The sequence below is a fragment of the Sphaeramia orbicularis genome, chromosome 9 (genome assembly GCF_902148855.1).
Source record: "Sphaeramia orbicularis chromosome 9, fSphaOr1.1, whole genome shotgun sequence".
Taxonomy (NCBI): domain Eukaryota; kingdom Metazoa; phylum Chordata; class Actinopteri; order Kurtiformes; family Apogonidae; genus Sphaeramia; species Sphaeramia orbicularis.
In genome coordinates this window covers 23,096,926-23,362,925 of record NC_043965.1, presented here as the reverse complement: position 1 = coordinate 23,362,925, position 266,000 = coordinate 23,096,926, and the positions used below count along the sequence as shown (strand labels likewise).

The following is a 266,000-nucleotide window of genomic DNA, read 5'->3' as shown; positions in this document are numbered from 1 at the left end:
CTTCTGAACTAAACGTTAGCTCACTAATTATGCTTACTGGTGTATGTTCCCATGTCCTTAAAGAGTTTTAGAGTAAAAGCTGAAGGCAGACTGGGGGTTTGTGACAGGAGGTTACTCTGTGGAGTGATGTCGTGATGTTGCGTAAAGTTGGTTTTGTTTTCGGGAGCTGGTTTTTGCTCATGTACAATTAGTACATGATATATGAAGATCTGGGTGTTGCAGTAAACCATCTAAATCTCTCATGCTGGTTACTTTTTGGTCACTGAAAGCATTTCATACAGTTGTAGATCTACAGTTGTTATTACAGCTGAATTTGGAGACTTTAATTGAAAATGTTTTGTTGTCAGCATCTTGTCATATTATAATCGGGATCATTTATACCCATACACGGAACATTATATTAACAAAATAAGAAAGGGCTGACTTAACAAGGAGACTGTTGGATTTACAAGGGAATAAAAGTAAAGTTTGGTTGCATTCATGGACATTCACCACTGATATGGTTGGGATTTCCAAAGTGTGTTAGGATCTTGAGGCCAAAACAAGCTCATCTCATTAACACATAAAGACCCAGTGCTACTTTGTGGCAGTTCCCAAATGAATTTTTTTTGAACTTTTTATCCTTTTTTAAGTTATTTATCACAATTTATCCTAATATGCTTTGTATTTTTGCATTTTTAGTGAAAATCAGATGTTTTCCTATATTTAATTTACTGATCATGTAGCTGTCCATAAAAGCTCAGAGTAAAGTCGGTGGTTATTACATCAAAAACAGAGAAAACTGAAGAAAAGCTGACTTTTTTTGTAAAATATATCGTCAACTGAACATAAGTGTCTCCATCCACTGTCACTGATCCAACTCCATGGGTTTTACTGGTGAATCAATGTTGAAGAAGATGACGGCGTTTCCACAGTAATTGCGGAGCCTCTGAACGTCCAAATGGCTCATATCTGATGACCTTGAAAAGATGAAAAACTGCATTTTACAACAATTATTTACATGTTTTGAGAGGATTAGTGGATTAACAGGTATTAAACATTTCATATTAGTGGATGATTTTGGTCGCCGGTGGATGTTTGGGTCTTTATGAGTTAATTAAGAATGATTTTTCGATCCTATGACTGAAATAGTTTGAGTTTAAGACATGATTTAAGAGGCAAAGACTTACTCTAACAGCATGAGTCACCTTTGGGAATATACAGCCATCATCAGGTGACTGTACATGTCAGCTACTATATAGTGTTTGTGAAAAGATACAGGAAACAGAAAGGTAAAGCTATGAAACGACAAAAAAGAAGGATGCGTACCTCAGCCACAGTCCTTTAATTCAAACATCCTATCTCACAATGTTAAAAAAAAAAAAAAAAAAAGTTCTGCTCCTTTTTATGGATCTTCTCTACCCTTCCATCAAGTTTCACAAACATCAGTGCAGTAGCTGTTGTGTTATCCTGCTGAAAGACAAACCTACAAGCCGGTGAAGGTGACTGCCTCTTTGGCACAGGGGATAAATATACATTATTTTAAAGTAAATAAGAGTTATATAAAGAAAAATAGTTCGATTTGGATCAACTTCTCAGGAAAGGGCATTAATATTTTATTTGATCACAAATTTGTGTTTAGAAAATACACCTATTTAGAGCATACATCGTATTGTTTATCCAGAAGATTCATACATGTCTTGCTATTATAAACACTGTATGTATTTATATGAGGTCTGAAAGCAGGCGTACATATGGCAGTATGTTGTGAGAGCTTCATTTCATTACATATGCATCCATACTCTTATATTATCCTAACCAGTTTAGCTGTTGAATGGCTCATCGGTTTTAGCTCTGTACTGTGTCACTGACAGTGGTCTCCTAATGTTGGTAGACTGTCATCAGAACAAAAAAAAAAAAACGCAGTATGGAGTCTAAACTAAGTTGAATGCAGTATTTCTGCTGTCAAGTAGGAGGTTATTGTTGGTCATTGTAGGTTGGCTGCCACAGGAGCCTCTGCAACGCATGTTAAAGTCATCATATTCACTATTTAATCCAATGTTACTGCCTCATGTTAATATATACTACATTAATATCAGCTTTCTTGATCATGTCACTCTGTAGACTTTATGCATTAACAAGCTTTATGCATATAGAAAATATGCAGTTACAGAAACATACTTATTCCGGACAAAGCATTTATTTTCCTACTACAGCACATGCACTGAGTTTCAATGCTGAAACCAAGCAAAGGGCCAACTGCGATGATGATAATGAAGTTTGCGTTTAAAGACAGAGGGGTGAAAACAGCTTCTCTTTAGTGGCTGAGGCTCCTCTGTATGCACTGCTGAATAATCATGATCGTTACATATTAACTAACAGAGGGGACTATATCTGACATAAACTAACGTATTGTCTTCATGTCTAAGTGTTGTCTCCATAGTCACGCTCCTGTATGTACATGCAACCAAACACTCAAGCCACTGTAGACTTTAGATTTTAATGATTGTATGAGTTTCTAAAGCTGAACAAACAGTTTGTCCATGGCTTCAGGCCTGCATTTCTGTGCTTCATCCTCTTATAAACTAACACCTCTCCTTTGGCTCATGCTGACCTGCAAAATGCATGCCCTCATTTGTAAATAATATAGTTGTGGCAAAAAAAAAAAAGAAAAAGGAAAAAGTTCCCCTTTGTTTCTTCCCTTTGTGTGTCTTGTCTGTGTAAAGCAGTATAGGCTTGGCTGTCTTGACCATTTTCGATGAATGCATGTTTTCTGTGTTTTGGAGGGAAGGCAAGCTAAAGTGCTAAACAAAAGAGATTGAGATGCTGACAGTAATTTTCTTTATGTAAAGTTAGACATTGGTCATTTGAGCAGATTTGTGACTGCATCTACACATTCTGTGTGCTTTGGCCGTAGTTCAAATATACAGCATAGCCCATTACTAATCCTTTTAGCTTTAGGTGTTTCTAATGTCTCAACACTTTAAAGAGAACTCATTGTTTACTGCTTCTACAGAAATCCAAAAATTAGACTAGTTTGCTTCATTGTGCTTTTGCTGTGTGTAAACCATGAAAAAACAAAACCAGATACTAACATGTTGGCTGTTGTTTATCATAAGCATGCTCGGGGTTAATTCACTTTCAGTGTAAAGTAGCAAAACAGTCAATTACAATTCAGTAATTACACTATTAAATGTCTATCAAAAACAAAACAAAAAATAATTGTGATTAGATGTTAAATACACTGAATAGTGAAACTCCACCCTATCTCGCTGTAAACAGTTATATCAATAAAACAGATGGCCCCATGACACTGTAGCATTATATTAGTTTGTAGCTCATTTATTATTGATTTATTATTATTTAACTGCATTTACTGGTTTGAAAGGGAATCCCTTTGACATTCAGCTCTTGTTTTGAGCTACTGAACTTGATTTCCTGTGTTTTACATACAGCACATAGATGCACAAAGACTATTTTTGTTGCCTGTACCTAAATAAAACTGTGATTAAAAGATACAATTAAGATCACGCACCAGTGATGTCATATCTGAGGTATTAAATAATGCAAGTTCACTAGTAACTGTAGAAAGAAATTTAATTTAGATTAAAAACTAAACCAAACCAAGTTTGCAGAAGAAATACGTAGAATTTAATTAAAAGTGGACTTCATACCAATACTGCTTTTAATTTATTTATTTCAGACTTTGAATAAATATAATCTCAGGTCTACTATATGCAAAACTATTGGACATCACATAGTATAAAAGAAAATAAGATGTTGTTTAGTATCATTTCAGTGTTGTGTGGGCATGTACAGTAGCAGATTCTATTGCACGGTCACTTTGTTGTTTTGATTGTTAGTCGAACTGATTGGTTTACCGTTTTATTGGTTAGTCAGACTGTTTTGTTGTCATTCAGTCTCTTTTAATAAGCAACTCTGGGAGATTTAATTTCAAAATAAATGAGAAAAATTAAATAAAAAATATATCCCACAGTAATGACCCCATCCCCTCTGGGACAACCAAGCCTTATGAACTTTGTGAAGTGAAAATTTTGAATGTTTATATGTTATAAAACAAAACATGGGTTGTTTTATATGTTAATACTGCCACAATAAAGCTCCCTAATAAATATATATATATATATATTGAAAATATTGAGTATGATGTCTTGATTTTTCTTGTATGAGTTCATTAAACTATTTAAGTGTGATTTTTTTTTGACCATATTGTCAAGTAAGAATGTAGAAATATTATATATTTAATGTATACTTAATATACACTGTTGCTCTTATAAATGGAATAATTAAGTTTTCAGACTCATTCCTCTTTTTATTCTTATTTATACACATCAGTATACACCCAGGTACATTTATCTATCAAGAATTAATCCCATTGTCACAAAAATTTCATGAGAAAAGGTTAACATATTCTATTCCAACATTATGGGCAACAGTGTAGTCCAATATGTGATATCCAAGTATGATAATTTCCCGTTTTTCTTCAGTGTTTTGTCTCCCTCATGTGGTGAAAAATGAGACTGCTGTTTGTGTTGGTGTCTCTATGGTAATATCTGTTTGAGAAACACAAGATTTGTAGATACAACGAACGTACAGGGAGACTTCACATCAGGAGAGGACAGTAGACAGTTGTATAGGAGGAGAAAGTATTTCCATTTTTGTGTGACACACTTGTTCATTTTTAAATTTACTGTAAACATATGAGGAAGAGGAGTCCTTCAGGGTAAGAACGACCAGATTTGTGTTCAGACAGAATATCTATAGACCTGCTGAGTGAATATTTTATATTTGTAATGAATCATATGTATAATAAATTCTTCTATTTTAACAGGGCTGTATTGTTGTTGAAAACCATGAGCATGTTGATCAGAATTTCCCTGAGGGAAAACAACACATTTTCCATCGCAACAAATTAGCTGAGTCCAAGGAGTGTCTGTGTAATGGAAGGACGTGAGAAGTCAAAATAAGCCCTGGGCTGCAGCACATGGGAGTATGGAAATGACCAGGAGTTTTTAATGTCGGAGGTAAATGTGGAGAAAAACAAAAAACAAAACAAACATTACTTCTTTTTGAGGCTCCTCATCAGACAGAAATCAGGCATCAAGCAAAAAAAAAAAGAAGAAAAAAATCAATCTATGGAGACAGAAACAAAACATACTCTTTCAGACCTCCTGGAGGATTCTGGGAATTGTAGGCCGAGGTTTCACCTTCTCAGGGAGCAGCAGAAGTTAAGGCATGTTTTAAACTGGGCTCACATCATTCTGAATAGTAGGTCAGAAGTCCACAGTGAATTTTGCAGAGCTGATGGTTTGAATTTGGCCAGTGAAGACCAGAGGGAAACACAGACACAACATTCCTTTGCAGACGATTGCACTCCAGCTTCCTTTACTGTGGGCAACAATGGACGACTTGAGGATGAAATAGGTGTGAAGAAGCTACGGTACTCTGAACCATCAAGTACTATGAGAAGTGGCCTGAGCAAACAGCTCTGTGGTTCTAAAACATGTTTCACAGATGATACTATCACCTCCATAGCCCTAGATGACAACAGGATAAGTGTAAATACTGAAGAGGATGTTAACATTAAAGAAACCAACTCCCCTGGAACAAGACGTACATATACACCAAATCAAAGACAGCACATTAACATATCTGACACAAAACCAAAGTATACACTCACATCATGTTTGAGCAAAGAATTATCTCAGAGTATTGCTAGTCATGAAAATAACACACTATCTATATCTGCAAATAACTCAAAATTGGAAAAAACTAAACTTGACAAAACCACTCATTTCACTTACGAAGCTCAGTCTGACAGAGACATATCAGAACATCAGATGTGGGAAGTAGGACTTAAGGAGAAGATGCAAATGAAGAGTATGTTTGAGGAGGATGGTAATATGTGGAAGACAGAAGCGAATAAGAAAGATGAATCCATGTCAAGTTCTGACATTTATCCACAAACTAACAAAAGGTGCCCTGAGACGATACTAAAACTGACTGAAGATGAAACTTCCAGCAGTTTTTTAAAAGTACCAACACATTTAACAGTCTATGAACAGTATCAGCTTTATGTGGATCATCTCCATCACCTCAAATCAAGACAAAACCAACAAACTGAGCCAGGATCCTTGTTGCAATCATCCTCAAAAGTAAGAAAAACATGTGAAGAAACTGTTGTATCAGTTGATAGACCTGACCGATCCAGTGCTTACTCTGCTCCTGCCACTACTGACATTAAAAAACACAATAATCAAACCAGAAGGAAAGGGCTCACAGTAGACGCCACATCCAATAAGAAGAGGTTTTTGTCTCTTATTGATAAAAACCAGGGCAGATCCACATACAACAGAAATGGGACGAAACATTTTAAACACAGCGGGAGTAAAACATGTCAATACTGGAAAGCAACTATGAAGGAAAGCCAGGTGAAGACTGTTAGAGGCAGCACTTATATGGATTTTAATAGCAACAAAAGTGGTGAATCCACAAAGGGAAGTGTAGCAGGTGAAAAGTCAAGAGAGATGGTGACGCACACGTCTGTGGACAAACTGAGGACGGCAAAGGATGACAATGATACCCCAGTGGAAAGGAGAGATGAATTCACAGCCAGCCCAGGTAGGACATATCATTGAGGAAGACAGATATATGCTACTGGAGAGATGTTAAAAAATAAAAATAATGACTTTGATGTGGTTTGTTTCAGGTTTGCTGCAAAAAAGTCATCAGGGTGGTATCAATGGTCAAAAGAAACAAGCCAAGACACATGGAAAACGACTGACGAGGTCTGTAATAATAATAATAATAATAACAAAAATAATGATAATGATAATAATAATAATAATAATAATAATAATGATAAGGGTATTACAAGACATTATTTGACTGGATTCAACAGATAAGTCCTTGCCTGCACATGCTAATAGGACAATACCCTGCTTTTTCCATTTTGTCATCGTTTTGTCATCTGTCTGTCTGTCCATTCAACGACATAATCACATTATCTGATGAATGCATTGAGATATCTGCACCACATTTATACTGGCATGGAACTGGCATGGAGCAGAAGCCTATTGACAATAAATAGGTGACCTACTTTCCAAAGGTCAAATGGCCTTGTGCCTTGTCCAGTTATAATTATCTGAGTACTTTCAAATATAAATATGTATGTAATAAGTTTTACACAAACACAATCTGATCTAAGTTATAGGGCAGTAACTTTCAACAGAATCTTACACTATATTTGAACAATGGGTATTAAAAGCGTACAGCACATTATGTTTGAGTTTTGTTGTAATTCACATTTTAGTGCACAGGTGTCAAACATGCGGCCCGGGGGCCAAAACCAGCCCGCCAAAGGGTCCAATCTGGCCAGTGAAACAAATTTACAAAGTGCAAAAATGAAGATATTAAGTCAAGGGCATCAAACTCAAAAATAATAGCATAATAACCTAGAAATAATGACTCCAAATGTTCTTCTTGGTTTAATGTGAGAAAAATAATATGACACTATGCCTTTAAATAATGGCAACACCAATTTTTTCTCTTTGATTTATTGTAAAGAACATTAAATTTTGATATCTTTTAACAATAAAATGTCAATAACCTGAACAAATATGAACAACCTGGAATGTCTAAAGAAAAATAAGTGCAATTTTAACAATATTCTGCCTGTTTTGTGCCTTGGTAGATCTGATCTGTAATGCACATGTACAAATCATAAGTTCAGGCATAATATTGATAAAATTGCACTTATTTTTCTTCAGAAATTTCAGTTTTTTCCAGTTATACAAATCTTTTTTGTTTTGGAGAGAAATAGTTTCATCATTTTATGTTATTTTTTGCACAAAAAATTTGGAGTAGTCATTATTTATAGGCTATTTATGCTATTATTTAACTGGTCCAGCCCGCTGGAGATCAAACTGGGCTGAATATGGCCCCTGAAAGAAAATGAGTTTGACACCCCTGTTTTAGTGTCTTTGCAGCACAGTTGTGTTTCAGTGAGTAACTATGTATTAACAGACAAAATAAAAGTGGTTAGTATTACAGTATTTCTCTAAAATGAAATCATAATTCCTTCAAAATTAAAAAATATTTAATGATGTAATCTGCGTTCTGGTTTCAAGTAAAAACACTTCTTTATTTCCACAGACCTCAGTCTTCAGGACAAATAAAATGCAGTAAAAGACTGAACGGGCAAGTGCACTCACCAGAGGACAGAATAAAACCTACATCAGCCTGTAAAGATAAACACAAATGCTTGACACCTACAGAGACTGATCCCAAACCCACATCAGGTGAGTTCAGAATTAAAGTCACATACACATGATGAAAGTCAGAACCAAGTCAGATGATTTGTCTGAATTCTTAAAGGTTTCACCAACTACAGATATGTTCACAGTGGGAATATTGTTCATTAAATGAGCTTTTGAAATTAGTTTCACACTTTTTCAGACATTGAACTAGTCATGAGATAGAAAGTATTTGATCTGAATGTACTCATCACACAGTAGTAAAAGCTGTTTGACAGTTAAAATAAGGGTTCCCTGTTTATAGTAAGTCTTACTAAAGGGAATCTTTCCTGAGACAGTTCTGAATGTTATTCACTTTTTTGATTTTAAGAAGAAAGATACAAAACATACTCTAATTTATTTTCAATGTTTTTCTTTCAGTCTCTGTCGACCCGGATGACACTGACTCCAAAAGCAGCGTAAGAAACTATCATCAGATCCACACATATTTACACAGTGACATAAATGTTGTAGTTTTGCCTCTGTATACGAACACAGTGGATCTGAAATGAAGGAAACAAAACGTTACTTAAGAGTGGATTTTAAGCTTTAACTAAACCCAGTGCTACTTTTGTGTCAGTTCCCAAATTGATTTTTCTCTCTGTTTAACCATTCTTAAGTGATTTATCAGCATTTATTATAATATTTACTATATATTTTGCTTTTTTCACTGTAAATCATGTATTTTACTCTATTCAATTTCCTACATTTAATTTAGATGTTCATGGAAACTCATTTTAAATTCAAAGGTTATTATATTAAAACAGAGAAAAGGGAATAAAAAGTGACTTTTTCAGTTAAATTTATCATTAACTGAACGTAAACCCAATGTGTCCATCCACTGTCATTTATCAAACACCATGGGTTTTACTGGTGAATCAGTTGTAGAGGATGATGACTACAGAGCCTCTGAACATCCAAATGGGTCATATCTGATGACCATGAAAAGATGAATAACTGTACTTTACACCAATTATTTACATGGATTAATAGAATTAGTGGATCAACAGGTATTAAACATTTAAGATCAGTTGATGATTTTGGTCGATGATGGATGTTTGGATCTTCATGGGTAAAGATCTAATGCAATGGACAGAGGTGTACAAGGGAAAATGACAAAAATTATGTCTCTATTATTGTCATTTCATTGTAGTATAACAATGACACTAAAGCTCAGTGCTATTCTATAAAAAAAAGCTTTTGCTCTTCTATCAAATTTCTATCCTGCATGTTCTATCAAATTTCTATCCTGCATTTTGTCAATGGTAATAATCTAAGTGTTGATGTTGTTACACTTATCAGCCAGCAGGAGTCTCTCCATGCAACAGCTGGTTGTGTCTTCCTGATGAGGTGTGGCTCTCCATCCTGTCTCTGCTGCCTCACATTGATCAGTGCAGAGTGGCTTTGGTCTGCCACCGCCTGCACACTCTGACCACCGACCGCACACTGTGTACGTCTCACCTAAAAGGGCCTCTGTGGGGGTAGTGTTTAGGTAGTGTCTACCTGGAAATCTTTCCAAGTCATGTTGAAGTGTGTGTTTATGTGTCACATGGTGTATTCTCATGATGTAAGTACTTCCACTGAACTGTACCACTCCTTGGACAAACATACTGTTAGATAAGCAAGAGCTGCACCATCACATGTTCTTTTCTGTGCACACACACAGCCAGTGTTTAATCACCAGATCTTACACATAAACTAACAAAATATTTCCTGTTCTATTCGGTCCTGAAGGGGAAAATGTAAAGATTGAGAACTGCTCTTTGACAGACTGGTGGATGATGTGTGTCAGCAAACGTCGTCCTCGCAGTTTGTGTCTCTACAGCTGCAGCGGCTCTTCAGTCACCTCCTGTGGGATGGAAATGTTCTTCTCTATGTGTAGAAACTCTCTGCAGGTAAAAATACTGCACATGCAGCATAAGCAGAAAGATGTTTTAAGGGAAAATGTAAACCATAACCTGAATTCAACCGCCTTCAGCCAATTCACTGACTGGAAGTTCAATGTGCGCCTTTATTTTACGTTCATTATTCACCAAGTGTTACTTGTGCACTCACTGTGTTGTCATTCATTAATTACAGGAACTCAAGGTCACAAGTTGTATTGGTTCTGGTCTCCATGGTGACATGATGCTGCCTCTGATTGGCCAGCTGTGTGATCATGTGAGCAGTTTGGATGTGAGCTGGAGTGGAGCAACAGACAGAGGAGTGAAAGCACTGAGTGACGGCTCTGCAAGGTCGGACAGATTTCACACACGGTTTAGAACATACTTACACACTGTGATGTCTTTTTTTTTCTTATTTTACCACAAACATGGTAAAACATACATAACACAAACAGCAGGATCAGGGGCTCACAACTTACATAGGAAAAATAATAAATGAATACATAAATAAACATGCATTCTCACACAGTGTCTTACTAAATCTTACCTGCTTAAGCAGGTAGCATTTTTGAAGTTACTGAGCTTACAATAGGGTCCACTTTTCCCAATGTCCTTCTCCTACATCCTTTTGTGGCCTCAGATTATCAATGAAATGCTCCATATGATGTAACTGATTCACAATATTTATAAAGGTGTCCACAGAAGGGCTGTGTTTTTGAAGCCAGCATCTCGTGATAGCTTTCTTACTGACTGCCATAAAAATCTTTAGTAAATAAGAATCATTCTTGTTTAAATCCCCTGGGGGACATCCAAGGTATAGTGTGGGAGAAGACGTATTAACCTCAAAGGATGTCATTTTGACTAACAACCAAACACTCACTCTAATTTACTACCCTCTAGGGACTCTCGAGCCAAAAATGTAAATGCACAAAAACTGCTATAAAATCATCATAAATCAATATTTTTTTCTGCTTTTCTTTGCATAAATCTCTTAAACCACTTCAGCTCTACTGAAAACTACCAAATGTTCAATAATTGTCAGGATTTTCACCCTTAAAATGTCACTTTGATACATTATGACACTGTTGCTGTTTATGAAAAAAAAAACACCCAAAAGAAAATCAGTATTTTTATATAATGAATAGTGTGTGTGTGTGTGTGTGTGGGGGGGGGGTTGGTGATTAGAGTCTTGGATACATCATAAAGTAGCATTTCATTGCATTAGCATTGTTTTTTTTATTTCAGAATATTAAATGTGGTTTCAGAGAAAGTCAGTAAGGCATTTTTTGCCATGTGGGCCCCTCATGGCACAAACACGACTAATGTAATGAAATCAGTGTTATTGCTAATCTGTGACATGTCCAAGACTGATATAAAACAATCCCGTATCATCCCACCATGTATCACAAGGAATATATCTCAGATTTTGTGTGTACTTTAAAAAAATAAATAAATAAAACCAATGGAATTCAAACTGACATTAAAGGGTTAAAATCCTGAATATTATTTAATATTTGGTAGTTTTTAGCAGTGTTGCAGTTGTTTAACAAAACAATATTGATATATGATGATTTTACCGTAGTTTTTGCATGTACAATTTTGGCTCATGGTCCCCAGAGGGTGTAAAAAGTGTCAGTAGTGTCTAAAAGAGCTATAAGAGTGATTTATGTTAGATTCATATCTCAAAAAAGAAACATTCTTGCAGAAATTTACACCATAAGCTGTAACACACACATAATGATCACAAAATCAAAAATGTACTAAAATCTCCTGAGATGTCCCTGAGGGTTAAAATAAGCGTCTATGAAGTAAATAAATGTGATGTCTCACTGAATCCATTTTTTATTTATCTAGGTTAAGACTAAAAGCTGTTGTCCTGAATGGCTGCCATGTCACTGATGATCCGCTGATGAAACTCATCATGAGACACAAACAGAGGTCAGGATAGTTTCCTCTTATCTAGTAAAAAGCCCACTTTGTGTAATTAGACTGGGAATGGCCACTTTTATATAAAAGGCCCTGAGCGAACGTTACAGTGTATACAACTAATATCACCATGTGATAACCAACTTTTTAAGCTCTAGCTCTTGTTTGTTTGTACTCTGTAACATTCTGATTCTTCTTTTGATGAGAAAATGCATCTTGGTGCAACGTAGACATAGTTAGCCACTAGATTTTACTTTGTCGTTGCTGTATTTGCATATCTTTTCAGTAACAATGCACACAGATGTCGGCTGTGAACACATATAGACTATATTTCTTGATTGTGTGAGTTTTTCTCTGCTGTAGTCTTTGCAGGCTGGAAATATTTGGCTGTCAGTTCATCACCCCATCCTGTCTGCAGGCAGTGTATGAGGTACAGTTTGCTGCAGTTCTATAAAACACCTAAGTCTCAGCCATATTTCAAACAAGACATTTGCACCACTTTCCACAGAATGACAAACATCTGATGATTTCACATTCTGGAACCATCTGATGAAGCATGACAATAGTGGCTTTTCCACTGGACATCTGTGCAAAACTTTACTGATATTTACTAAATGTCGAAAAAACAGAAGTATGTCGGTTTTTCCATTAAATCACAAATGTGATGATTTGTTTATTTATCGTAAGATGTCACAAAAAGTCATTCTATAAATATGGTGATGAACATAAATATCACGTTGATTTGCAGATATATTCATTATTATTATATTTTACCCCTCTATCTCGTACTAAATTAAAAAATGATTCGGTTTCCTTGTGTATCCACCGTGCCATGTTTCCTTTAAAACTCTTCTTCTTTGCTTGTTTTAACATCTGTCAACATCTGTTTTTTTTTTTTTTTTTTTTTTTTTATTCATGTGACTCTAGTTGCAGTTAAAGGTCTTTCCTTTGCAGTTTTGACATACCAATTTTGTTACACCCGAAAAACCATCTCTTGTCAACGAAAAAACTTTTCATCGAAAAACGAGAATTTTGGCAAAATTGTCGTTTTTCCATTAGGCAAATTTTTATGCACAAGTTATTTTCGCGCAATTTGAGGGTCAATGGAAAAGCAACTACAGATGGTCTCCTAGACCATTAATTCTGTGAAGGGGATCATTTACTTTTTTGCTTTTCAATAAAAGCAGAGTTGAGAGTTTTGTGTCCCAGGAGACCAGAAATACTCCTTTAGCTCTTAAAAGTTATTTACTGTAATGATCTTCCAGCTGGACTCCCCTTAAAAAATAAATAAACAGATACAGCTCATTCTGAACACAGCTGAGTTTTAACCAGGACTAAGAGAACAAATCATGTTACACCAGGTCTAAAATCTTTACACTGGGTTTAGTTACAGACGTAGAAATAGAGTAGAGTAGAAACTGCTGCTACTAATCTACAAATGACTGACAGGTTTAGGCACCGAATACGTCAGTGATATGTTTAAGGAATATAAACAGAATAGGACTCTTAGATTGATGGACTCAGATCAGCTAGATAAGACCAGAGCCTAAAGACTAAACATGGAGGAGTAGCGTTCAGCTGCTATGCTGTAAATTGCTATTAGAGCTGAGATTTTTCTGAAATGGCAACATTTTGTCTATTTTGAACACAATTGTCTTTTCATGACCTTGAGCTTCATATCTGAGAATGAACTTTATTAATTGAATTTACACTCTGTTCTTATTTACAAGTCTGTTATTGCTATATACATCTGGAGGACTATAATTTTTTTTAATCTCTATTTTTTTTTTTTTAATTTTATTGTCATCTGTTATAACTTTATGTACTCTGTATTGTCCTCTTATTTTAAATGTTTGAATATTTGATCTTTTAATGTTTATGTAGTTTTTATTTCCCTCTGGATGTTCTTTTTCTTCATGTAGAGTTCATTGAATTGTCTGAATTGTGTATGAAATGTAAACTTATTAATATATATGTAAACTTGCCTTGCCTCTCAAAGTACTATATTTTTTTTATTAAGATTAGATTAAGATCCTTTATTGTCAGTATACAGTAAATTTTTTACCACACACTTAAATTCAACTTCTGCTTTTAAACCATCTCTAGAACATGCAAACTAGGAGCAGCGGGCTTGCCATGGCAGGTGCCCAGGGAGCAAATTTAAGTTAAGTGCCTTGCTCAAGAGCACATCAACTTTTTTTTCTGCCAGTCCGCTTCAGTCACAAGCTGACTCTCCAGCCCTCTAGGCCACGGCTGCCCCCCGTATAATACTATAAATGGTGTATTGTACATACAAGTAGTATAAATGGAGCTATAAACGCTATAAATGGAGGATTGTAGCTGTTCAAGCATCGAATTTCATCCAACCAAGTCCCATTTTAAACCAGTCCTTTATGACTTCAGTTGGCAACTTCAGGGCTCGTCATAACTGAGGCAGCATTCATTCATTCATTCATTCATCCTGCTCTGTCATCCTCACATCACTCCTTCTACATCAGCCTGTGCTTTGTTTTTAATAGATGTGTCCTGATCTGCAGCACCTGAACATCGGAAAGGTGCCCAAAGTCAATGCACACAGTCTCACAGCGTTGACTTCACTGCTCAAAAATCTCATTTCATTAAATCTCACTGGACTACAGGCAGTAAGTCCTAGATCTGACTTAACCCTTTACTCATTTTTACTTCAAAAGCTTTTACCTCTGATATTTCACACTACACCGACTCTTATTTTTACTTTCACAGGTGACTGATGCCACAGTGGGCAGGTTGGTGCAGAACTGTGTTGGCCTTCAGAGTCTGACCCTCAGCTCATGTCCTGGAGTCACTGACCTGACACTGCAAAGCATCAGCAAGCACATACCTTTTATCAGGTATTTTTCAGGGGTATAAAAACTAATCATCTCCACTGGCTTTTTCAGATTTTTTTTTACCCTGATTAAGTTGCCTTCAGCTGGTCCAGGCATCATGGTAAAATCAGAATGGTAACTGGAAGTGAGCAAAATAAGGCAATAAATGTCAAAGTTAATAGGATGATAGATTTACTGATTATCTTGTTAATCCTTTCACCTCTGACATTATTTCAGTGACATGTGCTGCTGTGAATTTGCATCTGTTACAGTGTCATAAAAGTGGTGTGAGTATGTGCTTGTGTTCCTTTCCTTCAGTGGTTTTACTTTACTGTGTGTTTTCAGTGTCAAAACAGAGGGGAAAACAGAAAACAGAACAAGACAAAGAGAGGAATTTAAGTTTTAACCCTTTATTGGGCAAGTGACTATTTTTGGTAATTTCCTCAAACATTAAATATGGGGCCAATCCCATGCCTCAGTGAGGTCCAGAAGCATGTTGCTTTTGTTTTTTTGTTTTTTAAATAACATTATACAGTGATTCAGAGAGGTTTTAGAGACATTTTGAACCTGTAAATAGTGAATATGAGTAATTTTTTTTTTGTCCATTTATGACCTTATAACAGTTGTTTTATTGCACGTGTTTACTTTTTAGCAAGTGCTGCTCAGATGTTTTAAGGCAAGAGGAGGTAGATGACGATGTCCAATAACACACTAAGGTTGAAATTTTGAATTTCAGAGTATTTCAATGAGTGCCCTACATAAGGTTAAAGGTTTTTACTAAATAAAACACTCATTTAACATGAATTGTGAACTGTAACACACTGAACAAGTATTTGAATTCTGGCCCAACAGTGTTTGTTTTTGGGCTCGTTTTTTCTAAATCAGTTCAGGTGCTTTTTTACACCTGGTTAAACTCCAAAAAGTAGTTACACGGTGAAAACTCAGTTAAAACACAGTAAAAAATAAATAAATAAAATAGAGGAATATCACCACAACACTGCAAACAACAGTAAAGAAAAATGACAGAAAATGGTGTAAAAAACAAACTAAGCCCTAACAGTCTTTTTTTTTTTTTTTTTTTTTTTTTTAACAGTGAGTCGGTCTCACACACTGCTTTGTGTTTTGACCTCCATTACACAGACAGTGGGGGGTGCACTGAGCATGCTCAGATGTCTATCAAAAGAACAAGGTCTATTCTATCAGCACATTTTGTAATTTCTCCTACTGAGCAAATGGTTGAATTTTTATGAATATTTAAAATAACACACATTCAGAACACTCATCACAGATATGTCAGGGGTTAAAGGGTTTACAGTTTAGACACTTTCTGGGTCCTTTTCACACCATAAAAGCAAAGTTTCGGTTTCAGCACAGAAAATCGATGCGTGTTAGAGAATAGTGTTGATATGAAGACGACCGTCAGAGGACACTTTGTAATTCTCTGTGCAGAAAACACCCTGGGTTGTCTTAAATAAATGCCGTTTTAACTTCAGTTCACAGCTATAGTGTGTGTGTGTTTGTGTGTCAGATCTCTGGACGTGAGCGGCTGTACGGCTGTGACAGATGCTGGAGTTCAGTCTCTGGCTCTGAGATGTAGAAGTCTTCAGCAGCTGGACCTCAGCTCCACAGCCACAGGGAACAGAGGGTAATGTGTTATGTTATGTCCAGTGGTGTGATTGAGAAACACTTACCCTTTGCTGCAGTAAATGACCCACTGGAGGTGTGTGTGTCGCAGGTTAAATCTACTGGCAAATTACTGCAGTAGGCATCTCCACACCGTCAAACTGAGCTTCTGCCGCATCAGCGTAGAGAGCATACTGAAGCTCTGCAGACACTGTAAGAGGTAAAAACACAGAAATAGACAGAAACAAAGTACAGGTTAGTCTGGGGTCATTAAAATCCAGAGGTTGGACTAGATCATACATATACAAGCAACAAGCACCCCTAACATTATGGGAAATTAAAACAAGCAACAAAAATGAACCATCATGATGCTACGCTGTAGTTTTTATCTTATTATCTGAAGTTTTTGTTAATTATCAGACATGCAACAATACATACATGTTTAGTAAAGAGTGTAATCGCAAACATCAACAAGCAAATGTTAAAGTATATGGTCATCATGTCAAAAGTATTAGTGAATGAATTTTTCATTATTTCTGTATGTGTGTGTGTGTGTGTGTGTGTGTGTGTGTGTGTCTTCAGGCTGAGGCTGCTCCATCTCTACAACTGTGCTCATCCTCCCACTCAGATGCAGATCAGAGACGTTAACACTACTGTTAAAGTGTACCCACTACAGGATAAAATGACGAGGTACAGACATTTTACTTTCAAAACTTCAAAAAGCAGAGTCACTGTGGCGGCATAATGTTCTGTAAACTCGAGATATTGTAAATTATTCACTGGAATCAAACATGTCAGAATAGTGTGAACTTACACCTTCAACTTAACTCCATCAAAGTCTTCAATGTATACAGTCTTAGGCCACTGTTGGTTTTGTTGTTTTTGCAGGGTTGAAATGAGCGCTCTTATTTATTTCTCATTCTCTTTTCTGCAGATACAACAAGGATATACAGGGAATATGTGCACATCCTTAAAAGACACACAGAAAAAGCCAACTAAATGGGTTGTAAAGGTTAAAGTCATTATTTTAGTGTGACCCCTGACCCCATGATAAGGAGCAGCATCTGGAAGTTCCAAACATCTGACATGTGTTGAATGAAACCTAGTATAAAACATCAGAAAATTAATACAGAAAATGTGACATTGTCTGAACAAAAAGATTAAATACATGTTAAATGCAAAGGGAAGCCACACTAATTACTACCACTTTGGTTTATAGAAGCTGTTTTTTTCCCTAAAGGTTTTGTTTTTAAAGCTGTACATAAGTGGTTTCCAACCTTTTTTTACTCCTGACCCCATTTTAACATCACAAATTTCTGGCGACCCCAGACATTCAAAACAGAGACTTTTTTTTTTTTTGCTAAAATTAATTTGTTTTTGATCCTGTAATAGTTTGCTATACTATGTTGCAAATAAACATTCATTTTAGGTAGCATTTAGTCTATATGTATATTATTATGGACGGAGGCAGAAAAGCCAGGTGTAGATTACTGCACAAAGTGAGAATTTTATTTTCCTTGGTCAGGATATGTACAGTCAGTCCAGCTTGGATTTACAAGGCTGACAATTAATACTGAACAAACAAGAACTCAAACTATGAATTATGAAAGAGCTGCAGCATCTGAAATCGACCACAATGAACATTTGAAAGATAAACAGTACCACAGTGCTTCAGTTTCAGAGTTTGTCATGTCTTTTATGTATTGGGATTGTCGCTCTCACCTTACCATATATTTCCTATTAGTAAGTTTTTTTTGTTTTGTTTTGGGGTTTTTTTGTATCAATTTCTAGAAATTTCAGGCGACCCCACAAGGGGTCCTGACCCCAAGGCTGAAAAACACTGCTGTACATACTTCACATATGTATATCCAGATTGTATCTTAATACAATATATGTGGTCATTATGACGTTACTAAAGCAGAAAACATATGTTGGTCTACGACTTTTGCATACTACCGTATGTTATGAGTCTGGACAATCATGGATGTAAACTGCAACTTGACTGGTTTATTCATGTGGTAATTCTAATTGTCTATTACATTACTAGTCTTGGTTACATTAACTCGCCTTATTATAGCAATGTTCAAAGTACATTTGATTGTGTTTATTTGTGCTGATCTGAGTTCTGAATGTGTTTGTGCATCCCAACATGTCGCTGCATCAGGTCCAGTTTGTGATTTATCTAAATGCAAAGGGTCATCTTGAGGTTTTTTTTTTTTTTTTTTTTTATTATTATAAATGTGATTTTTTTCAGCATGTTTCATGTGTTAGCCCATTATTTTTGTAAAAAAGGCATGTTTTCATGAAAGATGAGCCACCTGTTCATATATTTTACCAGCTCTCATGGTTTGGTTTAGTTTTCAGTGACAAAACCCAGACTGATCTCAAGAAATGGGGTTGTATGTCATATCAGTTCTTATGGCATTTGGTGTGCTATTACCTACACATTTTAACTTTCCGCGTGTTATTAAACGCCATTTGATTGCATGTCAATTAACTCCAAGATCTCCGGTTCACATAAACCTAACCCCTAACCGTCAGTGGATGGTATTTGACGCATCAGTAATACCGTCAACATACACACGAAAAGCTTATAATGCGTACAGATAACACACCAATTAAAAGTGGTGTGTATATTTACACGAGTCATGATATCACGTTGCAAAACCAAACATTCAACACATAGAAGAATGTAGAGTTAATAAGAAGTGAGGAAAATCATGAAAGCAGTTTACACATGAGTATCTTGAACAATGTTCTTTTGTTCTAACTTCTCAGATATGCTGGCTTCTTCTCAGGTCCTGGTTAGAACTAATTTTCTGTTTGGTTTGCCTGTGGGGAAGCTTTCATTTTTGGTGTAAGTCATAGCTTTAACAGTATTTGTAACACCATCTTTGGGAGGTCCGTGTGAAATTTGTCTATTTCAGGAGTTTCCATGTGTGATTGTTGAAAAAAAAGAGTAGAAGAGAAGATATAAAGAGAGGTAGCAGGAAAATTCAGGCTGATCCCAGAGCAGCAGTCATGGACACACCTCAGCTCCCAGCAGGCTGTTTATCATCTCTGCAGTTCTTTACTAAATGATTCTAGATTCTTTTAAAAGCACGTACTGAAAAACACACAACCATGGCATCAGCACGGGCTATGGGTGAGGAAGAACGGAGGCGTCTGAGTTCACTCTTTCATGCCTACGATGTGGATAATTCAGGACGGATTGAAAAAAATGAGTTTTTCACAATCTGCCAGGAGCTCCATGTCTCATCGAAAGAGGCAGACGGTATATTCGACCGTCTAGACATCGACAAAGACGGCACCGTGACCTTAGAGGAGTTCATCAGCGGCTTCAATGGACAACACCGGGAGGAGGAGGAGGAAGATGAGATTGAACAAGAAGTTGAAAAGAAAAAATTTCCAAGCAAGAAAGAAACCGTTATCTCCAGGTGAGAAATGAAAAGTCATGGGTGGGAAAAGCATATTACTACATAAATAGACTTAAATAGAAAAGTCCTGACCCTTCTGGTGTACCCCATGAGACGGGTGTTCAGTGGTGAGAAATTAATAATTTTTCGATCCCATTTCAATTTTGCCAGCATTTATACATAAGATATATATGCATGTAAAGATAATTTTAGCAAACATTTTGTAGCAAACATAGTAAAGAAACACCTAGTTTTGTGTTCAACAGCTGAATGGACTGTATCCCTTGTTGCATGTGATACACATGATCAAGGCCAAAATGTTCATATCCTTGGCAAAATTTATCACAATCTTCAAGAGTGAATATATTAAAGAAGTGAAACTCACTCCAGGTCATGTTGAAGCTGCAGAGACATCTTCAGCAAATCTGAACAGATCATGAAGACAGTTAACTATGACTTCAGCTCAATGACTTTTTTTGCATCGTCTATCTACTTATGTTTTTTCTCAGTCTGGTAGTTCAACAGTTTTACCATAAACTATGACTTTTTAAACTAATAAGCATCATAGTATGTGTAAATGATGGGGGGGTCAAAAAAAATTACTTACCTCTCACTACTGACTGGAATGCCATTTTGTTTTGTTTTGGATTTTTTTTTCCAAAGAAAGATCCCATAAGGCACAACTAGATAGCTCTTTATAGAAACAAACAGTTAAATAACATTCTTTTACATAGTTGTTTCACGTCTTGTGGACAATATAGAACAACTCTCATTTTTGGTTGTCACTATATATTTGAAAAATATATTGATCCTAAGTGAAGTTCTCAAAGTTGTGAAGGTCTCATCAGAGGTCTTGATGCCTGTTATATCTCAGTACTGCTGTTCGAGACTGGGGATCATATATGGGGATCTTATATTTCTACTACACAGATTTGGGCTTAAATACTGAGTTGTTTTCTGGTGCGGTTGTTGAATGTTTCAGGTCTCGACTGGTTGACAGGTCTTTCTGGTTGTGTAGCCTCAGATAAAATTTTTGGGTGTCCCGCATGGTTTTATCTTGGGCCCATTTCTTGTTATGTTATGTGTAGCTAAAATTTGCACCATCTGATTCAGTTTAAAGTGATGCATAGGGTACACATCTCAAAAGTAAATTGTCCCACATCCACCCTGAGGTTAGCCCCTGTTGTGACAAATGAAAAATACCCACCCTCATCCACATGCACTGATCCTTTCTCAGCTTCTGAGGGTCTTCTGTTGACCATCTATGATGTCTCTCTCAGCAGTCTGGAAAATAAATCATGATTGCTTGATTTGGTGTTACTGAAGATGAGGCGCAATCAGCTGAACTGTGTTTCGTTTCCCTTTCACTGAGATGTGTGACTCTGCTGAAATGGCAAAACACTGCCCCACCTATTATACTTATTAGATTTTATGTCCTGTTTTTAACCTGAAAAAGTCAGTCAATAGATTTACAAATCTTCCACCAGAAAGGACCTGTACAGTAAATGTAATGTAAGGTGCAGACAATGTTTTGAGGTAGACCTAGTACAGTGTTTCTCAACCTTTTTTGAACAAATGCCCACTAACGGCATCAGGAGCCTCCTGCTACGCCACCCCCCCCCCCCCCCAATAAAAAAAAAAAAAATTGCTGTTTGTGGAGGTCTTGGTGGTGGATTATATAGCTCAGTAGGTAAAGCAGCCCTCACCTCATCATTGGCCACCTGGAGCCCCCAAAACCAATTTGCAACGGGAGGGGGGAGCAAGACGGGGGGGGGGGGGGGTCTGTTATATGTCAGACACAGGCTCCTTACACTGGGAAGGGGGGTGAGTGATGTATAACCCTTTCATGCATAGTGGTCACAACAGTGGACAGCTCTTCTACAGCTGTTCTCTTGTATATTCATGGTTTTTGTTGTTTTAGTTCCATATCAGCCAACACAGTGGACGCTTATGCACCATCCCATAAACTGCAGTTCATACAATTACTATAACTTTGCTGTTCTTGTTAAACCTGATCTGCAGTAACATGTTTGAGTGTAAATCAATTGTTATTTCTAATTGTTATTAGACTGTAATTTACAGTTTTCTTAATGAAAAGAGTTTTTTTCATATTATCTCCCTGAAGTGAGCAATAACTAGTATTAGAGTATGTTCAAATGTGAGAAAACATCAGAATAGCTGCATGAAAAATACTTTTATTTCATAGTTTTCACACAGTATATCACTTTCTGATGATGGGTTTTAAATGTTTCTTTGCTTCAAAAATTAAACGTATGGTGTCCAGCTGAGGGGACATTTTTGTAACTCCATGAAAAATAGGTTCATAAAAAAATATCAATCGCATAGTTTTTTTCATGCCTAAAGAGGAATAAAAACACTCAGGAAAGAAATCTTGACTAAAGTTCTCTAATTCATGCATGAAAGGGATAATGTTGTAATATACAACAGTGACTAATGCCCCTTGTTTATGCCCGAGCGCCCCCCTGTCAGCTTTCTCGTTCCAAACGCCCCCCAGATATGTCCCAGCACCCCTGGGGGGAGGTACTGCCCCCACTGAGAAACACTGTAGCTCTGAGACAAACATTCCTTTTGAGTAAAATCCATTCTCTCATTAATTCTGAGAATTTCACTTACTGACCCATGACTGTATCTGGGAAACTACACTGGACCAGCATTTTGACTTCATTTTTCTTCCTGAGTGACTTGGTAAAGTTTCACGTCTTCTATTCTACAAGTTTCTACTCATTGACCAGTGTTTTTAAAAGTATGATTTTGATGAGGAGACTCTACAGGCCTGCAGGTTGGTAACCTTAATTCCCTTATTTGTGAAGTGTATTCAACCTATTAGAGCAGGGGTGTCAAACTCATTTTAGTTCAGGGGCCACTTACACCCTGATATGATACAAAGAGGGCCAGACTAGTAAAATAATATAAATAATTGGATAAGAACTTTTGAGTGAAAAAAGTAAAATTTCGTAGTGAAAATGTTTACATGTACGAATTGTACTTGAACATAACATGAACAAATATGAGCCTGAAAATTATTATGCCCTAGTTTATCATTTATACATGTGAATCACAACTTACAGACCACAGTGGATCTACAAATACACAAAACATTTAATAAATAACAGGGAGAATATTATTAAAATTTCACATACTTCTCTTAAGAGATTTCAGATATTCACATTTTTTTTTATATAAAAAGCTTATCTATAAATGTAAATATTCTTGTGTAATGTAACTTTTTTTTACACTAAAACAAAGAGAAAAATTTGCAGTATTCATAATTCATAGGTTGTTAGGATAGTATTTTATTGGTCTGATCATTTTTAGATTGAAATGACCTAAAATTATTTTAACATCCTTGATTATTAATATTTTCAGTGTAATTTTTGCATTCCACAAATCCATCCCAGGGGCCGGATTGAACTCTTTGGTGGGCCGGATTTGGCCCCCGGGCCACAGGTTTGACACCTGTGTATTAGAGCCTATTACACTAGTCACAGTAGAGGTAGCTTTATTTGGCCTGAAGCCCAGACTTCTATTGTTGGACAGAGGGGCGGACACACACACACACACACACACACACACACACACACACACACACACACACTGTGCAGGTAGTGACAGGTGTGTTACCTGAGTCAGACACAACAACTTTAGTGTTCCAGCTCAGTCACAGGCAGAACTTTGGATTACTGGAAGTGTGGATGAGCTAACATGGATTAATGCGCGCGAGGCAGCAGCACAACAGCTGTCGGAATGTTTGGATAAAACAAACATCTCGCGCGCTCTGAATATTTCTGCCGTTTTTGTCGTTTTCTGCGGTGACTAGGCAAAGTGAAAACTTCTGCTAATTCCTGTAGGATTTCCTCGTCTTGGTTGTTATCATAATTCGTAGATACGCCTTCTTTCGCAGCCGGGGACAGTCCTCCATCAGAGGCATGAGCGCAGAGGAGCAGGACCGGTTGCGCGCGCTGTTCCGTACCTACGACGTGGACAACTCCGGGAAGATCGAGAAGAACGAGTTCCTCACCATCTGCGGGGAGCTGCAGGTGTCTGCGGTGGAGGCGGAGAAGATCTTCAACCGGCTGGACGTGGACGGAGACGGCACCGTCACCCTCACGGAGTTCATCAGCGGCTTCCACGAGCGTTACGCAGAGGACATGGACGGAGGAGAGGTGTCCGCGGCCTGGGAGGACTTTGAGATGAGGCTGGCAGACCAGGCCAAGTTCATCCCCAGGTAAGGACTGCACCTGTCCACTGGATGGGAGGAAATATGGAAATGCTCCTGAGATAGGAATGAGCTGAACAGAGAGCAAAGTGTGTGAAGATGAAAATGAGGCGTTAGGGGACTTCAGAATTAGCTTATATATTACATGAAGTAACTCTGAAACACTGGAGAAATCAGTCAGTCACTACATTGTAACAGTGTCTGAGTTAATGCAACTAAAATACTCACTGAAAATGACATCTGTCTCAGAAATAAGTGTGTTGTGTTGGTTTTTAATCTGATTTTTATTTTGTTACCTGTTTTTCTTGAAGGTACTGAACCTAACGGCAGATAAAGACACTTGAATTCCATTGCATAATTTTGTAAGGTTATTTCTAAACAAGATATAAAACAGGCAAAAGACTAAGGGGAAAGTTTTTTGTTTTTTGGGGTTTTTTTTAAATAATAATGAATTCAAGCCATTCACCAAAAAGAAGAAAAACTTTACCAAGTTCAGTCAAGATAAGATAAGATAATCTTTATTTGTCACATACACAATTATACACAGTACAATGCGCAGTGAAATGTGTTTTGTACCTGCATCCAGTTTCAATAGAAAAAATGTAAAAAATAAAAGGTACAATAAAAAAAAAGAAATAAAAATGAAGGTTCAATATAAAAATAAGGTTCTGAAATATATGTACATATACATAATCAGTCAAATAAACAGAAGGAACACTGTTATGCATTATACATTATATAAGGTGCATGTATAAAAAGGTGCCAGTGTGTAGTGCAATGTCTAGTTTAAGGTTTAAGGCTCGGAGTTGAGTAAACGGATGGCCTGAGGGAAGAAACTCTTTCTCATCCTCTCAGTTTCCATCTTTTTTGTTTTTTTTTAGGTTAAATATGAATGAAATATTAAAAGTTTTGGGTAAAGAATTATTAAAGGATGAAGGAAACTATAGTTGCTTTGGGAAAAAAAACAGTTGTATTTTCTTAAAATGTAGTTGTTCAAAGTTGTAACATGTAAACTTGTTTGTTCGGGGTTTGCTTTGTAATGTTTAACCTCCTAAGACCCAGCTATGGGTTTTCTGTCCACATTTGTGGACAAGAGTTTCACAACTTTATACAAAACAAAAAAAAAAGAAAAGAAAAGAAAACTGTCCACCACAAAGGACATTCCATAAAAATTTTAAAAACTGCATCTGAAAAAACTGTGGCATCATGATGTTTCCAATATAGGCACTTATTTAATAAAAAACAAAAAAAAGCTTGTAATTTGCTGACATTTCCTGGGTCTTGGGAGGTTAAGTGTTCTTGAGTCACATTCTGCATCATTATTCCTCAGTTTATTTAGCAGACCAAATTAGCACAACTAAATCCCATTCAGAATAGCAAATCCCATTATGTGTTGAAACAAGTGAAATCATAGAAACAAAAGTATGTAATCATTAAAAAAGAAAGAGAATGGAAATATATTTGGATAAAATCTAGATCTACTTGACCAAAAAATGGCTTCATATTATAAGAGATTATTCTGTATGATCCAGACAGACGGTACACAGTATATTAGTCTGAATCAGGTCAAATGATGTTAAATATTTCTTCTTTTTTTTTTTTTTTGGGGGGGGGGGGGGGGGGGGGTACACTGTGCTTTTCCTTGAGGAGGAAGTTGGAGTGACGTTTTTTATTTCTGTTACCAACAAATTTCCATGAAACCATGTGATAATACTTCAACAACTTTTTTTTTTGCAAATATCATCAGTGTTTGTCTTGTCTCCTTCGGCTTTTATGCAACAGAGCTCCAGTTTTTTTCTCAAGAATAACTGGAAACAAGCTACTCTATAAAAGCTAACTTATGTGTTATTAAGAGATTGCAGAAAACAGTGGAGCTCTACAGAAAAGATAAGGATACACAGATCAATAGTACATCATCTAATTGTTCAGTTTTCAATGTTATTTCACTAGTGCCATTTTAGATTTGTATAAAAATCACACAAACACACCATTTACTGCACTATTTACAGTGATCATGGTCTTTATCCTTATTAGCTTAAAATATTGTGTTTGTGTCCTCAGAGTATTTTCCTGTCACCTTAAAGACGATCTTCCATAATATTTAGCCTGGGTTTCATTTAAGAATGCTCAATAATGAGTACAGCAGAGATTAGCTTTCTCATATCAATTTAACATGAAAATTTGTTTTGGAGGTTCAGTCGTCACACTGACACAAGTGCATGTTGTTATGTTTGTCAATAGTTTACATAATACTTCAAGTACTTTAAATTATCTTAACCAAAAAACTTAATACATACTTGGAGAGAGTATAAATAACAGTTATGTAGGTTCTTCTTATGTAGATAATCTTCTAAGATTATTTCTCCTAATTTATTTTTGCACTAGCATCAGTTTTAAGTAACAAGTGTCTGTCTCTATACACTGAAACCCACTAATCTACTGAAAATTCAGTTGTGAATAAAGAAACCATGTAGGGAAGAGGTGTTAGAACTCATTTACACTGAAAAAAAAAAAAAAAAAAAACTTACCAAAAGACTTAGAAAAAGTTCTGCTTCCAATGTTTCCACAGTTAAGCTACATACTGTAATTTCTACAATGATGTATATTTTATTAAAACAGAAATAACAAGACAAAGTACTACCAAACCCTACACCCTCAATTGTAACTACCTGTTCATTCTTTTCAATAAATTGATTAAATATTTTCTCTAAAAATAGTTAAATGTTGAAAAAAAAATGTTGTTCTCAAATGTCGAGGATATTCACAGTTTAGTGTCACAGAAAAGGAAAGAAACCAGGAAATATTCATATTGAAGATGCTGGAACAATACAGAGTTTATTGTTAATTATCTGTTGATCAATTTAGTCATTGACAAGTGATTGATTTATTGAATCACAAAAGTTCTGCTCCTTCAAATCTTCCTCATTCGTAACATTTGACACAGAGTGACTTTGTTAAATGCTGAGAAAAAAACTCCTCAGGAATTATTAGGTCCAAATTGCTCAAGAGCACTACAAGAAAAAAACAAGACTGATACATGAGATTAAAGTTGTAGATCACAAAATATCCCAATTGACCTACATGACTTGGAACCGAACGCAGTCAAATACCAAAAACACTAGAGATTCATTCTGTATTATTTTTTATTATATTATGTCATCCAGGTGTTTTTTGTACATCATACACTTTAGAGCGCAGGTGTTGTGTTTCTGGTTGTTCTTAAACCTAGTTTGTGAGTCTGTGTGTGTTGTTATATTTATCTGTATGTGTTCGTATGTTGCCTCAGGCCTGACATGGGACTTGTCCTCGCGCTGCTTTGCGATATCGATTGTCACAGTGGTCGTGTCCATTAAATACCCTTCCTTCCCCTGAAAGAAATCAAAGTCACTGTAACTGTGTTACTGCAGTCAGCTGAGAGATGACCAACTGGAAAACATAGTACACGACAGACCAAAAACAAGTGTCTGCTTCTCACAGGATGAAAGAGTATTTGTACAACTTTGGAACAGAGACTTTAGGGGTAAAAAATTAATTAAGTTTTTATTCATAGTTTTTTGCCGTATGAGGCGAATTTCATGAGTTTGGAGTTTTACAAATGGCAAAGATTAAACTTAAAGGGCTCCTCTGTTCACATAAAAGATGATGATATTATATAAAAAATCATGTGTCTTCTCTGAACCTCATTAAATGTCATCTACTTTCTTTGCCCCATTAGAAGATGTTGCATCTGTGACTGTGTAAAGCACCAAAGCATTTTACATTTGATAGTTAGTTAACTCATGAATTGGCTGTTATAACAAAAGGGTTTTCAGTACCATTCTGCTTACCACCTACACCAATATCAGTGGACAAAGCACCAAAATTAACCAAATAACTTTTCTTAGATGCTGCTGGTTCATTAGATCTGGGACCAAGATTTGGTTTAACCCTTTATAGGACACTCATTGAAATGCTCTGAAATTCTACATTTCAACTTTAGTTTGCTATTGGACACTGTCATCTACCTCCTCATCAGCTGGTATGATAGCAGTCTCCCTTCTCTTAAAACATCTGAGCAGCACTTGCAAAAAAGTAAACACATGCAATTAAACAACTGTTATAAAGTCATGAACTGGCAAAAATCACTCTTTCACTATTTACAGCTTCAAAACCTCTATAAAATTTCTCTGAATCACTGTATAGTGTCATAAAAACCAACACGCATCTATGCATATCTGTTTCAAAATGCCACAAAAATATTCTTTTAATGAACAGGGAAAGTCTGTTTAGGATGCTGTCTCTTCCCTGCATCAGTGTGGGATGCAGTGGTAAATTTTGTTGTTCATTTTGTTTGAGTGCAGGTACTTGTGTTTAGGAAATGCAACATCACAAACAATTGATACAGTAAAAGGAACGTTAAAGGTAATGAAATGAGAACACACCTATATTCATTGTACATAGGCGTGAAATACTGCTCTTCAAGATTCAGATGCAGATCAGCATCAACAGAAGTCTCTGCTTTTGATATTTTCATGTGGGCGTCTCCAAACTCATCTCATTTCAGCTGTTTGCGTCTGTGTCATGACTTCTTTAATGCGTCACACTGCATGACGTTGTTGTGTGGTGTGTGTCTGTGTGCACTGTTGACAGTGTTGCACGTCTGTGTGATCTAGAAACAGTCCCAGTCCGCCCTGAATGAAGACAAACACACAAACTGTAGACTTAGCATGACCCACTTTTACCTGAGTGCTGTGACGCATGACACATAATCCGAAAAGATAAACTGTGTAAAATGTACATAATGAGGTTAAACTTTAAAAGATTTATCACTTAAGTTCTGAGCAATTCATTAAAGTCCAGTAGCCTATGGTTAGTGTTATCTAGTATGACTATATTTTAATAAAATTTAGACAGGATACATATTAGCGGCGTATAAGCTTTTTAATAGTCATATCAACCTTTTATGTACGATTACTGATATTTTGTTGGTTGGTTTTGTTTTGATTTCACTGTCTACATGTTTGAAATAAAGATTAGGAAAAAAAAAAGAACAAAAATTGTAAAGCACTTATTAGTGCCTTAATCTGCATGATTATATTCACAACTACGAGATAATTTTCCCCTTAATAATCTCCTAATTACTGATTATTTATGGTCTATTAGGAACTTGTTATACATGAATTTTATCTTAATATACTTTTCTTCCATGTGAGCCTTGCTACCACATTATAAAGTCCATATTGAGAAAAGCATATTAAAACTGTATATGTGCTTTTTAATGACTAATAATTGTTTTAATTAACACCTAGTTAATGGTTAATTTATGTACCTATATACACAGTCAACCATAAAGTTGGAAAAGTTTTGTTTTTAGACACATTCCTCTTTTTATTCCTATTTATACACATCAGTATCACCTCTAACTGGGAGCAACGATGACATACAAAGTCCCAGTTATACTTTATCCAACAAGAATAAATCACACTGTCACAATCATTTCATGAGAAGAGACGAAAATGATATTTTATTCCAACTTTATGGGCAACAGTGCATAAGAATTTCTCTTAGGCAGCAGAAATCAGAATAGAATAGAATAGAATAGAATAGAATAGAATAGAATAGAATCTTTATTTGTCACGAGACATTGACAAAGACAGTGACAGTGAAATGGGATTTGCGACAGGCCCTGATTCTGCAAAAAACAGGTGCGAATAAAATAAAACAAAAATGGGCATCTCAAATATAAATAGTAACAAAAATAACAATAGGGAAAAAAGACAATATACAATCCAATATACAAGAAAACAATATACTATAATATTGTATCAGAATGTATGGCTTAGTGTATATGTATGTGTGTATGAATGTGTGTGTGTGGGAAGAAACTCCTCTTCAGCCTTTCTGTTCTGACCATAGATGTCGGCTTCAACTAGGATTGTTAAACTCAGAACTGCACAAAAGGTTGATGTTCATTGTCATCATCTTTTAGGAACAATCAGGCTGCGATGTTGTACCAGAACATCAGCCTGACTGAGCCCAGACTCATAGCTCAGTTTGAGAAAGTCATCATGAACTTCACCAAAGAGATCAGACAGCAGAACTCGGAGATGGAGAACCTCGCCCTCGCCATCAAACGGTAGGAAACATCCAACTGCTCATCTGTGAATATGTGTATTCAGTTCATGCTTCAGTGTGTGGTTTATTCTCACTGCTTTTTGTTCATGGTCTTTCTCCCAAACATCAACCTCACAGAAGGATCTGACTGTGATAATATGATTCAAATACATGGTTTGAGTATTGTTTGGTCTAAATGTCATAAACATACAGTAACATTTGGGCTACACCCTGATTTCTGAACTTATTCTGAGTTGGTGACAAAATATGTAGTTTAAAAAAATGCTTTATAGCTTTAAATTTGACCTGATATTGGTCTTTTTTTAAAAGCCATATCTCAAAGGTATGCAGTACTCACCATCATTTTTAGAAATATGTAGTGCAAATATAATTATGACAATGTTAGATATAGATTTACAAACATTGCCATTAAAAAGGGACTGAAACTGTAGTGTGTGATATGTCAGAATGTCAGTATCAAAATAGAAATGTCATTGGCATATAAAAAATACACTGTTTTCTCTCATCAGTGTGTGTCATATAAAAACAGCCTCTTTAACCCATAAAGACCCAGTGATAATGTTGTGGCAATTTTTTTTCTATAGGTAACCTTTTTTTTAGTGATATATCATGATTTATTGTAATATTATCCTCTTTAGTTTGAGTTTTTTCAGTGTAAATCACGCATTTTCCTACATTGGATTTAATGATAATATAGATGTTCATAAAAGCTCAGAGTAAACTCATATATCATAGCAGAACAAAGAAAACTGAAGAAAATATGACTTTTTCAGTAAAATGTAGCATTAACTGAACATAAATCCAGTGTGTCCATCCACTTTCATTGATCCAACTCCATGGGTTTTACTGGTGAATCAATGTTGTAGAAGATGACGGTGTTTCCACGTTCACTACAGAGCCTCTGAACGTCCAAATGGGTCATATCTGATGACCATGAAAAGATGAAAAACTGTATTTTACACCAGTTATTTACATGTATTGATAGGATTAGTGGATCAACAGACATTAAACATTTTACATTAGTAGATGGTTTTGATGGCCAGTGGCTGTTTGGGTCTTTATGTGTTAAGAGAAAATGAAAATGAATGCACATATTGTATTGTTTTGTTTTCAAAGAGTTTACTATAATATTTTTAAAGTACATTTGGTTGTTTTGAGTTCTCTAAAGACCAATGGGAGACGTAGGTCCCAAGGTGAGACCAGTTTAGAACCACTTTACCACATGACATGTTCAACCTGTGTATTTCGAACACGTCCAACAAAATAAAGACAGTTTTGTCTTTCAGAGCTCAGGACCAGGCATCAATGCAGCTCAGTGAGATGGAGGAAGAGATGGATCAACGCATTCATGCTGCTGAAAGAAAAACACGGGAGCAGGTCGGACTCACAGATTACACTGCAGATAAACACACATTTCACAAATAACACAAACATGACTTGGGGATCTTGCTTTATTTTCTACTACTGTTGCTAGGATAATGTTTTTTTTTTTTCTGCCAGGAGTTTGTGTAATCACAGTGATAAGCAGGATGTGTTCATTCAGCTCTTCCCTCATGTCAAACAAACGCGCGAGGCTGAATATCATATTACTGATCCCAACAGGATCGCACAGTTAAGATCTGGATTCACAGCTCTGTCGAAGTGGAATCTAAAACAGGAAGTAGAAAACAGTTCTGTGTGTTTAAAAAAAATCTAATTGTATGCATAATATTTAATTGTACTTAAACTTGACTTTTAATGACAGAAGTAGAGTCAACATTATAATTTAATGCAATAATAAGGAACAATAGATGGATGACCATACATTTTGTTTGCATACTTTTGCCAAATTTTAAGAAAATCAGCAGAAGAAAAATGTTTAATTCAAATTTTGCTGCCCTTTATATCCTTGGACAGTTGACTACAGCCTCTACATTCATTAACACTGTATTCATCATCATTGTTTAAAGATGTAATATGCCATACAATGACATACAACCTACCAGAGCTCCTCACTGAGGAGCCAATAAACTGCCTGTAGGTTTTTCCTCCAAACTGAACCACTGATCTGAATCATACCGACTTTTTTCAGACTCTGTTAAGGTTTTTCAAAGCAGTTTGTTTCTGAAACTCTTGATATATATGGTGGTGTTTCACTGCTTTTTCCATTCTATGTGGCATTTCTGTTTGTTTCTTGTATAAAATCAGTGAATGTGACATTCTCCTTATTGCTGTACACATGCACATACACATATTTACTCACTAAATGTGCATTACCTTTTATCAAAGTTTTTCACCTGTCCCAAGTTTTATTTCTTTTTTTTTTTTTATGCACAAATTAGAATTAAATTAAAAGACCAATAGAAGAAAACGCACCTTCTGCCTTAGTACATTAAAAGCATAATCAAAACAAGTTCAATTGCCATTGTTTTTAGTATTTTTTCTTGACTTGTAATTTATTAGACAGTCAAATGTTTTGTAAGTTGGCCGTAATAACTGGAACGTAGAGAAATGCCTTATATAAACAAAATAAAATGATACGGTTTGATGACAGTATTTAGCCTTCTGTGACATCTGTGAAATCTGAAAGTGCATGACCTCCAGGTTGTGTGTCCACGTGTGTAAACTTATGTAAGTGTACTTCACTGACTAAGCTAACTCAAGAGCAGCTTCTGTTTGTTTTGTCTAAGAAAAGTACACACAATTAGAGGGCGCTCACCTGTATTTTCTCACACTGTAACATACAGCGTGTCCTGACACCTATAAGATTAGTTTGTATTTTTAGAAACTGGATGTACAGGAGCTGCTGCATGTAGACCTGCCATAAAATGTGTTACTAGAATATGGTAAAGTGACATAAATCAGAATTTTCTCTCCCATTATTGATCTTAAATTGTTTTTGCACAAGATTTGAGAAGAAAAAGAGATGACACTTTATTATTTTTATAAAAATGTGGACACTGGGACTGTTTCTTCTGTTTCGGAAGGAAAAACATCTAATCCTGACAAAATCAGACACACTGATTCCAAATCTGAGATGAGAATTTTGGATTTTGATTTATGTAAACATGTAAAAAAAAAATCTCAAATTTTCCAATCTTGCGACAGGTTTTATTCTGTATTCACATGGATATGAACATCAAGCCCAGTGGACAATAAACAAAGCCCATCAGTTCAGCTTTTTACTTAATGATATTTCGTACATTTGTTCTAGTTCTTGTGATTTGTAACAGTATTCCATAGTAATACCCATGATGTTTGGGTTGAAGCCCCTTGGTACTTGGTTTCCATTGAAGAAATATCTGGATGAGATGATTCCACATGCTCATCATTTTCATCATCTATACTGAGTGTGGAAAAATCAAGGTCTGAGTGGAATAAATGACTTCAGTGACATAGTGAAGCCCATCTGTTCATGTGCCTTTAACTTGTCTTTACCCAGTTGTTCATAATTCAGGCCTCTATGTCACGTGCACAAATTAATCCTAAACCATTAATTCTAAAGGGATTTTGAGATTTGGGGGAAATACAGGAACACTAATGATTTTTCCAATCTGGGCACCAGTGAAAATTGCAGGTTTCAGTTTTGCATCACTTTGGACCGCACTGAATTTTAATTTCAGGTGTAAACAGCAAGTCCATTTCAATCACTATTTATACACTGCCTATAAAAATTAAGTAAATATTTTTACCTCTTCTCCTAAAATGATAGTGACAATGTAATTTATTCTTGATAGATGAAGTGTAACTGGGACACTTGTCATTACACCAGGTCAAAGGTGATTACTGATATGTATAAATAGGAAATTATACCAACTTTATGGGCAACAGTGTAGAGATAAAAAGCTGTATGACATGCTGCTTATGGTTACTTATTAACCCGTGCAAAAAAAAGCTGGAGAAATTTTGATTTCAGTTTTGTGTTCCACAGTGATTTAGGTTAAATCAAGCCTTTTCCTCCCTTTAGCAAAATCATTTTCAGTTAGTATTATTCACAAATTCAGAATATTGTGTTGACTTAAGCAATGAGAGGATTCATTACACATTTCTTTTCACAATTTTCTTTTTGTACTAATGAGACTTTTGAGGCACTTCGGTCATATCAACCTTGTGAAGCCCTGTAAATACATAAACCCACAAACCATATTGTACAGGGGGATTTGCAGCTCTCCATTTGTTTCACTGTGACTCTGGGTTCATTGTTTATCCACCCCACCTGCCGCTTTACTGTTCTGGTTCACTTGCTGGTTCACTCCCCATGGTCTTTGTCGCCCAAAGCAGGCAGCTGCTTTTAAGGAAAGGCTCTAATTTCAGAGAGAAGCTCTAAAAACCTGCAGCGAGCAAACCTACAAAACAAGAGACAGGAATACATAATTATAAACACTAAAGAGGTGGATGAATAGTATTCTCAGGAGGAGGTCGTAGAGACACAACGGAATAAAAACAGTGTGATTAATGGACATATGGGATCAGAACAACGACACTGGCATGGTTTGACATGCCAAAACTATGTAATAAATGTTTCAAAATAAATAATATAAATCAGATTAAAAGTGATAGAGTGTTGATGGTGTGCATTTATTGTGTGTTGTTTGTGTGTAGGAGAAGAAGCGGACAGAAGCCGCATTGAGTGAATTACGGAGGTCTTATGAAACAGAAGTGTGTGAGCTGCAGTGCAAGATCCAGAGGATGCAGATGGTAAATGTTTCTTCATTTTCCCATCACACACCTTTCATAATCTCTAGCTGCTGTAGTCGTATTTACAGTGGGTCTGTGTTACAGTTTCTGCACAGTTTTGTAAAACATATGCCTCCTAACCTTCAGACATCAAGACATTAACCCATAAAAACCCAAACAGCCACTGACGAGCAAAGCCATCTACTGATCTAAAATGTTTAATAACTTCTGATCCACTAAACCTACCAATACATGTAAATAATTGGTGCAAAATACAGTTTGTCATCTTTTCATGGTCATCAGATATGACCTATATGGAAGTTCAGAGGCTCCGTCGTGAACATAGAAACACCATCATCTTCTACAGCATTAAGTCACCAGTAAAACCCATGGAGTTTGATCAATGACAGTGGATGGACACACTTGGCTTATGTTCAGTTATTGATGTTTTACAGGTTAGGGTTAGGCTTTATGAACATCTACATGATCAGTGAATTAAATATAAGAAAATACCTGATAATCACCAAAAAAATGCAAAATACAGAGGATAATGTCATAATATACTGTGATAAATCACTTAAGAGAAGTTACATATAGAGAAAAAAATGTTTCGGAACTACCATAAAAGTAGCACTGGGTCTTTATGGGTTAATAGAGAGAAATATAATCATCATTGTCAGATCAAATCAAAAAACAAATTAGAAGATAAGGTAATGCACTGTTTAATGTCCCAGCATCATGAGACCATCTTAACAAGTGTTGAAACTACTATTCTGGAGAAAAAAATGCCCTCCTGACTACATTCACAGGATCATTAACCAGAACTGATTTAATCTGTTGACCTCTTATAACACAGACGTTAGACTAAAAGTAAGCCTTTACTTCTTTTTTGTTAAATCTACATCAACCTGAGTATGAGAAATGTTAAATAACCTGAACCTAAATAAATCAACTTTTCCATCAGATAGAAGAGAAGTACAAGAACATCACGGTAAATGATGAGAGCCCAGCGTTGAAGAAGAAGATTAATGAGTTAATGCTGGTGAGTCTGAACCTCCCTGAATCTGCTCCTGGTTTATAACAGGACGTTTCATCATCTGTCTTTCATGGGGTTTTTTTTTGCTCTGCTTCTTGTTTTCTCCTCTGAAGGAAAACCAGCGGCTAAAGCAGGAGCTGCTGAAATCTCAGACCAATGTGGCCTGTTTGCAGAGTGACATGGACTCGCTGAAGACGGAGCTGACGGATCAAAGCATCAACTCTGAACGGTGAATTCACTCAGTACATGTACTATGGGTTAACATGAGCAGAATGTGGTTTTTAGATGAATTTCAGTTCAGTTTTGGGTTATTTTAGATAGATTGTTCAGCTAAAAATCACATGCACTAAATTACAGGTGTCAAACATACGGCCTGCAGGCCAAAATTAGCCCGCTAAGAGGTCCAATCCAGCCCATGGGAGGAATTTGTGAAATCCAAAAATTATAGTGAAAATATTAACAATCAAGGATATGAAAATCATTTTAGTTCTGGTTCCACATACAGACCAATTAGATCTCAAGTGGGTCAGACCAGTAAAATGTTATCATAATAACCTCTAAATAATGACAACTCCAAATGTTTCTCATGGTCTTAGTGTAAAAAAGTAAAATACTTACATTTATAAACTATCCTTTCACAAATAAATGTGAATAACCTGAACAAATATGAACAACCTGAAATGGCTTAAGAGAAGTCAGTGCAATTTTAACAATATTCTGCCTGTTACTAAATGTTTTGTGTGTTTGTAGATCAACTGTGATCTGTAAGTTGTAATTTACATGTATAAATGATAAGCAGAAGTATAATAATGTTAAAATTACATTTATTAAATTTCAGGTTGTTCATGCCACATTTTTAAAGAAACTTTGTAGATGTAAACACTTTCATTATATGATTGTACTTTTTTTTCACTGTTATTATTTCACTGGTCTGGCCAATTTGCGATCATATTGGGCTGAATGTGGCCCCTGAACTAAAATGAGTTTGACACCCCTGCACTAAATGAGAGAAGGGCATCATAAAAAAATACACAATTTACTATTCTTTATTGTGCTTATTTTATTCGACAGATATACTTTAAGCTATAAATACTAGTAACATGTGCAGCGTAAACATACTTTCACATTTGGTTTGTGTGGATCTCATTTAGTTGCAGCATCATCCTTGATTAGACATGTTACTGATCATTCATTTGAAGACTTTTTTGTTTTTCATAATAAGAAACAAGAATATGTAGTGAGTTTTCACATAATTACTGGAACACTATAGTGCAGTCCCAAGTAGAGAGGGAGCCAACAGTGAAAAAATAAAAACACATCTGGCAAATGACATGTGAAATTTTTGTTTTAAAAGTAAAAAGCTGTATTTTAATTAATGACAGTAAAACCCTAATATTATAAATGACCTAAAAAAAATAATCTATAAGTAATAAAAAAGTAACTCCACTCACTGTAGGATTCTGAAAACTAATACAAACTCATGAACAGGCTGAGATGGAGGTGAGTCCAGAGTAGTTCAGGGATGTCAGTATAACAGAAAATGAAGTTTGAGTTTTTGTGCTGTTTTATTACCCGAGAAAGGTCCGCCTAAATATCAATAACTGTTTAAGTAAACACATATTAGAGTATTTTTGCCATTTCTCATACAGTATCATACAGTATTTACCTGAAGTTTTCAAGGCTCATAAACCTAAATTGCAAAAGTGTACTCCTGCAGCGTGTGTTGTTGTGTCACTGGTGTTTTAATATGTTATTTCAGATTGAAATTGACAAACAAATTAACAAATTGAGTGGTTTTAAAAGGCAGAATCACAGCCTCATGGGAGTCTGATGGTTCAGAGCAGGGCAGTAAAACAGTTTCAGTTCAACTGAATGAGATTTGGAAGAATCTGACTAAAGCAATGATGAACTCTACACTTCTGATTAGAGGCAAAGGCAATGACTTTTAACACAAATTCCATGATACAGAGCTTTACTTAATGTTAAATTCAATTTCATCATCACACTGTGGAAGTTTTACAACAAGTGACAAACTGATGCATTTCCACCTATAAAATGCATACTTTTTTGTGTGATATCACCAGTATTAATGCATTTCCTCACAATTAAGCCAAACAATTCTTTTCACAGCTCAAAAAAACATGCTTTAGTGTTTAGTATCAGTGTAATATTTCAAAGCTGCCTGTCTGTACAAAAACACACTCTTTTAAATCATTATAATGTCTGAAAGTCTAAACCTACAATTATTGATGAGTCTCAACTTGCTGAACTGGATTTCTTACGTTTTTCTCACTGTCTTAAGATTTGTTGAGAATGTAGATAATGTGTTTACTTGGCTCTCCGTTGCATAACAAGAGTTCCAACTGGCAACTTCTAATTTATAGTGAATTAATTTAAGATCAGTCATCAATGCATAAGTTGTATTTAATAAAACAGGCAGACAGTGAAGATACTTTTTTAGATTTGTCAAGCAAAAAACATGTGACATGCAATTGTGCAAAAACAAGAAACTACAATAAATAAAAATAAAGGCATAGATACACAAAACAGGTTCTCCTCCATTCTGCTCATAATAATACTATATAGCAAAGGTTCTGATGTAAAATAATGGAAAAGATTATGCTTTAGGAAACCCACAAGGAGCAACAAAATATTATCAAACTCTTATTTTTTCAGGATTCATTTTATTACCTAGTTCCTCCATCCTGAGCTTAAAAACATTTCCATAAAATCTGTAGGAAGTGTAGTAAAGACAGTGATATGGTGCTTTCTTTAACACAGATGTGGTCTCTAATGTTCCAAGTATCAACACAGGGTCGGGTTCAATGCAGGAAATGGAGAATTTCAGAGATTTTTGCTCCAAATCTAAGCTAATCTTGGACTGAGCAAAGTAATGGGGAAGATTTTCCTCTTTTAAGCATTTATCGCACTGTGAGGAAAAGTCTGGAAACATCTTGTGAAGCTCTGATTCTGTATGGTGTCATCTGTGCAGAATCTGGGAATGAATAAAACAATAGCGTTGGTAGAAGAATCTTTCCAGTGAAGACATTTAGCTGCAGACGGACAGAAGGAGACAGAGGCCACAGCCCATCTGTCTCGCTGACGGTCTGGTTGTTCCTGGGGGTGTTTTCGTTTTGTCACAGCTGAAACAGGATATCCTGGAGCGACTTCACACACACAATAACTCCTTCAGAGGCGTTACTTAGCAACAGGGCCACAGGCAGGGCAACAAACATCACAGTGACACTGACGTTTCTTCATCTTCTTATGTAAATACTGAATCAGGTTAATGAGTTTCATTGAGCCAGCCGAAATCCATACCGACACATCGAAATAGCTTATCGTATTTATTGTCTTTTTTTTTTTTCAATGATCATGTTTAGGAATGTAACAATACTACATGTTACCACAGGGTGCTTGCGCAGGTCTTGAAAGTCTTAAAAAGTATGGAATTTTGAAACACTGTTTTCCAGACCTTGAAAAGTCTGAAAATTTGTGTGAAAGTCTAAATAAAGTATGGAAAAAAGTCTTTTTCATAGTTGAATTTCAGACTATGCTCAAATGCACGTAATTTAGTAAGATCAGAAATACATGAGGATATCATATAAAAGACTTGATATGTTTTCACTCACCGGTCAGTACTGACAGGATTCTAGTGAAACTTGTTGGTGTGATATCCACACACTGTTGTGATTTTCATATGTTCTGGAAGTCTGGAATTTTTATTTGAGTCAGATCATTCATGTGAATATATTCAGTTCATATCTTTACAATCCAATATACTGGCCTCTTTGGTGTAACTTTGGGAATCTTTATTCGGAACAATCAAGTGACACTTTTAGGACTACATACTGAAGTAAAGGAGGAGTCATCATTTATTCACTTTGATTTTACAGTTTGATTATTGTGAATTCCACCTTTGTATAACCCTTGCTACTGTTTGTATAGAACACTTACTTTATTTTCTTATGTACATATTTTAAAAGCTTCTTAGGGCGCACCGTTTGATATTCATGCTCAAACTGTGTTTTTTTACAGTGACGAGGAGCTCATGAAACAATTCTCTGATGAGCGAGATATCCTGGAGAGTCAGATCGAGATGCTGCAGTAAGTCAGATATAATATAACACACTACACACATACAATGTAAGACAGAGACATTACTGTGTAAAAACAACGATGTTAGAAAAAAAATATATATATATATACCAAATATGTTTTTGCCTCTGTGTAATAGAACAGCCAACAGGAAACTCCATGACAGCAACGATGGCCTGAGGGCTACTCTGGAGAAAATCACAAGGGTAAAGTTAACAAAATAAAAACTAAATATTCATAAGATATTCAGTGTTTGTACTTTTTGTGCTGGTTGTTTGTACAGAATATTTAATGAATTGGGTATCCATGGAGATTCCTTGCATAAATAAAACTTAAATAAATAATACTACTCCTTCTGTGTTACAGTCTGGTGTCAGTGCATCACCTGGAGACCTAAAGAACAGAAACAGAAGTAAAAGTATCTGCTACTCATCGCCACAAACAATAATAGACAGGTAAGACTTAGACTGAGCTTAAGGCAGATGCTGAATTATTCAACCACCTTCCCAGGTATTTTTCTATTATTACCCCGCCCCCCACAAAGGGGAGGCAAGGGGTAATGTTTTTGGTTCGGTTTGTTTGTTTGTTTGTTAACACTCTAACAGTAAAACTATTGGTTGAATTCATACCGGATTTGGTTTATAGATTGCCAGTGACCCAGAATAGAACTCATTACATTTTGGGAAAAGTAGGTCAAAGTTAAATTTGTTTTATGAATTTTTAAAATCTTTTTTTTTTTCCTATTTCCTTATAATGAGCGAAATTTCACATGACTGTAGCAGCAAAACTATTGGTTGAATTCATACCAAATTGACTTTATAGATTGCCAGTGGCCCAGAATGGATCTCATTTCATTTTAGGAACAGTAGGTCAAAGGTCAAATTTTTTATGAATTTTTAAAATCTTCCCATTTACTTATAATGAGCAAAATATATGTTAGGGGAGGGGTTTGTTGTGGCTGGCACCACTTGTGTTAAATAGTAATATTAAGCTAATTATTTTCTTTACAAATCAGGTTTATCTGGTTTGGTCAGTATCCCAAATGCCAGAGGGTTTTTGCTCAAGGGCGTAGTAATACATGTAAAAACAGGCAATACTTTTTCTTGGAATTGAAATCTTTTTACCTGGACCCATGATTGTGTGTTTACTGTAGTAAAGTAAATGTTGACAGTGCAGTTTGTGCTGATTCACTGAAACTTAAACACATGACTCAGTGGTCTTTAGGTACAGGACAGGTTTTGTTTTTACAGCGTTTAAGAACAACGGTATGTAAACTTCGACGTGATTATGTACTGCACACATTCTGCAGGGTGGACATTAAATAAACAGGCAGTATTGTTGCACATGCATTAACATTTCATACTATAAAATTAATTTTAAAAAATCATCCAGAATGTGAAGATAATATCCAAATAATTTAAGACGACCTGCTCTAGATGGTCCCACTTATTGAAACTGAATGAGCTGATTCTTTAACATGATCTCACTTGTTTGTGTTTTAGATGTGACATAATTATTGATTATCCCCTGACTTATTCCACAGGTTCTATCAGCGAATGGATGATATCCCTGTGTACAGCCGTCGGCCCAGCTGCGACACTCTGGCCTTGGCCATGTGTGACCCAGGTCTGAGACGCCGAGACAGCAGTGAGTGTGAGGAGGACAGTCTGCCCGAGGTCTACATGGATAGTGGCCTGTCCACGCTCAGAGGATCCCACGGAGGCTATGACTCAGAGTTCGACACCAAATGTCCAGAAGAAGAAGAAGAGGAGGAGGAGGAGGTAGAAGAGAGGCAGAAGAAGAAACAACTGAATGGCACAGAGGTAAGACTTAAAGTTCAACAACACAAAAACACTGGGTGTAAAAATATAAAGACAGAACACATAATTCAGATATCAAGCAGAACATCAGTACTGATTTTACAATGATCAAACAGATTAGATTAGATTAGATTAGATTAGATTAGATTAGATTAGCCCTCAGGAAATTGTGGTTCCAATAGCAGCACAACACCAAATATACACACAAGAAATACCACAAGAAAATAGCAATACAATAAGTACAGAAAAAAAAACAGTAGTGAAAAATTGTAATTGCACATTGGAAAGTACTAGTAGAAACAAAAAGTAGCAAAGTAGTAATAATGAAGTAGTAGTAATAATAATAGATATTAAATAGCTTATTATGTCATAATATTATAATATGCACAATATGTATATATAGAGTTTAATAATCACTAGATAAAAGTTATAATAAAGTGTTAACAGTATTAGTAGTCATAACAACGATACATAAGTAATGAATAATATAAGTCTGTAAGTAATAATAATAGAAATAATAATAAGCAGAAGAAGCGATTTCAGACCCTCCTGAATTATATCAGTAATAGGACATTTCAATAAATTGTGTTGCAGACATAAAATGCTAGACAAAAAAGATGTAAAATTCATAATAACTGATTTATTATTGTGCAAATTATTTAAAGGTGCAAATTAAAGACATGCAATTTTTGGCTTTTCTCCCTTGAGTTTTCATTATGGACTAATCTGTGTATGAAATGTGGAGAAATGACTTGAACACAAGAAACAATCCATTCTTGTTTTGGATTTTGCCCAAAGTGTTCTTTATTGACCTGGAATAATTTACAAAAAGACCACCTACACACAGATTAAAGGTCCCTATGATGGGAAAGAACTGTAAAAACTTCAGAATTTTTTCTTGGGATTTGTTGGAGTCAGCATTTACTGGCTGTCAGTCGTATTTAGAATAAGGGTATGTTGGTTTTAACATCAAACCATGCTACAGCTGCAGTAAGACTGAGGAGGTAATACACTCAGAAACACACTTTAAGGTACCGTGGTCACCATCTATATTTAATTATTTGTTTATGATGCTGAACACTGTGTCCACAGGCTGCAGAGACACATGATACTGAATCAGCGTTTGGGTCGGACAGCAGCTCAGTATTGGACTGGAAACCATCTGAACCCATCCCTGTGACCCCTCCAGCACCAACAACGCGAAAAGCCCTTAGTGCCATCAGCGTTCGAGTAAGAGAAAGTACCTCACATAACTGGACACAACAGGAATTAACCCATAAAGACCCAGAGCTACTTTTGTGGCACTTCCCAAATTAATATTTCTCCATATGTACCTTTCTGAAGTGATTTATCACCATTCTTTATTTATTATCCCCTGTGTTCTGCATTTTTTCAGTGAAAATCGTGTATTTTCCTATATTTAATTCACTGATCATGTAGATGTTCATAAAAAGCTCAGAATAAAGTTGACGTTTATTATATCAAAAACAGAGAAAACCGATGAAAAGGTGACGAACATTTCTAACATAACTACCATAACTGTCCCACAGTTAGACCAGAAAACAGAACAGATGTAGGATTTCTATTAGATTAATTTTAGCAATTCTTATGATTTTGTTTTAAATCACTCACATATTGTAGTTTCACAGTGGAAAATATATACTTTTTCGTTTCTTTTTTTCCCTTTTTTTCTTGAGGCTTCTAAAGACAATACAGGAATTATGCTGTGACGATATACAAAAAAAATCCTTTTATTATTTTGACACAGAATTGCAATACACTATATGTGGAGATCTCTATAGCACTACAATGCTTTATCTATCTGGTTATCTTCACAAAATGTACCTTATTTTAAAAAATGTTGCTCTTCCACTCACATGCACCTGCTGCAGTTTCTATATTATTTCAATTAATTGTCTGTATAAAGTAAGTATCATTGATTCTGACTGAAGTAAATGTACACAATTCAACTGTATTCATCTTCTCTGGGCTGTGTCAGTGTCTCACCTCCTCATTTTCTGAAATCTCCATCTCTTTTCAAGAAGGACGAGCGTGACAGGTCAGGCCTCGACTACATGGCGTCGGAGAAGACCTACAGGATCGTACTGGCTGGAGACGCCGCTGTGGGCAAGTCCAGCTTCATGCTTCGCCTCTGCAAGAATGAATTCAAGTCAAACTCCAGCGCTACTCTGGGTGAGTTGGATCATCTCTAAACTGAACACAGCTGTTCTGTGCGATGCTGGTGATGTAGATTTATGGACAGATGTGCAAACTTAAAGATCTCAACAAGTGCTTCAATTAAAAACCCCCAAAGCCTCAGTTGCCATGATATGGTTGCACCTGATGCCTTCAGCTTGATCCTGAAACACAACTGATTTTTTATCGGGTTTATTATTTGGGTTTAGGATCATACGATGACAATAAGTGTATTTGAACTGAGTTTTACCACTACATGAATTCCTTCCTAAGTACTGAGTTGCTTCAGTCACTTAACTTTTCATCCATAAAAATCAGCATATCTTGATTTCACTGCATGACTCCACTTTATTACCCCACCCCAAGGGGAGGCAAAGGGTATTGTTTTAGGTTCAGTTTGTTTGTTTGATTGTTAACACTCTAGCAGCAAAACTATAGGTTGAATTCATACAGAATTGGTTTTATATATCGCCATTGACCCAGAATAGAAGTCATTACATTTTTGTCAAAAATAGGTCAAAGTTTAAATTCTTCATGAATTTTTTTACATCTTTTTTTTTCTCCCATTTACTTATAATGGGCGACATTTCAAATATCTATAAAAACATCAAACTTGGCACATATATAGAGGCAATTGATATGCTGACATCAGCAAACGCATAGACATGATGACATCAGCTGGATCGATGCCAAAATAAGTGACAATACGAGTGAGGGGCAGGGCTTGTTGTGCCTGACACCACTTGTTTTATTTTTATTTTTTGAGAACCTTTTTTTCTTATATACATTTTTACATTTTTACAAGGTACAATCAAACATTCCCCAAGAAAAATCAACCACAAAATCAATAACAATTAATAAAAGAGAAAATTAAAAGGAGGAGACAAGGAATACACAAAGGTATTGTTACATAACTTCAACAATGTAAATGAAAAGCATAATAGAAATAAAAAATACCCAGATTAACCTTGTGACAGGGACAAGTTCCTTTGATTAAAGAGCTACTTCAACAACCCAAGCCTTATAAATTCAAGTACAGTTTTACAGGGTTCCACCTTTGAGTAAACAGCTCTGTTCTCATTTGAAGAGAGGCAGTCATTTGTTCCATAATATACACTTACTTCACCTTTTGTTTCCATTCTATCATGGCTGGTGGGATAATGTTTTTCCAATTTACAGTAATGATTTTTAAGCAATCAACAACAGTAAGCACAGTATGTATTTTAGATCAGCATTAGATGACTCCATTATAAATTGCACCTTTACCCTCCCCCCTTTGTTTTGTGAAATAAACAGTGTTGCCCATAAATTAAACAAACATTTTTGAAAGATTTACATGTTTACATGTTTTATTTATCTAGATTTGAGTATATGTACTAGGAGAAGTTTTCTTTTTTCATCATTGTTCATCTGTTGTCTTGATTATGTTTTCAGGTGTGGATTTTCAGATGAAGACATTAATTGTGGATGGAGAACCTGCTTTACTACAAATATGGGACACGGCAGGACAAGAAAGGTGGGTATGCTGTGAGAACATTGTGTAATATTGGGTGATTTTGTTTGCCATCACACCAGGAGCTGTTCATGGCTCTCAGTGTTTACTTTGTGCGTCTTTTCTCTTCAGGTTTCGCAGCATCGCAAAGTCTTATTTCCGACGTGCGGATGGTGTGTTGCTGCTGTATGATGTCACCTGTCAGAAGAGCTTCCTAAATGTCAGAGAGTGGGTGGACATGATTGAGGTAAAGCGCCGACCTCCTCTTCTGAAAAACCCCTGACTTTATTAACTTCAGTTTGCAAAAAGAGCAAAGAGTTATGGACAACAGCAATTAACCCATAAAGACCCAGAGCTACTTTTTTTCTCTCTATTTAACCATTTTTAAGTGATTTATCACCATCCATTATGCATTATCCTCTGTGTTTTGCCTTTTTTTCAGTGAAAATCATGTATTTTCCTATATTTAATTTACTGATCATGTAGATGTTCAGTAAAAGCTCAGATTAAAGTTGAGGCTTATTATATCAAAAACAGAGAAAACTGAAGAAAAGGTGACATCAATAACTGAACATAAAAAACAAGTGTCTCCATCCACTGTCACTGATCAAACTCCATGGGTTTTACTGTTGAATCAATGTTGAAGAAGATGACCCCGTTCCCACGTTCACTAAAAATCAGCCATATCTGATGACCATGAAAAGATGATAAACTGCATTTTACACCAATTATTGCCCCGTCCTTGAAGGGGAGGCAAGGGGTATTGTTTTTGGTTCGGTTTGTTTGTTTCTTTGTTTGTTAACACTCTAGCAACAAAACTATTGGTTGAATTCATACCAAATTGGGTTTATAGATTGCCAGTGACCCAGAATAGATGTGATTACATTTTGGGAAAAGTAGGTCAAAGTTCCAATTTTTTATAATTTTTTTTAAATCTTTTTTTTTTCTCCCATTTACTTATAATGAGCAAAATTTCAAATGTCTATAAAAACATCAATTTTGTTTCAATTTACTTCAAACTTGGTACATGTATGAGGCAATTGATATGCTGACACCAGCACACGCATAGACATGATGACATCAGCTGGATCAATGCCAAAATAATTTACAATAAGTGCGAGGGGCGGGGTTTGTTGTGCCTGGCACCACTAGTTTCAGTGTATTAATACATTTAGTGGCTCAGAAGTTATTAAACATTTTAGATCAGTAGATGAGTTTGCTTGCCGGTGGCTGTTTGGGTCTTTAGGGGTTAAACAGCTTTTTTACAGTGTTGTAAAGTCAGAGCATGTGTGTGAATGTAAATCGTCTGAATATCAAACATCTCACTGTGATCTTACCTGTTTTCCTTCTTTACATGCAGCAGATCAGTAAGTGATGGCTATAAGGCTTGAACCGTGTGTGATGTGTGATCTTTGTTATTTGTGCATGCAGTATGTGCTGTGAAACATTATGTTCTTTACTGTTCAACTTTATCTAAGGTACATAATATCAAATTAGTAGTATCTGCATGGTTTACTCAACAAATAAACTCCGTACGTACTGTACTCACACTTTGCATGTACACTATGAGATATTCATTATTGACAGTGTTTGATAGTAGTTGCTGATTCTACTTTTCTGTTTTGTGTGACAGGAAGTGTCTCAGGAGAACATCCCCATGATGCTTGTAGGTAATAAAAGCGACCTTAGAAAAGATGGTGTCAACTGTGTTCCCACCAGCTATGGAGAAAAACTATCTATGGTAATCACAATGATCGCATTTCAGCATATTATTTCTGTAACTGCAATAGTACAAGTACACCTGTGACATGTCTTAATCTAATCTGTGTTGTAGTCTTAAATCCATGTTCCAAGATAAAAAGAAACAAATAAAACCACAGCTAAACCACCCATAAAGTACACTAACAACACTGTTTCATTTTTTGTTTTTCACTTTTCAGACATACAGCACTCTGTTCTGTGAAACTAGCGCAAAGGATGGTTCTAACGTATTAGAAGCTGTGCTGCATCTGGCCAGGTGAACTATATATCTGTCAAATATACGTCTTGCTCATTAAATTCATATAGCTGCTTTGTTTTATGCTACCAATTACATTTCTGGATACGAACATGAGAACATTGGTTTGGAAACGATCTGATCTGTTCCTAAAATGTAAGATAAGAAAAATGATAAGTTTTGCTGTTTTTCATTTTCAGTTTAGTATGAAATCAGACCTATACTGTATGATTAGAAAAACACAATAGGTGACTTTGCTGCTCTCTACTGTTGAAACAGAACAAAAACAAGTACACATCTTACAGAAGCTTAAAATGTTCACATATTCATTATCTGAGTATACACTAGGAGTTGTAAACTGATGCTCATATTTGGATTAACCCTTAAAGACCCACTGCTACTTTTATGTCACTTCCCAAATTATTTTTTCTCTCTATTTAACTTTTCTTAGGCAATTTATCACCGTTTATTATAATATTATCCTTTGTATTTTATGCTCTTAGTAGAAATCGCCTATTTTCCCAGTTTTAGTTCACTGATCATGTAGATGTTCATGACCGCTCAGATTAAAGCTGACGGTTATTATATCAAAAGCAGAGAAAACTGAAGGAAAAAGTGACTTTTTCAGCAAATAAACAGTCACAATATCAGAAATCATTTACTGATGCAAAATAAGTTATTTCAAAGCCAGAAAAAAATAGATGTTATTACTGTGCTTTTTTTTTTGTTTTGAGAAGATTTTCTTGGAAGCTGCTGCAACATCTACATTTTAACCCATAAAGACCCAGTGCTACTTCTGTGGCAGTTCCCAAATGAGTTTTTCTCTATTTTTATCCATTCTTAACTGATTTATCACTATTTGTTCTATTATTATGCTCTGTATTTTTCATTTTTAAGTATAAATCATGTGTTTTTCTATATTTAATTTACTGATCATGTAGATGTTCATGACAGCTCAGATTAAAGTTGGTGGTTAATATATCAAAAACAGAGAAAACAGAAGAAAAAATGACTTTTTCAGAAAATATATCATTAACTGAACATAAGCCAAGTCTGTCCATCCACTGTCATTTATCAAACTCAATGGGTTTTACTGGTGAATCAATGTTGTAGATGATGACGGTGTTTCCACGTTCACTACGGAGCCTCTGAACATCCAAATGGGTCATATCTGATGACCATGAAAAGATAAATAACTGCATTTTACATTAGTTATTAACATGTAGTGATAAGATTAGTGGATCAACAGGTGTTATCCACTTTAGTTCAGGAGATGGTTTTGGTCGCTGGTGGCTGTTTGGGTCTTTATGGGTTAAAAGGGCATTGAAACTAACACCAGGAAAGAAAATGGTTATACTCTCACGCCTTAGACGTAAAGCTCTGTTTTCCAAACTGATACGAATATTTAACACTGTAAGAAACTGTTCCCCCTTGTGCGTTTCCTCATCATGCTTTTGTCTGTTTCCACTCTACAGGCAGGTCATAAATCGGGCCTCTTATTCTGAAAAACCTCATCATCAGATTTTTCCCAGGTTAGAGGCTCCCAGGAAGAAACCAAACTTCTCCTGCTGCACTTGATCAGACAAATCAGAGCTGGACTTCCACATCTGCTAAAAAGAATTCAAGAGCAGAAAGACTGATCAGAACAAATCGTCAACATGAATAACCAGATAATACAGCAATAGATTCATCAAAAGTGAGTTGGAACGACATGAGTATCTTAAGAAGATTGAACACCTTTTTCCAAAATTCTAAGCTCACTTTTTCGTACCAGGAGTTTTTATTCAAGGTTATTGCGAAAGGTTTCTGTGACGTCATGTTTTTTCTGTCAATCAATGTCAGTGTAACCTTGTGTTAACTTTTACTCCAATTATTACACTTTTTCTCCCATTGAATGAGAGGAGAAGACAGAGATGGAAGTGAAGCAACGTGTAAAAAGGACTTGAAGGTGAAGTTAAGTAGCATTTGAGAGCTGACAGATGAGTAGAAGGACAGAGAGATATTTTAGTACTTTGTTATTACAACGAGAACAGGAGGCTTTTATTTGCTTTTGGTCCTAAGAGTAGAGTAAGACTTCTGAGCTCAGTTAGTCTAAGTGTTTCTGTGAAATGACCTGTGGCTGAAGGAAACAATGAAACATAGAAGCTAAGGATTATGGGAAAACTCTGTGCAATAGCATTATACAGTACCACAACCTGACATCTTTACGACCTTACAGTGTTACATTTACATTTTCATTTGACTTCTAGTGAAGGGCTTTGTGTTGAACGTACAGCGGAACGTTTTCCCTCTGAATGAAACCGTTAAAGAACTGCTGCCAACAGACGATTTTATTTTGTCGTTTGTTAATGAAACTGAGGGAGAAACAAAAGAGAGGTGGCCGGGAGAAGAGCTCTTATCTTTTACTTTAGTCAATAGTAAGGCTTTGTGTTGCTTTTTATTATGTGCTAACAGTAATGATGCCAAATTATCAAATATAACGTACTGAAAAGCAAGTATGTTTTAACAAAATGAAAGTCAGACGTTTGACATCTCACTCATTCTCACTCTTTCCAGTAGTTTTTGAAACTGAAGGCTATATTTTTCTGGTATTAAATCACACACTTACCTTAAACCTGCATCATGTTTGTACATATTGCTAAGTGCAACACTGGATATCTGCGAAGATTATCTAGAAATGTGTGCTGTTATCATTATTTCTGCATTTTGTTGCCTTTTGCCTCTTTTTACTCTGAATATGGGACCTTGGCACAGCTCTAAATACTTTTGCCTGTAAGTCATCAATGCTTGCACTTGATGTTGAAACATGATAAACCTATTTAATCATGTGTTCAGACCCCATATGGGTCACAGTCTTTCTTGATGGATCCTGTACGGCCAGCGCACTAATACATCAATGTACAGCTGATGTTTGAGTGTGAAAGTCCAGACGGCAAAACAAGAAGGACAATGAGATGTTTAACTGTGAAGTCACTACTTTCTCAATAAAAGTGTATTGTTAATATTACTGTATGTACTGTGAACGTACCGATCTGTCTGTCTAGTATTTATGTATCTGTGTGTCGTGTGCACATGCAAGCTGCACCCCCAATAAAACAGAGTCACAAAGGCGGAGACAAATCAATAAATCTGATAATTTCCCCTTGGTTGGTGCTCTAAAAGACCCTCCTGTTAACCATACTCCCCAAGCGTCTGCAAGTGTCTCTGAGCATAGCTGTTTGAATAACTGCAACATATGTTTGGGATTTTGTGTGTGCGTGCGTGCATGTGTGTGTGTGTGTGTGTGTGTGTGTGTGTGTGTGTTTAATGCTGGCACGGGTCCCTGTCTCCACCTCCCATCTGTTTACATTGTCATGTGCTTGATGAGGCGAGACCACTCATTTGTCAAACAACATGTGGGGTAGCAGAGTTGGGGATGGGCTGGGGGGGGGGGGGGGTAGCAGCTGAGATGGTTATGTGTGAGTGTGTGTGTTCAGTGTAACAGGGGGATAATTAGATAAGGGGACTGTGTGGCAAAAAGGTTAATGACAGTAATGAATATATTAGTGGAGATGAGAGAGCAGGTTCTGCTTTCTGTTTTGCATCTGCACACTCAATCACAAGACAACACACCATCTTGAAATGCATTTTGATTATTTCTTGTGCTATTTTGCATGAAATACTTATTTAGATGAACTGGTAGCACCTTCAGGGATCTGTCTGAGGTTGAATTTCATGAAACTGGAGTTACAGCTAGAAACTGATGTTCCATTTCAAGATTAAACTGTTAAAAATGAACGTGCATTTCTAAATATTATTGATGTTTAAATTAATTTAACTATTTTATTCAGTATTTCAACCTTTACATACACACATGGGGTTGGTCACTGATGGAGAGAGTGGGGTGTCACCATCTGGAGAGGTCAGAGGTCGAGTAGCAGGACCACTGGTCATTCTGATTTCATCTGGGATGGCAGACCGCCTTTTCCAAATCCACAATGACATCAGGCTGGACACACAGACATACACAGTCTGGTGCACCCGATGGATATCTGTCATACCGTTTGTCATGTCTGGTTTTGACAGTTTCATCAAACACACAATGCATTAAGCACTGTCTGGCAGTCTAGCCAGTGTGTGTGTGTGTGTGTGTCTGTGTGTGAGTGTGTTTGTGTGTGAGCGAGAGAGTAACAGTTACTAGTGTCAGGTCCTTTAACGGGACAAAATGCTAATCCTCATATTGTAAATCATTAGGTTTGAGGATTATGAGTTAGTTTAAGTTAACGGTTGGGTTTAGTCCTGTTTAGATTGGGGTACATCACAGAGAAATCAATATAAGTAAATAAAATGGACTTTAATTAAATTTATCTGCACTCAAAACTGAAATCTTCTGTTACCATTAAGAAATATGTAAAAATTAACTCTTATTTTATTATTACAAATTGTCCTATCTATTTAACATATTATAGCTGCTTTAAAGACTTCCTTCAGTTGATAGTTAGAGGCTGTAAACACAATTTTCGTCAGACTTTTTATTTGAAGACATTGTATGTTATACCACCTCTACAGGCAAGAGGGCAGCATTCTCCTACTATAATACAGCATGTTAGCTCCTCACACTGAGGGATTGCACTGTACTGTATTTGTGTAGCAGTATTAGTCTTGACAAAAGCTCATTGTTTTAATTTACAGTCACAGATTTAAGCATTTTAAGGTGCTTTTGTAAATTAATATGTTTGTGTTTGCAAAGTCAACATTTATAGTTGTTGTGTTTCAGCTTTTAGCCTTTAATTTCAATAAGAGAAAGAAATTATGCAGCAGCAATATCAGATGACTGTGTCTTGTGTTGGTGGTTTGTTACATCTATTAAGACATTTAAAAGCAAAACAAAACTATGTCTGAATGCTCTGCAGCTGGGTCATGTACCTGTTCTTTGGCTGGAAGTCAGTTTCATCCTAGGAAGTGGACCATCTCTCATAAAAATATTGCAGTTTATGTCTAATAGCTTTGATGGTACCATGTAAAGAGACCACCAGGTCTTATTTGTGTCTCTGTGGTCTGTTCTACATCCGTACCATCAAAACACACTGGTTTACAGATGTCTGATGATGAAGAAGACTTATCTGAAAAAACACTATGACTCTGAGAGAGGATGTATAAGGATTAATGGCCTTTCAATCATGTGCATTAATCTGACAGATTAGCTTGATTGGGTTATTCTCAGAATGTTTGTTTAGTTGACTGTGGTTCCTCCTTAAAACATGCAGTGTTCTTGAACGTCTTTGCTGAAGGAATAAAACTGTACTTGACAATAATCGATAGCTGATTTCAGGCTGTTTTCAGGTTGACTAAACAGTGTTTCGTTGATATCCTGTCAATAACTGCAGTCGATGTCATTCTCCATAAATTTAAGCTCCTCTGAACCAGACCTCAGTGCTGCAGTCAGAGACGTTACTCCCCGCGGAAATAAAGATTTTTTTCTATGTGTTTTCTTAGAATGTGTAAATTTACATTCATCTATTAAATTCACTCTCTGTCCGTCAATATTCAGATACGTGCAAGTACACACAGAACAGGCGCTCGCTGACATAATGACCCAACACAACCCACACAACAATATGGAGATCTTGTCTCGAAACTGTATTGACATATTGACCACTCACGTCACAGATGAGAGCAAGCTATATGGACATGTTGGTCAGGCATCGTAGATTTAGGTCAGAACAACTGCCAGTGTATCACTGATGCAGCTGAAGGTACTGAAAAGTGATATTTTGTAATAACAAGCACCAAAAACAGCAGTTTGGTTATATTCTTATATGCATAGTTGAAACAGGATTAAGTCTTAATTTCTCTCGGGTCGGGTTCAAATTCAGGTCACATTAAAAGAAAGCTCGTGATACACTGTCAACTTTTTAGCAAATCACTATTCAGTGGTTGTCTTGATTTTGAGGCCATTTGTTTAAAAAAAAACAAAAAAAACCCCAACATATTTTAATAAATATACAGTACAGTACAGAAGTCCTCGTCTAACATTAGGTTTGTTACTTTAGTAAAGTTCTAATGACCACAAATATGTTTTCTCAGTCTATATGTTAAGATACAATCTGGATGTATGGGAAGTACAGCAATAAAAACACAATTTCTAGAAAAAAACAGCTTCTATAAACCAAAGAGTTAGTACTTTTACACTTAATATGTCTTTAACTCCTTTTTCAGACAATATGAGTTTTATGGCATCAATGTTATTGACAATTGATTTGTGATGTTTTATAGCAGGTTTCATTCAACACACGTTTGATATGTATGTTTGTGCTACTTTGTCATAGGGTCATATTAGAGCATATTCCCTGTATTTTTTGGATGCACATTTCAACTCTGCAAAAACAACAAAGCCACAAGCGATCTGAGGTGTTAGTGCAGTACTGTATGTTGTCAAATGTGTGAGTACCGCAGTTGAAAATGTATATTCCAAAATAGTATTTACACTTTTGATCATGTTCAACAACTGTTCCACAGTTCCACTTACTGTAGATAATTAAACTTAACAACTTAGCAACTTTGAAAAGCTGTGGACCTTGATCTGGATGTTGAGAGTGATGGTTTTTAACAGACGATGTACTCAAACAAACGTGCACATGCTGCAGTTTATCAGATCCAAATGGTTGACTGTGTTTTGGATCTCATATTAAGAGGCTCTCACTGAGCAACATAATGTGTCTTCTTTCAGCTTTCTACATAAAAGCACTGGATGCCTGCCGATCACTGGTTTGTTTGTTTCACCACCAAGGTCATTGTCATCTTTATATCACACAGATACACATATGTGCACATACACACATGTAACACACATACAGTGATACTTCCAACAGGCTACCAATGGGTTGGTAGCCTGTTGTCTTTCTGTATTCAGTAACACTAAACAAAAGATTTTCACACACACACACACACACACCAACAAACACTTGTTCAAGCACACATACTCTCTTACACACTTATCAAGTGATTAACTGTCAAACTGCACAGCCAGAGTTCAGCAAAGGTCAGGATTGATTTACATAGACAGATGGAGAGCCCTATTAGTGTGTGTCTGTATGTGTGTGTGTGTGTGTGTGTGTGTGTGTGTGTGTGTGTGTGTGTGTGTGTGTGTGTGTTTGCAGCCTAAACCCCTCCCCCGTCACTGATTTTAACCCCTCCCACACACATTCACTAACACATGCACACACTCCCCTGTGGCGCTGCTTTGTGCAACTAGTTCATGTTACCATGGAGATGATGAGCTTGCTGTACATCATCATGATGGGGTCAAGCCACAGTGAAAGGTCAAAGGTCAGGGGTGGCATGGTGTGTGGTTATTCTTGCGTATCAGTCTGAGGACAATCCTGAGGGGAATAATCTTGCAAAGTGATAACATTTTGTGGGAAATCATCCTTTAAATAGCAGTTTGTATCCACAGAGACGTGACAGATGAAGTGAGAAAATCCAATATTTCAACATGAGTAGAACGACAGGGAAGAAAACATGGATGTGCACGTCTGCATAGTGTACTTTTTTTTTATTTTAAATAAATATCTGATCGACCTGTGTGGTCATTCTGTGAGCTTTGAATCATGAGTTTTTATCTACCATGCATGTCTTTATTATATGTTTTGGCAGCAGAAGCAACATTTATTAACATGCTGTATAAAAGTTTTATCTACACTCTGGGGCAGTTTTATTTATTGTTTAATTTTAAAGATGAGTTATGAGAGTTTAAATACGTTTACACGGTGGAGTGCAGGGAACAAAATACAGGTTAGTGTTCGGTCAGAGTAAAGATTACATTTTGGCTTGTTGTGGTAACAGTTAAGAATGGGTTATGATGGCATTGACTTGCACTGATCGTAAGTCAGTGCAGCGTTCCCTAAGGTGATGGAAACAACTGTGTGTGTGTGTTTTGTGCAGAGAGAGAGAGAGAGAGAGAAGGAGAGAGAGAGAGAAAGAGATAAATGCTGCTGTCGTGCTGTGCAGTGCGCTCCGTCACTTTGATAAATCTCACAGCGAGCTGACGACACCTGCTGACAGCACACTAAAATCTGATTGGCTGGAACAGCTCCAGGTCAGGAGGATGCTAATGGATATGATGTGGACAACAAATCGCACACAGCAACGCAGACACACAAGGACATACATGAACAAATAGGTCACACACACAAGGAATATTCTCCACATACTGTACAGTACATGAACGCACATACACAGCCCTGTCTGACTTTGTGTATATCATTAGCAGAGCAATTAGAGCTAATGAAGGAGAGTCAATCACCTGACTCACCCAACAAATAATAAGCTCATTTATGAGTATTTTATGGTGCATGGTTATTGTCATGCAGTGAACAAGCAGACTGGAAATAATGCTTCTGTAAGCGACATAAGCATCGACATGAACACATAAAGTGCATATTCGAGAATCAAGACTGAAATATTTGTATTGTTTATTCGTTAAATACACAGGACACAGAGAAATTAAATGCTGTTTTGCTCTCACCTTGGTAATAAAACGCCACGTAATTTGAGAAAAGCGATCAAAACAGAAAAGGAAGTAGATAAAGTAGTACAGAAGCATAGGCAGGGGATATAAATCAAATCTATTTACAGTAACAGTTAGTGAGAAACTGCATAATAGAACAATTTATGAAGTATATGAAAATTAGTGCAAAGGATCAACAGCAGTAGATATGACAATAGTGCAAATGTCTGTAATAAACTGCAGAAAGGCATTCAGCAGCAGATGTAAAAGGTATCTCAGATTGTGATTGTACATATCCAAACATATATCAGAATCAGAATCAGCTTTATGGGCCAAGTATGTGAACACATACAAGGAATGTGGCTTAGATTTTTCTTTGCTCATGATATACAATTTCAACATGAACACAAACACACTCAAACATAGACCCAATATAAACAAACATTCGACTAGAGACAAGGACAACGATGGGGTGAGATTTACAGTGGATATAAATCGAAATACATACAGAGTGCAAATTGGAGTTTTATACAATGAGTGGATGTGTACAGGCATCTGATCGGTTAAAAATATATGTTTATGTATATATTATTTACAGTGTAATGGTCCGTAGACTTCTTATCATTTTTACACCCACATCACACTCTTCTGTGCTGCATGTTTTGATCTGTGGCTCATCAGTAGGTCAGGAAGGTTTATCATCCTCCTCTCTTTTGTGCATCAGACCACATTTTCACTTGATTTGAGAGAAATCAGCAATGACAGGTTGAGTGTGAAAAAGATGGGTGAACAGAGAGAATACAATATGAGAGACGTATCAGTAGAGAAGAGATGGAGAAAGTCATAGCTTACAGTGTGGTGGGGTCTGTGGGGTGTGTGTGTGAGTGTGTGGGGGTGGGGGTGGGGGGTGGGAGATGAAAGCCAGTTGCTGTCTGACCTTTGAAGAGCTGGTGGAAAATGTAGGGACAACTTCAAAAGAGCACCATGAAAAATACAACACACCACTGCTGCCAGTGTCACACGAAAACCTCGTAGCTGCAGGTGGTGTTTTTTTCACGTTTCAACTCCTTGTTTTCTGTTTGTGCTCACCTTTGATATTTTCCTTTATGGGCTGGGTAAGTGCTGGTACCTCAGAAACCCTGAGAAATGTGTTTGAATACAGATTGTTGTCTTTTCCATGCTGTATCTCCTGAACTTTGGCTTTGTCAGGGCTGAAGGTTTTTATCTGTTGTTTGAAAGGAATATGACAGTGAATCAGATGCTGCTCAACTGTGTGTCTCCCTCTCTTTAAATCCATCTCTCCCTCCATCTCTTTTCATGCTTCACGTCATTCACTTACCCTATTTTCTATTTCCTCACTCTTAACGTCTCCACCTCCCCCCTGCTCGGCTGTGTGTGTCCTTTCTCTTGACTTGTCCATCTATCTGTCTCTCTATCTTGCTGTTGTTCTGTGTGTGTGTATGTGTGCGTGTGTGTGTGTGTGTGTGTGTGTGTGTGTGTGTGTGTGTGCCTGGCTGATGCAGATGAGACAGTGATACATGATTCGCTGCGAGTCTTACTGTCAGAGGACATCAGATCATCAACCACACACTCACGCAAACTCATGCACTCGTATGCAGGCGCGCACACACATGCACAGTATCTGAGGAGATAAGGGAGTCTTTGAAGGTGGAAATTAGTTTTGGCGCCTGGCTGCTCCTGTCTTGCAGGTCATGTGACTAAATCCTCCAGTCACACCATCATACACTGATAAGACAGCTACTCCGTGAGTGCATTTGTGTGTGTCTCCTGTGTGCTGTATGACTGTGCACATTTACCTGAGTGCATGCATTGAACTAGTGTGTGTGTCTGTGTGTTTATAGATTCCATTTATCCAGTGTGTGTCTCTTGTGGCAGGGCGAGGTAATTGGTGGCAGATAAACAGCGCTTAACACACACACACACACACACACACATACACACACATACACAGTAATCAGAGGGGATTTACAATGTGTAGTTTGGAGCCTAATTGCTCTTCAGGTCCCAGTGAGAGTGCTGCCAAAGCCATTAGCTGCTGCTTTTCAATGTGTGTGTGTGTCACTTGAGTGTGTATGTGTGTTTGGTCTCTTGAAAATGAGTGTGTGCATCACTTCAGTGTATTTATGCATCTATGTGTGTGTATGTGTGTGTGTGCTTTGTTCTAAAATACGTGCTTGTCCTTCAGTGTGTATGCTCTTATTTGCTTCTCATTGGTGTGAGCGTGCTCGTCGCCCAATGTTTTTCTCAGGGACTTGGCTCCCCTCCAAGCCTGAAGAGCTAATTGGAATTAGAATAACATTCCTCAAAGGCCGCCCGTTTAGTGGCGGTGCTGAGTGCTAACGACAGAGTAGTGGGTGAGAGAGAGGCGGGAGAGAGCGCCCTAACGATCTGTGCTAACAATGTTTTATTCTGATTTTTAATGAGGGGTAATCACTCAGCTGGAGAGGAGGAGCAGTGGAAAAAAAAAGGGAGAAAGTCGAGGGAGAGAGATGGAGGGGGAGGAGAGGAAAGGAGAGAGGAAAAGAGGTGAGGAGGAAACAGTAATTATCTCCTCTCTGAGCTGTGAGTCAGCCTGTCTCCCAGTCTCTCCCAGGGAAATGAGAGATGCACACTAACTGCCTTTATTCAGAGTCAGTGCTACCTGACAGCACCATGATAACAAAACAGAAACTTTCCCTGTCACTGGAGCCGAAAACGAACAAACACTGCATCCACCCCTATCTACTTTCATTTACCTGCACTTCCAGTGGCTTAACATAATTGTCTGAGCAGTTTGTAGTCTCTTTCATTATGTAGGAAATGTAACTTTGTCAAAAATATCCCCTTTTTATATAAAAAAAATATGTACTGTCAAACCAATTCCATGAAGCAAATGAGTCTTTTTACAAATGGTGTGGTTTGCATATGTCAGTAACAACTTACTGGGAATCCTCTACACACAGGTTAAAATGAATACAACATTAAAGTTTGGTTATAATATGTTTGCAGAGTCTACTATTGCCTCCTTAAATAAATCCACCGAGGGTTCATTTCTGAATAAATTTGAGTCTAAATATTAATCATTTATAAATGCTAGCGTGGGAAACTGAAACTTTTGTTGAAGGCTACATTGCAGTCTTCATGCTCCTCCTATAGGGAATCTGAAATATAATGTAACGCTGTTTTTCATGCATGGTAAAAGAGGTCTGCATCTCAGATGTTTCCAACAAAAATGGATCTTCCAGTCAGTTCTATACAGAAGCAGGCATCACAGTATTAACCGTGCTCCATTTAGCAACAGTGTATACCCAGTAATTTTAAGATTCTGTTCCCTATTTCATCCAAAGACCCCTCCCTGCACTGATTCACCCAAACCGCTGCTGGACAACAGTTAGATGGAGCATGTGAACATTGTAAGTAAGTAAGTAAGTGAGTAAATTTTATTTACTCACTTACTTATTTATTCATTTATTTTTTAAAAAATTATATTTATTGTCATTTTCGCTTTATACACACACACACACACAGTCACAAAATGACAAGAAACAAAACAAAGAACATACCAACAGAACAACCAAACAAAAACAAAAATTGGCCCATAAAAATTTTGTTTTCATTTCAAAATACAAATGCCCTTTTAACAATTGTCAAAGCTTCCAGTCCCATATAGGTAAGAAAAAGTTCCCAATTCTTTAGAAAGACATCATCCTTATGGTGTAATCGACAAGTGAGATAGTCAAGGGAAACACAGCTAAAAACTGTCTTATGCCATTTTGTCCAGGTGGGAATCTGATCTGAGATCCAGTTTACAAGCAAACATTTTCTGGCACAAAAAGTAAGCATTTGATATAGTTTTTTGTGATATTTGTTGGTAACAACAGGGTCAGTTAACCCAAGCAAAAGAAACAGAGGATTACAGTTCAATTCCGCATAAAATGTTTTTTCCATTTCTTGACCAATCATCTGCTAAAAATATTGCACTTTTAAACAAGACCAAAAGCCCTTCAAGCATAGTGGGGAGGAATCTGGCTTAAATTTGTGGCGTAAATGAGGAGAAATGTGCGCCCTGTGAAGAATCATGAGCTGAGTTGCTTTTACTCTATTACAAACACATAGTAAATTTTACTTAAATAGCACTTTTCACAGATAAAATCACAAAGTGCTTTACAGTTTAGAATAAAATGTTAATAAAAGCTTAAAATAAAATAAATAAAATGCAATACATATACCAGGATAAAAACAAGACAGTAGTACAAAAAAACAGACAATAACACTGGGATAGAGTCTGTCCCTGTCTGATAAAATAGGAATGTTTCGCTTAAATTGTGTTTTTTAGAATCAGTGTATGTTATTCTTCATCAGGAAATGACAAACACTAATCAAACAAACACATCTAAAAGAACCTTAAAATAGCAGTATGACTAACCATGCTTGGTTGCAAAGAAGAGTGAGGTTCACATTGTGATGCCTTTTTGTACAGAACTCACAGAGAGATGCAATTTTTAGAGAAAACGCCTGAAATGCATTCAGTCTTCACCATGGATATTACTATATTTCTCACTCTACATTAAAAAAAAAGAAAAACTGAGGTGTTCCATTTTTTGAGAGCTGAATAAAAGACTATATGTGCTATAATTCCCCTGAAGTACAGTCAGACACAAGTGGTTTTCTTGCTGCTGGTTTATTTCAAATTAAGTGCGAAAACCACTTGTATCTGCTTGTACTTCTAGGGAATTATGGTGAAAAGCCATTTGGTTGTGTGATACTAGAAAAAAAAAAAAAAAAGGATAATCTACGTCTTCGGGGTTTTCCTTAGGACCAGTCTTGTTAAAAACAATCCACTGAGACAAGCATTAAACTTTTCACCATGCTTATTATTGTCTAGTCACCCGAGAATAGAGGATAAGACTTTAAACCAGATGAAGTTCACATGCAATAACTCACGTGTGTATGTAGGCGTGTTGTTGCCTGGTAATGAAACACATTAGTCAAATGTTGTGGTAGAGATCTGTTTTGTTATTAGTACAGTTTGGCTGGGGAGAAAGACATTTAGTGATGCATATCGATTATCATCATCTGGCAAATAAACCAGATTAGTGGGAAAGCAGTTGCCAATTAGGGTTTTTTAATCCAGGATTCTACTAGGAAGCCATCAAAACCTACGGTTAAGCCCCTAAAATCAATATACTGTACACTCCTATGGTCCAATTGAGCATTAATCAATAGCAGGGGATTGGAGATGGAATTGAGTGGGTGGAGAAAAGGGAAAGAAAGAGATCTGATTTTTTGAAAACAGAGTGTAGGAATCAGATGAGAGAAGTGCTAAAAAAGAGGACAGCCAAGGAGAGAGAGACACGTGAAGCCAAAGAGAGATGGAGCGATATGGCATACAGCTGTAGTGAAGTGTGAAACAGATGCTGCTCAGTGGAGAGTGAGAGGCCAATGAAGCTTGTAGAATGCTTAGAAAGGGCAGAGGCTGAATCGATTCACACACGCGCGCACACACACGTTAATCTATGCTATCTGTGTGTGTGTGTTGTGGGAGTGGGTGTGAAGGAGAGTGAAATATGGTGGAGGGAGGTGAGTGATAGCAGCAGGGGAGAGATAGAGGTGGAGATGGATCAGGAGAGAGATAGAGACTGATTATCGCTGAGCACTGACAGAGTAAAGGCCCCATGGGTGTGATACGAACACACACACACACACTCGCCTACGCACACACACACACACACACACACACACACACACACACACACACAGGCTCCTCAAGTAAACACGCTCACACACAAGGTGATGGAGATGGAGCCGCCAGAGTGTAATACAGTTAAAGGCCCATTTCCACCACCACGGAGGCCCACTCCCCCTCCCACCTCCTGATTGTTTTCATCTCCTTTCTCAGCCTTTCTCTGTCTCAGCAGCTTCTCCTCCTTTTCTTACCCGGTTCTTCTCCTTCTCCACATCTTCTCTGTGACTTTTTACCATCTCCTTCCTCCTCCTCAACCTCCTCTTCTTCCTCACCCCCCTTCTTCTTCTTCCTACTTTATCATAGCTTTTCTCCACATGAGGGGATTCTCCGGACCCTCGGAGCAGAAAATGGAGGCTAGTGAAGAGAAACAGCAATAGATTAAAAAAAAAAAAAAAAAAACTCAGACTGGTAAATATGTTGTGCAAACACACATGTACACACATACATAGTACATGCAAACATACAAGATTCAGTTTTTCACTGAGAAGGTTCATTTATCGTCACTGCTGTCATTGTAGTTATTGTCTCATAGGCAGCGTCATCACCAAGACATGAACAGTCAGAATATCAGAAATCATCTACAGATGTAAAAATAAGTTATTCGAAGGAGAAGTAGAAAAAAAATAGATACTATTACTGTGCTTTATTGTATTTGTGAGAACAGGCAATGATGGAGACATTTTCTGGGAAGCTGCTACAACAGCTACGTTTTAAACTGTACATAAGTCTGTTGGGCCAGTGAAAACTTATTTTAACCCATGCTACTTCTGTGGCCGTTCCCAAATGAATTTTTCTCTCTATTTAACCTTTCTTAAGTGATTTATTACCATTTATCATGATATTATCCTCTCCATTTTGCCTTTTTTTCAGGGAAAATTAGTTATTTTCCTGTATTTATTTTATTGATCATGTACTTTAATCAGCATGGTGAGATAAAAATTTGAGAGTTATTATACCAAAAACAGAGAAAACTTGACAAAAAGTGACTTTTTCAGTAAAATCTATCATTAAATGAACATAAAACAAGTGTGTCCATCCACTGTCATAGATCCAACTCCATGGGTTTTATTGGTGAATCAATGTTATTGAACATGATGGTGTTTCCACATTCACTAAGGAGCCTCTGAACGTCCAAATGGGTCATATCTGATGACCATGAAAAAACAACAAACTGTATTTTACACCAAATATTTACATGTATTGATAGGGTTAGTGGCTCTAAAGTTATTAAACATTTTAGATCAGTAGATGCTTTTGGTCACTGGTGTAACAATCAACAAACAATCAAGTTTTTTAAGCATAAGTGGACGTTTTGGAACTATTTTGAACAGTAATGTCGAATCCGACCAATAGAAATCAGTTGGCAAAAGTGTGGGATGCTACATTCTCCAGTACGGCTTCAGCACCATTGGTTAAGAACCTAAACGAGACCAAGGCCTCGGCCAGTGATAACACCCTGAGACACTGGACCTACTCCAGGACTCTATTTGTCAAAATATCAAGGCAGCTATTCAAAACCTACTGAACTAATATTAAACTGGTGAGAAGTAATAATAATAATAATAATAATAATAATAATAATAATAATAATAATAATAATAATAATGGATTAGATTTATATAGCGCTTTTTTGGTCACTCAAAGTGCTTTACATTATTGACCCATTATTCATTCGCTCTCACATTGTCCCTCTGGTGGTGGTAAACTACATCTGTAGCCACAGTTGCCCTGGGGCAGACTGACAGAAGCGTGGCTGCCAATTCGCACCAACGGCCCCTCCGACCACCACCAAACATTCATACCCATTCATACACCAGTGTGAGTGGCACTGGAGGCAAGGAGGGTGAAGTGAGTTAGTGTAATCCTTTTTGACTGGCTGGGGTTGGAGAATGGGCAGGAATTGGACAACCTACACAGTTAATTTCACAACTTTTCTGTTTTATTTGTACATCAGTTGAATACATATCACTCCAACTTTTCAATCTGAAAGTTTACATGGCTCCTAAAAGACCAAATTATTGTTAGTCTAACTACAACTGGACTTTAAATGTACATGTAAACATGTTAGCTCAACTGACATTGAAGTTTGAAACATCAGACTAACACACCCAGATAATGCAGTTGAATAAACAGAGCAGACAGAATAAAACATTGCACTGTTGTTCATTTTTGTGCCAGTTTATCTTTGGGTTGGTGACTTCCTGGCTCACTGTTGACTACTGATGTGGTCTGTGATGTCGTAGGTCAACTGGAAATAACCCAATACTAAAAAACTGCAAGAGTGCATATTAGAACCATCTATCGTAGCAGAACTGACCTGATTTCAACAATAAATTGATTGCACTCCCATGCATGTAGACTGGGACAAAGAAAACAGTCTAATTAAATGGCTTCGTCGTCATTCAAAAGCTGATTAGCCTGTACAAGTTTCATTTTTGCTCACCCATCTGAACTACTTTAAAAGCTGATAACCTCACAAACAGCAGATTAATTGTCTTTTAAGTTTCTCCACTTGGGTAATTTGCAAACCTTTGTGATCAATCATACATAGTGCATGCTTTTACAACCCTAAAGACACACTGGTTTTACAGTCTCAAGCATTGTAGAGGTGTTTAACCAAGCTATTTACTGTATAAACATGGTTAAGTTACCAAAACCAAGCACGTGAATACACAGAGTTAGCTAATGTACCAGTCCAGTAAGATTTTGGACAAATCATCTCCTTGCATAAATGTGATTTATTTGCAAAAAAAAAACTTTGGAAAAGTGTAAAATGCTTATAATTGTTCTTCAATGTACCTCAGAAACATGAAGCTGCAAAGAATACAAAAACAAAATACATGCACATTTGCACCTAATAAAAGTTCAGTTAAGTCCCTTTTGCCATCAGCTTGTTTCAAGACAGTAGTGAAAAAGTGAAAACAACCCAGTTTTCTGATAAATCCAAGTGAATAACAAGTTTTATTGCAGTGCCATATATCACCCAAGGTACAAATAAAATAAGCCACAGTAATATTGTTCAGTGTTTCAGGTCCCCTGGTCTGTGCCTTTATACTGATTAATAAGAATCCGAAAATAACACTGGGAGGACATCATCTATGTAGAGTAATCACTTCCATTATTATGATTATGAATGTGATTATTATTATGATGAGGTACTGAACTGTAATGAAAAGCATTTCCAGAGTTAGAGTGCATTTTCATCCCCAGTTATTAAGTTTTGTTTCCATTTCAGTTTTGACACACTGAAGAACAACAACTTTACAGTCAGTACACTTAAAAAAAAAAAAAAAAAAAAAAAAATCAATGAAATAAATGGATGATATTTCACAGTCTGACAAAAGGACAGGATGGGGGACAAACAAGAGTTTTATCAGAAGAGGAGGATTATGGAAATCAGGTTGTGATCTGTGGTGCGGTAATCCCTGCCGCAGCGAGCAATCCCATAAAAAGTGTTAGTGAGATTAACCAGCAGATTAGCCACGTAGCCATGCACATATTTAACTGATTAAAAGCCTTGAAAATCCGGACTCTGGGGAGGACCCACACCGTTTAGGATCTGTATCTGCTGTGAGCTATTTCCTCCAGCATAAAAACAGAAATGTTTGTGAGTGTGTGTGTGTGTGTGTTTGTACGTGCAGTCGGCATTAGGCCAAATGATTTATTTTAAAGATTATCAATGTGTCTGATTGACGAACCCTAGTTTATAGGTATCGACTGGGTGGGATCGATACATGATGAGCTTTCAGTCCTCGGGGAAATAGTCCTGGGGCTGTGCGTCAGGAAAGTATTCGCCAATTTTCTGATCAATTTCTCCACAGTTGGGTGAGTGTTTGGAGGCTTTAGGATTGTACTGCTGCACATGTTGCAACACAAATGCAATTAATAAACTTAGACGATAAGAAAGTAAAGTGTGTAAGGAAAATCACTGTCTTTTACAGAACAGCAGCAGCTAATATAAGGTGTGCAAATTCAGTCACTTGGAATTTTGTAGACATATAATCTTTATTTCCATATCTCATCTCCTGCCTTGTTCATATTGTTGTGTCACTTAATTCATGTATCTATTTTGTTTGCACAGTAGAAAAAAGAAAAGCATCAAAACCCAATAAATTGTGCAGGAAACAAAGGGTTTATATAATTGTCTCACACAAATAAGCATAAATAGCCATACAATGACTAAAGAAGATACAAATGAGTGAAAATAAATTACAAGAATAAAGAAATATAGTCAGTGCACTGCCAAAATCAAATCTTACCAAGTGTATTTTTCCTCATTTCTAGTCAAAATATCTCATCAGACTTAAAATAAGACATAATCACCTAAAGAGTATTTTGTAAGTAAGATATAAGAACTTCTTTTTAGACAATATATCTTGAAAATCTTAGTTCCATTGGCAGATTTTTTTTTTGCTTAATTCAAGCAAAAAATCTGTTATAAGTTCTTATATCTCACTGAAAAGTTACTCTTTTGGTGATTTTGTCTTATTTTTAGTGTGATGAGATATTTTGACTAGAAATGAGAAAAATACACTTGGTAAGATTTAGATTTTTTCCAGAGTGTATGTCAAATGCTTTTAGAATAGGCATGGATGTCAAAGTGAGATTTGATGAGAATGGAAAATGGGAAAATAAATGTAAACATCCTAAAAGTAAAAAAAAAAAAAAGACTGTAATATTCATCCAAACAATATAAAATACTGACATCTACCCTGAAAAAAGCAACACAATTCACATTGGGAGTAAAGAAAACAAAAAAATGTCTTAATTTTTACTTGAATACCAGATGAGAGGGAGAAATGTTTATCAGGTGTTGCAGGGAGATGCATATTTTATACTGTATAAACAGAATTTACATACATATTATCTGAATTTTAGAATCTCATCTTAAATTGATCCATACAAACTTGATACTTCATATATATGAGGTTTAACGCAGTTCGACTTATTTTATGCTCAGTGTTCAAGGTGAAGTGTGAATGCAGTGGTCCGTTGCTATGCTCATGAATGCAAAAATCACTGAAAATAGCCAGAACTAATAGGTTTTTAGACAAATTATGTATGAAAAACACACATATACAGAGGGTTAAAAGTGAAAGTCTCTGCTCATTATGTGAACATTTAGTACTTTGTTTCCTAAAACATACTTTAAAATATTGTCTAGATGCTTTTAAAGACATTGATTATACTGGAAGTCTTGAAACACAAAGGGGTTTAGGATACTCAAGCTTCTGCACTTCTGTATATGTTTTTCTTAAAGTCTAAAGAGGAGTGACCATGCTTGAAATGTCACAGCTGAAATAAACTTTAATATGAAAGTTATATACAGGTGTGTGGGGGGTTTTTTCATATTTTTTTTCCCTTAAACTGGTATCTGACTTGTACAGATGGATGACAGTTTAACATGTTTACTATAGTGGTTGCCAGTTCAATTCCCTGGACTGGCAGAGAAATTATTGACTGATATGCCGTTGAGCAAGGCACTCAACCTACTGCTCATTTCATGTCAATATTGCAAAGTCATTCAACTGTTACTGCGACAGTGCTACTATTCCATTCATATCATTATAGACTTATTGCACCACTGTTATCTAGATATATCATAGACAATTTATTTTGTATCCTGTATGTGTTCTTTTTATAAGTTTTACTTTTCTCTATATGTCTTTAATATTCTTAAATGTTTTGTGTGTGTGTATGCCATGCTTTTTATTGTTGTTAAACTGCTAAGCTGCTAAACTGCATCTCATTGTTTTTAACCAAACAGTGACAATAAAGATTTTCTATTCTATTCTATTCTATTCTATTCTATTGCCAAAAATAAAGGTTCTTCTTCTCGAAATAATAGCCAAACAAGTGGTTCCAGGCACAATAAAACCCGCCCCTCGCACATATTGTAGCTTATTTTGGCATGGATCCAGCTGATGTCATCATGTCTATATGTGTGCCTCTATATATGTGCCAAGTTTGAAGTAAATTTAAGCAAAATTGCTGTTTTTAGAGACATTTGAAGTTTCACCCATTATAAGTAAATGGGGGGGGGGGGGATTTTTAAAAAATGCATAAAAAATTTTGAACTTTGACCTACTTTTCCCAAAATGTAACCACATCTATTCTGGGTCATTGGCAATCTATTAACCCAATTTAGTATGAATTCAACCAACAGTTTTGCTGCTACAGACATGTGAAATTTCGCTCATCATAAATAAATGGGGAAAAAAAGATTTTAAAAATTCATTAAAAAAATGGAAACTTTGACATACTGTTCCCAAAATGTAATGAGATCTATTCTGGGTCACTGGTAATCTATAAACCCAATTTTGTATGAATTCAACCAATAATTTTGCTGCTAGAGTGGTAACACACAACAAACAAACAAACCGAACCAAAAACAATACCCCTTGCCTCCCCTTAGGGGTAATTATAAATAGAATTGTGGTGCTGCCATTTAAAGTGCCTCCTTAAGTTCACATATAATAATATACATATTTTGTGGGATAGTATATGACTCTGAAGGGGTGTAAATAGTTAAACAGGTTATGTAAGTGGCATAGTTGGCTATTAACAGTTGGGCACTAATAGGAGTTGCCTCAGAAAATGTCAGTGCACATTGCACAGTGCTGCACAATCATCTTTAGGAGTGTGAATAGTACAGATACTGGACAAGAAACTGTTCCACTCAAGGTTAGGCTTAATAAAATTCAAAAAAGACAAATTTGTACAAAGTGTCATCAGTGTCCTCTCATAAAGCCTGCCTCATTAACATGGCTAACAGACAGTTCTTGTCTCTTTTGGCGAGTCTTTAAGGCATACATTAAAACAACAGTGGATCTGTTGTACAGAATGAAGAGAGAGAACTTCAGAGAAAAGTTGAGAACCTGCACTTCCTAACATCTACACACCTGGTAATCACTGTGTGAAGAGGATGCTTGTCAGAGTGTTTGTTTACAGTTACAAAAATAGTCAGACACACCCCTGACCCCATTTCTGACATTAGAAAGTTATGGGAGGAGGCTTTTCAGACATTTTTAAGTGAGCATTACAGAAGTTTCACCTATGAACTTAAACGTTTTCATTAGTGTAGAACCCTCCAAACAGAACCCTCATGTTTACTTCCCTCCAAACTAAGTAAGATCAGTTGTATTTATGTGACTATGTAAGACACATATAGGCCTTCGTTGTTCCTGCTTTTACATCAAACTCAAGTCATCAGTATTTCTGTTAGTCTTGTATAAGATTCAACAAAACGCAGGGTGGTTTTCTGTCATTCCACCTTAAATTGACTGTGACTTTTTGACACCTCATTGATGAAGATGTAAACTGGAGGCACTGTTCCAGAAAGAGCTTGTCTCCTGACAGGTAAACATGAGGCGCTATCCTCAGTGGGTCCCCTGACTAAATGAGGCTTGTTCAGGATGTAGTTCATAATTAAGACTTAGTCGCTCTGACGGGGACTGTTTCAGCAGCTGCAGCGTCTCCAGATCGGGGGCTGGGTGGGCTGATGTTTCACTGTCTGCATAGACTGGTGATTTTTTTTTTTTTTTTTTTTTTTTGGAACTCCAACTGACAGCCAGCTTCAGGTGTGAAGATGCATATTAAAGATGGAAAAGCCTCTCACACACACATACATAATCATATACACACAAACAGACACACACCTTTATCTCTGTCCTATTGAATAACTCTCTGATGCTTTCCATATTCCATGCGAGGGATTATTACAGCTTACCCACAATCCCCAGCAGCTGATTATCCTGCATGTTGACAGGACAGAGTTGTGCTATCGGCCTTGTGCAGCAGTCAGCTGTGTGTGTGTGTACATATAAATATATAAATAAATATATATATATATATATATATATATATACTGTATTTAATGTGTGCTTGTGAGTGTGTATACTTTGTGTGTGTCGCAGAAGGAGAAAAGTCAAAAAATGTATTCTGAATTTATATGTATACAAATGTGAGAGAGGAGGGAGGAAATTATTTTTTGTATATATGGGTGTGCAGTTGAGTGAGGGGAGATGACTTTGTGTGTATGTGTGTGTTGTGGTTGTGCATCAGGCAGGTGTTTGTGGTTGATACCTGCAGCTCTAGCAGTGCTGATCACCTCTGCATGGCACCTCACCTTGGGAGGGAGACAGCTCTAAGCTCATTAAGGTACACACACACATACAGGTGTACGGCCCAGTGGGATACCTGAGGAGAGGAGAGGAGAGGAGAGGAGAGGAGAGGAGAGGAGAGGAGAGGAGAGGAGAGGAGAGGAGAGGAGAGGAGGGGAGGGGAGGGGAGGGGAGGGGAGGGGAGGGGAGAGGAGAGGAGAAACGAGGAGAAACGAGGAGAAACGAGGAGAAACGAGGAAGAGGAGAGGAGAAACAAGGAGAGGAGAAATGATGAGAGACTAGGAGAAACAAGGAGAAATGAGGAGAGGAGAAACGAGGAGAGGAGAAATGAGGAGAAACGAGGAGAGGAGAAACGAGGAGAAACAAGGAGAGGAGAAACGAGGAGAGATGAGGAGAGGAGAAACGATGAGAAACTAGGAGAAACAAGGAGAAATGAGGAGAAACAAGGAGAAATGAAGAGAAACGAGAAGAAACAAGGAGAAATGAAGAGAAACGAGAAGAAACAAGGAGAGGAGAGGAGAAATGAGGAGAAATGAGGAGAAACTAGGAGAAACGAGGAGAGGAGAAACAAGGAGAAACGAGGAGAGATGAGGAGAGGAGAAATGATGAGAAACTAGGAGAAACAAGGAGAAATGAGGAGAAACAAGGAGAAATGAGGAGAAACGAGAAGAAACAAGGAGAGGAGAGGAGAAATGAGGAGAAACTAGGAGAAACGAGGAGAGGAGAAACAAGGAGAAACAAGAAGAAACGAGGAGAGGAGAAAGGAGGAGATAACCAGGGACTTAAAGAAAACAAAGAGAAAAAAATAAAATGAGGGAAGGAGTGTGGGCCCAGGAGGGACAAAAGGAGAAAATAAGACGACTGGATAGATGAAGGCTTTGGAGAAAGGTAGAATTACAGAGGGGAGATAAGACTGGTAGAAGGAGTAGAAAGAGGAGAACAAAAGAACAGAGAAGGAAGAGGCAGCGGTTTGAAGACAGAAGAACACAATGTAATAGTTTTAAAAGCCTGATTCTGCTCATGCTACACCAGCGTTATCCCCTGCTTATATTTGTGTGAATTTAATCTGTCGTTTTTGTACGTTGCTTGTTTCCTTCAGCCGCTCTGCTCCATTTATGTGACGTCTATAAAGTCTATAAAGGAAAACGACGCATAAACCTAAACTTGAGAAGTGTGGTCAGAAAGTTTCAGTCAGAAAAAACAGACCGAATGCTGAACAGGACGCATATTGAACATCTAATAACACACATACAAATACATTAAAAAATCAAATGGATCTATTGGTTTGGAGAAGTTTTTTGAGGAGCAAAGTAGTTGAAGTGTTTTGTCATGTTGCTTCATCGTGAACATCTGTATCAGTTGAACACCGAACATAACATTAAATATGGAAATACATTCACCAACATCCATCATCCTAACGCTCCTATAAATGGTGTTGGTTTAACAGTATTTTATTCGTTTCAGTCAGCCACAGAACAGAACACTGTGCTGTGAAAAACAATAAGGAATTAAAATTAGATGAATAAGTACCACCTACATTGTACCTAAATTGTAGGTCTACTTTACAACTTTGTCTTAAATCCTATAACAGTGTTTCAGAGTCTCCAGAGCCGGTCCTCATAAATATAGATATACCGTAACATTCACATATACTGTACACATAAGCTAAGCAGTGGGAGGAGAACACCTTTTTTGTGTGGCGTTGAGATAAATAGGATTAGGGATTTGAGAGATTTAGGGGGAATAATCCGTCTGTGTATCGGAGAGAGGCAGCAGCAGCGATGATCAAAAGAGAACGCTGTGATTCAGAGCTCAGAAATCTCTGGATAGACTGAAAACTTGGAGTGACATTTTCTCTCTTTTTCCCTATGGATCGTTTTCATTTTGTCTCTGGGACCGCTGTAATTACCACGTAATCACATCATAGCGCACAACATTGTGTATGTGCGCGCATGTGTGTGTTTTATGGATGTGTTTGAGTAGGCTACGAAAGCTGGGAACAGAGAGAGAATTATATATTCACAGTAATTAATCAGATTTACAGTTTACATCAGGAGAGAGAGAGAGCTAGTCTGTTTGTTGTGGGTGTTAGTATTAAGCAGGGGATTGGACTTGGTCATTTAACACACAGTTGATTTGAACAGCTGCTCCGTTCTGCTACTATCTATACCACCATATCAATACCACATAGGCTAAAAAAAAAATACATCAAACCCTATGCATTAGTACACAGGTGTTAAATATACGGCCCGTGGGCCAAAACCGGCCCGCCAGAGGGTCCGATCTGGCCTGTGGGACGAATTTATAAAAGGCAAAAATTACACTCAAGGATGTTCAGGATCCACATATAGACCGATTCAATCTAAAGTGGGTCAGGCCAGTAAAATCTATACTCAGTGCCAATGAAAACGCAACACTTGAATTTGTTTTATTGTTCCTGAGCTGCATCAATATGTTTAAGTTTCACCTGTATAAGATACTCATTCATTCACTCATTTTCTGAACCCGCTTTATCCTCACTAGGGTCGCAGGGGTCGCTTGAAGCCTATCCCAGCTACATAGGGGCGAAGGCGGGGTACACCCTGGACAAGTCGCCAGTTCATCGCAGGGCTGAACATCTACAGGGGTTGGACAAAATAATGGAAACACCTTAAAACATCAACAAAATATAATTTAATATGGTGTAGGTCCGCCTTTTGCGGCAATTACAGCCTCAATTCTCCGAGGTATTGATTCATACAACTTGTGAATTGTTTCCAAAGGAATTTTAAGCCATTCTTCAGTTAGAATACCCTCCAACTCTTTTAGAGACGATGGCGGTGGAAATCGACGTCTTACTTGAATCTCTAAAACTGACCATAAATGCTCAATAATGTTGAGGTCTGGGGACTGTGCCGGCCATACGAGATGTTCAACTTCATTAGAATGTTCCTCATGCCATTCTTGAACAATTCTAGCTGTATGGATTGGGGCATTATCATCTTGAGGTGAAGGTGTTTCCATTATTTTGTCCAACCCCTGTAGAGACAAACAATCACTCTCACATTCACACCTATGGGCAATTTAGATTAACCCATTAACCTATCAGTGTATGTCTTTGGATGGTGGGAGGAAGCCGGAGTACCTGGAGAGAACCCACACAGACACAGGGAGAACATGCAAACTCCACACAGAAAGGTCCCACCCCCCGTCGACTGGTGTTGGAATCGAACCCAGGACCTTCTTGCTGTGAGGCACGAGTGCTAACCACTGCACCACCGTGTCGCCCCATGTATAAAATAATCCCAGACAGTTTCTTAACAACCTGAGACGGGCTGAGCTATTGTCACGCTAGAATGAACTTGTCTGCATTCATAAGACTTGTTTTTCTCATTGTTCAGTAATGAACTGCTCAACTTAAGGAATTGTGGTCAGTTAAGGAGTGGTCATGTTCTGTATATAAAGGCAAGCTGAAAAACACGAAAATCATTTGCAATAACTCAGCGATGCCTAGACTGACACGTGTCCAAAGATGCCATGGAGGCCAGAATCTCTGCTCGGCAGGTGGTGCGCCGTTTTGGATGCAATGTGTCCACCATAGTCAGGATGCAACAGAGGCATGAAGAAACTGGCTCAACTGCAGACAGACCTCGCCCTGGACCAGCACGTGTGACCACGCCACAGCAGGATCGCTACATTGAGCTGCAGCACCTCCGGGACCGCTTTGTGACTTTAGGTTTTGGGGGTCCTTGAGTTTCTTTCTTTATCCTTATTTTTTGTCAACAAATTTGATGTGATTTTTTATTTTTACTGTATAGAAATGACCTATGATTAATTCCAAAGAGCTTATGGAATAAAAATCCTCATCGATTTAAAAAAATGTAAGAATCTTCAAGTGTTGCGTTTTCATTGGCACTGAGTATATATCATAATCATAATACTGGAAGGTCTGTCTATGCTGGGGTGCCGATACAGGGGGGGTAAAGATGACAAATTCATGGGGCCCAGCATGTGAGGGGGGCCCATAGAGCAGTGGATGTGGTCCAGTGGATACAGGTTAGAAGATGTGAAAATTTTGTGTAAGATCCACTGTATAAGAGATGCATGGAAGTCGGATGTTGAAAGTATGCTAAGTTTCAGTTTCAATTTCAGTTATGTATGGACTGTACCCCCCCGACCCTTGACCCCCAACCCCGCTCCCACAAATCGACAACATACTGAATTTTATGAAAGGGTCCACAACGTTTACCTTTCATGGGGACCACATGTGGTAGTGGCGCCCCTGTGTGTGTGTGTGCGTGTGTGTGTGTGTGTGCGCACGCACGGTTCTGAGAAATTGAGATGGTTTTAACTAGCCAATTTGGTACCTACTGTTGAGGAATAGTCCCATCTCCACATTAAATATCTTTTGTCTTTAAGGGAGTCGTATGTAGGTTTGTGGCCAAAACTGGTTCTGCAATCCCATTCAAAATACTGTAGAGCACAGGTGTCAAACATGAGGCCCGGGGGCCAAATCTGGCCCACCAAAGGTTCCATTCCGGCTCGCAGGATGAAAGTGCAAAAATTAACCTGAACAGTCCAGGTTGTCCAAATCACTTTGGTTCAGGTTCTACGTACAGATCAATGTGATCTCCAGTAAAAATAACAACACAATAACCCATAAATAATGACAACTACAAATTTTCTTTGTGAAAAATTATGTGGAAAAAATTTAAGTGAAAAAAAACAAAAAACATTACACTGTGAAAATATTTATATTTACAAAGCTATTCTTTCACAATAAAATGCAAATAAATACATAATTAAAAACGATGAAAACCAGAAATGTGCAATTTTAACAATATTCTGCCTGTTACTAAATGTTTTGTGCATTTATGGATCCACTGTGATCTGTAGTTGTGTTAATAATAAGAGATGGAATATTGTAGAAATTGTTCAAATTTTATTTCCAAACTCCAAAATTTTAGCAATATTCTGCCTGTTACCAAATGTTTAGGTAACATTGTGTGTAATGTACATGTATAAATAATAAGTTGAGGCATAATATTGTTAAAATTGCACTAATTTTTCAAATGAAATTTCTATTTTTTCAGGTTATTCACATCTTTTCTGTAAAACGTAAATATTTTCTTAATTTAATTGTTTTTTTTTTGTACTAAAACAAAAAGAAAAACTTGGATTTGTCATTATTTATAGGTTATTAAGTCATTTTTTTACTGCTCTGGCCCACTTGAGATCAAATTGGGCTAAATTTGGCCCCTGAACCAAAATGAGTTTGACACCCCTGCTGTAGAGTGTGGTATCCCCTCCCCCTCCCCCCAGACTAGGGGTTGCCAGATCCACCATGAGTATTTACTACAAAGAGCTACCATGGCAAGCGGTGAGTCCTACCGGGCCCGGGTTGTGGTCTCTTCACCTATTTGCTCTCACAATGTGGTGAAACCGTGGCCTGGTGAGACCGTGGGCCCAGGCCCGGCTCTCTGTGGCTCTTTTCGGATGGAGACCGTGGGAGACCCAGGCCCGGTGAGAGTCGGCATTGGTCTTCAAATTCTTCTCCGTGTTTCAAAAGCATCTCTGATACATGTCCTTGTTTTGTTTCTCACTATGTCACAACACATTTGGGAGTAATAAGAGGCCTTTTAGGTTTAGTAACGTTAGACATTTGGAATTAGAAATGTTCCAGCTGCAGCTCATGTTGCGTCAGGTCTCTGGCAACGCATTTCAGACAGTTTGTCCAAGTAGAGTTACCGTCACACATGCGCAAATGGGCAGTTGATCCGATAGTGACAGGCAGCAGAACCAACCCATGAAGATGGAAGACACTGCACAGCACGTTGGCCCTCTGGATGGAAATATGAACACAAAAACACCAAGACTGAACAGTCGACCAACATAAAGTATTATGCACACTCTGCAGGAAGGAGTTTTCTTTTCACCAAAGTACTTCCAGCTTAAAATACCACATTAACACAAAGCATAATAGTTGGGGATTCTGCTAGTTTACCGTAATACTGGAAGGTGTCAGAGCATCTGTCTGTGTCTGTGTATCTGTACAGTTCTGACAAAGTTACGTTTTTCACTGGCCATTGAATAAAAGATGCAAATCTGCTGCATTTTGTTCCAATTACGGAAAAGTTTTTTGGGATAAATTTGGGGGGTTATGGGTGCCCCCCCAAGAACAAGCTCTTCCCCGCTGATGACAGTCACAGACAATGAAAATCTAAATGATCTGCAAATTAAATACGGGAAAATACCTGATTTTCACTGAAAATTTCAGCAAGAAATCTTATCATATATGGTAATAAATCACTTAGTAAAGTTTAAATGTATAGAAAAATGTATTTGTAAGATAGGCTAAATAGTTTTAGATCTTTAAGGTTGATTTGTGCTTTTATTTAAATTGTATCAGGTTTTAAAAAAAAATAAATAAAAGAAGTGAATGCATCACATTTCCTCACTTACAGCAGTTAATTGCATTTCTAACAACTGGCAAGATTGTGACATGGTGTGGTAATAATGAGGCTTTATTTAATTTTTTTTAGTTTTTAAATTGCACAGTGGTTGCTCAATCCCACAGATTCATTTAAATTATAGGCATTAATTTTCCTTCCCATGTATGTAAATGTCTAAGGAGTAACAAAGAATTATGAACCACTCACATCAATGCACTCTTTTAAAGTGATAAATGTGGGAAAAAATGCGAGAAATGTATATCAGAGGATGTGACTGCTGTAGGTTGATTGTTATAGTAAATACTGCCTTTCACAAACTTCACCTCTATAAATGATGATGGTTTACACTGCCCAGTGAACCAGGGGAAAATCACATGACTGGGTCCATGTATATCCTCAGTAACACACTGAATCTACAAATTCATAATTACCCAAATCCAAAACCATTTAACAGCCCAGTCCTGATCTGTCCGTCCCACAAAGTCAAACGACACAGCAGTTACAAAAAAAAACACATTTATTGTCTAGACATTTCAATCATTTTAGATTAGCTAGCATTAAGACCATTTAGTATTTCTCCTGATTAGACGCATCTTTTCCATGTAAAAGACGTACAAAAGCATTATTTCTAAAGTATGTCCTGTAAGAAAAAAAGACATATATACATTTTTACAAACATCCAACAAACAAAAGTAAAAAACATAAACGTTAGCACAAGGGTCAATGCTTGCGCTGCTGAAATGTGACTGCACTTTCACTACCCTCCACTGTAAGATGATCTTGGCAAATAACTTCATCTTGCTTGTAAAATAAGACAACATGGCATTTTTGATTTCGTAAGACTGTTTTTGAACTGCAATATCCTAAAAACACGTACGTTTTAAGATGCTTTCGTGATTTTCACTGCTTCAATTATTGTTTTGAAGAAAAAGAAAAGGTCAAGTGTTTTGTCAAGAGCATCTTTGTCACGGGATAGTTGGTCCCCATTTCTGAGGTCATTATCCATCCAGTAAGACATCATGTGGGAAATATAGGCATGGTTCGGCTGTGTTTAAAACAGTAAATACAGTAAACAAATGATTTCACCTTAAGGAACTGAAATGGATTGAATCATTACAACCATAACAGACAACTCAAGACCACCATATAGACAATGTGTAGCTGATTCATTATCAAAAAGCCAAGGGCCACTGAAATGTTTCCAGCTGTGGACAGTTGAGTTATGGTGGTTTTCATCCTAGTCATGAAAACCAAAACATATGGTGCTGATGAAACACCAAGGACGTGTTTTCCCTCCAAAAGGTCTGTCAATATCTTTGAGGCATCACAAGTTCTAAACAGGTTTTACATAATAGGAAAGCACAGGCTGTGTGTTACGTAAAGGTCAATGCAAATTCATGATTTTTTTCAGGTTTCCATGAATTAATGTATCATCTGTCAAGTCATATTTCTTCAGTGTTGATTCATAATTCCATGTGCATTTCCAGATTTCCTGTTAAAATATCTATATTTATTATTTGGTTTGAGAGGCTGTTTTGTCTTCATGTAGTGTGCTTTAAAATATGTTTTAGGAAAATTTATGTCTCTTGATGATCAATGTAACCCACCACAGACATGACAATATCACAATGCGAGACATTTCAACATGGCCATCGGTATCATTTCAATGTAGTACTGTATATTTAACACCGTCAATTAGTTTATGGGTATTTTGTAAGTACTACAATGTACTCATCAAGGGTAGGACTTACTGTAAGACAACAAAAACTAGTCAGACATTGTAGGTATCACAACAGCAAGCTGAGGTTCTAAGGTCAAAGAGTCCGAGCTGCGAAATCAAAACATGAACCACCATGTTCTGCTGTCACTGTCAACTGTTCGTCCATCTTCAGTTTCCTCCTCCAATAGGATTTCTATTATTCTGTGCATTTCTGTTCAGCTTATTCTGTCTGCAACTTCTTTACATTCTCACCCCTTAAATTTGAGTGTTCATTCAAGGATCTTTGCCCCCGTTAGTGACACAGAAAGAAGTTTGTTCAAGTCTGATGTTCGGTACAGTGTTCGGTAGAGCCAGTCCCAGCGAAAACAATGCAGACGCCCTTTGGTTCAGTCAGTGTCTAGTCCTTAAAACTGATCTCAGTGCCTTAACGTAGAGCAACATAATGGAAATGTACATCCACGTGGTTCTGCTTCCGTTGATGTCCAGCAGCTTCGTTTTGTCCTCAGCTGTTACGGAGCGATGCACACTGTCCTTTGTGTCACCTCAATATGATGTCAGAAAAACCATGTGCCATCGGGTTTTAGCTGCAATTTCTGGCTCTATTTCTACAAACTTCGGGTATGCTGAAAGTATATTCCTTTCTTTCCATATTTCTAATAGATGACCTCATAAACAGTGGCCTTCTTGTCCCCTGATCCAGTGACGATGTACTTGTCATCCACGGATATGTCACAGCTTAGCACTGAAGAAGATTCCTTAGACTGCAGGAAAAAAAAGAAGTGTGGTATAAGAAGAGAGTCAGGGAAATAGGCTGAAGTGGTACAAATTTTAAAAAGTTTAAAAGCTATAGAAAATATTTATAAATCTTCTTCTGATACTTTCAGACTCATCATCAAAGAACATGGACTGCAATGACAGATTTGATAATACTGTGACAGAAGCTGACAAACACTGTATTCCCAGACTGAAGACTGATCTTAACAGATTTTTAATGCCTCCAAAACCTTATGTACACAATGTAGGACCACAGAAACTATTCAGTACAGAACTAACTGCAACTTTTAACAGTTAAATATCATAAAGGATGTGCCGGTTCCAACCTGGAATATACTGGCTCCATATGGTGTTCTCCATGCATTCAGTAGGTTATCCTTTCCTGTGCTCACAAACCATTTACCTGGGTGGAGAAAAACAGTCACAAGGTAAGCAACAGACTGATATATTAATATAACAAAGTGAAACTTTATGGCTGGAGGCTACAAGGGTTTGAAAGAAGGTTACAAAGTAAATATTTTCTTACCACAATAAGCAAACTGCAGGGACAGTACACAGCTCTCATGTAGATGAAGCTGGTATTTGTCAGGTTTAGTGACATGAAGAACCTCAACATTGCTGCTCTCCATCCCCACTGCAAGCCATTCTCCTGTTGGGCAGTAGCCCAGGGAGAAGATCTACAGGACAGAGGAAAATAAACGTTGATAGTATTATATTTTGCTGTTGCCATTCAATTTTAACACAAATGTGTTAAATGCTGTACAGTTTTTAAACATCAGTTGACCTGTGCACTGTACCTGTGATGTGAAGTCATGCTGCTGCAGCTGCCGTCCCTCTCTCAGATCCCAGGAGCGGACAGTGTTATCCAGGCCTCCAGTCCACAGCTTGGTGCCATCGTTGGAAATGTCAATACAGCTGGCTCCATCTGTGTGGCCCTGGAACTGCCTACAGGATACAGAGACAAATACACATATTCTGAGTTAAATAAATAAAAAGAGGTTAAGCAAATATACTCTAGGTACCAGTTTGCCCATACAGTTACTATGCACCATAAACTTCCCAAGTGAGGAAAAGACTGTATTTAAAATGTGATCAACTCTTGTCTTGTATTAATTTCGGAGGTAAAAAAAAAACATTGCCAACTCCCCCATTCATTGAGTTTAAGTAAGTTCATACTATGTGTGGGCAACAAATCAAATTATTTACATTAGAATAGTCCTTAAAATGCAGTAAAGAAAAAAGCAAACACATGATCTTTTTTACCTGACCAACGTTTGGTTGTGTAAATCCCAAACTGCAATGTTTCCATCGCTGCAGCATGAGAAGCAGACTTTGGAGTCTGGGCTGATGGCTAAGGCGTAGCATGCTGGTGCTGATGATGTTAACTCTGCCTTAATCCTTGGAGTGGGCGTAGCCAAATCCCAGATTGACAATGTGCTCGCCTCACCACCCACAATTAGTGTCCGACCATCAGGGAGGAGACGACACGAGCGGATGTAGTTGTCTCGGTTCTGATGAGACATTAGGATATTTTTAATATCAGTTTTGAAAAACAAACATATATAGGTGTATTCTGTTTGTAGTTTTTAACTTACAACCTGACTGAAATGCCTGTCAGAGTAGTTTAGATAAAAACATAACACTGCCTCCCCAACCCCATCACCTTACTCACCAAACAGTCAAGCTGTGACACGGGGCTCTTGTTGCCTGGGTGACTAATGTCCCAGACCTTGACACAGCCCTTCCCTCCTGTGTAAACATGTCGGGTTGGGTTACTGATGGTAACAGCACAAACGACTTCTCCGTGGTTCAGAGTGTTGATCTGACGGGCGTGGCGAGGGATCCCTGGGCCCACCAAAGCATCTGGCGGGAATGGCACGGGTTGCATCTGTCCGTCAGCCGCAACATGAAAGGAGTAAGCGCTGATAAAGCAAAGGAGGACCGGAGGTTAAACATGAAGACAGAGAAAAAGACAGGATACAAAAACATAACGTGCCCGCACTTGAAAACCCTCGGCCTTCAGTCCACGCCAGGGTTTCCTTATCATTGACTATCTGCTGCCCCCCCAGTTGAGAACTACTGGTGCACACCAAAGTTTGTACACATATGGACAGACGGACAACGAACTGATGACAATACCCTGCGGCGAAGGCCGAGGGTAAAAAGTGAACAGTGAGCAAGAGGGCTAAAATTGGAAGATATAAACAACCAGTCTCAAATATACTTACGGTTTACCCCCAGGAATTCCTGTGAGGCTAGGAGGCATTCCAGGAACTCGCATGTGAGGATGAGGATCAAAACCAACCTTGAAGAGAGAACACAGACCCGTTATGAGCACAGTGCTAACAGGCACCTACGGGCATCGGCAAAAGCACACAGGTCAATAGTATCCTTCGGAACAGAACACAAACACTCATGAGAACAAAGCAAACAGACACTCTCGAGCACACACATCATCTGAATCTGAATGATGAAGAGTCAGCAAACACACAGGCAGAGCTGTCAGTACTCGCACTCCGCTTCAGTGCAACACACACAAATACAACCTAGGTCTCTATCAAGTGTTGCCCAGACAGACACAGCTGTGAGTCTACTAAACCCTATTTAAACAATGTAATGAATGCTATGCAAACACAGCTAAGAGTGATGAGGTGATTGAAGGTAATGCACAGTAGCATACCAACTACATAAATACTCACAGAGAAAAGAGAAATACACCTTTGCAATTATTGACAATGATTAAATGTGACTGAACAACAGCATGACTTGATCTTTTACTTCACTGACTCACATGGGTGGAATTCCAATTTTTCCATAGAAAATGTAACATCAAAGTAAATATGCAGATAAAAAATACTTCAAATACGCAAAGCATTAAAAAAATGCTAACATAGGGGTTTCCAGATGTTGCTTAAGTGAAAATGCTTGGGAAGGGTCCTGTATGTAATAATGGGATCAGCTTCCTGGTATGACTATATTAAAAACATAGAGGATAAAGTCTGAAATGACAAAAAAAGATACTTTTTTTTGAAAGTGTACAAACAACTTTACAACATGCTGTGCTATAACAAATAGATGGACTAGAAATGAAACATTTCTCAAAATGTTCAACTCACCATGGGTGATCGACCATATGCAGCCACAGCAGCTGCTGCAGCAGCACTCATCTGAGGTGACATGTTGTGTAGTCCAGCAGCATAGGCTGCAGCCCCAGCAGCACCAGCCAGCTCCCCATTCATTCCTGCTGCATGTGGTAACATACCAAATGCCCCTGGATATGGGCCTGGCACGGCCAAGGGAGTCCGTAAACCTGCATCTGAAAAGGTGAGAACAGACAGACATGAAGCAGCAAATAAAAGAGTGACTTCATAATAAACTTAAAAACTTCCTCTCGGGCTGTAATGCACAATTAAGTTAAGTAAGAAAAACAGATTTGTTATCAATATTGTATTATTATAGGCATTACGGTGAAATTAACCACAACGTGCACTGTTGGACTTTATCTTGTGATAATGACCAGTTCACTGTACATCATCCCTTACTTATCCAAAGCTCCTAGACCCCATAATGTAATCTTGAATGCCCATTGGCACAAGATATTACAACAACATTACAAGTATTGTGTTTTATAAACATGACTGGAAAATAACAAACCATAAGAGCACATATGTAGGTATGATTATACTGTACATACTGGGTGGGTGGGGTATCTCCATGGAAGGGGGTTTTGATAGACTGGGTCTAATTCCAGGTGTAGAGCTTGGACCAGGGGTGGAATCACCTCTCGGGGTGGGTGTGCTTGACTTTAACCCAGGTGTGCCTGCCTTGTCTCGCTGTCATAAAAAAAGACATATTCAGTTAACATATGAGAAACACAATGGTACTTTTGATTTTAAAAAAAAAACTATACTAAAAGTACTGTAAATCTGTACCATTGCCATTTCTTTGGATTTCAAGGAGGAGGAGCTTGCTGATGAAGCAGTGGAGGCTGGACTACAGGGATCTTTCTTGAGGAGACGTGCTTTGTCAAGGCCATTCTCTCTTGGAGATGGAAGAGGTGTACCACGGGGGGAGGCTGGATCCTGGTGGACAGAAAAGAACATTAATACCTGTGTACCACAATTGTTATTCAGAAAATAGAATTTTTGTGTAAAGTCCTGCATCAGTGAACATTTATGCATATAAGAAAAAAAAAAAAACTCAAAGGGAATAATGTTACTAAATAGGTAAATACACTGACCTCATTTGAGACATCAACCACTAAATTATCATCACTTTTCTCCCCATCACTATCCTGCAAATGAGATCAAGTTTTTATGAACAGGTATTTTTCACATCTTCCTTTCTAATTTGCAAAAAAGACTGCTACCATGAACATACAATGAATATTTAATAGATAATAAAATTTGATGGTAAAAGTAGTTCTTACATAGTGGCTAGAGTCCTTGTCATCCACCTTGCGTTTCTTTGTATCATTTGAGAACTCTGGTCCATTGCGTCGTTTATCAGGGTTCCTAAGACTTTCTGGGAGTAATGAGTTACTCTGCAGAAGAGAGCAAATAGAGAAGCATTCATTTTAGAAGAAAAAAGGCTAAAGGATTTTTTTAAGATGACACAACATTGCACAAATAAAGCCATATCTATCCTGCATGAGATCACAATCTATCTACCACTAATTGCAAGAGTTATATTGAGCTATGTGTGGAGGTTATAAAAACAGAAGCTCACTCACAAATAGGTTAATAGTGCACAGAAGCATGAATTAAGTAGCACTAACACTTAAACAGAAAGCAATTTTCTCACTTGACCAAAGCCAGTTACGGCCACACAAACACATGCCACTGAAGTTGATGATTACATTAAGTGGCTCTCAAAATCTATCGGTGCTCCCTCTCCTGGCTCTGACAAGCTGCACTAGCTGCAGTTAGTGTGTGTTTGTGTGTGTGTTTGTGTGTGTGTGTATATGATGTGTAATTGACTGTGAAGGCCTGTGTGTACGATTAAGTGTGTGTCAGGCTAGCCATGTATATTACTTGCATAACACTCTAGTGCCCCTCTGCGTCCCAAGACTACACAGACAGATGCATGCAAGCACACACACACACACACACACACACACACACACAAAGCTGCCCCCCTTTGGCCTCCTGACCAACGGATCCTATTGTTAATGGATTAAAGCTTCATGTTGAGTCCATTATAGTCTCAGGCTGTCAATGAAATGTGCATCCAACATACACAAACACACATGTACGTGCACACATCTAGCAGGGGAGTGAGCACTTGGGCTTTGGGGGGTGGGGGGGTAAAGGGTAAATGAAGGAGGAATAGCTAAGGAGGAGGAGGGGTGAGCAAAAAGGGGAAAGGGAGAGGATGAGACAGCGAAGACAGAAAGGATGAAGGGAGGGTGTGGGAGCGTGGAGGAGAAGAAAGGGTGACAAGAGGCCAGGGAGGAAAAGAGAGGGGTGGAGGGGGGGGGGGGGGGGTGAAAATCTGTATTCTGCCAAAGGCCCCCCTCCTTCACACCCTCCCCTCTTTCGCTCCCTCCCTTCTCCTCCCCCTGTATTGAAAGGTTTTAGTGAGCTGAGCACAGGAGCACTGACCCGCAAAACATAAGCAATTTCCCCCCTGTCCCTCCCCTGTTCACTTTTAGCATAGTCCCCCCTCCTTCTCTGTCTCACACTCACTCACACACACACAAGCTCAGTGTCATATGACTGCTGTTCTCTCACCCCCACACCACCCCACCTTTTCCCAAGCCCTCCCTTCTCAGTGGTGGTGATATTAAACACAATGAGTCTTTAAGCGCGGGATCAGGGGAGGTGCGAGGGGAGAGAAGGGGGTAATCTGCTCACTGAGGTGTTAAATAGGCACAACAATGCAGGCTGAGCTCAAAGAGTATGTGTGTATGTATGTGTGCACGTACGGTTGTGTGCTGGTGCGTGCACATGTGACCATGCTAAAAAGCTCATTTGGAAAAGAAAGGCAACCCTAACAGCTCAGAGTGGATCTAGGGCAGAACTGAACAGGCAGGCCAAAGCTGTAGCCCTAGAGATCCCCAAACACACATGACAACACAAACACACACTCACTGACAGTCCAAAACTCTGAAATGTACATGTTTTAGGCTAAAAGCTGTTTGGGTGTGAAATGAAGGCTAAAAAAAAAGCATTGTATTTTAAGCATAATGAAAGGTTGAAAAGAACTTCATTGATCACTGAAGGAAAATTATGTCAGTGCACCAGCCAAGAACATATAACAGCAACACCATTAAAGTGAAAAGTGAATAGTCTCATGAACAGCTGTTCTAGCTTTACTTGGATCGTATTGTAAGAGTTTAACGTTAGACAAGAGTAGGGCTGTAGCGATACACTAATCTCACGATACGATACACAATATTCAGCTCACGATTCGATATATATCACGATATTCAGCCAACGATGTGATTCGATACATTTACATAATTTTCTGAAAGACTTTAAAGGGAAAGAGATTTTGGTGACATCCTGTGAGTGTTTCATTGACTTGGATTGAATTAACTGAACTGAAAACTGAAAGCATTGATCAATTACACAATATATGACTGACTGGACAGAGTCTACAGCTTGCAAATGCTGGACAAAATGAATCAAAGATCTGATTAGAAAATTTGTTTGATTTATTGAAACAGTGCAAACTGTGGCTTCCAAGCCTTTGAAAAGTACAGAATCTATAATCCCCTTATTAAACTTTTTATAAACGTATACAAATCAGGACTTCCAAGAGGGATTATATCACAGCTTTATAAGAATGTTTCAAATCTTAATAATCCTTCCACCAAATACATTAAAGAAAAATGGGATAAGGAAGGAGGATTTGTAATAACAGACAAAGACTTGGAGCGGACATGCACATCTCGCTTTCCTTCTTTTTAAACCTGAAGTGCTCACACATCTGCTTTTAAGTATGAAGGTGCTGGATTTATATTCGCCGCCATTCTCCTGAATCTCTTAGGTCTGACTGCGTAAACAGGAAGAGAAAGTCTGTGTAAAGAGAGTATCTAGACGGTAACTTGCTAGAAATGTTCTACAGCGACAGTAGCGGCTGGCTGACCAAATCGCTCTTCCTGCAAAGTGAACAGGGGAAATGGGCGGCAGGAAGAGTGTCAGACAGAACACGGGGGATTTGAATGGGGCTTAATATATCGATACTCGCGGCTGAAAATCGATACTTTCTGGGGAAACAAAATATCGATTTATATTGCAGAATCGATAAAATCGCTCAGCCTTAGATAAGAGTATGCCTGCAAGTCTCTGTGTACACTGAGACTTTAGAAGCTACACTTAAAATACAAGACTAATGCATGTGAAATACAGTAACTGACTCATTGGACTAATATGACCATGTCTACATCAAAAGTAAAAAAAAAAGGCTTGAATTTTCACTTTGGTCTTTAGGTATTTTTGAATTTTACAAACAATTCCTGGTGTCAGTGAATAGAAGAGCTGTTATTAAATTGAATGTAGTTCAGTTCATTTCATTACATCTGTTTAGGACCTGACTTTGAGGCCCAAAGATTACTCATTCTGTACTCATAATTTCAGCTAAAATTATCCCCTTGAGACAGGCAAGAAAATAAACAGTGTTTGTCAGCACATTACACACTGCTGCAGTCTTAGAAAGAGGAAATACTTACTGTTCCAGGCTCTCGCTCTTTTGCCATTCAAAATGTGTATATGAAGTTCAGGTTATATGGTTCAGCAGAGCAGTGAAGAAAAACAAAAGCAACCAAGGGAAATGAGTTAGTTGTATCCTGCACAATTTGTTAGATTAATAATTAAGAAGTCAAGATTGTCACATGAAACTCCCAATTTAACATTTGCCCCTATTTTAAAGTAATAAATTCACATTTTTCACAGTTTTAAGTCTGCTAAAGATGCTGGCTTTAGTGAAAGCCATGTGTGTCAGACATTAGTAGGTGCTATAGTTTCAAGCTGCCAGATTTTTCTACTTCCAGTTGATGTCTTGTGCTCAAGGGTGTGTCTGTTCACCTCTCAGGTGCTCAGGTCCTGCAGGGTGTGAATCTGGCCCAGACAGGTGAGGCTTCTTATCACCACTGTCTTTTCCTGCCAGATGAGGAGGTACAGCACCAAGAGCTCCTGACAGAGCCAAGAGACCGGCTGAACCACTCAGCTGAGAGGGATGTAGGCCTGCAGGGTGGGGTGTGAGGGGCACAGGGGCACCACCATGGTTATGGGATAGATGTTGTTGCTGTAAGAAAGAAAGATGGGACAAAAGAAGGGGGTGGTTAGATCAGCTGACAGAAGAAGACTGGACTGGTAGTTCCACACGACAAATGTAAGACATCTTTTTGATGTTTCAACCTATAGCAGGTAATATGTTTCAAGTTTGTTTGGTAATTTGACACTGTATGAAATACTGCATTTCAGTTCAACCCCCACACAGGCTGGGGTTACTATGAACCAGGTAGATCATGCAAGGCTGATCAAGTAGTTATTCACTACCAAATGTTTTAAACTACAAAGCTTCGTAGATTTAATCATCCACATATGGGTAAAAATTCATGGATTACTCAATGAAAATCAGTCATCAGTGGGTAAAAATCAATAACACTTTGTAGCTTGATCAACAGAGATTTTGTGACCCTATGGAAATCTTCCACAGATGGAGCAATTCCTTCTGACTTTACGCCACATAAACTGGCTGCTGCATTCTGTAAGGCAGTGAACACATCCTCTTCCCTTACACACTACCTCACAGACCAACACACACATACACCCTTCTCCCTCTGGGGTCAAACACTGAACAATACTGACAGCTGGGATCACAGCCCAGAGCCTGAGGATGTGGTGGGACAAGAGGGGGAGGGAGGCAGGGAGGAAAAGGAGGAATGAGTGAGGAGTGGGGGGTGTGGGGGTGAGGGCTGAGAGCCCCAGCTGCTGCCTGCACTGTCAGGTCTTGTGAGGGAGTGAGGCGGCTGAGGAGAGAGGAGAAGAGAGGAGGAGAGAAGAGGTCAGAGAAAGAGAGTAGGAGAGAGAGGGAGTTTGGCTAGCAGCCCTGCTCTCTCTTTCACACCAAATCAGGCGCTCGTCTGAGCGTGAAATGTCTTTGTGTTCCAAAACATCATTATTGCCTCCTCAGACAGTAGCCGCGGGAATCCAAGCTCACTGATTCGCCGCAGGGAGGGGAGGTGGAAGGAGGGAGATTAGAGGAGAAGGAGGGGCACAGGAGGCGACTCGGCAGGGGTGGAAGGAGTGCTGAAGGTCAAACCGACTTTTATCTCACCTAATTGACTAACCCACTCCCCCCACTCCTGAGCCCCGCCTTCTCCTCTCCTCTCAATCTATCCCTCATTCGCTGCATCCTGTCCCAATGAATGAAAGCAAAACAACAAAATAGTCTTTTAACCTGAAGCCCCCCCATTCCTGTTAATGCACACAAACATACAAACTCACACACTCCCAGGTTGGCTCGCTTGCCAAGCAATCAAACATAAACCCACCCACACGTCACACTTGATCACACTAACATGCGTACACAGAGTCTAGATAAACAAGGCAGACGCACAGACCCTCACTCAACCATCCTAACACTGCCTGTTGTTTTCTGAGGATAAGAGAAATGCATGCTCTGCTACACACAGATGCACACACAAACAGATGCAAAAACACACATGCACAGGCACACAAACAGGACCCCTGATGGGAGTAAATGGAGGGGAAGTATTGATGTACGAAAAGGGAGCCTGGTTTGTCATGGGATGTTGTGTGAGCTGGTGTGTGTGCATGAGTGTGAGTGTGTGTGTATGTGTGTGTGTGTGAGCAGAGGTGGGGGTAACATGCTTCATTACACTCATTTAACTCACAAACGGGGTGAATGACAGGCTGGCGTGGGAGACGGCAGAAAAGGGGAAGAGGGGAGTGTAAGGGCAATGCTTTGACCCCCCCACCCCCACCCCACACCCCTTTTACAAACACTGGAATCCTGCAATTAAAACTCAAACAGCAACTGCCAAATCTACCGCTCCCCCATTACACAGACCTCCATCAGTTGCGCCAACTAACAAGCACACCATACACTCCAGCTATACTACCCATCAAGACTAATCTATGCTAAGCCAACCCTCTCACCTCCACCCCTTTTCCACATTCTCCTTAAACTCAAGCCCATGGCCTCACTGCCCCACAGTCAAGCTCCCATTGGTCCTATAAAGTTTGGCATTTTCAACACACTCCCATCCCATTAAGAGTCACTACTACCAGCATTTTGAGGCTTTAGCCATCTTCTTCCAACTTCTTTCTCCCGTGCCCCATTTATCATTCCAGTGCTTTTTTCAGTCAAGTCCAGATAATTGGTGATGCACAACACCATACAGGGAAAACACTGTTCAGTTTTGCTCCTTGTTCAAAATGATTTATCTCAAACAGACAACACATACCCTGTGCTACTGCAATAGTATTTTATAAGCACAGTTGGAAACACTTTATGAAAATGGTAAAATCCAAAAACACTTTCTCTATCTGAAAAAGGTTTTAAACATCACTTGAGGTGTTTTTAAAAAATGGAAACACTTCTTTGCATAAATTCTGATGTAGCAAACATAATTCTTGTAACTGATCAGCTAACTGATCCATATCTTCCCAGATATTCTCATAAAGCAGTAATGCAAAGTTGGTTGTAGCAGCAGGTAGTGTGGTCTGATTATGAACCAATTTATTCTGCTTTTTCTATATGTATTGAAGTCATGTGCAGCATCATCTATACTACCACCTTCTGATGACACCCCCATTCTCAATTATTCACTCTACACCAATTTATTAAAAGGCACATATTTGGATTTTTATTTGTCTTTTTCATGACTTTTCACATCTCTTAGCTTGAAATTTTATGGAACAAAACTACTGCTTAGATATAAAAATTACGCTATTCATGGAAGAAAATATATGAGGTTTATCTTACTGTTGCCTTTGAATATGTGCAGTATGACATTTATTTTTTAAGGCTACACATACAAACATACACATGTAAGGACAATTCATACACATAAAGAGGAAGTAGAGGAATACACACTGTAGGTGGAAGACCTGGCAGTCCACGTACCCCGATGACAGCATTGAGCTCTGCCATGGTAACCTGTTTAGCTCGTTCCACAGCTTGGACAACCTGCTGCTGATGCTGCAAACAGACACAAACAGTGTTACTGAGGACAAGGCACAATTTAACAGTGAAGAAAGCACATAAAACAAGAGTTTATTAATGGTGAAAAAGCCAGCATGTAGCTCAAAGTCAAACATAGTTACCTCCTGTGAGAGGAAGGGAATGACTTGTGCACAGATGGTATTTAGTCTCTTGGCAATCTCAGTCTGATGGAGGAAGAGGCACACAGAGAGATAAGATAATAAATTGTTATTAATAACATAATTACATTCATTAAGAAAAGACAGCTGTTTGGGGTTGCCAATAAAGTAATACAAGTACACACAACAGTCATAGTAAGTTAAAAAAAACACACACTGAACACCGCACAAGTCAGTCTCATGAATACAGCATGTGCCATTTTCAGCATGACAAACATACAACTTTCACAATGAGATTTTCCTCTCAAATTATCACTGTGAGCTCAAGTTTCTGTCTTGCCTGTTCCATTTCTTTATTCCTCTCGCAATCCTCCTCGTACTTGTTCCTCTTCCCATCAGCACTTCAACATAATCTCATCAGCGACTAACTTCATTTGCTCTCCCCCAGTATCCATGCCAACACATCCGCCTGCCCCCCAACCCCCGGAGGTGGCTACAATTGGCTGAAACCAGATACCCCCACTGTGGCATCAAATCAGATAAGGGCACTCATATTACATATCATCCAATTAAATTGATACGAAGACGGCCAGGGTGAAGAGGGAATTGGAGGAGCCATGAAATGTAGTAATGGTCCATCAGACACACATACACATCCTCGCAAAAATAGATACATTGGCAGAGGGTCATAAAACCTTCAAAAGGCTATCTATTTTAGTAAAACAAACACCTAAGGATTGCCATTCTAGTCACTGTTACAGTAATATATGGCATATTCACATGATATAATCATTGAGCTTAAAAAGGCAGTTGGTATCCCATCACACAAAGTAACCAAGGCTTTCTATCCATGCCTCCGATTTAATTCTGGGTATTTTCAACACATTTACAGTTATGGTAGAAATATACATTTGCTTTGTCTTCACAAAAGATTTGACTCAGGCTTGAGACCATTTTCTCTCTGTCAGCATTTCAAGAGCTCTGTTGAAATGATGTGATATTAAAGACACATTCCTTTGTCAAAGTACTTTCTCTATCTCTATCAACTCCTCAAACACCATATGAACCACAGTTCAGCCAATTATGTACTTGAGGAAGCTAAATAAAGTACTAGCCTTGTACTAGTGTAGTGTAAATAGTCTTACACTAAACAACTAAAAGGTTTACCTGTAGTATAATTTGGACTGTGACTAAAAGGAGACACTCTTGGCAAGACTCAAATTACAAATAACCCTACTGAGAAGACTGTTAACAGGGTGGCTGACTGACACTATAAATAACTGACACTGTAGGTAATTAACTAATAAGAGCACTGCCGTGTGATACTTCAAATAGCTCCGAGTACTTTTTTTTAAAACAAACTACAACACACACACAAAAATTTGAGATTAAACCTTCCTTCACTGTCAGTCAAACTTCAGCACCAGATATTCTCTGTAGTTACAGCAATGATACAGCCTTTCTCTGGAGATGCTTGCATGTGTGAGCTTTGTTGCTCAACAACAAGCCTGAGTAATGGTAATCCCTGAAAACAACAAATTGATACCAAAGAATGCTTATCATGTTACCCCAGATAGAGAAATGGTTCGGTTTTGGCAAGGTCCAATATGGAAAAGATAACTGTACTGTGTCAAGTTTGCATTAAGACTGAACAATAAACCTGCCTACTGATTAAATGCCATTTTGACATGAATAGCTTTGAAAACCCTATATAGGTTAATCACAACTGGTCGCTCTATGCAACAGGATAATCTACCGATTTAATAAGATCTGATAATGTGAAAAGCTTATGTTCCTTGTTATATACACATAGAATTATACAATCTCTTCAATGTGAAGTCCTAACATGTACAATTGCACACCTGCTTTACACTGCTTATGTGAACAGGTACATTACTTTCTGTAGGTTTGTATAGAAACCTGCAGACTAGGCAGTGACATGGGACAGACTTACATTCTGTAACTAAATCTCATAATGCCTTATTTATCCATTGCATAGGAGGCCCTATATAAAGACTATACCTGTATATCCAGTCTGAGAATCCAGAGTTGTAAGTCTATAATTAGCACTGAATGAAGGTTACTACACAGAATATCTAAGTACTCAGGGTAATTACTATCAGGTCAGCTTAGTTAATTTAGCTAAGCTTACTGACAAAATTAACAAGGATCACGGATCAAACAGGTAAGGAGAGGAATGTAAAAGCTTGATGCCAACATCCCCTACATGAGTTATCATTACAAATCATGACATAGGAACAGTTGGAAGTGTGCAACTTCATGTCTAAATTGTAAAATACTTCATACTGTTTCCTCCCTCAGCTCATGAAGGAATTATTTGACAATTGGTGTACATTTGCATAATGATTTTCATTTAATTGAAAAACCAAGTAAAGAAAAGTGAAACAGAGAGCTCACAGTGAACAGGCTTCCCATTACACATATAATTGGAGAATTATTGCCACAGTACGTACACACACATCTGAACATCCCCAGCAGGAGGTGGGTTGTTAGTCTGCATCCCCCGTACCCCCCGCCTACAGAAGCTTGTTGCTCTGACAACTGCAGCCCCAAGCTAATGACCTCCCCTGGAGCTTTAGTGTGTGTGTGTGTGTGTGTGTGTGTGCGCGCGCGCGCGTGTATACAATAGGAAGAGATGCATCTCCCTTACAATGAAAGAACAGTAGCTTCACATGGACATAAAATGAAAGAGGAACCAAGAGAAAGGAGAAAAAAAAGGTAGAAGGGGTGGGGGCAAAAGCAAGGAGAGAGATCCTATAATTGTAAATAGAGAATAAGAAAGAGGAAAGAATGGGAAAGAGCTGAGGATATAAAAAGGAGAACAACACAAGGGTAAAGGAAGAAAGAGAGCTAGTGAAGTTACAGAAAAAAATAATGGGAAGGAGTGTGAGAGGCAGAGAAGCATCCCCACCCCTCAGTGAAGCAGCCAGGCCAATCCACCTCCAATTTCCTCTGGTCCAACTGGTCGATAGCTGCGGTAATTACTGGTAAACGCTCTAAGCCCTGCACTACTCATGTGGGGAAACTTGTGTTGGTGTGCATATAAGAAAGTGTGAAAGTTTCCCCCTCATCTGTGCGTGCACTGTAAATGTGTGTTTACCCTCAGCACATCTGTGTATTTATTCATGCATGAACATGTTTACTCATTACATTTATGCATAAATTACTTTGCGTGTTCTCAGTTGCCCCTGTGGTCATGTGCATATGTATAATCTCATATTGTCGGACATAAGTGTCTTTACCATTCTGCATGTTGAGTGTGCACATTACAATAGGTAAGTGTCCTTGTTATCCCATATATTGTGTTTGCACACTTGTGCAACCATCTTACTCAAGTAACTGTGTGTGTATGTGTGTGTCTTCCTGCTTCTAAAAGGGGGAGCTCTCCTGTCTCTCCTCTGCCGGCCTCATTGTGATCGATTCCTCTGCCCTCCCCAGCCCTGCCCCTCTAATGTAATAAAGCAGGCCGCTCCCCTAGACAGCACCAATCAATCTACTGAACCATTCATCCTGCCTCTGGGCTCAGCCGGCCGGCCCTAACTGGGGAAATGGAGACAGAGCCCCATCGATCACGAATAAACACACATGCACACACAGGCATACAGTAAAAGACACACATAAATGAATGAACACACAAATGCATTTGTGCACACGCAAGGACACGTCAACAGGCACACACACCAAATACATCAAAAGCTTGCTGGGAGAGGGTGGGAGGGAAAGTATCAGAGGAAGAGAGAGACAAACAGACAAACACAAAGGGTATACTAGAGACAGACAACATTCCATACCTGTTTGTGCATTTCAATGTTGAGGCCATAAGACATTTCATAGTACTGAGGAGGACACAAAGTCAGATGATTAGATGTGTGAAAGGATTTCTGACATAAAATTTAAAAACAAAATCTTAACCACAAAAAGTGGGGCATTTTATTTTAAAAATAATACGGTATTTGTAGAATTGTATTTAATACAGCATCACATCTGTTCACATCATGCTGTAAATACTCATGAAAGCCAAGAAATCTCTGCATTTCCCTAAATCGTGTGAAGAAGACCAATTTTGACTCATTAAGCCTCCCTTGTTTCCTCCCTTAATTAGGTTGTAGGTGAAATAACTTACTATAAAATAAGTCTATGAGTTCTTAAATACTGTGTATATTGTAAATTTGACTTTATAGTACGTGTGCGCACTACAAATGATTCACATTTTATTATTCATTTGTGCATCCCATTGTGTTGCTTAGGTATGTAAAAAACGTACTTTCTATCACTCAATCACAGATTTACACATACACCCGCCCTACATAGGAAAAGGTTTGGCTCCCTGAAATGATAGAGCTCAGTGTAATCAGAAAGAAAAATCAGCCTATTCACAAATTGAAAAGTCATTACACAGTCTAATCTGACACTCTAATCATCTTCATTAGCATGTATGAGAAAAGGAACTGTACAAGTGAGCACAATAAACACAGGTGTTAACTTTCATGTCTTTGTTAAGGTAATGATCAAGTATTTGGTAAATGCTCAAACCTGAAAAATCAAAAGTGTGTTCATAAGCAGTTCAAGAGTACAATGAATTGGTGGGATCACAGAATTTTCCTCAAGGTCAACATCAAAGGTGGCAGAATCCACACTGTGTGATGTGATAGGTTGTAGTGGACCAAATGAATGGAGTGTCACGTAGTTCTTACCATTACATAGTGTCTCTGCATCTCCGTCTTTTCACTGGCCAGCTTCTCACACTCAAGCTTCAGACTGAAAAACACAGCAGCTCACAAATTTAGGTCAAAAAACAATATGAATTTTGTTGAATTTACAATTCAGTCTTTGAATCCAGTCTCATCAACATCAACCACCTAGGTTTTGAAACTTTATATAAAACCTTGACTAAATTTAGAGTTGACACTAGTTTTACAGAACAAACTGCTTTCATTAAAGAGAAATTAATATTATATAGTATTTTGGTCATTAAAAGACATCTGACAGTGATGTATGGAACCCCAGAGACAAATATTTTATCTGTAAAACTCTAGACAAACTAAGAAATAAAAGAGGGAATACTAACAAGGCAATGCATTGATCTTCCAGCTGTTTTCCTTTAGTAACTAAATTAGCGACTGTAGAGTACCTGAGTTTACACCTCATCCCTGTGTCTTTTTAGTCACTAAATTAAAGCATCCACAAATGTAAGGACAAAGAGAAGCGGTGGAACTAGTTTTAAAAAGAGCCAGAGATGTGACTCGTGGTGGTTGCATGTCTGTCAGCAGTGAAGTGATTGGTTTAACCTCACTTGTGTATGGTAGTGTAGGTCAAGATGGTAACTATAAGCAAAAGAGCCAATTTTGTAAAGTACATTTGCAGGTTTCACCTGCTGCACAACCAAGAACGCATAAATACACTTACACACATACTGAAAAAGCAAAAACTAGCAACTGTACACACTAAGGCACGCTTTATCCGAATGCACAGCTACACACTGACACACAAGGGAAAATACGGAGTGATTTATGAAACCCTGAGCCCACACGCCACCCTCTGGCTCTCACCCATCACCGAGACTTAGACCTACCGCAGTCAGTGTAAGACTAAAACACTGCCTGGGTCTGCTGTATGTGTATGTGCCTAATCCAGGTTTATGGGTTAGACTGAGGCCAGGGTTGGGGTTTTGTTCATTATGGTAGGGGAATGATTGTGGTTAGGGTGAGGTTTGTATCGTGTCAGAGGGTAGATGACAATGAGAAAATCACACTGCCTATAAAGACATGTGTGTTTGCATTATCCACCTGTGGTACTGTGCCTGAAGGAACTGGAACTCCTCCTTGATGCGGTCCAGTGACTCTGGGATGGTGAACTTGAAGGGCTGGCCTGGAGCCTGGTGGGGCGTCTGACACACACACACACACACACACACACACACACACACAGATAGAGAGTAGAGTGTTATTAAAATCATAGTCCCTCATTATGTACATCTGATTTTCTGTTTGACTCCGGGCTCACATGTAATGTCAACAACTTTTAATTATTAGCCAGTATTAAACAAACATTATAAAGCGCACTCTTGCTGAGGGCGAATGAGTCCAATTATCAGGCAGAAAAAGCGGATGTAAACATAGTTAGCGTGAAGGGTGTAAGAAGTTTAAAACAATAAGAGGCGGGTCAGACAGACAAAGAGGTAATAGAAACCTCCGCCAGTGACCGGTTACAACCAGGTGAATATGAACTGTTTAGGCAGTCTTACCGGGTGTCGCCCCTGGGGAAACATTGTGAGGATGGGCTTGCTTCCTTCTTAAAAGCCCGCTTCGGTGGGTGAAAATAGGGCACAGTTATAGACGTGGGACGCTCACGGATCCATCCGCCGTGAGCACGAGCACCAACCGTTGTTAATTTCAAACAAAACTGACCGAGTTCAACGAGCGACTACCGTGAATCCCCCGCTCCTCTCCGCACTACTCCACTACTCCGTCCTTCGCTTTCTTCAGGTCGTTGTCTCTTCCTCCGCTCGACCGGCAGTAGCGGCCGTAAATCAACCGGAAAAACACGGGAAACGGCTCATTAGCTGGAGGTGGGGGGGGGGGGGAGAAGAGACAGAGGAGGGTACGAACCAGGTGAGGAATGAAAAAGCCTGGAGCCACCTCAATCACTCCGGCGTTTGTTTTGTGTAGAATCCGATTTATTCCGAGTAGAGAGACAGCCAAACAAACAAACAAGAAGAAATTCAAGCCAGCGGACCCTCCAGAGACACCCACAAACTGTCGGCTCTCAGTCAGAGCATCACAAACAAATCCACACGAGTTAATTGCACTGAAGAGTTCCCACTTGACTCGCTGTGCTAGTTGGCGGTTGAACCAATAAAAACAAAAATATTTACTTCCCTGCCGGCTCTGTATAGCAAACCCGCTTCCAAAAAATTTCGTTGAAAGAAAAAAAAAAGCACAAAAAAGAAAGACGTTGCTTGATAACAACAACTCCCACAGCGGCAGCAGCGGTCCACCGTCCAGCTCTGCTTTACCTCAATGGCAACTTTCTCACGCGGTTTCACGCTCCCCATCTAACCGAAACTGAAGCCCGGCCCCCAAAACGGCTCGGGTCCAATCACAGCCGTTGCTCCACGTGGGTATAACGATGTAGATTAGACGTCTGACCAATAGTCACCCGGAAAAGCGCCCCGAGCCGGTTGACCTCGTTGAGTTACGGGGATTCTGGCCAATCGACACGTCCGTCGGTAGCTGCCATTCCAGAGGCGCGCGGAGCGGGCTGTGCGGTGTGTGAAGGCGAGTCTGAGATGTCAATCAAAGTAACGTGGGGCTCAGCTTGGAGAGAGGTTTGAAGACGAGCGCGTGCATGGAAGGCACGCACGCACGCACACACAGACTGGAGCGCGCACGTAGATGAATCACACATACACTGAGACGCACACGCAGACAAGAGCACAAATACTGCCTTTCTTGGTAGCTGCTGTGAACCTTCCTAACAAGTGTCATGGCAAATCAACTCAAATCTCTCTGCCTTCCTCTTCTCTCTATGTAATAATATACACTGTGCACATTTATTTAATAGAGTGGGCCTATTTACACTCACTTATGTATCCCACTTCTTTTAAAAAATCTAATTATGCTGCTCATCTGTTGCTCGCTAAATGTTCAAGCTGTTTATTGCTAATTTGTCTTTGTATTTTGTAAACTGCAAAGATTAACAGCTACACAAAAACTCATTTTCCTTATGTTTCCCAAAACTCCAACATAAAGGAATTTTGTGACAGCTCTTATCGGTTATTTGTGTCATGCCAGGGGAAATTTAAACCAAAAATCACATGGAACTTCTTTCTAAGACTGGAAATATAAAAGTGAATTGTCAGAAGTGCAACAAACAGCACATGGTTCGTCATACTGAATGGATAAGTTTTGATCAAGTGGACAGCTGGATGGATAGAAAGTTGGAAAACATATTTTACCTCTTCTTATGAAATGATTGTGAGAATGTGATGATGTGATTTAGCCTTAACCCTTTCATGCATAGTGGTCACTACAGTGGACAGCTATTCTACAGCTGTTCTCTTGTATATTCATAGGTTATGTTGTTTTAGTTCCATATCAGACAACACAGTGGACACTTACGCTTCATCCCATACACTGACATTCATACTGTTACTGTAATTTTGCTGTTCTTGATAAACTTGATCTGTAGTAACATGCTTTAAATCAGTTGCTAATTGTTATAAGATTATAATTAACAGTTTTTGTAATCAAAAAGGTTTTTTTTTTTTTTTTTTTTTGCATATTATCTCCATGAAGTTAGTACTAACTAGTATTAGAGTGTGTTAAAATGTGAGAAAACACCAGATTATTTACATGAAAAATGTTTATGTTTCATAGTTTTTCTTCTTACAACTCCTTTTCGAGTGTAGATGAATGATTTTGGAATTTTGAATTTGCATGTATTCTGTAAATTCTCGAAATAAACAAAAATAATGAATGAATGAACAGTTTTCACACAGTATATAACGTTCTGATGATGGGTTTTAAATACATGTTTCTTCGCCTCAAAAATTAAAGGTATGGTGTCCAGTTGAGTGGACGTGATTGTAACTCCATGAAAAACAGGTTCTTAAAAAAAACAAAAAAACAATTGCATTGTTTTTTTTTATGCCTAAAGAGGAATGAAAACACTCAGGAGAAAAATCTCGACTAAGGTTTTTATAATTCGTGCATGAAAGGGTTGAAAGATAAAGTGTAACTGGGATTTAGTATGTAACCATTGCACCTGCCCAATGACTGATGCATATAAATGGGAATAAAAAGAGGAATGTGTCTGAAAACAAAGTTATTCCAAATTTATTAGCAATGGTGTAATTATATGTGTCTAATTAATGAAAGGATGAATCCAGTTTCCTCATCATTGTCCCCTCAGATAACCCATACTACAGGCTACTTTTCTACAAGTCACCCTCATGATTTCTTCTTAATTTTTTTTTTATAATTTGACAATCATGTGTGATGAAATAGTGGTAACTGGCAGACCGACCAACACTAGACGTGATAAAGTGACCACGTCATGATAAGTGAGGTGTCTGAGTGTCTGTTTTTTTTTAAACTGGGTCATAAAGCAGGCTTAGGGTGTGTTCCTCTTATCCCATCTGAGCACCATTCACTTCACATGGAAAGCCCCTCCACCCCACGCTGACCTGTGATTGGTTTAGAGAGCTCAACCCCTGACCCTCTGACCTCTGACCTCTGCAGCGGCTGATCCAGTCCATATGAGAGACTCCTGACTGTGACCTTTTTTCCCATGCAGCTCTCACTCACACACATGCACACAGGTGCTATTCAGTGGGTGGTAATGTTAGTTCCAACTATGTGCGTGTGCAACTACACATCAGTGTGTGTCTGTGTGCGCCTCTGATCCCCTTCTGTCTTTCTTTGTTTGTTAACACTGGTTTTGATCTTACCCCTCTGTGACGTCGTCTCCTGAGCTGACCCAGTCACGTTGTCTTGTAATATAAGAAAGCTGTCTGAGAAGTACTCACTATCCTTACTGTCAAGAAAATCTGATGTGCTGTGTTGTGAGCGTGTTTGTTTGTCAGTGTGTATGATTTCTTATGTTACTACAAAATATACAACACACTATAAACTCAGACTTTGATTCTCAAATCAGTCCAAGTTGGAAGCATTGGGGTATATTTGAAGTTTCCATCTAATTTCACCTTCAGATTTTGTCATTTGAGTAGTGCTAAATGCTTCTAGACTCTTCTTCTTTTAGTTAATGAACTTCTTCCCAAAGAGAACAATGAATATAAAAGCAGAACTTCTGACAATGATCAGCTTACACTTTACTTTTAGATGTAGCTAAGTTCCTATGGAAGACAGGTAATTATTGATATTTTTGGTTCCGCACTTTCTCAGTTCTCTAAATAACTGTGGCAGAAAAAGCACAGTGCAAACGTGTCTCTTCCTCATTATCACTGTATCTATATTAGTGTTTTAACATAGATACACATAAAGAAGCTCAGATTTATGCATCATGTTGGTAGAAATGATACAGACATGTACTTTTATTTTGACTGGATTTCATTTTGCCATTCATTGGTGAGTCAAAATCATGAATCATGTTGTGACATTACAAAGAGGCAGTTGTGAAAATCTCTCTTAATGCCAAGCTAGTAGCACACTTTTACTCAGACAATCCTGTACAGTGAGTGCAATACCACTAAAGATTATTGGACTTCATAGTACCTTTAACAGCTTATGTTGTTGTAGAATATACCATACACTGTAAAAGATGACCGCAGAATTAACACCAAAAAGTTGTAAAATTGCAACATAAAAAAACTGTAAGTGAATATAAAATGCAAAGTTGTTTATTTGAAAAGATTTTTGTGTTAATGATTAAATCAAATATAGTTGAAATTTTAAATATACATGTTTAAAATGTTAAATCTACATGTTGCTCCTTAAATATGTTTATGGTTTGATGTTTTTTTTACATTATTGTTCTGATAACCACAGCTGCCAGTTTTTTCCCATAAAAACAATGGGATTTTTTTTTACAGGGTAAGGTTGTGTTTCTCAAACTTCGGGTCAGGACTCCAGTTGGTTTACACAGCTGTTTTTATTGTGTTAAATTGGTAGAAGCAAATGTACAGAAATACTTTGTGAACTCATATCCCATAAAGACCCAGTGCTACTTTAGTGGCAGTTCCCAAATGAATTTTTCTCTATATTTAACATTTATTAAGTGATTTATCACCATTTAATGTAATATTATTTTCTTTATTTTGCATTTCTTCAGTGAAAATCAGGTATTTTCTTGCATTTAATTTACTGATCATATAGATGTTCATAAAAGCTCAGATTAAAGTTGAGGATCATTATATCAGAAACAAAGAAAACTGAAGAAAAGGTGACTTGTCAGCAAAGATATTGATAACTGAATGTAAAACCAACACATTTAGTTAAATTTGATCTAAAGTGGGCCGGACCAGTAAAATAATAACATAATAATGTATAAATAGTGTCAACTCCAAACTTTCCTCTATGTTTTAGAGTGAAAAAAGTAAAATTATATCATGAAAATGTTTACATCTACAAACTATCCTTTAAAACAATGTGAATAACATGAACAAACTGAAAAAATAAGTGCAATTTTAACAATATTATGCTTGAGTTTATCATTTACACTTGTTCACTACAAATTACAGATCACAGTGGATCTACAATTAAGCAAAACATTTCATAACAGACATAATATTAATAGAATCACACTTACTTCTCTTAAAACATTTCACGTTGTTTATATTTGTTCAGGTCATTCACAGTTTTTGCAAAATTATTTTTTGTTTCAGTGTAAATACATGAAAATGTTTACATTTACAAAGAGAAAAATTTGGAGTTGTGAGTCTTTATAGGTTATTACAATAGTATTTTACTGATCCGACCCACTTTAGATCATATTGGTCTGAGTGTGGAACCCAGACTAAAATGATTGTTGATATCTTTGTGCAAAGGGCCGGACTGGACTTTTTGGTGGACCAGATTTGGCCCCCAAGCCACATGTTTGACACCTGTGTTGTAGATGATTGTGTTTCCACTTTCACCATGGAGCCTCTAAACGTCCGAATGGGTCATATCTGATGACCATGAAAAGATGAATAACTGAATTTTGCACCAATTATTTATATTTTGTTGATAGGATTGGTGGATCAACAAGTATTAAACATTTTACATCAGCAGATTATTTTGGTGAATGTTTGATGTTTGGGTGTTTATGGGATATTGCTAATTGACACAGAAAATATTAGAAAAGCTAGGTGAGTGTTTGAGGAGAAGCTGGACTCACTGTGGTGGACAGATGCTCATTGAATAAGGTGTAGGACATATTAGACAGTCCAGATCATCCTCTTCATCCCATTCTAACCAACCAGAAAAGCAGCTGCAGTGGAAGACTCACCTCATTATGATGTGGAACTGAGAATTATAGGAGATCCTTCATCCCCACTGCATCAGACAGTACAAGACTAATAATTATTTGTTCAACTTTATTTATATTTTGATTTATTTTCTTGTCTTGAGCTGATGAAAAACAAATTTCCCCTTGGGGAAAGATGAGGCTGTACCTGGATCTGTATTTATGTAGATCTCACTGAAACTGCAGAAGGCAGAAGAGAGGCCTTGGATGTAAAATACAAATTAAGGCAAAGTTAAAGATGTAACAAGACACAGACGATGTGATACGAGAGACAGAATGCAAAAGATGTAACAAGATAAAAAAGGTGTGAAAAGATTAAAATGACATAATAGACATAACAAGACAAAAAAAGACACAAGATTAAAACACTGTAAAGATGACATAAAAAGAGGCATTCACAGACAGTGTTTTGACAGTCAGTAAAAATAGATCTATAGCAGTATGTGACATATTTTTGTAATTTTAGGTCCTGAGGAGACATGTATGGGTATTAAGCTGAAAATGTTTGAAAAATAGAATCATTGTCTGATAAAAAATATCCCTACAGGTCTTTAAAGTGTGAGTCCATGTTGCATTTAGGGCCTGATGTGTTGCAGAACTGATCTAAACATCCTGATGAGGACAGTCGCCAGGCAAATACATAATTGCACATGAGCTCACTGGCCTCCTGATTTCCTTAACAAATAGCCCATCCCCTCATTTATTTGAGAAGTCTCCCACTCTCCCTCTCTCTCCTTGTCATTTTGTTTAGCATGAAGGAGCATACAATTAGCCTCTGCTTTGGATGGGGGCACAAGAACCTGCCACATAAGCCTCATTTGGTTTGCAAATGTCCCATTTCTTTCTGATTTTAGTGGCTAAAACAAATGGCTGAGCTTTGTTTTTAAAAGAGGGGGGAGAGACAGGGAGGGAGCAACATCAGGGAGAAGTGTCTATTTTAGGTGTGACCCGGTCATCTTGCCTGTAGTGGAGAGAAGAGGCTCTCCCAGATAATGACTGAACAAGCAGCTTTGTGTGGGATGACAAATGGAGTGATCCCACTCTCACTGCAACAAGAGCGTCGGTGTGATGTGTATGTGTGTGTGCCTTTGTCTGTGTGAGCTTATGTGTGTCGTTGGGTTGTGTGTGATTTGAAGGTGTGTGTGTGTATATGCACATACTGAGTTTAGTTTGTCTACGTGTGTGTGTGAGTGTCAGGAGAGAGTGTTAAAGAGTGTATTCATGGTCATGAGGTGGTGTGTGTCAACAGCAGATGATTTGCGTGAGGATTCTGGCCAAGCTGAGCCCTTTTGTTTTGTTTTGACTCTCCTGTTTTTAATGGACATCCAACAAAGTCATTTGAATACCATCAGCCCCACCTGTCTGACAGTTTCTCTGTACTGAGGTGGAGGGAAACAGGCGCGTGGTTTCAACACTGGAAGAATTTAAGTCCTCCTGTGCCAACTTTTTGGCTTAAGATTTATCTGAGAGAAAGAGACAAATAGCTATACAGTAACATGAATACACAACCGCTCAGGGCTTAAAGAAAACACACTTCACATTTTAATATTTGGCAGCATCAGCTTTCACTCAGCGATCAAAGTCACTAATCTGAAGTGTCAACAAAAACTCTTGCCAGTAAGAACAGATGAAGCAAAGCACATTCCAAGTATATTCATTTTGTTGTAGTACCACTTCATCAAAAATCTATCCATCCAAACCTTTCTCGTGCATATATAAGGTGATTAAGAAGTCATTTTCTTTTTTTTTTACTCTATCATGTTGAAACACAATCTCAAATCACAGCCAATTCTTATTTTCTCAGCTTCTTAAACATGACACTATTTGTGATTTTCATACTAAAGTTGACTATTATTGGAAGCTTGTCAAACCACAGATTCTTCTTGTTTTAAATATTGAAAAACAACAAAGAAAGTGCCAAAGTCCCTCTGGTATCTGTGTGTATTTTGACACTGGACACATGGAAATATATGCGTGTTTTAACTATGACCATGACCATTATTTAAAACTTTAACAAACTACTCACCTTACCTAACCAAATTGCCCATGTGCCTAAACAAATCCAAATCTTAACCATACAAGTGGTCATAAAAAGATTATTGTTTGGTAAAGTAATTGAAAATAAACCCAACAAAAATTCACATACTATTATAGCTCCAGTTAGGATTTATTAGTGCAACACCTTCTTCAGACCTCCAGAGAAACACATGCAGAGAAGCCATCTTAAATACCTAAAATCCCATGGTGTTACCAGTGATGTGATCAGTCGTCTTACAAATAGTCTTTTTATTTACACTGTTGCCCATAAAGCTGGAGTAAAATGTCTTTACCTCTTCTCATTAAATGATTATGACAATGTGATCGATTGTTGATAAAGTGTAACTGGGACTCAGTATGTAATCATTGCACCAGGTCAAAGGTGATAACTGATGTGTATAAATACAGATAAAAAGAGGAATGTGTCTGAAAACAAAACTACAGAATGATTTGAACATTTACACAAGAATATAAAAATCAAAATATAAAAAATATATAGTTTTGAATGCAAATATTCTTTCTGTGTATATTTTTTCTTATTATACACAGAAAGAAGGCTTAGGTGCCTTGCTCAAGGGTACATCAGCCAACAACTCTCTGCCAGTCCAGGGAATTGAACTAGCAACCCTTCAGTCACAAGCCAACATTCCAGCCATCTAGGCCACCCCCACTATAACACAAACCATGCATTTGGTTTAATTTTGAGGATAGGTCACCTTCCATTTCCCATAATTTACATATGGCTTTGGACAGACAATAAAATGTTCACATCATTAAACTGTTAGATTTTACTGTAGAGCCTAAAGGCATGAACCACTTGAAGTCAATGTCCTCAGTGAATCACTGCTTCCTCATGTCCTCACAGTCTCCCATGCTGACCATTCATCCACACATGACATCATCTCCACTGTGTCTGGTTTCGGGCCACAGAGAACGATGTTGTGATTGCTGATCAAAACCGTCACAGATGATGGAGTTAACATATGTGGAACTGGTACGTGGCTAAAGGATGGATTTCACTGGTTGCATTCGGGAAATCAGTTCATTCATGCAAACACAGCAAACGCATCGCCTAAAACGGACAAACTAAACACTTAAGGATGCAAATTGTAGTTATGGAAAATAGAAAGTGGTCTAGGGGGCATTCTAATGATAAATTACAGGTCAGAATATGTATAATATGTAAGTATGTAAGCTTCAATGGCACATTCATTCATACTAAGCACTTTTGTCTTCTTATTAGACATTTCTTCTAGTCTTTCTTCATTTCTTCAGTCTTCTATATTCAGAATAATTCAGACATAGCCTCCTTCAGTGATCACTGGAAGGTCATGATAATCTCAAGAGAACATCTGATTGTGGGTCAAAAGTAGGATAACATGTGATATTTCCATGTGAAACAGAGATACTTAGCTGGGAACCCTTTTTACAGCTTGTGGGCCAAAAGTGATTCAATGATTAAAAATATAGCTTTAGGTGATAGTATTTCAAGCACAGTAACTTGAGGAGTAGACAAGATCTTATGTTTTTTCTGGGTGAAGGAATGCGGTTCATTTTTAAATTAAATTATAAGGTTTTAATCAATTGAATGTAGTTGATTTGTGATAAATCAGAGGGGACATATAGGAATTTTTTATGAGTGGGAGTATAAAGGCTGTCCTGTTATCACTGGTGGTAAAACAGCTAAGAATCCACTTATTCCATGCTTTGAGGGTGTCCAAGATCTAAGCTATGTGAAACAGATTTTTGGCATTTGCTGAAACCGCAGTATGGTGTTCATTCTGAGTTTGCCGAGTTCTTGTATAATTTATGACCGTGCATTAAACAACCTAGCACCAGGCAGCCTATCATGTAAACAGATCAGGGCTTTTACAGGCAGCTTGCCGGCTGTTTAAACAGACGAAAGGAAAAGGGGAAAAGGAGGGAAATTAAAACCTAAATGGAAAACATGTGAGTCTGTGTAAATGTGTGTATGTGTAGGTGTTCTGCGACCAGACGATGTGGAAGTGACACAGTGTGAGGCTAAAACACACACATAAAAACTTGCAAACACATATAAATACACATGCACAGACATGCACGCAGACACATACACATAAAGCCACGTACCACAAAACCCCCTGTTTTATCAAGTCCAGCTGTGAGCGGAGTCATATCAAAGGCAGCATGTGGAGCAGAGCTGTGGTGCTACAGAGACGATCAGGTCCAGATGGTCTCCAGTCTGACAGGCCCTCTCACTTCACTCAGTTTTATCCGGTTATGTTACTTTATATATTGCTCGACCCTCCACTGCTCTGCTCCTGAGTGTTTTTTTTTTCCTCTTTCGCCCTGCAACTGTATTTAAGTTTTATGGCAGTCCTGTTTCAGAGAAGCCAAACAGGAATGATAGGGGTTGGATGAAGCAAAAGTGATGATCCAGTAACAAACCCACAATGTGTGTGTTGTGTACTTTGGCTCAAAGCCACCAGGACGTCCGTCTGTGCTTCTGATCACAAAGACTACAGGCCAAACCAGAGCTAGATATCATCGAGGAGGGGGTTAGAGATTGAGGGCTGAGTTGATCGCGTGGATGTTTTTGTTAAAGAGGTTTTGGCGGTTGCTCTGTGTGTCTTAACATGTGTAGTGGCAGTCACAGTCATGATCTACAACAGATGGCCGTGCAAAAAAAAAAAGGCTGCTAATCAAGACTCAGACACACGAACGTCCAAAGAGTTGTGTAAGCAGAGCAAGGCTGACAGAACTCATCACAGTGGAAGCAACAAATCACTGGAGATGATGAAAAATTAAATCTAATGAAGACATCATGTTACTCCGTAGCCATTATACATTATGAATTAACACAGACCACATCTGGAGCACTTGGAGGACACTGTGAGGTTCGCATTAGCACGAAACCAGCTCTGTATGACTGCTGAACAGCTAAGTGTTCAATTAATAAATATGCTCTCAATTTGATGTAATTACACTGCTATAAAGAAACAGTGACTCACATGTTTTCCCAGTTAAAACATTGTCTAAGAAGTATTTAGATTTGTTTTTGCAATGTAATTAGAGCACTTGTAAAAGAGGGCTCTTTTTAAGTCGATGTGTCCTTTCTGAATTCAATACAAGCAAAGTAATAAATGCAATTTTACTAACTTTGAACCACCAGATATACAGCCATTCTATAGTCCACTATTAAGGTAGATGTGGCAACAATTCGGAATTCAGATTTGTACACCTGTCCTTCACCAAATGTCCTACTTTGAGCAAAATCATGCACTATCAAAAGTTAAGACTCCCCTTTTGTCTTGGAATATGCCTTTAATGTTCTGCAACTGCTTTGTAGAGTCTTGCGATGTTCACTTAATGTTATTCCATATAGCACTGCATGATTTTTACAGCAGCTAGGAATGTAGGGAAGCTACAAAAGCAGAGATAGAGTCAAACTTTATAGCACCAGGGTATTTTGATCTATCTTTTTGATCTGCGTGTTTGATCTGTCTATTCTTTTTGAAGCACTCTCCTCTAGTTTTCCTCCTCACTTTAACATGGATAAAACAGAAAGCAGAATTGTAGCTGCCAAGTCACTCAGCCACAAAAACATGAGGTCTTTTATGTCGAGGGGAGAATGAAAGATAAAGTTGATCTACCTCTGCAGCATGTGAATTTGAGACAATGCTGCCTGTTTAAATGCATTCTCTTTGTAGTTGGTTTGTGTGTGTGTTGAGTGTGTTGCTGCATGACCCTGAGCGTGCTTTTATGTCTTCATTTTCTGCATTGGTATATTGAGCTTGCCCTCTGCATTTGTGTGTGTGTTTTGTGCAAGTCCGTCAGGAAAGAGGTGTCAGGAGCACATTCATGGTCATCGGCTGTGTGTTTTTACTGAGCACTATCAGACAATTATGTGTGGATGTGAGCTATTCATGGCTGGCCCTTTGTGTAAAAAAGGAACAAAGATGCCTCTCTTGATACACCAACACCCAGTTTGTTTAACAGCCATGCAAACAGGCTTGGGGGGAAATACCCACCACGAGTGATAATCAAAGGCTTGTTATGGTCATGGGAATGCAAATAGAAGTGTGTGTCAGGTGTATCATTACGCTGTTTGTGTGTGGTAAAGGTGTGTGTATATGTGAAACTAGCACATATACACACTTGCACTTTGACGTTAAAGTCTGCTTCACTAATTTGCACACAGTTTGTTTGACAATGATCTATGCGTACAAAGAAATGCAAATAGCCGTGTGTGTGTGTGTGTGTATGTGTCTCCTTGGCTGTCATGCTAATCCAAAATACAGGCTTAGACATTGAGACTCTTGCAGCCCCTAAAGTAATCACTAATACCGTTAAACCACAACTGAGCTCTTACACATATTGAGAGAGCAGATAAAGATAGAAGCAGCTTCAGCAAGTGTGTGTGCACATGTGTGTGTGTGTGTGTGTGTATGTGTGTGTGTGTGTGTGTGTGTGTGTGTGTGTGTGTGTGTGTGTGCATGCCCTCATCCACACACACAGTCGGATACATACACACATACTGTATGAATGTCTAATCAACTTCTTGCGTCCTTAAGAAACCATGCAGTTCAGTTGTGGCGCCGGTGGTTTTTTTCAACACATGCACTTTAAAAACCTCTACATCAAAAGGCAATCAGGTGGCAGTAAGCCCTCATGACACAGGCACCCACCCTGCTTAAATGTCCTCGTCCTGGATCTACAGGTTACATGGGGGCTGTTTTGTTGTGTACATAATGTGGAAAAATTAGTGTGAACTGAAAAGTGCTAAGGAGGCATATACAGGATCAACAGGTGGTGAAAACTGACACTTTAAATTAATCCATACTCAAATGTCAAGTGGAGCTGCATTTTTGGTTTAATTCTAAGTGAAACCTGCAATCCTCTCTTTGTGAATCCAATAGTGACTGAATAATGAGCAGATTCTTCTAAGATGCTTTTAAGATGTTTTTAAGCCTAAAATTCCACATGGTGATCTTTTGTCATTAGAATCTGTATAAGAACAAATATCTTTGATCATGGCTTTTTTAGATGAAAAGTATTGTTACTGTGGTTGTGTTCGCATGTCTGCTGTTAGCCACTTTTACACAGAGATCCCGGAAAAAAAGGTTAAATGGTGATCCCGCCTTTTTCCCACCACTGACCGATTTCCACAGCCAAGCCAAAGGAGTAGCAGAGGTGAGACAGGCTGGACTTTTACACAGCGGGACCTGCTTTCCGGAATCAAAGGGGCAGTGATGCAACACAGCGTATAGTGTGATGTATCACTTCCACGTTGGAAATACCTTGAGCATAGTGGTATTGCTAACCTCGCCAGAGTCTTTCACCGTTCTACAAATGTTAGCATGGATACAGTCCTCCACCCAAAGTGACAGCAGCTCGCAGATCTTGGCGTCTCCCTAGTTTGACATCTTTCTGGTCGCGTTGATATGTTTGTTTACCATACACTCTCATTTTTAAATCCCCCTGGTGCAGGGGTCGCACACGCAATACATCATCAAAATGTCACACCTTGGTTGCAGAATGAGAGGTGTTCCTCTTACATAGCGTTCCGGAATCATGATTCCACCTTTATCACAGCTCTGTTACAACCTCCAGAGGTGTTACAGAGCCGTGACAGAGGTGGGACCAAATGATCCCACTATTTCATTTACACAGATGTCGTTATGAAATAAAGGCAAAATATTCCTGTACAGAAGTGCTGTGTAAAAGGGGCTTTTGTGCATACACATGTAGAACATATATCCGTACCCATATTTCCCAAAGCCACTAGGTAAGAGTTTTCCTTTACATAATTATATTTCAGCTGCAACAAGTTCTTTAACCATAATTGATGCAATGATCACCAGTTTGATAGAGAGCATAAATATTGGACTATGTTTCAACAGAAAAGGTCATGTGATCTGATGAGTCCCCACTGACTCTGTTCCAGACACATCAAGGTGGCCACCACACATGGATCGGCCACCACAGAGTCCAGACCTTAACCCCACTGAGAATCTAAAGCATGTTCTGGTGAAGACTTTATGCAGTATCCAAGTATCCCATCAGTAATAAAAGGTCTTGGCCAGTGCAACTCTGGACAGAAATAAACGTTATAACATAGCATAAGCTTATCAAACTAATAGCTCAGTGAATGCATGCTGTAACCAAAGCTAAAGATGGTCCAATGAAATATTAGACTTTGGGACATTATGTGGATGTAGGTGAAAGATTATAAGACTTAATGTAAGAATATGGAGGGTTAAAGGGTAAGACAATGGACAATGGTTTAAAAAAAAGTGAAGCCGGTTAAGGTGGACAGAAAGAGTATCAACAAAGAGGTGAAAGAGGCATGAAACGCTGGTGGAGATGAAGATGTGGGTGAGAGAGCAGACTAAGAAGATTTACCAGACGCGAGTTATTCAACATCGATCTTAAAGAGGATTATGATTCCTGTGTTGCTCCCCATGACAAAACACAATGCACACACAACACAAATACATCTAGATTTTAACACACTGTTTCCTAAGTCTATATGGAAATGCACACACATGGTACAGCTGAAGTGGGTCTCCAAACTCATATAATAGAACACTTCAAAAGCATTAAGCAAAAACAACAACAATGAAAATGATGATTTTTGGAGGCCAGGGAGTCAGGGACAGTAAGATATGAGAGTTTTACACATAAGAAAGCTCTGTCTGTTTCACTGTGCTATAAACTGTTTTTATATAACTGCCAGTGGGATCAGTGGGTATCAGACGAGACTAAGAACTGGCCCCCGGACTTAATTTTGTGAGGCTAGGTCAAGCAGAGGTAACACACACACAAGTGGTTATTGAACATTGCATTTACTTACGCTCATTTCCTCATAACCTTTACCACAACAGCGGCATGTCTAAACTTCACCTAACCTTATGTAATCTACCAACTCATAGATGTAAAAATCTCTAATAAGGGGACTTCCTATCGGTCTTCAAAAGGGAGCCGAGTCTCCATATGTGACCATGTGAACACATTTATTCCACATAACATAATAAAAACATGGAGACATACTTAAATATCCAAGCATAAATCAAGAATGTGACTTATATGTAAAAGGAATGCAACAGTCACACTACACATATGAAAGCATGCAGATTTTTCATTCAGGCTAACAAGACTCTTAAGGACATGTATACACCACCTGTCAGACCTCTTCAACAGGGAGTAATATCTGGGTAAAAAACTCTGGTCTTATTTCAGTTTTTAGAAGTAACCCTTTTACTGTAGTAACATCTTCCCACTCCTCCAATACATATTGAATTTATTTTATTACAAGTGTACATGGCAACTGCTATATTGTCTTGATTACTTCTATTTATTAATTTATTTGCTCTGGTATTAGTTCCTTGTGCACACCAAAGTTTTGCTTGTCTTTCAACAGTCCTTCAACAGCAGACACACACAAAATAATAAACCTGAATGAAGACACATCTGTGCCTGAAACATGGGAAGACCTGACAAATGAAACCAGTCATGTTGCTTATTCCATATACTGTATATGGACAGCTTATATGACATGAAGGGCTAAATACTGGAAATATTGATCCAGAGCAAAACAGCTTATGTTACTTTTACCCCGCCCCCCAAAGAGGAGGCAAGGGGTATTGTTTTTGGTTCGATTTGTTTCTTTGTTTGTAGCAGCAAAACTATTGGTTGAAATCATACCAAATTGGGTTTATAGATTGCCAGTGACCCAGAATATATGTCATATGTCATATGGGGAAAGTAGGTCAAAGTTAAAATTTTGTTTGAATTTTTAAAATCTTTTTTTTTTTTTTTTTTCCCCCATTTACTTATAATGGCCGAAATTTGTCCATGCTGTCTATGTCCATGCTGATATCAGCACACGCATAGACATGATGACATCAGCTGGATCGATGCCTAAATAAGCTACAATGCATGTGAGGGGCGGGGTTTGTTGTGCCTGGCACCACTTGTTATAGCTGCTTTTGTTTGTTTACTTATATCCATAGAGCATTTTAGTCATGAGAATAAAAATACATTAGGGAAAGGTGGACAGTGGTGGTGGCGTCAAGGGACAACATCACTTACATGGACATGGAATGGAGACTGGGGTCTTGTTATTTATTATTAGTAGTATTATTAGGTTCTATTTTACAGCATTTATTAGTCCATCTGAAATTTCTTTCCAAGAGTGACCTGGTAACTACAGTAAACACAGAGCAAACAAACAACTTTCATACTCAACAAATGAATAAATACAATATCTAGTTACATACAATAACAGAAGTTCACAGTTAATAAAGGACAAGTTCGTGAGTAGTTTCAGGGACAATTTAGAAGCAATCACAGTGACAAAGAGTGTTATTTTCTCAGTTCTTAAAAATACACTTTATGACTTTATTGACTTGAATACACTTAAATTCCTCTAAAGTAATGACTTTTGAAAGTTTCAGTTTATTTTATTGTGCTGTGTGTGAACTCAACCGGCTATTTTTGGACCACTTACTTACTTACATGTACCCAAACAGGCAACGTGCATGTTGAAGTTCACCTTGAGGCCGCATGTATACTAAGCTTTTTATGCAACCTTCAAGTGATTAAATAATGGAATGATTGTTGGTTAAAATAGCAGTTATTGGATGCAACTCCAGTTCTCGTGAACACTCTCATGAACTTTGCTATCAGTGACCCCCTGGCTTCACTCACAATGGATTTGAGATTATAGCAAACTGAAAAGCTCATCTTTCTTAACAAGATCACAAAAAAGACTGGTAAGGAAAGGTGAAAGGAGAGAATACATAACAAGTAAAGACAATACAGGAAATGAAAGGGGGGGGGGGGACCCAGTCACATTGAAAGTCCTTAGGCTGCTTTTACTGAAGAATATTATGCCACTTTCTGCCATGAATGGGATGAGGTCATGTTTAGCAGTAACACAATAGCCTCGGCAAACCAGCTCGTCACAGTAGCAGCTCTTTGCTTTGACCTCTAATGAACCTTGCTAACTGTTTTACAGCCTCATAGATCAATGGTAAATCTATTAGAGCAGCTTAGCATTAGGGCGGTGTGTAATGGCTACGCCTGGATCCTTTAGAATCTAAGGTGTAAATGCAAACTAGTGCTAAGACCACTATTGGCATTAGACCCCTCCTGGCCAGAACTGAAAGCCATTACAAAACCTAGAAAGCTTTAATAAGGTCAGCACCTGTGAGCCAATTATGAGGACTGGAAAAGGTCACATGACATAAGGAGATGAGGTGAGTGAAACTAACAGGATGCTACACATTTGTAGGCCAAAGGTGACCAACATGTAAACACACGCTAGTAGAAAAGGAAAAAATAAAACTTCTCTGAAATCTCCTCGCTCAAACAGGACATTAAGCTGTGGAGCTGAGACTTGAAAGCACAAGATGAACCTTTTCTGAATTAGCAGCGTGTCTTTAATGTGGAAGGATGACGGATGAACGAGGGCGAACGGGATGAAGGAGATAATTCAACAGCTTGGTGGTTTTAAATGGAAAACCACAGTCCAAATTTTCAGCCCGTTCTTAACCACAGAAGTTAACTGACAGCACATTTGTATTTACTGTAAACCCACGAGGAGTGTTTGGAAGGGGAAAAACAGGGAGTCTTGTGAGTTTACACGTCACATAAACATCCAGGGAGTGTTTTGGTGAGTTCATATAGGTCTCTCACATAGAGGTGGTCAATGAGCCCCACAAACTTCAACATCCTATTTAAAAATTTTTATCAATTTCCAATAGATTTGACCTGAACTGTACTTTATCCAATATTTATTCTTTGTCGTCACCATCATAAGATTGTTTTTTCACTATAAAGCTCAACTTCACATGTCAGTGTCAGTGAATCTGATGCTAAATCTCAAATTGTTACAACAGCAGTGACAGTCAAAAAAAACATCTATCACTTAAATGTAATATAGCCTAACATTTCATATCAGCCCCCAAAAACCCTTTTCACACTCCAAGAGATGTGTCATTAAACGCAAATATTCATATTTTTCATGCGACATAATCTAATTGACAGGATGAAATCAGATTGGCTCGGTTTCACAATCTGTGTAAAAGTGAATGTGGCAAAGCTTTAAGAGATACAGAAAAGACACGGCATGTCGAAGAGGACTGGGAATCCATTGTAGCCCCTGAAAACTGGGATGTACCAAACCAAAAAGGATCAAATAAATTATAAATAAATAAGCAGTGATTAATTCATCACATATTAAGCAAGGACTACTGCATCGAATCGTCCTCTGCAAAATACCACCCAGATGTACTGTTTATAATGTTCAGTGTCATTATAAAGAAAAAACAAAGCATAAGGAAAGGACTCGTGGAAGAAAACGATTTAAGAAGGCTAACAGTTTTCATTCATGGCAAGTTATCAGCATGACTGCAAGAACACAAGTATCTCAGTTTACAGTTTGTTACTGATCACTTGCTGATGATTCTGATAATTTTGTTTGTTAATACTGTGAACATCTACTTCCAAGTATGTGTATAGGTTGAAAAAACATCAGATGATAGCTTCAGAAACCATATGACCATGGATCTGAATAGTTGAAGGTAAAGTACAGCTGCGAAATGGTGCATCAGAACAGTTTGACTCCAGTGGATTTTATAGCAAAAAGAACAACTTCCATCATCCACCACCGACCAAAATCATCTACTGATCTATTATGTTTAATAATTTCTGAACCACTAATTCTATCAATACATGTAAATAATTGGTGTAAAACGTGTTTGTCGTCTTTTCATGGTCATCAGATATGACCTATTTGGACGTTCAGAGGCTTTGTAGTAACCATGGAAACATTGTCATCTTCTACAACATTGATTCACCAGTAAAACCCATAGAGTTGGATCAATGACAATGGATGGACACACTTATTTTAATGTTCAGTTATTGATATCTTTGCTGAAATAGTCACTTTTTCTGATATAATAACCCTAAGCAGTACTCTGACCTTTTATGAACGTCTACATGATCAGTGAATTAAATACAGGAAAAGACATGATTTTCACTAAAAAAAAAATGCAAAATACAGAAGATAATATGATAATAATTGGTGATAAATTACTTAAGAAAGGTTAAATCTGGAAAAAAAAATAATTTGGGAACTTATGGGTTACTAAATTTTTGAGGACAAGCACAAATCTTTGAACTCTGAGGTGAACTCTGAGGTAGAGTTTACTATTGAGCATATTATAGAGGTGTGGCAGTGTCAAATGCACACAAACAGAAACAGCTTGAGTAACAGGTCAAGTTTAAAGTTTAATCAGTCACAAGAGGAAGGATTATACGTGTCTGTTTTTCTTTTCGTCATGCAGGTCTAACACAAATGTGCTTGAAGTCATGAAGTTTGTGTTGGAGTCTGTGTTGTGTAAGTAATCAGATGTTTATTGATGTTAGTAGACTCCATTTCTAAGCAAACAGTTGTAAGTTTTGTCCTATTCCTCCAGACCGCCCCCCCCCCCCCAAAGATCCTTGTCAACATAAAAGATAATTTTATGAGCCAAGAAAACTGCTGTGCGCGGTAAAGATAGCAAAGTAACATTCACTTTTGTGTGGAAATGACTCAGTGGACTGCATCTCTTGTCACATGTGTTAAACGTTACCCACACCAAAACGGTCATTACCTCAACATATTTCACCTCAGTCATCGAAAGCTTGTGACAAGGTATTAAAAGATCTGAAAATCATCACAAAGAAAATGGTTGGTCATGTTGAAACTGCACAGTCAGAACCGGCAGTGGAGAGGAAACGCTACAGTGATGGTATCTCTGTGACTTTCGGGTGTGAAGTCTTTCAGTTAATGCATTTACAGTCCGAACAGATTTACAACAAACTAAGGCACCATTACTGCATTGCATTATGGGATATTTGTGCTATTGCAGTATAATGTGCTGGCATACTGTAATATTTACCTATAAGCAGTATGTTAAATTCAAACATAGGTTTCATACTGTCACTGTATTACAATTAACATGTTCGCGTAGAATTTCAGACATTACCAAACTAATATCTCCAAAAACATCTGAGCAGATCCTTTATTATTCTCTATCTACGTAAATACACTACAGATTTGAGTTCTATATGAAGCTAAAACTATATTATAAGCTACCGATTGCAGAAATTAGAGCTTGCAGTTTTTAAGTTTCATCCTCCTTTGTTGTTGCGTTGCTTGTAGCTGTAGCTGCACTTAAGAAGTTGTCACAATAGTTCTGTAACCATGGTGAAGGAGGACTATACCTGCAGTGGAAACACAATGCGCTGGTGGCCAAACCAAGCCAAACCGCACAATACAGGTCAATACTGACAGCGGAGAAGCAGCAAAAGCAGTCAGTGAATACGGTAACCAAGACAGAGGTTAGCTTAGAAATGCAGTTAGATGATATCAAAGCAGACCACAACAAATTTCAGATAAACACACGAGCGTGTCAAAAGGAAGAGTCAAAGACCTGACTTCGTTTTTAGTATGTGTCTGTTCTCAGTGCCTGTGGGGCCTCAAAGCTTAAAGAACCTATTTGGATAAATTAGTGATATTTCTGTTGGTCAAAGTTACTGGAAATGAATGCAAACTAACCGTATGTCACTAAGTATAATCAAACATGTGTGTGCTGACATGCATGTAGGGAACATATGTGTGTAGTGGCAGGCTTTTTATTTGTGGCCTGCTGATGTCTAGTCATCCACCAAAGCAGTAGCTCTACTGTGGTAAGAGTGTGTGTGTGTGTGTGTGTGTGTGTGCGTGTGTGTGTGTGTGTGTGTGTGTGTGTGTGTGTGCGTGCGTGCGTGCGTGCGTGCGTGCGTGTGTGTGTGATTATTGCATTTGCATTGGTTAAAAGGAGATTTTCCGTGTTGAGAACAAAGCAATATTGGCCAAGAGAACTGCGGCAAACACTGCTGACGCATTAAGTGGGGCTGTGTGTGTGTGCATGTGTGTGTGTGTGTGTGTGCATGTGTGTGTGTGTGCGTGTGCGTGTTAAACACTCCTGGGGGAATTAGGCCTAATGAAAGGCAGACAGTCTAAAGTCCCAGGCAGACTGTGAGGTAGCGTGACAACGTGCTAATAACTTTTGCTTCCCTTTAAGTGTTTCTCCCTCTCTCTCTCTTGCTTTTTTTGTTGCTCTTTCACTTCATCTTGGACTCGCATAAACAGATACACAGCAGCAAAAAAAAAAAAGTAAGAGTAATTCAAGTTCTGTGAAAACTCTGATGAAACTGTGAGTTGTAAAATACACAGTTACAGGCCGCAATCTGATAGATGAAAGCACTTTAGAGGGGTTGGATGGTCGAGTGGTTAGCAATGGTGCATGTGACACCAGCGGTGCTGAGTTTAAACATCACATCAGTGAAATTGCTTTTCCTCAACCAGAAGCACTCCGAACAGAAAGCTGTTGTTCAGACAGCTGAAAGTCGAAGCATGACAGAAATCACCATCCTAACTGTGACAAATTGTGAGCTTAAAATTATGAGGTTGTGGATGTTTCTGTGAGTACAGAGCCCTGACATTTTGGTTTCCCAGCTGGTAAGAGTTTCATGTAGTGAGCTCTATCTTTATAACTCAACAAGGCCTGTGTTGTTTTGAAGGTTTTTTTATTATTATTTAAAAACACTCATGCAGTTATGGATTTTATCTTGAGAGACAGTTCAAAGCAAATTAATATAAGATGACCAATGAGGCACTTGAGATGTCGATGAAATATTATTTATACAAATTTTATCCCTAAATTGGAAACACAGGCTAGTTTTACAAAAAAAAACAACTGCTTTACATTCTTTGGACCTATAATATGAGTGTCATATTTACACAGTTTTATATATTGATGTCTATAACACTATTTATTTTAAAATCACCTATGAAAACTATGTTATATAAGCGATTAAAAACAGTAAGACTGCTGTTTGCAGTAATTAATGTTTTGTCAGTAGTTTTACCTCTTAAATATCAGTTTTTCTGCTATGTCATTGTCCATTAAAGCAGAAATGTTAGAGATTAATCTATGTAAAAGTTTTACAGACATGTAGTTTATTGTTGTTGTTTAGGAGGAAAATACTTTTTGAATAACAGCAGCACCCTGAGTACCCACTGGTGTAAACATGTTGAATTTTTTTTTTTTATTAGTAATTATGAACAAGCACAAACAATAATACCTTCAGGCTTGAGTGGCACCACACCTCACTATGTCCATCTTTCTATACAATCTGTATCATTATAGTAACACCTAATATTTGAGTCAGAGCCATAGATAAATGAATACCTTTTTAAAAAGCATCCCTGCTGAGAAAATGATCACAGAAACCATTACATCGGTGCATCCTGTTATCAACCACTATCAAAAACAGCCATAAAACAACACATATTGTGTTACTATAGCACTAAAATCTACCAAGTAAAATCACATCAGTTTGTTTAAGGTTTTTACAAAAGCGAAATCACATACTGTAATACAGACTATATCATGGCAATTAAATAAACAGGCACAATTTGACCATACAAAACTGAATCCACCAAAAAGCAGTTTATACATTATTAAAGACAGACTAAAACTAAATATTCCTTTTTGACATTAACCATTTCACAACACACTGATACCAGTTCTCACAAATTTTTATTGATCTTAATAACATAACATTTATCTTTGCGTTACATTTGCTGCAAAGATCTAAACCCGCAGATTCTTAAAAACTAGGGAATAGTCAACAGGTAGTGTTTGCAGCCGACTTTGCATCATGTGGGAAAACATCTTCAACCAGGTCAGAGAAAGAGTTATTCATTCACTTAAGTTGATTTGCCTTGGGTCCTGTAAAACCTCAGAGATGCATATCAGCATTCAAATGTGGATTAAGGAATCATACTAAGGGATTTCTCATAAAGTACTTAGTTAAACGTCATGGCTGTCACTGTTATTGTAGGTAATTCCTTTATCAGACAGGGGTAGTTGTTTGTAGTTCTTTATTAGTTTCAGCTACTTCCTATAGCCTTTGTCAGAAGCCTTTGTATGACTGTCACTGTGTTTATTTGAATTTGCAGCACAGTCCCGTTGGAGGAATGACCACTTTGTATGTGTTGTTTAAAACATATTTTCATTTTTATACTTGTTTTGACATGTTTTCTGGATGCTAAAATGCACTTGTTTCCTCTACTCAAACCTCTTAGCTAAAACCAGTCTGTAAAGGGAATAAACAGTGGAGATGATCCTCACTTAGAGACATTAACTTGCATGAATGTAGCTAAATAAGGGTTTTCTCTACAAAGTCATTGTGTATGTTCATGCAGGTGTGAGGGTTTGTTTGCCTGTGGGTGTGTATATGTTTCCTGATTGTGGGTGGGCCCATTAGCCTACAACCTCTCAGAGCTTTTGGGTCAGTGGTTTAGGAAAAAATGTTCCGAACCACAGCCACACACACATGCGCACACACATACACCAGTCTTCCACAATTACCACAACACACACAGCCACACCATGATCCAAACCTTTATATACAGGCACACACACTGATACATCATAACAAACATTGCTCACATAAACCAAACACCCTGACGTAAGGGGTGTGTGTATGACTTTTGCTTTATTGAAGTTTTATGATGAAACATGAAGACTGACCCTAATTCAAACCATATGACGGCACAAGTGTTTGATCTCTGCAAGCTCTCTGAAGGGCAGAGAGGCTCACGGTGTGTGTGGTCACACATTCACTTTGCACATGTGATGGGTTAATGACTGCACACATATACAGAGCAGTGCAACTGGAGCGCAATCAATACATTAGGATATGGACACTTGTCAGCATAGGAACATTAAAGAGGTTATATGTAGCATTGATATTTCAGACTCTCAACAGCAGGGGGACGTTGTGTGCCAGAACACATATAGGACTAATAAAACCACCTAGGAATCAATGCTGTGTGTCCACAGACTGTTTCACTCACTGACTAAATTATAAAGCTCACTGTTTACACACATCTGTATTATGGTATCACCAAGTTTTCGTCTTAAAAAAAAACTCATAATGACTCAATACAACACTGTGTCTTACAATCTTCATGTGCTGCATCAGCTGATAGTTTACATTATACTTTGGTTAGCTTAGCTGTTTTTAGACAGAAAACAGACACAGTTAAACCACAAATACCCTCTGTTTTCTGTACAGTTTGTGTTGTCAATAGCTGCACTAAAGGTCTGTTTGGAATCATCCAAACAAGGTCAGAACTGTCACAGTTTAGTCTGAACAGTGGATCAACAAACAGTTAACTCTGCAATAATAACATCACATAATAACTTTATATCTTCACAAGCCTCAGAATCAAACTCACTTATGTAAAAAACACTTTGATTTCAGTATTAAACTCCATTATTTTCATTTAGCGCTGTGTCCAGTGGTGAAAACAACCACAGTGTTTCTAGCTTTTATCATTTTGTCATTTTCTTTGACTCTAAAAGTTACTTCTTAGTGGTTCTTGTCCCATCTCATCACTTTCTGATGCCTTGGTCAAAAGGTCACATGGTATTAGTTTTCCTCACCATGGGAGACCGGCAGAGTGACTCACGACTCTGTCTAGTCTTCACATAAATACTGCAGCCCTTCGATATGAATAAACTCAATGCATCTCTGGCATGACTTCATACCTCTTTATTCTAAACACTCTGATGATAATTTTTGGCCATTTATTTAATATTTGAAAGTAGACTTGAACATATAGCTTCAGTTTCTGCAATTCTAAATATGCAACATAAAAACAAAGATGAACATACTATGAACTCTCACCAAAAATATCCTGTATATCAACATTGAAGACATGTTTCTGTTGCTTACTGTGATCATGTTGAGAATGATAATAATGATGGCGCTGGATTTATGTCAAATTATGCTCAGTAATGATGATGATTATAAACATTATCATCTGCTGTAGTCAAGGTGTGTTCAGCCTAGCTGAGCATGTTACAATATCACATAATTGTCTCCTTGAAGAGATAAATATAACAATAACTTGTCATCATAGTGACAAATGTGCTGCAGCTGCTGAGACATAGTGTTGAAACAGTGGCTTCATTTCAAGAAATTCTTCAAAGATTTACAAATTAGGATAACTCCTTCCCACTGCTCTCTGTCTTTATGCTGACTTTCTTGGCTTCTTAAGTTGTAACATTTCCTATTTGATTCTTAAAGACATTAAATAATTGTAAGTGCACACTGTAGGTTATATCCCCTCATGTTAAACTTACTAATCAGCTGTTCCTCCATTCTGTCTTTTCACCTGTAAACCTTCCTTTTCTTTGCTTTCTCCGTCCACCTAGAGTTGCCTTAAAGTCATTCATTTTCTTTCTCTCTCCTGCTCTTTTTCTCTTCTCATTCCTCTTTGCACCTATCCTGTCTCAGTTTCTCTCTCTCTCTCCTCTGAGATATCATTCTCTCCTGGTCTCTCCTGGTCTCTCTCTCTCCTCCTCCTCTCATGTTTTCTGTTTCTCACCAGTGGTTCTCTTGTGCTGATAATTTCTTCTCTGGGGAAATCTCTTAGAAGAGCAGCACAAAGCTGTAAAACCCCCATGACTCTGTCTCTGTTTACTATCAGGACCTTACAGGATTCACCTACATAGATAATACACACAGACTCAGTAGACAGCCATACAAACATGCAGAAACATGGACAAAAAGGTTATATCACAGCTGTGTGTTTGCGTAATACAGTAACACAGACTTAATGTGTCTGTATTTCTGTTGACTCAGTACTGTGACGCTCAAACATGCTTCAGGAGAGGACCATAGATAACCACATCATGCATCACACACATACTAAAACACAAACACACATTCAGACATGCACACACACAGAGTTATATCAGTCTTCTCACTTTAATCTGCTAAAACAAATAAAGTAAAAACCACATGAAGAGACATGGAAATGCATACTCACAAAGAAAAAGTAGATATAACAATTCAAATACACTAACACACATTCAAATTAAATGTGTATGTTCACTCTTGAGGTTGAACACAACTGATGAGATTTGTGCTTGTTCTTATAAACAACAAAATACATTGTAAATTAAAGATTCAGTGTGTAAAATGTAGCTGAATACCCTTCACATCCCTCTACCGTAACAGTGATCACAACTTAAAGGAGTCATATTTTGTTAAACCCACTTTTATTAGCCTTTAGTACATTTATTTGAGTATTTGGACCCTAATAGTTCAAAACGTTTGAATTTGCAACACTATCATTCATTCTGGCAAAAATCGAGTGGATTTCTACAACCTGTTTTAATTCCTGCTTAATTTGTTACATTTTATAACTAGTTACATCATGACATTTGTACATGTAAGGTCAAGATTTCCGACGAACATTTCTCCGAGTACGACATAATTGTTTGTCAGCAGCAGAGGTTGTGGTCCATACTGAAAATATGTCCAAACTTCGAGCTGATTACCTAAAATGTTCTGTTGTTGGTTGTATTAAAGAACACAAGTGGGTGAATGGGACAGAAAGCATGGTCAACAACCTGGAGGGGGTGGGGTGTGAAGTGGTTCATTTGCATTTAAAGGGCCGGCGCTCAAAACGACCTTTCTGGTGTCATTACTCAGAAATAGGGTTGAAGATGGACGAGTGGAGTTGAATTAATGAAGAATTCAGACCCAAGCGTAGCATTTACAGTTTATGTAGACCACAGGGAAATGTTTTAAAATGCCTAATTCCATTTAAAAAAGCAAAATATCACTACTTTAAAACAAAAATGTTAGGGCCACTGTTTGTTTTTATAAGCCTCAAATTAAAAAATGATTCATGCAAAACAAAAATACCAGTACTGTTGATGTCACGGTCAGCTCTGGCGTGGCCGCTGATCCCTCTTTCAGCTATCAGACACACCTGCTGCATGCCACACAACTGCAGCATCTTACCATCAGGAGACTTTTTAAGGGTCTCCTCTGATCATTACACGTCGTACCTTAACATCTCCATAGACTCTTCCAGACTTTTCCATCCCATTATCCTCCTAATCCTGCCATGCTGCGGACTCTGCCATTACTTCCATCCTCAGGTTTTGTTTGTCATTCATGTTTTATTTTCCTGTTAATAAAACCTGCTACTCCCTTCACCACCATGCATGTGAGTCCTCTCATTCACTCCCACGTGACCGTTCAGACATGGAGACACAATATGTCCTCTGTAGATAAACCAAAAAAAGTCCCAGATTTAAGCAGGTAATAAATTACAACCTTCCACTGAATAATTACTGCAGTGATTAATATGTTTCAGCTGAAATTCTTTTAAAGATTGAACTGTGTTTTAGAGGGAAAAGGTCATGTGGTCTGATGAGTCCAGATTGACCCTGTCCCAGAATAATGGGTGCATCAGGGTGAAAATCGAGGTGGATAAAGTGATTACCCATCATCCCTAGTGCCCACAGTACAAGCCTGTGGGGGCAGTGTTATGATCTGGGCTTGGTTCAGTTGGTGAGGTCTAGGTTCAGTAACGTTATGTGTCCATACTGAATGAACATCAGTGGATTTTTTTTTTTTTTTTGATGCTAGGATTCATCACTCAAATTGTGAAAGACTAGTGCCAGAGAAGATTTTACACAACAATCTCGCCATCATCTATACAAATCTTCATCAAAAATTAATGCAGTTCTGCTTAGAAGTAAAAGTCACATTTGCTGTGATGTTGTCCTAGCGTTATGGGGCATTGGTGATCCCGCAAGAAATGCATCTTGTCATCAAAGCTCAAAGCAGTCCAAAGAAATATTGCATCTGTGACATTTTTGGCTGGACAAAGCATAAACGATTCATTCTAAGGGGCTGAGGATTAGTTCATTATTTTAGAAGATTGATATCATGGTTAAAAAAAAAACTTCAGTATTTTGTTTCCCAAATTTTGTACCATCATCTACACAGTTACAAAAGGTTGATTTCAATGTTAAAACCACAAAAAAAGAACAATTATGTTTAGCAAAAACAATCTCCACAGCTAGAATCTTCTTTTTGTATGTGTTACCTCATCTCATGTAAACAACTATAATTCTAATGTGATGTCTTTATTAGCATATTGATGTTAGTTGGTGTTTCTTTTCATTACAAATTACACTGTTATGTACAGTAACGCAGGGATGCAAAATGACATGGGAAGTTGCAGTCCCCTCTAGTCATCAAGTCAATTCAAGTCAAGTCAGTTTTATTTATACAACCAAATATCACAGATCACAAATTTCTCTCAAGGGGATTTACAGAATGTACAACACACTACATCTTCTGTCCTTTGACTCTCTGATCAGCTGAGGGAAGACCCCCCTCTAGTAAAAAAAAAAAAAAAAAAACAGTTAAAAAATGGAAGAGTCCACAAGGGATTGATTTGTCTTCTATGATAGACAGACAGTGCACTAGGCCTTCTTCTGAATAAAAATAAATAAATACTTTATGTAGCAAATGTCAGTTACTTCGTCTATTACTTTTATTGACTGTGTTATGACAGCTTTGAGCTTTGATGGAAGCATCTCATTCCTGACTGTGCAATTGTTTGTGCATGTGTGAGCAGTGTGTGTGGTGGTTTGTGTGTGTGTGTCTAGCCCTGGGCTGATGAGGGGAGGCATGTGGTGGCCATTTAGAAGGATTAGAACTGTCAGAGACATCAAGCACGACTAATTATTCTGTTAGCACACCACACTGCAGGGACGCAGGGATTGGTGTGTGTGGTTGTATATATGTGTGTGTGTGTGTTGGGGGGGCAGAGAGGGCTGCAGGCAGGGAAAGATGGAGGGAGGGAAAATGCTAGAAAAAAAAGATAAAGAGAGAGATTGGCGAGATGGAAGACAGATGGAAATGAATCGAGCCAGACAAAAGAAAGCAAGAGAGGGGAAAAGAGAGAGAAGCGAGAGCCAGTGTTAATACCCAGAGAGAATAGACTTTCTGTATGAAAGATGAACTGATAGGAACAGAGTGAAGGGCAGATTTGGAGGTGTATTAAAAGTCCTGGGGGTGGCAGTGGAGGGAGGGGGGAGGTATGGAGTCAGTTCTGAAAACAGAGACAAGAGAAATGTGAGGAAAAAAATAAAAGAGCGATGAGGAAAACAGAGAGAATATAAAAAGGAAGCAGTAAAAAGGAGGCATTTACAAGGAGGGATGACACATAGAGAGAGGGAGAGAGAGAGAGAGAGAGGGGGGGGTGACCTACCTCATGCCTTCATGGATGACTGCATTTGTATCCAAACATCCCAACATGCACTGCTTCGCCACTGGGGGCGAAATCACCCTGCAGCACCCAATCAGCCATGGCCTTTTACCACCTCGCCGTGGGGCAGAATGTGTGTGAGCGAGTAAGTGAGTGTGTTTGTGTGTGTTTGCATGTGAGCGAGTTCAAGCGTAAATGTGCACACACATCTGTTTGTGTGTGTGTTTATGGATATAGACCTCTTCACTACACTGCCTCTCTGATTTATCTTCAAACAGACAGCTCACCCATCTCCTCTCCCACACCTCCGTCTGTCTCCTCCTTTTTCCATCTATGCCTCCCTTCCTGTCTGTCTCCCTCATCCTCACCACCAGTTCATCCATCTCCCAAATATCTCCCCTCTCTCGATCCATCCCTGCACTTCTAAATCCGTCTCCCCCTCCATGAATTTTACTCTTCTGTATCCGTCCATCCATCCTTCCATCTGCATTTACTTCCCGCGGGGTAGACAATTTCCTGAATCCCACTGGAGTGGAAATATTTCAGATTTAATACATCCCCCACTCGTGTGATGTGCTAAGGCTTCAGAGGATACGTAAAGGGGTTCAGGGGAGGCAGGGAAGGAGGATATGAGGAAGGTATAAGGTGTGAGGGACGTTTTGGATGGATGAAGGATGAGGAGGAGCAGATGAGCAGTGTGGGAATTGAGAGAAGAAGAGATAAAAGGAAGACGATAGAGGAGAGGGATGAAACAGTGAGTGGGGGTTATGAGAGAGTGACCCGGTGTGTCAGATTGGAAGCTGCTCCCACTTTATCCTGTTTTTCTCTTCAGACGCTGAGATAGTCACATCACATCACTTGTCCTCGTCTCCTTGTCCATTTCTATTTGCAACTGTGTTGGTGGATACAGTCGGTGTAATGCCTACACACTCGTAAATACACACAGTAACGCACATATTCAGCAGACGTGTCTCTTCTCTGAGGGATGGTTGTCAAGGTGATATACAACGTTCTGACCAACCTCACCGTGGAGACCCTTGAGAAAATCTTTGTCCTGGGAGTGTTTTTAAATATGTTTCTGTTGTAAGTCCCAATCAATTAGCTGCCAGATGGTTTGCAATTACAAAACCGCACTAATACAGCCATAAAGTGCTTTGAGAATGGCAGAATTACCTGGCAACAATTGATATTTACTTGGTAATTTCTATCAGCTGTGTGAGGTATGAGATGGACTGCCTGTTTAATGTGTAATTCCCACATTTTCCATGTTATGTTTAGATGACTTGGATAGAAATGAAAGCTTTACTGCCAGACAAACATCTGCAGGATGATATTTTCTGGGTCTAATGTCGAGTGAATGGCAGTCATGAGGACAGCAGCCACACTTCCCTGCATGATCAGGTCACACTAAATACATTTTTGATGTTATTTTGCTAAAAATGTGAAACATGTCATGGCTGTTCCTGTGACTGTGATTCATAAAGTATGTTTGGAGCTAAAGTGCATGCAATTCAATTTGGAGAGATATTTCCAGGAAACTGAACCATTCATTCCAGTACATGGATATAAAGCTGCCTCAGTATCGTATGAAACTGCAAACATTGTGTATTAGTTACAAGTAAGCTTTCTCATCTCATTCTCAATGGCTAAAATGATTGAAGATGGAATAAATGTTGGTGTTTATTAAGACATTTAGAATCTGAATTATAGTGTTTTAAGAGTTTAGAAATAATTCTAAGTATAAATCCACAAAAATATGACTTTTATATAATTTTTTCCAATAAGATCCATTACATTCATTACAAAACTATTATAGTCTAGATTGTGACCTCTGAGTAATGTGAAGGAGGATTTATTGGTTGGTAGTTACTTCCCTCTGCTGGTCAAACTGGGATATTTTACTACATGTGAATGCTGGTTGTAGTGTATGTTTTGTATTGTGCATGTACACAGCACAGTGGTCAGAGGCACTTGTATTTTTACCTACTTTACTGAGGTTTTTCTGTCTGTGTTTATTTCTGTATCCATGAATTCTCTGCTGCTTCTAAAGAGATTAACAGACAAGAAAGATTAATAATGCTAAGCAAAAGTAGTACTAGGAACCAGAGGATATGTGATATTAAATCAAAAGAAATTGCTGCCATTTTTCCCATGTAATGTTATGAAAGAAATGAACTGAGAGAAAGAGAGCCAAATTATGGGAGCAAGTACAACAGCCATGAACGCTGACAATTAATCATCATTGTGCTGCTTGTCAGTGTGTAATATTCACATCTATAATTGGGACAAATTGCTAACCAGTGGAGCATTTTAATATGAGTGTAAGTCAAATGAGCATCTGTATTGTCTCGTTTGGTTCTGTTTTATCTAGAGAATGGAGAAAGAAATTGTCTTTGAAGATAAATAGAAAACAGTATGTTACATCTCATTTCACTTCACTAATACGAAGCTCCTTAACTGAGGAAACAGTGATCGAGAATGTGAGCAGGTGGGATGAATTGGAAGACTGGAATACAATGGACAAAAAAGAAAGAAAGAAAGAAAAATTGCAACTGGATTTAAAAAAAATCAGTTCTTGACTAAAACAGGCATGTTGATTAGTTTAATGTATTTATAGATATGAACAGGAGGCCCAATGAAGAATAAACCAAGCTAACAGGGCGTATTAGCTCAAAATTGTTCCAGAATCTTTCAGACACTTGTTCTTGTGAATTGTATCCATTTCCTGCTGTATGAACTGACACTGATCACCATCATGTTTGTGTCCTTTGGTACCTGGCAGAGGTAGCTAATCCCAGGTTCATCTAAAGTCCTGCCATGTATTGGTTCCAACTGTTCACTGAACCAGCCCATTTTGATGAGCACAACTCCTCATCCAGGTAGATGGGATAATTAGTGGAATCATCTGTGTTAAGTGAACAGGTTGGAACCAATACATGGCAGGACTTTGACTTGATGAACCTGGGATTACCCACCTCTGGTACCTGGTTCTATTTCATTAATATGTGGATGAATTTGTTGATCTGCTCATCACTTACATCACTCACACTAATTAAAAAAAAAAAAAAACACCTTGCAAGTCGAGGAAATGAAGTTTGAGAAACATACAGAATACATTTAATGTATCCTTAACTTACTGGGGTTCTACAGTTGCCTAGAAAAATGTTGCACCCTTTGCACAAATGAATACCAAGCTGTTATTTCTCGAGAGCTTAGTTTTGAGGGGAATACAAGATCATCAGTGATTTCTCCAACTGGGGCTAAAATGAAAATTCCAGCTTTCTGCTTTGCAGCTTTTTAGAGTGCACCAAAATTATTTCACCTGAATTTTGATCCCTTATAATTAACAGAACTAAAACTTTTGTGTGATATAGTGCTAATGGCTATATAATGACTTGTGCCTGACTCAGAATCCTAATGTTCTGGAAAAATTCAGATTTCAGCATTCCTGAGTTTGATTAAATCAGATATTTTTCTCCTGGCAGTGAATAATACATAAGCAGTGTGTTTGTTCATGTGTGTGTAAAACTACTGCATCCCTTGTCAAACCAAAAAAAAAAAAAAAAAAACCCTCTCCAAACAACTTTGATTAAACTTTGGATGTTTGCATAATATTTTTTTTTTTTTTTTTTTTTTAAGAAAGAAAACGTATCTCTAAATGTATTTTATGTGTAATGCTTCTCTTGGATGTTTACTGTAGATCTGTTTTTAAAAGTTCTGAATGGTTTAGGACCAAAATACATCAGTGACCTCCTGACCCAGTATGAACCCACCAGACCCCTCAGGTCATCTGGATCTGGTCTGTTGTCAGTTCCCAGAGTCAGAACCAGACACGGAGAAGCTGCCTTCAGCTTCTATGCTCCACATGTCCAGAACAAACTCCCAGAAAACCTCAGATCATCTGAAACACTCAGTTTATTTAAATCCAGGTTAAAGACCCACCTGTTCTCGGCTGCATTTGAATAGAGTTTTTATTCATCAGTTCAGATCTGCACTATTCCTTTTAAGCTAAAAGTTTTTATCTGTTTTATCTGCTTGTCTGTTTTATCTATCAGATTTTTGTTTGTTTGTTTTTCTCATGCCTTCTGCTGCAATGCTTTTAATGTTTTATGTAAAGCACTTTGAATTGTCTTGTACATGAAATGTGCTATAGAAATAAACCTGCCTTGCCTTGCCTGCCTAAAAAATCTCAGTTTGCTGTAGTAACTTTTTCTGACAGGCAGTTGATAAAAAAAAAAAAAAAAGTGCCATTATAAATGGAGGTGTGGGGTCAGATTAACTAAATAGACCTAATGGTTTCTTAATCTACCTTAAATAAATTAAATTGATCTACAAAATAAAGTGTATTGTTTCAGATTTAAAGTATTGGCAAGCGTCTGTCCTAGTTTTACGCATGCGCAACGCGCCTTCGGTGGAAAGAAACGGTAGTGTGAGAAGTGAGTCGGGACTTGACACGGATTCTGTGATTTGACTCTGACGAGATCCGCAGTCTAGTTTTCAGGATGTAAGGACACTGCCCACGTTAAAGGACATAAAACTGTCTTTCTGGGAGCAGCTGGAGAACTAATTGCGGGTATTCCTCGAGGCGTAGCTCCACGCTCGGCGCAGCCCCACCGCTGGCCCCGACATCACTGGAACAACTTGGGACAGAGGCAGGGCTAAGCCCACAGCAGCTAACTCCAGGTGAACCACTTCATATTTACTGACTTTCAAGACTTAACGGTGCATAGTACTGCGAGTACGTCGCTGCTAAGGGTTTTTTTTCCACTGCGCCATTAATTCGTTGTCAAACAAAGTGTTCAACTCCGATTCTGCTGCTAAATGGTAATTATAAACAATCACGCCTGCTAACCTCATAGCATGCTACGTTAGCCACATAGTTTACCATCAACAATCATCTGTGCTAGCTGATGTTTTTAGTAGCAGGTAGCTAGCAATTATGTTGGCAATTCATTCTCATTATAGGGCCTTCTTCCTGTTCGACCCTTCACAATAAAACTGCAAAAGAGTAGTAATAGTAGCTGCAGCAGTTGCTCATAAGACCACAAAACACCGAATGTATTTACAATATGTATATACATATAAGGGACAGGTGGGCTGGCAAGTCTTGCAAGTAATAATAGGTGTAACAAAAAACATGTAAATATTTGTATGAAAAGAAGTAACTGTATTTTAAATATGGAAGGTACCTGTTTGCTCCACCCGCACCAGAGGACGGTCTTTGCCACTAGGAGAGGTGCAGTCAACAGTTGGATGGCTGAATTAAGCTTTTAATTTTTTTTTACTTTTTCTGAACAAATATTTTACAATTTCAGTTTCCAAAAGTTGTCCAACTGATTACTCAGACATCCACCTGATTTTTTTTTTTTTTTTTTTTTTTTTTTTTTACAAATTTCACACATGTGTTTTCTTTGTTTGTTTGTTGTTGGTTTTTTTAAACAAACTCCTCTCAATTTTAGCATTTTTACACATTTTTGATTGTTTTTTTTTGTTTTTGTTTTTTTTTTTTAATAAAGATTGAAGGTTCAGACTGAACATGTATCCCTGGGTGGGCAGGTTATCAGTGAGAGGGAGGGTAAAGTTTTGTGCAATTAGCTGAGGGTATTAGTACACTTGTAAATGTAACAATTATGGCCTTTATTAAAGTACAACATGGTGAAAATACATTGTGTAGTAATCTGTTGTATGAATTGCAGTATACAATAGCAGGACTTGTAAATGTAATATAGTGTGAGCCCCAGAAATTAGTGAAAGTTACATCTTTTTAAACATGATACCTGCTTGAAATATCTACTTATTCTGTACAAATATTTTCGTATCTGATTTGTAATTATCACCTCAGTGCAGTCAGCCTCTTGTACTGAGTGTAAGTTTTATTTTGAAAGCATCATATACGTACTTCCTGTTACGTCTGTCCGCCTACATTAACTTGACGCAGCTTCTCAAACAAACGGCAGCCAGACTGGCGCCGCTAACTAGCACAGCAAGCTAGCGTAGCACCTGAAACTTAGTTTTTATCCTAGATTTATAAAGAAATCGAGGTGTGGTAAATTAAACTGTAACGTCAATGCCTGGTGCCTCGGTGTTAAGTGGTCTGTGGGCTGGTTGAAAGAAATGATGTCCTTAAAGTGGTGTAGTTTATGGTCCATGCCCCCAGCCGACCACCCAGATTCAAAACAGAAACAGTGTTTATCGGTTGAAGGCGACAGATCGTCTGTCATCATGGGTTCACTATTACAGTACATTAGTGATACGGCAGCAACTGTAACTGGCTGATTTACAAACACATAGGTCACGTACAGCCTATTTTTAATTAGATATATTCCAGGTTCTTAGAAACACATAGCTGTTGGGATAGAACACTCCTTAAAACAGTAAATTTTGCATTTTCCAACAGTTTTTGAGTTGCAGATTCAACCTCATTTCAAAGTTGAACCTGTTGAATCATTACATTGTATTTTAGTGTTTATTCTATCACTTTAATTCTAATGGAGGGAGCAGATACTAACATGTGCGCATTATGTTACTTTGTAGATCCTGTCACCTGATCACAACTGATGCAAACTCACTCAGAAGCAAAGATTTATACTTGAAGATCTGCAGGGTAATGTGACATTGTGCATCGTATAAAATGCTGACACATGTGTATATGCCTGCCTCATCTAAAGAATTCCCTCATTGTTCTCATCAGACAGCAGAGTAAAGATGTCTATCACAAATACACCGACCAGCAACGACGCTTGCCTCAGCATCGTGCACAGCCTGATGTGCCACAGGCAGGGTGGCGAGAGCGAGACTTTTGCCAAACGAGCCATCGAGAGCCTGGTGAAAAAACTCAAGGAGAAAAAAGATGAGCTTGACTCACTCATCACAGCTATCACCACCAATGGCGCCCATCCCAGCAAATGTGTTACCATTCAGAGGACTCTGGATGGACGTCTTCAGGTACAACAATATCTGGATTATTTATTTAAGACACATGCATCACTTATGAATGGTGTATTAATTAATTTGTCAGGTTCCTGTGTAAAACACAGCAATGGCTTCATGTTACCTCAGCTGGTTTGAAGTTAATTAGGCAAATTTATGAAATGGGTTTAAATTTTTTTATTTTTACTTTTGTTCCCAGGTTGCTGGACGTAAAGGTTTCCCTCATGTCATCTACGCTAGGCTGTGGCGGTGGCCCGATTTACATAAAAATGAACTGAAACATGTGAAATACTGTCAGTTTGCCTTCGATCTCAAGTGTGACAGTGTATGTGTCAACCCCTATCACTATGAGAGAGTGGTGTCTCCTGGCATAGGTGAGTAGCAAATGGATAGTCAGTTACTCTGCTTGGTTGTATATTTTTGGCCCACTGGATTTAAACTGAAATATTAAACTTGAAAATATCAATGTTAACAGTTTCAGTTCTCTGTGAGTGATACTTTGAAGTGTACTGAACTGAAACCAGATGCAGCTTCATAAAGAGGATGTTAAACATGTTTTAAAGATGTTGATTTTGAGGCTTTTTAAGGTTTTAGGCTTTAAACTGAGCAGACTGGTTGCGTACGTCATGTCTTCCATTCTAAATGTTAGAAATTTTCTTGTGATCAGACAAGTAGAATTGAGGAAAGAGGTTTTTACCAGCTGACCGGGTGCTGATGAAGGCTGAAGCTACAGCTGAAACCGTCAACAGGGAAAAAAATTCTTTTCTCAGTTCTACTTGTCTGATCATAAGAAAATCTCTAACTAACATTTTTAAACTGAACAGTAGGAGAAACTTGTGTTGTATAATTTTTCTCCCCACCGGAAAAGGCAGTAACATCTTTCACCCATTTATTATTTCTCTGGTCTCCAGACTTATCAGGACTGACACTAACCACTGGTCCCAGCTCAGCACTGATGGTAAAGGATGAGTATGATTTCGATGGACCGCAGAATCTCCCCCCCGTTGAGGGTGGGCACTCTATTCAGACCATCCAGCATCCCCCCTCTGGCAGTCGGCCAGCCCCTTCAGAGGCATTCACAGCCCCCAACCTGCTCCCACCCGCTGAGGCCTCCACCTCCGCCTCAACGGCATCCTTCCCTGCCATTGCCGCTGGATCTGGCAGTAAGATTATTAATTATAACCATGCATCCTCATTTTGGCATTTTGCTCTTCTTATGTTTTTACATGTATTATGTTTTGAAATCCACATAATACTAACATCTAATTCTGCTTAAATATGCACATGAAGGCATATATTTAAGCAGTTTGCTGATAGTATTCTTGATTGATTGGTTTGTTTCAAGCTTATGCACTATGTATAGTGTTGTTTCAGTTTCACAATAAGACAGAATTAAGACATATACGCATATTATATACACATCATTATGTGTACACAATAAACATAAATATATACAATAATTCAGTATTAATATACACCCGTAGTAGCCCAAAAGGGAGTGAGAAGAAGTTAAACTTATTTCGACCCCCTGCCTAGTTTCACTTTTACATTGTATGGATGCAGTTATATCAGAAATTAAGTTTTCTCATTTCGAATTCTGAAATGCCCACACTTCCCGTCATGTCATCTCCTAATATCCACCTGACTTCTCTCCTCAGGTGCCGCACCCACTTGGTCGAGAAACAGCAGCTTCACCCCCAGCATACCTCACCACACTAACGGCCATCTACAGCACCACCCTCCAATGCCACATCCAGGACACTACTGTAAGTGGATACTTTCACTGCATCTGGAAGGCAACCTACAGACCCACAACTTAACCGTCACATTGTATTTGCACATAGACTGATCACTCTTTTGTGTTTGCCTTTTCTTAGGGCCAGTGCATAACGAACTGGCCTTTCAGCCTCCTATATCTAATCATCCAGGTGAGAAAATGCATCACACACATTCATAATGCTGTATGTACATCGTCATTGATGAGAGTAAGGAAGCATCTGCTGCCTAAGAATGCAAAGATCCATTCAGATGTATTCTAAAAAGTACCATATTCAAACCATAGTTTGTTTCTGCAGGTGCTTTTGTGTATTTAAGTATTGATTTGTGAGAACACAGTTTAGAAACTATGCTGGTATTTTTGATAAACTCAAATGACATGAATATTATTGTTAGACTTATTTTGTATGTCATCTATCAAAGTAAACTCTGTCAAACTGTTGGTTTTTTTCCCACATTATTTTCTAATAAACAAAAAGGTTACCTCCCATACAGATTATAGCACAACTGTTTATTTACATGTGTTGCAGCTCCTGACTACTGGTGCTCCATTGCCTATTTTGAGATGGATGTTCAAGTTGGTGAAACATTCAAAGTGCCCTCCTCGTGCCCGATTGTGACCGTGGACGGTTATGTCGATCCTTCAGGAGGAGATCGGTTCTGTTTGGGCCAGCTCAGTAATGTCCACCGCACGGAGGCTATTGAGAGAGCAAGGTAGGTGACTCGGACACGAACAACGACCTTGGTTACAATATGGGGAAATTCTTTTGAAATTACACTTGACATTTATATTTGGGTGTTGATGCAGACCCACTAATTATAATACACAAGTTAAATAAATAAATGAATACATTTTAATTACAGTTATGTAGAAGATACTTTGCATTTTGTCTGTTTATGTTGGACATGTTTCAGTGTGTTTTCTTAATTTTTAAGACACATCCTTCATCTGTGTTTTTTTTTATGCTTTTTAATTATTACTATTACCTTATGTCTCTCCAAGGCTTCACATTGGAAAAGGAGTCCAGCTGGAGTGTAAGGGTGAAGGGGATGTGTGGGTCCGGTGCCTCAGTGACCACGCTGTGTTTGTTCAGAGTTATTATCTGGACAGAGAAGCGGGCCGAGCCCCTGGAGATGCTGTTCACAAAATCTACCCCAGTGCTTATATCAAAGTAAGTACCATTCTGAGAGTCTCGTCAGTCAGGCAAGTGGCAAATATATTTATGTTCTGTTCTATTTAACCCATAAAGACCCAGCGCTGCTTTCATGTTAGTTCCCAAATGAAATTTTCTCTGTACCTAATCTTTGTTAAGTGATTTATCACAATTTTTACCTCCACCAGGAGGTATCGTGATCACTTTGCTTTGTGTGTTTGTGCATTTGTTTGCACATTTGTTTGTTTGTTAGCAAGATAACTCAAAAAGTTATGGATGGGTTTTCATAAAATTTTCAGGAAATGTTGACACTAGCACAAGGAAGAAATGATGAAATTTTGGTGGTGATTGGGGGGGGGGGGATTTGTCTTGGCGGAGGTCTGCACTCTCAGAGTGCTTTTCTTGTTTTATAATATTATCCTCTGTATTTTGTATTTTATCAGTATAAATCAGGTATTTTCCTGCATTTAATTTACTGATCATAAAGATGTTTATAAAAGCTCAGATTAAAGTTGAGGGTTATTTTTTTTATTAAAAAAAGTGACTTTTTCAGTCAAGTATATCATTATTTTAACATAAACCAAGCATCTCCATCCACTGTCACGGATTCAACTCCATGGGTTTTACTGGTGAATCAATGTTGTAGAAGATGACAGTGTTTCCATGTTCACTACGGAGCCTCTGAATGTCCAAATGGGTCATATCTGATGAACAAGAAAAGAAGATAAACTGCATTTTACACCAATTATTTACATGTATTGATAGGATTGGTGGATCAACAGGTATTAAACAGTTTTTGGTTAGTGGTAGATGTTTGGGTCTTTAGGGGTTAAGTTGTACAAGAATTTATGTTTCTCACACAAAATGCCATACTTCCTTATTTTCCCATAATTTCTTATTGACCCTTGCAGTGCTCAGCCTACATTAAGGTTGCTCCTAATCAACAGCATATACTGTATTTACATTTCTCCATTACATTATTGTCCTTTCTACCTATAGGTGTTTGACCTTCGTCAGTGCCACAGACAGATGCAACAACAGGCTGCAACAGCTCAAGCAGCAGCAGCCGCCCAAGCAGCTGCCGTGGCCGGGAATATACCTGGACCTGGTTCCGTGGGAGGGATAGCGCCGGCTATCAGTAAGATACAAACAGATGTACATGTTCACAGATACTAGGACGATAGCAGGAGGCAGCACAGTCGGTCTTATAAAGGTCACTAACCAACCTGTTATGAGATGGTGATATATGCTGTGTCACTGGGCTAAAATTCCATAATTACTTTTCAGCATATTATAATCCAAGTGATGTGAGAGGACACTGTACTTCTTTTCTGTGATGGGAGTGTATGACCACTCATTTGTATTTCAGACAGATGGGGGAAGGTTATATACAGGACTGACAGGAGTAATCACCCGTCGACGTTAAGATTCAGTTTACTCCCCAACTCCAAACAGAAGCTTGGAAACATATCTATTTATTTAGTCTTCTGATGTGGACAGAGTAGAGAGATTCAGACTCAGCTTTATTGTCATTTGATCAATGGTACATGATAGAACAAATTATAGTTACCTAGGTCTCACTTTTGTAGCATAGAAGATAAAATTATAAAATCTAAAATATTGTATAAAAGGTAAACAGGGTAGAATAAAAAGTACCATAAAATATGCAAACAAAATTTTAAAAAATCATAAAATAACTTCTTAAGATGTATAAAATTTCACAGTATGCTGAGTAGAGCTGCAGAAAGAGATGTGTATTCTTACATTTTGGCATTTCCCCTTCTGATTTCAGCTCCTACAGTTCTGGTTTGGTGACAGTTGTTACTTAACTGCCTGATAGTGATTGTTTTTGGTGGTTGTGATTATTTTTCAAAATCATTGGAATTGCATAAAAGCATCTGGATAGAATAATAGAAACCGCATTTTTCCATCACTGTTCCCACGTTGGTTTCTGTCATTTGACTTTTGACTGGCGGTGGTCATCCTGGTGTGTCTATGTTCCTATGCTTTTGATTAATGGTGCCTGAATGGACGCGTTGGTTTCACTGTTTATATCAAAGCATGTAGCACCTACAGTTGTGGAAAAATTATTAGACCATCCAAAGTCATCAAAAACAATGGTTATGCAATCAAATACTAACTCCTGTGTGTATCATGTGACTAAAACAGACAGAAAAGAAAACATGGAATGCCTAAAAACACTGTTTTGGTCAGTACAATGCCATAACTATTGATGTAAGAACTGAAGTGATTTTGGTTATTATTAAGGAAACATGGAAAATGGATAGATATCAGCTCTGAAATTAAACTCTTATGAGCTATTTTTGTTGTTATCATTATATTTGTCCAAATGAATGTACTTTTAGTTGTACCAGGCATTAAAAGGAACAAGAAATTGAAGAAAACAAGGGGTGGTCTAATTTTTTCTGTGACTATTTTTTGACCAGCTGCATTTTGCTGAGCATGTGTAGACATTAATATCATAGATACAGACGCAAAACCTAACATCACAGTACTGCTGCAGGTACATTAAAATGATTGTTTCCAAAGCACCAAAAGGCTAGAACGAAAATGAACAGAAGACAAACAATTGAATCATCAATAACAACTATTTGTGACACTATTCCTGAGTTAAAGGTTTACGATGACTTAATTTAAGAAGAAGTTGTATTCATCTTATTTACTTGTAATTTGAAATCACCGTGAATGAAATGTACATTCACTGTCATCAAGTCTCTGTCTAGCGGCAGTAAACTCATGTTTGTTGTTTGTTTTTTTGTTCTTGTCTCAGGTCTGTCAGCAGCAGCCGGCATCGGTGTGGACGACCTGCGGAGGCTGTGTATTCTCAGGATGAGTTTTGTTAAAGGCTGGGGTCCCGACTACCCCCGACAGAGCATCAAAGAGACACCCTGCTGGATCGAGATCCACCTGCACAGAGCTCTACAGTTACTAGATGAAGTTCTGCACACTATGCCCATAGCAGACCCACAACCTCTGGACTGAGAGCCCTTTGTGTTGAACCAAGTTGCACCATCACAGTGCACTGACAGTGACTATAGGACATCCTCTGTTGAGGGGAAATCTGATCCAGCGAAGCCTTCTCCTGTTAAAAACACTTTCAGGTATGTTTGAGGCACCTTGCACTGTTGCCCTTACTTTTGCTTATAAAGCAGAATTAACACTAGAATGAGCCAAAGCCATGTATCCAACCTCATCGTATGTTGGATATACGGCTTTGATTTGTGATGACTGGAACACAAGACTAGACAAGAATGTTACAAATGAACTGCAGTTACAAAGCACCACGACATGCAGAGGGATGACCCGTAGAACTTATGAAACTGGAATGTTTTTAGACTACTCAGCTTCTTTGGAGTCCGCAACCAACAACTACTGATGAGACTAAGACAGCTGCACAGAGTCCATGGTGTCCTGTTTGGTGCACTGCTGCTTCCTTCATGTTGTTACAGATTTCTTCACATCTTCAGACTAAAGGCGAGTTCAGTCGGGTTGTATAGACAACCTTTGATGTGCGAGGATCACTGTTGGACATGAGCCGCCGGACAAAGCAGGCATCAACTGAGCTGTTTCAGGTCCAACCAGAAATGGAGCCACAGCGTTCCATAAATGTAGAGAAGGACACGACATACACCAGGCCTGGACAGCCAACGGACTTCTATTGCACTCAGATTTTGCTAAACTATAAAACAATCACTGATGGCTCATGCTGGTGGGTGCACCAGTAATGAATTACATGTGACAATTCTCTGTTAAACAGGTTTGTTTAGAGGTTTTGGACACTAATACACAACAACTCGCAGCTTCACAGATGCAGGCAAAGCAGTTACGTAATCTATCTTTAATGCATTTATAGATTATTTCCGACTATAAAACTGCAGATATTCTCTCAGATTGACCATCTATCATTGGTCACCTTCTGCTGTGGTCATCTCCCATCTGTTTCAGGTATGTTCAGGTTATTATTTTGGAAAACGCCCTTTTTTTATGCTGCCACAAAGGATCAATCTCATACATCTGTAGTAAACTCCCTGCCTTTTCACAGTTTTCACACAAAACAAACAGCTGGGATGTTTCAGTTACATAAGAGTAAGTTAAAAAAATCAAATAGGAGGCAGCAGTTGACGTTAGATGTGTGAGATTTGATCACAGTACAACAAACAGGGTAAATCAATGCCTTAGTCTGGGTCAAACCAAAATAGTGATTGTTCTGAAACAGTCAGCAAGTAATGTTGATTAGAAGGTTTGGTTGATTAACATTTTATATTAATTTTCTAATTTCAGATTTTGTTTGAATATATCTCAAATCATACCAGACTTTCCTACACAGTGGTAAAGAATCGGAGTACTTCAGTGTGTTCTGATTCACACCCCATTTGTAACCTATTGATCCAGGTCTGATGTGTAGAGTTTACTGACAAAGATGAGAGAATTTAAGACAGCTTTTCAGCAATATTGGTATATTTTCTCAGTTTTATTTTTGTTACTTTTATCAAGTGATTTGTATTATATTTTTAGCACTTTACTTGGTTTTTGGTTTCTGTTAATAACCCTGTTTTTTTTTTGTTTTGTTTTTTTGTTTTTTTTGGTGTTTCTGCAGTAAGTATAAGAGAGTGATTAGGTTGGTTTATATTTTCTGTAGAGCAGTGATGCATTTGTTTTTAGAGAACACATGTAACACTAAGACACCTTTATAAACATTTTTTTGCCCTTTCACTATTGAGACATTTACACACCTGTAGGCTAACCTCTGGCTATTCTGAGATACAATCTTTTGCATTGTGATTTGCAGATTTTTTTTTTCCTTTTTAATCCATGTAAATAATTTTGTTGTGAAATGCATGTTGATGTTTGCATGAGTTTTAATCGAAACAGATCCCTCCATGCTTAGCTTCTTTTTAAAAACCAGCACGTTTCGTCATTACAAGGAAACTGAACTGAGTGGTTTGTGACGACAGTATATGAGGTGCACTGAGGCCACACAGTTATAACTGAGACATTATGCAACATATTTATGTTCAGTTAAAATATGCAGCAGCTAAACTCTTTAAGACATGATTTTGGAGACTTAAAGGTTTGGATTGAATCAAAGTTCTGTAAAACATTGTATAAATACAGAATTATCAGTTATTAGTGTGCAGCTTCTCTGGCGTGCACTTTAAAGTCAGTACAAGCATGTTACTGTCCTTCCTGCATTGGCTGAAAGGGGTTGAAACCCAAAGAAATCATTTGATTTCAACACGAGTTCCTTCCACTCATTTGCCCTGAGCTGTATGTGATGCATTCTATTTCACTGTTTTTAAAGGCATTTGTTATAGATGAAACTAAGTAATTAAGAACAAACATTTATTTACTCCTCTACTAGTAAGACCCACAAACGTCTGCACATGCAAGGTTTGTTTTGTCATCAGACTGCTATGTGTTTGTTATATTCCTCTGTTAACATACACACTGTACATGACAGTTTTTATTTGATTTAATTTGTTTTATTTGTTGTCATCCCTTAACATATAATGCTGTCTTTTGGGGTTAAACTAGAACACAACAGAGTTGTTAAAGTTTACTTTTTGTTGCAGGGAATTACACATTCTGCTTTCTAATCGGTTACTTTTTAAAGACTAACAATGGGCTCCTTTGTACACGTTACTGTTCTTATTTGACCCCAAGAAAGCAGTTTTATCCTGCAGAAATTAAGAGCTCAACATCTGGCATTATTAACACAATTAGACAGGAAACGGGATATTTTGTTATTACGTTACTGAAAGAACTGATGAAATCTGTATGCAGAAATGACCTGTTATTATCCATTGTGCTTTAAGGTGGACAAATGTTTTCTATATTACTTGCTGATATGACAGGAGCCTAAGACATCGCTCAATGGGCTGCTGTTGACTACTATGACAGATTGCAGATATAAAATGTACCTGTATTTCTTATGTGAGAGTCTATAATTAAACATGGCTTGATATTCTATAACTGGTGAAACTGTTGCTTACCCCCCCACCCCACCCCCAAAAGAGGACCCAAGGGGTATTGTTTTTGGTTTGTTTGTTTGTTAACACTCTAGCAGCAAAACTGTTGGTTGAATTCATACCAAATTGGGTTTATAGATTGTCAGTGACCCAGAATAGATGTGATTACATTTTGGAAGAAGTAGGTCAAAGTTAAAATTTATGAATTTTTTAAAATCTTTTTTTCTTCTCCCATTTATTTACAATGGGTGAAATTTCACATGTCTATAAAAACATCAATTTTGTTTCAATTTACTTCAAACTTGGCACATATATAGAGGCAACTGATATGCTGGCATGAGCACATGCATAGACATGATATCAGCTGGATCGATGCCAAAATAAGCTACAATACATGCAAGGGGCGGAGTTTATTGTGCCCGGCACCACTTGATAACAAGGTGATGCTGACCGATTAAACCTCTGCTGTTTAGGTTGGATGATGTTTACTGTTAATTACATGCAGCCAAATGTGAAAACAGTTTACTTTTATTTCTCAACTGCATCAAAACCACTACAACCAGGAGGTTAACGTATCACTTATAAATTTAAATAAAACATACATAACCTACACCGCTGTAATTTATAATGGTTTAATTCATAGTGTTATATATATATTGGTAGCTAAAGAAACGTAAGTATTTTGTTAGTTAACCTAAAAATACTATTTTGTGAGATGCTGAAATGTGGAAAACCTTCAAGTTACTCTTTTCAATACTGAATTTTAACACAAATGTATACAATTTGGTGTATTTTAGACATTAAGATATCAACATAGATTATTCATCTCAATAACAATGTGAACACTACCAAGTCGTTACCATGGAAACTTACAATTTTCCGCATTCTACTGGTAGGACATGAACGCAGCAGCATCACAGTGAAGCTCAGTCACACACCACTGACTGTTATAAGATTACAGAAACAAAGATGAAAGTACTAAATTATTTTTATTTGGCGCACATTTTCCACCTCTTGAGCAAAATTCAGATCATTTGATGAGGTTAAAACACAGTTATGAGAACAAGGTTATACTCAAACAGGCTCTTGAGAATTTCATTACATACAAGATTAAAATCCATGATTATTTCACAAATTATGAGTTTTCCTGTATTTTAATGGCTTTTCCAGGCCTGGAATGGAGGATTTTTTTTTTTCATGTCATTACTTTTCTGGGTTTTTCCTAAGCTTAGGAACCCTGTGTCCTTAGCAGAGTCTTAAAGAATTGGGTAAAGAGGCAGCATTCTAAGTAACTGCCCCGGTGAATTTTAAAGATTTCATTATATGGTCAACGAAATTGCAGTGAATTATTATCCGTATTTATTCCAAGATTGTCCAGTGCCACAAACTTTAACCTAATATTTTGTTGACAGTTAAAAAGGCACCTTTTGACCACAGAGACTTTTTCCTCATGACAAAAGTCATGACTGTGGACCTTATAATAGAACCAGGTGCCTATTTCCTATTATTTGGCAGCTGTCTCATGGTAAAGTTTCAGTTTTGTTTTTCAGTTTTCGGTCTTCACGCACTGTCACATGGGTCATTGGTTTGGAGTTCTTAACCCATAAAGACCTAGAATTATTTTTAGAGTGACTTTCAGATGAATTTTTCCCTACATTTAACTGTACCCAAGTGATTTATCACTATTTATTACTTATCCTCTGCATTTTTCAGTGAATGTCAGATGGTTTCTTATATTTAATTTACTGATCATGTAGATGGTTATGAAAATCAACAAAGTCAAAGGTTATTCTATTAAAAGAGAAAACTGAAGCAGAAAGTTACTTGTTCAACTGTCATTTGTCAAACCACATGGGTTTTAGTGAATCAGTGTTACAGAATATGACTGTTTCCATGTTCACTGCGCAGCCTCTGAAAATCCAAACAGGTCATATCTGAAGAACATGAAAAGCTGGAACACTGCATTTTACTAGAATTATTTACATATATTGATAGGATTAGTGGATCAAAAGTTATTAAATATTTTATATCTGTATATGCTTTTGGTTGTTGGTAGCTGTTTAGGTCTTTAAGGGTTAAATAGAACAATGTGCACAAATGAGGAAGTGTAATCTATTACAAGCGGTAAATCACAGTTGATGTTTTACATAATGAAAATAGGCCGTGCATTATATATATATATATATATATATATATATAAAAAGATTCAACAAAGAAAGACAGAAAACAGTTAATTACAGGAAGAAATCACATTAGTCTGAAAGGGCTTTAAATGAAACCGTCTTTATTAAGTAACTTTAATATCAGAAAAATAAAACTCTTAAATTCTCTTTACAGCAAATATATAATATCAGTGCTTTGGCCGCAATAACTTAAAAGGCCGTTATAAAATATAGTCTGCTTTTAAACTCCTGACTCAATTTGAATTTATATGCCATAAGACTCCCCCTACATATACATAACAAAATGTAGTAAAATTAGCAAATACTTTGAACTGTTGGTACAGCTTAACAATATATGTATTTATATAGAGATATCTAAGATACATTTTACAGTATACCGTTCTCAATTTGGTGGCGTACAGACATGACAGGCAGCTTGTATCCTTGGCCTTTTTACAGTTGCAGTGAGACGTTTTACATTGGCGGTACATTATAAAGACATGCTTTGTGATGCACATTCCATTTTCCATTAGGTTAAACGGCAGCTATCAATACTATTATCATCAATACTGTAAACTAAGAACTAGACTACAAGCAGATAGCATTGACACCCTCCTGCAACATTTCTGCATTTCCAACTCTTCATTCACTTAATCACTCAGAAGTAAAAAAAAATTAAAAATCTTATTGTAAACATTTTAATATAGATATATTTATGTATATATATGAAATGTAACAAAATAAGTAAACTAAATAAGTTTTGTATATTTATCAGTCATTAACAGTAATATTATATAATACATACACAAAAATGTCAATAAACTGTGGGCCAACAGTGTATTGCGTTCGCTCGGAGAGAGAAAAGAGAGCAAAAAAGATCGACCCTTCTGAGAGATGTGAAAATAAACTAAACGGACGGATAGAAAACCCAACGGGGGCAGAAGCGGAGGAGTTGTTTTTTTTGGGTTTTTTTTTTGCACTTTTGGGACTCATTTGGTTCAATTTCCTCAAGAAAGCCTAATCATCTATAAGAGAGATAATATTTAACATGGCTAGGTAAAATAACTCCCAAATACTGTTTACAGCTGGAAGGCTTCGAGGACTGTGGTCCAATGTCCAAACAGTAAAGCAACAGTATTGACCTTATGTAGTGTCTGCACAGTCCAAGATGAGCTCATTCCAGCTGCTTCCCCTTACTCATGTGATCCTGTAAAACAAAGTCTACAGACAATGGTGGTTAAAGCTAAAATGGGAGAACGGTATATCTTCCTTTCCTTTCCTTTTCCGGCAGAGAGGCTTTCATATTCAAAGGGGAAGAAAAACCAAATTAAGTCCCAAGTTGACGGTGGTGTGATGAGGTATGGCAAAAGACTGTGCTTAGTAGGAAAAGTGGGAAGCAAAGTGTGTGTACCATCAAAACTGGAGCTCATTTCATCAGTGCGTAAGAGCAGTGAAGAAAAAAAAAAGAAGCGATACGTCCGTCTACAAGTTCTGTAATTAAAACCCGAGAAGTAAAATTATCTAGTGCGTCCTCGTGTTGTCGACATACTGAGATGGTTTTTGCATAGGCCTAGTAGACAAGACATGGGATTAAATAAAGACAGAATAAAGCATCAGATGGCCTTTATCTCAACAGAATCATTTTGGGACCACTAACCAACAGCGATGCAAAAAGGCTTCATGTAACTTGGCCACAGGGTGGAACACTTCAAGAGAGTGAGAGAGAGAGAAAAAAGACTTGAATAAAGTGAGATACTGCTGAAAAAAAAAATCAGCAGCCTGACTGTTAAGTACAGGGAACTGTTCCAGACTACGGCCATTTCTAAGTAGTTTCATAAAATATCCCAGTTGAGAAGGTGAATGCTACCAAAAGTACCAGCTGTTTTGTCTGTCTGGCTCAAAACCAGAAGACCAGGTTAACAACTCAAAATGCAAAAACATGTATGAAACAGAAATAAAAATGGGAGTGTTTGGTTCTAAAAATATATAAGAAGCTAGAAAATGTCAAAAAAAAAAAAAAAAAAAAAAAAAGTCAAATGGCGGTAAATACTTGGGGAAAAAAGGCTTTAAAGGAGGCAAAAACAAAGCATCCCTGTGATAAAAGCTTTGTTCCACCGAGATGCATTTAAGAGATTGAACTTCAGCAAATACATTAAGACTTCATTCTGTCAGCTTGTGTTCTTTGAACCAAAATCTGGATTTGTAAGATAGTGTTGTCAGTTAATTACAGGCTTTCTGAAAAGGCCACAAGTTTGTTTTTAAGACAGAGCAACACTGTTTCCACTGAACCAGTCGTTTTCTTTTTGTTTACCCAGAACGGAATTAGGCACAAGTTTACCGTAAACAGATTCCTTAAGTAAAGATGAAAAATAACGTTGTGATACTCAAGTGGTGTAACATTACGGTGCAATTTTTTTTTTTTTTTAAAGAAAGTCACCCACTTGTTGGTTCTGGTCTAAAATAATGAAAGGGAGGAGTCAGGTAACGGGATGTTTCCACCGGAGTGTGAGAGAGTTTGACCAACCCTCTGCGGGTGCATTTACAGGCATATTAGTATCAGGAAAACGCAATTCGGATTTAGCATTTAGAGGATGTAAACAGAATATGGTCTGATAATAATTACATGAGTTATCTTGGATTTGTCAGGATAATGTAGCATGTGTTAATTATGTCCAGTTTTCTTCTGTATTACAAAGAGTATACAATTAATTTACTCACTAAATGTAAACAGGCTCAATAATTTTTTCCTTGTTGTTTCCTGCTGTGAGCGCAACAAATGTGGTAAAGGGCAGCGGCTACAATTTGAGCTCATAAAAATAACCGTAGCAGCAAAATTAAAAGAGATAAACTTGTGAGATGCAGAAAAAACTTTGACCCATAACCCAGAATCAGAATTCAACATCATTAAAAAATTATTTAAAAATATAGGTAGGCAAAAAGTTACAACTACATATTTCAAGGAGAGGAAAATGTAAATCATGAGCAAATAAAGTTTTAAAAAAGTATCCCACCCCTCCCCCAATGCTACATACAGGGTTACCACCCCCCACCCCCCCATTGATCAATCAATTTAGGAAGAAGACTTCACAAGAGCAGGCACATAAACGGGCTGAACACCCTGCCTCGTGCCCAGAATACAGATCATGCCTCAATCACATATTCTTCCTCACTTTTGTCAATAATACACCACCTTGGACTGAAGCCAGCATGAGGACACTGGTTTAGTTTTTTGTAATTTTCCACATTATGAATTTCATGTGTTGGGAAAGCTGACGCCTAAACAGCCAACAAGCTGTACTTTGAACAAAAATAAAATTAAAGAAAAAAAACAAAACTAAACAAAAAAAACCCTCACATGTTGCGGAGCTGAATGGCCTGTGTGGCTGGGGACAAACACACAGGGCACACGGCATCTGGACCCTGGCATATCTGGGTGGCACAATCTAGACAGAAGAGGTTATGGCCACAGGGAACCAAGGCAGCGATGACCTGGCTATCCATACAGTGGATACAGATCTCCTGCCCCCTCCCGGCCGACCCCAGCCCAGTACGATAGGAGAGGGACGACTCAGGAGGGGAGGAAGAGGAGGCCGTGCTTTCGCTTGAAGAGGAGAAGGCCGAGCAGTAGGAGGGGAACCTTTGGCCGTCGAGGGTCCCGGATGAAGGAAAAGGCCCCCGGTGAACGCGCTGGGCCTGAGGGTGCTCTAAGGCCTCGGTCCCAGAGAATGTTGGAGAGAGCCGGGGTGTCCCAGGTTGACTGGTCTGTGCACAGGTGACAGCAGAGATGAGATTACTCCATCTGACATTTGAGAGACAATTGTCTGATTTCAACTTCTATACACTGACACTGTTAAAAATGATATGTCAGCACCAATTTTGGCATTCGGCTAACCAAACTGTCACTACATCACATTCTTTACAGGGTTGGAGATTAGCCAAAGAATTAGCAACGGTGTTAACCATTTTCTAACCTGTCAAAACACTACAAAAAATGCAAACTGGAAATGCACCAGTTGTGAAGATCTGAGTCAGGGAACCAAAGAAAAACAAAACTTTAACTATTTTAAACAGTTCTAATTGAACCATTTACTTGTTTTATTTCTGAGTTCCACTTTACACTGTTCAGAGTCACATTCACTCTCGTTCATGTGACAATTTCTTGCCTCTGTATGTTGTCCAAATGAAAAAAGAAATTCTGAAAAGTGTCATTTGTGCAAAGGAGACATACTACAAATAACAGAGCATAATGAAACAGTAATGGAAAATCATAAATAGAAAATGTCTAACATTACTAAATAAATATCAAATACTACTGCATCCCAACTATTAACATCCTTTTTAATAACAATAAAATGAATACTGTTGTCATCATATCATTTAAGGTTGGGCTAACCAAGTTTAAACTACTGGTTTGTTCATTCAATCATACACCACAAACCACTACCTGTATTCTCATACATTTCACGTACCTGAGTTTGCCGAGCATCAAAAGCCTGGAGGGATTGATGGTCCACAAACGGGCTCCAGATTTGGGGTTGTGCAGCCGGGTATGTGGCTTGGGCAGTGGAGATGGTTAAGGGGTCGAATCCTGAGGAGGAACCTCCACCTCCAAGGCTGACCATCTCCTCAGACCCCACAGGAAGAAGGCTGTCTCCGAACCAGAAACTTGTACCGCCACCATTGCTGGTGTTGTTGTTGTTGTTGTTAGCATTGGCATTGAACAGACAGGTTGGACTGAAGTCTGCCATCCGGTTACCGTTCCCGCCACCGTAGAACGAATCAGCCGAGCTGGAACCGCTGCCCAGGGAGCTGGAACTATCGTTGCGGTAGGTGGAAGACAGCCGGACGCCACTGTTAATATTGCTATTCATTCGCTGAGTACCGCTGATGCTCATCGGCAGCAGGCTACCACCACCTGGTGAAGATGTACCTGCCTGAATCCACCCACCCTCCCCCAGGCCCACTGGTGTTAAAGCACCCTCAAAGCTAACGTCGGTCCCATTATACTGAAAGTCATTGTTGTCTACACCGGGAGCTTCAATATTGCCGCAGGTTCCAGTGCGGAGGGCGATGTGTGCCTCTATCTCCTCCCTCGCCCGGTCCACGTTCTCTGGCATCCCAGTAACCTCAAACACGGGCTCTTTGTCACGACTTGGCGTCACAATGTAGGTGTGGGTTTGTTGCTGAATGCGTTTGATGGTTGCCCCTGAAAGAGATCACAATCATGTTTACTTACAAAACCAATGTCAGTTAATTAACAAAACACCAATATGCAAGATTTTAAACTCATTTTAAAATTCTTAATATCTTAATTAGAAGAACCATTGCTGTGATAATTTTGTGCCAAATTAAATGTGACCATAGTGACTGAACTAAGGGTTTGAGTTTCAAATATTTCTTAAAATGGAATCAACATCCGAGGCATGGATTGAGCAAACGACACAAAAAAGTTGGAAGTACAATCAATGAACAAGGAAAAACGGCTCAAATTTCTTGTAATTTTAGCTTTCTTCCCTCTCTCCCTCCCTACTCTGAATGGCACATGGTTGAGAACCGCTGGAGTGCAATTTACAAATCAACCCCAGGGCTTACTCACACTTAGGTGGTAATGTCAACAGGGCAAACAGTTTAAGGCTCAGACAGCAAAAAGTACCCTGGAGTTCATCAAGCTGCAAATATTAAAATATATTCAAAGGCAAAAAAGATACCAATGAGTTGCATTGCAGCTCCTGCATTTCACATATACAGGAGACAAAATTAGACCGTTAAAGTACTCACCTTTGGGACCAACAACCAGCCCCACAACACGATATGGCACCCGAACCTATGAGGTAGATATGACACAAAGTAAATACATACTCTTTACAGACTAAGCATGTTTAAAAACAACATAAGTAAAGGTGACAATGACTATTGACCTGAATGGTGGTCTGTCCAGGTAAAGCCGGGGTCCCTGGACCTGTTACAGCAGATAGAGGCCCAGTCTTATTTCGAGAGGCTCTGATGAGGGAGAAATGTTCGGCCGCTGACAGGATCTCTCTTTTGGCCATCGCCACATCTTCTTTTCGTCCCGTAACTACAAAGACAGGCTGCTCACCCCTCACTGGTGTCTTAATGTAGGTGTTGGTCTTGGCTCGGAGTGCTTTAATCTTACAACCTGCAGAAAAAAGTTAGATTATTTTTTAACTGACTTCTAAATCTGACAATGTTACATTAAATGAGCACGGATTAACTTTAATGCTACACCTCCCACTGAAACAACTTAAACATCATGTCATACCCAATTAAAGTTTCCAGTCACTAATGCAATGTAAAAGTTGCATGGCTTATAAATTAAATATTGCTTTCAGCTGTGGTTGAGAGTCCAGCATCATTACCAGCAGAGCCATTTCCTGTTGTTGTCAACACTGCAGTCTTTGCACCCTCCCCCAACTGGTTTAGCACACGACACAACACTTTTCCAAACCCTACCACTTAAGCTATGTGAAGTTTATATAAAAAGGCCAGATCAAGGCTTTGGATATCTAAGAAAAGCAAGACGTGTTTAGTTAAACTCAGAAGTCTGTGGATTTGTCACGGAGCTAACTATAACCTACAGCTGATGTGGCAAAGCAGTGGTGACCAGCAGCACACTGTTATTCATGTCCTCCACCGAGACAAAGCCAAAGCAGGTATAGAGCACCGGGAGACACAGCTGAGGGTTATGTCTCTGTCAGCAAAGCACCGACAAAATACTGACCATAAAGAACTACTATCGGAGATGGGAAACAAAGAAGGGGCTGCTGGGTGACAAACTTGTGGTGTTAACTTTTGTTACGGGTGTTGGGCTGGGGCAGCTTTGACCCAGTTTGATGCTAAGCTAACTGGCTTCAAGCTAACAATAACTGTTGTGGCTAAGAGAAGGGGATAATAATGGACTGCTGGTTGGACTTTTAGAAATGATGTCTATAATGTAATTTATATATAAATTTGTATTTAAAATGGCGGGTTTTAAAATACACAATATAATTTTTTACACTAATCTCACACCGAGTAACAAAGAAAATCAAGTTGATCAAGAGTTATTTGGGTTAAAGATGGAAATACATGAAATAAAATATAGTTAACTTTAATCTTCGAAGTGTTAACTTAATTACAAATGAATTCTATTTTTCTGCTTTTATATAACCAGACCGTATCATGCTGCTACGGCTTTGAAAGTTTCGTCAACACTTCTAACAGCCTCTTTGATTGTTAGCTTATCAATATAAACAAAGTCAGACCAAAACCAAAAACAACTCACCCTGCCTGCCTACGATCTCTGCGACATGCTCGGAGCTCGGCACGGCCACACATTCGGTTGTGTTAACGCTCTTTCTCCGAGCCAACAGCGACGGTTCGGCCTCGTAGCTCGATTCCCCGTACACGCCGGACTGTAGCATCGCCATACTGTTAGCCGACGGTAGGGCGCTGCCGCCGACCCCGGGATCATCCCGCTCGTCCCCGTTGTACAACAGTACCGTCTCGACCTGAGGCGGCTCCATCCCGGACGGCATAACGGAGCCGTTCGGCCCCGATGGAAGGTGTTGGTGGCGGTGGGCCTGCGCTAGCAACGAGCCGCCGGTGCAGCCAGAGGAATCGGCGGCGGCGGCAACAACTTCTGGCTCTTCATCCTCGGGCGCTGCCGTTATGTTCATCTCATCTCTAGAGGGCGGCCGATGCAGCGGCAACGGCTTCAAGTCCAGGACCGTACCGAGAAGACTGAAATGAGAAACCGGAGGAAGCTGATGGTGGAAAGAGAGGCTTTCGTCTGCTTGTTCGGGGGTTTGGCTGTGGGTGCCGTGGTGCTCCTCGAGGCCCATACCGGCGAAAGCGTGCACTAGCGGCGGTGGAACCTCGGACTCTCCCTCCTCGGCTTCCAGCAAAGACGTACTACTAGGCATGGTGCAAAACTTTTGTAATGTCGTCGATAAACGGGAGTCAGTACGTATAATGAATCAAATATGTCTTGGTTTACAAAAAAATAAAAAAGCGACCAGCGCCTGATGGTTGAAATGTGTGGCTTTTGTTTTGTCTCGCCAGCTCTCCATAAAGCCCTCCCAACACTGTAATCTCGTATTGTTTGATCGCGCGAGAATTCGTTTTGGGGTCAGACATGTATTCACAACTGTCAGAAAGACGCAGTCTCCGCGCAGTACCAAGAAGTTGTGTGGCAAATTCAGTATTATACAACTTATGGTGATAGATTCAGAAAGATGGAAAACTGTATAGTATCATAGTTTAATTCCCAAGTGTAACACTACTCAAATAATAACTTTTTTATATCTTACTCTTGGTTATAGTGCCTATTTTCTATATTTATTATTCATTTAGTACCACATCTCAAACACTGTAAATACCCCCTCTGTGTAAATGTTACATATAGTCTATCCTTATGGTATTGACGTTCCAACTATAGCAATGAAAAGATGTTATCTCAATCAGCAGAAGCACCCACTGCTGGCTACAGTCATGGCTATCCTCAGGCTCCATATGTTGTTCACAGAAATTAAGTCAGTTCAATTATTTTCCTTTATTTTTTAAGATAAAATTCAATCAGCTGACTCCTACAGGGCAATACAAACCAGCTCTGTCTGACTATTATTTTATCAAGATGTTAATTGTCATCATCACCATCATCATGATCATTAAATCAATATAAACAATGAAAGTGTGTGTACAGTGCAGATATGAATAAGAATACATTAACATGTGCATGTGATGTATGAAAAAACTAGAATAACAAGAGGAATAAAAGGAAGTATTTAGCTGAGCAATAAATGAGAAGATTGCTCTTTATGATATCCAAACTGAGAACATTTGTCACAGATGAAAACTTGAACCTGTTACACAGAACATTAGAAAACCTACATCTGGTGGTATCATCGACATATGATACCACCAAGAGAGGTTCCTTTAAACTATCCACCAAAGAACCACATAGCTAACTATTTGCAAGTACATATCATTACACACCCCCACATTGATGTAATTGGTCTTCAATTAATTTACAAAATGTTTTCTTTTGATATACAGGTAAAAGAGGAATTTACTTAATTACTTTAACAGTGTTTTGAGTTTGAGTTGCATTAAGTTAAGCACAATTTAATTTAAATCTACCAATAAGACATGCCTCAGACCATTTAGAAAAAAAACAATTAGCTGTTGAGCTTAGTGGGGTTTATAATCATATCACTAAAAGATTGACACGCGAATGAAACAGAGACCTAAAAAAATTGAGCAGTTCAGTTAATTACTACATATAATATATATGTGTAGTGTGTTTTTAAGACAGTAGCAGCCACGTTGGAGTATACTGAAGTACCGGGGGGACGGTACCATTTATAAGAACGTAGACGTTGGCCACGTGATCTAATTTTGCTCCGCCTTCTCCGTTATTACCAATGGGAACGAGATAGAGGCGGGAGTTTACTGCTGGCAGCCAATGCGATGCCACGTTTGTTCTACGTTACCTTGCATTAGTCGCATCCGGGTGAGCAGTTGGAGGTGAGTAGCTATTGCTGACTGAGAAAAATAATAATATTTACGAAACGTTTCTGAATGAATTTGACTTTACATTAATAACTACGAATATGCATACGATACAAGAAAACACTAGCTAGAAAAAAATTGTACGACGCCTGAGTGTTTTTTGTTTTTTCAAACATAGAGGCCATTCGTCCGGCTAGTTAGCTTTAAGCTAACACCTTGTCGCTAATATCAATGTCCGGGTTTGCTTTGTCACCGTTTTTTTCCTCTTGTCACAGTCTGTATTGATTTTTGCTTGATGTCTGCTCATGTTTATTTTGGCAGATCCGCGGGGGTTTTTACTTTGAAGCTGTTGGCTCTCGGTCTTCAGGATGTACGGATCTCCTCGGGTGCTGTTGCAGGTGCTGTGGGCCCAGCTGCTCTGTGGATGGGTGTTGGGCTCTGAGCTAACTTTTGAGCTACCCGACAATGCTAAGCAGTGTTTCTACGAGGACATCATTATTGGTACCAAGTGTACACTGGAGTTTCAGGTGAGTGCACAAATTTTTATGATGGCTATTTTGGATGAAATGTCAGTGGTTATTATTTGTACTAAAATGTACAAAGAACTTGCCAAGATCTAGATTAGGAACAGCTATATATGACAAATAACCACTTAAGTGACCATTTTTGGATGACTAAAGGTACTGATAGAAAACATGTACTTACACGTACGTTTACATGTAATTAAAATAGGGGTGTGGATGATCAGTACTTTAACACAAGCAAAACATCTGTATCAGCAAAAATTCTACAACAGACTGACATTTTTTTAATGTATGTGTATACATATATCTGTGTATGTTAGAAATGTTTTTGTTATTTAATCCTCCATTTGTGCTAAGGGAGCATTGAAATCATCATCATGACAAAATAGCAATAATATAATGGTGTTTTAATCCACACTGTTTTTGAATTAAATCAAATTCAGCCATAGAGAGTTATGAACCAGATGTTATGTACTCAACAGTTAAAAACCAAGCACTGCTATTGATAAAATAATGCCTTGCCAATAGCCTGCATGATATTAAGGCCAGCGCTGGCTGATACCATAGCTGCTCAGCTGATATATATATATATATATATATGTGAATCTGTAAATTGTTTATGTAGTTAGTAGAGGGTAGACTTTTAGGACCACACCTTCAACCAAGTGTTTGTTCACTATATATAGTCATACAGTGTAATGTTAAACATAGTTCATACATGTCAGACAATCACCTTTTGGGGATACAGAAAACTGCTCAGTAATACTGTATCAGACCTGCATATACATGTGACTTGTGCTAGATTTGTGATTATTCTACCTTGTATGTAGCCTTTGTGTGGATTTGTTTAAGAAAAGCATATTGATTATGTATTTAGGGTGGCAAGTAATAATTATTTCCGTTATGCATTAAAAGTAGTTTAATTAATTCATAGCAAAGACAAATATGCAACTACACCATTAAATTTCCTGTCCTCTGCACAAGCAGAATTGTATTCTAATGTGCAGTGGAGTATGGATTGGTTTGAACAGCTCTTAGAAGAGCTTTTTATTCAACCAACATTCCCAAACCTGAAGATGATTTATCGAGTCAATGAATCATTCATCTTTCTGGTTTTGTGTGAGACAAGAGGAGCACAAAAACTGGGCAGTAAAAAAAAATGTTTTTGCAGAAAAGAATACGGAAATGATTCATCTCAGATTTTTTTTTTTTTCTGTCAGCTCTTTAGTTTGTTCTTGCATATGTTTCTATGTATAATTGTGGCTAACACCTAAAATGGCCTGAGATATTAGCAGATATTGTTAGATTATTATGTAATTTAACACTAGGTTGAATTGCAGGAGTTTGCCTTCTCCAGTCCTTTATCCATACACTGCATAATAGCTAAAAAAATTTGTGTCATCATGTCATTGAATAGAGGGTCTTTTGTGTTTTTGAAGGTGGTGACTGGTGGCCATTATGATGTGGACTGTCGTCTGGAAGACCCAGACGGCACTACACTCTACAAGGAGATGAAGAAACAATATGACAGTTTCACATTCACAGCAGCCAAAAATGGCACCTACAAGTTCTGCTTCAGCAATGAATTCTCCACCTTCACACACAAGACAGTTTACTTTGACTTTCAAGTTGGCGATGATCCCCCACTCTTCCCTAACGAGAACAGAGTCACTGCTCTCACCCAGGTAAGCTCTGTTTTGTGGAAGTTGGCTTGTGTGTTTGTATAATTACATATGAGGCGGGGTGAGTTTAATTTCCAATTGGATGGTGTTTCAATCATATACTATGATACTTCCTCTGCGGTTGGGTACCTGCAGGTCCTGTGGTCAATGTCAGTGCTTATATCTTTTATTTAGAACTGTTTGGATCTTTCAGTGGTTTGGTGTTTTTCATTATATACAAAATTCTCCCTCTTTCTTTTTCTTTCCTCAACATATAATGTGGGGGGTAAAGTGATCAGAATGTCTGTATACCATCGTTTTGTTTCTGTTTAAAAAAAAATACAATAGCATCATATTTGCTACACTTTACTAACTTTCTGGTTCCTCTTTTCAATTTGATCTCTCATCCACCTGTGTTGTCTGTCACATTTTTTGTCATTGTTTTGTTGCCAGAACAGAACAACAAAAGCATTCAGTATTTTTCTAGTAAAGTACTGTGCATCTCTGGTGTCATTCTGCAAACTCAGTGAAACTAAGCTATGACTACTTTTCTATTTTGTGGGGGCTGGGGTTTATACCATCCTCTGACAGCTCTTGTTTACAATTTGCAGATGGAATCAGCCTGTGTGTCCATCCACGAGGCCCTGAAGTCGGTCATTGACTACCAGACACACTTCCGCCTCCGTGAGGCCCAAGGTCGCAGTCGGGCAGAGGACCTCAACACCCGTGTGGCATTCTGGTCCATTGGGGAGGCCATAATCCTTCTGGTTGTCAGCATCAGCCAGGTTGTCCTGCTGAGAAGTTTCTTCTCTGACAAGAAGACAACTACAACACGTGTCGGATCGTAACAATCTTCAAACCCTTGGATCTGATTCATCACTCTCTTCATCTGTACCTGGACTCATGTGCATATGGTGGTTAGAATAGTAGTGCTGCTCTGAATTTGGATCATATCAATCTGCCAGGTTTTACAGTCTGACATGCCATCTTCATGCAGCACGGCTGTTCTTAACAACTTTATGCATATGAGTTTAGGAGCTTGAAGTGTTACTTGTAACTATTTGTATTTATGGCAGTTTAAGGAGCTAGTCATGTAGTTCAAGTAAACTTCAGGTACTTAAAATATAATTTGTTAAGATCCAGATCAGATATACTTTATTTGTCCCGTTGAGGGAAATGGGTTCCTCTTACTGTGTTTTTATTCTTAATGTCCTTTTTTTTTCTTCTTTTTTTTGCCCAGTTCTGCCCCAGTCATCTCATACCTACTGTCACTGATCTATTATCCGTTCTACAGTCATACAATGCACTGAAACAACCGAGAGAGTTGAAACTAAGAATTTAAGGGTGCTTTAAGAAAAAGATATATTTTTCTTATGAGCTTAGTATTGGTTATCAGTAAATGAACCTGACAAGACAAAAAGCATGTCCCCTCACAGGTTGCATTGGGTTATAAAAAAAATGTCTTGTATATTTTCTTGTTGTGTTTATTAAACCTAATCTGCATTATGTGGGAGGCTAAACATCATTAGCTTCATATGCTATCGATAAACTGTCAGAGAGAAAATGCGTTGCAGAGAGAAAGTAAACTTTAATCTAGTATGAGCTCAGACCTGTTGTAGAAATCTTTGTATTTGGTTTAAAGGATTGAACATGTAAATACAGATGGGCTCTCTGGACAACATCCAGATCCAGTATCATATTTTTTAATGTGTAAGTCTTGCGGGTTTTCAGATCTCATTAAAGTCACTATTTGACCACACGTAGGTCAAGTATCTCTTTAAAATGTCCCCTATTACATTTATGTGACTGATGGAAAAAAAAACACATTGTTCTGTTTGAAAAATCTACATTTTTGCCAACTGTGTAAGTGCACAGGCTTGTTACAAAAATCTGTATTTGCTTCCCTACAACATTGCATCTGTCTTTGCTATTCACTACCTAATGCCATAGAAATTTCATTGGTTCATACTGGTTTTATACTGCGCTGTTTTGCTATGTGAGAACCTGTTTTGTAATTTTGAATTGCAAGTTTCCCAGACAGCTGAAACATTACCTTAGAAAAACACAAAGGAAGAAAAATGTTGACAGCCTCTGCAGAATGGCCTTGAATATTTTCAAAATTACTACTTTAATTTTTTTCAAAGGACCTGGAAGAAGCACTCCATAAAGTCAGACTTAAATTGGGTAATGTCACTCCATTCAGGAAAGACAAAACACAGTTCCCTCTGTGTTCATGGATTTTCTTGTTTGCTCAAACTCTATCATAAATATGACGGACATTGGTATCCTGCAGCACACAACACAATAATTCAAGTGGCTGTCTTTATGTGCTTCTTTCCATAACTCGATGTGAGAGACCAAAATGATGCATATTGACTGTATAGTTTGGCAGATGTTTACAAATATTTTAAAGCTACATTAATAATGTTAATTTTTTCCAATATTTTGTTTTGGGTGGGCTTTTTTCTGTACAATGTTTTCCCCATCATATGTTTATTGGTTGTGCATTGTTGGCATTTCTCTTTTACTTTATGCACTGTCAGGTTTTTTGGTCACTCAGTCAGGTCTGAGGCGCTCTGGGAACTTGTTAAGTTATTGGGATGGCTGAATAAAATTTGTGTTTAAATGTCTGGGTATTTATGTGTTCATTTATTTTCAATGAGAGCTGTAGTTTTGGGATCCTCTGGTCATGCTTGTTTTATCCTGTAGGGAGTGATATTATCAAGGCTATGGCATCCAGCGTGGTTGAATGTGTCTGTGTTACGGTAAATACGGGCTGAATGTGGTAGAGTTTGTTTTACCGCATAAGTTTCCTTCCATGGTGGTAATACGACAAAAGATTTAGCAAGGAGTTTCCACTGTATTTCTCTTTGTTGGCGTTACTGGAAACGTCAGAGTGTTGCCGCTCTATGATTGGTTGCTTACACGTCAATCACCGGCTGTAGTCGAGAAAAAAGACTGCGTCGGGTTTACGATCTGACAGAAACCGAGTCGTGATCATCCGGTCGAGCCGTGGGTGGACAGCCTGCCCGAGGTACCTTCCCCTTCGTTGAGATTATTGTTGTGCTACTACATGGACGAAATTCATGCCCTTCTTGGGGTAGCGTCTCTTCTTTGGTTCTCAACGCGTACGTAAAAGAAAAACGACACGGTTTTTTGTCATATTCGCCGCCTGTTTATCTGAACCACAGACGGAACGTCGTTTTCCCAGGCTAAGCTAACAGCAGCAGCCCAACGGGTGGGGGTGGATTCCTGTATTTCGGCCCTTGGAAAGAGAATATAAATATCGTCCCGGGGGATGTCTTGAAACTATGACAAGCGCAGGAGTTAAATCTGATGGAGGAGAGCTTGTTGGAGGAGACGACATGTCAGTGGATGAGTATCGCTAGACCGATCAATAAGGAGGTGTAAAGTAGTTACGCTACGCGGAGCTTGTTGGTTAGCGAAATCGATCAAGGAAGTTGACTAGCCGCCTAGCTAACTCGGCGACAGATGCACTACTGGACAAAGGGTCGCCTCAAACCTCTGACTTTTAATTCAGTTTTAAGATTTTCATATAGATAGGAGGTTGCTGACGACAAAAATTTTCCGTCTTAATATTCAAAGTCGCGACTTGCTGTGCGCTTTAAACCAAAAGGTGAACTAGGTTAGCTTGTTCCCCATTAGCAACTCAGTCAGCTTGTTGTAAACAAAGGGTCTCAGACTCCACCTGGGTACAGCAGCACTACACCTCTAGTTAACCCCAGCAGACTGTGTCCTGGGCACCACTGTCTTTTTTATTTATTGGTGATAAGAGCTTCCGGAGATGGATTTAAAGACGGCAGTATTCAATGCAGCCAGGGACGGAAAGCTCCGGCTGCTTCAGAAACTATTAGAAAACAAAGATGGACCCGAGGTGATCAAATTGATGGGCGAGAAGACAAACGGGGCCACCCCGCTCCTGATGGCCGCCAGATACGGACATCTGGACCTGGTGGAGTACCTGCTGGAGTGCTGCAGTGCCCCCGTGGAGATCGGTGGGTCAGTGAACTTTGACGGGGAGACAATCGAGGGAGCGCCCCCTCTGTGGGCCGCGTCCGCCGCCGGTCACCTGAAGGTGGTCCAGTCCCTGCTGGGCCACGGGGCCTCTGTCAACAGCACGACCCTCACAAACTCTACACCTCTGAGGGCGGCATGTTTCGACGGTCACCTGGACATTGTGAAATACTTGGTGGAGCACAAAGCTGACTTGGAGGTGGCCAACAGACACGGCCACACATGTCTCATGATCTCCTGCTACAAGGGGCACAAGGAGATCGCGCAATACCTGCTGGAGAAAGGTGCAGATGTCAACAGGAAAAGTGTCAAAGGTGTGTATGTTCACGATTTAAGTGGTTTAAGTAAGATAAATGAATGGATAAATTATGTATTTTATTAAAACGACAGCTAGACGTTTTAGAAACCATAGCTATGAGGATACAATAGTGATGTTGCATATGTGAAACATTTGTCTGTCTGTGTCTGAAGTGAGTCAACAGAATAACATGACCTTCTGGTTTCACAAGGAAAAGTATGAAGATGACTGCACTGGCTGGAAGGGGTTGTATGGGTGTGCCTGGAAAGGGATAGTTTTTTCTTGATTTTTGTTAATGGTTCTTTAAAAGATGTTGCAGTGACTTCAACGGGTGTTTTAAGGCTAAATTCATCTTAAAATGCCATATACTGGTTCCTTAGAAAAGAAAATAGTGCCCTAGGGAATGTTGTATATTAAGCACTTAAACACTGCTGAGTCGAGAGAAACTTTGGAAGGAGGAAGTTCTGATCCACCATTGCTTTGTATTGGCACCTTAAATTAATGTTAATGTAAGTAAATTTTAGTTGTAACTCTTTTTCACATGGAAAGATGGTTCCACAGTGTTTTCAGAAACTTATTGAACTGTACAGTAGTCTATTTGTGAATATGCTGAGTTTATTCTAAACAGTAACACCCAAGTACTGAAAGTGCAACATTATAATACACAACAGGAGTCTAAATTCCTCTGCATTTAGGTTATGCTTGAGAACAGGTTTGCACAGTTGGACTGTCCACATCCGCTTCTTTGTTGTAGTTCATTCTTGATCTGAGCTAATCTGCTCTGTGGCATTGAATACTAAATTCACTGACTTCAATACAATTCTCACATAGCACCAGTGTTGAACAAAGTTTCTTTAGGATTAACCCAGCCTGCTTTGTCTTGTCCATCTGTGTTGAAATGGAGGAAAAGCTGATGTTAGTTTAAGAAAAATAATTTTGGTAATTATAATATCACTGATCCTGTTTTCTTAAAGAGTTGGATGAAAGCGATCAGTGTCATTTTGGCAGAAACTGAAGATTATAAATAAATGTTAATCCCAGACTAACCCTGTTTGGTCTTGTCTGCTTGAATATGGATTAGCCTCAGTGTACTGAGAATGGACAGAGTACAACCAAGGAAAGCAAAGCAGCAGTACACAGGAAAGTTTCAAATAGAATAGATATGTGGTACTTCCCATTGATTGAATTCATTGTTGTTGAAATTAATCGAACAGTTAAATAGATGCTAGGATTATATTTTGCAGTAGGGTTAAAGCCTTACATGATATGATTCTGTCTCCAAACATTCTATCTATCCACACAGATCAGGTTTGTATCCACCTTCAGAAACACTGATATGTAGGCAGGGATTGTTATGTTCAGTTTAATGAACCTCCATTCTGTATAAACATACATGTGTTTCCATATATGGCTCTTTGGAATACCATAGTGTCTTAAATCACTACCTAACCATATTACACCTATAATGTGCCACACCTACTAAGTGAAAGCAAAAGAAAGAGTTTGAAAACACTGCAAAATAAATGGACAAATCACTGACTTTGTTTTACTTTACACATACATTAAGCTTGTACTCCAATTTAAAAAAAAAAAAAAAAAAAAAAAAAAACAGCTAACCTTCTTTGGGGTAACACTTGGTTTTCATTGTGTGTAAATACCATAATCTGCAGATTATAGTAAAATGCACATCCCCTCTGTCTGTAGGCAACACGGCGCTCCATGACTGTGCAGAGTCGGGCAGTCTGGAGATTATGCGGATGTTGTTGATGTATGGAGCATCCATGGAGCAGGACGGCTATGGCATGACACCGCTGCTTTCTGCCAGTGTAACGGGACACACAAACATTGTAGACTACCTGACGACGCACCAGCAGGTTAGGGTTTCCATCTCCCACAGCGAATACAAATCCCATGCTGTTTAAGTGCTTCATTTTGTCAACACAGTGAATAAATTTTAGAATCAGCTCAGTTCTTGAGGCCAAAACTGTTTGTTTTCTTCTGCAGACAAGCCACAAGGAACGAATTGATGCTCTAGAACTCCTCGGAGCCACATTTGTGGATAAGAAAAGAGATTTGCTCGGGGCTTTAAAATACTGGAAGAGAGCCATGGATCTCAGGTACATGGACAGTAACAACATTGTCCATAAACCAGAACCTAAGCAGCTGATCATGGCATACGACTACGCAAGGGAGGTGAGTAATAAATAGACTCAAGACTTTGTAAAATAGTGTGTATTTAAGTGCGAAATGTGATTTGCTATGGCCAGACTTTGATAAATTGATCATGTACTTTATAAAATACTCATTTGTTTAGATGTGCATGTCTCATGTAAGGCAGGCCTTCATGCTGGTTGCCTCTGAAAAGCTGATCTTTCTATAAACTGCATGGACTTAATTTGGTAAACTTCTTCCTAGGTAACAAATGGAGAAGAGCTTGACGGGCTGATATCTGACCCAGATGAGATGCGCATGCAAGCCCTGCTAATCCGCGAGAGAATTCTCGGCCCGCAGCATCCAGACACATCGTACTACATACGTTACAGAGGGGCAGTTTACGCAGACTCTGGGAACTTTGAGCGCTGCATCAATCTATGGAAGTACGCTTTGGACATGCAGCAGAGCAACTTGGACCCTCTGAGCCCCATGACGGCCTCCAGTCTGCTGTCATTCGCAGAGCTGTTCTCCTTCATGCTCCAGGACAGGGCTAAAGGGCTGCTGGGGACGTCTGTGTCATTTGAGGACTTGATGGGGATCCTGTCCAAGAGCGTGTTGGAGATCGAGCGAGCGGTGAAACAAAGTGGGCCGATGCCGCCGGATCCTGCCCAGCTCAGCAAAGCTTTGTCAATCATCCTGCACCTCATTTGTCTGTTGGAGAAGGTGCCATGTACTGCAGAGCAGGACCATTTCAAGAAGGAAACAATATATAGGTAAATTAATTTTCAAGTCAATATCTGTACAGAGGAAAAAATCCCTCTGAAATGGCCCTTGTAATGTTTTGTAACTCATATTATGGCAGTTTGAGGGATTATTCTGACCTATTTTTCAAAATAGTCATGCCTTCAACTTATTTTGGTACGAAGAAATGGCACAAATGAGGAAGACCATGCACATAAGTGAGATTTGCAGACCTGAACTAAGCCTTTCTGCCTTGGATGGTATCTACTGTAAAACCTCTGTAGTGAGGTTTGATGTCAACACTTGGCTTGAAATCCACAGTTGTGTCCTTGACCCCCGTTACCTTGGAAGAAGCAATAATTTACTGTTGGAACGTCTAGCCAGTGACGTCATACTTTAAGCCACCTTCAGAAGTGGTTGTTGCTGTTGTATTCCTCTTTTGCTACATGTCCCAGTGAATTTTGTCAGTGAATCATATACTGTAACCATAATACTTTGATGTGTGGTCCTCAGAGTCTGGTCAGATGGACCTTTTTTTCCCTGTGTTGGTACCCTGATGTCAGTTTTTGACCTCCTTTTTTTTTCCCCTCCATCACTTTTACAGATTCCTAAAGCTTCAGCCATGCGGTAAAAATGGCTACAGTCCACTACACCTGGCAGTCGACCGCAACACTACCTGTGTAGGCCGCTACCCTGTCTGCAAGTTCCCCTCCCTTACAGTTGCTTCCATTCTTCTGGAGTGTGGGGCTGATGTTAACAGCAGAGACGAAGATGACAACAGGTTTGTTATGCGATTTCTACTCAGGTTTCAATTCTTTAATTTACTACCTCAGTTTGTTATTTTTATGTTTATGCAAACTTATTAGAGACGGTATAGCAGAAAGTTGTACTCTGTTCCATTAGAATTTTTATTTTTCCTGTCAAATAAGCTCCAGTTGTGCCATCCTGAAAGCTACCAGATATTAAAGGGTACCTGTTGTGAATTTTCTTTGCAAGCTATTTCAAAAGATCACCTATAATACTAGTGATTCCATCAGGTAACGTGCGTTACATAGCCTGTTGTCAAGTACGCGTGAGTACTAAATCGCTGCTCCGTCAGTCAGGCATGGCCGGTGACATGTTGCCTCTTTCACGAGCTGTTCCAGCACCAGTGATGATGCAGTAATGTTGTGTTGTCTGATTACTTGGGCTGCGATGGACTGGTCACAGACCCCATGCAGCAGACACCAGTCTAAGATGACACATTATTGGTGAGTTCTGGGTCATGTCTCTAGGACAATGGCGGAGTGCAAAGTTTACAGCTGCACCAATAACAAGCACAAACATGTGGTTTCCACTCAGTCGTGCTCACTGACTGCTCACTTGATCATCCGGAAACAATGTGGGTACATCACTTCTGGCAGGTGGTGGCTGCTTCCCATAGGTTCTGCCCCTGCCCTTAATTCGTGAAATAAAAATGTCCAGTGTGGTGCATTTATGGCGTTTTTTTTTTTTTTTTTTTTTTTAATAATAATTTTGTCCTCCTCTTGCTTATACGCAATACACAAAGTATATATGTCGTAAGCATGACCAGTACAGGTACACTTTAAAGTATTAACATTATCATATTGGTCTTTGATGTATTTTCCTGTGCTGTATAACTGATCTTGTGTTCATTCCATCCTTCCAGCCCGCTTCACATTGCAGCATCCAATGGCCATCCTGACATCATGAACCTGCTCATATCCTGTGGGACTCACTTTGATAGCACCAATGCCTTCCAGCAGACAGCCTGCGACCTCCTGGATGAGAAGGAGCTGGCCAGGAATGTCATTCAGCCCATAAACCACACTACGCTGCAGTGCCTAGCCGCCAGGGCCATCGTCAAACACAGCCTTGACTATCGGGGAAACATCCCCGAAAAACTCGAGGCCTTCGTCCTGCTCCACAGATAATAATTTGAAAATTTGAGAGCAGGAGGAACATAAAGACGAGAAGGGGGATGGGTGTGATGGCACTAGAGTGGGCTGAGGAGTGTAATGCCTGACCTGTAAGGTGTGTTGGAGGCTGAAAAGGACAGCAAATTGAAACCGTTTGGAGAGTGTGGACTTGAAGATTTCTGTGCACAAAAAGCCCTCATTCAAACAGTATGGATTAAAAAATACTTGGAATAAATGGAGGAACCAGTGACCCTTTTCTTTCAATCTAACAGAGCCACACTTCAAACTGCTCACAGACCTGTCTGTGGGAATGTATTAGGATTGGACAGCAACATGGACTATCAGATGTGATGAACTGAGCAATGGGTTTATGTATTTTTGCTTTAGAAAATTAGATTTTTTTGCGTATTCCTCAATGCTATTTATTGAATGAAACTTGAGAGATTTTTCTCCATGCTGGCCTCAACTTTGCCTGCTTCTCTCTTCTCAAAGCAAAGATTGAGGCTTTATACAAATGCTGGGACTTCAGGTCATTTGTCCCATCACTGTTGCCAACAGTCATGGACCCTTTCTCAGTCATCTGTTTTTTGTATTTTTCAAATTATTTAGTTACATTATTGTCATGCAAATCTGGATATCTGCCAAGTGGTGTGGATTCTAGCACATAAACTCATTTTTGGTTCCAATTTAGTGTTTAACAGAGCTTTATGAGAAGGGTTTAATGTCTGCAAACACCATAAGTGCTTTATTCTTCCTATGCACAGGCTAGGCTGTTGGAAAGAGAGACTGTTGTATTCTGTGCCGGCACTTGTCTGTGCAATATATCTCTCATGAGTTTTTGTGTTTACCTCATTGCTGCCGTTTCCTTCAGTATCCCCCTTGTTCACTCAAGGAGTGGATTCAAAACCATTGTACTGATTGTTGTTTGAAAGGTGAATGAAACTGAGTGATTTTTGCGTGAGTGAGAGTGAGTGTAAGTGCCACAGGGTGTGTTTCTTGTATGCAAATGTTTTGAGCTTTCGATAACTGCGGACAAGAGTTGGGTGAAGTGGCACTCATGGAGATTCCATAATGCACATGACTGCCACTAAAAACCCACAGCGGCCAAACTGTCTTCAACCGCTGGAGTGTGCAGGCTTGTACACAGAAGTGACCTCTTACAGTTCATACATGGTCGACTTTTAAATGCCATTTTGTTCTTTAATGATTTCGATCAAAATATAAGCCTGGGAAGGTTACAGCATCGGGCCACTGTGCATGTTCAGCCACATATAAACCAACCAATCACTGCAGAAAACCTTTCATAAGAACTCCTACACTCCAAACTAGACTACGGCTATGACAGTTCTGCTTATTTTGTACAAGTGTCATCCAGTTGTATGACAACCCAGAGGGAGGATGCCTCACTATACAGAGTAAAATAAGGCTTTGTGAACTCTTATTTGCACATTAGCTTTAGATGTGTGGGTTGGAAAAAAGGGCTTTTCATCATTGGTAGGATTTCATGTTGCAGTCTATTTAACCTGACAGTTGAAAACCAGACATAGAAAATGTATGACAACTCCCAGGGCAACTTGATTTGAATCTGCACTTTACTACAGCGGAGTTTAAGATTTGATATGGCATTAATCAAGTTCATGTCTTAATAACCAGTTTGACAATAAACCCATGTTGCACTTGTCATCTTGTCCGAATGTCATTTTCGTACGTTGTCTGGTCTGATCATATGAATTCTTAGCGTAACTGATGTTCCTAAGCTGGTGGTGATGTAATGGACGTACACATCTGTTTCACTTCTGTTTGGTACTTTTCTTGTCTAGGAGCTGATTAGATAATATGTAGTCAGACTAGATCCTGTACAGTCTTCCACTCAAGACAATGACACCATATGATAAACTATGAAGTGTGGATTTCAGAGGCTGATGCATGAGAATACATATGCCTGTGCCATCATCATGTAGTGAGTGATAATGATCAGAATGATAAAGTTACATCAAAAAAAGGCACTTAAGGCAAATCTTATCTCACTATGACTAAGAGTGATGCTACTCTGCTGCTGAGAAATGTTTTTCCTGAACCAGCTGATTGTTTGGCTGTTTCCTTATACGTTCAGATTGATAGAGTTTATTCTTCTGCTCATTTCCTGCACCATCACTGAACAGTGGACTTGTTCCAGATACTTGAACTGGGAGCGGCTGTACTGAGGACCCCTCTGGACTGGAATGTGGCCAGAGAAACCTTTGACATCGCTCATGATGTGCATTCACTCAGTTCCAAGAAGTGACCCCAGTAAAAACAACATGAATTATGGGTTGTTTGCTCAATACTTGTTGAGCAGCTGAGTGTGTGCATCACTCACTTATACTGCACATTTTATCATGAAAAATTCAATGTTCTGTATTGAAATACAAGAGCAAACACCCACTTTAGCACCTCTCCACCTTCTGGACATTTACCAGCAACTCATACGACAAATAAGCCTGAAAAAAAAAGGACTAGTCTACAGTTTTGCTTCGTTTTTATAAATGTCATGTTATCAAGCAGGTTGGTTTACATATTTGAATACTGTTTCCTTCCTACGGTGCCTTTAGGTCTAAGCATAAGCAATTAAACAATATCAGCTGGTTTACACTTAAATCTCAGGAAACAATGATTGGATTGGTGTGTTATTGTATAAAAACCAGAATTTACAGTTTTAAGAAAAACCCTATAATGTGTATTTGCAGTAGATGGTTTGTTAGTTTGTAAGAACATCACAGGAAAACTGTCCTTGTCTGTTCTCTGATCACAGATTTATATTCATCATTTCATAATATTTGATCAAAATGAATGAAAGTGTTCATTTATCACCACAGTTTTTTTCTTCACTTTCCTCTCACAGCTGAACTCACCACCTGTTTCCTACAGCAGCAACGAGTCCCTGAATGTCACACCTATCCTGAATGCTCTGATGAGTCACTGCCAGGATCTGTAGCAAAGCACAGAGTGGGAATTTCTTAATGAGTCACGGTATGTGTGTGTTTTTGTGTCTTCTGGCCAGCTGAGGTGGAACAAAACAGGTTCGGGGTTTTTTTTTTTTGTTTTTTGTTTTTTTTTTTCATACTATCTGCTGTTGTGTGTGGCATAGCAGAGCAGGATTACATAAATCTATTTTCTGGGTTTTAGATTGTGAGTTTGTGATCTCTAGGGACTTTTTAACTACGGTCTAACAAGTATCTACAACACCCAACTATTTAAATCTGACCTAGATACTGTCACTTAACAGACTACAATAGTTCTTGGATCTGGACCAAAAGCTTAGCTGACCTGAGGAAACCAGTGGTGAAAGGAAAAGACAAACACGATGCTGTGGAAGCTTGTTTTTGTTTAGACCAGACTGGAAGGAAAGTTTAATGTCCCCGAGGGGCAATTTGACATACAGATGGCAGTCAATAAAAAGTACAACAATAACCCCGATAATAAAAAAGACAATTAGATCATATCCACAATGCCACTTCAACTCATTGTGAATACAGTAAAAGAACGGTCATAAATCAATAAATCAGCCAGAAATGGATAATCATCGATAGATATTGTTGAGAATGAGTTACAGGAAGAGCCAGAAATGCAGACCTACTTTCAATATCTTCACAGTCAAGGGTTAAAAACTGTTGTAAATTCATGTGATTTACTGGCAGGGCCATTTAGAGGACTGTTGTTACTCTACTGAATTGTGCCTCGTCATAACCACACCCAGGATTACTCTGTAAAGATAGCGCACAGGGTGTCACATGATTATTGATTTGCAGGATTTTATTTTTATCTTGTGTTACACGTGCCATCTGAAAAGCAATATATTACTGTGGAAAATCAATGTGACTCCTCTAACATCATTTTCCTAACCTGTTATCTCAGCTGTGTGAATTTCCATTAACCTATATACTGTGTTCAGGAGGAATGTCAACAGGGCTTGTTTATTAGTCATGTTTAGTTTACGGTCTTATGAAGCAGGTTAAGGCTCGTCACAGTGCAGAGTAAAATATGCAAATGATCATGTGCATGTGAATGGATGCTTAGAAGTTAAAAGTGCTGTGAGTTTACTGGCTAACTGTAATAAAGGTAACAAGTGGTGCCAGGCACAACAACCCCCACCCCTCACACCACAGGTGTCAATCATGCGGCCCGGGGGCAAAATACGGCCTGCCAAAGGGTCCAATCTGGCCCACGGGATGAATTTGTGAAATGCAAAAATTACAATGAAGATATTAACTATCGATGGTATCAAAATCATTTTAATTCAGGTTCCACATACAGACACATACAGTCCAATTAGATTTCAAGTGGGTCAGAACCAGTAAAATATTATCATTATAACCTATAAATACTGACAACCCCAATTCTCTCTTTGTTTTTTTGGTGTAAAAAAGTAAAATTACATGAAAATTTTTACATTACCAAACTATACTTTTACAAAAAATGTGAATAACCTGAACAAATATGAACAAACGGAAATGTCTTAAGAAAAGTAAATGTAATTGTACTAATATTCTGCCTGTTACTAAATGTTTTGTGTGATTGTAATGCACATGAATAAACGATAAACTGATAAACCGAGGCATAATATTGTTAAAAATCGCACTTGTTTTTCTTAAGACAGTTCAAGTTGTTCATGTTATTCAGATTTTTAAGTAAACGTTGTAGATGTAAACCTGGTCATAATATAATTTTAATTTTTTCACTGTTATTATTTTACTGGTCCGGCCCACTGGAGATCAAATTGGGCTGAATGTGGCCCCTGAACTAAAATGAGTTTGACACCCCCGCCTCACACATATTTCACCCATTATAAGTACATGGGAAGATTTTAAAAATTCATTAAGAATTTGAGTGATGAGTTAAAGTTGTCCCATCTCCACAAAAATGCAATTGCCTTTGCATCGTTGCATGCCTGCCGTCTGGTATTGCTGAACTGGACGGGGAAGAACCCTCCTGCCTATGTTCATTGGATTAGAGAGGTGATGTTGGGATTGTACCTGGAAAAAATTAGGTATAAGGTACACGGGTTGGACGATAAATATGACAGAACCCGGTCACGGTTCATAACTTATATGAAGAGCCTGCATTTGCCTGACTCCTTGTTTTTACTTTTTCTTTCTTTCTCACTCTTTGACTGGCATCCTAGTCTTCTCAATGCCCACACTCTGACTGCTGGGATGTTTTTCTTATGCCAGAGGTCCAGAATGTTGGTGGTATGACCAGAATGATCACCACAGATTGGTTTGAGTCTTTTTTTTTTTCGGTCTGTCTCTTTTTTGTACTTGTGTATATTTCTTTTTTTTTTTTTTTTTTTTCTTCGGTGTTCTGTTTGCCCATTTGATGCATGTGTGTTTATGTGGATGTATTTGTGGGGATGCCACCTGGATGGGGGGGGCAAGTTCACAACATTTGAAAGAAATGCTTTAATGATGTCAATGTGGTTGATATGGAAATATGATAAAGTTGTAAAAATAATAAATAAATAAATTTAATTTGAATTTTGACCTACTGCTCCCAAATGTAATGAGATCCATTCTGGGTCACTGGCAATCTATAAAGTCAATTTGGTATGAATTCAACCAATAGTTTTGCTGCTACATACATTTGAAATTTTGCCCATTATGAGTAAGTGGGGAAGAAAAAAAAAGATTTAAAAGATCCATAAAAAATTGTAACTTTGACCTATTTTTCCCAAAATGTAATGAGATCTATTCTGGGTCACTGGCAATCTATAAACCACATTTGCTATGAATTCAACCAATAGTTTTGCTGCTAGAGTGTTAACAAACAAATTGAACCTAAACAATGCCTGAAATGAGCTCTGAGATGCTAGAGGAAAGTGATTTTGCAAACTGTGAGAATAGAACGACACATTTTCAAGCTGGGATTTTTCTTTGGGATATTAGCTGCATAATATTTTGTTCTAGTGCAGCAGGATGGGGGTGTAGTGAGTCAGAGGGTTACCCGCGAACTTGGTGAATTCTCCCAACAGATTCACTGCCAGCAACAGCTTTCTTATGAGAGAACTGAAATAAACAGGATGCAGTGGAAATGTACTCAGAACAAGGGGATAACTGCTGCAAATGATCGTGCTCACCTTAAATCTGAGTCACTACGTAGGATAAAGGCACAACCTTCAGTCAGTGTACACAAGGCCTCACATCGTGGCTTATTTTTGTAGCCTTTTGGCAGTGCTGTCAGTTCAGCCTACTTCTGTCCTCTCTATATTTAGGGCTGAATAATGCCCTGTTGGAAGGCTGTCCTACATTAAGCTTGTGCTGCTCCATCTTTGAATACCTGCAGGTGAACTCGCCTCAGTCAACAGACATCTTCGATCTGTCCCAGTATTCAGCTAAAACTCCACTTCAGTTCCCCAGAGGCTTGAATAGAGTGAGTAATGCCAAAGTCTGATCCACAGGGAAGTGACAAAGTAGAAAAAACAAAACTAAAATAAAAATAAATTGTATCTCTCTGTCCAGTGAAGCTGCAAAAATTCTATATTTAATGTTATTTTTGCATCTTATGGGTCACAACTGAACAAACAGAAAGATTTCTGAGAGCTGTGTGTTGAAAGTGACCAAATATATAAAGCCTTATTTTAAAAAATAATATTTTCCAAGCAGAAAACTACCCAAACCAAAAAAATCTCATCCATCAAAATGTAATGCTAATGTGATATGTGAATGAATCTGCGTCCAAGGACAACGATAAAATAAGCTACTGTCTGGGCTCAAAATGGTTGAAAGAACTTGCCATTAGAAGACAGATGGTAGCTACACAAACTCTGAAGTGACTTTCTTTACTTCCCTAGACCTAGTGATGTATTTTTGTCCTTTGTAGGGGATATAAGTTTCACAGTTTAAAAACAACAACACAGAAAAATTCCTTAAAAAATAAAAGAAAAAATGTATCTGAAAAATCTGTTTCATCACACTGTTTCCAATCAAGGCAATTATTTAATGGTCTCGGTAAGATATTTTTTTTTACTGAAATCAAATCAAATCAAATTTTATTTATATAGTGCCAAATCATAACAAAAGTTACCTCATGACACTTTACATATAGAGCTGGTCAAAACCAGACTCTAAGCCAATTTACAGAAACCCAACAGAATCCTCCAGGAGCAAACACTTGTGACTGGTGACAGTGGAAGGAAAAACTTCCCTTTAACAGCAGAAACCCCGAGCAGACCCAGAGTCCAGGAGGATGGACGTCTGCCTTGACCAGTTGGGGTTGAAGAGAGAGGGTAAAGAAAGAGAAAAAGAGAGAGCGACAGAGATAGAGAGAAACTGGGGGAGAGGGGGGGAAGTAGGGGGAGATACATGGATGCAGTTGATGCACAGATAACTGAACTAGAACAGCTATGGAACTGTATAGTGAACACTACCATAACTATACGGATAAGTGAGTGATGACAGTGAAGGCAGGAGAGAGGCAGGACCACAGCAGCAGGTCCAGAGATGATCCTGGGAAAATCTGTGAGGCGATAAAGCACAGAGACTCCAGGGAAGAAGTCAAGTCAGTAACATGTATTCACTGGGGCGTAAATAGAAGAGAAAATTAGGAGAGAAAAGGTCAGGGAGAAAGAGGAGCAGAGAGGAGGTCAGAGAGGAGGAGGAGCAGAGAAGAGCTCAGTGTATCCAGATGAGTCTCCCAGCAGTCTAAGCCTATAGCAGCAGAACTAAGAGCAGCCTGAGCCATCCTAACTATAGGATTCATCAAAATAAATAAATAAATAAATAATCTGATGGTTTCATTGGGACCATCAGATCGCTATGAACCACCAGCCATCACATGTCATCCTCTGCAGCTCTAAACCGTCAAACCAGATGTTTGGAGGTTAATTACTGGACTTTAGATGACGTTCTTACTCAGACATGGATCTACAGGAGGCCAAGGTGGGACAGCGCCACCATAGACGCTTGTGCCCCACTAACCTTTGTGTTCTTAAAACTCTACATTTTGTATCACTTTCTTAGAACCCCTTTAATTTAGGGTTGTCAAACATATGGCTCACGGGCTGAATTTGTAAAGTATGAAAATTGCACAGAGAACATTGGCAGTCAAGGTTGTTTTGATCATAAATTATATATTTTTCAGTTCCAGATGCCTGTTACTAAATGTTTTGTGTATTTGTAGATCCACTGCGATCTATAAGTTGTAATGCACATGTTAATGATAAGCTGAGGTATAATAGTTTAAAATTGCACTTATTTTCTTTAGGAATTTCAGGTTGCTCATAGTTGCCCAGGTTATTGACATTTTTTTGTTAAAGATAGTTTGGAAATGTAGACATTGTAATTTGACTTTTTTTTTTTTTGCGCTGAAACAAAGAGACAAATTTAGAGTTGTCATTATTTATAGGTTATTACCCTGCCCCTCCCAAAGGGGAGGCAAGGAGGATTGTTTTTGGTTCGGTTTGTTTCTTTGTTTGATAACACTTTAACAGCAAAACTACTGGTTGAATTCATACCAAATTGGGTTCATAGATTGCCAGTGACCCAGAATAGATGTGAACTAAAATGACTTTGACACCCCTGCCCTAATACATGATCTGGTGGTCCGCTTTCATTTTTTTCCTTTGTTTATTAAATCTCAGAGTTTAAAGAAGACTGTTACAAGCTTGTATGACACCTCTCTCACCTGTTGAGTTGGACTTTCAAAAATGACTTTGTTATTGTAGTGCTTGGTGAAGTTTACCATTTTACCGGGGCCGCGATTCAGTATTTAATTCAGTATTTATTCACCCATGTCATCACCACTTGCACATGGCTTTTAACCCCTTGCAGCTCTGACCTTTTTGTCCATTTATGGTCACTTTCAGTTCGAACAGCCAACATAGCCATTGTCGAGTCATAAATTACCGGCTTCAAAATGTCAGTTCAGAAATCAATGGGTGATTTAATGGTGTCTGTTGTTCATCAAGAAAACTTAACGTGTTGATTTAGGGCTTGACTTCCTAATAACTTACACTATAATACCTCTTTTGTTGATATTTTGTTCAGTCGATTTACATATACTGTATAACCCTAACCCAATTCCCACACTCTGTCCTTCCATGCACCAAGTCCTATCACCATCCCTTCACCTCTCCATGTAGATTCTTGTAGGTCCACCACTCTTTTTACTCTATTTAAGCACACCGCTAGTAAGAGGACCCCTTCATGGACTGTACTGAGGCATGTTAATCCAGGTCTTTGGTGCCATCCCAATCTGAATGCCACTGTTTTAATGACCTAAATGAACTGCTCCACAAACACTCTGGAGTTCAGATAAGTTTCCACTCGCTAGATGGTGTGGCATCCTTCATTCGAGTGCCCATCTGCACTTTGTTTTGGACACATCTACAGGACATGGATGAACCCCCTTAGGCATTCAGCCACGGGATAGTAAATCTGTCCGCACTGGACTTTTTAAACCGCTGTGCCGAATCACCAAAGTCCTGCACTGTTTTCTTGTTTACTTTGATGGACTGACACTGCATTGCCGTGGATGAAGGCAGCACCTGCTAAATGTAAAATGATAAGGTGGTGACTGAGAAAGTAGCACTGGGAAAACGCTACTGATTACATAAGAGCCCATGTGGCTAAAATAGACAGGCAGGGTATTAACATGGGGATCACTGTGGTCTGAAACTGATACTGGTCTGGACCAGGCACCATGGTTTCTACCCTGCTCTGTCTCTTTCTGCCTCTCTCCAACGCAGAGCTCTGATTGGACCAGAGGCCGGGCTAATTGTGTGAGTGTGTGTGAGGCAGAGAAACAGTAGAAGATGAATTGTTTGTGTGTGTTTGTGTTTGTGTGTGTTTGTGTGTGTATGTGAGAGAGAGAGAAAGACTGATTGCTGTTCTGCAAACTGTGCGCTAGCAACACAACTTTCCACTTTGAGTCAGCTGTCAAAACACCGCACACACATATATATTTAGAGAGAGAGAATTAGCTGGCATGGCAGTGATTATAATAACAAATACACAAATTCACTGCACACAATATGCAAAGAACGCACACAAAAGAAAATCCTCTGCTGTTATTAGCCAGACACTTTTCTTCAGCTGAATCATTCATATGAACTTTCATTTATTTTAACCCTTTCATGCATTTTGGTCACTACAGTGGACCGTTATTCTCCAGCTGTTCTCTTGTATATTTATAGGTTTTGTTGTATTAGTTCCATATCAGCCAACACAGTGGACACTTATGCAACATCCCATAATACACCGCAATTCATACCATTACTATAACTTTGCTGTTCTTGATAAACCTGATCAGCAGTAACATGTTTAAGTGTAAATCAGTTGTTATTTGTTAGATAAAAAGAGTTGTTCTTTGCATATTATATGAGGTAATAGCTAGCATTAGAGTATGTTAAAATGTGAGAAAACATCAAATTGGCAGCCTTAAAAATGTTTTTATTTCATTGTTTTCATTTTACTTCCTGATATTGGGTTTTAAATACATGTTTCTTTACTTAAAAAGTTAAATGCATGGACATTTTTGTAACTCCATGAAAAAAAAACTTGATTGCAATTTTTTTTTATGCCTAAGGAGATATAAAAACACTCCAGAAAAAAAAAATCTTGACTAAGGTTCTCATAATTCATGCATGAAAGGGTTAATGAATAGTCTTGTATTCATTTTCTATCACCATTCTTGACATATTTTTAAGGTTTTAATGCTTCCTCAGTTGCCCTTTTTTTTTTTTTTTTTTTTTAATAATTTTTGTTATATTACCCGATGAACGATGAAAATGAGATGCATATTCTGATGTGATTATTTAACAGATGGGGATGCATTTTAAAGAAGTTCTACAAGTTTTATCTGTGAGAATATTCGAAGTCCAGCTGGAAGATGAGATTTTAAGATTTTGAATGTGTTTGTAGATGCTTTAAATGGAAGTTTGTGGAGCTGAAATTAGCTTGTGTTACAGGGAAATGAGACACAACTTCCCTTTCCTTGTACCTACTTTGATATTTCTCTGAATGCAGATCATTTTCAGAGATAAAAACAAAACAGGTTATACTGACTGTGCTGATAAAGTTGTTATTGAATAGAATAGAATAGAATAGAATAGAATAGAATAGAATAGAATAGAATAGAATAGAATAGATGCCCTTTATTGTCATTGTACAGGTACAACAAAATTATAAGTGTAATCCTCTTTAGGTGCCATAAAAGTATAAATAATGTATAAAAGAGTATAAAAACTGAAAAATAAAAAAAATAAAAAATAAAAACTGGATGGCATAAATATGAAAAAAAGCAGCATAGAAAAGCACCATTGTAAGTACAAAAAACACATAAAACATTGTCATATACACATAGACAACATTCAGCATTTTCACACTTGTATTAGTGTCTGGCAGTTTTCATCGCAATTATGGCTCTAAGATAGAAACTGTTTTTTAGATGGTTTGTACTGGCCTTTAATGTCCGGAAATGTCTGCCAGAGGGTAAAAGTTCAAAAAATGAAAAACCAAGGTGGGTTACATGTTGCGTGTTGCCCCTGTATTAACTGTTAGGCCTTTGTAAGTTACTTAATGTCAGGCTGCAATTACAGTTGATGTGCAGGAAACAGCTTTATTACCTAACCTGTAGTTCAGGTGTGGCTATGTCATTATGAATCAGCAGAAATAATGATAGTGGCGGCTACTGAAATGTTCAACACATCTCACGTTTTATTTGCATATCTTAAATCAACAATGTCACCGTGTTGCACTGTGTATTTGTGTTTACAGTGTTCACTTTGTCATGTACAGCAGGATTTCCTTCTGTTCAGTGAAATGCACACAGGTCAAGAGGGCAGAGGAAAGCATTACATAGGAAAGCATTATATTAAAACCTTTTCATGTTTCTTGTTTGGAGGATACGTTACAGCATTACCGTCCCTCTTGATCAGGCTGTTCTTGGCTGTGCCCACATTCGTTGCCAATGCCAAACCATCTGCCACAAAGCAACACTGACTCATCAGACAAGCCCACGCTCTTTTTGAGAATGTATGATTTCCACAAGGTACCTCCTTTTCTATTTAATCATAGTGTGCAGTACCGGCCTGGTATTTCACTGCAGTGCTGAATTGAATGCAGACCTGAGCATGTGGGCGCAAAGTATTGCAGATAAAAGAGCAATCGTGGTCAGACCAGAAGCCTTGCCTCAAATGTACTGACACATAATGTAGATTTCATAAAACATGTCAAATTTCAGCGTTTCTACAGTAGGTTTAAGTATCTACTGTAATGCATTGTGTTGTATTCTGTATCACTGGCTTCTAGCATTTTCCTGTTTATTTGTTGATTAATTGTCATGCTGCCGGTGCCCAAATATAACACAAGCATACAGTCCACACCCACACATACACATATTCACACTGTATCCCTCTCTCTGCACTGGCGCCTATCAGCAGTTGATAATTTACACAAAGAGCGACGGTAGCGTTTGCTCGGGTCCTGAGCTGCCAGGGATAGACAGAGACGGATCCAGTGTCTGTAGATGCTCCAGCCTGCCGGTGTCCATTACCCATGATCACACCGCTGCAGCTGATACCCCACTCTAAACCTTTACATCTCTCTCTCTCTAGCTGTGTTTCCACCACATGCGATCACAGAAAGATCACACATGACGACTCGGACTTTCACTTGATGATGAGATCCTGAGGTTGTATTTGTGCTGTTACACTTTCATCAGATATAAGGTAATGCACACCTCCAACACAACCCTCCCTCAATTTTCACCATCTCACAATTTTATAACTTAAGGGATTCCTCCTTTGTTTCGTGAAAATCAAAGCAGTAGTTTTTACGTAATCCTGGTGACAGACAGACAGACTCAGGTGATCACATAACCTCTTTGGGGGAGGTAAAACACGTGTAGGCAGTATCAGGTGGACCAGTACATGTCTAATGAGGACATTAAATCCAATCTGATCCATGACAAAGAGAAGAGATGCCAGAGAAATTGTAATAGTCTAATGATGACGAAACACCAGACTTGGTAGGAGTGACAAACACACTTTAGTGTTCAATGTGTGACATATAGGGAGTGTCTGAGAACATTCACACAGCAAACCCTAGTCAAAGCTTTGACTGGCATGGGGCAACGTGGGATTATGAGAAAGACTCATGGGAGCAGCAAAGAAGAATGAATAAACAAAGCCAAAATTAAAGTAGAAATCCCACTTTTTCCATTGCTCAAATACTTTAGGCATGAGAAGGCAAGGATATCCTTGTGGATATAAATTTATGTAGCCTTAGTGGAGAAAAGTCATGTAGAGAAGTGATTTCATGGATTAAAAAATGAACAGAAATGTCTGGTTTTATTATCGGCTTTAATTCTTGTTGTTGCCATTGGATGTTCCTGTCACTTTGAGGCTTATTGTTAAAATTCTGAAAGCCACTGAGCTCTGGGAGTCACACTCTATGAAAGAAGACAAATTTGGCCAAGGCTGTGGAAAATCTGGTGTGCTGGTTAGAACCAGTTTTAGCAGGTTTCAAAGAAGTGTTTTTAATATTTTCAAGACACTCAAGTGATAACATCATCCACTGTCTGAACCTTCTGTGTAAAATCAGGTAAAAACATAAAACATAAACTGTGATTTCCTAAATACTGTAATAGATACTGAGCCCAAGCCTTGTGACCGTGTAAAATTTCAACCATGTGTCCATGTTAAAGTATGATGCAGCTTTAAAGAAGGCGTGGGTTTAATCATTTCTATAATTTCATCAACTTGGAAATGAATGAGAACTTCTTTGGAGGTTTGTGCTAAGAAAAGTGAAAGCACACTTCACACATTTGGAGGTGTGAAGAAGAAAAAAAAAAGAAGGAACGGAAGAATAAAAAACATGACAAATATTAATATGTGACTGCTTATGCTTGCTCATAGCAGGCGTGTACTAAAAATAGCCTCATAGTTGCCTGCATGCAGAATTAAGAGGTGAGGTTTTTCAATGGAAAATGCACTTGTGCTCACACATCCCCATCTGCAGCCTCCTAATAAAATACCAGGGGTAGAATGACACCAGCCGTGGACTTTAGAGCGACCAGCCTGCCCATTAAACCACACTCATGCACACAAACACTCCCACAGCATTGCATGTACAAACGCACACCCTGTGAACCCTTGACGGCACATGTGCAATCAACTCCACAGGTCATCTCTGTAACATTAGCTCCCTCGCTCTCTTTCTCTGTCTCACTCTCCTGCACACTCACACATAGAAGTTAACCAAAAAAAAAAGATAAACCCCATGTGAGCAGACTTCAGCTGATGCTTATTTAACAGACGCCATGACATTTTACTGTAATATGATTTACTTTGCTTCTTCAACGGGCTTTAAGACAGTCAATGTAATGTACTGTCGAACAAGCAGAGGTGCTCTGGGTTAACAAACCCTTTCACATGACATTGCTTTACCATTTTTGTTCGATGTGGTCTGACAGTTACACTCTTGTGGCTGTTCATTTATTCATAGAAGACCAAATCTTATTCATCTGGCTCAGTTACAGTCCAGTATATGAAAACCACCTTGAACTCAAGTCTCACTCAGTCTACAAGCCCACAACTATTAACCGCTCCACTGCTGTGGGACATATTTTTGTAACAGTAAACCTCATTGCACATGCAGGAGTGTGCAACCAGATTTTGTGTGATCTGACAGTCAATGATGTTCTAAGGGAAGTGTCCTTTCAGCAAAGCCGGAGCAGACGAGCTCTGACAGCATGGGTGACGTGCATGAGCCTTGTCTTTATTAGTTAGATATTTAAGGCATAAATCGCTGAATAAATCACTGCATTATTTCACAGGAATTGAAAATGATCTGACTTTACTCTGGGACTGACTCCTCTAATTTCACTGATGCACTTTTGTGTGTCAGTGTAAGTTAAAAGTTTGGTTTCACACCACTAATATATGGATTTTACAACATTACATTGATCAAAATGACTCTAATAATAATACAAATAAAAGTAATGCCACATAGACCAAAAAAGATAGAATCTGAACAAAACGGACTAAATTGTTAATTTCCATTATCAGGGAGTAGAGGCTGTTCTGTTCATGTTTTTAAAAGCTCATAATAACATTTTAGCATCTACAAGTGACAACTGCTAATGTTGATGACGTGACATGATAAAACACCTACAGACATAAATTAAGGCGTTAAATGCTGTTTTGAAATGGTCAAGACTGACCTGTGAACCTTAACATTTTATATTCAGCACAGAAGATTTAGCACTTCGCCACTCAGTGAAGGCCCTGTGGGTTCTCTGCGAGGTCATATGAGGACAGCAAGGAAAGGTCTCAGCCTTATGGAGAGCATAGGTGAAATAAGGATTTACTGTTTGTCACAGCAGATATGTGAGAGGCCATCTGCGTAGGAGCCACATTAAAGAATAAATATGTATCCAAACAGGGGCTGGTGACATACCCAGCTCCAAGTGGTGGCAAATTTATTGTGGTTTCAGAAATAAAAAATGTATGTATAGCATTACATATCGCCTCCACCAAATAGAAGTCTCAAGACTTGAGGAATGACATGATCTTAAATTAGCTCACTCATAAGAGACTCATTAAAGGCTGTTTACCATATGAGTCTTGGAGCAATTTACATCTGATTCTTGATTGCATCTTAGTGTTATTTTAATACCCAATATTCTGTCTTTCCATATTCTGCAAGAAAATTCTGTGAGATATAAGCACAGATGAGTCTTTGCATTGGCATTGTTATTGCCAAAGATAAGGATTAAATATCACAAAATGTTTTTTAAAAAAATCATAAAATACAACTCAGTGTCTTTACAAACTTTTTTGCATAGACATTAAGTTCTGAACAAGTATACATTTTAAACTGTTATTGCTGTTAGATCAGTGTGTTTATGAGTCTGATGCACAGCAGGAATAGCAATTACACTGATCACTTTCCCCCTGCTTTCCCAACTACACACAGCTCAAGTAATTTACTGATACACACACACACTCACATGTTCTCACACTGGCTATGTGCTGGTTTGAGTCTAACATGCCTGACATGTGCAGGACACTGCCTGATCATATTACATTTTAACACCATATACAGTTACAGCACTAGTCAGGTGTCAGGACAAATTGTGTGTGTGTGTGTGTGTGTGTGTGTGTGTGTGTGTGTGTGCGTGCGTGCGTGCGTGCGTGCGTGCGTGCATGTGTGTGTGTGTGTGTCCACAAACATATGCATTTCTGTCTGTGCATATGGTTTATGTGTGTTTGTGTTAGTTGACATCGTTAACCCTTATGTAGCAGGCAAAGTGGCTGAAATCTTTACTGTTCAACAACAGGCCGACACCTGCAGGGAACATACGTAAACACTTTCACTAGTGGCGTAAGAATGGGAATGAATATTCCTGCAACCTCACACACAGACGCACACATGAATAAACACTGTGGCAGATGCCATTAATCAGCCTGTCTAATTCATAGAACTGGCAGCAGGAAGGGTCCCAGTCTGAATGAAAAACTGTCCTCTCAGTTTACAGTGATCATATCTCATAACATTTCCAAATAACCTATTAGCTCAGAGGTCAAAAGTAAATTCTTTTTTAATTTCTTGCCAATACCTGTGATTTTACTGGTGTCATAGGTCACATGTTTTCGGGCTTCACTCAAGTTTACATTCACAATGCAACATTTAATTCTTAATTTTGGACAGAGTGGCTTACCAAAATAAATAAATGAACAAAACCTAATCCGAAACTTCACCACATCTCTTTCTTTTTCGGCTTGTTTTTTAGGAACCAAGTTTGCTTTGTTGCCATGGAGACGGGACAGTAACTCTCATGTGACCTTTTGTGAAACTTTGTCACATGACACAGAAGTTTGTATAACTGAAGTTGAACTCAGATCTATCTGTGCAACAAACGAGAAAATAATTAAACACTATCCAGTTAAAACCCCAAAGAACTTTGCTTCTTTCCACCTCAATACTGGATATAAATGATCATGAAGTAATTTTTTATGTGAGGGATGCCTGGGCAGTCTTTCCTTCCTTCAGGATGAATGGTTAATTAAACATTCCAACTCTTTTGACATTTAAATAATTCCAATCAAAACATCTCTGTGTGGAAATTCCCCCCTTTGTAACATTGTGTTTATCAGATCTGCTATGCCAACTGGTGAGCTGTTCAGAACATTGTCTCATTTATCAAATTAAGCGAATCCCTCAGCGAGAATGAAGACATGAAATTGTAACACTCTTCATTAAGGAGAACAGTTGCTATTTATGTTGCGACTCTGCCTCTGCACGGTCTACACTCTGCACCCATGGGATAGACCATTCCCAATATCTGCACTCAATAATGGATTCAGATGTCTATTTATATTCCTTCTTAACTCCCTCTTTCTCCCTCCTTCTTCTATCTGACTGTCACTCTGGCCAGCTCTTCTAATAATTATAGCTGCTGGCCATCATAAAAAGGCTGGTACAGAAATAACCAAGGAAGGCCTTGGTAGACAACATGGGCAGATATCTGAGAGAGTGTGATGCACTTGTAACTCTAAACATCTAGTTGTAGCAGGGTGCAGGCTGTAAGAACTGAGCTGCAAGACAGAGCTATATATATAAATTTATATAGTAAGGAAGGAAGCACGTTGCGTAATAAGTTCACAGAGAGAAAAACGCTGCTTATTTAAGTCATTCTGGATATACTTCTCATTCCTTGCAGAGCACAGATGAAAAGTACAGATATGAATGTGTCAGAAGCAGCCTCTGATTTCACACTATACTGAATGCTGTTAAATAAAACAGAACTCATAGCTCATGACATAATATCTGTGGTGCATTGAGGGGACTTCAGCTTTTTCTCCTTTCGTGCATCTAAATCTGTTGTCATGGTTACTTTCTCCTTGTTAAATTGCAGGTTTGTTCCAGTCTTGTAGCCTTCCTGGAAACACATGTGCTGTTTCTGTGCAGCCTTTCAGTCCCTGGGCAATATAAAATCTATTTATTACACAGAGCAATGCAATATACTGATAACACGCGGCGCCCTCTGCTGGTGTCATTTGTGAACTGCAATGTAAACACTGACATTATAAGTAAAGTTTGTTGTGTTTACAGTTTCGGTTAAAGATGGCCACCTTAGCAACCACTCATTGCGCTGAAAACCACTGCTCGGTAGCTATTATTTTTATTAAAACCCTGATATAAACTATTCACTCACTTCTTTTCAGAGGTTTAAATGTAGTAAAGTTTAGCTAGCTTTCGTTAGCTAGCTAAACTGCTATCCTTACCAGTGTTAAATATAAGGGAGGAAAACTGCTTGCTAAGACTTATTTTGTGTTCTTTATACATTCTACTCGCGTACTTTAATCGGAGGTACGTTTTCGCGAACGTTTGTCGTTGTAATTTAATCTTAAACAGTGTCCGAATATGAAAGCATAATTATTTACAATAATGTTATTGATGGAATCACGTGTCTATTATCGGACGCAGTGACGCAAAAATGCCTCTCATCAAGTTGTCATATTTGGAAGAAAAAAAATAAAAATAAAAAAAAGAATAATATCACCAGACTCCCTTTGAAACTTTCTAAATTCTATCAACAAGCTCTACTTTCTTGGAAACTTTTCTATACACACAGTTTTTCTCCACACAAAGCTAATATTTGGAATAATGAAAACATTATTGTTAGAAAGAAATCATTTTTTTACAGAGCTGGATTGACAAAGACATTATTTTCATTAATGACCTCTTTGACAAAGATGGGAACTTATTAAGATATGAACAATTTATGACAATAAATTCGTTTCCAATTCCAAATAAAGAATATAACTACGTATTCAAAGCGATCCCTAATGGTATTGTCTTACTTATGAAAAATCATCTTAGTTATCTAACATCACAGACAAATAAACCTTGTTTATTGATTAATGGCATTAATATTTTTAGTTCGAGCTGTAATAACAGACATATACGCAATGCATTGAATGAAAAGAAGAAAATCTCCCCCAGAGGTAAAGCAGTATGGAATTCAGCTTTTTCTAAAATTGAGTGATCAAAAGCATGGTCATTACCATATAAATACTGTGTTACAAACCAAATTATAAATTTTACATCTCAAAATTTTACATAACATATATCCCTTCAACGCTATTTTGTGTCGATTTTATGATGTGGAAGAAATATGCAACTTTTGTCAATCTGAATCTGAATCTACTTTACACTTATTCTTTTTATGTGAACATTCTTCTAATTTTTGGTCCAAAATTGAAAATTATATCATATCTAAAAGTAACAATAAAATAAATATAACATCCCAAAATGTTATAACTTATTTTAAACATGATACTAACAATCTAGAATTTATTGTACATTTGTTCATATTATTTGGAAAATTTCATATACATAAAAACAGATATACTAAAACACTCCCAAATTTTAAAATCTTCCTATTAGAATTTGGAAATTATATTAAATCTTTAGAATTCATATATAATTTAAAAACAAAACAAAAAAAAAAAGCACTAACACATTGGCTGTTTATAAACAATTTTTCAATACTGACTGAACTCTCTGTTGCATTTATTTATATTTGTCAGATTAATTATTTGTTTACTTTTTTTTTCTAATTATAATTTGTATTTTATGCTTTGTATTTTTAAATCTATGCATTATTTTCTTAAACTTATATGTTCAAATGCTTTTTTCTCTTTTGACATCTTGATATTTGTTTAAAATTTTGTACTGTATACTCAAATGTTGTTAATAAAGTTGTTAAAAAAAATATTTCGATGAAAAAAAATACAACTGCAGTCATGACAGCAACAACTGCAGGGGCTCAATATGAATTAAATGAGACACACACACACAAAAAAGATATGTATATGTTCTCAGTTTTTGTGTTTTCTATGTCTGACTTGAGCAGGGAGAGGGAGACCCTTACAGTGACAATGTGGATCAAAGACAGGCCAGACACAAAGCTGTACAGTTCCTCAGGGAAGCTGAGAAAAGCAGAAGGCTGTAAGTGTATCTACTCAGGAGAATTTACACATTTCACTTTTAGGTCTTCAAAGTCCTAAGTTTTTTTTTATCCGTCTTCACAGGATTGAAAAGTTAGAGAAAGAGAGGACACTGATTGTTCAGTGCAGGAAGAATGGCTGGATCGATGTATGTGGAGAATTGGAAGACTATTACAGAGTTCTGGAGGAAGAAAGAAATGCAGCAAGTGGGATTAATTTTAAAAATATATATATGTGTATCACTATTTAAGATTGTTGACATTTACCTGAAAAGACATCTGATAAAATATTAACCTGTGAAGATACAGTCACATAGCAGCAGCCACTATGTCGATGTCTTGTCCATCTTTGACATAAGCAGTGAAATCAAACAGTGCTAAACTACTTAATCTTTGTTTCCTGTTTAGAGCTGAATCTTAAAAAACAACTGTTGAAGATTCACAATGGTGTGAGGAAGTTTCAGAAACAGCTCATAGATGTGAAGCCAACTCCTGAATGTAAGTAAACTCATTTAAAATTAAAGCATCAGTGTAACCAGTCAAAAGTTTGGACACAACTTCGTATGCAATGTTTTATCTTTATTTTCTAAAATTATTTTCTGCATTGTATATCAATATTAGAGACATCAAGGCCGTGAAGGAACACATATGGAATTATGTAGTAAACAAAAATAGAATATGGTTTATAAACAATCAATTTTTGCTTTGATGAGAGCTTTGAACACTATTGGCATTCTCTCAGATTCATGATGTTGTCACTTGGAACAGTTTTCCAATTGTCAGGAGTTGCCAGAGGTGCTGTGCCCTTATTGGCTGCTTTGTCTTCACTGTACGATACAACTCATCCCAAATTATTTCAGTTGGGTTTAAGTTGGGTGATTGCAGAGGCCATGTCCTCTGTAGCAGCACTCCATCACTGTCCATCTTGGTCAAATAGCCCTTACATATTATCATGTTGAAAAACAAATAATGGTCCCACAAAGTGCGAACCAGATGGAATGACACGTCACCGCAGAATGTTTTAGTCATATTAGTTAAGTGTGCCTTGAATTTTGCATAAATCACCAACAGTGTCACTGGTATAGCCATCACACCTCCTCCTCCATACTTAACATGTAGAAACCATCCACTCACTTGTTATGCATCTCAGAAAGACATGAAAAATCATATGTACTGGAAGGTACATTCAAAGTTCTTGAAATTGTCTGGATTTACTGACCTTCATGTCTTAAAGTAGTGAAAGACTGTGATTTCTCTTTACATAATTGAGTGGTTCTTTCCATATTACACATTCAAACAGTAGTTGAATGGGACTATTCACAGTGTAGATCTATGTTCCAATCCTACCTCCACACAAACTGATCGTATCAAGCATAATAAGAAGCCACGAATGAACTTTAACAAGGCACATCTGTTCACGAAAAAAATATTCCATTTGATTACCTCATGAATCTGATTCAAAGAATGCCAAGACAGTGAAAGGCAAAAGGTGGCTGCTTTGAAGAATCTAAAATATAAAACCTAAGGTGGATTATATAACACTTTCACTTTGCTACATACTTCCATTAGCATTCTTTCATTGTTTTAATTATTAACCTACATTGTAGAAAGTAATAAAAACAAAGAAATACCACTAAATGCTGAGTTATGTCCAAATTTTTGACTGGTACTGTGTAAAAATCTTACATTATTCTTTGTACTATCAAGACACTTTCAGTACCATTTACTTTTTTGTTTTCAGTGATTGAAAAACTAAAGGAAATAATGTCTGAGGTAGAGACCTCAATCAACACACTAAAAGAGGAGCAACGCTCAAGGTAACAGGATAAAGTTAAAACTAACGAGATTACACTCTGTAACCAGAAAACTAGAAAATCCTGTAATAACATAATTTGTAGCTTGGTGTAGATGAAAAATATTAACTTGAGTTTTACTTCTTTCAGCTTTGAAGAACTTTTAAAGGAGGAGAGGACGTGTAGACAAGAAATCACTGCTTATGAGAAGAAGATTGAAAACTGGAGTCTTGCAGTAAAACCAGATCCAAAATGCTCCAAAGCTCCCATTGTGAAGGTCTGCAACTCTTTATCATCCAGCTTTCTGTATTTCCTATAAGTGATGCAATAAAAGCATCAGAACTGTTTCATATATTATTAGATAACCAAAAATGTTTTTCCCATGTCTTTTTCAACCTGCTTGTTAGATTCTTACACTACATAGGTCTCTGACAGACAAATCATTGTCTCTCCCAACAGACCAAACCCTTAGACCGAGACCTCCCTGCTGAGGTCAGAGCCCTGGACTCTTTTCTGCAGAGGACAGGAGGATCTTATGGAGGTTGGGACCAATATGACCACCAAGCATTCCTCAAGGTATCATTGCTGAGACTGTATTTAAATTAAATGTGTTCAAGAATTTGTGATGACCAAGCAATGATAGCAAGGACTGCAGAAGGACTCCAAGCCACTATGTCAAAGCTAAATGAGGCTGTGGAGAGGTATAAGCTGACAATCAACAAGAACAAGACCAAAGTGATGAAGATCGAGAAAGGCGAACAACAGCAGCTACAGATTAGTTTTGATGGTAACATCCTTGAACAGGTCCATCAGTTCAAATACCTTGGTAGCTTGATAACTGAAGATGGAAGGAGCGAGAAGGAAGTGAAAACAAGAATCACTATGGCCAAAGATGTGTTCAACAAACATCGAATGCTACTCACTAAGAACCTCAACTGCCATCTGAAGAAAATACTGGTCAAGACCTTGATATGGAATGTGCATCTGTATGGCTCAGAAACCTGGATGTTGAAGAAAGCTGATATCAAGTGATTGGAAAGTCTGGAAATGTGGATATGGAGAAGAATGGAAAAGATCAGTTGAATGGAGAGAGTGAGAAATGAAGAAGTCTTGAGAAGAGTAGGAGAAAGAAGAATATTACTAGACACCATCTGGAAAAGAAAGGCTAGTTGGATTGGACATATTTTGAGATCAGAAGAACTGCTGAGAACGGTGATTGAAGGAAGGGCCAAGGTTATAATAGTTTTGGATTTTTCATTATAGTTTAGTTTTATTTAGTTTTGACTTGTTTTTTCTCTAATTCAGTTAGTTTCAATTAGTTTTTAGAGCAGGTTTGCTACTTTTTATTAGTTTTTGTTTTTTTTCTAAATGCTTAGTTTTAGTATTAGTTTTAGTTTTTTCATATCTTTTCTCTTCTTCACCGTCGTATTCACATAAATCCCATACAGGACTCTGCTGCTTTAGTCTCCATGTTTCCAGGTACAGTGGGGACCAGAAGATGACTCTAAACCAAGCGACGCACCGTAAAGTGTCATATGGTGCCAACAGCTAAAATTGCTGGAGTGAAATAAATCTATTTCATATCAATTCGAAATTGACGAAAACGAAGGAAATTTTATCCATAATTTTTATACGTTTTAGTTAGTTTCATAAGTACACAATAGAGTTTCAGTTGGTTATCATTTTTTTCTTTTAATTATAGTTTTTATTTATTTCAGTTAACGAAGATGATTTTTCAATTGTAGTTTTCGTCATTTTGTTAGTTTTCGTTAACGATAATAACCTTGGGAAGGGCAGAAGGGAAGAGATTGGGAGGGAGAAAGAATGATGATGCTGGATAACATCAGGCAGGGACAAATGTACCACACAATGAAAGAAACCGCGCTGGACAGAAATGAATGGAAAGGATTAGTGTGTGCAGGACCTGCCTAAGGACAGACCACATAGAGAGAGAGAGAATTTGGGACAGTGAAACTTACTCAGACTTGTTTGCGTTACAGGTTTGGACAAAACACCGTGGGCAACCATCCTACAGAGCGGAGGCCAAACTGTACCTGCCTGGTAAAACTCTGGAGGAGATAGAGCAGCATGAGGACTGGCATCAGGAGCTGATCCACCTACAAGACAGGAAGAGAGAGGTAGACAAATGTAAAAATAATAACCCTGCTAGAGCTTGTAATATATTGTGAGGTTTTCATCTTTATTTCCGTTTTGCAACCTCAGGCTATCCAGCGTTGGAAAGCCAGTAAGCAGCAGCAACGCCAGGGCAGGATACAGAGTCAGGAGGAGGCAGAGGAGGCAGAGAGGAAGGAAAAAGAGGTCAAGATTCAAACTCAGAAGCACAGGTGAATGAAAGATATAAGGAAATAGAATAAAAACAAAATAGAGAAGATGGAGCAGAAAATACTTAAGGTCACTGCATGACATCTAACAAATCCATTGTTAAGTGTCTCATGAAGTGATGGTTATAGTCTTTGGAAGTCTGTTTTATCTTTTTGTCTATTTCAGGACTGAAGAGGAGAGGAAGGAGGCAGCATGGCGACTGGAGGAGTGGAAAAAAGAAAAGAGAAGGAAAGAGGAACAGGAAGAGGAGCAGAGACTGGCTGATGAAATACAAAAAAGAAGGCAGGAAAAGGTAAATCAAACTTTGTGGAAAAAAAGACAGAATTTTACAGCAAATTACTATTGTATGATATTTTCTACATAAGTTTACTGCTTAGTTCATAAAGTGTAGAAATCAAAACCTAATGCACAGTTTGTTAAAAATATTTACGTAAAAAATTTACGTAATAAAATTTTGGTCTACTAGGAAGAACGGCGCCGTCAGCTGGAAGTAAAACTGATCATTGAGGAGCAGCTACGTCTGAAAAGAGAGGAAGAGGAGGAAGAGCAGAGGAGGAGAAGAGAAGAAGAACTGAGAGAGATGGAGGAAAGGAGGAAGGAGGCAACAAAGGGCATCAAGCGCTTCAATGAAAGGGTACTTCTTAAGGAATCCAAGAATAAACATCATTTGAATATATTTCTATACTGTGAACAAAAAAGCTCATTCTCAGATGAAATATTACTGCTGATTTCCCCTCCTTTTGGCAGGACCTTCATAAAGTGGAGGCTAAGCTTCAGGAGAAACAGCTGAGGAGCAAAAAGGAAGAAGAAAGACAGAAGAGAATTGCTGCAAAGTTAAGGGAAAAGGTAAGGATTGAACAGAAAAAAAGCAACAAATATCCCCAAAATAATGAAAGTAATCAAGGATTTTTTCATAACTGACTCAAATAATGCACTGCATGTTCTAAAACTCATCCTCTCCTCATGCAGGTGGATGGTCAAGTCAACAGAGACCCCTCCAGGCTCACCCGGCCCACCAAGGGATGGGAGGAGCGAATGAAGCACATTGGACCCTCAGGAGGAGGACCTGTGCTCCAGATGTTTCACAGGTCTGATCGTCCTTCTTCTCTGTAATGCATGTTTTCATGTAGAAACAGATGACTCCTTTTTGAATCACTTAAAAACAACACTGGGGTTTGTCAATTTTCTACAATTAAAACAAGAGAATATTTTCTTTGGGGGTATACTGGACCTGAAACTATAACTTCCCTCCTTAGAAACTTTGTTGTTTTGTTGCAGAGCGGTTCCCTCTTGGAGACAAGGCCTGTGATGATGCCAACCACTACTCCTGAGCCTGATGTATATTCACAAAGTGACCTACACCAGTCAGTCACAACATTCTGACCACTGACAGGAAAAGTGGTATTAATGTTGATTATCTCATTACAATGGGACCTGCCAGTGTAGGATATATTCGACAGCAAGTGAACTTTTAAACCTCAAAGTTGTGTTAGAAACAGCAAACTGGGCAAGAGTATGGATCTGAACAACTTGGACAAGGGAGAAATTGTAAAGGTCAAACCACTAAGTCAGAGTATCTCCAGATGTTGTTGTTATTCCCAGTGGATTCCAAGTGGTTAGTACCAGAAGTGGTCTAAAGAACAACAACAGCATCTCAACCAATCGAGCATCTATGGGATCAGAACATTATTACCACCTGTCTGATATTGTCTAGGTTCCACTTTTTCCTCAAAAACAGCTCTGACCCGAGGCCTAGACTCCACCAGACCTCTGAAGGTGTGCTGTGGTATTTGGACCAAGACATTATCAGCAGATGCTGAAGTCCTAGAAGTAGAGAGGTGGGGCCTCCATGGATTGGATTTATTTGTCCAACACCTCTCACTGATGCTTAATAAGTCTAAAATTGAGATTTCCCTCCTTTGTCCATTTTTGGTCGGTAGGCTACTAACCACTGTAGACTAGGAACACCCAACAAGGCCTGCGGTTGTGGAGATGCTCTGACCCAGTCATCACCATTACAATATGGACTTGGTCAAAGTCATTCAGTTCCAGACATTGCTCATTTTTGTTGCTTCCAAAACATCAGACTAAGTATATTCAACTCAGTAAAAGGTGCTGTTACAGTGAAATAATATGATTAACACCACTCCAGTCAGTGATTGTAATGTTACGGGTGATAAGTATAGATGAACCATTTTGTGCCTTCATATGTATATTTTTATGTGTATATGTGCCCTCACATGGTGTGTCCTCTTGATTAATGTCTGTCTTTCAAATAAACTATTGACAAATTTATCACTTTTTGATAATAATGGTGAGCTGTTTATTTATTTTTAAATTTAATCTTTATATATTTAAGACACAGTGGCTAAAAGAGTGAATAGTTAAGCTGATATCACAACTCTGAGCTCACTTCTGTGCAGAAATATGTAATTTGTGCTTTTATTTTGAAAAAGAAAAAAACGAACGTACCGGAAAAGATTCCTCATAGGTGCGGATGCAAAGATGGCGGAAGAAGAAAGCCAGTTTGAAGAATTTGAGCAAATAGACTTTTTAAGAGATAGACATGTACGATTCTTTCAGAGAACGCTTCAAGTATTACCTGAAAGATACGCCTCCCTGGAAACAACCAGGTACGTTGACCGAAAATAAACCTGCCACTCGAATTTGCCTGTTTCCTTGAAGAATTTCACTAGCATCCAAGCTAGCTGTAGCTCCCAGTGGCTTTGAATGGAGGCTCGTGCTACTTTGTTTAGCATGTAGGCTAACAGCAGCTAGTGAAGTTCTGACAGGCTGGTAGAACAGGAAACAATCTGTATAGTGGTACACGGCGCACAGTTTGATTAATTGTAAACTAAAATAGATATTAGCTAGGGTTTAGACGCATTTTCAAGTAACCTTCAGGCGTTGAACTGTGTAATAACTGTGTTGTTTATGTCAACTAGACAAACACTTTCACCTTTCAGCGTTAGCTTAGTGTAATGTCCAGTACATTACCTCTGTGCAGATCACTGACCGTGCCTTCATTACGTTATAATTTATTTATGCGTATAACTGCTCTGGATTAAAAGTGAAACTAAACTTTGATGTTCGTCCTCTGTCCAGGTTGACCATTATATTTTTTGCCCTTTCTGGTCTGGATGTGCTTGACGCCCTGGATATGATCGATAGGAACATGATGATTGAGTGGATTTATTCGCTACAGGTTCTACCCACAGAGGACCGTAAGTCTGCCAAATCTTCAACACTGGGAAAATGGATAACACCGAAAAATACCTAAAATGTCGTTTTTAACATTGGGCTCAATAATGCAAGACCTCCTTGCAATTATACAGGAAGTATCAAAAGATATATCGGTTTATCCACAAAAGTTACACGAGTTGCGTGTACACATGATTTGGTTAAAACATGTCCGGAAATGTTATTCTTGTCAAAACTGTGCTTTATCTTTGTTGAAACACAAAGGGTTTTCAACCAATTTGATGGAAGACAAACATTTATAGACAGAATAATGATTTAGGATAGTGACAGAAGCACAGCTATATTTGACAGTAGGCAGGATGCTTCACATTCCTCTTAAAGGCTGGTTCAGTATGCTCTTTCTAACTACAAGCTGCAGAGCACTTAAGTGGTTTTAATGGTGTGTTTAAAAATGCACAGATTAAATAATAAGGTTATATGACAGTGGTGTATGGTTTGATCATTTTAAGAGGTTTAAGGAAAGCATCAGTTAGATTTGAGATTTTCCTGCTTCCTAAACATACACTGACCCCATTCTGCCTTCAGACCTGTTCTAGTAGTACCTCTGTTCATCAGAGAAAGTTGGATGTGAATATTTAATGATGTTTTCTTTCCCTGTCTCTAATAAGCCACTCTGTACCATCTGTCTAGATGCCCAGTTAGTTAATTATTCAAGATCAACAGAAATCGCGTAGGGATAAGGATGCTTGATTGGATCACTTTTTTGCTTATACCATCTGTTTTAAGACAGACAGAGTTCTTGTGTGGTACCACTATGGAAATACATTTTTTGTGAAGCTGATGAGACTTTAAACAGTTGGCGATGGCACATTGCTGATGTCCATCCGAGCAGTGGGTGTTAAACAAAATGTCATTTATACGTTGCCTTTCTAAATTGGATTTTTAGTTTTGAGTGTAATTTCCAAAACTGTTCTGGCACACCATAACATCCCAGTGATTATACTGTTAAAAGCAGGAATGCACTGATTGCGGGTTTATGCATTATGGGCTCAATTTTTTTTTTTTTTTCCTGTGTTGCTTGGTTTTATAGTTTGGTATTTAATTTTTTATGCCAAGGAAACAAAGAAATCATCTGTAAATAAATAACTTATAATGATATATACCGTCTATCATAAGTATTCACCTCCTTGGATATTTTACCCTTTTATTGCTTTCATAAATCAGTCGTGGTCAATAAAATTTGGCCTTTTTTTCCACAAACATATATTGGAAAAAACTCCTTAATGTCAAAGTGAAAACAGATTTCTACAAAGTAATGTAAATGAAAGAAAAATATATTTTTAAAAAATTGTTTGCATAGTTATTTACCCCCTTCAAATTAGTATTTAGTAGATGCATCTTTGGCTGCAATCATAGCCCTGAGTCTGTGTGGATAAGTCTCAGTCTTGCACATCTGCGCACTGCAATTTTGCTCCATTCATCTTTGCAAAACTGCTCAAGCTCTGTCAGGTTCTGCGGTTATTAGACATGAACAGCTTTTTTCAAGTCCAGCCACAAATTCTCTGTAGGATTGAGGTCTGGGCTTTGACTTGGCCATTCCAGAACATGTACCTAGTTCTTTTTCAACCATTCCTGTGTAGTTTTTCCAGTATGCTTCAGATCATTGCCTTGCTGGAAAATAAATCTTCTCCCAAGCCATAGTTCATTTGCAGACTGATTAAGATTGTCTCCCAGGATTTCGGTGTATTTTGCAGCATTCATTCTGCCCTCTACCTTTACAAGCCTTTCAGGGCCGGCTGCTTAGAAACATCCCCAAAGCATGATGCTGCTGTGCATCCCTACTTAAGAATAGAGCAGGGGTGTCCAATCCTGGTCCTCAAGAACTACTATCCTGCATGTTTTAGATGTTTTCCTCTTCCAGCACACTTCAGGCTTCCGCAGAGCTTGATGATTATTATGGCTTATCATTTGAATCAGGTGTGTTGGAAGAGGGATACTTCTGAAACATGCAGGATAGTAGCTCTCGAGGACCAGGATTGGATACCCCTGGAACAGAGTAACGGGTCAAATAGACACCGATTAACTTTGCGAACAAATTCATCCATTACTTTACTCGCATTATTATCAATGTTGTGTTCCTTAGGCCTTGATCTGGAAAAGTAATCTATAGATCATAAATTGTTGAGCACAAATTGGTTGTTAATATTGTAATACTGAGTCAGATTTCCAACATTTGTGAGGCCAAAGTATAGAAGAATGAGAGACCACTTGTAACCATATTGGGAATTAAATTTAAGAGAAGTGTAATCCTGTTACAGTTTGATGTAGAACATTGATCTAGTGAAGTGGTCTACTAACGTAAATTGGTAGTTTATTATGATTTTCTGTTTTCAGATGGTCATACTTCATTTATATGGGTTTGGCATATGTTGCATGGTTTTCATTGGCACTAGGTGGCAGCAGTAGACTAATTTATGATGCTAGTAGGTCATGTAGCAGCTCTCTTTGTAGCATCTGCCTGAAGGTCAGTGCAGACTCAGTAAAACCTGGCTGCTCAAATCACACAGTGAACAGTTGTTGTAAAAACTGACAGTCGTATTTTGTAGCATTTGCATTAGGCTTTCTGTTGCTCAGCAGTTACAACCTAATTGCTAAGGTCTTTACCCTGTACTAATCTATTTCAGAATCAAACCTAAGTCGCTGTGGGTTTCGAGGATCGTCACATATTGGAATTCCTTACACAACAAAGGTACTGCATCTATGCCAATAATGACTCCTGTGTTAAAACACAGTAGAGTTCCCTGTTCAGTAATTAAAGTGTTTCTCTGTCTTTCCATCCATGTTACTTGTGTGCAAATAGTTACATTTAATTTCAACAGTTTTGTTCTGTAATTGTGAAAATTTTGCATTAATATGTAGTGCTATACTACTAAATTCTAAACGATACTATTAAAAGTTAGTTCTGACTTAACTTTTTAGCTTTCTACCTCAAAGGAATTCATCTTTTTACGTGTTAATATGTTGTTCAGGGCCCAGGGGTGCTCCATCCATATGACAGTGGCCATGTGGCCATGACCTACACTGGCCTGTGCTCACTGCTGATACTGGGAGACGACCTGAGCCGAGTAAATAAGCAGGCCTGTCTAGCTGGTCTCAGAGCACTGCAGCTAGAGGACGGCAGGTCAGAAAATACACACCATGTGCACTTACCACTCTGATTTACACTGACACTTTTACTGTGAGTCAGATGCACCTGAGGTCTTGTGAAGACTAGTAGATTTAATGTGGACTGACATTATCCCAGGTTGGGTCCTACATGAAGACTCAGGTGCACACACACTTTGTATATCATGCCATAGATAACTCTGTCTTAGATCAGATATGTAAAAGATGACAGTTTGAGCTGATAGGCTGTTTGAATGCATTTGACATTGCATGTTACAAATCTAAACACTGACCCTATTCCCAGTTCTGTAACTCTATTCTTAATGGTTACTGTGTGTTTTTCTACTTCCAGTTTCTATGCAGTACCAGAGGGAAGTGAAAATGACATACGCTTTATCTACTGTGCAGCTAGCATCTGTTACATGCTGGATGACTGGTCAGGAATGGACATCCAGAAAGCCATCGACTACATTAGAGGAAGTTTGGTTAGTAGACTTTAAATTCCTACAATTAAGTGTTAAAGCTTTAGCACCTGATCATTTTTAAGCATCACTGGGCCAAAATTCCATCATTACCCTTGAGTATATTGTAACTCAAATGATCGGAGAGAACATGAGACTTCTGCATTTACTCACTACTTTTATTTTTGGGATGTACAAAATCTACCTATAATGTGTGCATTTTAGCTCATCTCTAGTGTTTTCAAACAGTTCAGGGTTTAATTGCATGATTGACAAGTGTAATTACTAATTGCGGATCAGATTCTGTAAAAAGTGACATGGATGTGATTATTCTGCTCTACTCCATGTCTCAACATGGAAGTCCTGAAACGTGGCTTGTGTTTTCAGAATCTGGCATGTTTTTTCACCTTGATTTTTACCTCCTGCAGCGTTAAACAGTGGTAAGAAACTGAAGTCTTTGATGTGAATACAGTAGGATTAACATAAATCCAAGGCCAACACGACGGTTCCTGAGTGCACAGTCACTGTTGGCACCAATGCAGAATGAGGAGAAGAGGCAACCCATCCACATAACATGGCTCTCTGCCTAGAAGTACTTAATTTATTAAAAAATATCTGCAGTGCAACAAAGTCTTAAAGCTGCTGTTGCTTTTCACCCGAGTGGGGGAAAATAATGTTTGTATTCTTTTTATGTTGCGTTGTTAATGCTAAACTGAATTTTCAGTCTGTTCTTGCTGTTTGTTTCTTGATCTGACTTGACATATCTATTTATTACATAAATAGTCTGAGGTGAAGTATTATCTTGATGTTACCCATCTGTCTTTTTTACAAATTGAGTCCCTAGAGCCAACACAGACACCCATTCGCTTTTTAAGCAGAGCTTATTTTTAGTGTGACATTTAACACAACAGTATTTCATTACAGAGCTTCTTCATTGTGCACATGGGTGTGTATGCTGTATTCACTCTGTCTGTGTCTGACAAAATTACGCCCACACCCATATCAAGGAGGGAAAAACCTTTAGTTAATTAACAGATGCGTGTAAATCATGACTAAATCCATCCCATTCATCCACTGACCTCGCATGGGTGGAATCTGAAGGGTCTTTGGTAAAGCAAGAACGCTGGTTGGGATTATACTCTGAGTTGACAGAAAACACACCAGATGAAGGATGGTTTTGAGTCAGAGAACCTGAAACGGTAGACAGGTTTAACAGCCACACAGTTTCACATTTGGATGGCGCCACATATCCTTTTACCAAGTTTATTGTTATAATAACGGAACAGATACCCAAGAAGAGGGTGAAAAAGTGTCAATCACAGATGACTTCTCTGTGTTGTTGAGCTGGTAAATGTATGTTGAAATTACTGCTTATAATAAAATGATACTTGTTTGTGCTGAATTTTATTGAAATTAGTAGTACTGGGTTTAAATGATTGACCTCAGTCAAGTGTTTATCTATGTAATAAAGATGAATTCATTTTTTCTGTCACTAGAAAAAGCATACATCCACATGAATAGTCGAAAATCACAGCGCATTACAAGATAATAATGATAATGCAAGTTTCCTTTGCAGCATTTGTAAAAAAGACAGTTTATATAGAAAAACACTTAGAAATATTGGTTGTAAAGATATAATCCTGTCATTCATTAACATATAATACTTAATTTCAGTGAAATTTGCACAAATCTAATGTAAAAAAAAAGGGTAAATTAAGAAGAAAAATTGTCAGTTTCCCCATTAAGTGATGATGCACCCATCCATGACATCACCACTAAATGAAACATCCCATTTAAGCAGTTTATTATTAACATTAGTGTTATCTTTCCTGCTGGATTTAATATTTTGTCTAATTAATAACCCTCCTTCTCTACAGTCATACGACAACGGGTTTGGCCAAGGAGCTGGTCGGGAGTCACATGGTCAGTATCACCACCTTTATTATTATTTATATTTAAGTATTCTACATCTGCATTCCACATGATATTTAAAGCAATTTATGAGAGTTTTGTTTGGATTCTTATGTGTTAAGGTTCATCTGGGGTCAAATTTATATGGGTGTGTTAGAAGCATTGTAGCAGAGGGCATGAAAGTGGCTGATGGGAGTAACTGGTTTAAAGGATTAGCCATTAAAATCCATCTCTGTAGATACATTGTCCTCATTAATCCCTCCTCTGCTCAAATTAAACCCTGTTATTCCGACACAAAAGCCCCCATCCTACTCATCCACACACATAAGATTTCAAAGCACTGCTTAGAGCATCTCCAGAGTCACCTTCCTGAAATGGCAGCAGTAGTATTTCCTGTAAACTGTGTGCGGCACGCTATGAATGTGCAAATTAAATGTACAGAGATACAACAAGGGAGTTCTGGTGCATCATGGTTGTTTCCTTCCTAGTCATAAATCCAGGTTTTATGATTACAAGCTTTATTTCAACTTGGTTCAGTTGTGCAAGGCAGCCAACTCTGTCTGAAAACTGATTACACCTCAGTAGAGATGTACAGTAGCTGCTCATTACCCATCCAACCCTGAAGTGTGTTTGTTCAGGTTCAGACCTCCCACACAGCACATCCTAAATGAGTCAAAACATAAGAATTACATTAAGTATGTATAAAGCTAAGAAATGAGCCTCTGTGTGTGATTTACAGTCGGTGGTTCTTATGCCGTTTCCACTGTCACTTCTGTTATGTTATTTTCCTTATAAGTCCTTTTTTTTTCTTCAAATAAACTAGAAAAACTCAAAGTTGCTGTTTTCAGGGGATGCGAATAAATCATTGCAGGCATGATAAAATGTGCCTTTTCCTCAGCTGACTTTTTCCCCCATTCATTTCCTTGTACAACATATGATTATCCTAACATTAAATTCGGAGTACTGTGCCTTTACCGCATACCAAGCTCAACATGGTTGTTTAGAAGGAGGATATCAACAGATTTACACCCCTGACCCACACACACACCTTACTTTCTTTGTTTCTCTGCCTCGCGTGTGAACATATAAGCACAGATAAGAGGCTTGCAATGGCAGTAATGTGTAAAGAGGCGTAAAAGGCAGAGTGATAGGAATAGCAGTTGACAGTTGTGTTGTAGAAAGTGATGGATAGCTGGTGCTTGTGGCTGCACTGATAACAGCCCACATCTGGCAATAAACACTCCTGTCTATATGAGGCTACTTGTGAAGACCCTCAAATGGAGGAACTGAAGCCTCTGTTGCTGAAAATATTATTAAATTAGACTCAGTTTTAAGCCTGTAAAGAATTCATAATGCATGTTTTCCTCAAAAAGACACATGTAATGAAGCTGTACACTGTGATAGCTTTCAAGGAGATGTCATAGTAGCAGCATACCAACAGGTTGTTTGCAGTAAAAGAGCCCACATGCAGGAACACCTCTACTTTTACTGCTTTTCCCTGTAATTTCTTGGTTGTAAGTCATCAGAACATGTCATGGTGAACTGCTGAAACTACTTTTCTAATATTTTCATCATTTCATTTTATGTGCTTTATGTGTCTCATGCTCTGGCCTCTGTGTTTGTGTGTGTCCAGGTGGGTGGACATACTGCGCCATTGCATCCCTGTGTCTGATGGGCCGACTAGAAGAGGCTCTGAGTCAGAGGGAGCTGGACCGGATCAGGCGCTGGTGCATCATGAGACAGCAGAGTGGTTTCCACGGACGACCCAACAAACCTGTAGACACATGCTATTCCTTTTGGGTGGGAGCCACATTAGAGGTAAAGAGTGTTGTAACACACCTGCATGTACATACATGTTAACAGCATTTAACTATCTTTGTCATACACATTTGCACCATTTTGACATGTAGTGTCTATACAGTCAGTTACATTGTTTATCTGGATACATGCAATGGTTGTTGCCCTGAATTAATCTTCCCCATACACAAAAACACAATGCAGAAACCCTATGAACATGTGGGTCATAACTGTCCTAGAGGTATATACATGCGCACACGAAAGGAAATCTGTAAGCTAAGCTTTAGACGGTGTTGAGTGAGTCAGGGATACAGACACACACTCACAAAAGCACACAAATTAACACAATGCGAGATAACTGTGAAATTTTGGGTCAGAACTGTGCCAGAGGTACAAAGATACACTCACAGAGTAGGCAAATGGGCAGCAAGACAGACATTCAGGCCAGATATTTGTGTATTTGATGGTCTGTGCATGTGGATATACAAGACTCTGCAAAAGTCTTTGGCCACTTTTAGCTTTGTTGTTTTTGCAGAGTTGAAATGAGTATACATATTCATTTCTCATTCTCTTTTCTACAGATACAACAGGAAAATGCAGGGAATGTGTGCACAGCCTTAAAAGATAGAAAAAACTGAACTAAATGTGTTCTAAAGTCACTATTTAGTGTGACCCCTGACCCCGTGACAAGAAGCAGCAGTAACAATTAGAAATATCTGATATGTGTTGAATGAAACCTGGTGTGAAACATCAGAAAATTAATGCAATAAATCTCATATTGTCTGAACTAAAGGGTTAAAGACATATTAAGTGCAAAGGGAGGTCACACTAAATGCTACCACTATGGTTTATAGAAGCTGTTTATTCCCTGAAACTTTTATTTTTACTGCTGTACATTCTTCACATATGTCCAGATTGTATCTTTATACAGAGACTGAGAAATGGGTATGTGTGGTCATTATAACGTTACTTAAACAATGAACCTAATGTTGGATGAAGACTTTTACACATATACTGGAAGAATCCAGTGTTTTGCAGTAACTCAAACTTTGAAATAAAGCTCACTGTTTTATTACTTTCTTAATGTCATTTCTGTCATTCTTCTTCCTCATCTGTGATGTGCCCTGCTGGCTGTCCTGTCCAGTTGTTAGACGTATTCCAGTACACAAACTTTGACAGGAACAGGAGCTTCATCTTGTCCACGCAGGATCGACTGGTCGGAGGCTTTGCCAAGTGGCCGGACAGCCATCCAGGTAAATTAGTTAACTTTCTAAGGTGACCACTTCAGTAACATGTAACAGGTTTGTGGAGACATGAAATGACCAGAAGACACTGATGACAGCGTAATTACAGAATGATGATATGGTTAAATTGTTTGACAACTTTGGCATTTCTGTATTTAGGAAAAAAATTGTTGAAGGATTAAAAATGTTTGTGCTTTATTGCAATTCTTAGTTCACTGGACTTATTATAAAATATTTTAAAGTAGGATATAAGGTTGTATTGATGTATATCAAATTAAAATGCTCCAGAAAACAGCACTACAGCATGAAAAATGTAAAGGTATGCTCTGGTGGACATGTTCTGTGGTAGGTCATAAAGGTCCTTTGTTTTCTTTCTTTAAATGCACATTCTTAGTTAAATCTGTTATTGTTTTCCTGTTCTTTCACTACAGCATTAATAACATCCTAAAACCAGATTTAGCAACCTATCGCCAAACTATTTCTGCAATAGGCCTCCGGTTTTCAAGTTATTTTCTTGCAAAATTGTTGGTGATCTCTATAAGTAATCAAACTAATCTTACTCAGTACACATTTATTTTAACCTGTAATGAAATAAGCTTGGCCACTGACCCAAAAATGGAATTTCAGACACTAAAAATCCCTGTAAAAACAGCAAACCCTGGCTGTGTGATAATGAGTGAAGTCACGTATGCCTTGGGCTCAAATAGTCTGTAAACCATGGCTGTAGATGAATGTTACAGTAACTATTTAATTCTGCTGTAGGGCAACATGGGTGAGTGGGACTTAATGGCATATTTAATGACCGTGTGGTGGAGATATTTTCAACAGCCTCAAAGTTGTCACCTCTAGGATAATTGATGGCAGAATTATGCCGTTTCAGTGTTTCGCCCTCTTTCTGTGGACTAGTTTCTACCCTGCCCTCCACAGGTGCAGGGAGGTCAGGGTGGAGTTGTGGTTGCCAGTTTTACTTGAGATCAATGGAAAAGCTCTTGTAACCCTAAACTTCAATGGCGCACATGCTTGTGTGCGCATGTGTTCTATGTGTTCTTCTTGCTCGCCCTTGTATGTGTAATTGATGAGGCATTTGTTCATAGGTAGCCCGAGGACACAGGAGATCGAGCTCCTCACGTTACAGGAACAAGGCAGGGAAGATAGGGTGGAAGACACAATGAAGGAAAACAGATGCTCTACTGACAAAAGATTGTAAATATTACGAAACAAAGGACAGCTTTAGGACATGAAAAGGGACTGCAGTGGAGTGTGGGTACAGATAGCATTGGACTTGAACACTGTTGTTATGTATAGTCACTGCTATTCAGGAGCCGGAGTGAGAAGATAGGACGCTACCATAATGGAACAAAACAAATGGACAACAGAGCAGGGTTTTTCCAACAATAGATCTCTGAGATGTGGGTTTAAAGGCCCAAATGTTCACATTATAATCCAAAATTACAGATTTGTTGATTGATCACTAGTTACAGCCCTGTAATTGACATATCCAAACAGTTCTTCTCGGCAACCTTGACTTTGAGGCCTTGAATCCAGATGGATATAGCTGATGGTGCTTTGATTCATGCTGATGCTTGTGTTCAATCATCTGTCATTTCATTATAATTCAATAACTCTTCCATTTAGTAGCCTTAGCAGCTTTCACTCTGGTCCCATGGGAGAAGAGTAGCCATGAGGCTAACCAAGGTGCATTATTTATGTTCTTAAAGGGGCAGTACAACAAAAATCATCTTATTTTCTATTTGAAAACAGGTTATTATTTAATTAGTTCAGTTTTTAATAGTGAGGTGACCGTTGGGATGCTCTACTGAACTCTACAGACCTGTCATGTGCATGCTTTGCTGTGATACTTGTGACCATCCGTGACCTAGTTTTTCTTTGTTTCACTTTCTTTTCTCTCACAATGCCCCCCTCCTCGCCCTCCCTATATGTCTGCCAGACCCTCTTCATGCCTACTTAGGTCTCTGTGGCCTGTCTCTGATCGGCGAGCCCAGTCTGAGGAAGGTCCACCCAGCTCTTAACATCACCCAGAGAGCCTTTCAGCACCTCCAGCAGCTGCAGCAGACATGGAGGGACAGCAGTGGCAGCTGCCTCAGACAGCACTGACAGCAGGAGGACCTACAGCTCTGGTTCAGTAACCGGGAACGTCTTCCTGTAGTCAGTCAAAGGTTAACTGGAATCGCTGTGTTGAAGACATTTGATGGCTCATTCAAGAGGCCTCCTCATTTCAGGATCAGGAAGGTTTTAAGCCTCCAGTGAAGTCCATCGAAAAGGACTTAGAGTTAAATAATATAAGCCACACTTGTTTTGCTGCCTTTTACTAGTAAACAATAGTAAATAATTTTGCGTTGGGGTTTGACAAAATGAAATAATGTGCCAGAAAGTCAAATTTGAGTCACTGGAGACTTGAACAAATTCCACTCGACTCAATTTTGCAACATTTTCATTAAACAATGACATTTTCGGAGCTGCTCCTACTGCTGCTTTTTAGCCTCATCATAATCTACAACATACTCTGCTGTAAACTCTCCTAGCCAAGGATGAACAACACTGACTCACTTCACGTGGACAGAAGGCAGCATCCTCCAAAACAGCGTAACTCACTCTCTGAAGGGAGGACCCCAAGGTGGGCTTAGAGAACATCAAAGTGAAGGGAATGGTTTTGGATTAACTCCTGGCTTCAGTAGCTGGAGGTTTTTGAGTGCTCTAATTTTTTTTTTTTTTTTTTTGCCAATCTAGAAGCTGTACTTTTGCCATTGCTGAATAATGATATGCCTTTTTTTTTTTTTTTTTTTTAGAAAAAGTAAATAAATTAGCAAATTGATTTTCATTTTGGTTCACCAATACAAATATTTATATATCTATTGGAAAAATATTCATGCTTTTGAAGATCAGTACCCCATGGTCTTTAGAAGAATCACTCTAGACGGCACTGTGCTCCATATGTCTGATATTTTTCAGCCTGTCTACCTTTCTAATATTTCAATCCCTGCACTGCTGTTGAACTTCTTCAAAGCCTTGAGCTCTCTAGTCCCAAAGGTGAGAGCAGCCTGGCAATTTTACTCTCCTGAGTCTCTCACTTCAGCCTCCTCCAGCTTCACCACTGCAGGCTTTGTTTAGTGATTTAAAGAGATGAAAACCACAAGCTGAGGTAAAATTCACACAGAGCCAACAACCACCTTAAGGGGCACATCTATGGAGGAAGTCAAAACGGATTAAAAACGAGCCCTTATCTCTGCAAGTCACAGAAAATATTATTTATTCTCTATAATTGTCCTAAGGCTGAGAGAAGCAACAACTGAGCTACTTAAGGAGAGAACACAGGGCACTGGCCAGCCCCAAATCAATAGAAGACAGAGGAGACTGTGGCATCATAACTGATGAAACACATTCCTTTTTCAACAGCAGATGGTATCGATGTGTTATTTTCGGAACACAAAGGAGGCAGGGCGAAAACAAAGAACAATGCACACGAGCAGAAGCCGCCACTGAGAGTCAAATGACAGAATCGTTTGTCCTGGTTATTCTCTGAAATGTTCATTTTACACAAGACTTGACTCGAACAGTCTTTGTAACCCGACCGTCTGACCCTCCAGGAGCATCTACACGGAGCTCACAGGCGCTAAAAGCCTCTTTCCAGCAGCTAGAAGTGATAGTTTTCATTTCTAAATGGATTCACTTGAGTTTTTAATTAAACGCTGCCTGCTTTCTTTGCTTTGTCTTTCCCGGATGCCCGGCTATCACCATTTACAGTTTCATGGATTCGCTCCCATCGAAGCCACACCCTTTCATATTCAGACACCTGCTCACTGAGCGAGGATGAGACAATATCACAGCAGGTGGGAAATACAAGGAACAGCCTGCAACATGTGACCTGCAGGAGTCTGCCGTCTCGTTCACACTGCGCATGTGTGGCCATGGAATCGCCAGGGTGTGAAAATACTGCTGCCTTCCAATTTTCTTTCTGCCACCTTAAAATGAAGCCGTACCTGGTCTTGCCTCCGTTCCCGCCAAGCTGTCCTCCTTTTCAGAATTAGAAACCAGACCAGGCCGACACAGGATAGGAGAGGTGAATAAATAAAACATAAAAGGCATCTATTATTCAAAGTAAACTGACGGTGGCTGCAATCTCCCCCAGTGTTTTTAACCCTGTTTTGGTGCAAGAACATTTGTTTTTGTTGTGGGTTTTTTTTGCCAAATGCCGCTTGTATATCTGTATTTTCTATCACTTTTTTTGCCTGAGACATTAATGTTTGCTCTAGTGATTTCCTTTCTCTACTCTTCCATCAAATTGTGTCTATTACCACTATCGCACCTTTTCCTTTTGTATCCTCATAAATTGTTCATAGTAATTTTACATTAGGGAAATTGTAAGTATTATTTTTATTATTTTAAGTGGGAGCACAAAGCCTGTTGTAAAATACAGATGGGTGATAAATTTAAGGAAAATCCTGATGGGAGTGGTCTCCTCCAGGATAACAATGCCCCCATCCATAAAGCATGACCCACTGAATGGTCTGATGAGTATGAAAATGGAGTGAAAACTCTGTGGCCTTTCAGTCACCAGATCTCAGCCCAGCTTTGTGCACCTATTAGACTGTGATAACCCTCAATTGAGGGGGTGGTGTTCAGCCTCATGTTGGGTCAACCCCATACTAAGACACTTTATGTTTTCCTTTAATTTGTCCCTCATTTCTATGTGTATTTTGTTTGACTTGCGTTAAATACGAGTGGTTTTGGGTCTAAGACACTGCAGGAAAAGAACTGCTGCTGCTGCACTGTGGAGCCTGATCAATTGGAATTGAGTTAGTTTGTCTCTCATGCATCTTCAGAAGTGACATGTACATCTTAGAGCTTCCCACCATGTCAAGCAGCAAAACCACTCCCTCAAACTTAACATGTGCCTCACATAGATTAGCATTATTTTGGGTCACTGCACATTTATTTGTTATATATGTCTTCTGATTGCATCTACAGCTAAAATTGGGCTCTGCTAGTTTAGGTTTATTTTAAGGCCTTCTAATAGAGGGATGGTGTTTTCCAAATCTGCATTTCTTCTGTAAACCCCCTCCACCCCCACCACCCTGCTTTAGCAAGCCCACTTATTAAATCAGACCTAAGCTGCCTGGTAGAATTCATTTTAATAGAATCGGGCTCTGTCGTGTCATGACCGATCGATGAATTTCCACAAGGAAGCAAGTAATTCATGGAGACAGAACCCATAAATGCTTACTCGACTCTTAAAAAGCATGAAATATGGGATGGGTAGACCTGCCTCTTACAGCAGATGAAGGCTGCATGTCAGCAGTTGTCATTGCTGTTGTACTGCGTCTCCTTTCTGCCATATCACACTGCAGTCACGGTTCTCAGTCCCACAGCATGTAAAAAGGGGGCCGAGGTTTTGTGCCTCAAGGGGTCAAACCCTCGCTCTGTCATCAACTAATATACATACTGTAATATTGTAACTATAAATGTAATGGAATTTATTTTTTCTATGCTTTGTAGAAATATTGAGTGTAGATAAATATGTAAATGTCTATAAATATGTGACTACAATTGTGAAAGTGCTCAAGATGGGAAAAAAAAAATGTTTACAGCTAAATCACTGAGGCAGGTAGAAGAAACGGATATGCAGATGTTCATATGTGGTGTTTAAGTCTACGTCACCGTTGGATTTGAAGACGGTGATATGGATACTGGCTTTGGCAGTACATACTGTATTTATGGTAAATAAAAGCACCTACTAACTTTTATTATGGTTCATTTTTTTGTGAGTTTTTATGTGAATTGTGTATGTTTCATACACTGATCTGTCATAACACAACTGACAGGAAAAGTGGTATTCACTTTGATGATCTTATTCCAGTGGGACCTGTCAGTGGGTGGAATACATTTGGCAGCAGGTCAACATGTAGACCGGGGGTGTCAAACTCATTTTAGTTTAGGGGCCACATACAGCCTAATATGATATAAAGTGGGCCGTACCAGTAAAATAATATAAATAATAGGATAAGAACTTAGAAATAATATCAACTCCAAAGTTGTCTCTATGTTTTGAGTGAAAATTAAATAAAATTCCATAATGAAAATGTTCACATCTACGAACTGTACTTGAACATAATATGAACAACCTGAAAAATAAGTGCAATTTTAACAATATTACACCTTAGTTTATCATTTTTATCACAACTTACAGATCACAGTGGATCTTCAAATACACAAAACATTCAGTAACAGGCAGAAAATTGGTATCATTCTACACACTTCTCTTAAGACATTTTAGGTTCACATTTTTGTAAAAGGCTAGTCTGTAAATGTATAAATTTTTGTGTATTTTTTTTTTTTTTTTACACTAAAACAAATCGGTTATTATGATGGTATTCTACTGGTCTGACCCACCTTAGATTGAATTGACCTAGAATGATTTTAACATCCTTGATTGCTAATATTGTCAGTATAATATTTGTATTTCACAAATTCATCCCACAGGCCGGATTGGACCCTTTGGCGGGCCGATTTTGACATGAGATGTAGACCTTGAAGTTGATGTGTTTGAAACAACAAAAGGAGCACAAGTATGGATCTGAGCAACTTGGACAAGAGAGAAATTGTGACAGTCAGAGCATCTGCAGATCCTGTTGATTCCTAGTGTAAAGTGTTAAGTATCCAAACTGGTCTAAACAACAACTGGATCTCAACCAAACCAGCATCTATTGGATCATAACACTATTACCACCTGTCTAATGTTGTGTAGGTCCCTGGTTTTTTCCCACTAAAAGCAGCTCTGACCTGTGGCCTGAAGGTGTGCTGTGGTATCTGAACCAAGATGTTACAGGAAGTAGAGAGGTGGACCTACATGGATGTCCTTCCTTTGTCCATTTTTGGTCGGTACTACCCACTGCAGTCCAGGAACACCCAACAAAACCTGTAGTTGTGGAGATGCTCTGACTCAGTCGTCACCGTTACAATTAGGCCCTTGTCAAAGTCACCCAGTTCCTTCTGTTGCTCATTTTACTGTTTCCAACAGATCAGCTTCGAGGACTAAATGTTCACACTCTGCCTAATATATCCAGCCCAATGAAAAATACTATTGCAATGAAATACAGGATGGGGAAGCAAAATTTACAATATTTTGAGGCAGGGATTGAAAGACAGTGTATGACCAATTAGTTTATTGAAAGTCATGAGAATTTATTTGCCACAAGAAAATTTACATAATAGAAAATGTTTTTATTCTATGTGTCCTCCTTCTTTCTCAATAACTGCCTTCACACGCTTCCTGAAACTTGCGCAAGTGTTCCTCAAATATTCGGGTGATAACTTCTCCCATTCTTCTTTAATAGTATCTTCCAGACTTTCTCGTAATAGTTTTGTTCATAATCATTCTCTTCTTTCCATTATAAACAGTCTTTATGGACACTCCAACTATTTGTGAAATCTCCTTTGGTGTGACGAGTGCATTCAGCAAATCATACACTCTTTGACGTTTGCTTTCCTGATTACTCATATGGGCAAAAGTTTGTGAAAAGGTATGGATAATAGTGTTAGGTATGATTATGACATCAATATATGTTTGGTTTCAAAACAGTTGACGTAGTGCCTGCTGAGAAAAAACAACTAAATGTTCATTGTAAATTTTGCTTCCCCACCCTGTAATTAATGTTAGCAGCACTTCTCCTGTCAGTGGTTATAACATTATGGCTGTTCGGCGTATAAAGTTTGGTTGTTTTAGAAATGGTTCTGGGAGAAATGAAAATCAAGCATGAATGTGACACCAAAATCTTGTGAAAGTTTTTTTTTCTCTTAAATCGTTTACAACTGGAGAAAGAATTGGTTCAGTAATCTAAGTAAATGCAGTTATGTTTATTATGAGCAAAACTTCAGTTGAATTGAGTCATGTCTGGGTTAGACAGAAGCTTTTATTGCCCTACATATTGGGTTATTTTTTTCTTACCATGAATGGAGACACATCAGCAGTATTTTCTGTAAGAAATGACATCATGTGTTATATTTTTATGTGGCTTTGTGACTGCAATGACCTATTCTATATTTTACCTTCAAAGATGAAAACTAGTCAGCGTTTTTTCCTAATTTGACCCTTATATGAGCCTGGCTCTGGTGAAACTGTGCTTTCTGAGGTCAGTGACTAAGACATAATTAATAGCTTTGGGGGAAGGGGAGGCGCTCCATCAGAAACACATCCAAGTCCCACCTGGGAGCTGCAAAGCACAGTCACAGACTCCACTGTTGGCGCTGAAAATGTAATATGAATCAGACTAAAGTGGCCTAGAAACACACTCCATCTGAATGTGCATGAAATGAAAATAAAATATTAGAGAAAAAGATGGTATAATATGTTTACTGCCCTTATGAGTGTAGCCCAGTCTGCATCAAAATGATCAGCAGATGATCCGTTGACAGACACTCTATGGGTGTGGTGATACTCCCCAGTTCAAGTTATACCCATGTGGAAACCAGACCTCAGTCAGACGTGTCACCTTAAACCCTGCAAAGAAGGAGGGGCTGAAGTGGGACAGATGTGATTTCTTAACCCATAAAGACCCAGTGCTTCTTCTGTGGCAGTTTACAAATGAATTTTTCTATCTTAGTTGATTTATTATAATATTATCCTCTGTATTTTGTGTTTTTTCAGTGTAAATCGTATATTTTCCGATATTTAATTTTCTGATCATGTAGATGTTCATGAAAGCTCAGATTAACCCTTTCATGCATAGTGGTCACTACAGTGGACAGTTACTCTACAGCTGTTCTCTTGTATATTCATAGGTTTTGTTGTTTTAGTTCCATATCAACCAACACAGTGGACACTTATGCATCATCTCATAAACTGCGATTCATACCATTATTGTAACTTTGCTGTTCTTGATTGGTTCTTGAGTGGAAATCGATTGTTAATATTTTTTTTTTTGCATATTATCTCCATGAAGTGAGTAATAACTAGTATTAGAATATGTTAAAATGTGAGAAAACATCAGATTAGCTGCATTAAACATGGTTTCATTACACTGTTTTCATATCACTTTATGATATTGGGTTTTAAATAATGTTTCTTTGCTTCAAGAATAAAATTCATGGTGTAGCTGAGTGGACATTTTTGTAACTCCATGAAAAACAGGTTGATTTAAAAAAAAAAAAAAAAATTCAATCACATTGTTTTTTTTCATGCCTAAAGAGGAATAAAAACACTCAGGAAAAAAAATCTTGATTAAGGTTCTCATAATTCATGCATGAAAGCGTGAAAGTTGTGTTTTATTATATCAGAAACAGAGAAAATTGAAGCAAGAGTGACTTTTTCAACAAAATATATCAATAACTAACATAAACCCAGTGTGTCCATTCATTGTCATTGATCCAGCTCCATAGGTTTTACTGGTGAATCAATGTTGTAGAGCAGGGGTGTCAAACTCATTTTAGTTCAGGGGCCAGATTCAGCTAAAAATGATCTGAAGTGGGCCGAACTAGTAAAATAATAACATAATAATATATAAATAATGTTAACTCCAAACTTTTCTCTATGTTTTAGAACAAAAAAAAGTAAATTTACATTATGAGAAGGTTTACATTTACAAACTATCCTTTCAAACAATGTGACTAACATGAACAAACTGAAACAATAAATGTAAGTTTAACAATATTCTGCTTCAGTTTATCATTTACACATGTACATTATAACTTACAGATCATAGTGGATCTACAAATACACAAAACATTTAATAACAGGCAGAATCTTGTTAAAATTGTACTTCTCTTAAGACATTTCAGGTTGTTCACATTTTTTGCAAAAATAAACTTTGTTTTTAGTGTAAATACATGAAAATATTTACATTTACAAAGAGAAAAGTTTGGAGTTGTCATTATTTATATGTTATTATGATCGTATTTTACTGGCCTGACCCACTTGAGATTGAATTGGTCTGAATGTGCAACCTGAAATGAAATGATTGTTAATACCTTAGCGTAATTTTTGCATTTCACAAATTCATCCCAAGGGCCGGACTGGACCCTTTGGCGGGCCGGATTTGGCCCCCGTGCCGCATGTTTGACACCTGTGTTGTAGAAGATGACGGTGTTTCCACATTCACTACGAAGCCTCTGAACGTCCAAATAGGTCATATCTGATGACCATGAAAAGATGAAAAACTGTATTTTACGCCAATTATTTACCAGATTAATGGATCAATAGATATTAAACAGTTTAGATCAGTAAATGGTTTTGGTCGACGGTGGATGTTTGGGTCTTTATGGGTTAAACCCCTTGAAGTTCAAATCTGGATGTAATCAGTGTTTGGCAGAAAAACACTGACACACAGATCATAAGGATAAACATATCCAGAGGACAGTGGAGTTAATGTTTCCATACCCTGTTGTTTTGTTTGTTTCATGACCAAAGCTGTTGCTACCACAGAACTATACAAATACAGTGTTGACAGCATGTGATGTGACTGATCCACAGGGCCTTCAGTGAGCTAGTGTTTAGAAAACAGTTACGTTCTCTGTAGTTATTTAACTTAAATCAATTCTACTTGGTAAAAGAGATTAATCAATGTGCTGTATTGATTATTCAGTGAAGTGAAGAGCCCTGTGGCGCAGTTATGTGGGTTTTTATGGCACAGTCAAGTGTTAGTTCCACATTACGCACGAGCACCGGGCTCATAATTTCCCAATGAAATAACCATGAGAGGCCGGATATGTCCACTGATGGTCTGACTGAGCCAAACTGATGCCACTTTGTAATACAGCAATGTTCAAATGAGGTTTAGACTCTGACCTAGAGTCTTAGAAATGGCTCACATTGAACTTGCAAAGGTGTAAGTTCAGGTTTAATCCATAATGAATAAGTTTTGGAGAGCTAGGTCGTGACAAGGAGCCTAAGGATGTGATGGTTTGTTGGCAAAATCCAAGCCTGAGTAATTTAGGCTACGTTCAGACAGCAGGTCTTAATGCATAATTCAGATTTTTTTGTGAAATCCGATTTTTTTGTGTGCTCGTTCATATTGCACATTAAATGCGACTTCTGTCAGTTTTGACTATGAACTGAATGTGACCCTAAAGTGACCCACATGCACAAAAAAGGTCCTGACGTGATACGTGACCACGTAGGCCCGCACTGTGTTTACAGGAGTAAGTATGTTTTTTCTGCTGTTTCTCCTCCTGGGACGCAGAATTATGACATTCGTCACATTTCAACGAAGTAAAGGTCAGATAATTGCGACCTGGCCGTTCAAACTGAGGTCGCATTGCAAAATATCGGATACGTATCGGATTTAGGACCACATATGAAAGTGGCCTGGGTCAGATTTGAAAAAAATCTAATTTCTGCCGTTCAAACTGTCTTTAACAGATCGGATACAGGTCACATATGGGTAAAAAAGTCAGATTTGGGCCACATTTGCCTGCAGTCTGAACGTAGCCTTTGATGATCCAGTCGGAAAAGTATGACATGAAACAGGAGCATCCTGAGGTGACACTCTGATGTCTTTTTGGACTTGGCTGCTTTGTATTACAAACATACATAACAGTGCCTTTAAAGTATTAACCCTCAACCCACTATACAGCAATTCTCATCGTAAACAGGTACATTCTAGATTTGGAGGACATTTTTTATCCCAACCATAACATTTCAGATAATGCATGTACATACAAACACTAACATATGCACTTGTTTTGTAAATTATACTTGTCCTCAGGTAAAATGTAAACATAATTGTGGAAAACTGTGTTCCAAATAGAATACCAAATAGATCTGAAGCACCCCTTAAAATGGCATTCCCCCCCGCCCCCCCGCGCTTTTTTAGGTACCATGAAGAAATGGTTCTAATGTAAAGAATGATGTTCAATGGGATAATGTGGATGTGGACAGGGGTCTGGATCAGCACTTATGTTGGTTTAATGTTCTAAAAGTGATGTTCTAATGTTCTAAAATACATGTTCTTTTCACCTATATGTGTTTTTTTTTTTGTATTTACTTCTTGTATTTTTTTTGCCACTTACGGGTAAGGAACCATATATGGTAACTTCACTGACTTTGATTTTCTACATAACAATAAAATTTTTTATCGCTTTAACAAACGTAATAAAGTCTTTTTATAACCTCCAATAACACACTAAGTCTGGCATTCTGAATTATAGAGTATTTCTATGAGTGCCCTATAAAGGGTTAAATATACTTTTTCAAGTTCCTGAGTATTCATAACAAGGTTGTACAACAACAACAAAAAGTCATGAAAATGTACCTTTGATGCTTGAGCTGGACGAACCAAATTACTTCATGGTTTATTTCTTGGTTTTCTTAAATGCATGACAGAAAATTCTAAAATAAAGGGTCGATTTTTACAAAAGTTTTGATTTTTTTTTTTCTTTCACTAAATCTTTATTCAAGAAGGAAAAGTATACAATCAATATATACAACAAGAAAAAAAACCAAGTTTGCCAGGTGGAAGGATTATACAGTTATTATAATACAATGCACTGTAAAAAAAAAAAAAAAAAAAAAAAAAAAAAATCCTGTTGTTTTTACAGAAAAAAAACGGGAAGCTGTGGTTTCCAGAAAAATACTGTAAAAAACACATCCAACTGTAAACATATTTATGGAGTAACATGTAGATTTAACATTATAAACATGTAGATTTAAATGGTGAATGGACTTCACTTATTTAGCACATTTTCTACACCTTCATGGTGTCCAAAGCACTTTCCAAAACCACCAGGGAGCAGTTTAGGCTTCAGTGTCTGCCAATGGACACTTGGACATATGGACAGTCAGAGCCAGGATTCGAACCACCAACCCTTTGGTTATTGGATGAGCCGCTCTACCAACTCTACCAACCCATTAATTTACAAATTTAAAATGTTACACTGTTAAATGTTGACTTTTTAAAAATAATTTTTTCATATCTATCTATCTATCTATCTATCTATCTATCTATCTATCTATCTATATATATATATATATATATATAAATGCAAATAGGCGATTATTTCAACATTATGGTCTTGCAATTTAAACGTCATTGCATTGTATCCCAATTTGCAGTTTTATTTTCTAAAAACAATACAAACATAATTTCTACATACAAATCTGGTTTTGTTAATATACTCTTCCTGTAAGAACTACAGCTATATTGGATTTAATTGTTAACACAAAAATCTTTTCAAATAAACAAATTTGCATTGTATTGTCACTTACAGTTTTTTTATGTTGCAATTTTACAACTTTTTGGTGTTAATTCTACAGTCATTTTTTACAGTGAGCCTAACTCAGAACAAATACTGATGGTTTTTATCATCTTTTTGTTTCCAGATTTACCTAAAAGCTTTAAATAAAGTTCAACATCTTTCAAAAAATGAATAATATTTGGCTTTATGTTACAGAACTTACATTTGTGAATGAAAAATGTCAAGTTGTGATGTTTAAATTGTCATCCAAATGTGGAATGACGCAAAATCCCATGTTGCACCTGTGCGGAGCCATGTTTCTCCACTGAAGCCAGATCATGTCAGTCCAAAGGAGCTTTTGGAAACACCGATGATTATTGTTTTTTGTCATGGACCGTTTGCTCCTGCCTGTTTGTTCCAAGTCCACTTACTCAATGGGGTGGAATATGTCTGCATGAAGCCGTGAGGCCATCTGGTGACGCGGAACAAGTGGCATTTCCAGAAAAAAAAAAAAAAAAAGAAATATCAACTTAATCTGGCTGCAGTCGCCTCACATTCCGGCTGATACCCCCCTCAAATCCCCTCCCCAAAACTGCTGGAGCTTCGATTTGACATTCTGGGTGGAAATCAGCCTATTTAAAGCGACATAACGCACACATGGGCGCGCGGTCATCCATGCGTAAATACCCAAGTTGCGCGGACGGACGCTGCGTAAACAGATTTAAGACCCCCCCCCCCCCCCCCCCAGCTCAGTCTCTTTAATCCTTAGATGCAGATTATTATGATGGTCTGTGGGGGCTGTCGGGGTTAAAACAGGAGGTCACTCATTGTCAGGTGATAAATGATAGTTGTGGAGGATACAAAGAGCTCTGTGCGCAGAGACATCACCACCGAGGGATGATGGAGAGAAAAGGAGAGAGATGGTACAGTACTGAGGGCGGGGTTTTCCTCCAACATGATGCCAACCCAAATAAAACTGGCTTGTTGCAGCCGGCGCATGTACTGTAGACCCCACATAAGAGGGAGGGATAGAGGAGAGGATGAGGAGCGGCTCGGATCTCTTCTTTTTTCTTCCACCTTTCCTCTGAAACCCTGATGCTGTTGCTTTAAGCTGCTGCTGTTTGTGTGGGTTTTTTTGTTTTTTTTTTCTCCCCTATCTTTCATATTTTCATTTCCTTTTCGCATTGACTGTGTGTTATCTGTCATCCGTGGGTTGATCTGACACCATCTGGAGACATGTCGGACTCAGAGGATATGACGGAGTTCGCCAGCATCGTGGAGCGGATCGAGCGAGGCGAGGTGAGTGTCATCCGGATGATTTACGGTCCCGGTGACAGCAGCGGGCTGTCCGTCACACACACGCCGGCAGCAGCAGCCCCGAGCCGGCCTGCACGGCTGGACACCGCTGCACCCACTGGACCACATCACTGCAACCATTATATTATATTATATTATATTATATTATATTATATTATATTATATTATATTATATTATATTATATTATGAGCGTCATTACACTTTTCATCTATCCTTGATGTCATGTGCTTAAACACCGTGACATGTTATCATCTATTACTATACTGCCGATTTCAATGATGTAATCTCATCTAACGTATTAATTGGCCATCTCCTGTCCTATTCATTTAATTTCCTAGAGCAGCTCTATTCTATTCTATTCTATTCTATTCTATTCTAGTCTAGTCTAGTCTAGTCTAGTCTAATTTATAATATTAATATTGGGACCATGTGTAGTGTAGATGTGTATGATAATGTAGAGGCTGATGTTCTGTGTTGTAGCTACTATTTTACATTAAATAGCCTAAGACAACAGTGTCATGACATGAAGAAAGGCTACTAATGCACTTAACACCAAACAAGAAGTTCTTCTATTCTATTCTATTCTATTCTATTCTAATTTATGATATTAATATTTGAATCATGATTTGTATGATAATGTGGTGGCTGATGTTCTGTGTTCTAGCAACTATTTTACATGAAATAGCCTAAGACAACAGACATGACATGAAGAAAGGCTATTAATGCACTTAACACCCAATAAGAAGTTATTCTATTCTATTCTATTCTATTCTATTCTATTCTATTCTATTCTATTCTATTCTATTCTATTCTAATTTATGATACTAATATTTGAACCATGTGTAGTGTAGTGTTCTGTGCTGTAGCTACTATTTTACATTAAATAGCCTAAGACAACAGTGTCATGACATGAAGAAAGGCTACTAATGCACTTAACACCAAACAAGAAGTTCTTCTATTCTATTCTATTCTATTCTATTCTAATTTATGATATTAATATTTGAATCATGATTTGTATGATAATGTGGTGGCTGATGTTCTGTGTTCTAGCAACTATTTTACATGAAATAGCCTAAGACAACAGACATGACATGAAGAAAGGCTATTAATGCACTTAACACCCAATAAGAAGTTATTCTATTCTATTCTATTCTATTCTATTCTATTCTATTCTATTCTATTCTATTCTATTCTAATTTATGATACTAATATTTGAACCATGTGTAGTGTAGTGTTCTGTGCTGTAGCTACTATTTTACATTAAATAGCCTAAGACAACAGTGTCATGACATGAAGAAAGGCTACTAATGCACTGAACACTTAATAAGAAGTTAATCTGTTCTCTTCTCTTCTCTTCTCTTCTCTTCTCTTCTCTTCTCTTCTCTTCTCTTCTCTTCTCTTCTCTTCTCTTCTCTTCTCTTCTATTCTATTCTATTCTATTCTATTCTAAGTTATGGTATTAATATATGAACCATGTGTAATGTAGATGTGTATGATAATGTGGAGGCTGATGTTCTGTGTTCTAGCTACTATTTTATTTTATTTCTATAAAATAGCCTAAGACAACAGCATCATGACATGAAGAAATGCTACTAATGCACTTACCACTTAATAAGAAGTTTATTCTATTCTATTCTATTCTATTCTATTCTATTCTATTCTATTCTATTCTATTCTATTCTATTCTGTTGTGCCTTTGCTTTCAAATTTTTTTCTTTTATACATGTAAAAATATATTGAATTTTAATATATGAACCATATGTACATGAAGTGAAAACATATATGGAAACTCTATTAGACTATGACTAGCTATTCACACACACTTATGGAAAAATTTCACTGCAGTTAATATATTTTAATTTTTATGCATAGCCTATATGTTAACATAATGTTCTATAAGTAACATATATGACAGTTTCACTCTGTTTTACCTGATGTACTGTGTACTAGGTGCTACTTTACATTTTACATTCTAGTCTATATTTTCGGTTCTACTCTGCTCTATTCTATGCTGGGGATTCACAGCTTCGGGGCTTTGGCTACTCTTCTATTCTTAGATAAAGTAACGTGAACATAAAGAGTTTAATTAGAGGCTTGACTAGCTGAGTCTGATGCTAGTTAGACGGCGCTGCAGGCAGAAAACACTCTGCTGTCAATATGTGGGACACTTGGCAGCAGCTGTGTGTTGAAGCAGGGCACCGGGTAACTGAGGTGTGTGTCTGCACAGGGAGGAGGGTTTACTCAGTTCACTATTTTCCGGACTGACAGAATGGGCTGCGGTGCATCCCTTCCACTCTAACTCTCTCTCTCTCTCTTTCTGACAGTCGCAGGCGTGCATGTGAAGTGTGTGAGCCTCATTGTGTGTGATGGAAGAGGGAGACAGATTGTACATTTGGCAAGCAGCTGAGTCAATGAGCAGCTTCAGTAGCAGAATTCGGTGGTATTTTTAATCAGGCCTGTCTCACAAAATGGGAAACAAAAGTGGGATTGTTCATAATGATACACACATCGCAGACTCGGCTTCAAAATTGTGATGCAAAAAAAAAAAAAAAAAAGACATAAAAGGAAGAAAACAAGGTCATGTGTAGGCGACTTTGGCATTGATTCTTGTTGTCATGATAGATTGAATTTATGTCTTTAAGTAACTGTTTTGGCACACGTTGGGTAGACAGTGTAGCATGAACCCATGAAGACCCAGTGCTGCTTTTGTGGCAGTTCCCAAATTATTTTTTCTCTATATTTAACCTTTCTTAAGTGATTTGTCGCCATTTGTCATAACTCAGAAAGACCCAGTGCTACTTTTATGGCACATCCCAAATAAATTTTTCTGTCTATTTACCCTTTTATAAGTAATTCATCACACATTTATTCTGACATTTTCCTCTGTATTTTCTGTTTTTTCAGCAAACATCATGTATTTTCCTGTATTTAATTCACTGATCAGGGAGATGTTCATAAAAGCTAAGATCAAAGTTGAGTGTTATATCAAAAATGGAGGAAAATGAAGAAAAAGTGACTTTTTCAGTAAAATCTATCATTAACTGAACATAAACCAAGTGTATCCATCCACTGTCATTGATCCAACTCCATGGGTTTTACTGGTGAATCAATGTTGTAGAAGATGACGGTGTTTCCATGTTCACTTTGGAGCCTCTGAACGTCCAAATGGGTCATATCAGATGACCATGAAAAGATGACGAACTATATTTTACACCAATTATTTACATGGATTGGTAAGATTAGTGGATCCACAGGTATTAAACAGTTTAGATCAGTAGATGGTTTTGGTTGGTGGTCCTTGTTTGGGTCTTTATGGGATAATATCCTCTTTATTTTGCATTTTTTCTGTAAAAATCTGGTATTTTTCTATGTTTAATATACGGATTGTGTAGATGTTCATTAAAGCTCAGATTAAAGTTGATTGTTATATCAGAAGCAATGAAAACTGAAGAAAAAAGTCACTTTTTAAGCAAAATATTTCATTCATCGACCATAAAACCCAGTGTCCATCCACTGTCATTGATCCAACTCCAGGGGTTTTATTGGTGAATCAATGTTGTAGAAGATGACGGTGTTTCCACGTTCACTACAGAGCCTCTGAACATGACCATGAAAAGATTATAAACTGCATTTTACACTAATTATTTACATGTATTGATAGAATTAATGAATCAACAGGTATTAAACAGTTTAGATCAGAAGATGTTTTTGGTCGCCAGTGGCTGTTTGGGTCTTTATGGGTTAAAACTAACTGAACTACAATGCGAATATCACATAGTATTTCATCGACTCAGCCATCTGCTGCTTTTAGACAGAACATTTTCACTCTCCCTTGTGTTTAACCCCCATGGGTCCAGTGGTCATGACTGCAACCAAAGACTATTCCTGTACAAACATGCTATCGCTGCAACAATGCGCCAGAAAGTAGACATTTGTCTCAGTGAGAGTGGTTCTGATTAAAGCAGCCTCTAGCATCTCCTGCCAACAAATTCTGAATTTAATGAATTACAGTCTCAGTATAAAGAGAATGACTCAACATAAAAAGAGACCTGGAGCGACCGGCAGTGGCCCAGTTGACCCCGTCTGTACAACACTTTAATGCATTTAAACATTTTCTTGACAAGTTTTTCCCTAATGCAAACACTAGCTTATAACAAAACTAATCAAAGTATAATTGGGTTGACCTCCTATATGGCCCAAGTGTGAAATATAAAGGTCAGGGTCAAAGGGTCCGATCCAGCCCCTGGGATAAATTTGTGAAATGCAAAAATTACTCTGAAGATATTAATAATCGATGATGTTAAAATCATTTTAGTTCAGGTTCCACATTCAGACCAATATGATCTAAAGTGCGTCAGACCAGTAAAATACTATCATAATAACCTATAAATAATGACAACTGCAAATGGTTCTCTTTGTTTTAGTGCAAAAAAAGCTAAATTACATGAAAATGTTGATATTTACAAACTACCCTTTCACAAAAAATGTAAATATGAATAAATATGAATAACATGAAATGTCTTAAGAGAAGTGAATGTAATTTGACTGATATTCTACCTATTACTATGTTTTGTGTATTTTAGATCCACTGATCTGTAAGTTGTAATGTACATGTCTAAATGAGAAACATAGGACAATTGCAACTATTTTTCTTAAGACGTTTCAAGTTGTTCATGTCATTTACATTTTTAAGGAAACTTTGTAGATATAAACATTTTAATCCTTAAGGACCCAGTGTAACATTTGTGGCAGTTCCCAGATGATTTTTTTCTCTATATCTAAACATCCTTAAGTGATATATCACCATTTTTTGTGATATTATCTTCTGCATTTTGTGTTTGTTTTTTTTTTGTCAGTGAAAATCTGGTATTTTCCCACATTTAATTTACTAATCATGTAAATGTTCATAAGTAAAGAGTAAAGTTGAGGATCATTATTATATCAAAAAACAGAGAAAACTGTAATGCTCAGAGTACGAAGACTGAACCCACATGCACGACCCAGAGACAGATGTAAAAGTTCAGTGTTTATTAAATACCAAGCTCACTGACAGTTCACTGATAATGAACAAAATCTTGAGAACAATGAGCCCCGGGTTCTTCTTTGGGTTAGTGAACCGGACCGGAGACGAAAACCCACAGTCCGAATCGGTAGAACGCGTCAGGAATCCGACTAAGGAAAAGCAGAGGGAGGTCAGTGGCAGAACCAGGTCATACACGGGCAGGCAAACGGAAAGGCAACAGGACATACGGATCAGGCTAGCTCACGTACCGTAAAGTCAGGCGATAAGGTCGAACACACGAGGTCAGAAAGAGGCTGAGGAACCGACAGCGATAAGGCAACAGGCAAAACAGAGATGGCAAACCGGGTCCAAAACGCTGGTAAGTATCTCACAAGGAAAATACAAACTGGCAACAAACAAGGGGAAACACAGGGCTTAAATACACAAAAGGGAGGGAAGACAATGAGACACAGGTGGAACAAATTAGGGCGGAGTCAGGTAATCACACAGGTGGACACAATTAGGGACAGGAAGCAAAGACACCAGACATGACACACAAGGGAAACTTAACAAAATAAAACAGGAAATGACAGACAAACACAAAAGACAGACAAAACCAGACTAAGGTCTGGTGGCAGGCATGACAAAAACTGAAGAAAAAATGACTTTTTCAGTAAAATCTATCATTAACTGAACATAAACCCTGTGTGTCCATCCGCTGTCATTGATCCAACTCCATTGGTTTTACTGGTGAATCAATACTGTAGAAGATGACGGTGTTTCCGCGTTCACTACGGAGCCTCTGAACGTCCAAATGGGTCATATCTGATGATCATGAAAAGATGACAAACTATTTTACACCAATTTGCATATATTGATAGGATTAGTGGACCAACAGGGATTAAAAAGTTTAGATCATATTTTGGTAGATGGTAGATGTTTGGGTCTTTATGGGTTAATAATGTAATTGTACTTTTTTTCACTGTTCTTCTTTTACTGGTCTGGCCCACTTCAGATCATATTGGTCTGAATGTGGCCCCTGAACTAAAATGAGTTTGACACAACTGTGGACCCTATGACGTCTGTAGCTGATTAACATTTAATAAATCCTCCGTCTTAGGAGAGAAAGTTGCATTAGTAAAGACTTGAAATTGAAACCTAGTATTGCAGGTTGTAGCCGTCATGGGTCATTACCTCCAGCCCTCTTTACAAAGTGGCCTGAAACCAGTTTGTCACACCAAGATTTTCTACAACAAATGGTCTATTTGGCATATCCTTAAAACCACTCATATACAGTCAATGCAGATAGAGAATCATGAGGACAGTCAATTGCATTAAGGCAGTGATTCCTAGACATTTCAGCTTGAGAAAAATCTGGTTTCTTCTCATGAAACTTACAAAAATGCATCATGAATTATGATAGATATGATAGATTTTTTTTTCCTCCAATGTTAAAAGAGCTGTATGTAAGAATTATGTTCCAAGTAATCATAAAATGGTCCTGAATGTCACCAGACATTAATGAATCATGTTCATTTCAAATACCGATATGGCTGACAGTAGAAGTCCAGCCAGAATATTCACATTTGAAAAGCTAAGTGTCAGCCCACGAGTAATGTTTATGTTGTCATTTTGTGTTTTGGTCTGATGCTCCGCCCATCACCTATCTCCAAATCCCAAAGTCAGTAGCGTTTCGGCATCCAGGTTGCCAGTTCCCACTGAGCTGCGACTGGAACATTTCTGATCTCAAATGTCAGATGTTACTAAACCTAAAAGACCTCTTATTATTCCCAAATACGTCGTGACAAAGTGAGAAACAAAACAAGGATATATATAAGGGATGCTTTTGAAAGATGGAGACGACTGAAAGCGGAGAAGAATTTGAAGACTGACGCCGAATCTCCTGTGGCCCATGCCCATGGTCTCACCACCCGATAAGAGCCACTGAGAGCTGGGACTGGGCCCAGGACCAGGTGAAGAGACTGGGCCCGGTATAAATACTGGTGTAGAACTCGTCGCTTGGCATGATAGCTCCTTGTAGTAGACGCTCATGCTGGATCTGGCAACCCTTAGACTGGGGGAAGGGGAGGGGATACCATGGTCTACAGTATTTTGAATGTGATTTTTGTATTTTGCAGCACTAGTTTTGGCCACAATCCTACAGACGGCTCCTTTAAATTAGTCTCTGAAAGTCTCACTTTATGTTAATGTTTCAATAACCTGAATTTGCAAATTTTTTTGTCCTGTCGCATATTTTACATCATTTTAATGTTGTTGAATCTTTTACGTTTTATTATTCATTTTGCATCTTTTATGTGCTTTTTGCCTTCCACAACATTTTTGTCTTGTTGCATCTTTTACATATTTTAATTAATTTAATTCATTACATTCCTCTTGCATTTACATAATTTTTGTCTTGATAAGTCTTTTTCCTATTGAAGCCTCTCCTCTGAATTTCACATTAGTGAGTTCAACATTTATTAACTCTTCAACTAAATACTTTTCAACCATTTTAATGAGGAAAATTAATTCACAATCTATTTTCATGTTGCCTGTTGGCGTGTTTCCCACCAGTTTTTCACATTACTGTTGGGTGTTTTATTCCACTCCTGGTGTGAAAATACAAGCAGCTTGGTCTCTGTATTTCTCCTTGTCTGTATTCAATAAAGACAAATCAATTAATCTGCATCTGTAGTGCAGTTATGGACTGAAGTAACCACCAATAGTGGTTAATGGCTAATATTAGCCTCCCAAAGTGGAATAACTGACTTTGAGGGAAAATAACAGCTCAAAAGTTGAAAATTGCTCTTACATAGCTATTTTTATAGTTAGTTTGATATTCATTCCCCTATTCATTAATGACTTTGACTTTAACGTTGAGTAATTCAGATGTATTTGACTTAGAGCATGCATAATATGTGCACAAAACAGCAAACAGGCAGTCACAGATAATCAATAATGAATTTTATTTGATCCAGTCCTGTCCTTGATGACCATAATTCCTTTTTAACACATCTACACATTTTTGAAGTTTGCATTTTAAATTTGAAGGTTTTTTTTTTTTTCAAAGAGACAGTGCATATGAATAAACACACTGCATGTGAATACACAAGGTTATGGCCCAGGCTAATTTCCATCTTTAGTCATAAACATAAAACAACATAACACACATAAAACAGTACAATCCAGTGTCCTCATTCAACACATTTTACATTTATACATTTTCACCCACTGTAACTGCACTTGCAATGTTTTTCCTACATGCATGGTGTGTTTTTAGTGTCCAAATATTTGGTGGAAGTTGTCTCGCTATTATTATATCATCAACCTCTGGTATATTCTGTAGGTACATGCAGAACATACAGAATTTACTAAACAGTCTCTTACACTATTTATATTACATGAAACTCAGTTTTGTTTTTGCTACAAATACAGCCACAGTACATCTGTTTGACCCTCTGAGACTTAAGCGGCTTCCAGTGACCAAACACTTCAACTGAAACTAACTAGTTAATGAACAAAGTTATTATAGTGCAGTCGCAAAATTCAAGACTATGTATTGATCAGCGACATGAATATGCAATATGACATGATTATGACTGAAATAATTCAGGTAAAATGCAGTTTCTCAGCTCTTCATTATCATCAGATACGACACATTTGGGTGCTCAGAGGCTCCAAAGTGAACATGAAAACACCGCCATTTTCTACAGCATTGATTCACCAATAAAATCCATGTAATTTGACAAATGACAGTGGCTGTAGTCACTTTTCATGTTCAGTTAATAAAATGTGTTATGTCTTTATCGCTTCTTCAATTTTCTCTGTGTTGAAAAAAAGAAACTTTGGTTTACTTCACCACCTACATGAGTACATCAGTAAATGAAATCTATGGAAAATACCTGTTTTTCCACTGAAAAATAGAGAGGATAATATAATAAATCACTTAGGAAATCTTAAATGTAGAGGAAAATTCATTTGGAAGTCGCTCCAAAAATAGTTGAAGATCTTATGACCCATATGACAAATGATGGCATTTGTAGTCACTTTTTTATGTTCTGTTAATGATAGCCTATATGCCACTGAAAAATGTACTTTTTGCTCAGTTTGAACTGTTCTAATACAATAACATTTGCATTTACTCTGACCTTTCATGGAAATCTACAACATTAGTAAATTCATCTTCTTCTGAATCTGGTTTATCAAGTTAGTAAATTTAATATAGGAAAATATTTGATTTTCATTGACAAAAATGCAGAGGATAATATAATGAATGAAGATAAATCATGTAGGAAAGGTTAAATGTAGATTAAAAAAAAGATATTCTGGAAGTTTCTCCAAAAATAGTTGCAGGTCTATAAAGGTTCAACACCACCAAACCCATGTGACAAATCATTCACCTCTAATTGCCTAAGTCATATTTTTGGCCAAATTGTAATATCTGCATAAAATGAAGCAGTATTAGGAGAGTAAAGTTTCGTAGAGATCACAAGTTGGTCAAAAATATGACTTAAGCAATTATGCTATGAGGCACACAAAATGACAGTGGTTGTAGTCCATTTTTTATGTTCAGTTAATGATATATTTCACTAAAAATGTCAAATTTTCTTGAGTTTTCTCTTTTGTGATAAAATATTCTTTGAATTTACTGTGACCTTTTTTTCTGCATCTTTTTACTGCTTTTATTACATATCTTTAATACCAGTTTTCATCTTATTGTGTCTTTTACATCATTTTTGTCTTTTTATTTCTTTTTCGTGACTTTCATAAATTTGTTTTACACCTTTTACATTTTTGTTGCATCTTTAGCATTGTTTCCTCATTGTTACATTTTTTTGTTCACTGTGACCTTTTTTATAAAAAAAAAAAAATCTTTTTATTGAAATAAGAACAATGATGACAATATTAAAAAAGTCATATACAGTATCCAATACATGCAATGTCGGAACAAGAACACTGCACCTGCACTCACATACAAAAATATAACTAAATACAAATATAAACAATAAAAAAGGGGTGGGGGGAGGTCTGCCCCTACTTACTTAATAATATTAACCCTTTCATGCACAAATTATGAGAACCTTAGTCACATTTTTTTTCCTGAGTGTTTTTATTCCTCTTTAGGCCTGAACAAAAAAACAATGCGATTGAATTTATTTTTTAACAAACCTATTTTTCATAGAGTTACAAAAATGTCCACCATGTGTTTAATTTTGAAAGCAATGAAACAGGTATTTAAAACGCAGTATCAAAAACTGACATACTGTGTGAAATCTATGAAATAAAAATAATGTTATTGAAGCTAATCTGATGTTTTCTCTCATTTTAACCCTTAGGGGTCATACTCTAATACTAGCTATTACTCACTTCATGGAGATAATACAAAAAATATATAAAAATACTTAAACATGTTAGTGCAGATCAGGTTTATCAAGAACAGCAAAGTTACAGTAATAGTATGAACTGCAGTGTATGGCATGGTGCGTAAGCATCCACTGTGTTGGCTGATATGCTACTAAAACAACCAAACCCATGAATATACAAGAGAAGCTAGCTATTTCATGTCGAGACCTATTTTTAGTTATGTAGGGAAAATAAATAAATCTTTTTTTTAGATTAGTGGCAAAATAATTTCAAATTCCAATGAAACCATGCTTAAGCAGAGGGTTAAATGCTTTCTTTCAGAAATTTTCATTGGTTTAGCTCATTTGATTAATGAGTAATTTTTAAAAAAAAAACATGTTTTTTGAGAAAAGTGAAATTCCCTACATAACCGGCACCATCTGATATTAAAATGCTTAAAAAAGCAATTCACACCAATTTTTCAGACAAAATGATTTTTATAATGATAAAAGGGTGTGTAAAAGGTCATAAAACTATATTGAAAACAGAAATATATGATTGAGATTTCAAATTATAGCAGTGATAAGTTATGTTATTATTCATTCTTAGAGAACTTTCCGAGGGACTAAATTTAGTTTGTAGAAAAAGTTCTGTAATTTTCTTGAAAATCCTTTTTTGGCAAAAATTTTAATGGATTTAGAAACTTAAGATGTTATACTATTGAACCGCAAAAAGTTTGAAATCATTATCTCAATTCTAATTCTTTGATTCAAAGTCAACAGGCGCGTGACTTGACCCAACTGTAGAATAACTGTGCACCATAGTGACCACTGTCCATGAAAGGGTTAAAGTAATCGATAAAGGGCTGCCAAATAGAGTAAAAATAACTTTACATTATAAAGTATAAAGTGTCATGAGATAAATTTTGTTGTGATCTGGCACTATATAAATAAAATTTGATTGATTGATTTGATTGGTTTTCCCCTGTAAGTCGCTTTGGAAAAAAAAAAGCGTCTGCCAAATGCATAAATGTAAATGTAAAATGTAAATTATCTTATAGTTAAAATTAGATTTTCTCCAAATGTAAGTGCACTGGGACCTTTTTATGGAAAACTTCAAAATCAGTCAGTTAAATGTAGGAAAAAACTTGATTTTCACTGACACAAATGCAAAATGCAGAGGATAACAGAGTAGCAAATGGAGATAAATCACTTAGAAAAGGTTAAACATAGAGAAAATTCATGTGGAAGTGCTATAGGTCTTTAAGGGTTCATTTGTCCATAGTAAATCCTTCTTTTCTTTTCTTTGATATTGATGTCTTTTTAGTGCTCCTCATACTCTGTCTGTCTTGTTTATGTATCTTTTATGAATGGGTGATGAACTGGACTGATGAGTTGAATGAAGTTTATAGGAGCACTTTTAGAGGTGGCTGTGGTTTCCATGGAAACCCTCCTCCTCCTCCTCCTCCTCCTCCTCCTCCTCCTCCTCCTCCTGGTGTCTCTCCTCCCCCTGTGTGCGTGGGTCCGCCTGTGTCCACGCCACTGCAGCAGTGAATTGGCTGCTGATTCACCCACAGCTCCGCGTCACTCTATTTAAATCCACTCATCCGTCCGTGTCGGCATCTTCTCCTCCAGTCCCACAAGTTGTGGTCTGAAACCGGAACGAAAAAGTGTTTGTATTTTCTGGTTTTTTGTTTTGTTTTGTTTTTTTAATTCAAACTCAGGGGGCGATTTGTTGTCGTCTCCCTCGGCATGTCTGCAGAGATGCGACGTAGCAGCAGCACAACTGTGGTGAGTTTGCAGGAGATGGTTTGTGTTTAGACGCGATTTTCGACTCGTCATTGTTTAACAGTGCGGTGCGTTCAAAGACACCGGACACTGAGAATTTAAAGGTAACTCCCGGAGCTTTCAACCGTATTCGAACTGGAGTCGGTGTTTTATTTTCGGATACTTTTATAGGACTTTTACTGTTTGCTCTTTCTGTTTAAACTTCCTCTATCCTTCTCGGTATTGTCTTTTACACGTGCTGAGGCGTTTTTTGTTTCCCTTAATTAATGTTTGCCCTCAAAGGCGACTTCATTTGTTTGACGTGAAGGAAGAATAAAAGTCACCAGGACGCACTTTTTTTTTGGGGTCAGGAGGTTTTCTAATCGTCCTTAATGTTAAAACGTGAGCTGCTGGAATGGTGTAGTTCACTGTTTGTCTATATTTAGCTGGGTTTAATCCTGTCTTATGTAATGCTTTAGACTGTAGTGTATCAGAAACATGGTAAACAGTAAACACACCATGCATGGATTTGTGTTTGTCAATGGAAAGATGACTCAGGTGTGTAGGACTAACTTCCCTTATGTAGTGCTGAAATCCACTTTTCACACATGCACACTATAGTATTGTTTTAGCTTCAGCTGCAGACAATAGGCCCATTTTTGTCTGCACTTAAAATACTCTAATAATAACCTGTTGTTCCAAACACAAGACCGCTATCCTTCCATGTCTGCCTCCTAAAGTTATTCAATGAATTACCTTTTCTAATCTTATCTTATCTTGAACTGCTTACAATAATCCCAATTAATGGTACATTTTTTTTATTTTTGTCCTCATGTGTCCTCTACCAGGTCCCAATAAAGAACATAGAGAGGGAGCTGATCTGCCCCATCTGTAAGGAGCTCTTCACCCACCCCCTGATCCTGCCCTGCCAGCACAGCGTCTGCCACAAATGTGTCAGAGACCTGCTGCTGCAAAACCACGAGGACTCGTTCGACGCCGGGTCCGAATGCTCCCTCCCGGGTAGCCCCAGATCCAGGGTGCCCTCCCCCTCCATGGAGAGGCTCGACAGACTTGTGAGATCAGGTGGGTCTCGGGGTAAGCAATCAAAATGATCTGATTTTTTTTTTTTTAATATTTGTCGTTTGGGATTTTTAATTGCCATCTTTCCTTCTCTTAAATGTTAAAAGCATTTCATGATAAAGCATTAGTAGGAACAGAGCTCAGACTGTTGGTGCAGAGCCATCAGACTGACTATATGAGTCAATAATATGTTGATCTAGGTGCAGGAAATGCAAGTATCAAATGCATCTTAAGCTGTTCATGATAGCTTCCAAGGAAGGTAATATGAGGTTTTATCCATAGTGCTAGCTTCTTGTTACATTATCATTCTCCTGAGTCATTTATCTTCAGTTTTAGCTCTGCTCAGTGGTTGCATTCAACAGGTTTCAGCTGCAGCAGACTGTCATTCACCTTCAGAGGAAAAAGATGGAAACTAAAGGGCCTATTCTCTAACGAACAAAAAGGGTAGTTCCACTGGGAGGAGGTTTTCATGAACAAATACTCAAATATGCAGTCATTGCAAATGCAAGTTTCGGAGCTATAAATCTACGGAAACTCTGAGCAAGACAAAAGTGGGCTGAGCATTTATTATTGTATGATATCTGGGTGTTAGTAGCACAGATACAGCCCCTCCTCCCTCTGTTGTCCCAGATAAACTAGAACAAACATAAAAACGATTTAATTACTTTACTGCTCAGCCATTACATTGTCTGTCATCACGTCTTTCCCTAATCCTGTCTGCGTTTTGAGGCTCAATTAAAGAGACAGGAGAGAAACTTGACAAGCTGTAGTTTTGTCTCTGAAAAGAAAAGAAATGTTGACAAGCACTCTTAAACCATAATTGTCTTAAATGTCTGCTTCTAATGGCCCAGGGGCATCGAACATCCCCTTCAGTCACGCAGTGGCTTTTATACTGAAAATGTTTTAGAGAAGCGAAGAGATCATATTCACACACACCCCTTTATCGGATTTATAGGCATATGAGTGTGTTATGTACACGCAGGTGAAAGCACATCTGTAAGCTCCTTTTTAAGGCATGTTAAACACATAAAACCGAGCTTAGCTGGAGGGAAAGCTGTGAATGTAAAGGGGCGGGGGGGTATTTACAGTGAGTTACATCAACTTGTCACAACATTTTTAAGATTTCTGCGCATGGCAATGCTTCTGCACAGCTTCAGCAGGTCAAGGTCTAAGCCTTGGAAACCGCATGGTGGGACACAAGGCTGCCTTTCTGCTGTCTGAGAGCTCCGGGCTTCACGCCATTTCCATAAAGTTGTTGCCTCCTTTGTGCTCTTGTCCACTGTGTCCCAAGCCCATATTATATACTCATTAACAGCAGATAAGCAGACTTTGCCCAGGATTCATACTACAGTCAATTGATTTATACTAGGATCCATTAATACAACAACAGAAATGAAGGAACTGTTTATAGTGTCAAAACACATTAAAATTAACTTCTGATGATGGATATAAAACTAGCTATAAAATGAGCCACTTTGTAATCAGTACAAACTTTTCTTGGACTGATATTTCATTAAGTGAACATGTTTTAGCAGTGTTTGTACAAAACAGAAAGAAGTTCCAGTGCACTATGATAATTATATAGTACATTGAGCTGGTTCATGTTTTGTATACCAACCACTAAAGCTGTAACACTGTTAGTGTGAAAATACAGTAATGGAAAAAAGTTTTTGGACACTTCATGCATTTGTGATCAACTGCATTAAGAATCAACTCTGCCAAGAATTGTTCTATTCTCCAAACACACCTGCACTGTTCCATCGAGGTCAAAAATAATGTTTCAGCAACGTAATGAAACACATCCAAGGCATGACGTGTTGACACTGGCGAGAATTTAGATTTGTTATTTGTTCTCATTAACAATGAACAAAAAAAAAAAAACTGTCTGTCCAATGACCTTTTGAAACAGAGAAAATATTTTTTTTTGCAAATGTTTTGTGATTTTTGTTGAATTGTAAGGCTGTCCTAAAACTTTTTTCCACTACTGTATTGTAGCCCACATACGGTGCTGTGCAAAATGTCGCCATTGTCCCACAACGTGGGGAAGTTTTCCCTGGGCTTCCATCCATTCTGCATCCACACAAATCCAATTAAGGTATTCAACATCCAAAAAGGACACAGGAAAACAAATTACAAAAACATGAAGACATTTTCCCAAGAAAAAAAAAACACCAAGCTACCATTGATGTTAAACGAATAAAGCACTAAGTTTCTGTGATATTAAAAGAAACCAAAAATGTGTAGATATAAATATCTATGTGGATTTACATACCCAGAAAAAAGTAAGTCTGCTTATCTTTGTTCTATCCTAAAATTATCTTCTACAATTTAAGATTTTAATTGAAAGCAGAGGGAAGGAGTTTTTATATCTATTCACACAACAGCTTGGTGTTCGATCATAACACCCAGACATATGTTTGTTTGTTTGTTTTTTTTTTGTCTCTTGACTCAGATGCAGTTAGAATATACAGGAAATATCTCTAGAGTAAAATGTCAAGTATTTAGTGTCCTCCCTTTGCACATGTGTCTTGAGCTGTTTCGTGCAGGGAGTTTGAGATTTATTGCTCTAATCATTCGCTGTTTTACACCAGGTTTTACTCAACACATGTCAGATGTTTCTTATTGTATGGGCAGCTTTTTGTCATGGGAACAAAGCTCACACTAAATCTTGACTTTTGCCTGCAGATTAAATTTTTTTGTTTTTCTACACATATATTTTCTGTATCTTCTTGATGCTTAAATGAAAATAATATATATGCTATTTGCAACCCTGTAAAAACAACTAAGGTAAAGGTGGACTTTTGCACAACACCGTTCCCTAGGTGCATTTTATTGAAACCCTTTCCTTTGCGAGTCACATTAGTATAGCGAACTCCTAGCCCATATCTAATCACTGTATATGAAACCAAGTGTTGTTTGGTGTGTAAATGGTTTCTTTTCAGCTCTGATGCCCAGTGGCTCCAGAACCAGATCTTAAACAATCCCAAGAGCAAAGTGAGGTGAACAACTTTTCAGCTGTGCTTCATAACCTCTGAGTCCAGGCTCTCAAACACAGCCTCTCTCATTCAGACTCACCTGAATGGGTTTATTCTTCGCTGGCAGGACTGGATCTGTTGACGCAGGAAGTAATCAAATCCTACTTTTGACTAAACAAATCTTGGTCTTTGCTAAAAAGCCGGTTTGTGTATGAAACGAAGTTCACTTTTGGTGTAATTTGTACTCTGATTCTGACTTTCTGTGAGTTAATTCAAAGTGTTTTAAGTCATTTTAAAGTTCATTTAATTTACAGTAAATGGAACAAGTCCTAATATCGACAGCTACAGGAATTCCCTACAGGATTATCCGTAAAGGTTGATCCTGTGCATTTAATGAGCTGATTACAAAACACAAAATCTCAGCTTATTAAGAATATTTGGGAAACTTCGAAGAACGTTATGAGCTAAATGCTTCTTAAACACAACAAGTGACTAATTCTAGCGGGTGCCCTCAACACTGGGAGATCAGATCAGTTGGTCGTCATGGTGACGCAACCTGCCTTTTAAGGAATGAATGAGGATTAGGTGAAGGCAGAGAAAGAAAAGACTTAAGGCTATATTTATCAGTGTGCAGCTTGGACCAGCCTCACGGTACCAAGACAGTGAAAGGATGTGGATCAAACTTCATTTGTTTCACTTTTATCCTCATCTTTTAATGTCATGGAGACTCAGGATGATGCACTTGTATGTTCAACAGCTAACTCTTGAGAAGTGCACTTTTATGTGTCTTGCGAATGCATTTGAAGCCACAAAGGTTGACTGGATGTTATAAAACTCACCTGTATTCTTTAGATTTATTATTATGCGCTGTTGCCCATGAAGTTGGAATAAAATATTTTTTACTTCTTTTCATGAAATGATTGTGATAATGTGATTTATTCTTGATAGATGAAGTGTAACTGGGACTCTGTATGTAATCTTTGTATAAAAAGAAGAATGTGTTTAAAAACAATCAAACTTTATGGGTAACAGTGCATTTAAGTTGCTTCTATTTGTTTACAATGTGTTAAGTGCACAAATCAAGGGTTATTTGTGCTTTTATAAGTGTTCACATTCAGATTGGGTTTAAGTCCACTCTGAACTGCATTATCGGTTTAGAGCTGCAACAATTAAGTGATGAACTGATTCTTTTAGTGAAGGAAAAATAATAATTGACTAACATTTCCAGCCAAATATGAGATGTTGATGTAATTTTTGCCTGATTTTTCTTAGTCAGACAATAGAATATCTTTGTTTTGAGCTGTTTATTGATGAAAAATGCTTTCTAAAGATATCAGATTGGAAGGTTGGGCACTAAATGATTAATTAATTGATTGTGAAAATGTTTTTCGGACTAATCTAATGAAAATGAATAATAGTTGCAGCCCTAATCAGTTTATTACAGTACTTTTCTTTCAGTTGGTGATATTGTTTGTTTGTTTTTTCAATGTCATGATGTTTTTTTTTTTTATAATTTCTGAAATGACTGGTTTCACACATCACTTCACATTATGTATTGTTTCATTTGACTTGTTGGTCTCACCTCACTTCTCTGTTCATTGCAGCCACAGTGCGAAGGTCGTTTGGAAGTCGAGGTAGACGCGGGCTCCGTGTATTGAGTAGCTGTAGTAGTGAGTACAGTGTTACTAGAACCCCTGTGAAACCCTAGTTTGGTTCTACTCCTTTCTCTACTTTAGTCTACTGTAGCTTTCTCAACGCTGTCATGCAGACTTTCAACACTTGCGAAGGTATAAAATAATCACATTGGACTTAAAAACTTTCACTGAGCGTCTGAGCAGTGATCTGACCATTTATCCAAACAAGACGGTGCTCATGGTTCCTCTCTACTGTACAATCTGTGGGGTTTCATTTTGTAATTAGGTTAGGAAAAAGTGAGCATGAGCAAAGAAAAAGGGGAACATTAAAAGAACAATTCTTTGAAGACCTGGTGAGTCAGCACCGGAGGAGGCCAACACGAACATGAAGTAAAGTCTGAGAGATGAGCTTAGAAAGGAGGTGGAGCTCCCGACAGAGACGTTGATAAATGATGAAGAAAAAAACAGAAAAGAGCCACAACAAAAATTAGGCAGAAGGGGGTGAGGATGTTTCCTAGGAGTTTTAGCGGGACAGGAATTTGTGTGTGTGAGCCTGTCTCTGTACACTAGCTAAGCCCTGCATTCATTTTGTGTTAAAAAAAAAAAAAAAACACGGTGGCAAACCAAAGCAGCTTTCTTGAGATGGAGCACAGTAGAGCTCTGTTGTTCCTGAGTCTCACACTACAGTATGTTCAGGCTTGCTGAGATTCTTAACAGGCTTTTCTGACTATCTGTTTATGCTCCACTTGACAATCATTAAGTACTAAAAACACAAATCGGATTCAGTCTAATTATTTTTTTTTTTACTTGTGACGAAGTAATAAATGTTAATATTATGTACTTCTGTCTGCTCAGATCAGGTGCATTTATATGACACGCTCAGTGGATGTTTTTAAGGAAGAAAGTTGTTTTTGAGATATTTGCAAATATGAAAAACATGACAACATACAGTAATATGACTTTATGGATTGCGGGGGAAAAAACAGGTAAAAAGGAGTGTAAACATTGGATTCAGATGCTTTAGCAAAAAAAAAAAACATTCATGAGTTACTGGTTTATTCTCGAGATTTCTAACAGTTCTGCAAAATCATCACCTACAAAACCAATTATTCATAGACAGTTAATGGAGATGCAATGAAAATATAGAATGTGAATATAGAATTGGCAAAATTGCACAATACAAGTAGCACCATGCAACTACATTTGAGATATTTTACTCTATGTACTTTGAAAAAAAAAAAAAAATCTTGACACGGTCTGTTCCTGGATGCTGTCTGTTGTCCAGAGTCTGTGACGTGGTGATGCTGGATTAAATCTGACAGTTCACCACCCTCAGTCACACCAAACACATGTTAGGTGTGGCATAGTCACAAAATGCTGCACAATTTACACTGTATTTGGACTTTGGGATTATATAGAGAATATTTGTCAAGATAGAATCAATTCTTACTTTCTAATGTAATAACAAATCTGAACAATGTAATGATTCTGACGTCTGGGTTCTATACTCATTAGCCTATAGTCTTTTTTTTTTTTTTTTTTTTTTTTTTTAATTTAACCAGGAAAACTCCCATTGAGATTAAGAACCTTACAAGGGAGTCCTGGCCAGCAGCAAATACAACACGGTTACAGGATTACACAGTTAAAACACATATAACAGACACATTTGACAATAAATAGTTTGTAAAAAATAACATTTACAAGCAGATTTAGAAAAACAAGTGGTACCAGGCACACCAAACCCCACCCCTCACACGTATTGTAACTTATTTTGGCATCGATCCAGCTGATGTCATCATGTCTATGCATGTGCTGATGTCAGCATATCAATTACCTCTATATATATATGCCAAGTATGAAGTAAATTGAAACAAAATTGATGTTTTTATAGATGTGACATTTCACCCATTATAAGTAAATGAGGGGGGGAGATTTAAAAAATTCATTAAAAAATTTAAACTTTGACCCACTTATCCCAAAATGTAATCAGATCTAGTCTAAAAAAAAACAAACACACACACAATTGATGTTTTTATAGACGTTTGACATTTTGCCCATTATAAGTAAATGGGAGAAGAAAAAAGATTTTAGAAATTCATAAAAAATTTGAACTTTGTCCAATTTTTCCCAAAATGTAATCACATCTATTCTACGTTCCTGGCAATCTATAAACCAAATTTGGTATGAATTTAACTGACAGTTTTGCTGCTACAGACATTTGAAATTTTGCCCATTGTAAGTAAATGTGGGGAAAAAAAGATGTAAAAAAAATTCCTAAAAAATGTGAACTTTGACCTGTTCCCAAAATCTAATGAGTATATTCTGGGTCGCTGGCAATTTGCAAACCAAATTTGGTATGAATTCAACCAATAGTTTTGCTGCTACAGTGTAAACAAACAAACTGAACTGAAAACAATACCCCTTGCCTCCCCTTTGGGGGGTGGGGTAACAAGTGCAAGTTATGGAGTTGGCCTCACGAACTCTGTTTGGACGTAAAAGCGCTCAAAGAAATTAACTCAGTCATGCATAGTCAGTTGTATTCATCAATTCTAGACACAATATTCTGTCCCTTTTTCTTACAAAATAGGGTGTTGCTGTCAGTATTATTAGAAAAGGTTGGATATTTGAACTGCATTCAACAACCAAATATAATTATTATTGATGCAAGTGAATAGAAAGATCAATTATCACCTGCAAAGCATGAGATTCTCTTTATGACAGTCATTAATTTGCAGACATATGATTGAAAAAACAGTAAAATTCTTTGTCAAGACTAGATAAAACAATAAAATGCTACCTCAGCTAAAACATCAAAGTGGTTCGGCTGATTTGTGAGGTGAAGAGGAGGGGAAAAAAAACCCACTAAGCCCCTTTTACACAATCAGAGCATAGCGGCTCTGCAGTGACTCGTCAGTTTCTGCCTCTGACTCCCCCTCCCCCCCCTGCAGATCCACTAACATACACACTTTGCTGCAGGCGTCTCTTGTCTGCTGCTTGTTTCTCACACCTGCTTTGCTGACCGGAGAAACCCTGGTTAATGTGTAGCGTCCCAACATGACACAAATACACAAATACAAACGCACAATCCTCGCAGGGTTAGAAACAGAAAATAGAAAAAGGTTAGTCATGTGCATCATCCATTGGTTTAAACATGAAGGCGTTTCTGTTCGTCCACTGGCTTCATGTGTCTTACTCATCACTCAGTTCGTCATCACATATCAGTAAATCATGCATTTGTTTTATGAATTCAGAAGCTTAGCTAGCATATGTTAAACTATTCTCTCTAAGGTTATCTTGTCAGATCCTGGACATGTTCTCCTTTAGGTAGTCATCTGTCCTTCGCTCACATCATTTGATCACACAGCATGCACATAGCTACACATATCATACTCTCTATGTTTGCTGTTCTATCACTGCTTTTCCCTCAGCTGCACCTTTTTTTGCAAAGCGCTGGTTTGGATTTTTACCCCCCCCCCTCTCGTATTTCGCCTACCTGAGGAGTGTTTGATTTAATTTTCAGGTCCTCGGAAACGAAGTGGAAATGCTGGCTTACAGGCTGAGATAAATCCAGCACTCCTTGCTTCTTCCCCTGTCCCCCACAAACGTGAAGCTATATTTTTGTCATTTATTTTGTGGTGTAGTGACTTTGGTTTGCTGCCTTTTATTTATTTATGTATTTACATGTGTAGTAAGCAGTCCCTCCTGCTTGCATCTGTGACGTGGTGACCTTGTGTAACAGCTCCTTGTTATCACCTCATGTTATTGTGTTTACTGCCTTGTTACGATGCTGCAGCATTCGTAACAAGCGGAATATTGTGAGAAACTCTTAAAAGCAGTGTTGCTTTAAGAGGCGTCTTGTCTTGTGGAAATAAGTGTTGATGCATTGAACTGGACATGTGATTTTATTTTTTAAAGTTCAAGTGCTTCAGATTTTCTTTAAAATCATGATAAAGTTGCTTCATTTTTAGTTACTTCACATGTTTTAAGTTAGACACGCTATGGTTCTGTATTTATTTTTCCTTTTTGGATCACTTGTCATTAGAAATTTGACAGATTTTTTTTTGTTTTGTCCAGATCACTGTGAGCACTTAAACACTCTTGACTCCTGTGGTAAATGTTGAATGACTTGCAGTGTGAAATGGGTTTCTCATAAGGACAGTGCATCCTCTATACGATCCAAGGAAGCCATCTCCCCCATGACTTTACTGATCTCACTCAGTTCACACCCCACCCCAGTAATCCTGACTGGTCTCCCCTTTCAGAACTATTTTTCCCTTCAGTGACAGCTGCTCAATAAAAGGCTTGTGCTGATGTTTTGCCCTGTACATCCACATCTTTATGGAGCAAAGGTCATTGTGGAAATGAAGTGTAAGAGGAGACAAGCTGAGGCCCTATTAGTAAAGGCTTAAAGTTCCCATATTTTCATGTGGGTTTATCAGAGGCATTTTTGTTTTTAAGATCATACTTGGCAAGTCAGCACAGATGATGTAATGCTGTTTTTTTTTGCTGAACTCTGCCCAGAATCTGTCGAATACAATTGGGGTACACATTTTTTTGAAGCCATTTGTCTGACTCATTCTTTCTGTGAAATTTTAAGTAAAGAGATTTTGTTGATTTCAGAATAGGGCCTCAGACAGGATCAAAAACTGGGTGACGCAAGGCTATGAATCAATTCTTTTTTTCTCACTTTATCCCATCTTTTCGTACTCCCCTCCAGGCTCGATTTCATCCCCGGGGTGGCGCAGAGGATCTGTGACTCCCCGGGTCACGACCATCCCATGCCCGGGCTGTCAGCACGACATCGACCTGGGCGAGCGGGGCATCAGTATGTTATTTCGCAACTTCACGCTGGAAAGCATCGTGGAACGCTACCGCCAGGCCGCCCGTGCAGCCGTGGCCATCATGTGTAACATCTGTAAGCCCCCGCAGCTGCAGGAGGCCACCAAGAGCTGTATGGACTGCAAAGCCAGCTATTGTAACGAGTGCTTCAAGCTCCACCACCCATGGGGGACGCCCAAAGCCCAGCATGAGTATGTGGGCCCCACGACAAACTTTAGGCCTAAGGCAAGTATCATTATGTCCCGAGGGAGGGCTTGGGTTGTGAATGCATCCATCAGAGTCAAGAATGGGTTAAGAAAACTGTCAAATTTGGCAGAAACTTTCACTTGGACTGATTACAGGATGTCTGTTAAAAAGTCTTAACCCATAAAGACCCAGTGCTACTTTTGTGGCAGTTCCCAAAATAATTATTTTCCTTTATTTAACCTTTAAGTGATTTATCACCATTTATTATAATATTATCCACTGTATGTTACATTTTTTTTAATAGAAAAAAGTGGCTTTTTCAGCAAAGATATTAATAACTTACTGTAAAATAAATGTGTTCATCCCCTGTCATTTGACAAACTTTATGGGTTTTACTGGTGAATGTTACAGAAGATGAGTGTTTACATGTTCACTACGGAGCCTGAATGTCCAAATAGGTCATATCTGATAACCATGAAAAATTGATTTCCATTTAATCTCAATTAGTCACATGAATTAATAGGATTAGTGGATCAACATGTATTAAACATTTTAGATCAGTTGATGATTTTGATTGACAGTGGCTGTTTGGGTTTTTATGGGTTAAATTAATGCCTTAATTATCCTTAAAACTGATATTTAATCCTTAAGTCCGGCACACAGAGGTCTTAAACAGACACAACCAATGATATTTCTATATTTGGTTTGGAAATCTTTGTAAAGATCTTGCCAGATTTGTTATTATTGTTTAGCATTTTAGTCTGAAGAAGATCAGAAGGAGTGGAGCCACCAATAATCATTCATGAGTGGAGGGGTTCACATACGAGTAATGTAACGTCTTAGATTTAATCAAAAACACCCAGAAAGATGTCACTGATGATCAATTAGATGACATTGGTATAAAATGCAAATTAATAGGTTGGCAGTAATTCTAGTTCTGTGTTTACGATACTAACAGTCAATTGCAAATAAAATTTACATTAAATTTACAAGGCAAAAACTTGCAAAATAAACATTGGTGTGCATTGTTTAACCCTTTGGGATTGTTGTGCACATTTTATGTGCTTTTCATTGTTCAGTTTTTGATCATTGTGGCTTTGTTCATCTATATGAATTTTGGCCTGTGTGTATTGATTTCAGCTTGTTATATGCAGCTCAGCTCATATAATAAATCTAAAATACACTGTGTACAAACAAAACTTACACTCTTAAGCACAAAAAATGGGCCATTGAAACCCATTCAAATCAATGTATAATATACATTTTTATAGCTATTTTATGAAGAGCACCTTTTTGCGCTCAGTAGCATGTGTGTGAGTATTTGACACTGCATAAAAAAAATGCAAAAAAAATAACTGTTGCTGCTAATCTCTGACATATAACAGGCTATGAGAATTCAAAACAAAAAAATCTACTTTGCATGTAGTGTATTGAAAATAATCAATATTTAATGTTTGTTTTTCATCTGTAAACATGGTGGCACCATGACAAAAACCTTTTTACAGGCTTTTGCAGGGTGAAAATCTTTACATTGATATCAATAATTGGGTGAAATGTAGGTCAAAAATAGCTCTGTGACAGAAGAATGCAATATTAATGTATAATATTTTTTAAGAAGCGCAATTTTTGTTCTTAACAGTGACTGTGGCTAATATTAGAACCAACACTATGGGTTAAATAGGTTGAAGGTGTTTTGCAGGATTGTCCTTTTCTTTTGTCAGTGTAGAAGCTTAAATTATGTCACTTATTTTCAACTACAGATCCTTTTCTGAAGCATTTTATTAGAATGAATACAACTGAATAAATCTTGAAGTATTAGCATTAACCTATAAGTAACAAGTCATACCCAGATGCTGTTGCTCTTGACTTGTTTTCCTCTTTCCAGATAATTTCTTTTCACAATACCTTCTCTTTTGCCAGTAAAATGTGCTGAATACATCTTCTATTTTAAAACACTTGAGGAAATGGCTCCCACAGAGTTGTCTACATGTCTTCCTGTTTCAGTTCAGTCACTACAGCAGCATTTGATGTTCAGTATTGTACACTTTGTAGTTCTAATGTAACATGTTTTAATACCACAGGTGCTCATGTGTCCGGAGCATGAGATGGAGAAAGTGAACATGTACTGTGAAGTCTGCAGGCGACCTGTGTGTCACCTCTGCAAACTGGGAGGATCCCACGCCAATCACAAAGTCACCTCCATGAGCAGTGCCTATAAGATCCTCAAGGTATCAGATTCACACACAGCTTTTCCACTCTGATTTTTGCAAAAAAAATCCCTTTTATTAGAGTTTCTGTTGGTTTTGTTTAGAACTTCACCTTTTAAGCCTGCCATTTTAACAGGCAGCTTAGCTGTCTTCATGTTTTCTTTGCAATAAAAGTGTTAGGAAGTGTTTTCAGGAAGAACTTAACTTTCAATATCATACCATTAAATGTCATTGTTATAAATAATAAAAGCTGAAAATGGTGTGTTATAGTAAAAAAGAAAAAACTGACTTGAAGTTTTAGGCTTTTTTACTATCAGAAATACCTATAAATGTCCATAATGAAATTTTTTGAGATTGCAGAAATGAACTTTCAACTATTTTACATCTACTCAAACATGCTTTTTGCTCTTGAACATTCAGTATCCATATTATGGCTTCACATTTTTTGTAATTTCCAGGCATTTTTTAGCCTCTGTGGAAGTCTCTGAAATGATTCCTTTCTACTTGTAATAAGAGTCCCACATTGTTGCTGTAAAGTGTTATATAGTGTCGGAAAGCTCAGGATCTCAGCTTTCCGATGCCATTTGAATTCTGTGGATAATGCAAACGGTTCAGGAGGAGGAGTTACAGTAATTTGAATGCTGTGAAGTGCACAATGCAGCGTCGGAGAGATTGCCATTGTTTTTTTTTTTTGGGGGGGGGGTTGGGTTTTTTTTTAATTTATCTTTTTATGAGCAATGTAACAGTACATACAAAGGAGTAGAATTACAGTGCATTCATTATACATTGCCTTTTTATCATTTTTCCCCATGCCCAATCCAACCCCAAGGCCCTCTGAGAAGGGGCAACAGCAGAAACAAGAACATCATAACAGTTTCTGAGCAGTAGAAAATCAAATAAGTACAAGCAGTATCAAATCTGTGGTGTAGAAGAATATTAACTGAGCTAATGGAAATAGAAGAAAATAAATAAATAAAATAAAATAAATTAAGTCATAGCTTGTAGATACCTGTGTTTACTTTTAAATATTAGACATTACCTAGATGTATCAAATGTGACAATAATTGGTAGACAGAACAAATCACAACAAAAAACAACAATACCTAAACAATAATGAAATAAAGTAGGGTGGAGGTGAGAGAGATCAATCTGAAGGCAGCGTTTGTAAAGATTGAAAATAATCTAAAAAAGATTGCCATTTATTAAAGAATTTAGTTGAGGAGCCTTGTAGTGAGAGTCAAATCTTTTCTAATTTAAGAAAAAACATAACATCTCTAAGCCAAAATGAAATAGACGGGGGTTTAGGAGACTTCCACGAAAATAAGATGCGTCGTCTTGCAAGGAGGGATGTAAAAGCTATTATATCAGACTCTATTTGGTTAAAACAGGAGTCGAGATTGCCATTGTTAAAGGGTTAAAACCAGGCCTTTAGGGTAAAAGGATCTATTGAAGTTGACTTAATCACCTGAAAGTTAGTTGATGAATAATCCGTTCCTGTTGGGTCAAAACTGAACTACGTGACACAAAGACCTTAAGCGCTTTGTTATGGTTGTGTTCTACCTCATCCTGCCTGAAGCTGTCATCTCCTGCTGTAATATTAATGCCGACCTGTACCTGTTCTGGCGTGCACGAGGTCGTAGACACCGATATGCTTTTGTTTGGAAACCAAACCCAGCTGGTTCACCGGGGTATCACTAATGGGTCTCACCAGATTTTGGCCAGTCTATCATTTTAATCAGGTTGAGTGTGTGGAGACAAATCTGTCAGGAGTTTGTGTTTCGAGACTGTTTGGTTGCTTAGACTTCGCTAAGCAACCTAAAACACACATCATACTTGAAGTGTTGAACAGTATATTTCAACAAGGCCCGGTCCGGCAACTGAGGAGTGAATCTGTGTGAAATCTAATCGTGCGGTCTCTGTTTACACAAACTCTGTGCTGCTTTAATATTTAATGGGACCATTTGTTCCCCATGATTTTGTGTGCATTGTATTCTCAAATTGTTGGAGGATGGATCATGTGTCCTGATGAACCCTCAAACCCTTCATCAGCCTGGATGTAGTTTGGGTTTCAGGTTCTGCGTTGAAGATTAATGCATTGTCATTTTGTTGTGTAACCGTCCGCAGTGGGAGGTCGTAATGCACATGCAGCAGTTTTGAATATCATGTCGTAAAAATAAAATGTTACCTAGTCGTAACAGTCAATCGATTAATCTATTTCTGTTCCAGTTTTAGTACATAAGTGCTGATATCCTGTCATTAATTATTCTGTTTCTTATCTTACTGCTCGATGACTTCATATCTCACTGTACTTCGCTGTTGGTCTCTGTCCTCACCAGGAAAAGCTGGCCAAGAGTATCCATTACCTCATCAGTAAAGAGGACCAGGTCAGGACTCAGATTACGGAGCTTGAGCTGCTCATCAATCAGACCGAGGTAAAGGAGCTGACTCATGCTGCTACAAGGCCAAAATCCCCTTTTTCACTCCACTGCAATGCTTTTATCTCTGCAATCTTTGCCCCACAACAGTTCAGTCACACTCCATAAAATCCAATAATATCCTTAAGTATTAACAAGTGTACTTTTTCTCATTTTCTAGTGATTTTCCTTTTTTTTTTTTTTTTTCTCCATAAGTGAGGTTTAATTTTAGACCCTTCCACCCAAGATAATGTCATTATTTGAGTTTATATCTCCATTTTTTTTGTGTGAAATTTAGCACCATTTCCACAAATTTTCAGTACGTAGTTACACAAAGCAGGTGAACTTTCAATATAGTCATCCTTCCAGAAAACCAATATTTACACAGCAGCTTCTAAACCAGTTTGATAAGGTGAAGTACAGTCTCATGCACTCTATGTATGTTTTAGGAAGCTCATTAATCAAACAACATGCAAACTACAAAAATAAGGAAATGCAGGATTTGCCTGTTTATATGCGTCTGAGTTTCAGTTGGAGCTTCTTCCTCTTTTAGCTGTTTCCTAGGTAACATTGTAATACTCTTTTAGGAGATGGTGACTGATCTGAGATTACAGTTGCTGTATTTAACACTATTTCATACTGATGTTTTTAAGCCTCTTAAAAAACAAATGAGGTTGACATTCAACCTGAAACTGTTGACTGTATCTAAACATCTATTAAACAAAGCTTAAAATTAAGGAAATAAAGTCATGATGTTTTCTTTTATTTGTACAGTAAATTGTAGATATGTAAATATAATGGTGATTCTGTACTTCATTGAAGAGATATGTGTGATTTAAGAAGAAATAAGTAAGTAAGTAAATTTTATTTATAGAACACTTTTCACAGACAGAGTCACAAAGTGCTTTATCAAGTCAAATCAGAATCAAATCAAGTTTACAGAGACCCAACAGAATCCTCCAGGAGCAAACACTTGTGATTGGTGACAGTGGCATAAATGTACATTAATATACAGATAGAACACAAGCCCATAGAAATACATTCTTCTCTTCTTAAAGGAAAATGGACAGCTGGCAGAGCGTCGAGCAAATGAGCACTTTGAGCGTCTGTTTGAGACCCTCCAGGAGAGGAAATCGGAGATGCTGAGGTCCATCGAGCAGTCTCGCAACCGGCGTCTGAACCAACTCAAGGGCCAGGTATGACGTTGTGATTTAACCCATGAAGACCCAAACCATCACCAGTAGCCAAAAGCATCTACGGATCTAAAATGTTTAATACCTACTGAACCACTAATCGTATTAATACATGTAAATAATTGGTGTAAAATAAAGTTTGAACATCCAAATGAGTCATATCTGATGACTATGAAAAGATGAGGCTCCGTAGTTACCGTGGAAACACTGCCATCTTCTACAACATTGATTCACCAGTAAAACCCATGGAGTTGGATCAGTGACAGTGGATGGACACACTTGGTTTATGTTCAGTTAAGGATATCTTTGCTGAAAAAGTCAAATTTTTTTTTTTCAGTTATCTGTGTTTGTGATATAATAACCGTCAACTTTAATCTGAGCTTTAACCCTTTCATGCAATAGCAGTCACTACAGTGGACATCTATTCTACAGCTGTTTTCTGGTATATTCATGGGTTTTGTTGTTTTAGTTCCATATTAGTCAACACAGTGGACACTTACGCATCATCCCATACACTGCAATTCATACAATACTATTCTTGATAAACCTGATCTGCAGTAACATGTTGAGTGTAAATCAATTGCTAGTTGTTATTAGACTGTAATTAACAATTTTCTTAAACAAGTTTTTTTTTTTTTTTTTTTTTTTTTTTTTTTTTTGCATATTACCTCCATGACGTGAGTAATAACTAGTGATAGAGTATGATCAAATGTGAGAAAATATCAGATTAGCTGCATTAAAAATGTTTTTATTTCATAGTTTTCACACAGGAGATCACTTTTTTGATTTTGCGTTTTAAATACATGTTTTTTTGCTTCAAAAATTAAACACATGGTGTTCAAATGAGTGGACATTTTTGTAACTCCATAAAAAAATAGGTTTATTAAAAAAATTTCAATCACATTGTTTTTTTTTCATGCCTAAAGAGGAATAAAAATTTTGACTAAGGTTTTCATAATTCATGCATCAAAGGGTTAATGACCATTTACATGATCAGTGAATTAAATATAGGAACATACCTGAGTTTCACTGAAAAGCACAAAAAATATAGAGGATAATATAATAATAATAAATGGTGATAAATCACTTAAAAATGGTCATAAAGAGAAAAATTAATTTGGAAACTGCCACAAAAGTAGCACTGAGTCTTTATGGGTTAAGAACTGAATTTTGGTTTAAGTTAGTGACCTTGATATATTTTGTCCAAGAACAGTTTCATCATTACTTTCATTGTTTTGATGATTACTAATCTTTTCAGGTGGAGGAGTACCAGGGCATGCTGGAGAACAGTGGTCTGGTGGGATACGCTCAGGAGGTGCTGAAGGAAACAGACCAATCCTGCTTCGTACAGACCGCAAAACAACTGCACATCAGGTATTAAACAGATTTTCACTCAGGATATTGACTATTGACACAGTGGTGTTTGTGGGAAACTCACCATTATTTTACAAGCTCCACAATAACCCAGTGAAACATTTGGGTTAATTATTTTTGTAAGTTTATCATCAGCACATGGTCCACACCAGGTTTCCAAATTAGGATTTTCTTTTTTATTTTAGACTTGAAATCTGCTCATGTGTTTGGGTGATTATTCCAGTTTCCCAACACGTGCACTAGGGTTACAAAACGGAAGGTCACCGAAAGGGAAGACGTTTGCAGCCATGTCCACTTAAAGCTGTGTGCAGGACTGTCTACTGCACTAATCCGACTAATTGATGTCCATTAGCAGCTTTAGATAAGCAGACAACTTTCACTTTTAAGAGCATGATACAGTTGGCTCTACAGTCTTCTCTTAGACCCACAGACCTGGACCTTAATCCTCTTGTCATTACGCAAGACTATTTATAACTCCCTGAACTGGGGCATTTTTGACAGGACATAAAACAATGGCTTTCCCAAATTTTTGTTTTCCAGTAATAAAGGGCAAACTAGATTTACTCATACAGTATTGTTCAAATATCTTAGGTTCTATTTAGCTTGTATACATGTATTTCTCATTCTTTTTTCTACAGATACAGAAAATACAAGGAATATGTGCACAGCCTCAAAAGACACACAAAACTGGACTAAATGGATTCTAAAGGTTTAAATGACTATTTAGTGTGACCTCTGACCCCATGACAAGATGCAGCACAAACAGTTGGAAACATCTGACGTATTGAACCAGAAAATACAGTCGCAGAAAAAATAATTAGACCACCCCTTTGTTTTCTTCAATTTTTTGTTCATTTTAATGCCTGGTACAACTAAAGGTACATTTGTTTAGACACATATAATAATAATAATAATAATAATAATAATAATAATAATAATAATAATAATAATAATAATAATAATAATAATAATAATAATAACAACAAAATGGCTCATAACAGTTTAATTTCAGAGCTGATATCTTGCCATTTTCCATGTTTCCTCAATAATAACCAAAATCACTTCAGTTCTTACATCAATATCTATGGCATTGTACTGACAAAAACAGTGCTTTTAGGCATTTCATGTTTTTTTTTCTGTCTGTTTTAGTCACATGATACACACAGGAGTTGGTACTTGATTGGATAACCATTGTTTTTGATGGTCTAATAATTACCTCCGCCAAGGAGGTTATGTTTTTGCCAGGGTTTGTTTGTTTGTCTGTCTGTTTGTTTGTTTGTCTGTCTGTTTGTTTGTTTGTTTGTCTGTCTGTTAGTGTCCAACATAACTCAAAAAGTTATGGACAGATTTTGATGAAATTTTCAGGGTTTGTTGGAAATGGGATAAGGAAGAAATGATTAAATTTTGGTGGTGATCGGGGGTGGGGGGGCCCACGGGGGGGGGGCACTGATCAGCCTTGGCGGAGGTCTGCGCTCTCCGAGTGCTTCTAGTTTATTTGTGTATTTGGAGCCTAATAGTTCAAAAAGTTTGAATTTGAACCCTCCAGGTGCTGCAAAGTTATCTTTATATTAATTTTGTCAAAAATAGTGGATTTCTACAACCTGTTTTAATTCCTGCTTAATTTGTTGTGTCTATAACTGGTTACATCACAATATTTACACATAAGATCAAGACTTCTGATGAACATTTCTCAGAATACAGAGAAACAGGACAGAGCAGCACGGTTAACTACCGGGAGGGGGCGGGGTGTGAAGTGGCTCATTTGCATTTAAAGGGCCAGCGCTCAAAATGACCTTTCTGGTGTCATTAGTCAGAAATAGGGTTGAAGATGGACCTGTGGAGTTGAATTAATGAAGAATTCAGACCCAAGCATAGCATTTACAGTTGATGTAGACCACAGGGAAATGTTTTAAAATGCATAATTTCATTTAAAAAAGCAAAATATGACCTCTTTAACAATGAGACTGAAAAATGTTAAATATGTAAGATTAAAAGATTGTTTGATTTATTGAAATTGCGGATGTGACTTGATGCTGCTTTTTGACATCCTCCAGTGATGATTCCACCATATTTTGTTTTCAGGATTCAGAAGGCCACGGAGTCTCTGCGGACCTTCCATCCTGCAGCTGACCCATGTTTTGATGAGTTTGTGCTGGACACATCCAGAGAGGAGACTCTGCTCAAAGAGATGTGCTTTGGAGGAGGTAAAAATCATTTCTTTCAGTAAAATGAAGTGGGGTTGCAATTGTTCAGTGTTTGACAACATTTACTTAAAAGGGATTAACACTAAATATTCAACCAAAATGTCAGAAAAAGAAGAACACCCCCTGAAAACGGTGCTCGACCCTGTCATTTCTCCCTGATACAAGTCAAAGAACAAGCTCTACTGAGTGAAACTGGCTAGAAAAAATGACCACCAGTTCATGTCAGGAAAATATGTTTTAATTTCCTGCCTCTACTCATCTTGGCTTAAGAAGACCCTCTTTTTACGTGTTTTCTATAGACGACTCTGAAATCTGGGCAAACAGTGCTGCTTTGTCATCTTATAGGTTTATCTGGTCTCATAGGGTTGGGTTTTTTTTTAAACCGGACAAAAATGGTCAGGATAAGCTGTCTGCCATCACGTGCAAAGCCCTGTGACCTGGCCTGGGCTTAGAGGTCAGAGGTCATCCATGGGGCAGGTATGACAGTGGATATGCTCATAATGGGTTTTACTGCTTTGTGATGTATTTTCTGCTCTGCTGAATGACAAAGGGGGTTTCTCAGGAAGTGGTTTCCAAGCAGGAGACAGGATATGTAGCTGTTATTGAGTTGGCTTTCTGCCTTTAAGTCGACTTAATAATAGGAGGGATGTCTGTCAGTATTATCAGGTCAACACGGGTTCTTCTGTGAACTTTGCACATGATTTCTATCCATTTAATGCTGGACTGTTGAAGTGCTTTTGCCCCATGGGACCAAACTTCAGAACAGTATGGCATTACAGTCCATGGCAAGAGACGAGTCATTTTTTAAAAAATCCTGTTTTGAGTTATGCATCATTTACACATGATGTTGGTCTCTAAGTCAAGAAAGTAGGAGCTTGTTTTGAGACTGTGGAAAAATATGTCAGTAGAAATGCAATGCACCTGAAAGTCGTGGAGGTGACATCATTGTAACTGTCTCCATGATTGGTTCAGAGCTGTTGAAGGTGTCTCTCCAGCTTCATTGTGACCAAAGTGTTGTGATCTTCATACTTTGTCACCTCACTCTCTATGTTAACGGTAAAACATACCAAGACTGTGGCCCATTTGGTGTTTTTGATTTGCACCATGTGTAATGAGATGCAGTCCATTGAGCTGTTCAACACAAAATGTTTCTTTGCCACAAACTGTGATTATCTTGACTTGTGAAGTTATCTTTTAAGTTGATAAACCATGTGTGAATTTTGGCACAATCCAGATAGGATCTAAAATTGGATCCAACAAAGGAGCTGTACTTCATCACTTTATAGAGGAATTAGGCTGGATTTTCTATTAAAATCCTAATGCTCACTCCTGTGCCTCAGTGTTTAGCTCCTGGTTATCTAAAACACCAGTAGCTCCTGTTAACTTAAAAATGCTGTGGGGCATGAAGTAAAAAAAATTGTTCAGATGATAATGAGTCGGCCTACATTTACCTGGCATATAAGTGTAACACATGGATGGAATGGGTATTGCTAGTACTTTGAGGCATTTGTAAATTTCAGCCATTTTCGCCAAAATCTTTCTGAAAAACCTTTCAGTTATGTAGGACAAAAAAAACACATCAAAAGTTGACAAATTTTTCAGTCATATCAAAAGTTGCTGTTTTCACTCAAAGCTGCCAAAATTAACATTACCATAGTTTAAGGTATATTGTTGACTGCAACTCCTGCAATTTTGGTGAAAAAATTAAATAAAATCCACGTAGGATTGGGGGATATCAATATCAAGGGAAGTCTGGTTACGTAGGTTACATTCTCAAGTCCTCGAGGCTGGTAATCAAAATTTTCTGTCAAGCACAAATTTAATATTATCCCAACATCGTGCTTGGAGTGAATCATTGTAATTATAAATAATCTTTAAAACCTGTAATCGTTAAGGTTGAGATATAAAATGGTACTCTCTTGGGCAAGTGAAATATAAGACAAATATGTAAATGTGGACGTCAAATATAGTCTTTTAAAATGATGAAAATCAATCAGCTCTCTTTGTTTTTGTAGACATCATTTATAAATAATGAAGTTGGTTTTAGGACTCCCAAATAAATATGTGTCAGCTCCAAATGACAAAATAAATCTGTCTTGAAGTTTTTTTTTGTTTTGTTTTTGTTTTTTTTTCACCCAACATGTTCATATTCCCCTGACTGTGCCCTGAGGACCAGCACAAAGACTCCAGCACACATTTAATCTGAAGTCTTAAAGTACTTGTTGACAAAATGTTACCAGACCCAACAGAAAATTATCAATGGATAAACAGAAAAGGATCAATGACAGCTGCCTGGAGCAAAGATCAAAAGTTCAAAGATATTCAAGCAAGTGGCAGAAATGACTAAATAAGGAAGTGTAAAGTATTTCTAAGGGGAACTGTAAGATCAGAGACAGCATGAATACTAACACCATAGAAGCTTAAATCTTGGACATGATCCTAAAACAGTGGGATGACGGCACATTGGTTCAAACTCAGATTAAATGGAGTGAAATAAGAGTAATATAAGCTTAAGTTTACTCTACCTTATGTCCATCCCTGCATTCAGTATGTTTGTATGCATCACATGTTGTTAGAAGACTCAGACAGACCGGTGCCAGCTGCTGGTGTTTGTCTAAGCATTATGTCAAAAGGCCTTTGGTCTGGTTCGCATCTAATTTGACAACATGAAGTTTGTCAGTGACTAGAAGGGAGAGCCGTATTACATGTCATTGTGGTCCATAGTGACATTTAGTTGTGACAGCTCTTTCAGTCGTAGTTACCCAGTGATGGCTGACTGGTGTTGAGGCTGTGGGGGTGTCCTGCTGAATACTGAGAAGGCTTTAAAGGGACTCAGTATATTGTTGACCAAGCTGAGGTCTTTCTGGCACATGGCCATAATCCATCAAGTGGAAGCAGATAAACAACTGACAGTTGTTTCGGTGACCGTTGGTGACAAACAAAAGCTGGGAGTGACACGGGTGTGTGGCCATGGGTTGATCCACGGGACAGCAGCCCTGTTTGTTTAGAACCACTGATGTGAGATTTATGGTCTGAGGATTCTGTTGAACTGTCTAGAGCTGGGGGTTGACTTAAACAGCTGATTTTTCTAGTGCTGCAAAGGAATTGCTTTAGGTACAAGAACTACTGCAAAAATGAATATCATGTGTTTACTTTGTGAGGTTTCATGCTGAATGGGATAGGAAAGTTTAGTTACACTTTGTCCAAATAAATCTTGAAAAGCAGCAGATATTAACAGGTTACTGAAGAAATCTAGTATTTTAAGTATATTATGCAATGTAAATCAGATTATAGTATGCAAAGTTAAATGTACATTTAAAACTGAGTGGGGAAAAAATGAAGGAATGAAAAAGAAATGAATGGATGTTTTTTTTGTTTTTGTTTTGTTTTTTTTACCATTACCACTCCTCTGATTTAGTGATCTTATATTTTCTTGACCTTTAACACACAGTCAGAAAATAAGTCTTTTTTCTTTATTATTAAGACTGAGGGACTGTAGATGTTTAGTGCAAACAAAACATTCTATAGAAATGTAATAAAAGTGGAAATAAAGATGTTAATCCCAGATTTACTTTTGTATTTGGATGTTTAGCTGATCATTCATGTAACTTCCCTTGTTTATGGACAACGCTGTGTCATCATCTTTGGACTCACACAAACGGATTCAGCACAGAATGGATTAGTGAACATTTCTTATTTCTTCACACCGGTGAAAGTGCTGTGTGCAGCAGTGGGGTGGGTCATATTGATGTTGATTTTCAATCTAAATGGCCTACGGGAATAAATGATGCTTTTAGCCTGAGCTCAGAAGCAGAAAAGACTGAGGTGCATTTATGTGGCGGTAATTGAATCAAATTCTTGGCAGATGATTCAGCAACAAAAGCCCACTAAAGCATCCCTGGACAGTGTCCTTTTTCATGAAGAAAAAAAAGTGCAAACACTGTTTCTTCAGCAAGGACAAACTTGATTTAAATATGCATCTTGGGTTTTTGCACAGATTTTCCATTCTTTATCCCACTCAGTTTTGTCCTCAGAGTTTGACCGCCTGTCATTTGTTTGTTGAACTATGGTGCATTCGCTGGGTTTGCTCACTGCCTGTGGCTTTTCCATGTTTTGGACTCCTCTTTCCATTAGATAAATGGCCTGTTTGTGCTCTACCACGCTAACCCAGCTGTGGCCCTCCTGCGGGTTTTGACCCCATGCTCTGTGTCTCAAGTGGCTGTGAAAGAGTGTGTTGTCAGCTGTAAATGCCCATTTGTGATCCACCTCAAACTGGGGTTTCCTCAAAATGCCAGAGTGGAAACAGCTGATAGAAGTGTTGTTCTGTTGCCGTTTTAATTCAGTGCTGTTCCTTATAGATATTTCATCAAAGGGCCCACATCAGAGGGATAGCGTGTTGAGTCCTATCACTGTAAAGGGCAAACAGGAATGAAAGTAGACTTTGGAGAAGGCGGCTTCCTGCGGTGTAACTTGGCCTTAGTGTTGTCTGCCTGGCTGTATTTTATGTGATCAATGGTGCTGCTGCCTGCTGTGCTCAGTGGCTCAATGCCCTGTTTAGTCATTGCCTGTTGGTTCATCTATTGGAAACATGTGAAAACCTGAAATCCCATCTGTTGGTCCAAAGGAAGAATAATGGCTTGTGATTTTTAATTTTACTGTAAAGCTAATTTTTCTGTTAGTATTAATTTATTCTTAAAGGATTAATAAAGTGGGAAGAGTGTTTTTAACTAGCAGATTGTCCAGAAGAACTGTTGCAGAATTTGGCCAGACTTTCACTTATTTGATAAAAGGTAGCACTGATCTATCAATCAATTATATTTTGATTGTCATCATGTTATGAACACAGGTGATAAAAGACATACCATAAACCATAAGAAATTCACACTAGACATACAAACATTGGACTAATTTCCTTTAACCCTGGACACATGGAGGATGATTTCACACCATTTGGTCCCAGATGGCTGCTACTTATGAAGGACACTCAAGTTTTTTTTTTCTTTTTTTTTTTTTTTTGGGGGGGGGGGGGGGGGGGGTATAACTTGAGAATAACGCAAGATTTTTAAAAAAGATCAGATTTGATCTAATTTCTATTTTATTTCATATTTTAGTATAAAATAAATGTGTTTGTGAAACCAAATCTAAAGTATAATTTGAGTGGATGTTTTACATTTCTTTTTCTATGATGAAACAGACTCTTCCTCTTACATTTCACCACCTTTGAGTTTATTCTGATAAAATTCAGGTTTTTCTTACAAAAAAATCCAACTTTTAGTTTTACTTTTTTTTAGCTACTCTTATATCTGTCAGTCTGAATTTAATGACAACTGTGTCATATTGTGATCAGAACAGTGTTATCGCTGATTTTTGTTACATGTGCAGGTCTAGTAGTAAATTTAAATGGTAACACAGTCAAGACGGATTAAAAAAAATCCTACATGTACTTATTCAGGATCTTCCTGATTAAATTCTGTATTTAATGTCTTCACATGTTGGCAGCATAGAAACAGTTGTACTGAAAATGTACTGGTCTAAAAGAGGACAGAAGTACATGAAGGAGAGCTGTGCCTGGGAGAGAATAGACTTTGGAGACTGGGGATTATCTAAGTGACTTTGGCTCAGCAGCCAGGGGGACACTGGTCAGCAACGGTAGAATGTCTATTCTGGGAAAAGAACATTAGGAGGAACTGGGAATTTGAGGAAGATGAAGAATGGAGGGGGAAAAAAGAAGTTTAAAGAAGAAAGTAATGTCGGAGATGAGGAGGAAAATCCACAGAGGCATAGTGTTAGGAGTGTGTAAATCCTTCCCTGATCTTGGAGAGAAAAATGGTGACCTACATGGTTGGAGTAATGTGATTCTGTCTCTGGAGAAAGATGGAGACGGAGAGAGGAAGCTTTGCAGAGAGAAATGAGCGGAGATGCTTTTCTAGGAAACCTTTCCTGAGCAGAGAGAAGATAAACTGATGTGAAAAGGAGGAAAGGAAGAAAGTATGAGCGGTTTTAAGAGGTCCGAAGTAGACATGTTAAGGAGATGGATGGGGAAAGTGCAGTGAGAGAGCTGGGGTTGGGGAGGTGGTGCTGGTTTTACAAAGTGCATTTCCTGGCAGCGTCTGCGCTACAGCCTCTTAATGCGCTCCATTATGCAAGACAGGTTTGTCCATTGTCCGGAGTGGATAGTCCTGATCTGGACAAATCTAATCTTGGCCACACTTGCGCTACCTTATTTGCTTAAACCCATGTTATTTAGCTGAAGTGGAGCAGTACTTAGCATGATTAAGACACAAGTGATTTTGGTGGAATTTATTTGTATTAGTAGCAGATTTTGTCTTTCAGCTCAGCTCTGATACTGTTGTAATAAATTAAATCAATACTGTAAAATTTAACTTCAGTATTTTACCTGATTCCCTGATGGTCCTTTCCTTATCCCTCCTTAGTCCCAGACCCTCCTCTGATTGACCTGACCAATAGCAAAGTCTACAATGAGGCGTCGATCCACTGGAGGTTGTCCGATGACCACCTTCCTACAGATCACCATGTGCTTGAATACCGCAGGTGAGTGTAAATATACTGACTAAAAGAGGAAACCTAATGATCTGCAGAGAAGTTACTGGGATGGGGTAGAACGTTGACCACATGGGTTTATTCTCCCTCTTCAGACTGGGAGGCCCAAGCCAGTCCCCGTCACAGGAGGATGGCGAGGACAGTGGGGTCTGGAGGGCCACAGACAGAGTGTACGGCCCCAGTACAATGGTGTGTGATCTGGAGCCCGACACCCTCTACTCCTTCAGGGTCCGAAGCTGCAGGAACTCCATGTTCAGCCCCTACAGCCCCGAGGTCACCTTCCATACACCACCTGCACCGGGTAAGCCTGAAAGATGTCAGATAATGACGATGGAGGGAAAATAATGTTTGGTTTGGTTTTTCCCAAAGGGTGGGTGTATATCCGTTGTCTGTCTTTGAGGTCTTTACATGGACATAAATAGAAAGGAAGAGAGGTGTTTGGATAACCATTTTACAAAGAGGTGTTGAATGAAAAGGTTCTCATCTCACAGGTATTATACTGAATTTGAGAAGAAATTTTTATACTGGCACGAGTTATAAAATTCCTCATGAATTAGTTATGAGCAACATTTTATAATGAGGAACATTTAAATATTGCGGTTTTCTTAGGGTGAAGGGATGCTCTTAACAGTGAGTAAAGGCAAGTTTATTTATGTAGTTCAGTGTGTTTTTTTTCCCCTCTGGATGTCCCTGATATTTATATAACAGTGCTTAAACATCAATAGATGTAATAACATTCTCAATATTAAGAGAACATAATGAGAAGAGACTTCAGAGTATGAAATACCATAATAGAGTAGCATAAAATAATAAATCATGTAAAATTAATAAGTTAAAATCATGTAGCATGGTCGTAACAATTGAAGTGCGATAAGAGGAGAGTGTAGTGTAAAGCATGTTAAGATTGTAAGTCATGTACAACATACTAAATATTAATGATCAGGAATATATTGAGGGGAAGTTATTGTAGTTATATGTTCATGCAAAAGAACTAAAAGCAAATATGTACAGTACGTTAATGATTAATATTGTATGTACTTTTTTAATAAAATGTTTCCCAGAAAGTTAAATTGGAGAGGTGATATCAGTTCTATAAATAAGGCAAAATGACAAACATTTTAAATTAATTAATGCACAGAATGTAATTCCCATATGTTAATCTTCTGACTGTGGGGGAAACAGACCCTGTTGTTGGGCCTCTTTTGCCCAAGCTGCCAGCTAAGCTCCTCTATCCCCTCCACTGCATACAACATGGGTGTGTTTTTGTATTTGGAATTTAGTTGATTTTAGGGTAATTAACACACACAAAGCATCTGTTATCCGCTAAAGTCTTGAGGTCGTTTTAATATGTTTGGTTGAGGCAGTGATGCAGAATGTTTAGTATTTCACTATTGTCCTCTGAGTTTCAGTTGGCTATAACCACTGTAGCTTTTGTGTGAGCGTGTTGGTGTGGAGGGGGTTTGGATGTGGTGACAGCTTGGAGAAAAACCTGCAGTTGCATCAGTTTACTGATGATCTACGCTTGCCAAGCAGATGTAAGGTGGAACTTAATAAAAATGTGATGCAGTATTTAAATGTTTTCCTCAGAGTAAGGCTTAAAATCCAGTAGGATTCCCTCAGTTATCACTCAGTGCTTTGGATTGCTGTGTTAAAAGTCAGTAGTAGAATTTGCATTGTCAACACAATGGCAGAGGGTTGCATCCAGATTGAACAAAATCCCCAACTTATATACATGCAAACATGACACTTCACCTCCTGATCTTTGATGCTTTTGTTTTGTGTCCTGTGCGATTCCTGTCAATTTTGTTTTGGTTGGAGCTTCCACATTCCTTTGCTCTATGGTTTGTGCAAGACTGAGTGGATGGACTCAGTCTGCGTCAGTAATGAGGTGGAATTTCAGGTCAGGGTGAAACACAGAGGGCAGAACACACACACACACACACACACACCACTCTGAACTGAGTGGGAGGGGTGGTGAAATGGTTGAAACCTAAGACAACAAAAACATTACTGTAAATAATGAAATATTTAAAGCTGCAGTACTTCAGTTTTGTGGTCTTATTGAGCAGACAATTCATAGTTACCTGTCAGCACATTGTAATTCAAGAAGAAATAGTAAGTCCACTTTTGTGGATTCAGGTAATGGGCTGTTGAAGATACAGACTTCATCCATGACAGGTGTTTTAAAGCAGGTGTGGAGGTTAAATATATGGCTGACAGCTGTTGACCCTCAAAGACCTAAATGGTCACCAGTGACCATCTACTGATCTAGATAGACAGAAAGAATTTAAGGACTTTTGAACCACTAAACCTATCAACGCACTTCAAAAATTCACAGAATACAGATTTCCAGCTTTTCTTCATCAGATATAACCCATTTGGATGTTTAGAGGCTCTATTTTTTTGCATGGGAACATCATCATGTTCTGCAAAATTGATTCACCAATAAAATCCTTGTAGATGATGCTCATTTTACAGTCAGATAATATACAACACATGATATATTTAATGATATATTTTACTGAAAAAGTTGGGTTTTCTTTGTTCTGTTTTGATATAATAACCTTTGAATTTACTCAAACATCTACATTATAGAGAAACTATCTGCAGGAAAATACAGGATTTTTCACTAAAATGCAAATATTATAGTCAGTGATGGTAAATCTCTTAGGACTGTTAAGTTGCAGAGTAAACTTTGTTTGGATATTGCTACAAAAATAGTTCTATGTCTTAAAGGGTTAAATTAATAGACTGGTCAGTGAACAGTCAGATGTGATTTCACTGCTCTCCCCCGTGGTTCAACACAAGCTTTGAAAAGTGTCTTCTCTGTTCCACAGCAGCATTTTTATATCCATTCATTGAATTGGACTGAGATGAGAGCGCTTTTTTCCCCTCTGGTTTTGGCTTCTGCAGCTTTAAATGTTAATGGGGGGGGACCATAATACCAATGCTTGTCTCTCTGTACCTACTTTTGAGCCTTCAGCTAATGAACTCACAATCCTAGCTAATGTCAAGTTGACATTTACGTAATATTTCTTTAAATATACTGCTTAGCCGAATGCAAAATTAAAATATTGCTGTTCTGGGACCAATTTCATGTTGCATCCTAATGATGTTGTCCCAATTTTCCTTAACCAACCAAGTGTAACAAGGCATGAAAAATGGATGCATCCATGATTTTTCTCATATATAGCACTGTGTAGAAGTCTTAGGTCACCCTTAGCTACAGTATGTTGTTTTTACATGGCTCTATTGAGCATAATGTCTATTTCTCAGTCTTTTTTGTTACAATAGAACAAAAGTAGAAGGAAATGTTGTACATGGCTTTAAAATCTCACAAAAAAAATCTAAACTACATGGCTTTTCCAGAAACCAGTCAGTATTTAGTGTGATCTCTGTTCCTGTGACATAAAGTTTTCTAAACAATATGAAACACTGGTAATGTTTTGAATCAAATCTGGAATAAAACACTAAAAGATTGGTTCAGTAAATCTCATAATGTCTGAAGAGAGGAGTTCAAGACACGTTAGGTCTTTTTTCTGTCTTTTTCTTTTTAATGCTGTTCTATATTTCAGTTTTATCTTGTTACAGAGACTGAGAAATGTGTATGTACATATAATACATCATTATAAACCTAGGAATCCTATTACACTGATTTATTCCTCCAACTGAGCTGATTCGGATAAATAGCACTGACTTAAATCAGTTTGTTGCCACATCTTCTCAGTATCTGTGTCTCCTTCCTACATAACTTTACATGTGAATGCTGTATGGCTGCATATCCCCCCCAATGGGCAGGCTTATGTTATTATCATTATCATGCCCTAGTTGTTATAAGGACTTCCCTAGACGTATATAAATGAACTGGTCTTCCCCAGTGCAGACCCCAGATTGCGTGTGATGGCTGAGTAACCTGCATAATCGTGTATCCTATATGTGCCCTGGATTATGGTAACTCTGGCCTTTGGCCCATAGACTATTTATAGAAGGTGTTTAATTGCATCCAGATGAGAACTAGAAATGCTGCACGTGAAAAATGATGTGTTTCATTAGGGTGCCATTCTTCATGGTCCTGATGATAAGTAGGTCTTCAAATCTGTAGGTAACATTGTGTTATAGCGCCCTCATGTGTCATTTTTGGGAATAATATGCTTCAGATCAGTCATGGTGTTCTCTATCTGATTTGGACTTATTCTCCTTCCATCTGTAATTGTATCTTTCTCCTTTTTTCACCCACAGCGTTTGGTTTCCTGTTCAGCGACAAGTGTGGTTTCAGCACAGAACGCCTCATACTGAACAAGCGACGCGACACCGTGGAGAGCGTCGCCGGCATGGCCTTCCTCCTTGCAGCAGAACGTGTGCAGACAGGCAGCTACATTGGACTAGACTACATAATTGGTGATACAGGAATCTCTCAGGGAAGGTATGCAAACGAAAATAATTATGTCGAGGATCACTTGATTTTCTTGTCTTTTTACCTGAATTGAATATGCACTGTAAGGTGAATCTCTTTGCTTGTTTTGCAGACACTACTGGGCCTTTAAGGTGGAACCGCACTCCTATATGGTTAAAGTTGGAGTGGCGTCCGACTCGAAGCTTCTTGAATGGTTTCACAATCCTAGAGATACCAGCAGTCCAAGGTGACAACAAGACGACGCCTGTGAACACAACATATGGATTACATTTATAACTAGGCGTGTGGTCAAAGCTGTGCAAATTCTGTACATCTTTACATGCTTGACTGCAACACACACACACACACACACACACACACACACAGTCTCAGTGCAACGTTAAGTATGTTCGAGTCATACCTAATCCTGTGATGTAAGAGAACCAGTATAAACCTGTAAAGAGCTTATTCGCAGACAAAGCTGGCCTGTCTCATTGGATCAGCCCATGTAAAAGCATATAAAGAAACACATTATTGACAAAACATTTTTTTATCCTACTGTAATTACATAATACACACAGTAGGCTAATAAACGGCTGTGTTGAAGTCATTGATCAAGGAGGTCTTAACTCTACACAAGGTGGCTAAAGGGAAAAAAATCTAAACACACATGCTTTCATGCACAAAAATATTTTTGCACACTTACTTATGTACATTTCTTTAATTATCACAGAATTTCTGTTCTAATTGTGTCTTAATATGAGTGTTTTAATATGTATATTTGATATCTCTGATGTCTTAGAACTGTGTATTTAGAGCTTTATATGTATGCATGTATAATGTATATGTTTTTTTTTTGTTTTTTTTTTGTTGTATTGATAATATCTCTCCTGCTACTTTTTAATTATACTTGAATGGAGCAACACACTATAATTTCTTTCTGGGATTAATAAAGTATTCTGATTTTATTGCTGAAACACACTTTAAAATGTCTTTAATTTTGTGTTCTTTTACCAGGTATGACCATGACAGTGGACATGACAGCGGCAGTGAGGACACATGCTATGAGCTCTCCCAGCCCTTCACCCTCCTCACCCTGGGAATGGGAAAACTCTTCATCCCTAAGGCTTCTTCCTCATCCTCCGTTTCCTCCGCAAGCGCACCAGCTGGAGACCCCGGCAACCGCGTGCTTCCCATGCCACACCGCCTGGGTGTATGCCTGGATTATGACGCGTGTCGGGTGTATTTTTACGACGCAGACTCCATGAGGTGCCTTTATGAGAGGCAGGTGGATTGTTCGGGAACTATGTATCCAGCTTTCGGCCTCATGGGCAGTGGCAAAGTTCAGCTGGAAGAGTTCATCACTGCTAAGAGACTGACCTTCTGAGATGGAGGGATGGACGGACAGATGGATGGATGGATGCGTTAGGACCTGAATCTATTTAATCTCCTTTGCATGTTCTGGAAAGAGAAGGTTTTATTAACAGGGTGATGGGGTCCAAACCATTTTTCTGGTCAGATGAGGCAGATGTGAGCTTTGGTCCTGAATGTGTAAATGCGATTTTTGAGGCAGGCCTATCTATACTCTTTGATCCACTTACAAGCGTATGACACCGACGCTTGGTGTTCTCTTTAATGCTATCAGTGGAGTTAGTATGGAGGTGAAAGGCCTTCTCTACACACCAAAGTCCCTGTATCTGCTAATTGTATTTGACCTGCTTTTAATTATCGGCTAAGATTAGCTATTACTGTGGTGGAGTTGGCTGCAAAGTATGTATGCAGTGTATTTAAATCCTTCTTTTAACATGAAACGCCTTCGAGCTGACACATAACTTCCTCTTTTGCCAGGTTTCTTTATAAATTCTGAGTGTAATTTTTAGTCACATTATTGGGTAAATCTTAATCATTTGGCTGTTTCTATACCTAATGTAGCAGCATACTTTTAGATGTAATCTTAGTGGACCTGACAGAGCCTTGAAACTACTTTGATGCTAGCACCTTGGTGCCTTTGTTTATTTTTTAGGAAAGGGGTCTCTTAGTTTGCTCTATAAAGCAGATATTGGTGTGTCATTGCACAAGTGTATCAGCGTTAATACTGTATGTGAGGTCTTAATGTAGGCATAGTTTGATCACAGACACTGGTGTCAAAAGTTTAACTGGTATTGGTATTCATTATGACTTGATATTTACTCTTAATCATAGTTTTAAACACTACTTTTCCTCTTTGTCACTGTTCTGTTCAGCTGTTTTGCACAATATGAATGAAGCCTCGCACATGAAAAAACTTTACAATCATCAGATCACTACCTACTTTGCTTGTTCACTTAAATTTTGTAGACATTATTAGCACATTGATGTCTCACCGTGATGTTCACAGTTGCAGAAGCTTTCACTCTTTTATTAACATAGATCTGAGTCCTGGATATCGAGGCCTCTCACTGTTTGCACTCTCACAGCTGTTGCACAGCACTGAATGTGACTTCTAACATCATAAAATTGTCCAGGTACACAGATGCTGTGTACTTTTAGTCAACATTAGTTTGCCAGCTGCAAGTCACTAATAGCCAAAGTCTTTTGGTTCTGGTGCTGATTTTAGTGCAACACAGTTGCTGCCTAGTGGCCTAGCAGACTTTAAACACAGTTTTAAAACAGACACAGGTATTCAGGTTTTTACATCTAAGTGCTATCACAAAACACTGTTGAGTACCTTTGCTCTTAAAACCACTGTTAACTTGCAGTTAAGACGTGAAGTGTAGCATATCAGTATATCACTTATGAGTTTGGCTTTCAAAGATGGACACCTGAGTGTTTGATTGGCTCTGATTAAATCGGTTTAGATACTTAGGTCTCAAGAGCACATTAGATGGACTGTTTGCTAAGCAACTACTTTGGTTTTTGTATAGATATGAACTGTATATGTGCCTGCACATGGGTTTGTTTGTACATTCATGCATATTTTGATTTCTGGAGGCTTAGGTTAATCGGTGTGTTTGTGGCCCTGACCGGGGCCCAGTGTTACCTACCTCTATCTGTCAGGCCTGGAAAACCTTAACTACTGTACCTTTCCTCACAGAAATAGGTTTGATTTGATTTGCAGTTGTACTCATTGACATTCAGTTTAATATCTCTGCCTTTTGTCAGATAATAAGCTGATCTTTGGAAATATTTTGTTTCATGGCTTCCATGTACATATTAATCTAGAGTATATACTTTTCAGTGAAATGAGAACATTTGAAATGTTTATGTTATTAGTTGGTGTTTGCTTGTGGAAATGGTGTGTATCACTATCTGTTTGATTAACTATAAGCAGATGTTTCCCTGTTCAGCTGACTGAAGGGAGTGTTTTTAACATTATACTAACAACTCTCTTCATCTGTATGGTGTTGGTTTGATCAGTTTCAATGTTTGGAAATTTTCATGTTTGAAATGTCTTATTTTGATTTAATAAATCATGGTTGTACGTATATTTAGTTGAATGATACTTTATTTAATCTCAAAATACTGGACAGTTTGCATATTTGGTCTCCTTAATCTAGATGTAAGTTATTTTCCCTCCAATCCTCACCAATGGAAATCCTGAATCTGTGTTTCAGACATAACTGTTTCACTCCTTTAAAGCAGTTCTATGCATTTACAACTAGGCAGACCAGGTCAATGGTTTTACTTTTACCACAGAATGTATTCATTTTTTAATTAAAGAATAAAAACAAAGTTTTCTGATTTTTTTTTTTCTTTTTTTTTTCTTTTTCTTTTTCTTTTTTTTTTTCCAACTTAACTGTGTTAGCAGAAATTTGGTAGAGAACTTGTAATATTTACATCACTGCTGAATTTGGAAATATGAATCATAATCTGCTTGTCAGTAAGAATTGAGAACCAAATATTTTGTAGGCCAGCTCGCAAACTGAATTCTAAGCTAGCACTTTAAAATCTGTAGCATGTCAGCAGCTGTTTGGCTTTGCAGGTGTGTGTCCAATACATGGTACGAGAAAAGTTTAGACATAAGCTTATCATGACAATTTGCACTGTTAATAGTTTATAGTTTATTTGCTTTGATACAAAATAAAATTTTACACTTCTAGTGTTTCTATTCTCCCCTCAGACTCTAAATTAGTGACAGTGCATTTGTCCCCGTTTGTTTTCCCCAGAGGATTTGGATATGGTGTGTAAGTGGTGGGTTTCTGTATGTGTACTATGTAAAGATGTGAAACTATTGTTGTTCGATCTGATTCCTTAAAACGCTACACTTTTTAATTTGCTGTGCAGGGATTTAATTAAATAAAACTGTTTTTGAAACCATTTCGTCTCTGTATTAGTCAGTTTTTACTTGTTGAAGTGCGCAGAAATGAGCTTTTCAATGAATGTACAACGGACTGTATGCACAGCTCCACTACTTCCTGAACTTCAGGTGGCTCCTTTATTTCCTGTCTTTCATTATTGAACACACTGATTAACCCAGGTGTGTCTGCTACTTCTTGTTGTGACTTCTAATTAATTAGGCACACCTGGATTAATCAGTGTGTCTAATAATGAAAGACAGGAAATAAAAGACCCACCAATTTTTAATCAATGTCGTCTTGCATAGATGGTGAAAAGAGGTTATGATCACTATAATTTAGTGTTCACTGTAATTTAGGGACACTTCTGCTTTTTTTTTTTTTTTTTTTTAAGTTACTTAATGGGATTCAAGTATATTTAAGGTCTCTGTGTTTTCTGTACTTTGCTGTGTATTCCTGATACACACAAATGCACAGAAAGAAAAGTAAAATCTGGCTAAAATGATGTCTAGAATATGCCTGCACCACAATAATGTCATTAATATACATGGATACATGTTATAAGTTACATTTTTTTCCTTTGATACATTTACCTCCTTCTGTATGTGCCACTATGTCATATAAAATGTGATTACACTATTTTGTTTGTAATTATACATCACAGTGAAAAGCAAATATACAGGTCTGGGAAAAAAAATTAACCCTTCAAGACCCAGCGCTATGTCTGTGGCAGTTCTCAAAGGATTTTTTTCCTCTGGTGATTTATTAACATTTATTATAAAAAAATTAATATTTCCATTGAAAATCCTGTATTTTCCTATATTTAATTTACTGGTCATGTAGATGCTCATTAAAGCTCAGAGTAAATTCAAAGGGTATTATATCAAAACTGAAGTGTATCCATCTGCTGTCATTGATCCAACTCCATGGGTTTTACTGGTCAGTCAATGTTGTAGAAGATGACGGTGTTTCCACAGTAACTACGGAGCCCCTGAACGTCCAAATGGGTCATATCTGATGACCATGAAAAGATGAATAACTGTATTTTACACCAATTATTGACATGGATTGATAGGATTAATGGATCAACAGGTATTAAACAGTTTAGATCAGATGGTTTAGGTTAAAAGTGGACATTTGGGTCTTTAAGGGTTAAGAGACCATGCCAAATTTTTCACCTGAATTCCTCTGAAAAACTCTATAATGTGATCAAGAGATAAATGGAGGACTGTAATTCTTTCTGCTTGTGATGTTTCAGACTGGTAGAGAACATGCAAGAATGACTAGATCTTAACAAACCTAATGTGGGACACAGAATGAAAGCTGAGATTGCCTGACATTTTGAAATAATGTCGAGTGTAAGTAGATAGTGAGCATAAAAGGAAGTTTAAATTGCACAGTTCTTATGGTGTTATATGATAGTCTGCTTGAACTCATGTACTGGCTTCAATATCATCATCTCAACATTTAGGACAAGAGATAAAAATGCTGTGGAGTCCCATTTCAAATGGGACATCGGGTCACCCTGTGAAGACACATGAAAGTTTAATCATTCCGCTAAATATTGATTCATGAGCTCTTCAGTTTAACTCTTTAAGACCTAAAGAGCAACAAAAAGCCTTTACTGATCTCACATGTTTAACTTTTGAACCATTAATCCTATCAATGCATCAAAATAAGTCAGATAAAATGCAGTTTATCAGCTTTTCGCCTACATCAGATACAGTATGACCCATTTGGACGCTCAAAGGTTCTGTAGGGAATGTGAAAAATATTTGATCTTCTGTAAAATTGATTCACCAGTAAAATCCACATAGTTTTAGAAATGGCAGTGGTTGTTGCTTGTGTTTATGTTCTATTAATTATATATTGTGCTGAAAAAGTCACCTTTTCTTCGGTTTTCTCTGTTTTGATGTAATAATCTTTGAACATCTACATAATAGGGAAATTATATACAAAAAATACATGATTTTTCACTAAAAATGCAAAATATAGGAAAGTATTATAATAAATGGGGGTCTTTAAGGGTTAAAACCATAAATGAGTTTTCTTTCATGAGCATATTTAAGCATATTTCTCAGCCTATATGTTGTCATTTTCTGTGTTAAATGACATGATGTTAAATTTTATTTGTAATTAAACAGAAATTGAAGTAAAAGTAAAACCAGAGCTTTCTTTGTCATGAGATTTAACATCTGACTGTGTTTTAGTCAGCGGATCATCTGTGGTTCTCAAATATTTTACAGGGAAGTACCCCTTGAAATATCTTTTTTAGATAAGTACCCCCAACTTTCACTTCATCATTTTTGATTGAAAAAAATTAGGCCAAATTTGTTCCTGTGCCAAAGGTTTGTATCACAGGTGTCAAACATAAGGCCTGGGGGCCAAATCTGGCCCGCCAAAGGGTCCAATCTGGCCCGTAGGATGAATTTGTGAAATGCAAAAATTACACTGATCAACAATCAACAGTGTAAAAATCATTCTAATTCAGGTTCCACATACAGAACAATTACATCTCAATTGGGTCAGACCGGTAAAATATTATCATAATAACCTATAAATAATGAAAACTGCAGATTTTATCTTTGTTTTAGTGTAAAAAAGTACAATTACATGAAAATGTTTATGTCAATAAACTATCCTCTTAAAAAAAAATGTGAATAACCTGAACAAATATGAACAACCCGAAATGCCTTAAGAGAAGTAAATGCAATTTTACCAATATTCTGCCTGTTACTAAATGTTTTGTGTATTTGTAATTGTAATGTAAGTTGTAATGTACATGCGTAAATGATAAACTGAGGTAGAATATTGTTAAAATTTCACTTGTTTAACTTAAGACATTCAAATATGTTCTTGTTATTCAGATTTTTAAGGAAAACGTTGTAGATGTAAACATTATCATAATGTAATTTTACTTTTTTCACCGCTATTATTTTACTGATCCGGCCCACTTGAGATCATACTGGGCTGAATATGGCCCCTGAACTAAAATGAGTTTGACACCCCTGGTTTATATTTTCAAAACTTTGTAAACAAACACCATGTATTTAACTGCAATATACTATATACAGGGTGGGGAAGCAAAATTTACAATATTTTGAGGCAGGGATTTAAAGACAGTGTATTACCAATTAGTTTAGTGAAAGTCATGAGAATTTATTTGCCACAAGAAAATTTACATAATAGAAAATGTTTTTATTCTATGTGTCCTCCTTCTTTCTCAATAACTGCCTTCACACACTTCCTGAAACTTGCGCAAGTGTTCCTCAAATATTCGGGTGACAACTTCTCCCATTCTTCTTTAATAGTATCTTCCAGACTTTCTCGTAATAGTTTTGCTCATAGTCATTCTCTTCTTTACATTATAAACAGTCTTTATGGACACTCCAACTATTTTTGAAATCTCCTTTGGTGTGACGAGCGCATTCAGCAAATTACACACTCTTTGACCTTTGCTTTCCTGATTACTCATATGGGCAAAAGTTTCTGAAAAGGTATGGATAATAGTGTTAGGTATGATTATGACATCAATATATGTTTGGTTTCCAAACAATTAACGTAGTGCCTGCTGAGAAAAAACAACTAAATGTTCATTGTAAATTTTGCTTCCCCACCCTGTATACAAAAAAACCCAAAACAAAACATTTTTTTAAATTGAATTTTGTGTGCAAAATATAAACTGAAAAGTACCCTCTTTCATTGATACAAAAAATAAATCAATTGGTCATTGATTAATAAATGAACCTTTCATCATCATCAACAACAACAACAACAAAATTCCGGAACCACTCAAATAAACTCATTTTGAATACTATAGAATAGAAATGTTCTTAAAATGTTACCAAAGCTTAAACAAGATGATTGACAATACAACTATTA

General features: G+C 38.0%; 10 protein-coding genes across 20 annotated transcripts; 8 read left to right on the top strand and 2 right to left on the bottom strand.

The window, feature by feature from the left end:
• The first annotated feature begins 11,980 nt into the window (after positions 1 to 11,980).
• Positions 11,981 to 19,381, top strand: LOC115425690 (F-box/LRR-repeat protein 2-like). The gene is made up of 9 exons (XM_030143379.1): positions 11,981 to 11,985; positions 12,032 to 12,115; positions 12,467 to 12,533; positions 14,623 to 14,745; positions 14,846 to 14,973; positions 16,478 to 16,594; positions 16,685 to 16,792; positions 17,155 to 17,262; positions 19,351 to 19,381. Exons 1-9 carry the CDS (start codon positions 11,981 to 11,983, stop codon positions 19,379 to 19,381), a joined length of 771 nt encoding a protein of 256 aa, XP_029999239.1.
• A 218-nt stretch (positions 19,382 to 19,599) lies between these two features.
• Positions 19,600 to 50,967, top strand: rasef (RAS and EF-hand domain containing). The gene is made up of 18 exons (XM_030142903.1): positions 19,600 to 20,009; positions 23,911 to 24,234; positions 30,194 to 30,340; positions 31,626 to 31,716; positions 34,921 to 35,016; positions 35,960 to 36,037; positions 36,145 to 36,260; positions 40,070 to 40,138; positions 40,269 to 40,335; positions 40,496 to 40,584; positions 41,673 to 41,952; positions 43,042 to 43,179; positions 43,992 to 44,142; positions 45,580 to 45,661; positions 45,770 to 45,884; positions 47,271 to 47,378; positions 47,578 to 47,654; positions 49,109 to 50,967. Exons 1-18 carry the CDS (start codon positions 19,696 to 19,698, stop codon positions 49,209 to 49,211), a joined length of 2,445 nt encoding a protein of 814 aa, XP_029998763.1. The 5' UTR covers positions 19,600 to 19,695; the 3' UTR covers positions 49,212 to 50,967.
• Positions 50,968 to 76,920: 25,953 nt separating this feature from the next.
• On the bottom strand, positions 76,921 to 97,245 carry LOC115425420 (transducin-like enhancer protein 1). 2 transcript variants are annotated; one of them, XM_030142977.1, is made up of 20 exons: positions 96,478 to 97,245; positions 96,020 to 96,120; positions 94,928 to 94,991; positions 94,025 to 94,069; positions 90,216 to 90,278; positions 89,986 to 90,090; positions 86,946 to 87,165; positions 86,591 to 86,607; positions 83,345 to 83,458; positions 83,156 to 83,209; positions 82,848 to 82,997; positions 82,610 to 82,748; positions 82,032 to 82,231; positions 81,144 to 81,220; positions 80,588 to 80,837; positions 80,179 to 80,426; positions 79,713 to 79,860; positions 79,442 to 79,592; positions 79,242 to 79,318; positions 76,921 to 78,902 (listed from the first exon to the last, which is right to left on the bottom strand). In XM_030142977.1, the coding sequence occupies exons 1-20, from the start codon at positions 96,499 to 96,501 to the stop codon at positions 78,795 to 78,797; spliced, it is 2,355 nt and encodes a 784-aa protein (XP_029998837.1). In that variant the 5' UTR covers positions 96,502 to 97,245; the 3' UTR covers positions 76,921 to 78,794. The 2 variants fall into 2 exon arrangements, with proteins under 2 accessions (XP_029998837.1, XP_029998838.1); XM_030142978.1 differs by having other exon boundaries at positions 90,016 to 90,090.
• Positions 97,246 to 129,819: 32,574 nt separating this feature from the next.
• Positions 129,820 to 141,267, top strand: LOC115425429 (mothers against decapentaplegic homolog 4). 2 transcript variants are annotated; one of them, XM_030143006.1, is made up of 11 exons: positions 129,820 to 130,092; positions 131,944 to 132,013; positions 132,101 to 132,354; positions 132,539 to 132,713; positions 133,251 to 133,502; positions 133,998 to 134,105; positions 134,217 to 134,267; positions 134,646 to 134,829; positions 135,119 to 135,287; positions 136,269 to 136,407; positions 138,061 to 141,267. In XM_030143006.1, the coding sequence occupies exons 3-11, from the start codon at positions 132,115 to 132,117 to the stop codon at positions 138,270 to 138,272; spliced, it is 1,530 nt and encodes a 509-aa protein (XP_029998866.1). In that variant the 5' UTR covers positions 129,820 to 130,092; positions 131,944 to 132,013; positions 132,101 to 132,114; the 3' UTR covers positions 138,273 to 141,267. The 2 variants fall into 2 exon arrangements, with proteins under 2 accessions (XP_029998866.1, XP_029998867.1); XM_030143007.1 differs by lacking the exon at positions 131,944 to 132,013.
• A 2,255-nt stretch (positions 141,268 to 143,522) lies between these two features.
• LOC115425428 (RNA-binding protein MEX3B-like) lies at positions 143,523 to 151,501 on the bottom strand. The gene is made up of 5 exons (XM_030143005.1): positions 150,704 to 151,501; positions 149,340 to 149,578; positions 149,200 to 149,245; positions 147,891 to 148,627; positions 143,523 to 147,183 (listed from the first exon to the last, which is right to left on the bottom strand). The coding sequence occupies exons 1-5, from the start codon at positions 151,341 to 151,343 to the stop codon at positions 146,773 to 146,775; spliced, it is 2,073 nt and encodes a 690-aa protein (XP_029998865.1). The 5' UTR covers positions 151,344 to 151,501; the 3' UTR covers positions 143,523 to 146,772.
• Positions 151,502 to 152,887: 1,386 nt separating this feature from the next.
• Positions 152,888 to 157,746, top strand: tmed7 (transmembrane p24 trafficking protein 7). Of its 2 annotated transcripts, XM_030143462.1 has the most exons (4): positions 152,888 to 152,946; positions 153,253 to 153,458; positions 154,895 to 155,140; positions 155,728 to 157,746. In XM_030143462.1, exons 2-4 carry the CDS (start codon positions 153,300 to 153,302, stop codon positions 155,962 to 155,964), a joined length of 642 nt encoding a protein of 213 aa, XP_029999322.1. In that variant the 5' UTR covers positions 152,888 to 152,946; positions 153,253 to 153,299; the 3' UTR covers positions 155,965 to 157,746. The 2 variants fall into 2 exon arrangements, with proteins under 2 accessions (XP_029999322.1, XP_029999321.1); XM_030143461.1 differs by lacking the exon at positions 152,888 to 152,946 and having other exon boundaries at positions 153,060 to 153,458.
• A 361-nt stretch (positions 157,747 to 158,107) lies between these two features.
• On the top strand, positions 158,108 to 165,944 carry fem1c (fem-1 homolog c). The gene is made up of 6 exons (XM_030143167.1): positions 158,108 to 159,465; positions 161,154 to 161,323; positions 161,454 to 161,642; positions 161,865 to 162,376; positions 162,949 to 163,125; positions 164,014 to 165,944. The coding sequence occupies exons 1-6, from the start codon at positions 158,922 to 158,924 to the stop codon at positions 164,276 to 164,278; spliced, it is 1,857 nt and encodes a 618-aa protein (XP_029999027.1). The 5' UTR covers positions 158,108 to 158,921; the 3' UTR covers positions 164,279 to 165,944.
• A 16,416-nt stretch (positions 165,945 to 182,360) lies between these two features.
• On the top strand, positions 182,361 to 190,697 carry ccdc112 (coiled-coil domain containing 112). Its single transcript, XM_030143611.1, has 14 exons — positions 182,361 to 182,412; positions 184,160 to 184,257; positions 184,341 to 184,462; positions 184,664 to 184,753; positions 185,997 to 186,072; positions 186,199 to 186,325; positions 186,508 to 186,624; positions 188,049 to 188,186; positions 188,272 to 188,393; positions 188,557 to 188,683; positions 188,858 to 189,025; positions 189,139 to 189,237; positions 189,361 to 189,479; positions 189,670 to 190,697. Exons 1-14 carry the CDS (start codon positions 182,368 to 182,370, stop codon positions 189,698 to 189,700), a joined length of 1,479 nt encoding a protein of 492 aa, XP_029999471.1. The 5' UTR covers positions 182,361 to 182,367; the 3' UTR covers positions 189,701 to 190,697.
• A 123-nt stretch (positions 190,698 to 190,820) lies between these two features.
• pggt1b (protein geranylgeranyltransferase type I, beta subunit) lies at positions 190,821 to 205,932 on the top strand. Its single transcript, XM_030143612.1, has 9 exons — positions 190,821 to 191,024; positions 191,497 to 191,615; positions 194,277 to 194,341; positions 194,622 to 194,773; positions 195,110 to 195,242; positions 197,096 to 197,141; positions 198,763 to 198,947; positions 200,071 to 200,179; positions 202,119 to 205,932. Exons 1-9 carry the CDS (start codon positions 190,897 to 190,899, stop codon positions 202,283 to 202,285), a joined length of 1,104 nt encoding a protein of 367 aa, XP_029999472.1. The 5' UTR covers positions 190,821 to 190,896; the 3' UTR covers positions 202,286 to 205,932.
• An 8,250-nt stretch (positions 205,933 to 214,182) lies between these two features.
• On the top strand, positions 214,183 to 261,545 carry trim36 (tripartite motif containing 36). 8 transcript variants are annotated; one of them, XM_030142713.1, is made up of 14 exons: positions 214,183 to 214,654; positions 227,633 to 227,879; positions 232,444 to 232,509; positions 237,191 to 237,537; positions 239,580 to 239,726; positions 242,042 to 242,137; positions 243,178 to 243,315; positions 244,571 to 244,686; positions 246,769 to 246,890; positions 253,325 to 253,442; positions 253,547 to 253,752; positions 257,691 to 257,874; positions 257,978 to 258,091; positions 258,862 to 261,545. In XM_030142713.1, the coding sequence occupies exons 1-14, from the start codon at positions 214,592 to 214,594 to the stop codon at positions 259,229 to 259,231; spliced, it is 2,334 nt and encodes a 777-aa protein (XP_029998573.1). In that variant the 5' UTR covers positions 214,183 to 214,591; the 3' UTR covers positions 259,232 to 261,545. The 8 variants fall into 8 exon arrangements, with proteins under 8 accessions (XP_029998573.1, XP_029998574.1, XP_029998576.1 ...); XM_030142714.1 differs by having other exon boundaries at positions 214,184 to 214,654; positions 227,633 to 227,867; XM_030142716.1 differs by having other exon boundaries at positions 214,193 to 214,654; positions 232,444 to 232,473.
• The last annotated feature ends 4,455 nt before the right edge of the window (positions 261,546 to 266,000 follow it).

What these genes read in the sequence shown, in the direction of transcription:
- LOC115425690 (XM_030143379.1), top strand. An exon ending in ATCATGAGACACAAACAGAG is followed by an intron (nt 12,116 to 12,466) that starts GTCAGGATAGTT and finishes TCTCTGCTGTAG; the next exon opens with TCTTTGCAGGCTGGAAATAT. An exon ending in ATCTCACTGGACTACAGGCA is followed by an intron (nt 14,746 to 14,845) that starts GTAAGTCCTAGA and finishes TTACTTTCACAG; the next exon opens with GTGACTGATGCCACAGTGGG.
- rasef (XM_030142903.1), top strand. Translation starts at nt 19,696, where the DNA reads ATGGCATCAGCACGGGCTATGGGTGAGGAAGAACGGAGGCGTCTGAGT. An exon ending in AGATCCAGAGGATGCAGATG is followed by an intron (nt 35,017 to 35,959) that starts GTAAATGTTTCT and finishes CTTTTCCATCAG; the next exon opens with ATAGAAGAGAAGTACAAGAA. An exon ending in AAACTCCAGCGCTACTCTGG is followed by an intron (nt 44,143 to 45,579) that starts GTGAGTTGGATC and finishes TTATGTTTTCAG; the next exon opens with GTGTGGATTTTCAGATGAAG.
- LOC115425420 (XM_030142977.1), bottom strand. Translation starts at nt 96,501, where the DNA reads ATGTTTCCCCAGGGGCGACACCCG. An exon ending in ACATTGAAATGCACAAACAG is followed by an intron (nt 90,279 to 94,024) that starts GTATGGAATGTT and finishes TTCCTCCATCAG; the next exon opens with ACTGAGATTGCCAAGAGACT. An exon ending in GGAATTCCTGGGGGTAAACC is followed by an intron (nt 80,838 to 81,143) that starts GTAAGTATATTT and finishes TTGCTTTATCAG; the next exon opens with CGCTTACTCCTTTCATGTTG.
- LOC115425429 (XM_030143007.1), top strand. Translation starts at nt 132,115, where the DNA reads ATGTCTATCACAAATACACCGACCAGCAACGACGCTTGCCTCAGCATC. An exon ending in CTCTGGATGGACGTCTTCAG is followed by an intron (nt 132,355 to 132,538) that starts GTACAACAATAT and finishes TTTTGTTCCCAG; the next exon opens with GTTGCTGGACGTAAAGGTTT. An exon ending in GCCACATCCAGGACACTACT is followed by an intron (nt 134,106 to 134,216) that starts GTAAGTGGATAC and finishes GCCTTTTCTTAG; the next exon opens with GGCCAGTGCATAACGAACTG.
- LOC115425428 (XM_030143005.1), bottom strand. Translation starts at nt 151,343, where the DNA reads ATGCCTAGTAGTACGTCTTTGCTGGAAGCCGAGGAGGGAGAGTCCGAG. An exon ending in AGAGATCGTAGGCAGGCAGG is followed by an intron (nt 149,579 to 150,703) that starts GTGAGTTGTTTT and finishes TTTTTTCTGCAG; the next exon opens with GTTGTAAGATTAAAGCACTC. An exon ending in GCTGGTTGTTGGTCCCAAAG is followed by an intron (nt 148,628 to 149,199) that starts GTGAGTACTTTA and finishes GATCTCTTTCAG; the next exon opens with GGGCAACCATCAAACGCATT.
- tmed7 (XM_030143462.1), top strand. Translation starts at nt 153,300, where the DNA reads ATGTACGGATCTCCTCGGGTGCTGTTGCAGGTGCTGTGGGCCCAGCTG. An exon ending in AGTGTACACTGGAGTTTCAG is followed by an intron (nt 153,459 to 154,894) that starts GTGAGTGCACAA and finishes GTGTTTTTGAAG; the next exon opens with GTGGTGACTGGTGGCCATTA. An exon ending in GAGTCACTGCTCTCACCCAG is followed by an intron (nt 155,141 to 155,727) that starts GTAAGCTCTGTT and finishes TACAATTTGCAG; the next exon opens with ATGGAATCAGCCTGTGTGTC.
- fem1c (XM_030143167.1), top strand. Translation starts at nt 158,922, where the DNA reads ATGGATTTAAAGACGGCAGTATTCAATGCAGCCAGGGACGGAAAGCTC. An exon ending in CAACAGGAAAAGTGTCAAAG is followed by an intron (nt 159,466 to 161,153) that starts GTGTGTATGTTC and finishes CTCTGTCTGTAG; the next exon opens with GCAACACGGCGCTCCATGAC. An exon ending in AGAGACGAAGATGACAACAG is followed by an intron (nt 163,126 to 164,013) that starts GTTTGTTATGCG and finishes CCATCCTTCCAG; the next exon opens with CCCGCTTCACATTGCAGCAT.
- ccdc112 (XM_030143611.1), top strand. Translation starts at nt 182,368, where the DNA reads ATGGCCACCTTAGCAACCACTCATTGCGCTGAAAACCACTGCTCG. An exon ending in AAAGAGGAGCAACGCTCAAG is followed by an intron (nt 186,073 to 186,198) that starts GTAACAGGATAA and finishes TACTTCTTTCAG; the next exon opens with CTTTGAAGAACTTTTAAAGG. An exon ending in GTGCTCCAGATGTTTCACAG is followed by an intron (nt 189,480 to 189,669) that starts GTCTGATCGTCC and finishes GTTTTGTTGCAG; the next exon opens with AGCGGTTCCCTCTTGGAGAC.
- pggt1b (XM_030143612.1), top strand. Translation starts at nt 190,897, where the DNA reads ATGGCGGAAGAAGAAAGCCAGTTTGAAGAATTTGAGCAAATAGACTTT. An exon ending in GAATTCCTTACACAACAAAG is followed by an intron (nt 194,342 to 194,621) that starts GTACTGCATCTA and finishes TATGTTGTTCAG; the next exon opens with GGCCCAGGGGTGCTCCATCC. An exon ending in GTGGCCGGACAGCCATCCAG is followed by an intron (nt 200,180 to 202,118) that starts GTAAATTAGTTA and finishes TATGTCTGCCAG; the next exon opens with ACCCTCTTCATGCCTACTTA.
- trim36 (XM_030142713.1), top strand. Translation starts at nt 214,592, where the DNA reads ATGTCGGACTCAGAGGATATGACGGAGTTCGCCAGCATCGTGGAGCGG. An exon ending in CATGTGCTTGAATACCGCAG is followed by an intron (nt 253,443 to 253,546) that starts GTGAGTGTAAAT and finishes CTCCCTCTTCAG; the next exon opens with ACTGGGAGGCCCAAGCCAGT. An exon ending in AGAGATACCAGCAGTCCAAG is followed by an intron (nt 258,092 to 258,861) that starts GTGACAACAAGA and finishes TTCTTTTACCAG; the next exon opens with GTATGACCATGACAGTGGAC.